The sequence below is a fragment of the Lepisma saccharinum genome, chromosome 8 (genome assembly GCF_977018435.1).
Source record: "Lepisma saccharinum chromosome 8, izLepSacc3.1, whole genome shotgun sequence".
Taxonomy (NCBI): Eukaryota; Metazoa; Arthropoda; class Insecta; order Zygentoma; family Lepismatidae; genus Lepisma; species Lepisma saccharinum.
This window is the reverse complement of record NC_139236.1, coordinates 58,440,820-58,729,177: the sequence shown is the minus strand read 5'-3', so window position 1 is coordinate 58,729,177 and position 288,358 is coordinate 58,440,820. Positions and strand designations below refer to the sequence as shown.

At 39.2% G+C, this 288,358-nt stretch overlaps 2 protein-coding genes across 2 annotated transcripts; both read left to right on the top strand.

The window, feature by feature from the left end:
* The first annotated feature begins 103,860 nt into the window (after positions 1-103,860).
* On the top strand, positions 103,861-204,164 carry LOC145991805 (growth hormone secretagogue receptor type 1-like). Its single transcript, XM_083127854.1, has 3 exons — positions 103,861-104,215; positions 147,857-148,037; positions 200,414-204,164. The coding sequence occupies exons 1-3, from the start codon at positions 103,861-103,863 to the stop codon at positions 201,204-201,206; spliced, it is 1,329 nt and encodes a 442-aa protein (XP_082983980.1). The 3' UTR covers positions 201,207-204,164.
* Positions 204,165-212,040: 7,876 nt separating this feature from the next.
* On the top strand, positions 212,041-212,721 carry LOC145991803 (thyrotropin-releasing hormone receptor-like). Its single transcript, XM_083127853.1, has one exon. The coding sequence runs from the start codon at positions 212,041-212,043 to the stop codon at positions 212,719-212,721; it is 681 nt and encodes a 226-aa protein (XP_082983979.1).
* Positions 212,722-288,358: the final 75,637 nt, after the last annotated feature.

Here is a 288,358-nt window from a genome sequence, read left to right as displayed (position 1 = left end):
ATATTGAGTTGATGGTTACTAATGAAAAAGAAGAATTAGTTGATTTTGCTGGAGCCACAACAACTGCAATCATAGAAATTAATATTTAAATAAAAATACATACAAAAAAATGGAAAATATTGAGAGTTATGAGCTACAATCATTCCCCCCAAACCGGAGGACCTTTGCAAATTTAAATCAACCCAACACAGAGATTGAGGTTGATCTTGATGTAGGGGATGGCTTTATACACCCCCACAGAGCAGATCTATACATCAAATTTGATGTTGTAAAGCTCGATGGTACAGATTATCCGGCAAATTCAAATATAAGATTGGTAGACAATTTTGTGCCACATCTGTTCTCTGAAATTGAGATCAGAAAACATGGTGTTATTATAAACAGAGTAGATTACCCTGGCATTACCTCTACAGCTTTGGCCACACTAAAATTAACCAAGACCGAGGCTTCTTATTACAAAATAGGTGGATTTGAGGCTGGTGATAAAATTATGTCTAAAAGCCACACATTACTGTTTCCAATGCGCCTGTTGCCAGGATTCTTCTCAGATTACAAAGATATTATGTGGAAGGGTGGTTTAAGAATCACATTTAGAAGAGCTGCCAATGATAATAATGCTTTGATGAGGTACAGCACATTAAACTCTACCGGGGCAGCTCTGCCTAATACCCTACCTGATGAGGGCAAATGTCTTATTCAGACTATGGAGCTAAGAATCCCGGTTGTTGAATATGAAGCCAGTTATGCTCTTAAATATAAAGCAGATATCCTAAAAAATTTACAGGTGCCTTTACAATTTTATACATATCAATGTGTACAGAAGCCTGCCACTGGTACCTATTATGAGTTTGATGCTACAAATTCATTCTCCAGTATACAATATGACATGCCAGATTTTGTGGTGGTACTGTTTCAGACTGGAAGAAACAATAATCAGGAAAAAAATTCAAGTAAATTTGATAGCTGCAACATCAAGAACATATATCTTAAAAATGGCAGAAATGAGGTGTTTCCTAGAGAAAATTATAATTTAGACATGTCCAAGGATGATTTTCTTAAATTATATGAAGCATTTACAGCATACAAAAGGGTCACTACTGGCAATACTGACATGTATTACACACCAGATGAATTTAAAGCACGGAGGCCCATGTTTGTCATCAACACTTCAAAAAGGAACAAGTTGTGGTTAATGACAGGACAAACATTAAAATTATCTGTGAATTCCACGATACACTCCCTGATGACACTATATGTAGTGTTATTCTTATAGGTGAAAAATCATATGTTTATGATGTAAGAAATGAGAGAGTCACAGAGCAATTCTAGAAGGCCTCTGCACAATGCATTGTCTTAGTACTAGATATGCAAGTTGGGCCTGGTGTCCAATTGAACTTAAACCGGAAGTGGACCGGAAGTAAATATGTGTGGGTGTGGGTGTGTGTGTGGGTGGGTGGGTGTGGGTGGGTGTGGGTGTGTTAATACGTTTGGCTTAGTTTTAAGTGTAGCCAAAAAAAATATCAAGAGGGGCATATTTTTAACAAACTTATGGACAACAATCTCACAGATGTAGCTTTTGTAAGTGTAGGCAAATCAATCTGAGGGGGGTCATACTTTCCCGGGAAAATCCCGAGGGCATTTTTACAAAAATCGTGGATTAGACAGAGTTCCACACTTGAGCAAAAAGCTCATATGGGCATGTTGAGCTAGTTTTAAGTGTAGCCAAATCTGCCTGAGGGGGGCTCATACTTTATCGAGTTTATATTATATACTTTTATACTACTAGAGGGTGTCAAAAATCCATCTCGCCTGGGTGAGCCACCCCTTGAGCCACCCCTGGCAATATTATCCTCAGAGAAAGAACATCGTCTCAACTCTGAACTATTCAATAGTCCTGAGCGAATTAAGTTCCAGGAAAAACAAAGAAATATATTTTTTTGGGTTAGTGAAATGATTAAATATAATTTCAATCAGAAATTATTATTATTATTATTATTTAATTTTGATCATCCTTTTGCTGACGTATGCCTGAGAGTCTCGTTTCGATTTACAACTGTGAACTTCGGGTAAGTTTCTAGGTTTCAAAGAAGACGGAATGACGTAATAAGGCGTCGATGTTTTATACATGGCATTCTTGAGTCACGGTCTCTGAAATGACAGACGTTTTAGTTTAGTGCAATATGGACTTCACCAACCAAATCAAGCTGAGCGTGTTAATCTCGCCGCAGAGGTTTCGGAGTTAACTTGAATGCGGGTGTTCTTTGTGAGTATCCTCTCATCAATCTCACCCATTCTCATCGTCGCGAGTAGCCAAGAAGTGAAAGAAAATCTATGCTAGATAACAAAAATGCAAATAGCCCAAAAATTAAAGTGTTTCTCGTCCCAGCAACTTTTTGATAACCACTTCTTTCCCCTCTTCGTGGGAAGCCAAAAATCGATAATGGTATTTTGATTAATCGATATCGTTTATTTTACTTCGCTTTCTGCCACTTATGGATAATCTCGAAGAAGAGGACGAGTAATGAAAATGACGAAGGGACACTCATAAAGAACACTCGTGCCCAGGCCGGGATTCGAACTCGGGACCCCTGGCGTCGAAGAGATTCATCATGGTGTGAATCTGGCAAGATTTTTAAATACTCATAGTCATTAACATAATGCCCCCCCCCCCCCGCCGATGGCGTGGTGGTAACGTCGTCACATGGGCCCGATACCCGGTGGAGGCACATGGCACAGTGGTTCGGATCCCACTTTAAAGTGCAGGTCCAGTCCCGATTAGCCTTTCTGTGCATAAAGTGGACTAAAAATAACAAATTCAGACAAAAACAAATTCATTAATATAATGAAAAATTGAAAGGAGTGGGTGACACAGTGATAGTATACAGGGCGTGAAATTGCTTCTTTCAGTCTCGCTATAAGCTGCACTCAGCTCACTTAATACTCCGGCAGTTTGTTTCTTTATACAACATATTTGCAGAAGATGCAATTCAGCCTACGAGTGCATCAATATACGTTGTATAAAACACACCGTATTGCTAGCTTCGTTGACTGTACATTCAGTGTATAATCTGTTGAAGTCACTTCTACGTGAGAATCGTGGGGATCTTTCATGTTTACGTGGTGTCCCCTTTGTTTGGCTGACTATTTTGGTGCCATCTTTAACAAAGGCCACTTACAGTCACTGATAGCTATGGGTTTTAACGATACCATTTGCTTCCAAGGATAGTTACAACCCAGAAATGTCCAGAAATGCTGTAGAGACAGCTAAAGTAGACGAACTGTATCTTTGTGGGTGAACCCTGACCAAGTCCGACTGCGCAGTAGCAATGAAGGGGGAGGGGGAGGAGGCTCCCATACAGCACACATATCCATTGAATATCCACAATGTCCGGATCAGATCAATGGATATTATGGATATCCATTAGATCTCCAATTCTGGATATCCTCTTGACGTCTATTGTATATCCAGAACTGGATATCTGAAACTCGACCAATTCTACACATCTAATACATAGCCCAAACAGGTATAGAACTGGCTGTCAGAAACATTGTCCAATTTTGAATATCCAATATGTCGCCAGATCTTGTCCAAAACGGGATATCTAAAACGCGTCCAATTTTGGATATCCAAAACATATCTATATCTTGTCCAACACGGGATATCCAAAACATAGCTAGAACCCAACAATGGACATAAATAGGATGTGTTTTGGATATTAGAAAATGATCAAAATATTTCCTTTATGTATACCTTTTCAAACTTGATCGTGGAATTGAAACAATAATTTTATTGAAGCATCAGAGGTGCCCATCCCTCCCAAGGCCTATCTACAGCCGGCCTTAGCCAATACACTTCATTATTCTAGCGTTATATCTTAGTCTGTAGCCCCGTCTATAGCTGGGACGGCCTATCATCCGGCGCTGAGACTGTCTTTATGGCAGTGACCGTCTGTTGCCGCATTTACCTACGATGGAACTCGCGTTCAAACAACCAATTAGGTCCACTGTGTGGACAAGAAGCGACAACAATAGAAGCCCTCTTCCCCAACCAACCAGCACAGGAAACAGGATTTTGTGAAAATAACCGTTCTGCGGTGTGGATGGACACAGGTTGGTACGACGGCAGATGAATGGTTCGCTGCACTTTTTGGCTCTAGTTGGTTCCCCGGTTCAACACCGAATCGTCTAGTTCGTTGATTTGGTGTCAAGTAGTGTATCTGGGGTTTGCACTTGCACCACGTTCTGGAGTGTGGTGTATGATCATGTGGTGCTTCCTAACTAATCAAATGGACGTTTAAAGTAACAGACAGGCATTTGTTGAATCTTATGAACTTGAACACCGCTATTCATCTACTTGGTCGAACGTCATTTCCTTGCACCGGCCTGATGCCGGGATACACCTGCACTACACGTAGTGCTAAAAAGTGAAGCGAACTGGACGGGTCTTGTAAAGAACTGTCGACTGCCCAAACGGCGAGTAGGTGGCAAATCTCTACCTTCTCTGTCTCTGTGCACAGTAGCCAAGGTCACTCGCAAAGTTACGAGGGTTTCAGTCACACTAATACAGGCTGGTTCTTGTAGAGCTGACCTGATGAAGTTGCGAATAATGCTGCAGATGATGCATACAACCGTTCACAATTACGACATGATGATCCGTGGGCCGTTCCGAGTCGAATGGTGTGCCGATGGTCCGACAGGTGGCAGCACTTATGCTGCAAGGTCCAAGGACACGTAGCGGTGCACGTACGACCGTGTTTGCAGTGCCCAGGCGACAGTCATGGAGTAAACTGTTGAAGAGCGAGTGTTTCTCGTGCCGCTCGTACTGGGTGACAGGATCGATTGCTAACACAAAACACACCATGTATAAATTACAGTAATATATATATATATGTAGTACATTTTATATTTATACTACATCTCATTTTGTCGGACCGGTTCTATAAGAATCACCCTGTATATCGGCTGAAAAAATTATAGCAAAGACTTTTCGATTTGCCCTCGTACATCTCGTAAGTTCTAATGAAAACTGACTTGTCTTTTGCAAGCGCTATAGCACACTGTACTTTAAGATTGCTGTTAATTAACGAAGCCCGCTTGGTTACTTGGATGTTTTTTTCTGGTAATAACGAACTAATTGGGAAGGCACTTATGTACTATTTTTTTCTTTTAATTAAAATACATTGCATGGTTGTTGCTTTGTCATTTTGCCACTTTTCGTGTGGGCTTAATCTAGCTTCGCCTGTTTCCTTTTTAAAAGACTTGACGTAATGATTTCAGAATTGGAAAGATTAACCAAAGTCATGTGTCGCCTGGTTTGCTAGCGATGATGTAATGCATCTGGTATCTTGGACTGCGAGAACAGAAAAGCATCTACACTTCGAACAAGTTGAGCGTGTGTTTGAAGGTTGATGGAGTCGTATTCGAGATAGAAAAACGTCTTTTAAACAATCAAAAGAAGTGCAATAATACCTAAAGTGTATTAAGGATGTGTATATCATCATCATCATCATCGTGACCGAGCTAAATAAGGGGTTGACTTACGATCTCTCTACCAAAGTCCCAAGGCACACCGCGGTACAACGCTTAGGATTCCGGGTTCGAATCCTCCCATACAGCACCAATCTCCCAGCCATATCCATTAGATATCCACAATGTCCAGATCAGATCCATGGATATTATGCATTTCTATTGGATGTCCATTAGATATCCAATTCTGGATAACCTTGGGACGTCTATTGGATATCCAGAACTGGATATCTGAAACTTTACCAATTCTTGATATCTAATACATAGCCTAAACGTGTGTAGAACTGGTTGTCAGAAACATTGACCAATTCCGAATATCCAATACGTCGCCAGATCTCTTCCAAAACTGGATATCCAAAACACATCCAATTTTGGATATCGAAAACATATCCCGATCTTGTCCAAAACTGGATATCCAAAACATATCCCGATATTGTCCAAAACGGGATATCCAAAACACATCCAATTCTGGATATCCAAAACATATCTAGATCTTGTCCAAAACGGGATATAAAAACACATCCAATTCAGTGGATATATTTTGGACACTTGTGTGCTGTGTGGGCTGGCATGTGTGTTCTTTGCGAGTGTCCTTTCATCACTTTCGTCATATCATCACTCATCCTCATCTTCGCAATTAGTAGAAAGTGGCGGGAAAAGCGAGGTAAAATAAAACCAAATTAATCAATCAACCAAAGTCCCAGGTTCGAATCCTGACCTAGGCACACCTACTATGTTACGGTGTATCTCACCTACACAAATAAGAGCGACGGGCAATGTGTGCCGGTTGCTAATATTAATCAAAATAATATTTGGTTAATTTGGTAAAATTGAAGTAGGCGTTTCTTTCCGAGTGACCATCCAGCTCGTAAAATATTGTACTTCTTTAATTCCCTTTACCAGAATTCAGGAACAGCTCATTTAGTTTCCCTGAGTCTTTTTATATTAACCCAATCTTTTCTTTCCACAATACTGTCATGGCTAGTTAAAAGGTTCCTTAAAAGGCTTTGTAATGTTCATAAGGACTTCTTGAATGAGAATTAAACCCTGCAACTTTTTTAAATTATACATTTGTAAGTCGGATTCGAGAAGAACATGCGTTAATATTTTGTGTGACCAAAGGAGGAATTTTTTTTTTTTTTAAGCGCAAGGTTATCGATAAGAAAACCCCCATCAGGCCAAGCAATTCTCTTTCAAGTTAATTATTTTTCAGTTATTTTCCTGTTTCAAGCGAGTTTATGACGATGTTACCAGAGTCCGTTGAGTAGGAATACGATACGTGACTTGGCATGGAGTCATCTCATCATTGAAAAAGTTTTCCTCGTTCTCTGTATTACGAGGCATGTCCAGAAAGTAGTACCCATTTGGTAATAAAAGAAAAGAAAAAAGAAGAAATCAGTTTAACGAAACCTTTTTGACTCTGAAATTACATATCTTGAGTTTTTTAATTCTACATAGGCACCCATGGCATTGAGGCACTTATCGTACAATGAGATGCATAAGTATTACCAAGCAAATTGTCCATCTTCAAGAATTGAAACAAAACTCTAAATAGGATGGTGACAACTCCTGCACTAGCATATGTAAAATTATATTCCTTAAAAACATATAGGGTACAACAGAGAAATTAATGACAATAGTACTTGTGTTAAGGTGGCTAGTGCGGACCAAAAACACGTGGGTGAGTGGGTGGAGCTCGCAGTCCAGCCACCTCCTCGTGGTGAGCTCTGTGTTATTTTCAAAGCATAATAAGCTATGAAAATAAGCGAAGCGCTGGACAGTAATTGAGGAACTGTTAGCAATTAGAAAGCCAAAATATTTTATTTAGTCTTTCATATCGGAAAACTTTCGAATAAAACACAAAGTCGAAACCAATTGGAAACCATCAATAGAAAAAGTGGAATTTTTAGCCTCAAATTGACAATTTTTGACCAAAAGCATACGTAAACAGCATAGGAAACCACCCCTGAGGCACGAATGTAACATATTTGCCATAAACAAAACAATAAACGACCATAATGCAGAAAAAAATACATGAAATAGCCAAATAATGACGTTTTTGTGAAGTTGTTGTGCGTGTTGCATAACCAAATCACTATCAAAACTTCAAGGTCGATGCGCCCCACCTAAACGACCTCCAAAAAATCTGAAAAAAATCAGTCGTGTTTTTGGTCACAAATGGCCACTTTTCCGCACTAGCCACCTTAACATTTCGAAAAAAAAGTTTTTTTCGATACACCCTATTGTACAGGTTTTTGTGTACCCTCGTCATGCACTTCTGCCAGACACGATCATCTCACTGTTAATTCGTCCATCACTTCCGTTATTTGACAACGAATTTCAAAAGGTATACTCACACTCTCAGCACGGAAGGTTCTGGGTTGGAATTCCTACCTTCTCATGGTTGTTCCTTTGCAGCCAGGCACGTATCGAGAAATATGTTTCGGGGGGGGGGGGCGAACCAAGTGTCTCAAAATAATAATAATAATGTTTGAATTAAAATAATTATAATTACATTAAATTTATTAAAATAGTATTAACTAAAATATTCAAATTAATTAATATTATATTTTAATTACATAAATAGCTAAAAGGACGGTATAAGAATAGCGATATAACAGGACGCATTCATTTTCTAGCTTACGTGTAGTTAAGGTCGGCAAAATTTGTAAAATGAATAGGCCCTGGCAAGGAAATTAATGTCAAGTAGATAAAGAATTGAATATGAAAAAGGATGTTAGATACAGTTTGATATAGCAAAGTTCCTGGTGATATTTTATGAATGTTTCGTTGTAAGTAGTAATTAATCTTGCGTAAATCTTATCTGGTAATGTTATTCAAAGCCGTATGATCACAATATAATCCTTGCCTTCCAATGAGTTTGGCGGAAATAAATAGCCCTAGATTAAACAAGAAGTACATTTTTCATTATTTAATTTTTGTAATTAGTAACTCTTTCGGAGGGGCCCCCCTAAATACGTCATTGTTTGCAGCATCCCTTTATCAACTTCATCCAATCATCACTGGTTAGCCGTTAGTGGCAGAGAAGTATAGCAAGCTGAGTTAAATCACATATAAATACCAAGAGAGGTATGAGGAAGAAACCATTGTGTTTGTTCCGACATCACTAATACTAATTTATTTAAAAATGTTCGTACTGTGGCGCTGTTTCTTTGTCCGGAAAGAATCCTCCTCACGATTACTCTATCGATGTGCTTGATGAAAAGGGTTTCCCCTGATGCCGAAAGAAAATTGATGATCTTCCACGAAGCAGGATGAGGCCATTGGAGAGCAACGAGAAGCAAGAACCAATGGGATTCTCCAAATCCTTGCTAGAGGTTTCTGGAGCTAGGTTATCAGCAGTGAAGGTCTTTGCCGTCTGACGTATGGAAGCGTAATACACCCCTCTCCTTGGCTTTGCCGTTGCTGCCAAGAATCGACCGTTACTGGATTGATTCTGTGGTTCTTCCTCCAACAGAACATGCGTGCTCGAAGTTATCCACCTACACTCTGTCCCGGCTAACTCTGGAGCAAGGGAACAAGTTTTTGCGCAAGAAGTGACTCGAGAGGGCTCCACCAATGAACACTTGAGAGGGAATGGGATTACGTGGAGGGGGAAAGCGGACTGCAGTTACCAGCCTTCGCAGCAGCGTGTACTGCTTCGCTCTGCCCACTCGATTTCTCCCCTTCTCTGTCTCTATGCGCGGCTCCAGAGATATCCCGCACAGAGTATACACTCGAAAGTTGGCTGGAGAAATGACTGCCGTCAATTCCTACAACACTCAAGAAACGACCGTGATCATTTCTAAACATTATCAGTAGACCTCTGATTATTAGGTTCTAAAAAATGTACTTTTAGGTTCCTAACATAGCTCTAAAAATTCTAAAATAGCTCCTAAAAATCCTAAAATGTTTCTAAAAATATTAAATTATACTAAAAAAAATCCTGAAGTAGGTTCCAAAAACTTAAAATGGTTCAAGGATCCTGAAAAATACTAATTAGTTACAATTGTTTAAAAAAAAATTCAAAGGAACCGTGAGAAAGTTTAAACCAAATTTTCATTTCTATGCATCATATTCAAAATGATCCACTAATTATTGTAATAGTAATACTTGTACTGTTAGGAAAAGTTACTTATCGATATGATAAATGAATCATGTATAATTTCCTGCACAATAGATATACATATTTTTCATATCCTCAGACAGAACCCCGCCTTTTATCTGTGAGGATCATCTTATCTGCTGAGAATGATCTTTAAACAGAAGCTTAATCAATGGCGCAAATTTGAATGTTAGAAAGCACCAAAAGTAAGCTAATCAGAAGTTTGCACTTTGGATTGTGCAGGCAACAGTGCCGCCAGACATTTTGTTTTGTTTAGAGCTTCGTAAAGGATTATGGTCTTAGAGGGAGGGAAATCTGCAGAGAGTACGATTCAAACAAGTTAGTCATTGAATTTTTTCATAACCAAACGGAAAAAATAACTCTGTGTGATGTCAAAATAATGTAGAACCTTAAAAATATACATAAAAACGTAAAAGAAGGTTTGATTTAGGCACAAAAAACCTAAAATAGGTTCTAAGAAGCAAAATATATTATTTTAGGCACCATAAAACTTCATCGGTTCTTGCATTTTTTAATGAAACGCTGATGTAACTTTTTATTTCTCATTTACCTGCAGAGGAAAAAATAGGTTAACAACCTAATATCCGAGGTTTAATTATCAGGCACGTGAGGGGTGTGATGGTAGAGCCCAATATTCTCAATCTCGGCCATTTGCGGTGGTGGTGATCTACATCAGGCTCCGGCCACTTTCACCCCCCAGGATTGCCCACGGTACCCAGGTGAACCCCAGAGTATCCCCAGCAAAGATAGTGCTTTAAAAAATTCGCCACCTAAAATCACCCACCCCGGAAATCACACCAGGGTCTCCCGCGTGCCAGCTATATGATAGTTAACCTAAATAATGTTATTTTAATAAACCAAATGGATTTAAGTTAGTTTTAAGTCCACTTTATGCACATAGAGGCTAATCGGGACTAGAGCTACAGTTTTAAAAGCGAGGTCCGAGCAACTATGTACGTACATCCACCGCGAATTGAGCCCGGGACCCCTTGATTACAAACCGCCAGCGATACCACTACGCTATCGGGGAAGCCCCTTTAATTATATATATATATATATATATATATATTGTCGACACAATTGCAATTAATAATCATTATCTATTTAGTAGCTACGTATACAAGATAAAATATTCAAGCTTTTCACTCAGTGCCAGAAAATATAATTTTATATGACATACGGAAGAACCTTTTTTCTGCAATCAGCGGAGTTTTCTTATATGGGTCCTTATGGCCCAAGGCCACCCAATGATGTTTTGTGTTATAATAATAATAATAATATTATTATTATATATGTTATCGTGATTCGTGGTGGTTTAGTTATTGAAATCATTAATAACAATTTTTTTAAAAAATAAGTAAGAATGCATTGTTGGTGTACTACATGTCTTTTTTTTACAAATCTCATGATATTTAGCACATATTCTACGGGGAAAACTCTGGAAAAGATAAATTTTCTGCTGTGAGATAACGTATGCGATAACATGTGAATACAGTAAGTGAAATAGTCATATTTAATATACTTACTGACGCGTACAGAGCATGTTATTATTGCCTCAACAATTTTCGAATTTACTGTTGTTTTAAATTGCAAGTTAAAAAAAAATATTTGAATAATAATGTTGCTAATTTCTGTTTCTTAGTCTTTGGGTAATCGTGACGACGAGGATGAACAGGTGGCGGGGGAAAGCACAACGAGAACGTCCATACCTTGTTCACTACGATCACTGTTTCCATGCCCACATAATATAATATTTAACCACGTGCTACATGAAATAGCAGAAATACAAGCACGTGTTCCAACAGCAAATAAGGCTTTCTTTTCGACATTATCTTTAATCAGATGTAGAGATGTCAATTGGAGAGCTCGAGCGATGCTATATAAAACACTCGTTCGTAGTGTTGTAGTACGGATGTGAAGCATGGACTCTTACGGGACAAGCTGCTAACATTTGAGCGTAAAATCCTCCGAAGGATCTTTGGCCCTATTCAGTCACAAGGAGTGTAGAGAATTACATATAATGACGAAATTTACAAACTTTATAAGGAAGTACCTCTCTTCATATACATAAGAATAAAAGTACTAAACTGGGCTAGCCATGTAGCTAGAAAGGATGAGCACCGGATTCCGAAGAAGATGTCAGGAGGAAACATGGGAGGAAAAAGACCTGCAGGAAGACCAAGGATCAGATGGGAGGATAATATCCAGAAGGATGCAGACTCCATCCTTCACATCAGAAACTGGGGAAGAGTAGCCCAAGACAGGACGTTCTGGAGGAAGAAAGTTGGGGAGGTCCGAAAACCAGCCGAAGCGCCATAGGTAACATGCTACATGATTTGTTCTCCAAATTTATAATTCTTGCTAATTAGTTCATTGTAATGATCTTCAATGCATTCAGGATATTATTGCCAGTGACTGTACATAACTTGGTTATTGTGTGCTGCAAATCCTGAAGTTGGAACACCTTGACAAGGTTTGAGAGCAACAATATGTCGTAGCATTACAAGTGACTTCTTTTTCTTAGGAGAGTGGGAATCGTAAATTATACCTTTTGTCACTTTGCACAAGAGTCGTTGGCTCAAAGATTTATATCCAGTGACTCATCTCTAGATTTCGTCCCCGTGGTATGAAATATGTGCTTCCTCGTTGCGTCATCATTGTGCAGGAAGGGCTGTGTGCAAACTACATTTATTCCTGTCAGTTCATGCGGCGGTGGTCTGTCAACCAAGCGTTTCTTTTTAATAAAACTATTTGACTGCGAACAACCGAGACCATTCATTATGATCTTCTGGGTCCACCTCTTTCTGCAATCAGCACAATGAACGTGCGTACCCCTCTACCTGATTTACGTTTTTCGTTGTGCATGCAGTGTGTGTGCGTCACATATGTAAACCTCTGCCTTACCCTTTATGTGAAATTACATATGTGAATGTTTTCTGTTTCGTGAAGAGTTTCTAAATCTGCATTGGGGCTGTGGTTTGGGTGGGCTCTGCTATAGTGGTATCTAATTCCTTGCTGTACATTGTCTCCTTTTCCTATTTATATCTCCAGTCTCCTATATATCTCTCTCTCTTTCCATCATTCTCCATCATCTCTTTCGTTCTCTTTTGATATTCTCTCTCTTTTTATCTTCCTCTTTCTCTAATTCTTTCCCTATTTTCTCTCCTTGTCTTTTTTCCGCTCTTTCTTTCTGCCCCTCTTTTCGTGAGAAGATTCCCCCTATATAATTCTTCTTTCATCGCCTCGCCTATCTCAATTTCTTTCATATTTACCTTCTTCCTCTGTCTTTTTTCTTTTTCTTTCATTCTATGCTGATATTCTCTCTCATTGCCATCTACATTCTCTAATTGTTCCCAAATTTCATCTTACCTTTCTCTTCGCTCTGTTTTGGTCAGGAGATTCCCCTGTTGCTTGTCCTTCCTCTTGCCTTCTTCAATTTCATTCGCTTTTACTTCTTTCTTTTTCTGTCATTCACTCGCCATCATTTATTTCGTTCTGTTTCGACATTCTCTCTCTCTCTCTCTCTCTCTCTCTCTCTCTCTTTATCTTTCAATCTTTCTTTCCCCAATTTTCTCTACTTCTCATCTTCTCGCGTTTTCTCTCTCTGTGTTTTGGTCATGAGAATCTCCCTATTTCTTTCTCTTATCGTCTCAATTTCTTTCGGTTTACCTTTTTCGTCTCTCTTTTTACCTTTCTTTCTTTCATCCTTCATCACTTCTTTCATTCTATTTCGATATTCCCTCTCTCATTATCTTTTTCTCATTTCCCCATTTTCTCTCCTCATATGTCTATCTTTCTCTCTCTCTTTCTCTCTCTCTCTCTCTCTTTCTTCCTGTTTTGGTTAGAAGATTTCTTTCTTCTTTCCTCTCGCCTTTCTCAATTTCCTTCGTTTTTAATTTATTCAATTTCCCTTTCTTTATTTAATCCTCCATTTCTTTTGTTTTGTATCGTCTCTCATTTCTTCTTTCCTCTCGCCTTTCTCAATTTCCTTCGTTTTTAGTTTATTCAATTTCCCTTTCTTTATTTAATCCTCCATTTCTTTTGTTTTGTATCGTCTCTCATTATCTTTCTCCTTCCCCATCCTTTGACCATGTTCTCGTTCTTTCTTTTTCCATTCATTTCTCTTGCTATCTGCTTTGAGTCTCCCTCCCACCTGCGGGCGTTTGTTTCCTCTCTCTTTCTCTCCCTCTCTGTCTCTATTTTTCTCTCTCCATTATTTCCTCCTTTCTCTGCTTCGTCGTCGTCGTCGTCGTCTCTCTCTCTCTCTCTCTCTCTCTCACTCTGTTTCACCCTCTTCTCTACTTTCTTGCTCTCTCTGTTTCATCCCTATTTTCTCTCCCTTCTGGCTCTGTCTCGGTTTGTCCACCACTTCTCTTTCTCCCTCTCACCTGTGGGCGTGTGTCTCCTCACCAAGCTCGCTTTCACACTATCTCTCTCTCTCTCTCTCTCTCTCTCTCGTGCGTCGAGAATGTAAAAGAGCCATCAGATAAGCCCTTCCTACGCCCGTCACAATATTCTACTTTCGTTAATGGCGTCTTAACTTCTGAACGAGAGGCCGACTGACACAAGAAGAGGAAAAAAACTCGAAATGGAAGCGTTGGAAATCAAACGCGCCGGCTGTGCGTCAGCAAATATTATGCCACTGTCTTCAGTTGTGTGTGGAGAGAAAGAGATGCCAAGCACTCCATTGTAATTAGTGTGGAAGGAGACAGTTGCTTTCTGGAGAACACCTAATCTACATCACTCAAGCGGTTCTTAAATCAAAGGGAGATTTAGGCGCAAGGATACCAAGAGATTTGTGTGCCGGTGATGCGGCGAAAAGAAGTAGGTCCTTTTGTTTTATAAGACGTAATGTCATGGGCGCAACCATGACTTTTAAGAGGGGAATTTAACTGATGGAAAAACGTTCTGAGTACAGTTACGAAATGGAAAAAATGGAGCGATATAATTATATTGCCCACGTCCAACGGTAGAGCACTGAACCCCACAAGCCCCCTTCCGCCCTTCGGTGCGTATGTCCCATTTTGTCGCACACTGTCCTACTTTAACCCTAGGCGTACGAGGAACTTAAGTACCTGATGGGGCGGGGGACTCAAACGCCCACACTTTTTTATCATTAAAATTCAACAATTTTGTTACTGAATCACTGCTTCCTTGGTTGTTTATATATAGGTAGTTATATATTAATTATAATAATAACAAGAACTATCATCATTTATACAAAAAACAATAACCAATTATTACACGAGAGTCAAATGCGTATTTTATCATTCACTAAACCTAAAAAAACATTAATGTTGCATCAATGCTTTTTTGTACATGTAGAATGCAGTGATATATGAATTATCCTTTGTACGTTATCTATTATTTTTTTATGAACAAAAGTAATACAGAAACATTGAAAACATCCAATGGAACAATATAACTAACTAACTCTCTAGCCTTCTTAAACCCGAAGGTTCATGGCTGTAGCAACACAGGCCTTCCATCTGTCCCTATCTTGAGCAAGATCTATATACTCTTTCCCATCTCTACAGATTTCCTTTAGGTCCATCTCAACGTTGTCCCTCCATCTTCGTCTTGGCCTTCCTATAGGTCTCTTACCATCAGGTTTCCCAACAAGAATCCTGTGAACTCCTCTTTCCTCTCCCATTCGTGCCACATGGCCTACATGGAAATGGAACAATATAATTTATTTTAATTTTTTAATAAAAAATGTTCAAAGTATAAGAAAATCGATAAGGGGGTGGGCCTGGCAACCCCCTCCCCCCCGTGATGTGAACTGTACATGCTCACATTCATAGTTACTCACGATGCTACTGGATTGTGAGAAAAGTAAACCCACCATTCTTCATTTGATGTAATTTTCTACGTTTCTGTTTTATTAGGGCCGCGGGGTCTATTCGGTAGGGTGTCTGACTGCCACGACGAGGACCCGGATTCGATTCCCGGGGTGGATGATTCCAGGTGGAAATTTTACCTGCAATGCTCCTACATGGAGCAGCTCTAGGATTCACCCAGCTTCTAATAAATCCAACTTCGATGTCCACAAATATACAGCCCTAGGCATAAGTGACCCTTTATCAGTCTTATCTAATCATCATCCATTCTCGTCTGCCTAAAGTGGCAGAAGAACGACGTAAAATAATAAGGAATACAAAAGAATCCACCCTTACGATCCACGTGTACACTTGGATGGTACCGACAATGAACGTTTCTCCTTGACTTCCCCGTTGCGATTAACCCAATGGTACAAGTAAGATACTTAAATTAAAACAAGCAAACAACCATTCTATTTACAGAAGTCCCAGACGCACTACTATTTAGAGACAATGCAGGGAGAAAAAAAAATGCAGATTATTATTTGCAAGAGGAAGTCTTCCACCGCTGCCTATTTTCCTTGTGCCCAAATCCTGTGACCTTCACTGCTCCCAATTATATTATCTCCAAAAGCTTTCGAGGATAATTGCATTAACGGCTTTTATAAGAAAATGACCTCGCACTTGGAGCTGGAAGTGAGAGCATCTTAAGAGCTAGAGCCTCCGAGGCGAACGGCGTTTGGGAAATGTTGCTAGCGCGCTACACGTGGCCGATCAGCTGGTTGCTGAAGAAACTGTGTGATAGACGATACAATTAACCTTTTGTTGCCTCCAAACAATATCTAAATAATGTGTGATTTTGTTCAAGTCCTGCTTGAATATTGTTTTATTTATACGCTACTTCATTTTCTCATCTCGAGATGCTTTGAATAGACACAGTATCTGCCCAACGAGAACTGCTCGAATTCAGGAAAGTTTATGGAAATTCCTTGAGTCAGGGAAATATGCGGGAATTCTCTGAGTCAGGGAAATATGCGGGAATTCTCCGAGTCATGGAAATATGCGGGAATTCCTCGAGTCAGGGAAACATGCGGGAATTCTTCGAGTCGGGGAAGTATGCGGGAATTCTTCGAGTCAAGGAAATATGCGGGAATTCTTCGAGTAAGGGAAATATGCGGGAATTCTTCGAGTCAGGGAAATATTCGGGAATTCTTCAAGTCAGGGAAATATTCGGGAATTCTTCAAGTCAGGGAAATATTCGGGAATTCTTCAAGTCAGGGAAATATTCGGGAATTGTTCGAGTCAGGGAAATATGTGGCAATTTTTCGAGCCAGGAAATATGCGGAAATATTTCGAGTCAGAGATATATGCGAGAATTTTCCGAAATCAAGAACGTAAGAGGTAAATTTGTCCCAAGGTAGAGAAATATGAATGCATTTTTCCAAAGCTAGGGAAATATGTGGGAATTTTAGGAACCTAGGGATGTATGCGGGAATTCTCAAAAATCCGCGAATCTTGCAGGAATTATTGGCACCGTGATTTTTCAAGTGTGAAAAATTAATGGTTCTTGAATAATTAAGGGCACAATTTATTTATTAATTAGTATTTATTGAAGATTTATATTTAATGTTTTGCACGTTGATAGGAATTCGAAAAGACCAACTGTAAAGTTTGGAAAAGAGAAAATGCTAGTCCTCCGCATTCAATGTTTTTATTTTAGAAAGTAGAAAGCTGAAATTCGGTACTTTGACAGATTGAGCCGACTAAAATATTTACTTATTTCATCATTTTGCGTCGCTTTTCTGCCACTTCGGAGCTCGCTAATCACCACGACGAGGATGAATGATGATTGAAATTGATGAAGGAACACTGGCAAGAGAAGATGAAACTCGAACACGGTACCTGGCGAGATCGTGATTCCACTGAACGTGCTGGACCCCGAAGCACATACTAATTAATATAATTAACTTGTGATATATATATATATATATATAGAGAGAGAGAGAGAGAGAGAGATTTCAATTTAATGTTCATATATTCAATATGCGTTGCATTCTATAATATCAATAGATACCGGTATATATAGATATAGATATCTTTTTCTGTAGTATGATTGAGGTTTTTAACTTTACTTTATGGACAGATAGGCTAATCGGGACTGGACCTACAGTTTTTTAAGTGGAATCCGAACCAATGGGGATACCTTGATTACAAGATTACGACGTTATCACTACGCCATCGGGAAAGCCCTGTAATTTCAATAGAAGTAAGAAGTGATTGTAACGTATGCTTCATCTATTGCAACAAATTGGTTAACGGCAGATGGAACTTTTTACATTCTGAGATTTTTTAATTAATAGCATGTGTCGTTTTATATAATATATAATGTATTTTTCATCTGTTCCCAGCATATAATAAACTGTTTAATACATGAGGTACGGCTCTACCTACCGTGAAATTTGATGGAAAATTTTGTTCATGAGATCTAAACTTTTACAGATGAATAACGTTGACAACGCTTTATATTCAATTGAACTGTGCAACTGTTAAGAGTTATCAAGTATTAAAAAAAAAGTGTTATTTGTTGATGTGTCTAGTCTAGTAATTGCCTATTTTAAAGGAGAGCAGGAAAGGGCTAAGTTATCCTCGTTTCTCATTCTCACTCAAAGGGTTGTGAGGTGCCTGGGCTTGCCAATGTTGATGGTTTACCTGAGAATGAGACCTGGTTTTAAAGGAGTTCTGCGGGGCTCCATTTCTATAACAATCAAGAGGACTGTCCCTTCAGGCTTGCAATTTTAGTTCACATTCCAGCACGTTGAAATATATCACTGCATTAAGCTAACATCAGCACATTTATTCCCGTTGCTATCTTAACGATGAGCCCAACGTGGAAGAAAATTCCTGACTATTTCCCAGATAGGTTTCCTCATCCGAAGTGATTCTGGTGTGTTTTTTCTTCAACATCAAAAACAGTCGAAGATTTTTTGCAAATGGAAGAAAGGTCCGTGCCCAATGGGACGAGACAATTACCAGAAGACTCTTACATCGACTTCGAATTCGTCCCATTTCCCATCGGGAAAGAGAAAGTTCGATGGGCGCTGGAATGCCGTCGTTTTCACTCGATGGAGCGGTGCACTTCGCCTGAAAATGACTCCAGTGTCTCCCCCCAACCCTTCCTGTTCTCTTTTGACTCATCAGAATTCGACGGACATCCGGAAAATTAATTTTCCCGGAGCTGATTGGCCGATACCGGGAAGTAGTTCTCTCCTGTTGGAGAATTCCTGGAAGGACGTCCGTCGGTGGCTTGTTTTCCACTCCCAGTTTATCGATTTCATTGGATTACATGGAAAATCAACCGTGATTCGCATACGTTTAGGAAGTCTGTTTTAGGGAATTCACTCGCATCATACGCTTACTTTAATATTTATACGAGGTCTTACCAAAAAGTTATCGGAATTTACCAACGAAACGTATCCAAATGACGTGTCCTTAGTGAAAGTCTAGTAACGAGTTCCTTCCGTGGAGTTCAAGGCGAATGCTGGAGTAGTACCTTGAGCAAAGACCACAGTCAAAATAACCCCGTCTAGTTCGCTGTACTTTTGACTCTGCGTTTAATTGGTTACACGGTGCACAACACAGACTCGTCGACTTCGTTGATTTGGTGTCAAGAAGTGCATTTGGTGTCTGCACCGTTTGCACAACGTTCTGGAGTGTGGTGCGTCCTAACTAATCAAATGAACGTTTAAAGAAGCAGACAGGCATTTGTTAAATCCTCTGAATTTCAACACGGCTATTCGTCTATGGTTGAACGTCATCTCCTTGCACCAGCCTGATACCGGGATACACCTGCGCTACACCTAGTGTCAAAAAAGTGCAGCCAAGTAGTCTGGGTTACTACCTTCTGTCCTCTCACCTATACTTAATCTCGGAAATCTCTGAAGCTAGCAAACGAAACAAGTCTCTGCTCAAGTAGTGGCTCCAGAGGCCTCGGCCAATGAACTTCATTGATAGATTGAGTTCGTGTTTTAAGTCCGCTTTATGCACAGTAAGGCTAATCGGGACTGGACCTACAGTTTAAAGTGGGATCCGAACCACTATGTGCCTTCACCGGGAATCGAACCCGGGACACCTTGATTACAAAGCGATGACGCTACCACCGCGCCATACGGAAGGGCCTTCAATGAAGTGACAGTAGAAGTGAGTGCGGCTACCACGCACTTGCAGAGGCGCGCACTGATTCGCTCCGCCAACTCGCAGTCTCCCCTTCTCTACCGATATGTGCGGCCTTGCTCATTATGAAACATTTATCACTGATTTAATAATCAAAATTACGAACATCTAAGCTTCACAAAGACAAAATAAGAATACAATTCACACGAAACAATTTTATAAAATTTACTACACTTGTAGTTCATACACTCGTATTAACATAGCTAGGTAATAGAATGCTTTCCGTGTAAAAACATTTGTGTTTGAAACATAAGTAATATAATCTTGGATAACTTTACACACGAATATTTAATCGAAGTTCTTGTTACACATCGTACCCTTGTATTTGAAATCATAGCATATCTTCTCCCATTATCCTACGATTAGCCTAAAGAAGCATAAAATCGAAGTAAAATAACATTGTAAATGTACACATGTATCAATTTGGCCCAGTTGTATAACTCTCTTTCATTAAGCATATATTGAAACTGAAAATTTGTGTAAATTATATGAATGTTATCGAATGCTTGCATAACATTTACACTAACAAACTGATTTGGTAGATATGACCGTAATAGTTTAAACGTTGACTAGATCTTGAAACCAATTATTTTACAATCATAAGCAACAACGCATCTGAACGTTAATCTTAACATTGTAATTCAGAGTAAATTATTTGATATTTCTAAAACAAATTGTTGACCAAAGATAAAACTTGACCAAATCTATTCCGGACACATGGAATCTTTACATCATGAACTGTATCTGTTATTTATTTATGAGGATAAAACTTTTGTTACTTAATTTGTATTGTATCGTAGGGACCAGATCACATGGAACTTCAGTACACATTTCTCATTTTCAGCAACATCTTGAAGAAATGTGAACGTTACTCTTACCTTTTTCATCATAATTGCCTCTGCAATTGAGCACACCTTACCTTTTGTACATTTAAGCATATTTACACCTCATGTAAACTCTATTACATTTCTTAAATTTGCATTACAATTCCATATTCACTAGAACGGTCCAACATTGATTCCCAGGAAGCAAATCAAACATGGCGGCTATCTCGCCTCCAGTTGCTGACGCTTAGTCACGTGACCGGAGCAAGCCATTAGGCTTTCAGATAGAGAAGGTGACGGTGATCGATGGATTTCAGCAGCAAATTCGGTTATTGCAGTATAGTTATGCAACCCACATTACGCCATGCTATGAAGCGAGTATTTCAGGATATATATATATGACGGTATTGTTGTACTGATTTATTTTAAAACGTTACGTAAATGTATACATCTTATTAATAATTGCTATTCTTTTCTTTACAGGTAAGTAAACAACGCAGTTCACGTCCGTATGTGGGGATTACTTCTTCATTTGTCCGATGTATGCGATTCCGCTGGGTAAGTTTCTTTTTCACTTGTGCTCAAGTCGTCATTTTTTATCCTCATTCCGCTCAACTTCAGAAACTTTCCTAATGAAATTTATTAAGTGTGCAAACAAGGTGAATCGATATTAAGTTGAATAACTGTCAAAACTTTTTTATGAGGTATCGCGTCGGGTTGAAGCTTGTAGGACAAAGTATACTTGACATAATCAGTTGGAACAATCAGTTGATAAGAAACTATTTTCAGTTTGGTACCAGTTCAGTCGTCACTCTTTCATGGAGATGTTAATAGGTACTCTGTCGATATCTACCTATCAGTAACACTAGATCAGCAATATTACTGATAACCCGACAATGCCTTTGTCGGCTGATATACAGACAAGCCTGCTTAACCCTGACTCACTGAAGGTTCCGGGTTCGAGTCCAGGCCTGTTCATGCATATTCCTTTCTGAGTGTCCTTTTATAGATTTAATCTAATCGTCATCATTATCGTCGTGATTAGGCAAGATTGGAAGAAAGGTGCAAATAAGATCACTGTGGATTCGAAATTAGCCCTATATTGATGGCACAAAAGCATGTGCAGTAAAAGAAATGAATAAGTTCTCTAAAAGTACTATATCCACTTTGTTCACTGATTTTTTCTGCCTGCTTACTAGTGGATCGCATTAAGCAGCCTGCTTTCGATCTCGCTACTAAAGTTTCCTGGTTCGAGTCCCGGCTTGGGTTTTCGTTCATAGATTTCATATATTTATCACTCATTCTCATCGTGGCGGTTTGCCAAAAGTGACGTAAAATAACATAAAATACATATTTCCTAATCTGAAATTATCAGCCTCTTGCGGTATCATATTGTAATGACGTCACAATCTTTGGGTTTAGCTATGTCCGAAAGTGTCCTACAACTCCTGAGGTGCGACTCCATAGATCTAATAGACGGTTTAGAGAAAGGGTGGTTTCGTTATCTACTACTCTCTGTTCATAGAATATAGAAGTTACTAAATAAGAGTAAGCATTTGAGTGTGTGAGATATGCTGTACCGTGAGAAATTTTGAGAGACTGTGACAAAAAGTACTAAGCCCTTTCAACGTCGACTGCAGGATTTTCCAGATATGGATTTTTCCAAAACTGTCCTCCCCGTCCCTTTCTCCAAAGAGAAAAAGTATTACGACGATCTTGTACCGGCCTTACTCGTAATTATCAATTCCACATCATAATTGTGATTGAAGTATTGGACCTAATAGAGATGAGGAGGCAGGTGAGTAGAGAAGGTTACATAATTTAGAACTTCACAATTTGTATTCATGTCCAGATATTATTAGAATAATTAGATCAAGAAGACTTAGGTGGGCATGCCATGTGGCACGTATGGAAGAGAAAAGAGGAGTTTACAGGATTCTTGTTGTGAAACCTGATGGTAAGAGACCTGTAGGAAGGCCAAGACGAAGATGGAGAAACAACGTTGAGATGGACCTAAAGGAAATCGGTAAGGATGGGAAAGATTGGATTGATCTTGTCCAGGATAGACACATGGAAGGCTTGTGTTGCTGCAGCCATAAACCTTCGGGTTTAAGAAGGATGGAGAGTTAGTTAGTGAGATTCCATGTGTGGAATATCTGTCCCCTTTGGCCCCCTTCCGGAGTAACATGCTTCCCATATCCTAAATTTGATTCTAAGAGGAATACAATATTCTCTTTCCTTTCACCAATGTGGCACGAGGTTTACAAGGCTTCCTGGTTTCCAAAAGAAACATACAGACCAAAAAAATTGAAACACATGCCGTTTGTTCCCCGTGCTTCATTCGCATCGTACGGTAAGGTACGGTTAATTTGAGGTCTCCTCCCCCTCTGCCCTCTTACAGTTGCGCCATTGTCTCTACCGGTCCGCCTCGTTTCGTTGAAATGGGCTCTGGCGGAATTTGCAAACAGAGACGCAGCTGCCGCAGAAGTTTCAGAAAAAAAAGAACGTACTGGGAAGCTAATGGCTTGTTCAGCGTAATCCTGCTAAAAGAAAGAAACCTTCCACTAAAATTTAATTAAGGGCGTCGTTTTTTTAATGCCGCGTCGACCCAATAACAATTAATGAAAGAGGAAGCGTTTATTTAGAGCTTAGCATATGTTCAGTTGGAAATGGTCCTGTGTCAGAGGCAGTTGTATTCAATGATGTTTTGAAGTATTAAATGCTGTCGACCTTCGTGGTGGAGTGGTTAGTACAGCGCGCTACGACACCGGGTTCGAATCCCGGCTTGGTTCTTTGTGAGTGTTCTTCATCAATTTCATCATAACCACCCTCATCTTCGCGATTAGCTAAAAGTGGCAGAGAGGCGGTGTAAAATAAACCCAATCAGTCTTAAATGATATACAACGAAAGAGCTTTGAATGGTAGACCGACAGGCAGAGGTAATTGTCAGAAAATAGCGACAGAAAAGACTAATTAGAAACGCAGTGACAAATGGAGAAATAGAAAACCGTTGCGAGAAAGATCAAGAAAGGTAGAGAGGAGTAAATACGGAAATAAACAATGAGAGAGAGAGAGAGAGAGAGAGGCGCGCAGAGTGAGAAAGACAATGATAGAGTAGAGAAGATTATTACGTTCAATTGTTTACAATGGAACACTCAGGCATATGATCACTGAGGAACAATGAAAATTGCCGCGACCGGAAAACAACCTATTTCTATGTTTTTTGACTTGCTGAACACGAAAATGGTGTTCTTTTTTCTCCACCACGTCTAGTTTTTGAAATAACATAAAATTGAAGTAAATGTGACAAAGCTTTTTTTTTCGCCATATGATATGATTCTTCAAGAGAACAAGTGTGACTATTTTTCCTGCGTAATATGAAGAAAGCATTGTAACGACAACAAAAAAGGGCAAACATTGTTGTTTATTTTTTCCAGATAAGATAAGAGTAGAGAAAAGTCTGCTAACGAGGCAAGGTGACTTATTGTACTGTGTCTTTATCAGTTGCGTTCTGTTCGCTGGAAGTGTAGGTTGTGTGCTTCATTGCGATTGTTTTGTGTGGTATTTGAAAATAGTGCAGTGATGCCTCGTAACTGTGTAACTTCAGCCAATCTGTTTTGCTATGTGTGTAGTGAGTTCACGACAAAATCCCAACGAAACTCAATTACACCAATAGTGAAGAAAGCTTACGAGGTATATTTCAGATGCAAAATCGGAGACCAAGATAAAGGGTGGGCTCCTCATGTCTGTTGCAGTAGATGCTCGCGATATTTACGAGGGTGGTTACATGGTACCCATCTATCCATGCCCTTTGCTGTTTCCATGGTATGGCGCGAACCTCGAGATCACATTACTGATTGTTACTTTTGTTCAACTAATGTTATGGGATTGTGAAGAAAATCCAAAAATATCCTACAGTATCCAAATTTACCTTCTGCGATAAGACCAGTGCAACATGATGAAACATTACCTGTTCCAAAGCCACCATTGGAATGGTCTTTGGAAGAGGAAACAGAAACTTCCTCAGATGAACGGATATCTTCTCTGGGACATGATCCTGACTTTCAAGAGTCACGGAAGACACCACATTTTATCACCCAGCTAGAATTAAATGATTTAGTACGTGATTTGAACCTTACAAAGAAAGAAGCGGAACGGCTGGTTCAAGACTGCAAGGGTTGGGGTTAATGAAGAACTTTGTGCACATCAAGTTGGGGTTAATGAAGATCTTTGTGAAGGCCATGAACAAAGAAGGAAAAGGATTTGAGTACTTACGAAGCAAATTTCCTGGTGTAAGCGATGCTAAAATAAAAGAATGGATTTTTGTTGGCCCTCAAATCCGTGAGGTAATGAACGATACCCATTTTAATGAACTGTTAAGTGAATGTGAGAGAGCAGCATGGGGTGCGTTCAAAAGTGTGTGTCGCAATTTTCTTGACAACCATAAGGCTCACAATTACTCTGAACTTGTAGAACGTATGCTGGCAACATACAAGGAAATGGGATGCAATATGTCTCTCAAGATACACTTTCTCTGTTCCCATTTAGACTTTTCCCCCCTAATCTGGGTGCAGTGAGTGACGAGCAGGGCGAGCTCTTTGACCAACAAATCCCAGAAATGGAAAAACGTTATAAAGGCAGATGGTCTCCCAGTTTACTAGCGGACTACTGCTGGAACACAGTCTCAGATGTTCAACAAGCCTGCTACAAGCGGAAATACGTTTTGAACGTGTGTTACTTTATTGTTTACTTTAATGTTTACTATTTGACTGCAACTGCAAATTTTAGTGCATGTCGTAACTACATCATTTACAATCATACTAGGGACGTTAAATATATAAGTTTCCCTGTGCTATAAAATATTGCATAAAGCAATGCCATTAAAAAGAAGCACATGGTTGACAAGCGCCATCCTTCGTCTACAAGGAACAACAATCGATTCGTTATCAGACGTGAAGGCGCATCCGCTCAAGGGCGAAAAGTAAATGCTTGTTCGGAAAACGCGGACTCGCGTCACAAGGAGTTCAGAAGCATGGATGCTAAGGGCATTCTGCTTATGGACTTTTTGGAACGAGGAAGAACAATTAATGCTGACCGTTATTGTCAAACATTGGATAAACTGAAAAACGCAATTCGACATAAGCGACCAGGTCTCCTGTCAGCTGGTGTCATTCTTCTTGACGATAACGCTCGCCCCCACTCAGCAGTGCAAACACAACACGAAATTGAAGAATTGGGGTGGGAACGGCTGCCCCACCCTCCATACAACACCGATTTAACGCGGAGTGATTTCCATCTTTTTCCGGTGTTAAAGTCTGAATTGCAAGGTTACCGTTTCGAAACAGGTGAAGAAGTGAAGCGGAATGTGAGAATAGTGCTCAATAGCCAGAGCCCTGATTTTCTTGCAAAGGGCATGGACAAATTGGTGCAAAGGTGGGACAAATGCCTGAATCTCTATGGGGATTGTATGTAGAAGTGAGGAAGGATCCTCCTACACATGTATATACGAGTTTTCTAATGTATCTTAAAAATATTTTTTTTACAGCATACCGAAACTTATATATTGAACGACTCACGTATTTGGTATTCTATGAACCCAATGTATTACTAAAATTCACATTAAGGTTTTGAGCAAAATGCTATATTTTACCCTTCTTTAATGTGTGGTGAAAATTTTATTAAAGATCACATATTTTCATCCAGCGGCAAAACAAAAAGTTTTAATTTGATAGATAACGCTTGTCCTTGCAGCGGTATACGGAACAGTAGACTTTGTGCGTGGAATTAAACTTTGATGTTTCTAACGACTTGCCAGTGCACTAGAAAGAAACGTGAGAGAGAGAAGATTCATGTATTAAAGGGAGTTAAACAAAGAAGAATATGTAAGAGGGGGATGAACAGAGAAATTACACACTTAGAGAAAGAAACACATGCACACAGTGTGTGAAGCAAATAATGAAAAATAGTGGAAAGAGTAAAAGATGTGTATAGCAAAGTCATAAAATCATACTGAGGAAAACAAACAAAAGATAAAGAAAAAGCGAAAGAGATTGTATTAGAGAGAGTGGGAAACATTCTGCTGGATTTGTAAAGACTATAAAATTAAATACACCCACTTATGTAAAGTATAAAAGGTAACGTTAATAGTTAAAACTTTTAAAACAAACTTCTTGACATGTGAAGCGTTGCGGATATTAGAGACACACTCTATGTTATGAAGAGAAAGAGATAATTTGGGAAATGTTGCAACATGGCTCGAGCTCCCTTTAGAACACTTTGGATAGCGCAATGATCTGCTTACCCCACCCTTCCATTCCTGCTTTTATTTTCTGCTAATAATTCGGGACATATCTCGTAAGGTCGTAGTATTTATTTTATTTAAGTTCATAAAAATGTTCTACAAGGATAAATACCATTGTTCGGTTAATGCAGGAGTCCTGGGTTCGAATCCCTGTTAGAGCTTTCTTTGTGTCATCACACAAAGCATCGTCGCGATTAGCCTAAAATTGAAAAAATGCGACGCTAAATAAACAACGACGAGGGAGGGGTAAAACGAATTGATCTACGAACAAAGTAATCGCTGTAGAGTTTACACAAGATAAAATCGCGATTTGCCCAAAATGTCAGAAAAGCAACGCATAATAGGGAGAATACGACATAAAAATACTTATTACCACAGATAATACACGGACCATTTTTCATGCACAACGGAATGATTTACGTGCTGGAATTTCAGGAACTTGAAATTATTTTTGTATGTTGTGCTTCTGGGCTACTTATTCTGTATATCTCGTAACTTAGATGTAGAAATCATTCAAACGTAACGTGCATTAACTGAACAATGGTATTTATCCTTGTAGAACATTTTTATGCACTTATATAAAATAATTAATTCGACCTTACGAGATATGTCCCGAATTATTAGCAGAAAATAAAAGCAGGAATGGAAGGGTGGGGTGAGCGGATCATTGCGCTGAGACGCATTCAACTGTCACTGCCAAGAGTAAGATATGATTGGCGGAGAGGTTGCTATGACAACGCTTTACGTTTCGAAACAGCCGTAGGGTAGCTCCACACGTCCGGTTTCGTATACGCACATATTACAAAGGAGAGATAGGAAGTAAGCGATCTTATTAATCTGTGACTATACATCAAGAAATATAAATTTTAAACCATTTATGGGAAATGATTACTGGTGCAAAGAGTTAACCATAAAGGTGAAGCAATAAGTAAAAAAAGAAAGGGCATTGGGTTTAAAGTGAGACGTCATTTGCGGGAGCGTATCCCACACTACAAATTTGCCATTGTTTTACCTTACGTAATGAATCCTGTAACAACGCTGGATTTTCGTGTGGATTATTTTACTTCTATGAGTTTGCAATGCTTTCTGCATGCAGGTGGTTTTGTTTACAGAAGGTGTCAGGGTTTGTGATTTGAACTATATATAGTTTGAGAAGCGAGGCCAAACTTCAAAGAATAGGTTGATATTCTGTGACTTAGTTGTTTGTATGAAAGAGAGATGGAATATTGTACACGTTGAATATGTGGGGCGTTGCCGATGATTCCGTTCTCGTAGCGAACGTTGCCGATTTTAAGGCCGAACTCGACAAAGGTTGATTGGTTTTGCAAAATTGTTGCATCATATACATTGAAGACTAGGAGCTCGTCATGCAACGTCTGACAGGAGACTGGCTTGCCTCTAATATTCTGAAATTTGCTTTAGAATAGAACAGTGCACGTCCCATAGAATAGGACAAACGTTTCCAAAACTTCCGATTCCCACAACTTGAATTTTGCGAGTGTGTCTCTAATATCCGCAACGCTTCACATGTCAAGAAGTTTGTTTTAAAAATTTTAACTATTAACGTTACCTTTTATACTTTACATAAGTGGGTGTATTTAATTTTATAGTCTTTACAAATCCAGCAGAATGTTTCCCACTCTCTCTAATACAATCTCTTTCGCTTTTTCTTTATCTTTTGTTTGTTTTCCTCAGTATGATTTTATGACTTTGCTATACACATCTTTTACTCTTTCCACTATTTTTCATTATTTGCTTCACACACTGTGTGCATGTGTTTCTTTCTCTAAGTGTGTAATTTCTCTGTTCATCCCCCTCTTACATATTCTTCTTTGTTTAACTCCCTTTAATACATGAATCTTCTCTCTCTCACGTTTCTTTCTAGTGCACTGGCAAGTCGTTAGAAACATCAAAGTTTAATTCCACGCACAAAGTCTACTGTTCCGTATACCGCTGCAAGGACAAGCGTTATCTATCAAATTAAAACTTTTTGTTTTGCCGCTGGATGAAAATATGTGATCTTTAATAAAATTTTCACCACACATTAAAGAAGGGTAAAATATAGCATTTTGCTCAAAACCTTAATGTGAATTTTAGTAATACATTGGGTTCATAGAATACCAAATACGTGAGTCGTTCAATATATAAGTTTCGGTATGCTGTAAAAAAAATATTTTTAAGATACATTAGAAAACTCGTATATACATGTGTAGGAGGATCCTTCCTCACTTCTACATACAATCCCCATAGAGATTCAGGCATTTGTCCCACCTTTGCACCAATTTGTCCATGCCCTTTGCAAGAAAATCAGGGCTCTGGCTATTGAGCACTATTCTCACATTCCGCTTCACTTCTTCACCTGTTTCGAAACGGTAACCTTGCAATTCAGACTTTAACACCGGAAAAAGATGGAAATCACTCCGCGTTAAATCGGTGTTGTATGGAGGGTGGGGCAGCCGTTCCCACCCCAATTCTTCAATTTCGTGTTGTGTTTGCACTGCTGAGTGGGGGCGAGCGTTATCGTCAAGAAGAATGACACCAGCTGACAGGAGACCTGGTCGCTTATGTCGAATTGCGTTTTTCAGTTTATCCAATGTTTGACAATAACGGTCAGCATTAATTGTTCTTCCTCGTTCCAAAAAGTCCATAAGCAGAATGCCCTTAGCATCCATGCTTCTGAACTCCTTGTGACGCGAGTCCGCGTTTTCCGAACAAGCATTTACTTTTCGCCCTTGAGCGGATGCGCCTTCACGTCTGATAACGAATCGATTGTTGTTCCTTGTAGACGAAGGATGGCGCTTGTCAACCATGTGCTTCTTTTTAATGGCATTGCTTTATGCAATATTTTATAGCACAGGGAAACTTATATATTTAACGTCCCTAGTATGATTGTAAATGATGTAGTTACGACATGCACTAAAATTTGCAGTTGCAGTCAAATAGTAAACATTAAAGTAAACAATAAAGTAACACACGTTCAAAACGTATTTCCGCTTGTAGCAGGCTTGTTGAACATCTGAGACTGTGTTCCAGCAGTAGTCCGCTAGTAAACTGGGAGACCATCTGCCTTTATAACGTTTTTCCATTTCTGGGATTTGTTGGTCAAAGAGCTCGCCCTGCTCGTCACTCACTGCACCCAGATTAGGGGGGAAAAGTCTAAATGGGAACAGAGAAAGTGTATCTTGAGAGACATATTGCATCCCATTTCCTTGTATGTTGCCAGCATACGTTCTACAAGTTCAGAGTAATTGTGAGCCTTATGGTTGTCAAGAAAATTGCGACACACACTTTTGAACGCACCCCATGCTGCTCTCTCACATTCACTTAACAGTTCATTAAAATGGGTATCGTTCATTACCTCACGGATTTGAGGGCCAACAAAAATCCATTCTTTTATTTTAGCATCGCTTACACCAGGAAATTTGCTTCGTAAGTACTCAAATCCTTTTCCTTCTTTGTTCATGGCCTTCACAAAGATCTTCATTAACCCCAACTTGATGTGCACAAAGTTCTTCATTAACCCCAACCCTTGCAGTCTTGAACCCAGCCGTTCCGCTTCTTTCTTTGTAAGGTTCAAATCACCTACTAAATATATATATATTTATTGAATCACTTGTAATTAATATATTTTGCATAAGGTATGATAATCTCTTTGAGGTCCTACAGACTTTCACTGGAATAAAAGTTACTGAAATTATTAAAGCATCATTAACACACTCAACAAACATTTCCATAGTAGGTTCACATATGTACAGTCTCAAACAGAAAAATATGTGCATTTTATTTCCTTTAATCAAACTTTTCAAATATTTTACACGACTGTTTAGCTGAAAATCATATATTTTTCATCCATCCTGCTTGGAATATTTAGTGAAACATTAAATACATTTGTTTCTAACATCCTCAAGTAATGTATCGTGTTGTTAGGTGTTATGTACTTTAAGCAAAATTTATCTCTAAAGCATATATTTTTTTAATGCAGAAAAGGGAAAATACAATTTCTTATGCATGAGCCACATAACTGATGACAATGTTATTCCATAAGAAATGCAATATACTTACTTGGTTCTACATCTGGGTATGCATCATGCACTAACTTATTTCTATTAGAATTCATAAACATTTTCTCTGAAAAATTGTCTCCACAAACTCTGTAACTTTTGTATGTTTTGTGCCTCAAGTCCTTTCGCCGTATTTTCTCCAACTATATCTCAGCTCTGCGAGAAAAATAAAAGACGAAAAATTATTTTAGAAACATATAACTATGCAAGGCAAAGCATTCTGCATTTTATTTCACTCAAGAAAGATAAATTCCAAGATGCAAGAGTTGTTAGTGAGCTAAGGTCAGAGCGTGTCAACACAAAGAAAAGTTACTGAAAATGAATATGCATTAGATCACTATCTGTATCTGTTGAATAAAGTAGTGTCAAATGTATAAGGGTCCATTCTATGATAGCTCCTTCAACAATTGCGGAAATTTAATGAGCTTGTCACCATTCAATTGATTTATTTTTACTCAATTTTCATATTATTTCTCATCGTAACTACTTCTTATGGCACCATACAGTGTGTGGTAATGCAAATAAAAAAAATTATAGATATTGCACTAAACTTCCTAACATATGAAGCAAAGTTTTACCATATTATCTTTTAGAAAGAGTCCCTGAAGCTTACTGCCTAACCTACAACTGGCTAACAATGCAATTTTTGTCATTAAATGGATCATGGAATCTATTCCCGGGAGTGCTTTCAAGAAAAATGTTATGACACAACATATTTCTGAAGAAGATACCAGGACAGGAAATATGTCAACAAATCAAAATCACCCATACCATCTAGTAGATCAAAGCCCATGACCAACAACAAGAGCTATTACAGCAATAATATTAACTACAGGTATAATTAGATGATTCCATCAACAAAATATATTATTATTAATAATAGGAGTAACATCCATAATTCTGTAGGGTTGGATTAAAGCACATAGATTAAAATGCGATTTGAAAAACAAAATCTTCCTCCCGTGGCACCAGTGAGAAAGGATTTTTCTTTACAGTAACACATGTGTAAATGTTCGTAAAATATTTTGCATATATTGCACATGTAGGTTAGTTACACTCATTTCGTTTCCAAAACTAGTGATTACTTATGATTTGGTTCAATGTATGCTTTCGTAGTTAGGTTAGGCAGGCCAGGTTTGGTTCTCTTAGCATTATAAATAAATTACCTAAATTCATTTTACTAAGGTTCCGATTTATTTCTACATTAATTCTCACTAGTCTACGATACTTACAGTCCCTTGTCAATGGAAAATACATTGTCCTTGGGAAGCGTGCAAGCTTGCGTAAGGTAATTTTTAAGTTGTTTTTTCAACATAAATATTTTTTTTAAAAAAAAATCCAAATAGTGCTAATTACTTTAAGAAAGGTTCAAATTTCGTGTGACAATGATTGCTAAAATTCTACGATAATTAGTCTTCCTGCTAAGAGATTTTTTTAAAAAATCATAGAACGAAAGGAACCGTTACTTTAGGTTTCATTGCTTTAATATTTACACGTTTTTTTCATATCCTGTACATGTTGACAAAGTTTTAAATGCTAGAAGAAATAAACTTCATGCAGAAGCGAATAGGAGCGCGATAACTTACAACTTTCTGCATTATAACATGCACAAATGAGCTTTTCCGAACTTCAAACAAACTTCAAGTCATTCCAACTATTCTCGTTGGCTTCCTATCCTCCTGTGTAACTTATAAATAACATTAAGTTACAAAATCGAACCTTTAATCTTTCAGACGTTATTTTTAACACATGTCCTTTTACTTAAATGAAGCAAAATACAGAATACGAAGACATGCTAGGAATTATTCTCCGTGGAAACTAACTTTATGGAAATTAGTTTTACATAAAGAGCGAACAGAATTCATAAATAACTAACCTTTCAGGATATGACAGAACACGAACACAGCTCTGGATTCCTCTTCTGACAGTTTTTACAATAAAAATCTGCACAATAAGCCATTGTTTTTATTTTTTGTTCTTCTACATCCTTATTAAAATAGTTAGTGTACGTCCATGACAGATCATATGGAACGATTACGTCATGTAGAACTAGTGACTTTAAAAATACGATTTTTCTTATACATGTTTAAGAAGGGAAAGGCATTTAATAAAATACAAAATCACGTACAAGTGATCATCATTGATTAATAGATACATAAACTAAATTTTTAATGAGAAAATTAGGATTTAGCATTGATGGTGGTGCCGACTGGTAGCTGGTTAATTCATGCACGAACAAATGATTTCCGAAATTAACCTTATTCGGATTTTTGCACCAGTGCGGGAGGCCTGGTATAGTGGTGAAGTGTTTTTAATGACTGGAATTTGAAGGTTTTCATGGTGGTATCGTTTGGTTTCTGTGTGAATAGCGTGTTGAATTGTTTGTTTTTCTAGTTTGAGATCTAATTAATTGAAGTTTGATTTGAGAATAATAGTTCTAGAGTTACAAGATTAAATCTCTCTATACATTTTACATTTGATATGTGAAAGAGAAAAGCGAAATAAAAACGCTTGTGATTTCCCAAGATGGCTCAGGATGTGAAGATTAATGAAGAAAATTTAATGCAAGCAATCCAGAGTGATATGAATGTGGTTGTACCTGAACAGTTAGCGGAAATGGAAGTTAGTGATAAGACTTCTTTCAAAAGAGGTCGATCTAATGAAGAATGCACGGAACCTGAAGTAGAGAAAAACCCCAAAAATCCGAAAGTAAGTGCAAGTACAAAGGTTGGTGTTGCTAAATGTAGAAATGAGGCATATGATATGTCTTTATATTATGAAGGACATCAAGGCCCATATATCGTGTTGGTGGACAGTACATTACCTGGATCACAGAGCCTGAATACGGTAAAATTAGGTTATAATTTGTGTAAGGAGAAGGTTGATGTTGAATTCGTTAAACAAAGTGGTTTGAAGCAGGCAAAATTGTCATTTCGCACAGCATATGATGCAAATAAATTTGCTAAAAATGAATTCATCAAGGAAAAATACCATTTAGAAGCCAGAATTCCTAAAGGTCTTTTAGTGAGAGAAGGATTAATATATGGTGTACCTACCGACATCCCAGTAGACGAGATAATCGAAGACATTAGAGCTGAAGTTCCAATAATAGATGTAATAAGGATGAAGAAAACTTTTTTCAATGAAGAGGGGGAAGTAAGACAAGAACCTACTAAACTGATTAGTGTAACATTCCAATCTCAACAGTTACCAAAAGAAGTGAAGTTGTGGAGACAAATATTTGAAGTGAAGCCAAAAGTAAGATCTGTGATTTTATGCAAGAAATGTTTCCGTTTCTCACACTCACAAACACAGTGTAAATCCTCTCCCGTGTGTTATAGATGCGGTCAAGCGGAACATGGAATCTGCAATGCCAGTCCTAAATGTATTAATTGCAAGGGAAACCACTTATCTACCGATAAGTCTTGTGTAAGATGGGAGCAAGAGAGAGAAATACAAAGGCTGATTGCTTATAACAACATCTCCTATCAAGATGCAAAGAAACAAGTACTTTTTGGAATTGATCCACGAAATGAACGGCGAACATATGCGACCTCTGCTAAAGACTTTCCTAAATTGCTAGAGATAAGAAAGGAATCAATAAACAAGGAAAGCCCTTGCACATCAGAAAATTCTACTACAAACAGATTTAATTCTGTTACAGATTGGGAAAATAGAAGAAATGACACATATCTAAGTAACCTCTGTTGGAAGAAAGTGCCACCAGAATCTGACCGGTCTTATGAAAGTTTTAAAAAACAACACGGGGAAAATTTTAGACTGCATTCTGCTTCACAATTGAGGAAAACAATTAAACCTGTTTTGATAAAGGACAAAAATAAACACAAGGATCCACAAATTGCGTTAACATCATCAGCAGTGGCTAATTCAAGTGAACCTGTGAGCACGACGTGTTCCTCTAAGGAACAGGATAGAAAATCAGATTCGATTGGACGCCGGACAACAGCAGAGAGTCCTTCTCAGAAAGAATCGCTAGTAAATCTGCTACATCTAATAGCAGAACTAACCACAACAATTTCAGTGAGTGATGATTTATTATATATTAGGAAAATAATATTAAAATGTAACGAAATTTCTGTACAAATTTTAAAACTAATTCAAGACTTACAAGATTTCGGGGACACCCCCTAATTTAAAACAACAATGTGTTGCCAGCAAAGAAAAATCTTACCATTAATAATACAATGGAATTTAAGATCCTTCTCTGCAAGGAAACTTCAATTAATTAAATTAATAGATGAGTGTCACCCGTTAATTATTTGCGTTAGTGAGGTATGCGGTTTAAAATCAGAAAATATTCATATTGCTCACTATCATACTATATTAAATGATTATAATGTGGGATATAAGGGTGTGGGAATTTTTGTTCATGAAAGTGTACCATTTCAACAAATTCAGTTTAATTCAACACATGATTTATTTTCCAAATATAATGTAGAAGTGGTCGGTATAAAAATGCAGTTAAACAACTTACTTTATAATATTATTAGTTTGTATATTCCATCTCATTACACTTCTCAACAAATACAGAGCTCTCATCTAAATTCTCTTTTGTCTGGCTTTCAACATCCCTTTATCATAACAGGAGATTTTAATTGTCATAATACATTGTGGGGTGATCATAGAATTGATACTTTGGGAAAGACAGTTGAAGATTGGATGGATTATAATAACTTGACAGTTATAAATGATGGATCTCCAACACATGTACCACCAAATGGAAACAATATGTCCTCAATTGATCTAACTTTAATATCTGATAATCAGTGTTTTGAATTTGTATGGGAAATAGACTTTGATTTACGAACTAGTGATCATTTTCCATGTTTCATCACGCTAACATCATCTCAAAACTTTCCAAAATTAATAAAACATAAAACAATTCGTAAGTGGAGCGTAAAGAGGGCAGATTGGATGAAATATAATTCAGTTTTAGACTTAAAATTTTCAGCTAAAGAATATCAAAACCAATATACTGTACAATATGAAAAATTTGTGGATATAATAACTCAAGTTATGGATTATGCCTGTCCGCGACTGAAACCGCAATATGATCGAAATTTTCCTAAAATAGACTGGTGGAATGAAGAATGTTTTCAAGCAAAAAGGAAGCGAATACAAGCATTGAAACAATTTGTAAGTGCTCCTTCACCTGCAACTTTGATAAATTTAAAACGAGCTACTGCAAAATCTAGAAAAGTATATATAAAGGCTAAGAGATTTTCATGGCAAAAATATTGCGAAGAAATAAACCCTAAAACAAAATTAGATGTTATATGGCGCAAGTTCAGATCACTTAGAAAAGCACATGTAAGTCGGACTTTACCTTTGTCCACTGAATGGAAAACTGAATTTATTAATAAAGTACTTCCTACACCCTTTACATCAGCCTGCGAACCTCCTAATATATTCTACACGTTCTCATCTACATCAAAATACTCAAAGGGGTTCACATCCTCTATCACTGTAAATGAAATTCATGAAATTCTTCAAGGGTCTAAAGATTCTGCTCCTGGCATTGATGGAATTACGTATTCTATGGTACGAAATCTTCCACAGAATGCACTAAGCATTTTATGTAAAATTTACAATCAAATATTCCTATCGGGTAAAATTCCTGTTGCATGGACCTCTCAAATTATTATGCCAATTCTAAAACCAGGAAAAAACCCTTCCTTGGGTCAGTCATATCGCCCAATAGCTCTTAGTTCCGTATTGGCAAAAATTTTCGAGAAGCTTTTATTAAAAAGATTAGAGTGGTTTATGGAAGGTCAAAACGTATTTTCTCCCAGACAAATGGGATTTCGTAAAGGTTATGGAACCCAGGATGCATTAGTAACATTATCTTCTCATATTTATAGCGGTATTAACAAAAAACAATCAGTACTTTCAGCCTTTATTGATATTCAAAGTGCATATGACAACGTAGATATTAATGTTCTATTGAGACAACTACAATTACTAAAAGTGCCACATTGTATACTCATATTGACATGGAAATTGTTATCTAAAAGACAACTTTATTTTCATTTTGGTTCAGAAATGATAGGTCCAATATATATTGGACAAGGACTACCACAGGGAAGTCCTCTTAGCCCATTATTATTTAATGTTTATTTATCAGATATTAAAACAATAATAGATTCCCCATTTCAGTTTCTACAATATGCTGATGATGTATGTATATATTTAGACTCAAACAATCACTTGAAAGATTTTTCAATGTTTGAAGATAAATTAATAGAATTTAACCAATGGTTAAAGCAGAAAAATTATCAATATCTTTAGAAAAGTCCAAAATAGTAGTATTTAAACATAAGGGTCTTCAAAATATTTTCAACATTATTCACAGGAGATTACAAATTCCAATTGTTTCACAAGTAAAATATCTAGGTGTATACTTTGATGCATCATTATCATGGCAGTATCAAATAAATATGATGAAAAATAGATCCGATAAAATATTTCATTTATTTAAAGCTATGGCGAATACCAAATGGGGAGCACATCCTACCAGCATGCTTATGTTTTATAAGAATTATTATCGAGCAGTATTAGATTATGGATTAATGGTCTTGTGTAATCTTCCAGTAACAAAACTTTCTCCACTAGAAGTCCAGCAACGAAAAATTCTAAAAAGATGTTTGGGATTAATGAACAGTACTCCTAATGTAGTGGTATATATGGAGTCAGTAGAATGTTCGGTTTCTGTGAGGATAAAGTTAATTGCTATAAAAATGTTATTTAAAATTCAACATTCACCATGGCATCCTTTCAATGATGTGTTATTAAATCTTTTAGAGCTGCATGATTCAGGAATAACCAATGATAAATCAGCTACGCTTTGGGTACAACTATTTAGTAAATATCATCATGAATGTAGTCAAGTACTTATAGCAAGAACATTGCCAGTATACTCGTTAGAATTTCCCACACAACCAATTCAAAATATATATTTCCCGAAATATAATCATTCAGCTGAGTTTAGAGAATCTTGGGAAGACTTTTATCATATATATACAGATGGGTCTAAAACTGAAAGTGGAGTAGGAGCAGCTCTTTATGATACTGAAAGAAATATATCAAAAATGTTTAGGTTACCAGTGGAGGCATCCATATTTACAGCAGAAATATATGCGGTATATCAAGCTTTGATTTATATTGGTACAGTTCCTGAACAGAAATTTCTAATACTGGTTGATTCGCAAAGTGTTTTACAAGCAATACAATCTAATTATAAAAAATTATTTAAAATATCACCATATGTCATCATCAATTGTATTCGTGCAACTAATAGCTTAATTAGCAATGGAAAGGTAGTTCATTATGTGTGGGTAAAATCACACATTAATATTTACGGAAATGAACAAGCAGACAGATATGCAAAACAAGCTGCTCAGATGAATGAAACAATCCAGTTACCATTGCATTACACAGATCTTCTGCCGAGGGTTAAGAAGAAAATTTTTGAAGAATGGAACTTATGGTGTAATAATGCATTAGAAAGCGTTGGTGAAAAATATCGTCCTTATGTTGATTACACTAGGAAAAACCTTGGTTTTATAATTGTAAAGGTTCAAGAAATGCAATTGTTTTAATAAATAGACTAAGAAGTGGTCACGCGAGAACATATCATCATTTATTTAAAATACACATTTTAAAATCTCCGAATTGTGACTGTGGTGATTTAAGGGGTGATGCTCATCATATTATTTTGGAATGTCCAATTCACTCAGAGAGAAGAAAGACTTTATACAAAACATTGTCAAAAATTAATGTTCCTTTCCCTATTAATATGACTTCAATGTTGTATGCTCCAGATATTAGAATTGGATATGTTATACTTGCTTTTTTGAGAAAAGCTGATATAAAATTATAATATACTTCTGTTACTGACTGACTTAATGTAGTTACATAAAATTGTATTTAAGAGCGTTTATGAACTTTGTGTGTAAAAAATTTATATTAAAAATGTATATTATGTACTTATAATGTATGCTGGGCATAAACAGCCATCTGTAAAGCTGTAAGTCCAATAAATATTTGTTGAGTTGTTGAGTTGAGTTCCCATAAATTTGGCTTCTTTCTTTGAATATATTTTACTTGCATTTTTTAGACAAAATGATATAACATGGTAATGTATATTTCTAAGGTTTGATATAGATAGGAGTGTATTTGAAATTTGTTTGTACATTTTATGTAAATTGTATCTTATGTAAATAAAATATATAATAGGCATAAACAGCCATATGCATTGCTGTAAGTCCAAAAAATATATTGATGATGATCAAAACAAGACAAAAAGTTCGTAAATTTATTGCGGTTGGAAACTTTGACAAGCATCCTAATAACGATTTTTGTTCCGCCAAATATAGTGCACTTCGTAAAATAACTTGGTGACATGGCAAGGCAAGATAAGTGTGAACATTTTGTAGTAATATAACTTTCAATGAGCTTAGAGATTTGTGTACATAATGATATTTTATAACATTGGTTATTTTCTAAAAATAATCATGTGAACAGCAAGGAAGTAGTGCAACTTAGTAATATTGCCTGACTTAGCCTTAGAAAAATAACATGCCGAGTTCTATGCGTGAGGGAAAGTCTCCGTTTACTCCGAGCTTGTTTTCAAAACACCAGCAAGGACAGCCTTTGAAAAGGGGTGAGAAACAGATTCTACTCAATATTTATGTAACGTTCTGTCAGTAGTATCCTGAGAAACCAGTAAATGAAGTGGTTAAGTTGGTATCCCAGTGCAGTGGTGTGCCAGTGTCTGCAGTTTCAAGGGTTATGAAAGAGAGAATGACCGGGAGAGTAACAATGTATGCGCTGCATATTCGTCTGATGTTTTGAGAACGGGTTCTCACATTCAGAGGCTCTTATATAAAATGAATAGGTGCGGCGAACTATGAGTGAAACTGCAGATGATTGCGGTCATGGATCAGCTGACGCGGAGTGATACATCGAATCGGTGAGACCGTTTGTTTACAGAAGGTCTCAGGGATGGTGATTTAGACCTTAGCCAACTTTAAACCTAACAGAGAGAAAAAAGGGAGGTAACTAAAGGCAGGTACATCGTCTCAGAAACTTTCCTGATAGGTTGTATTCAAAACAATAACCACTTCTCATGCAGTTCTGCATCTTCTTAATTGCTGCCGCTAATGAAGAGACCAAGCAATTACGGGAATACGAAGCCGTTCCCTTTAACTCAGAACAAGAAGTGGGAGCACTCAACAGGTAGATGGATCGTTCGACAAAAGAAACCGGCGACTCGTTTCTTCTCCCAATAACAAATGACGGTCGGCGTGCGTTCGTCTGTGGCTCTAATTATTTGGCTCCGTCTCCTCGGCCGACAGAAGGAAGCCGCACCGAAATGGTGCAGCCACCCGCGCGGGAAATTAATTGGGATGAGGGATAGTGATTGCACCGCCGCGGGATTTTAACGGACCGCTGTACTTCATACAAAGTTCTGCATCTGCGAAGAATCGCCTCTGGATCACTCTACGACGTGCCCATTTACTATGTTAAAGTTGCGATCTGTACAGGATTTTAACCTGTTATCATTTAATGAGACACTTTTTCCGCGGTTATTTATTTATTTATTTATTTATTCAAAGTTTCAGATACAGCACTTTTAAGGCCATTTTACACTGAAAACTCTAACAAATTACAAGAACAAGTCAAGGTGGTTTAAGGTAAAAACAAGAAAAGTTAAATATAAACATAAGGCATAAACAAGGAAACAAACAAAGATTTACATATTCATTATTAGGGAAGATCGGAAAACGCTTTCAGGGGCAAAAATGTCTATGTTTATGGGTAAATTATTGTAGAACTGGGGCAGCCTGTGGAATAGAGCGCGCTGTATAAGAAAAAGCCTAGCTGTGGACGTGTGGAATAATTCAGTGTTTCGGGTCGATCGAGAGGGAACTCTGAAGTTGAATTCTGTAAGAAGAGATTCAGATCTTAATTTCCCGTTGATGATTTTATAGAAAAAATTCATATCGGCCATATCGCGTCGGGTCTGCAGTAACTGAATGTTCAAAGTAGTCAGGATGTCAGGTTTCTGAAGATGCCGCAAAGAAGGAATTCTATGACGAACAATGGCGGTAAAGAAGCTGAGGACGGAATCCATGCTAGAAAGATTTGTATTGGAAGCCATGGCCCAGACTGGAGAACAGTATTCGAGAATCGGAGAAATGAATGACTTGAAAAACAGGCTAAGAGAAGTTGGAGTATCAATTTCAGTGAATCTGTACAGGAGGCCTAAGAGGCGCATTGCACTTTTAGTTGTAGCTGCGATGTGTTCCTTAAAGTTCAGCTTTTCATCTATGATAACACCTAGATCTTTTTGGGCCGCAACTGTAGTAATATAATTGTTATCAAGAACATAATGAGAATGTATTTTTTTCTTTTTTAAAGAGACTGTGAGGGAGGAACATTTCTGCGGGTTAAGTTGTAGATTCCACTGGTTACACCATGTGACAAGTTCGGAAAGAGCATTCTGGAGAATCACAGCATCTTGCGTGGTTGAGATTTCTTTGAAAAGTTTACAGTCGTCAGCAAACATGAGTAAATTGATAGGAAATGAGGAAAGTCTTTGAGGGAGATCGTCCATGTATAGGATAAACAAGAGAGGGCCCAAGACGCTCCCTTGTGGTACCCCAGACAGGACAGGAAGAAAATCAGAAGAGGCGCCTGAAAGGGTGACACGCTGTGTCCGTGAGTGTAAATAATCCTGGATTAAGGAAAGAAATTTGCCATGTATGTTAAATGTAGTTTGTAATTTGTGAATAAGAAGAGCATGGTTTATTTTGTCAAAGGCTTTTGAAATATCCAAGTATATCACATATAGCTGGGAATTTTTGGAAATAGCCCTAGTGGCATGTGAAAGGAGAACTGAAAGATTAGTCAAGCAAGAGCTACCTGGAAGAAACCCGTGTTGGGCAGTATTGATATGCGGAGATGTAAATCTGAATAATCTGTCCTTAATGATTTTTTCACAGATTATAGACAGAGGTGACAGGAGTGATATTGGTCTGTAGGATGTAGCACTATTTTTGTCTCCAGATTTGTGAATGGGTACAACGATGGCTTTCTTGAACATCTGAGGAAACACGCCTTCAGAGAAGCACCTATTTAGCAAGAGAGAGAGAGGATGAGCCAAGAAGTCGGCAGTGTTACGGAGGAAAATCGTGGGAATTTCGTCTGGTCCTAAAGAGCGGTGTATGGGTAATGAGGCAAGGAGAGATTTAACTTCATGAGAAGAGGTTTTGATAGTGGACAGAGAGTGTGAACAGACAGACTGTACGTCGGGGAGTGGGTTGGTTGAAGCATGCGAGGTGAAGTTTTCGTGAAAGAAACTGTTGAATAAGTGCACTCTTTTATCTCCACAGGCTGATTCCGATTTGTACTTGATTTCCATGGGGACGCGTGGTTTTTTCTTTCTTGAATTTAACAAAGTAAAGAATTTCTTCGGATTGGTAAAGCACTGTGCTGTTACGTTGTCTACGTAGTCCTTATATTTTTTCTTAAGTAAATACTTGGAGTGACGTCTAATACTACAGAACGTTTGGTGTGTATGCACATTGGGGCTTTGTTTCCACAGGTTCCAGGCTTCCTTTTTGTTTTTTAGCACCAGGAGAACTTCATTGTCAAACCACAACGGATATTTTGTCGATTTCGGTTTCCTGGCCGGCACGAAGTCATCAATCACGGCGTGCAGTACGTCCACAAACATCTCCACTGATTTTTTGACGTCATCATCCTGCACCAGACACCACGGGTAGAAATGAAGAGCTCGGCGAATGTCCTCCCAGGGTGCATTCCGCCACAGGCGATATGGCTGCTTTTGCGGTTGGTTGTTCCATGTTATCCGATAAATCTTGAAGGCTTTGTATACACGTGAGTGCATTTTGCGCCGCAAAGATGTTTGTACCCGAGGGAAATCTTTCAACCCCGATGTTTGGTGCCACTTAAGGAATTTGGTTCCGATGATCTCACCATCTCTCTCTCTTTCTTCTGTCTGCCTTCCTTCCTTCCTTCTATTTTCAGTCTCTTTCTGTTTCTATCCACCGCTCTTCGTCTCTCTTTCTATTCACATATTCCCTTCCTCTCTTTTCCTTTCTCTAGTTCTTTTCCCAACTCTCTTTGTGTATTCTCTTTTTCTTTCCCCTTCTTCATTTTCTACTCTTATTCTCTCTGTCTTGTTACTCGTATAAGCAGTCAGTCGTCTTATTAAACTTCGCATTTTTGTCTTTTAAAACGACCCATACCAAGACCGCCCCTGGGCCTTGTAATCAACAGGTCCCGGGTTCGATACCCAGTGGAGGCACAAAGTGGTTCGGATCTTACTTTAAACTGTAAGTCCAGTCCCGATTAGCCTTTATGTGTATAAAGTGGACTTAAAACACCAACTCAAAACTAGAAAGAAACCAAGGCCGCCCTCGGGACTTTTCCTCGTGGGCAACAGTCCTCAAAGTTGAAGAGAACTTGGAGTGATGATTTCCACCAGTTATGAAAATTCTCATAAAGCATCATATATCAAGGACCACTTTATCTACTATATTTCGCACTTACCTCAGGAGTAGCTTGTAAGACTGTCCCTGGTAAATTTTGCTTTATTTTCTTCCAAGCATTTAGGCTCATAATAGATTATAACGATCAAATCTAGCCAACTATCAGGTAAATAGATTAATCACCGTAATAAGCAATAAAAAGAATTGGACTTTGGCTGTTCCACAAGAGTTGCGCTGTGGAATACGGATGACAAGCCGGTTTCCCGAGCGAAGAGGCCGATCCTCGGGTAAGAAAACAAAAAAATACAGCTTTGGAGCCAATGAACGGATTCGATTGAAATTTAAGACAGCCCAGTATCAGATTCTGATCGGCAAAATCCCACAAACACAACATGATAGGAGGTGAATTAAGGGAGATATTAAAGGTTAAAGAGCGAGAGTTGATGACAATAGGTACAGACCTCTCTACGGAACGACCGTGCAGAATATAATGGATCCGGCGAGAGGGTAGCCTCCCTTCGAGGAGTCGCTGGAGATAGGTCAAGTAACTCAAATTACACGGGCAAAGATAGAAGGGTAGGATGCCACGGTTTGAGTACGATTTAACAAGGCTTAGACCGAGAGGGTATCATAATAGCACATAAATAGACAAGCGGGGAAGCGGAAAACGCAGTTTATCTTACACAACCTCTCTGGAACCATCCGCGCTCACAAGTACTCGCCTCGTGTGTCTAACCAATCAGTGTTGTGTTTAGTTCGCCCGGGATTGTTCACAAACACGATGGAATAGAGACCGGGAAAGAGCCCACGTAGGGGGCGTTCAACCCCTTGTCTCCCTCGAAGATGCTGAGATCTAGAAGTGTGAAGCCTTACCGTCTAGGAGCCATCTCATTCATCACGCCGCCGGGAGTATCAACATCTCCAAGAGAATTACATCAAACAGATCCGGTAAGGTAAGCCGAGTGAAAAGTGTAAATGGAGAAGCTTCGTTCGGCCCGTCGTAACTATAAACGTCCAATGAACTCGTATATTTACGTATAAATTACTCATTGACATTGCTTATTACGGTGATTAGATCGTACCAGCGATAATGTTACCATGTAAATCATAAAACTTTCAGTCATTCAATTAGGCAAAGTACGTAACCTTCAGATTGTACGACACTATAAATTGTCGATGTAATTATATAACGGTGATCAAATTTGACCTAAAAAAGCAACAATATAAAGGTAAACCTAATAACATTAAAATATACCTACATAAAGGAGTAGTGTTTTCGTCCATGCTTAAGCTCCTACCTGAACATAAGATACCCGGAAACTAAAACGTGAATGAAAAAAATAGGAAAAGATGTAATCAATGCTACTGTCTTTAAACATCACCCGAAACTAAATTTGTATTAATTAATGATGTCTTGAAATTCCAAAGTATGCGTGAAAGAGTGAATGTAGGAATGGAAGGGACATTAATGTGTTTTATGCATTTCTCTTATCTAGTGTAATTTGCAACTGTAACATCTATTCTACCCTATACAATATCTTGGGCTCCAACTGATGGCACTTACCCTGGCACAAAAGGTAAATATTGTATGAATCATTGCCTATTGTTTATTTGTTCCTTGTTTGTTTACATTACCCATGTAACGCACCGCCGGAGCGTCGCCATACACACTAAGGTAGATGCTGTTAAAAGATATTTCAGCTGCAGCGTCAATGAAAGTTTTCAGGCTTCACTTTTGCACAGATCAGGCAATCATACAATAACAAAACTTGGAAAGGCGCTAGCAAAATAAAAACTAATAAACCTTGCATAAAGTACAATCAAACTTAAAAAATGGATTATAACTTAAAATTTAAAACGTAATGAATATATAAAATTCTAGGCAAACATATAATCTTAGGGATTGATACGATAGTTAGAAACATCAGCTTTCATAATGTATTTTATCTCATGGCACCTCTGGTCCCTGTTTCCACGCTAAAATTTTAACATTCGAATTACATGAAAGCTTTTCAGATATCACAATGAGGAAATGTGCCAGTTACCACACACAATCATCTTACTTTGAGGAAAATCAAATTAACATAAAACGCTGTTACTAATCTCCTATCGCATTAATTCGGTCTTCTGCTATTCGCCTTACGAATGCTACCATGGCATGCGAAACTCTGTAAATGGTGTATCGTGGAATGACACGGTACGAGTGCCACAACGGACAATAAGTGTACTGTAGTGGAACCACATGCAAAAGAGCCTGCGCAGGCCCGCGACTCCTGTGCATCGTCCTCCGCGTGGAGGGGAGGATCAGAGTGGAGCATGCTTTCTTACGACCCGAGTTGAACCGATGGACGGGAAGATGCGCGAAAACTTTTGGCCGAAGGGTATTTTCCTTGTGGTAGCTCTATACTACTTTCTCGTGGGAATACATGGACAGCAAAGAGACTAGGAAGGCGTACATTGTAGCAGAAGGCTATGACGAGGCTTGTTAAAGGTACAGGAATCCATAAATTCTAATGGTTCTGCAACAGGCCTGGAACTGTTTTCTCGTGCAATTTAAATTCGATCCAAGTTGCATTTCAATACATAACTTGGACCGGATTTAAATTAATCGAAAAAGGGTTCCTGGACCGTATTTAAATTGATCCGGAGAAAAGGTTCCTGGACCGAATTGAAATAGTTTAAACATATAAAGGTTCTTTACGGTCCAGAACCCATTTAAGTTTGCTGATTTTCTCTCTGGACAAGAATTGAATTTATTTATAATTCCTGGACCTTAACAACCCTGACTATGACTCAAGTCGAGAGCTGAGGAAAAGGGATCTTTGTTTATGATAGCAAGGGGCATGTATCCTGAAAGATTACAATCAAGCTTTCGGTTGTGCAAAATAGATTTTCAATCGGTGGACATTCCGGCTCGGTCTTGCACACGAGAGCGTACAAGATATAAGGATGCTTTGGTACTTTGCATATCGCGTTCCCCCTTCTCGTATACCTTCCGAGACTCTTCCCTCGAAGGAGAATGGCCCAAGCGAAACACTTTAGCGTGACAAATGGGGAAGAACGGAGAAATTATAACCTCCGTAATGTCACCGCTGGTAATAGAATCGCCCGATGATTGCGGCTTGTGCCGAAGACCAGCAAAGTCGGAAAGCGGTCCGCATGGAGATTCAGATGAGGCTATTATCCGGCTTCCAACCCCGGTAGGCGTCAATTGATGTCCTTGCTTCGCATCCGAGACGTTGATGGATCTGCTTCGATTTATAGCCCTGCTTCGAGATAACCGCCGAAGTCCTCTTCCTTATGTGTCCGCACGGCCTTCTTGCGTTTGACGAACACCATGTTTACAGAGTCCTCTGGAGTCCATTGAGGCCAGCGCTTGCTGTTGTGCGATAAGGAACAGGCCAGCAATATGTTATACATCATATCTGCCCGGCGCACCAGTGTCGAGCGCCGTGGAGCCATACATCTTGGTTCGGGAGCAGTGCAAATCATATTGACGCAATGCATATGAAACTTGCTTCCGATCACATTATACATTCATGAGACCCGCACTGGAGTCATGGAGTTGTACAGTGTGCGTTCTGTAAATGGATTAAAAGAAATGATCCACTCCGAATGCATAACTCAGTTTATCAAGTCTGAGCATTAATTTCAGGTCCATTTTCATGTGGAGATATTTTCATTGGTTTTCTTGCACAGATCTACCACAATGAGAAGAAACCCGCGAAACTCGTGAACTAAAATGGACGCTCATTTGTTTTCTCCTCTGATTTCCCTTTGGCATCTTCAGAGTTTATTTTAAGCCCCACTTCATTCGCAGGTGGGCATCGACTAAGGCTGAGCCGCTACCGATGTATCGCCATCGGAAAGTATCGGCGCGACATTTTCGCACAGTCTAATTATCATGAAAATTTTCAAAATTTGAGTTTCTTTTAATTTTGTGTGGAAAACTGAATTTTGCTATAATATAACATGCAATTTAATATTCTGATGCAATTGTTAAAGTTTAGAGCAAAAAATCTTGGTAAATGGATGCACGTAATTAGAGTGGAATACTAGTTGCACACAACTTTTCATTATTACAATTTTCGAGCATCTGTGAGAGCATCGTCATCTGTTCGAAATGGAATCGACCCAGCACTAATTTCGACATGTCAAACATTTGCTGCAATGTTGAGTTGTCTTGCATCATAGTAGGTTTCCATGAGCCATTATCCACGCAGCAATATTTTAACTTGGAATATAACTTCAATGCTGTTCCCAACTTTACCACTTTGTGCAGTTCTTCTCCCATTGCCTGACGAATTTTTGTCAAAATCCGGCCAGATACTGGGTAGCCTTTTCAAGCGCTTTTCCTTGTCGGATTCACATCTCCTTCAACTTCCTGTATAAAAAATGGGGAGATATTTCCGCCCCGCTCTGTAAGTATCCATTAATTAAGAGTCTTATTTTTGGAATATTTGTTTACGAGGTTTTTGACTACGCCACCTGAGAAGGAAAGGGAGTGTTTGAATAACAGATGAATTGCGGTGGTTCTTAGAAGAAGGAAAACTTTCCAGAGTTCTTTAATTAGGAACGGCGGGATTTTTCCTCTTTCCCCGTCCGCTGACAAAACGGATAGCGGAGTGATTACTTCCAATGTCAGTTACTTTGTTTTCAACCGTCTTCTCAGATGGACTTCCTGTGTCTTATAGACAGGCGGTAAACAACGGTCCCCAGTCGCTGTGATCATTCCAGCAAAGATTGCATGCTTTTAATAAGGAAAGTTGAGGGCCTTTCAATGATGTTGGCCGTGTTTCTTAAGGCTTAAATCAGTCTATTGCAAAATTCATCTTGCCTACTCTCCTTCATCACACTTTATTGCTGTATATACGTGGTAATTAATGGAGCTGTTCAGGCAAAGCTAATTACAGATGGCAGAACCGTAGTTGTTTCCGTGCGCTTGTTCTACCGTTTAAATATACGAGGAATTTGGTTATCGAAATGCTGCTATTATATTAAATTTCACGTTTAATTTGATTTTAATTTCAGAAATGATGATGGAACACGGTAGATAATTAATCAATGCCTTGAAAGTAGGATTTTCAAAAAAGGTGATTATTAGTAAGATAGATGATATTGGAACTCAAAAGGAGTGACATTTGCATAGTGTAAAGCCAGTCTCACACGGCAGTTAGGTACGTCCTCACTTCGCCATCGACTTCTAGCTTCCTTACTTAACCATCGTGTGAGAGCTCTCTCTTATTCTGTTCCCGACAGAATTAGAAACCGTCTCTAAATCCATCGTTAATACCATAGAACTACCAATCAGAATTGAGGAGCACACTGGCCAGCTGAAGTAGGAAGTAGAAGAAGAAGAAAGGCCATAAATGTTAGACTGTTTATTCAAGGCAGCTTAAAGAAGAAAAAGATTCGACCAATACAGCTATATAAATGATTAGCGCGAATATTATATTTGTTGAGTGAAGAGTCTGTTTATTGTTTTAAATAAATAATTCGTATTTATATGAATTTACTACTGTGATACTGTTATTTTACTTCCACAGCCGACGCGTATACTATTTTGAAGTAAACACTAAACAGCCGACATACGTATGTATGTACTCTCTGGTTTGTTGGCTGTAACAAATAGACTGTGCTGTGTGTAGCACCCCAGTAAATAAATCTGCTAGTGTTGTAATGATTATAACACCATTAAGCCTTGTTTCCATGATTATGAAAAACTAAATATGCTGACCAAGGCAGTAATTTATTTTATAAAAACATAAACTAACGTAACGTTTCAACCTTCTAGCAAGGTCTTCCTCAGACTCTGTATCAAGTTCAAAAGTAACCAGATACAACAAAAGGGCATTATATATACACAAAGATTACTCCCTCCAGACTATTTAGAAAGTTGTTTGGAACTTTCTAGCAGATGACTTTCACTTGCCAACTTTACTTTCACCTAAAAGGCTAAACACAATTACTTCCATATAGAATGTGGTTGGACTTTTAATCTCACGCTCTTTTCCCTTCATTTCTCTTCCTTCTCTCCTCTTTCTCTCTTGTCCTTTCCACTTTTTCCAACATCTTCTACCATTCTTTGTTTAACTTCAGTCCTCCATTCCAGTTCATTGTGTCTTCTTCACCTTTCTTCTCTATTTCCTTGGCTTCCTTCCATTTTCTCACTAGCATTCTCTTCTCCCTTCCTATCTGCTTAGCCTCATCCCACTCTATGTCATGTCCTGTTTCTCTCGTGTGTTTAAATATTGCATTTCTCTCTCTCTTAAGTCGTACATCATCCCTATGTTGTTTCAACCTGTCTTTCAGCCTTTTTTTTGTTTCTCCTATGTACACACTCTGACATTCTTTACATTTCACTTCGTAGATAATCCCTTCCTCTTCCTCTTCTCTGTTTTCCTTTTTCTTGTTAGCATTCCTCGCTATTCCTAAGATGCTTCTCTTTCCCTTCCTGTAAGTTTTAATTCCCGCTTTCCTAAGCACTTTGCATATCTTTTCTGTGGTCTTCCCCATACTCCTTATTCCAAACCTTCTCTCCTCTTTTTCTTTCTCTTCCAATTCTCCCCTGCCCGTTTTCTTACTTCTTCTGTTTATGTCCAGTCTATCCTGCTTCTCATAGCCATTCTTTTCCAGCTGTTTCCATAGGCTATTTATTTTGCCTTCTTTTTCACATTCTTTCATGCATATTTTCTTGATTCTGTCCTCCATATTCTTTATAAAATTTATTTTTGTCACCTCACTTACATCACTTCTTTTGTGGCAGAATACCCCTGCTGCACACTTCTTCTGATGCCAAGCAGTTTCAATTTCTTGTCCTCTTTTCCTTTTCATCAATATATCTAGATAGCTTAACTTTTCTTCTTCTATTTCAAGTTCCAATAATATCCCTTTTTCTTCATCTTGAATTTCTTTGGCAAAAATGTCAAGCTGCCTCTTCGTTCCCTTCCATATGCCAAAACATGGGAAAAGAAAGTGATAGAAAAGGGAGGTGACAAAATAATTCTGTTTTGCAGATATGTGGACGACTGTTTTGGCATATGGAAGGGAACGAAGAGGCAGCTTGACATTTTTGCCAAAGAAATTCAAGATGAAGAAAAAGGGATATTATTGGAACTTGAAATAGAAGAAGAAGACAAATTAAGCTACCTAGATATATTGATGAAAAGGAAAAGAGGACAAGAAATTGAAACTGCTTGGCATCAGAAGAAGTGTGCAGCAGGGGTATTCTGCCACAAAAGAAGTGATGTAAGTGAGGTGACAAAAATAAATTTTATAAAGAATATGGAGGACAGAATCAAGAAAATATGCATGAAAGAATGTGAAAAAGAAGGCAAAATAAATAGCCTATGGAAACAGCTGGAAAAGAATGGCTATGAGAAGCAGGATAGACTGGACATAAACAGAAGAAGTAAGAAAACGGGCAGGGGAGAATTGGAAGAGAAAGAAAAAGAGGAGAGAAGGTTTGGAATAAGGAGTATGGGGAAGACCACAGAAAAGATATGCAAAGTGCTTAGGAAAGCGGGAATTAAAACTTACAGGAAGGGAAAGAGAAGCATCTTAGGAATAGCGAGGAATGCTAACAAGAAAAAAGGAAAACAGAGAAGAGGAAGAGGAAGGGATTATCTACGAAGTGAAATGTAAAGAATGTCAGAGTGTGTACATAGGAGAAACAAAAAAAAGGCTGAAAGACAGGTTGAAACAACATAGGGATGATGTACGACTTAAGAGAGAGAGAAATGCAATATTTAAACACACGAGAGAAACAGGACATGCCATAGAGTGGGATGAGGCTAAGCAGATAGGAAGGGAGAAGAAAATGCTAGTGAGAAAATGGAAGGAAGCCAAGGAAATAGAGAAGAAAGGTGAAGAAGACACAATGAACTGGAATGGAGGACTGAAGTTAAACAAAGAATGGAAGAAGATGTTGGAAAAAGTGGAAAGGACAAGAGAGAAAGAGGAGAGAAGGAAGAAAAATGAAGAGAAAAGAGCGTGAGATTAAAAGTCCAACCACATTCTATATGGAAGTAATTGTGTTTAGCCTTTTAGGTGAAAGTAAAGTTGGCAAGTGAAAGTCATCTGCTAGAAAGTTCCAAACAACTTTCTAAATAGTCTGGAGGGAGTAATCTTTGTGTATATATAATGCCCTTTTGTTGTATCTGGTTACTTTTGTACTTGATACAGAGTCTGAGGAAGACCTTGCTAGAAGGTTGAAACGTTACGTTAGTTTATGTTTTTATAAAATAAATTACTGCCTTGGTCAGCATATTTAGTTTTTCATAGTTGTAATGATATATAAAATATGAATTGTAATTAGTTCATGGACTTCAAAGCAAATTTCACAATAAGTATTTTAGGAGTAAAGAAGTGTCAATGAAATATAAATATAATATGGTAACTTAATATAAACACCACAATTTTCGCACTTTGAATGTTGTGAAGTTTATGTAATTTATTTGACTAGTTTGTATTCGGAAATATATTTCAAAACCGTACGAGAAGTTTTTCATTAGAATATGCAACTTCTATCGTAATATACGGGTAATGCAACTTCATGCTATAGTGTGTCCGTTAAGTGGTATATCAACTTGAAATAACATATGTTATACTCACATGCACTGCCACGGGTTACATGTGCTGAATTTTTCAACAGTGCCAATGTTATTCTCTTATTCTTTTAAGAGAAAACATTATTTTCCCGAATCTTTCGGCAGTTTTTAGCATCTAAACTTGCAAAGTGGTGTACCGTGTTTGTGCAGTGCCATTTTTAAAGATGCGATTTTAAGGATCGTGTGAGACCCCTTCTGCTGCCTACGCGAACTGAAGACGTAAAAAATCTTATGGTAGTTTCGAGTCGGAGGTGGGTCGGAAAGTAAAGACCTACTTAACTACCGTGTGAGACTGGCTTTAGTAACTTCCACTTGGTGAGAAATAGCGCGTTAGCGAATAATTATATATAATTTATTTTCATATTTGTTAATAATTTACTAATTCGGATTTAGCGTATATTATACATACACATAATATTCAGGTGCCCCACAAGCATACGTAACGGCGCTGCATACGTAAGCATTACATTATGTAATAATGAAGGTGTGTGGACGTTTTTCTTCAGTAATTTTATGAAAAACACACAAACAAAGCAAGTGTATTATACTAAAAATTATTATCCATGAATCTGAGAGAGGATTCACATTGTGTGACATGCTTCAGTATACAATAATAGAATCTTTCTGTTTTTACAATTGAAATAAGGTGTTAGGCAATTCATCCTTTTTGATGTGGAAAATAGCTTCTGGTGAAAGCTTGAAATTACACCCATGTGGCTTGTTTATAGATGGAATAACGAGTATCAAGTTCCATTTGTACTATTTGTGTAACTCGTGTAGTTTTACAGCTTGTAGATATGAAGTTTTAGGGACGACACAACGATACGTAATAAAGCCAGTGCATTAAAACGTGCACTGTTTGGGTTATAATCCTCGTAAATAATTCGTAACTCATATAACCTAGCCAGGCATTGCAGTTACATCGCACACACACAAAACTTGACTTTCAGCACAACAAACATGGCCGATTCCTTGCGAAACAAATGAACGTCGAACTGCCTCCTCCCGGTTTACGTTCCTTTGTCGATGGTGCGTTGACATTTCGCGTTCCCCTTTTGCGAGGCGTTAATGTTGGCTCCAAAACTTTATTTTTACGACGCGGAAAACAAATGAAATCTAACTGTCTGTCTACCGTTGCGTCCTGTGTGGAAATGCCACCGGAAGTGCCGTAAAACGGGAAACCGTCTCTCCCTCATTGGAGGTTTTCCGGATCTGTATTGTTTTGTGATGCCTTTTCGTTGAGGGTGTTGGGAGGTCCATTTTGATAATGATTTTGCTTCTCCAGGGGACGCTGTTAGGGAAATTAGTGTCGGGATGACGTAGGTGGATGTGCACATAGCCAGTTTTGTCTAAACGCGACAGAGATAAAGTTTAAATCGGAATTAATTGCAACACAAAAGGCATGTAAAAGGGTGTCCCATTGATAGCGGCGGATTTAATATGCTTAAGAAAATACTGTATATTTACAAAATGGCAAATATATTTACATCATTACAACGGGTAAATGTTCCAATTTTAGAATGGAAGATGACATCTGGCATATGTCGCCCGGTTAGATCGAGAGGGCGGTGTTTTATTGTCTGCTGTCGAACCTGTTTCCTCAAATTTCTTAATCAACTTGCGAACTGTACTCTCACTAGGTGCACTTGAACATCCAAGGATTGCACGAAGCTTCCTAACAGTCTCTGCATAACACTCGCCGTCGTTGCCTTGTAATCAAGGGGTCCCGGGTTCGATATCCGGTGGAGGCACATAGTGGTTCGGATTCCACTTTAAACTGTAGGTCCAGTCCCGGTTAGCCTCATTGTGCACAAAGTGAACTTAAAACATCAATTCAATGAATCAATCAATCATAACACTCGCCATTCTTGTAATGAGTTTTCACTATCAAAACTCGTTGATCATTTGTGTAATGCTCCATGTCAACTAAGCTGCATTAATCACTGATAAGAAACCTTGTAAAAACAGTGTTACCAACCCAACCACAAGACATGTTGCGTAAATCAAACTTGGCTTACTTAAATCGGGACATTTACCCGTTGCAATGATGTAAAAATATTTGCCATTCATTTTTTAAAAAGTGTTCTATTAAGCATATTAAGTCCGTCGCTTTTGTTGGGACACCCTATATAAACACCTCAAAACTGCGACTTGTATGTTATTTTGTTAACAATGGTGTAGATAATTTAGTGGACATCCTGATATTTTAAAAAGTAGTAATGGCAAATCACTATTTACAAATCAACATTCTATTACACATGCATTTCTCAGGCCTCCCCTATGGCGCAGTGGTAGTGTCGTTGCCTTGTAATCAAGGGGTCAGGGTGGAGGCACATAGTGGTTCGGATCCTACTTTAAACTGTAGGTCCAGTCCCGATTAGCCTTTCTGTGCATAAAGTGGACTTGAAACATCAAATCAATCAATCAATGAATTTCTCAGGTACAATGTTAATATTTTATTTTGGTAATCTGTGTTTTGTAAGTAAATTTGTCATGAGGGACAACTCTTTCAGAAACAGCTGAGTGATCCAATTATTGATTTTGTTTTTTTTACGTCACCTCATCTTCCCCTTTTGGCTAATCCTGACGATGAGGATGAATGGTGAGTCCGTAAAACCGTTGAAAGTTCATCCACAAATGGAGAAGACACGATACTGAGTCCTTATGCGCCAGAACCTTGTTAGCCTGCAGGAATGAATTCCGAGGGTACTACTTGGATGCTTGAGTGTCTTCCAAAAGAATCATCCATTACACTGTGCTAATCACTCCCGTCACGGAGAACGCCTTAAGTGTTGTTGAACCACAGAGTAGATAATATGTGAGTGCAATTCCATATGCTCGCACTCGAGGCAAATTTTATTAACAGGTACTGAATTTTATATTTAAGTAGTTACGAACTTCACAGAAACAAACAATTTGAAAAATTCCATCAAAGTCTGCCAGAAAAGGTCAGGGCTCTTCAGAAAATGTAAGAAAACCTTTGGATTTTAAAAGACAAATGAGACAGGCTACAGTTAAGAAGCAGAAAATGTTACACAGGGAGCATCCACTTAAAATTCAATAAAACCGGATGAAAGTCCACAATTGAACGTGAACTCAAGCAAATTCCAAATTCCAGCATAACTAGTGTGTATTCCCACCCACCCAGTAGCGCCCAAAACGTGTCAATTGGCACGTATATTTATGCACATCTTAGTTTGTTAAAATACACATAGAAATGTTTAAAAGGGTCATTTTTATCAGATGAAGTTCCGTGTGATGCATTAAAATGCATCAGTTGGGAAAATCAGACAAAATCATTTCGAAGATAATAAAATTACACATTTAGCTGTTTCAATTGATGCATTAAAAGTGAAAGTTCGTTATCTTCGAAATCTTGTCTGATCTTCCAAATTGATGCATTTTAGTGTATGACACGGAACGTCATCTGATAAAAATACCCTTTTAGACATTTCTATGTGTATTTTGACAAACTTAAATATGCATCATTTACAGTTTATTCACGTTAACGTGTTATTGAAATCAAAATATATGTGTTAATTGACATGTGTTGGGTTCTGTGTGTAGCACTTATCTTGCCACAAGCTAATTTCTAAAATAATACATTAAAAAAGAACTCGAAGGGGTAGGGGGGGTGGAATTTCGAATACGGGCACGTCAATGTAAACGATTTAATGAATAAAATATACATGAACGCTGTTTCCTTTGGCGAACGTTTAGCTCAATCAAATATTGGACATGGAGAAAATCTCATCAGCACTTGTAAAATTGTTAACATTTCATTATTTGACTGTGTGGAATATTCATCTGGTACCCTCTAAGCTGTAAAATGGATTTTAATGGAAAAGTCAACATTTACTGTGCTAAATTTTGCCTTAGCGTGCTTCGAATTTGTTTGCTTTTCGGTTGTTCTGCCTTTGTGGAAACTTTTTCAAGTTTCATATTGAAAACATAGTCCTCAGGCAAGTGTGTGTGTGTGTGTGTGTGTGTGTGTGAGTGCGAAAATCTGCATTAAAAGAGCGGCACACAACCATGAAACAAACCGTCATTACTTCCCTTTAATGTCCCAAGCAGATTGATAGTGAAATTTGAGATTAGAGCCAAAGACGTAAAGTTCCATTCGCCAGTTTCGAGGAGACACTTTGAAACCTTGCCCTTTTGCAAGTAAATGCTGCATTTTTATGTTACTTTAACGGACCATTATCTTAGCGTTTATGTGTGCGACAAGAGATAACATTGATCTGATGCTGCGTTGCCTTGGCAACCTTCGACGCCCTTTGTGTTTATGATAAAGCTATCAATTCACAATAACTTTTCAGGGCTTAGATTAACACGGTTTCTTCCGGCTGCGCGGATTATGGGATTCTCCTGCGATCTTGCGATGATAATTTAATTATTTCCGTCAATCGGTATGGCTGAGTCGTTTCGCATTCTGTTCTCCAACTTGTTTACTTCATCACCATTCATCAAACCCGTACTGAATGTGTTTGGGTGATTGGCTAAGGTAACCTACTCGTTTTGGAGAGGTGACCTATTCGAACCACGCCACTGGCCATCCTGATTGAGGCAGCTCTGTTCTTCATCTCTGTTACTCTGGGTGAGTTCCACACACTGTCACGGGGATCTTCGGTGTAAGGTCGAGCATAACGGTTGAGAAGGGGAGAAAGCGAGTAGACTGAGCAAAGCAGTGCTGCAAACGTCTGGTAGTTGTAGTTACGTTTCCTTAAGCGACACGTGTCGCTTGTCATTTCGGTGTGAATTTTCCCTAATACGAGAGTGATTCAAAAAGTAAGGTAACAAGAGCTCTCACGGGTATCATATCCCTCCTGTTCTTCGAAATTCCCACCAGGCTCGCAGCAGAAGAGCACAGCTTCATCACACAGCCGTTAGATGGCGTATATGTTCCGTCAGACCTTTCGATATCAGTTGGAAGATGGCTGCGCTCACGGAAACATGGTCAAGCGTGGAAGTACGTAGTGTGATCAGGTGTTTGCGTCTAAAGGGCACCTCGGCGTTACAGAGGATGAAATGTGAGTGCATCGTGTGGTACCGTGTGTGTTGTCATGGAAACACACATCGTCCGCACGTTCCAAGAAATCCAAAACAGCTCTATCCGCAAAGAAGGTTATGGCGACGGCCTTTTGGGACCACAAGGGCGTGCTTCTAGTTGATTTTTCACAAGAGGGAGCAACAGTTATGCTGCCAGTTATTGTCATACACTAGCGCGGTTGCGGGAGGCAATTCGTAGAAAACGAATTGTTACGTGTCTTCAGGGATTTGACGCATGTTTCTTCTATGCTGTTATTGATACCTTGGTGTACCGTTGGATACTACTGTGTATCAGTATATCTGCCTGTGGATTTAAGTTTGTTCATAAGAACTCTTGTTACCTTACTTTTTGAATCACCCTCGTAGTTAAAAGTGCCTAAATACTATTCATTTTAATACATAATATGTTTGATTGCTGTTTATTGTTCATTGCAATACTTTGGCTTGAAAACTTCCCTCTGAATCTTGGAACCTTATCATGATTGCAATATATTGATATAACCTCGTATATGTAATTTTAATTAACTTTCGTGTTCACGAAATCTCCTGATCTTGAATGTATATCTCTAGGAAAGGTGATGACTTAGCACTTGCTGGGAAATTTTCGTTGATAATTTTCCTTTAAAAGAGAGAGAGAGAGAGAGAACAAACGGGATCTTAATGAAGCAAGTGGAAATAAATTAACCAAATTGCTTGGCCGAAAACGAAGCAATGGGGTAAACGAAACGGAAGCAGGGACATTAAATAAGGAAGACAAGAAACTTCCAAAAAGGGGGGTGAGGAGACGAAAATAAGGAGCTAATTGAGAAGTTCTCACCGAAATTGAGGGAGAAAAACGGATCCTAATTAACGCAATTACGAAGAGACAAAAGAAATGAATGTGATCCGTAGGAAGAATGGCGGGGGGGGGGGGGAGATGCCTGAAAAATGCATCGCGAGGCGAAGAAAACGCCACATGAACAAAGAACCATTCTTTTCTTGGAGGGAGGTAGAAATATTTCATATTCTGTAAGCAGTGAATCGACTATAGGTACTCTGTTGCAGAAATCTGTGGAACAAGCAAAGGAAAACAAGTCCTCTCCGCGAGAGAGTTCTGAGGGGATTGTTCTGAGGGGAAAACGCGTCTGCAGCTACAAGCCGCTCGCAGCGTTGGTCACACTACTTTGCTCCGCCCACTCGCATTCTCCCCTTGGGACAGACTGTAGACAGTTAAGCATTGATTTGTGGATGTACAGTCAGAGATACTTTTAGGTTGTGACAATCCAAATGGGATCGCTACAACTCAAAAGTAACCGAGCCAAAGTTGTCGTTTCTTCAAAAGTAAATTGAATTAAAGTTGCTGTTTCTTCAGAAGTAACCGAGTTACAGTTTCCGTTACTTCTGTTTTCTGATTTGGTTTATTTTACTTCGTTTTCTGTGCCACTTTTGGCTAATTTGCGAAGATGAGGATGAGTGATGATATGATGAAATAAATGAATGGACACTCACAAACACCCATGCCGGGATTCGAACCCGGTACCCCCTGGCATCGTATCGCGATGTGCTAACCGCTCCGCCACGGGGGACGGCCGAGTGTAATTGAGGCTGGACCTACAGGTTAGAGAGGGAAATGTGACTCCAACAGGGATCAAACCCGGGTATCCTTGATTACAAGACTAGCTGAAACGTAACTGTAAGCCATTCGTCTTTCATGTCGGAGAACTGTAACATGATTCATATGTGAACAGTTCTGGCAGAAAAATAATATTCTAATAACAGTTATTTCTGACCAACTAATTAAATGAAAGTTAAGTTTCATTGAAACATTATGAATACTAACTGCAGTGACCTAAATAACAACCCGTCAGTTAAAGATAAATATATTTTATAAGTTAACGATATTTTCAAAATATGGGGAGAAATTGTGCTGTGTATGCAGTCTCTCTATAGAGTCACTCGGGGGGGATACGCCCAACTTTTTTTGGCGGTTATATATTCGCTAAATGAAGGGAGTGTCGCAATGAAAACGATGTCAAATGAAAGCTACATGTCTTGTTATTGTCACCTATACGTTTTATTACTGTAAGTCTTATTGCAAAAGAACCATAGAAAAATAAACAGATGAACGTCAATTTGGGCATATCACCCCGTGTTCAGGCTAAGATGCCCACCCATTAGGGATAAAATGCCCAATACAAAAACAATTGTTGTAATACTTGACAATATATATATGACAATAATACACAGCATTAACTGGAAGATTATTAACGTTTGTTTCGTAAACAGAACATCATTTGTACAGACAAGCATAACGTTTCTCACAACATTTATTTTGAATTTACCATAGACTCTTTTACTGTTTACATTTGTGAGAAATTGCATTGCACTTTGGACACATGGACGTGAACTTGATACATATTTCATGCATCCACATACTATAACTAATACACTTTATCCAGTCACATTATGGTCCTTTCTTCTCATAATAATGCACATGGGCATATTGTACTTAATTTCTGTGGGCATAACACCCCACAGCTACAAGCAGAAAATTGAATCACTGGGTTGACAACTCTGAGCACCAGGCGGCAGTTTCACTGTGAGGATATGTTTCCCCGACTCTTGATCTTTACACCAAATATAATTCAGTTTCTTTCTCTCTTGGGAATATTATTGCACACTGTTTATACAGCAGCGTCCAAAAAATTATTACCTCAAAAATTGTCTTCTTACCTCATGAAATTAACCCTGGATGGCTTCAGATGCTTCTCACAAGCTCCAAACCTGCTGCCTCGTCTCACCACGGAGGGCGCTTTCAAACAAGAGTCGGAGAGTTGCCATAACATTAACGTGACTCTATCCACTAAACAGTAAAGGAAACCCACGAGAAATAAAGAGTTTGTTTAATAAGAAAGGGATTGCATGTAGAGTTCAAAAGTACGTTTTCGCAACAACCAAACAACAGTGCCGAAAATGAAGCCATTCTCGAGACTTTGAAGTGGAAAATGCTTCATCAAAGTCGTAAAGTTGTGCTGAAAATAACCAGCTGAACCTTTGTAACGAAATTCGAAGCAAAATTAGCTTTTGCTCTGTGTTTAACGTAACCCAGATATTTTGTGGTGTGGAACTTTCCGGAGAATGGAGAGATATTTCCCTTCAAATGAGCATTTGTATTCTGTAAAGAATAATTGCCAAAGTTATTGACAATCACTGAAACCGATATTCACAGGCAGCTTTCTGCTCGAAGTAACAAGCGACACGTGTCACTTCAAAGATAAATGCAACCTTTCGTACCGAATTGAAACGACACGCTGTCTCTTGTCGCTTACGTGTAACACGAACTGAAGGGTGCATCATGTTGCGTTGATCCGTTGGTAATACATATGCAGTTAATGCTTCTTTTGCATTCTCAAGTTGCCCGTGACGCTTGGCACTTCGGTGTGAAAGTTCCCACAAGGGTAAACGTTATTTTATACCCAGGTCCGTCAGCTGGCTGTTGCTTATTAAAGAAACCAGTTGTAAAACTGAGAATTTTACATTGTAATGAAGTTGTAAGTTAAACGTTAGCATTTCTAAGTTGTAAACTCCGACGAAACCGTGAAGTTAAATATCCACTCTCATGGTAGGTGTGTCAGTGCGCTTGTAGCATGAAGATGAGAAGAGAACGCAAGACCTGCAGACGTTTGTGGATTTGCTTCCAAAAAAAGAAGTCTTCCCGGATTCCTCTTCGGGATTCCGTCTCGTTTGCAGATAAAGGCACGCCACAGGAACCTGGATATAGAGCGACGGTCCCAGAAGGAAGGATGTGCGGGGGAGTGGAAGGAGAAGAAGCGTGCTTGGAAACGTAAAGCCTTCGGATGTGAACCTTGCGATTCGCTCAATCGAAGTTGTGCTGGCGTCTATTCTTGCGATTAGTACCTCAGAACGTGATGAGTTAATAAAGTCCGGTGGTGATTTGTTAATTCGATTTGTGCTAATTCAAAACAAAGAAAGGAAGCTCATCTCGTTCTAATTTTGGTTCATTTTGGCCTCGTTCGTACACAGGACTGTATTCTTGTAGACCCACAGCCAGTACACTCCTCTGTGGGGTTTGAGTTGTGCGTTGTCTATGTGTGTGTGATTGCCTTTCATCAATTTTATCTTATCAACACTCATCCTCATCGTCGCGATTAGCGAAAAGTGGCAGAAAGGCGACGTAAAATTAGCGAAGCAATCAATCAAATCAATCGTTTCTAGTCTCGAATTAATAGCCACGAAATGCTGTCTCTTCATATTATTGCGTCGCTGTTCTTCCACTTTTCGCTAATCGCAACTAGAAAGTTGGTTAGATGAGATTGAGGAAAGGACAGTGGAAAAGGAACGGCCTGCACAAGCCACGATTAGAACATTTAACCTTCGGTGGTAAGATCATGCGTTCTGCTAAAAATTATTGAAACAAATTGCAAAACCAAGCTGTAGCAAATCAAACTACACACGTGCAATTAATTCTCTGCCCAATCGGCAGCCTCCAGGCTTTAGGCCTTACGTTTCATGTTAGGGTAACATCCTCTTAATTTTATACCATGTATCAGCTGATCTATTCCTCTGACTCTTTCCGCCCTTGACCATTCCTTCCAACTCATCTTTTAGGAGGGTATTTCCTTTTCAGATATTTTCCCAAACAATGTATTCTTCCTTTTCATGATCTCTTTCTTCAAATCCGTCCAGCACAGTTTCATTTCTTACTTTGTCCATTTCACAAACTCCATTCTTGAGCACAGAAAAAATTCTAAAGCTTACAGCCACTTTTCCTCACTTGTGCGTAGCGTCCTTGTTTATGTGTCATAAAAGCATATCTTATATCTTCAAGATTAATGAGACATTGAACGTGGGGCCGATGAAATCACCTCCACTGTGACAGAGATTGAGAATGCCCCTCAAATTTAGATAGACTAAATTCTGTCCTAAATTTCTGCCTGGCCATTGTTCGTCACCGAATTCTATCTGCAAAACACTTGCAAAAGCCTATCGTCCTGAAACTATAAAATAACCAAACTCCTCACAAGAATCATAGCACTGGCAGACCATATATTCCTGCATAAAATGCTCAATGGCAACATCAGAAGTGACCGCCTGCTTCAGGAAATTCATTTTCGAGTATCGTCTCGAACGACAAGAAGCACTCAACTTTTCGCTTATCAGAAGACAAGATTATGTCTTATCCAGCGTTCCCTGTTCCACAAACTACCCAGCCAATACAACAATTTAGTAAGCCAAATTTACATTTTTGAAAATCAGGCACGTTTTAGAAAGCTATTGTGCAAGAATGTGTCACTTTATTGCATGTAATGTTAGTTTGTATTGTTATTTTCTTCTGTTAGTATATTTCAATGTACAAAATAAGGCTCTACTTCTAACTCCTACGCCCTTGTGGCCTTCTTGGCTCGATGCGACGCATAGGGTACGTCACTTTTCGGACGACCCACGTATAATAACTGCAGTTGTTGACTTAACGCTCTATCAATTTGTGCAAGAAGTCCTGAACGAGATTACTTGGTTTCAATAAAGGGAACCACTGCTCTCTGCGTCGCTGGTATTTAACTACTTAGGCAAAGATGAGGTTTCCTTTCGCTGTTGAAAGAGGATTTGAACTTGGTCCAAGAATACCGTGAGTGGCTGTAAGGAGCTGTTTGCAGATCTTCTCGCGAGGGCGAGGATACCTGCAGGCACGTAGAAACAGGGGAGACGACATTGGATTTGCTTTCAAACTGAAGTTGAGGGTGGGGAGCGGTTAATTACGCCAGTTGCTCAAACAGTGTCGAAGAAACTGTTCTGATGAAGGAAGAGAACTGTGGGAGCCAATCAAAGTAGACTATCATAGATACTGTTGCACACAAAGGAGCGACTACCTTTCTTGTAAGTGTATTGCTAAGTTTTCCTTCTAAATGTCAAAATCGAAATGGCAGAATACATGAAGGGCAATAAGAACCAGTGGCGTGCCAAGGCCTTTCGAAAAGGGAGGTTACATACTTATGCTCTCATTTGCCATATTTTCCTGCCTTTGACGTTTTTTGGGGAATACTGGACCAAAGGAGGGTTATGAACCCCACCCCGCCTTGGGCACGCCACTGATGACAACTGTCGCTGCGATGACAAACTTTGTGGTGTGGTGATTAGTATGAACCGTGCTGAAACACCATGTTTTATGAATTTCTAATATTAACGTATGGATACTTCGTTGCCTTCGTGGTGTCATCCATTTCAGCCATTAGTAATTGTTTCAATTACCTAGAATCACTACGTGGTCCACACCGAAACTATGTTATCCGAAATACGACACGAGGTTATCACTGGTACTTGATTTTCTGGTGTGGGTTGGCCACTTAATGGCTGTCGAAGATTTGGCTGAGCCACGTCTTGAAAGGAACAATGGATGTTGATACTGACATTGTTGTTACGAGTAGTTTCCAGCAGTAGCTGTTCTATGACCTTGGGGACGCTGTAAGTGGTTGTGGATATATTTCAAGAAGGGTGGGTGTTGTTCTACAGGGTCCGTTCTGAAAGTATCCGAACTTATTTATTTGCAAACAATTTATTGATGACAATTACAACTGCTGTCAATATTCTTCAATGTAGGCACCTTCAGCCTCAATACAGCGAGTATAGCGACTTTTCCACTGTTCACAGCAGTCCTGGAAGTCCTTGACTGACACCCTCTTTAATGCTGCGGTCGTGGCAGCTTGAAACTCTTCAATTGACGCAAAACGCTTCCCCTTGAGCACCCTTTTGACCTTGGGGAACAAAAAGAAGTCGGCCGGTGCCAAGTCCGGGCTGTAAGGGGGATGAGGCAACGTTGCCACGCGTACGTTGGCCAAAAACTCACCTACCAACAGAGCTGTGTGAGCCGGCGCGTTGTCGTGGTGAAGCACCCACCTGTCGGCGATGTCAGACCGGACGCGCTGGACCCTCTGTCGGAGATACTGAAGCACTGTTTTGTAGTAAGCTGCATTCACGGTGGTCCCAGCAGGTACAAACTCTTTGTGCACGACCCCCTTCGCGTCGAAAAAGACAAGGAGCCTTGTTTTCACCTTTGATTTTGACATCCGGGCCTTATTTTGACGAGGGGACACGGGGGTGTGCCATTCTGAACTTTTTCTCTTGCTTTCGGGGTCATACTCGAATAACCAGGTTTCATCCCCGGTTATCACTCGGTCGAGAAACGTTTCGTCACCATCCACACGTTCCACAATTTTGCGGGCAATTCGCACACGACACTGCATTTGATCGTCCGTCAAAATCTTCGGAACCATTTTTGCACAGATTTTGTGCATGTTCAAGTTTTGGGTAACAATTTCAAAAACTTGCGTTTTCGCCAGTCCCACCTCCTCTGCAATCATCTGGAGACTTAAACGCCTGTCTTTGTCTAACAGATCTTTCACACGGGGCACATTTTCCTCCGTTTTTGACATGGACGGCCTCCCTGAGCGTTGTTCGTCCTCGACCACCTCCCGTCCTCCCTTGAACGCCTTGTCCCATGTCTAAACTTGCGTGCGGGACATCACTTCCTCGCCATAAACCTCCCGTAGCATGGTTAAAGTCTCCGTAAAGTTTTTTTTTTTTTTCAATTTAACACAAAATTTCACAGCGTAGCGCTGTTCCAAAGTGCGTTCCATTTTCACCAAATCCACCAACTGCAAATTCTCGACGCGACGTTTTTTCCGTGTACACAATACGAGCGATTGCACCTCAACCACTGTTCGCAGGCAACTGAGCGAGGCCTTATTTTGAAGGTTAAGGTCCCCACTGCCACCTGGCGCAGCTTATCCGAACCCTCGACCGATTCTCGCGCCGTGCTGCGGACAGTTCGGATACTTTCAGAACGGACCTTGTATATTGAAAACAAAAAGAAAAAGAAGAAAAGTAATTATAAAATTTGGACACGAGTTAATGTTTGAAAATACATGCTTCTAGTATATACTTTTAGCTGGCGCACGCGCGCGCACACATACAAACACACATAATTGTGTGTGCCTGTGTATTTGAGAGGAAGGGAGTGGGAGCACTTGAAATACAGGATTTCGTAACATGAAGAAAGAGGAGAGAGTTATCAAGGGACATACATCCAAGTAAATGAGTCCTTGACTGTTGGTATATAACAAAGAAGCTCTTAGGTTATAGATCACGTTATTTCTGGATAAGATTCCTTACCCTCCCAGATGGCGTAGTGGTAACATTGTCGCCTTGTAATCAAGGGGTCCCGGGTAATAGACCGGGTGAAGACACAGAGTGGTTCAGATCCCACTTTAAACTGTAGATCCATTCCCGATTAGCCTTACTGTGCATGAAGTGGACTTGATCAAGCGTCACTCTCAAATCGGTACAACTTTACAACCCGTAAATTCATGTCTAACTATTTTCGATTTGTGCACTTAAATTTTACGAATTCAATTCTACCGTGTCTTAACGTATCTGGCTTCATAACTTCTGATGTCGAGGTATTTTTGATCCTTCCTTCCCTCACTCTTCCGGCATACCATCCTTTAATTTTCATTCCAGAGCTTGACTTGGCCGCAGGACCACGCGATATGGAGATATTTACAGACAAGCCTAGTTAGCGTAAGACTGTGCTCTCTGTGACGGAGAAATTTTCAAATCCCGCCCGAAGAACTGGAGAGTCGCGCCACTTCCCAGACTGGAATGTTCCCAAGAGTGTTTGCTTGACTGCTTGCAAGCTGCCAAGGCAAATATTTCTCACCCCTCGCCCATCTGTAAACTGACACCCACGTCCGTTTCGTTCCTGTAAGTCATCAGTTCTAATTGGGGTTTTCAATGCTGTTGCTACGACGTCGAAATTTGCTCCAACGTTCCCTCCGTAATGGAAAAGTAATCGTTCGGCGTTAAGTTCTTCGGTGAGCCACATTCATTTGCGAAATAAAACGTTGTGTGGCGCATTTAAGCATGAGTACTGGGGCTTTGACCCCCCACCCCATCCCACCGAGATAACTATAAGAATCTTTGTTCAGTCAGTATTAGAGGAAGATCGGGTATTGTGAGACACGGTTTTCATTCTGAATTCCTGAAACAAAATTCATGCAAACTTTGTGACGTTACTTTCTGGTGTTCGCCACTGGATCACGGATCACTACGTCACGGTAGCTACCCAATCTCCCTGTGCGGCGGAGTTATGAGACTCTCATTAATGTTATGCTACACTGAGCATTCTCAGGACGTAACGATTTGAAAAAAGAAATAGTTTCTTGCTATTTTACAAATTTAATAACCCATTTTACCTTTAAACAATCACTGCAAAATAACAACAATATTCACAAACGCAATCAAATATCAACTAAGTTGCGGCTTTTCCTTTAAAACAGTGTTTTTCACAAAATTAACATCATCTCACGCAACTCAACTTACTTTTTCCTTTTCACACACTGTTGTCCCGGCAACGGAATCAATAAAAGATTGGACAGTTCTACAAATGTTTATAAACCGGAAATGACTTCAGCTTCCGATATTGCGTGTAACAAATATACAGCAAAAATTACAAATTTAAATCAACACAAACAACAGTATTGAAACTAACAAATAAATCAAACAGATTTCTGTGAAATTAACAGAAAACACATAAAATATTTCATATGGCCAAAATAAACAAGGCGTATCAACTTCTTTCTTTTTTCAGGTAAAGTGTGAAGTATTTTCTAAAGAAAATACATATATTATCAGCTACACAGGATGTATTTTGTGAGTTATAGTAGCAGTTTAAAAAGTCAGTACTATTGTAGAAATTCCAAGTTGGGAGGGTAATGTGGAATACTATCCTATACTGGGCAGGACACAACGCAGGCCCCCCAGAGAATTATACGGCTATGTGTCCATTTGCCAGAGCCTCGTTAGTCTGCAATAATGCAATCCATATGTGCAGTGGCAAGCCCAGAATTTTCGAAAAGGAGAGTGGGGATATGTATACATTAGTCTGTCATCATTTTGCCATCTTTTCACGCTTTTGACGATCTTTTTTTTTAGTTTTAGAAATTTTGGGCCCAGTTGCACCCCCAATAGCATATTACACGCAAGCCAAGAAATTCGTACAGAGATTTCGTTTCAGGCAATGTTAAACGTCACTTAACATATCTGGATAATTGATTGATTGATTGATTTCACTTCGTTTTTTTGCCACTTTTGGCTAATCGCAAAGATGGGAATGAGTAATGATTTGATGAAATTGATGAAGGAACACTCACAAAGAACACTCATGCCCAGGCCGGGATTCAAACCCCACACCCCTGGCGTAGTAGCGCCATGCGCTAACCATTCCGCCACGGAGGATATGTCTGGATAAGTCGCATCGTGAAGAGATTTTAGTTTAAACGAAATTTCCATGTTCCTTACATTCTAAATTATTATAAAGTCGAACGAGACTGTCGGACCCTTCTATAGTGGAACCACAAGCAAAGAAACCTGCGCAGACCCACGACTCCTGTGCACCGTACTCCCGCGAGGAGGGGAGGGGGATAATGGACCATGCTTCCTTATGGGCCGAGCGGAACGGAAGAAGGGAAAGCTGCGCGGGGACTTTTCGTCCAAGGTTTTTTTTCTCCTTGTGGTCGCTCTATGCACACAGAGAACTATATGCATCATATTGATTGATGCAGCAAAACGCATGCATTGATGCACTGAAGTGTGTTTTATGGCCTCTGCGAAGAATGAGATTCACATTTGCTGCATTTTGGTGCATTTCTGTATGTCGTAAAAGAAACACCAAAGTGCATCATGTGATGCAAACTAGGATTTCTTTCAGTCTAGATACACTTAAATGCATCCGTTCATGCACCTTGATGCACCTTCCTGCATCTTTATCGACGATGCACTTAAACGTTTGGTTTGCGCTACAGACTTTATGTAGCTCACACCAAACGTTTAAGTGCATCATCAGAAATGATGCAGGAAGGTGCATCAAGGTGAAACAAAACGCATCAACGGATGCATTAAAGTGCATGTCGACTGAAAGATATCCTCATTTGCATCGCATGAAGAACTTTGGTGTTTCTTTTACGACATACAAAAATGCATCAAATGTTAATCTCATTCTTCGCAGAGGCCATAAAACACACTTCAGAGCATCAATTGATGCGTTCTGCTGCATCAATCAATATGATGCATTTAGTTCTCTGTATGTAGGTATCATCTTAGGTGACGTGGCACGAGATGTGTGTCGACTTAATAATTACGCTGCAGAAAATTGAGTTGTAGAATTATCGATTTAAAATCAATCATGCCCTGATGTTAAACTTTGAAACAGAAGTGCCCCGCTTTTACATAGTTTTTTTTTTTTTTTTGCACTCTCCAAACTCAATGAAAACTTTTTGCATTTGCTGAACTCAAATTTACTTCTCTTCTGCAGGCAAAGCCTCATTTCCCTCTCTCCTTTCATTTGGAAACACTAATTGGTTCGTTAAAGGGAAGGAACTGCAACGAATGCTGGAGAAAAGTGGACGAAGCAGGCAACGATCGCCCTTGAAGTTATTACAGTAAGCTCTGTGTACCTCGCGGTCAGTCGGAGGGTTGTATTTGTAAATTGATGATTGCAATTGTAGATAGGATATCCATAGCTCACATCGGAAACATTGTGTAATTTACTCTACTGGGAACTCTTGATGAATAAGTGGCTGCCTTGGTTACTGATCTGTCCGAAGAATTTCACACAAGACAGAGGATATGATTATCAATTTTATTCATGGCATGGGTACTATTTTGTATATCCGGTCTATGAATATTGGGGACGGTATCGAGATGAGATTTGGCAGTGTCTCGGTTGGTGTTTCTACTGGGGATCGAACCTGCGATCTTTTGCACGAAAGGCAAGAGTGCTGACCATAAAGCCGAATGGTTAAATTTGAATTAAAAATTGTCAAGGCACCTTTTGCGGGGCTACTCTGAACATCCTGAGCTGACTTAAATGTGGTTATTTCTATACTATACCTTTCATGTAAGAATGATAATGATATTTTTTAATGCAAATTCCGAATATTTGCTTAGATTTTTCTTTCAAAATTACATTTTCTGATGGGCAACAGCACACCATTGGTGCATGACGTTCCTCGTACCGCACCTTCAGTGGAAAATATGTTATTCTAACTCGGCTGCGGATTGGACACAGCCGTCGCACCCATGGTATTTGCTGCAAGGGCTGGGCCCTCCAATGTGCCATGTCTGTAATGTCACTAATTATTATTATTGGTACGTAAATCCTGGTACTTGCCCCCTCCCCGCCCGCAGACAAAAAAAATCGTGGTTCCGCCTCTGGTCCACTTTATGCACATAAATGCTAACCGGGACTGGACCTACAGTTTAAAGTGGGATACAAATCACTATGTACCTCCACCGAGTATCGAACCCGGGACAAGGCGACGACTTTACCATTTCGCCACCGGGAACGCCTACCAAAAAGTTTTATCCAATCATTCAATCAATACGTGAATAACTATGAACATTATTATCCTCATGACTACATATTTAGCACCGTAAACATTATTATGCTTACATTTCCAGTAAATCTCTACCAAAATCAAGTCGAACCTTGCTAGTCGTAAATCTATTTCTTTTCCTACACAGTCGGGGCAATATGCCGGCAACCATTCTTCTCTCACGGCATTTGGCTCCCGAATGCCGAAAGCACTAAAGCATGGAAAGCGCAATATATATTGAGTTCTTTGCGGGACCCCTGCGAGCACTATCTCCTGGGATTCCTTGTCCTGCATTGCGGAAATCGGGAGAGGCAATCTGTTTCTCTCCTGCCTGTGTGGGAGGCTGCAGAAACGCTTATTTTCTCCGGCACTCCTTCTCTGCAAAGTCGAGAGCTTGTCTGTCCCTTTGATCAAATCCTCCAGCTGAATAGGAGAGTCTATTTGCTAAACGGACTGCTTATTCCCAGGATTCCATCGTCTCGGAAGACACTCCCGTGTAGTGCAGATGTACCCCGGTGTCAGGCTGGTGCAAGGAAATGACGTTCGACCAAGTAGACGGAAAGTGGTGTTCAAGTTCAGAAGATCCAACAAATGCCTGTCTGCTCCTTTAAACGTTCATTTGATTAGTTAGAACGCACCACGTGATCATACACCAGACACCAACTGGACTCTTCGGTGCAAAGAGAGTCAAAAAGTGCAGCCAACTAGACGGTCCCTTCCCGAGTAGGGTACAACGGGGCAAATCGGGTCACGGGGGAATTTGGATCGTTTTAGATTTACGCGCTTATACGCTGGTAGAGCAAACAGAGAGAATTCATTCCAGTTCCTACATTATGCCTCCACTTCCCTAGAGAAATGAACACCTCAGGTTACGAATCCAGGAAGAGCGTGAGTTGAGATTGCTCTGCATTCGTGTCATTCTCTAACAGTTTGTGAAATACCAGCCAATTGAAGTTTTGTATTTTTAAACTTAAGCTTCTTAATGCACTTGTTACAGTAACATTCAACAAGAAGTAACAACAATTAATTTTTATTTTTATTTTTATTTACACATAGTAAGTAAATTGGATTCTTGTACATAAACCTCCCCCCCCCCTCTCTCTCTCTCTCTCTCTCTCTCTCTCTCTCTATATATATATATATATATATATATCTTGTACGGTATAAGTATGTACTGACCACATTTCACTTAGAACACAGATGTTGTCGAGGGTGCCTAGTATCACCCAGAATTAGAGCACTGTCACGATATGCCAGACACACTACATTATACAAAATAACGTTTCCGAGTCCTGATAAATGTCTACTCTGATGGGAATGTACGTGTACAGTGAGTGGTATCCATGAGTATTACCGTGCAATTTGTCCATAACTATTTTCATTAATTTTTCTCTTACATCCTATGTGTTTTTAAGCGATGGATTTTTAAGTATGCTAGTGCAGAAGTTGTCAACAGCTTGTTTAGAGTTTTCTTTTAATTCTAGAAGCTTTATTGGGTCAAATAAAGTGCACGAGCATGGTGATGGACAATTTGCACCCTCATTTCATCCCTTCTACCCATACACAGACAGAATGATAGTTGTGGTATGTCCTTCATCGTATAATCATCAACCACTTCCCTCAGTTCAACCTCATCGACTTAATGTGAACGCGGCTTCACATTACACGAACCTCTCTAATGGTTAGCAGGGAGATTGATTGGGCAACAGAAGAGCATCGTGTCTGCCCCCGCCAAAGACAGAAGAGATTATCTCGCTCCAGTGTTAGGTGGCGTTGCATCTGCATCACGCCTTGTAATAGTTTCCATCGACTCGCTTCTATGATGCCGCTCATTACGTATGCCCTGCACGCATGAAACTTTACCCTCCATACTATGTGTTTCCTATTATGGATTCCGAAAATGATGCACTGGGTGAGTGACATCATTAATGGCAGAAAACTTAATCGAGCGTGGATTAATCACAGTTCTCGGTTCAAGTTTAAAGTTGTCAAAGTTTGCCTCAACTACACTTATGGTCAGGTAGGTTAATTGGGACTGTGCGGTTTTAATAGGGCTTGAACCGTGACCCCCCTGATTACAAAGCTGTAGCATTGCCGTTACACCATAGGTGAGGCCATCACGGTTGCTTCTGTGGTATTGTTGGTTTTAAGTCTAAATCAGTGGACGATCCGGGAATGTAGGAGGCGTTCTTTCCTACATGTTAACCATCTTGTCTTGCGTTTGAAATTGTTTTCAGAATATCTTCGCCAAAGTGGAGGAGGGGGGGGGCATTACCTCAACCTCCCTCGCCCGGAGTATATCACTGGCCGGGATAAAAATCTACGGTCACTTACAATTCTATTTACATCGTCGGAGATCCACGGAGAGAACCTTACAACACAGAAAGAAAACGTGCTGTCTATGTGATGTTTGTGTACCATGCACTTGAAACTAACCCGTACCTCACTCGTACAGTGGGATCCATAAGTATTACCGTGCACGTTGTCCATGACTATTTTCATTAATTTTTCTCTTACATCCTATGTGTTTTTAAGCGATGGATTTTTATGTATGCTGGTGAAGAAGTTGTCAACAGCTTGTTTTGACTTTTCTTTTAATTCTCGAAACTCTTATTGGGCCAAATAAAGTGCACGAACATGGTGATGGACAATTTGCACGGTAATCCTCCTGTCCCAAGAAAGTGAAAACTGATGTCCCTTGTGGGTTGTGTGTTCCATTGGATCTGGTTTGGAGGGTGGTTTGTGGTAAAGACACTCAACGTTGTATTTATGAAATACTGCAATGCGCTGATATATAACCATATGCTAGCTAGAGTTACATGTTTGCTTCAGAACGGTAAACTGAAACCCCACACTGCACTTCAATCCATTTTTATCCACAGATAACATTCCCGCGGCGTGCTAGCTGGGTTCGAAAATTCGTTTCCAAACGGGTAGATATGTTCAAAACAGCAGGCTCGTGCGATCTAGGGGTAAAAAATTGTACCTGTTCACTGACATAGGAAATACTCCCTCTGTCCCATAATTATTGTCCGGTACACCTTTGGTTGTTGTCTCATAATAATTGCCCAATATTCAAACTGTGACATTGGTGTATACAGAAGAAGAACATGAAACAAGGGAATGAATCATACAACTTTACTACTCAAGGATCAGTACAAATTGGACTTTCCATCTGCCTCTTCGTCTCTCATTCCTGTACTACCATTTTGGCATACCGGCCTATAATTATGGGACAGAGGGAGTAGTTGTTTTGTTTTTTTATGCAGGGATTTAAGAAGTACCAGCATAAAGAGCCGCGAAGAGCATGTTTCAAGGTTGTAATCCTGAATAAAGCACGGGAATACTTCAATATCATCGTTTACGCTCATCATCAGTGGCAGAAGCGTGAACCAAGATCAAATACGGCTGTTTTTGTTAGGAGAGTAGTAATGGAACCCGACTCATATTCGGCATAGCCTGCGTTCAAACTCCTGGCGTAGCTGTCTTAGTGACCAAGCTCGTCTAGTAGTCGACTAAAGATCTCGCTACAAAAGGTTTTGGGCTCGAGTCATAGCCTGGGTACTGTTCTTTCCTTTGTGAGAGCAATGTCGCAATTAGGCCAAAGAGGAAGGAGAACGACGTCAAATAAAGAAATAAACATACGTATTCTACGTTCTTCTTCCTTTAGTAGGGAGAGTTGTCTTTAGGACACCACTGGGTATTCATATTTATTATCACATGTACAAAATCAAATCAGAATTGTAATCATCGTAATTTCCAGGTGTAGTAGAGTTGTGATCGTACAACGCATCTATAACAGCCGCAGGCTGAACCTCGCCCTTTGAAATTGAAACCTAGCTACTACAGGGCCTCCCCGATGATGTAGTGTTAACGTCGTCGCCTTATAATCAAGGAGTTCCGAGTTCGATACCCAGTGGAGGCACATAGTGGTGCGGATCCCCACTTTAGCCCCGATTAGCCTGTCTGTGAATCTACTATTTACGTAAGGACATTACAGTTCGATGTGTGACATAAAATTCCCACTTCATTACGCTACATATTGCGAATGAAATGTGTCTTCTACAAGTGTCGTTGAATGGAGTACAGAAACTTTTCCGGTCTTCTCCTCACAGGAAGGAAAATGCAAATGAAGTGAAGTACAATAACCAGTTTACCAATAAAGGGTTTCTATAAATTAGTTATACAAATGTAACCGTTAATTGTGAAGAAAGTGTATGTGTAACAGAAATGGTTTATACATCAATGAATACAGCATATCTTCAAGTTTATTGCCGCACGTTGTTAATTTCAGACGCCGCCACTGGAGGCGTGAGCGTTTGTTTATCTTACACAAGTACCGATTTGGATCGGTCGTGGTGGAACGATTCCGTGGCCACCTCGTTCGCCTGATTGGTCACCATGGATTTCTCTACCTGGGGTTACGTTAAAGAGCGTGTGTTTGTTTCCCCTCTTCCCAGTAACGTTGACGAGGTGGCCACGGAATCGTTCCACCACGATTAGTTGTATGTATAACTAATTTATAGAAACCCTGTATAATAACTGCTCAAAGAAATAGGCAGATTTTTGCCTAAGACGTTTCAGTGCAAAGTCTAGAAACAATGTGTTGAACGTGTCTGGAAGATTAATGCTTACGATTTCTAGAGCTTCCGGCATGTTGCAGGAGAGAATTGTGGGATTGTGAGCATGTATGTCAAAACAAAGCGAAGAGTTGGTCGCACGCTGAGAATGAAACTGGTGAAACTCTTAAATGTGTTTTGAAATCAGATATTTGCTTACGTAAAAAGTACTTTTCAAGTACTTCGGCAATATGAAAATATAATTATGGAGCAATTTTCTAATTTATAATTCCAAGTTGGAAATATTGGACACCCTGAAGGGGGTGCAGGGGAGGGTGACCCTGGAAAGTTCATATCAAGTAAATGCGTATTCTATTATATTTGATTCTACGTACATGTACTTTCAAGTGCTCTACATTGTATTAAGAGAGATCTGATACGAGATCAGTAATTACATCATTCGTAAACATAGGCTGCGCCACGATCGTAAACCTAGGATTGTGTAAGTTGGGACGGGAGAAAGTATATTATCATATGAGCCGCTATAGCTCAGTCGTTAGGGCGTTTGACTGCCATGCGAGAGACCCGGGTTCGATCCAGAGAACCGGGATTTTTTCCACCTGTTCAAGCTTCCCCGGCGCCCACCCAGCGTCGTATAAAGAGGGTACCTGGAGGAAACTCGGGGGGGGCGGTGCAAAGATGGCTAGGTTCTGATCACATCACCCTCACCTTCGGCCGTGATCAAGAAAGTGTCGTGCCCTAACTCCACACCCCCCTATACACCTTTACGGCGTGGTGCAAAGCATAGGGGAGCATTTTACTTTACTTTACAATGATAGCATATGCCATATCGTGTACCATAGGAATGTTTCTACCCCTCCTATAAGGATAATTTGACATTATCTTGGACCAAGGGAGATTTTGTCCAATGGTCTGGAGACAATTTGCTGCTTGCCTCTTCCTGTGACTATGAATGGTCTTGTTTTTAAAATATAGACATTATATCCTTTTTGAGAAAATGCGTATTTATGATGCTTTGAATGTCTTGTGAGTTACTTTTTTTGGGACATTCTTACATATTTAGCAATTCACAAATTACTTATATCACACTTTTCAACATAATTTTTTCACGTTGGCAACATTGCAGGTTGCACTGTTCCTACATTAACTAGAACGACAGGAGGTTGAAATTAATGCAAAAAAATATTTTTCTATCTAAAATGATGTTTAGTGTTAGAACCCTCGGCGACCACCTACCCCCCCGTACCAAGGGTCAAAACTAACACACACTCTTCTGTTCTCGTGAACAAGTGATATATGTACTAATAGGAAGAAAATTATGAAGAAATAATTTCTGTAATGAAAAAATGAATGACCAAATTTACCCCACTAAAAGACTCCAGAATTACTCGAAATTATGGTCTTCAAAGAATTCAAATATAAAACGATTTAGGTTTGAATTCTTGATAAGGTTCATTCTATCACATGGTCCTGATTTCAGCAGTTATCCTCGATTAGCCTAGATAGTTAGAAAAGTGACGTAGAACAACCAAAGTAGGTAGCACTGGGATGTACGCGTATTTAATTCGTTTGGGGATAGGGAGAATTTTTTCACCCTAACTTCGGATTTGTATTCCCTCTTTACGGTGATAGATGTGCATCTCTTTTTCTTTTGGGACAAGGGGTGAGCTTCTTCACCCTAGACTCGGGCGTACATTTCCTCCTTTCCGAGATAGATTGGGGTTGCAGTCCCTCCCTCCAGAATGGAGCGGCGAGTTCCCTTCCAATACCTTATGGCGTGTGTGTGCGCCGATCTCCTTGTCGGAGTGGTTAGCGCAGCACGCAACGACGCCAGAGGTCCTGGATTCGAATCCGGGCCTGGGATGGATGTTCTTTGTGATTGTCTCTTCTTCAATTTCATTATATCGTCGCAATTCCCAATGGTACCGTCGTCGCCTGCAATCAAGGGATCCCGGGTTCGGTACCCAATGGAGGAACATTGCATAAGTTGTTCGGATCCTACTTTAAACTGTAGTTCCAGTCTCGATTAGCTGTGCATAAAGTGGACTTAAAACAACAATTGAAACAATTAATACATCGTTGCAATTAGGCAAAATGGCACAAAAACAACACTAAATAACAAAAATCGAAGCTAACAAAGCTTAGGGTGTGTTCCTCAACCGTTCGATGATAAATCCGTGAGTTTTCTCGCCCTAACTCGCTTCTGTTAATCGTAGATTTTCAATAACCATTACACCATAGAAAGAAAGACAGAGGTATAGTCTGTCCCACCCACTCGCTTTCTCCCCTTCTCTACTTTTATGCGCAGCCTTGCCCCACAGATTCCCGGGAGAGAGAGAGAGAGAGAGAGGAACAGACATACATTTGAGTTCTGCGGCAGAGGAATGGTGAAACGCACCATCCGGCATCACGTCGTCACTCATTCTGGTGTTTGTTCTGCATAAATCTGTCTGACCAACACGGATTGTCTTTTCTCTCTTAGTCATAAGTTGAAGGAGCGCGTTGGCAAACATTTCGCCAGTCGTGCGAACAGAAGGCTGCGTTCGGCTGCGGTGTCTGCAGCTAATGTTGACTTTATCGTCTTGGCACGTTCCATCCTCCTCAGAAATTGTTGACTCTCTCCGAGCTGCCAGCGAGAAAAATCTCCAGTTCCTGAATCAGCAGGCGAGCGGAAGTGGCCAAGCCCTTGCCTGTCACTGACGAGATCGGGGAAATGCGGAAGAACAGATGAGCCTTTGACGTTTCCATTTTCAGAGCATCCGCAATGATCTATTGGCAAAACAAAGACTCAATATGTCACGATGTTATTGTGTGTTGCCACGAATGCATTTGTTATCATATTGTAACCTAGATGTCGCATATATAAACATGAAAGTTCCGTGTTCGATTTTTAAAATATATCACGCCGGCCTCAGTGCCAAAGTATCGCGCTACGAAGACCGACGTTTCAGTTTCGAACTTCGCTTCAGGTATCTTTGTATTTTTCTCATTCTCCATTTCGTGAGTTCATCATCCATCCTCACCGTCGCGATTAATCTAAGAGGTAAAAGAGTGACGTAAAATAATAGAAAGTATTGATTGATTTGGTTTCTTTTACTTCGCTTTTTTTCACTTTTGGCTATCGCGACGACGAGGATGAGTGATAATATAATGAAATTGATGAATAGTCAATAACAAAGAACACGTATGCCAAGAAAGGGATTCGAATCCGAGACCCCTGACGTCATAGCGCGCTGTACTAACTACTCCGCCACGGAAATCGGCAAATTAATAGAAATAGAAAATACATTTACATTTTTACAGATGTACCTTTATCGTAGAATGTCTGTCGGTGCAGTTATGAGTCTATGTTTGTTTGAATATGACTAACGATCTTGCTTTTTAATGTCCCCAGTTCGTTTCGAGTTCTAGGCTGAGTGTGAGTGCTTCGTTCTATCCCAACCCTTTCCGATTGAGCGACAACTACTGTCCAACCGGTTGAAATTTGATGGAGGTGCTTACAACACCAGTAACGCAACCACAGGCGGGCAGGGGGGCATTGCCCCCCCCCGAACCTTCGACAGAAGTCAATTCTAAGGGGGGGGAACATTGACGGCCAAGGGCACCTGAAAGAGGGGCACAGAGGAGCAATTGCCCCCTTCGATTTCAAATTATATGCAAATAAAAATACAGAGCCGTAGCTAGGTGGCGGCGGAAGTCGGCCATGAGCGCCCAGAGATCTCAATGAAATAAAGTTGTAAAAGAGATAATGCCTTGGCGCCCCGTGATATGATTTGCATCCTATTAAGGCACATAAAGGGGGGGACATTGACGGCCAAGGGCACCTGCCCGGGGACACAGAGGAGAAATTGCCGTAGCTAGGGGGGGGGGAGGAGTCGGGTCTGGACTCCGAACGATCTAAATGAAAAAGTTGTAAAAGAGAGAATGCCATGGCGTTCAGTGAAATTTTTGGGCCCTATTAAATCAATATTGTTTTCAATTGCAAAAATTGGATCTAAAAATGTTCTTGCTCCCTTCTTTCGCATTATAATTGTTTTCTGTAATGTTATGTATTTAAATAATGTGTTGTATATATGTATTGAATAAACTGAATACGTACACAATTTAGGGTTATCATGTTGCATATGTATAGTATGTTCTTATTTTGTGTCGCTCCATGTTGCATATGTGTAAAACATATGTTGTACATGAAAGATACATGTTATAAAAGAATTATCTTCGGAATACATTTATCATTCAATTCATTTTCTGCCAATAAATAATACAGTTTGTTTGCTGGTTTTCCATTATTAGCTAATGTGACATTGACGGTGTTGAAAAAAATATTTCAAATCGTTTGTTCCAAACAAATGCTTTAGCACCGACTTCTACCCCCTTTTTACGTAATTTATGAGGATAATAACGTTTTTGATACTACCACTAGTAATAATAATGCCATTACTATTGTTATTGTTAATAATAATAACAATTGTATTATTATTATTGGAACGTTTTTCTGTTACTTGCGGCCCCCCAGGCAAAAATTCGTGGTTGCGCCTCTGTACAACACACGTCCACAAGAGAAGCGGTGCCATTATAGCCCGTCATTAACTATAAATGCTATTGTGAAAGATCAACGGGCTATAATCGCACCGTTTCTCTTGTGCGCGTTTCTTTGTTGCTGATTTTTACTTCTACTCGTGCCAAATTACGTTACGCTTTTGTTTATACTTTTGAGAATAGAACTAAATAATTTGTATGCACAATGCAGAAAATTTTTACGAATTTTCTGCTTCGGATTTAATATTTAATGACGATATCAATCCTAAGAAAATTTGTTTTATTATATACTTAATATATGTTTCCATACAGTAAAACCTCGTTAATCCGGACTCCGATAAGCCGGACTTCGGTTAATCCGGACAGGCAAAATAAAAAGAAGGAGAATGTAAGGTTTTAAATGTGGATAGAAGTCAAGAAGAGAACTTCCCAAAGAAATGTCAGTCAAGCACTGATGGAATTCTGTTTCCCGCAGACTTTGTACTGTACTGTATAGTGTATTTAGGCCTATGCCCTTTAAATACACCATAATAAACGTGTTTTGTATAAACGGAGTTTTAATGCACTTTCTACTGTTCTTTTAGGTTATTTCAGTTAATCCGGACTTTCGTTAAACCAGTCAACTTATCCCCCCATTAGTCCGGATTAACGAGGTTTTACTGTGCTTTAAAAAAAGTGAGAAAAATTTTCATAAAATGTAACGCATACTTATATATATCTTGAAAGATGGCGTGTTACAGATTTCAGAAAATAAATGTTTCACAACAACATACTTCGAAACATACTCTTTTTTATTTTCTGAAAAACAACAAAAAAACCTCCATCTTGGAAAAACTCGGTATTTTCAGGCTCGTCCGGAAAGGGTAAAATTTATCTAATAGTCTTCATCGTAGCGATTAACCTCAAGAGGTAGAAAAGCGGAGTATAATAGGAAAACTATTAGGACAATTGTGAGTATGAATAGCAGAGACATACAAAGTTATTTCGGGCAACGAAACTTAGGTTGATGGCGTAGTGGTAACGAAGTCTCCTTGAAATAAACGGGGGTCAGTCCGGATTAAACTATCTGTGCATAAAGCGGACTTAAAGCAAACTTTGACATGAGTCAAACTCGTTTATTTTATATTGTAAGCCCTTAAGTTGAAGTTGCGGATTTACAAATTCTAATGAATTCAACTTACACCGACGATATGCGTGGGGCTTATATTTTTTTGGAGTTTCAAACTGAAGTAGTTTAGAGTACAAGGCAGAGTTGACGTTAATTGGCTGCTGAGGAATTGTGCAGTCTTGTCATAATGAAGCTAGTAATTACTTCCTAACTGCGTAGTTAGTTCCCAGAGATGGCTCTTTGATGAGCGAGATTAAGACCACAAGCTGCTGAAATGCACGTGCTGGTGCTACAAATCACCTCCATTGGCCAACTAGCACACAAGAAGACAATCCCTCTGCTGTGGAACCATGTCAGGTAAGGTTAGATTATTATTGGAACGTCTCCAGCTGACCGCGTGAGTTCAGCTAGCGAGCCTACCAACGACCTAGAGCGTGAGAAAGAAGGTTTGCGATAGGTGTTTGGTTGAGATGACGTCATGTTGTTGTCTGCTATAACAGTGCAGCGTGAATTTTGGCGATTTTTTCTTGTGGGGGTACATTAAAGACACTGTTTACGTGCCTCCACTTCCGACTACTGTGGATGAACTGCGAAATCGGATCACAGCAGCAGTGACATGCTCGCATCTGTATGGACGAATTCTCCCACCGTATGGACATATAGCGAGCGTCCAAAGGTGGTCACATTGAGCACTTATGTAAAAATTTAAGTATATCCGTGTATTTTAAAAGCAATTCCAAGTTCGTGGTTTGATAAATTAAAAATATATAGCCTTTTAAAATCGGGTGATTCTTTTTTAAACACCCTGTATATGACAGCATTACAATCTTATTTTTACATTGTGACTTTTAAGACTATGTTGCCTACGTTTATGCACATACATAGATGGATATTCATAGTCATACATGGGCTATATAGATTCAAATAAAGTGAAATGGGTCCCCTTACAAGATATTCAGCTACAGAATAGAAAGAATGCTCTAGTAACAGTTTTTTTTAATGTTTTTCTTAATATCCATGAGATTATTCCATTTGTAATTTTGAGGTAATTTGTTGTACATTACAAGACCTTCATGGTTTTCAGTTTCGCTCATATGTCGAATACCATCTTGCTCTTTAACCGTTTGAATTTCAGTTGCGGAAGTGATGTCTAGTTTGCAAAAGCTACCCTTTCCTTACAAGCCGCGGGCCTCAGATAAAGCAAGACATTCTTTCTTCGCAAAACTTCATTAGCTACCATTAGACCTAATGAGCAAGGTCGTTAGCTTGTTTCGCGCCACTTTATAGAAGTATTAGTCATTTCCCTCGCTGCGTTGGACATCTGGCGGGGATTCTCATTAGACAAATAGAAAGTGTGTCTTCTTTTGTTCGCTCGCCACCTCCGTAATGTATGGCAAACGGCTCACATATTTCATCACAGTCTTTTTGTTTTGGTTCGTCTTTCTTCGGCGGCTGTCGGTGTATGCATATCTGCTTTCCAAATTTCGGATGCAAATGGATTCCGCTTCTTGCAGGCTTCACTGAACAGAAGGTGATTTATTTTCCAAGGACAGGAAGCAACCTAAGGGCGTGTCGTGAATCTAAATTGTTCAGAAGTGTTAAGAGAACAACAGCGGAATTAATCATGGTTCGTTTACGACTACCATAGAACTTGCTGGATTTTTTTTGGGGGGGGGCGGTCACTTCCACAGCTACTGCGAGATTTCAGACTGAAAGAAAGAGTTCAACGAAGATAAATCCTTCACATAACTTGTCTACAAGGTGTCCCATAAGTCTGGAACCATAGGAGAAGAACAAAACAAGTCCATGTTAGGAACTTATTATTGCACAACACAGCTAAACAATGTGTTCAAAGTCCCCACCAGCAAAATAACTTGGATTCGCTCCTCCTTAGTGAGAGCGATGGTTTACCTGTAACAGAAAAAAGGGTAATGTGAAAAATACCTATGGTTCCAGACTTATGGGACACCCGATACTTGCAACTGTATGCTGTTATCTTCTTCTAAAGACCCTGTTTCCGATGTTCATGCTACAGTGTTATATCACAACTGAATTTTAAAAATACCGTATATATTTGAAGTTTTTAAGTTCGGTTTATCCACGTACAGGCTAATCAGGACTGGATCTACAGTTTATAGTGGGTTTAATCGAAGCCTTGATTAGAAGGCGACAACGTTATCGGAGAACCCTTAAAAAGATATATATTGCAAGCTATCGTGTCGTAACACAAATTATAAAGATTAATACTATGTACTATTTGATCGATGTTATTTATTGATTTTTTTATATTTAGCGCTTCTTTTCTGAAACTTTTGGCTAATCGCGACGCCGAGGATGAGTGATGAATTGATGAAGGAACACGCACAAAGAACACCCCATGCTCAGGCCGGGATTCGAACCTGGAACCCCTGAAATCGTAGCGCGCTGTGCTAACCACTTCGCCACGGTGGTAGGTGATTGCTCTGCATTACAAGATTATACGTTGTATAGGAATTATTTTATCACGACACATACATACATATACATTCGTTATTGTTGTTCGCTCTTTTAAATACCTCCAGAATATTTGGAAGTAGTAAATTCCCAACTGTAATACTACAAAATTTGCCAATTAACAATGATAACGTTGCCGCCTTCTAATACAGGGTTCGATTCCCGTTGGAGGCACATACATAGTGTTTGCAATGATATGTGATACATCTTTCTTCTACTATAGACCCTATTCTCTCTCCCTCTCTCTCTCTCTCTCTCTGTGTGTGTGTGTGTGTGTGTGTGTGATATATTAATTTAGAATATTTTTCTTATTGTCCACGTCCCGGGTTCGATACCCGCTGGCGGCACAAGTGGTTCGGATTCCACTTTAAAACTGTAGGTCCAGTCCCGATTAGCCTTACTGTGCATAAAATGGACTTAAAACAACAAATAAATCAATCAATCAATCGTATTGTCCACACAAGTTTGCAATCGTTTATAGTTTATCTTCATGTCAACGGTGTTGGTATAAATATTCTTCATTATATTTTCGTAACCTTAAAAAAATATATTTCCGCCTAAAACATACCAAATTGTTGATCTTGCGAACTCATTATTTTCTATCTCTGACGGAATGTCTATTTTAGTTCCCATATTTGATTTCATATCATTCAGTGATCTGTATTTTTCGTTGAGCAAGAACTGTTGGAAGGAAGGGGGGAGGGGAGGGTCGAGGGATTCCATGTCCGGAAGCTACTCGTCGTCTGAGAGAGAACACATTGCGATTTGAAGCATTCAATTACCTTCCTCCAAGTCGAAGAATCTCCTCACAAGCAGGAGAGGGAGAGTTCGTCAACACGATGATCGCATCCGAATTCGACCCCTGGGGGAACGCGCGTTGCGTGGCAACGGACGCCTTAAATTCAGTGTTGCCATCCGAAGGTATTTTCTACTATCTTTGGTCTTGCGGTGGTACGAGTTTTCTTGGAGAGGAAGGGGAGCACTTGAAGAGGGAAAATGTGTTGTTACTCTGCCAAAACTTGATTTTTACAGCTATTGTTACGTTCTCAATGATAGTATTGGAAGCAAAGTCAAACTTTGTATCCGTTTTCAGTGATAGATTTATTGACTGATTGAAATAGGTTATTTTATGTCGATTTTCTGCAACTTACGCCCATTTCTAGGCCGAGATTCAAACCCGGGACCACCGTTGTTTTCAGTGGCAAAGGGAAATTTCTCAACAAATATTATATATAGCATAACATACCCCATCGGTACGAGTAGAATCACGTCCAGACTTGTCATAACCTGCTTCTAGATTTTGTTCAGAAAGAGGTTTTTTACACAGCAAGTTGCCGTGGCTCACCTGGTGGAAGGTGAATGAAGGTCGGGGCAACAGGAACAAAACCAGGGGAATCTAGGAAGCAGGGGTCTTTACGCCTTGTAACCAAGGGGTCCCGGGTTCGATTCCCGGTGGAGGCACATAGTGGTTCGGATTCCACTTTAAAACTGTAGGTCCAGTCCCGATTAGCCTTACTGTGCATAAAGTGGACTTAAAAAGACAATTTAATCTAATCTAATTAATTAATGTAATTAATACACTTACTTAGTCTTACACTTTGTAATTATATAACACTGCATATATTATAATGTTTTATATTATTTTTTAAAACTGTAACTGTAGAAAAATTGTATAATTTTTGTATAACATTTCTATCTTGTTAAATGTGTTAAAGGTTTCATTCCGGAATGGAATGTCTCACATTTATGTATGTTTCCATTTCCAATACATTCGAATGAATACATATTCGTTTCAATGGCATTTACAAAATCACCTCTGACATTTTATGTTAAACGAGTAAGATTATTTTTGTGCACGAGTGTGTTAGCCAATGCGTAGCAAAGTATTTTAGGAACAACACTTGAAAAAAAAATCTTGAAGGACTAACTAATGAAAAATTTATTTGTAATCGAAGATCATAATATAATTTAAGGTGTGGTAATATTATAATGGGATTGAGATACGAAACTCTCGTATTCGGATCCGGAACTTTCGGATCCGGATCTAGATCCGGAACATTTGGATCCGGATCAGGAATTTTAGGATCCGGATCTGGAACTTTCGGATCCGGGTTCAGATCCGGAACTTTCGGATCCGGATCCGTTTGGCCATCCCTAGTATAGATCACGTGATTACTTCGTTAATGTCCAAGAACTGAAGCGAGTCGCCGCCAAGAACGTGGGTGGAGTTAAACAGTGGTGAGTTGTTTTCGTCCAATCACACTCAACCTTCAGCTAATGGGCGCAGCTGTCATTCTGCTCGTCTTCTCCACGTGGAGTCTCAGTCACATGACTGCGGATAAGCTGTTCCCGTACTTTGCAACTTCAATGTGGAGACCGTGGGAAGGTGCTTGTGCGGGAGACAGAGGGACAAGGTGGCCTTGAGTAGATATGTGGCAACACTCTGTGTTGAATGTGATTGTTGCAGCTATTGAGCTCGCTCCGTGGACTCCAAAGCCAGCCGGACGTTAACGAAGCTATCGCATCGACTATAAGTTATCCCTTTTCCTGTAATCTGCCATTCTCAGTCAGGAGGTTTGGGACCGGAACATCTGTCATGTCATTTACTTGCTTATTAGTTTAGTTACCTTTCGGGCCATCGCAGCAAGCGAGAGTTGTAATTTAAGGGTGGGCTACAACCCCATGGGTTCTATCCGCAGTTCTACAGGGTAGAGAGTCACGTGGTGCTCGTACCGATGGAGTAGTGCGGTCATTTTATCCCGCACATTGGGATCATATAATTTGTCTTGAGCACACTGACATTGAGTGACCACATTTTCGTTTCGTTTTACAGGTAGTTGATGCTTGTCTAGGTGTGATTTTCTATGTGTTAACGAATTGTAGAGTACAAAAAAATAATAAAATAAAGTAAAACAAGAAATATGTATATAATAATGCATGTTTTATGAAGAATACGAACCTGGGACCTTGTATTCTGCTAGCCACTCCGCCAGAGCGCCCAGCGAAAATCCATTTACGAAACACAAGTCAATTTTCATTTATTTCGATTCAGTGGCGGCGATTGAGTTCCAGAACCGGGGGCAAAGACAGTATTGCATACTGCACGCTGCCGCCACCTACCATCTCGGTCTGGGGGGGGGGGCGGTTAAAATTTTATCTTAATTTGGGCTGGGTGTGAACACCCAACGATTTACTTCACGCGAAACCGGAAGTGTTGCTGGCAAGAAGAATATGTATCGCTTGATCTCAAAGGGTCATTTTTTTTGTGAAAGGACGTGTATATCGAGCAAGCCCACGTACTCTACAAGACCTGGAGCGAGCCATTACTCAAGAGATGAATTCAATTATCCCTCATGTCCTACGAAGGGTGTCAACAAATATGGTGCGAAGGGTTCGGACCTGCCTTCAGGAAGAAGGTGGATATTTCCAACACTTGCTGTAAGACATTACCATTTGTGCATGACTACATTTCATGTATCAATTCAAATGTGAGTATCTCTGCATAATTGTCCATAGTGGAATTATAGTGCATAGTGTGCACGATAAAATGATCACTCGTTATGTTGATGGTAGTTTTTTTTATGAACTGCGAGAGAGTGGGAGTTTATTGCTTGGGAACCTTGACGCACCCCGGTCCTTCTTCAGATTCGCCAATGTCAGAAGGAACAGGTTTGGAATATAAAAATCTGGGACATATATTTGGTGTGACTCTTTTTATTTAGCGTCGGTTTTCTGCCACGTTTGGCTAATGGCGACGATTAAGTGAGTGATATGATAAAATTTATGAAGGGACACATGCAATAATCACCCATGATCAGCTCAGGATTACAACCAGAGACCACTAGCTTCGTAACGTGCTGTGCCAACTACTCCATCACGGTGATCGGCAACATATTTTTGGTCACAAAGTACGTATATAAAAGCAACGTATGCACGTGGAAGGTTATATAATACTAAACTGAATAATTATATTCATCCCTTGATATTGCTAGAATAAATAAGACTTTGATTCACGGTCACGTGACACACGTGTCAGGAATGAAGAGTTTGCGGGGTTTTCGTTCGGAAACTTGATGGTTTCGATTCCCGGTGGAGGCACATAGTGTTTCGGGTCCCACTTTAAACTGTAGGTCCAGTCCCGATTAGCCTTACTGTGAATAAAGTGGGCTTAAAACACCAATTAACAGAAGCCTGAAGGAAGGTCAAGTCAGGGATATTCAATATCGGATTGATGTTGCTCAGGATAACGTTTAATGTTAATGTTTTGTAAAGTATCTTATTTTGCGCCGAAGAGGGGTATTTAGAGTGGACGAACAATTCTAGAGATATTTTCTCATTAATGGTTGGCACCACTGCGCAAACTTTCCTTCCGAGAGATCATCTTGCATCTCGGCATCCTGTGGCACGTAATAACGAAGGGATTCACGGGCGTTTCTTCCGATGCTGCTCTCTACCCTTTAACTCCTTAAGGGATGCTTCGAGGTGAGGCATCTCGAAGGCGTTTCCGGGATGAGGATAAAATACGAACTTTGTTGGAATCACTGAAAAGTTCTCTCTCGACATTAAGTTTCAGGAATTATTACGAGGGATCTTGAGATTAATGTCTGCACGCAAGAAATTTCATTTCGCGAGAACAAGAAGAGGCGCCACTTTGGTTTCAAAGCGAAACAAATAGTTTGAATGTGGCACTAGAGTTTCAGGAGGGGTGATAATAATTATCTGGCTCCGCTGAAGAACGTTAAAGATCGTTGGATATTTTTACAGACGCTGCCTATCCTCCATCCACTGTAATAACAAGGCTAATGTAATAAACAGTTCCTGAATGCACCATATTAGTGTTGACGTCAACTGCAGGCAATTGAGCACGATTAAATCCAAACAGAGTTGTCATGTGGTTTGGCCTATTCTATAGCAATGGATTGTTCATCGCAAGGGGTAGCTAGCTTTAAGGATTGTGACTGCAGTTATGAAACAAAGTTGTGATCTTTATCGTACATTCAGGTAAAAATGAGATTTCGAAGAATACGTATATTACACATGCCTTACAAAGCGAACGGTAAAGAACAACTGGAATAAAGAAATCGTGCATTTTTAAAGAAAATCCATCCTTCTGCTTCCGAACACAGCCGAAGCTCAACCGAGCTTCCAACAAGTGACGCTGCCGATTGGGATGATGGGAGTTCAGAAGCCTCACGTGACTATTGGCTGCCATTCCGTTCCGGATCGGACGCCGGCTAGGAGCATTTGCTTCACTCGATTTCTTACTCCAGTTATTCTTTACCTTATTCAAGATATATAGACGTATTATTCGAAATATTATCTATACATTGATATACGATAAACATCACGATTGCTGCCACAATCCTCAAAGATACCCCTTCCGATGTAAAAAATCCAATGCTATCGAACACGGAAAAACCACATGACAACTTTGTTTGGGCTCAATCTTGCTCAGTGACGTCACACTAATATGGTCCATTCTGAGAAATAGTTCCCTTCCCTTCCTGTGTCTAGGATAGACGCTGAATGCCCAGTATTATGATCTATAATGAATCTAGCATTGTGCAGGAGGAATATCTTCAAACATGGACTTGATTCGCGTTTGCTGAAGATCTGGAACGCCCTTTATATCACTTTGCAGTCTGATTTGGCGTTTTTCATTCGTCACTCGAACGTCTGTTCTTGATGGCTTCCTCTCACGAAAGCGGCGCAGAGAAGGAGGGCTTGCTGTCAAAAGCCGTTTTTAATTAAAAGTGAGGTTTTTCCAATTCTCACCCGAGAGAAAGTGGAGAGCAGATAATTAGTTAAAGTGATTAACTGCCGCTTCTGATTGGAGAGCTGTTTGCATCAACAATCCTCGTCTGGGAAACAGAAAGGAGTCCGAATCTTATCCCAAGGAACGATCAATCAGGCTTTCTCCAAAGGCTTTGTCTTCCTTGGCTGCCGGGAGCTTTGGTCAATGTTCTCTCCCGAAAGTTTAGGCGGGGAAAGAGCCTGAAATAGTCACTGACGCCATAATGGTTCATACAGAGTGTCCAAAAAGGATTACCCTGATTTAAGATTCATTTCCAAGGGAGGAACTTCCGTCAGTACTGTTGTTAGTTAATTTACTGTTTTGCCCCCAATATTCAAAATGGCATTCAGCGCACCACTACATCTCACCCTCCCGCCCCCTTTCCTATCTTCTATCTTTCTACCCTGTCTTTCTACTTTCCACTCTCCTCCAATAAAAAAAAAGCATGATTATGTTATACATTTACGGGTTTAAGACGAAATTGGGCCTGATGCTTGAAATCTTCGGTGAACAATGAACACAACGACGTTATAGTTACGTCACAGCGCAAAGAATAATAGTAACTGTTTCAGGAATGGGCCTAATGCTGCAGCATCAATAGCACCCACCATAATCCGGCCCTGGTTAAGAACACGTTTATTGTATTTGATCTAGGAATTAATTCGTAGGCCTGGACAAGAGATGGCGTAACGAGCGTATCGTCCCAAAGTTCCGTGTATCCACACATGCGTTGAAAACTCCTGTCAGAGCGCATCGTTCGTAGTATAGGGCATTTGATTGACGCGTCAAGAACAGCATTTTGTAGTCAACTGAACATGGCACAGTTCGTGCCAGATAAAGTGTTTTTGCGGGGTATTCTGCTTCATTACTTTAACATGCAGAAAAGTGCTACCGAAAGTCATCGTATTTTGGTGGAAGTGTATGGTGACCATGCGCTAGCTGAGCGAACGTGTCAGAAGTGGTTTGCACGGTTTAGAAGTGGTGATTTCGGCCTGGAAGACCAAGAGCGACCTGGACAGCCAAAAAAAATTGAAGACGAAGAATTGAGAGTATTGCTCGATCAGGATTCGTGTCAAACGCAGAAAGAACTTGCAGAAGCATTAGGCGTTGATCAAACAACAGGTTCCAAACGCCTCAAAGCCACGGGAATGATTCAAAAGATGTCACATTGGGTTCCACATGAATTGAAAGACAGAGACGTTGAAAGACGAAAAAGCATTTGCGAATTGCTGCTTCAAAGACAGAAAAGAAAGGGGTTTTTGCATCGCATTGTTACTGGCGATGAGAAGTGGATCCATTACGAGAACCCGAAACGAAAAAAGGCCTGGGTGAAGCCAGGTGAACCAGGTCCATCACAACCGAAACGAGATATTCACTGTGCAAAGGTTATGCTGTACATATGGTGGGATATGAAAGGTGTGGTGTACTATGAGCTGCTGCAACCGGGTGAAACTATTAATGGAGAACGTTATCGACGACAATTAATGCGTTTGAAGCAAGCTCTGGCGAGGAAACGACCAGAATGGGAGAACAGACAAGATAAACTTATTTTTCAACATGATAACGCTCGCCCACATGTCGCAAAACCGGTCAAAACCTATTTAGAAAATGTCGGATGGGAAGTTTTACCCCACCCGCCGTATTCACCAGACGTTGCTCCTTCGGACTACTACTTGTTCGATTGAATGAATAACGATTTGATTTGACAGCGGTTCACTTCTTCAGAAGATATCAAAAAATGGGTCTCTGACTGGTCGCTTCAAAGGATGAGGACTTCTTTCGCCACGGAATCCGTAACTTGCCTGACAGATGGGCGAAAGTGGTGGCTCGCGATGGATAATATTTTTCTTAAGGTATTTATGTATTTTGTGTTTGAACTACAGCTTCAATGTGTGCGTAACAACCGCACGAATTAATTCCTAGGTAATACCTACATAATGATATGAAAATAACAGTACTCCCTTAGCTTATATTGGCACATGATTTTGCAATAAGCTGTGCTTATTACGTTATTCAGCAGTAACTTCTATTAATTCTTGTCAACAATAAATCCAACTCTTCATAAAACAAACAGTCACGCACCCGGTGGAGGCACATAGTGGTTCGAGTCTCATTTTAAACTGTAGGTCCAGTCCCGATTGTCTTTCTGTGCGTCGTTTTAGGCGCTGCAGTCGAAGTGCAATCCGAAATATTTTCGCTTCCAGTTCAAGACTTCAAGACTGAAGAGCGGGATGTTCACTTCAAGAACGGTCTTGTACCTTTCGGACACGGCCTAAGGATCACTGTATTTTACCGAAGATTCGAACCCAGGAACTGTGTTTTAGTATACTTCTACGCCAATCGGAACAGTTTTATGATGTTAATGGTCGTGAAAGACGCAATGGATCCGTGCTGGCTGAGGTTTCCATAATACCCGAGCGTGTGTGCGCGCGCGCGCACGTTTGCCGGTTTGCAGCACTTCCAAAGTGGCGTTTTGCTGGAGACGTTGCAGGAGGTGAATGGCTCCTGGCCTGAGAGGTCGTCGCTTGAACAAAGCCGTAAAGCGATCTGCTCTTGAAGAGGCCGCCGAGATAGCCGAGCGAAGAGCGTCGTTCGATGTCATGGTAACATAAACAGCGTCCTCAAATTGGCCTGTCCTGTGGAGCGAAGGAGGCTAAAGTTCGGCATCGGGTAACGTCACACCAACTTCCGATTTGCAGCGATCTTGGCAAATGGCGGTCGTATCCCTTTACTTGTCTGTGTTCTTTTCGCAGGGAGAGTGAGCGGAGTTCAACTTAAAGGTGATGCTGTTTCAAGGGGGGTGTACTAGTTGGTGCAGGCAGAAATGAAGTTGAAACGACCAACTAGGTACTGTATTTGCCGGCAGACAGACAGACAAACAGTTCGATGTAAATGTCTACCTGAGTTGATTATAACTTAATTAACTTGTTATTTTCTGCTATGAGTAGCTCGGTAGATATCGATAACTCGCATGAATTCGATTGTTGACTTTATGCTCGGCAATAGCCTTTCACACGCCAAATTCCTCTCTGCTAGAACTAACAAATCTTCATCTTTAATGTTCAACACTGAGGTTGGTTTGCTTAGATTCTGCCACTCGAAAATTTTACTCTCCCCCTCCCAATTATTTCCCTGCTCACTTCATATTTCATTCGTTCCTCTGTGTTCCTTGTTTTGCTTGCCTTTGTATTTACCGAAGGTGGGTGTAGAACTTGTTTAAACGTATTATGTTCTTGCTTTCTTGCATTTTTCCATTTGTTACTGTCTTCCGCTAATGTCTTCATTCCTCTGTAGCTGCCGCAATTCACATCTTGTGCCATTATATATACGGTATCCGCCAAAATATACAGTACTGAAACTCGCGCATCTCGAACACGTGGTTGCATTTGTCGACGGGGCATAGCTCCAGCTGCACGTGTTCGCAGTAGTGAAAAGGAAGTTGTGTTGTGCAGTTGTTGTTGGAAATGGGTCTCTCGACGGAGGAAAAAGTATTCATAATTGAGCATTATTTCCGCTCATACGGAAGCGGTCGTGAAGCTGGACCGAGTTTGAAAAAGGTGACTGGTCTATATGCAACCCAAATGACAATCGTCCACTCCATATGCCCTAACCTAACCTAACCTTAGGTTTCCTGACAGTTATGTAACCCAAAAGGCACGATTGTTATTTGGGTTGCATATAGACCAGTCACTATATTGTAACATGTCTTATACTTTTGTTCATCTTTTCATTTCAGTACTGTATATTTTGGCGCATACGTACTATATACTAGGACAGAGAACCTAGAATTCACTCCTTTTTGGGAAGGTTTCTCGAGCCCTTGTGGGGTAAGTGAAGATCTGGCTTTGAAACATGCAATAATGGGAAGGTTTCGGCTACGTGATCCATCCTGAACCTGAAAATGTAGTTTTCCTTCCATTCTTGTTTCAATTACGGTTTTTATTGCTCTTTCATGTCTCAGAATATGGCCTACCATCCTGCATCGTCTTTAAATGGTCGATTGCCACATGTTTCTCTAGATATCTACACGTCTCAAAGCATCTTCGTTTGTTGCTCTGTCTCTCAATTGTATCTTAACATCAATATTTGTATCCGTAATCTGTAGCACCACTTTACAAAGGCTTCTGTGCTTTCCTTTCAGCTGTCCATGACTCTCATCCATACACAAAGGAGAAATAGTACCGAGTAAAATTATTCAAAGACTTCCAACTTTCTCAAAGAGTTAAGATAAAGAATCTGCCACTTCTTCAACTACTTTAAGGAGACCAATGATAAGGAACGAGTGGTTGTACACTCAAACAAGTACAGATGACTTAAATCAGGGTTGGAATTCAGGACGCAGGCTTGTTGCGCTACACAATCGCTGGCAGGTCACGTGTCGTGGCGCATACGTACCCTCGGAAGAACAAATTCTAACTCCCGAATAGACGCGACGCCAGCCGCAAGCAAAGCAGCCAGGATTTGGCGCGCTTCATTCATTTACTCTCCTGTCTCAACTTCAGCGGTTCCATTTGAGTTTTAATCTAATTAGGAAACTCTGACATCACCTCTAATTTTTCTTGCAGACCTTAGTTCTAGACCGCTAGCTCTCAAAGCTTTCTCCCAGAACATTTCAAATGCCATTAGATGTCAGACGAGTCCTACATTAATGAAAGAAAGGAATCCATTGTTTCTTCTAGATAAGTTCCTATGAATTCTCTCTTCCTTTAAAACGATCTTTAATCAGTAGCTATATGAAGGTGAAAGGTTGCCTGTGTCATTGCACTCTTCTGTCACATCTTGATAAAAAGGTGTGTTTTGCTTTTAATGTTTGCAAAAGTTTGTTTTCAATCTATCATGCTTATGCAAAATGTTATTCCTCCGCTCCAACACTGTCAATAACAATGTAAAAAAAAGAAGATAATCCCTGTACTTGGATATATAACTTTATAGTTTGCAACACTGCGGTAGATACAGTGCTGATGGCGCTGCCACTGCATCGCTGCCGATTGGGGAGAATAGAACTGCATAGAAGCTGAACTATTATTGGATGATTTGAGGTCTTTTTCCCTCGGACCGGCGAGTTGAACGAAATGACAGAGATACTTTTCAAACTTGCCACAAGATGGTGCTGATAATTTCTACCTTCAAGACTAAAGAACTAGGAGACCTGCAGACAGATTCTGTCGAGTTTATAGAATCAGACATGGTAGAAAAATGTAAGGTTGAAACAAGCAATTTTTGTAATTAAAGTCTGTGGGCCAGAACTTCTGGTCTTGAAGCACTGGAATGCACGTGCATGACCGATGTATGTCTCATAAAATATAAGAACTGCCATCTAGCATTCTTTGTAATGCGAGTTGTGCGTAGAGATTGATGAGTTCATAGAACTCTACAGCCTAACCAGAGAGAAGGTGGCCTAACTATTGCCTATTCTTGGGGGAGCAGGAAAAATTATTAAAGTCCTTGCCTTGACTCATTCTCACTAGGCCTTGCCCCGAGTTGATACATTAGACCTGCTCGAAAATGTTCTTAAAGTCCTTGTAATGCGACACATTTATAATTTCATCTTGGACGATAATATTCCAATGTTAAAGAACTGCATGGTTCATGTCGTCGACAGCCCAATGGTGTAACAATATACAGGCGATGAACAGCATCAATTCTGCATTTGAAATAAATGAGGGCCCTCTCACCATAAGCCCCAGTATTACTACGCACTACACTTTTATAGTGTACCAAACAAAGGATAGGGCAGAGAACTAATATTATTATAACATATATACCAGACTCCACACTCTTTTATACATCGTCGAGACAAAGACAATAAATGATTTTGTCCCCACACATGTCTATATATAATATGTGCAACTTCAAAATTTACATTTTATTCACATACAACATGCTTTCTTTCCCTGATGCAGTGAGTCCGTTGCTGAACAGAACTCTTGCCTTGTTGTCGTTGACGTAGCAGAACCTGATCATGTTTGGATATGTAGGTAATGGCTCCTTTGCTTCTGCACAAATAAAGTTAATGCATCAAATCTGTTTACATTTTGATGCATTTTTGTATATAGTTTGTAAAGGAACGCCAAGGTGCATCATAGTGAGTATTTCCTTCTGTGCCGACCTCTACTTTAATGCGTCAATTTACGTTTTTTTTATACACCTTCCTGCATATTTCTCGATGAAGCACTTAATCATTAGGTTTGAGCTACAGACTTTACGCATTTTTTTTTCAACTGTGTCTCGAAAATGGTGAAGAAAGGTGTAACGTAGATTAGAGAAGTGGTAACTATTTCTTGATGTAGAACATAAGAAGACAGTAATCACAAGTCACCGACTAACATGAGGTTAAGGTGCTAGTAAGGAGGGTCGAGGAAACTGGGACTTTGTGGCCGATGTTGTGGATGATTGGGTTAGTGTGGACGTTATTTAATGCCCGTGTCCTGCCCGCAAATTCTCCCACAAAGTCAGTGTTAGTTTCCGCGCTAGACTAGCATCTAGTATAGGATGGATGTTAGAGCGAGATTGTTTCCGTAACATCTCCGGCTGTTCTGAATTTGCAGCTTGGTTGCGAGTCATAACCCACGAAGCATCCAATCATCAAGCGAGCTGCTGACGTCATCTCAACCCAGTACCTATGGCTCACCCTCTTGCTCACGTTTTACGCTGATGGTAGGCTGGCTAGCTCACCTTGTGTGGCCACCCGGCGATGTTGAGGAAGTAATATGACTTCTGCCATGGAGGTGTAAACGTGCAACTTGGGCTGTATGGGAATTAAAGCAGCACACACCAATGGCGTTTCTTGACCCTCAACTTGAAGCGTTGGCTAAGAAGGAAAGTGTTAACCCAAACCTCTCTTTTCTCTGAACAAATATTTCAAATTTTCTCCGAGTAATTTACGTGTAAATTTAGAAGTATTTAGAGTAAAATTGAATTATGTAAACAATAAACTGAATGTATTACCTAAACAATTTTGAATACCTGGTGAAGTACAGCGGAAAAGTGCAGTAGTCAATAAAAGTTATTTCAATGGAGCAAACTTAAAACTTGCAATAAGGTATTTAATGTAATTTCACTTATTTAGAGATATTCAATTTTCCTTATGGCCTTGAAATAGCAGTTCTTGTTTTACTAAATAACAGCGTTAATCGATCTCTATAATATGTATCCATTTTACTTTTTACCTTTCACTGCGTATCTAAAAGAATATAAATTCTAGTAGGGGTGGCAATACTAAATATGTTAAATTCAATTAAACTAGAATGATGGACTTCAGACTCGCTGTGTTTTATCAATGCGATGATAAGATTAGGACAATTTATCATTGTTAATCATTTGTTTCTTCTTTGACTATGAAAGCGAATAAAGCAACTACTTACGTAATTTTTTACTACATTTTCACTAGCCATCTTGAAATAATCACAGTGCAAGTTTAAATGCTCAATAATCGCGAACGGAACAATGCAGAACGTGGGGTTAAAAAAAGAAGTCAAGTTGTTGAAAAATAATACAACGACTAGATTCGCATAGGACGTTGCCGTGAGACATGGGGCTCATGCGCGGTCGTTGCCTGAAAATTTTGCTGCTCATATTGTAGCTATAGAATCTATCTATACCGGGACTGGTCTACATGTATATTAATCTGATTAAAAGAATGTCTTGAGCAAACCGTGTTTATGATCTACAACAATGCGTTTTTTGTCCCTTCTTTAAAAGCTAATAAACAATTAATTACAAAATTGTAAATTAACGTAACAAAATTTATCATAGAACATTATATTCTGTAGGATATCAATCTGAAAACTCATCGATTACTCTTATTGCTTTAGACGACATCTGTTCCTAAATAAACTAACTCGTATGGGGAAACATTGGTTGAAATAGAAGTCCACACCTACATAAGTTCATTTATTGGGCTAATTACTCTGTGTCAGTTTAAATGAGAAATTCTCACACAGAAATTCTCTGCAAAAATTTGAGATTAATACAATTTCTGATTTTACTTCTCTGATCATTTTTTGCTTTTTAAGAATTACCACAGTTCTATCGATATTACCCTTGGACTTCGACTCATCCTCTTTAACACACGAACTACCAAAGGGGTCATTTTGACCCCTCAACGTCATTTATCATTCTTTAATTTGAACATTAATTAAAATATGCACAACAGGTGGCGTGACTTTTCTTCTCTCTAATCATTGTGATTACACCCTAAATATCAGATTTAAATTATTATTGGTTTTCTTTAAAAATGATGATTTACCTAGAACTACCAGGGGGGTCATTTTGACACCTGCCTATTTTTAACCCTGGATAAAAAAACACGACTTTTTCGATTCTTATAGATACCTTTTTATGAAGGTGTATTATAGATGCCCCTGAAACAATTGTGAACAGCCATTGTGGTTGTTTTGAAGCAAGGTGTTTTAATGTTTGTAAATTATGGAGTCTGCAGTGTAACGAGTGCACTCACGGTCCCCGAAATGACGTGTCAATCATACCCCGGCACGGGGCCAAACGTCGTTATGTGTACGGGAGACCGGTCGTGACTCACGGTCCAGTTATCAAGTTCGGTACTGAGACGGTCGTTTATTGTCATACTATTGCGAGGCGGAGATTAATACCTTGAAATGCTACACTGTTTTGTTTACCTTTGATATGTAGATTCGAACATTCATAAAACATTAATAGCATAATATCTGGTACCTGAAAAACGTCAAATAACAACACTGACGAACGGTAAAAAAGTGAATATATATTGTAACAACAAAGAAATATTGCAATCAACAACTGTTTACAAAGCCTCCTCAAACGCTCACTCATTCACTCTCTCTCTCTTTCACACACATGAGGTATTTTTACATGTGAAGTATGGATACAAATCATGGATCTCATTAACATACCATTCCTTTTAATTTTAAACCTTTATGTGAATTTAGGGCATTCGTCTGCCAGCTCCTGTGCTCTTTTAAATTAACTTAAGTGCCAGCCCTCGGAAAGCGGTTAACTAAGACAATTGGGTCGGCGTGGTTAAATCTTTCGTTCCAATGAACGTATGCATCCAGTCGTGAGCACGACATTATAAAAGTTTCTCGGACGGGGGTGTTACACATAAGCCTCTCTCGTCCAATGAGAACAACTACTCAATCACATAGTGATGCAAAAACTTAATTGGCTCCAGCTGCCGGAATACACTAATCAATCGTCGGCGCGAGCAAAAATTACCTTAAAAACCACTATGCAACAAATAATACTATTTCACGCACACGACCTTACAATAAAAACAACTACGCTTTCCATAATTAAAAAGGACTCATCAGTCAAGTATTGACAAATAAAATGGCGCGACGGGGCGGTCGGTTACACAAGAAATGGAGCACACTTTGACCATTTATACTAAATATTAAAGAAATGAAATGGAGCTTCTAACGCTGAATGCAGACAATTAAATTAGAACATCTGAACATGAAATTACCCTTTTTTACAACAATATCAAAAATTATCAGACGCGGAAGTTAGGTTTGGGTTTTCCTGAGTAACTTTGCAAATAAGTGGGACGTCGGCGTTAACTGTACGGTGTTGATACTAACGGCGCACGTTTACATATACATGAGACCCTCTGAAGTATACTGTACCAGACTCTGCTACATGGCGTGGTCCTTCATCTCTCCTGGACGCGGGACTTGCACACGGTTCCTTTGTGGCGAAATTGTCCTCCGAGGTCGATCGCGACGAAGAATAATTGCGACGATATGGTGTACTTGCACCTCCTCAGAACTTCGGGCGTTCCTCTTGTCACTAGCGTCGGGTGTACGTGGTCACGCGTCGGTTCGGAATCTCTCTGGTGACGGGCTTTGATTCGGCGTCGTCTGGAAGCGTCGTTCTGGAAGCGTCGTTCTGGAGTCGTCCTTCAATCTCTCCCTCTGGCTTCGATCGGCGTCGTTCTGGAGTCGTCCTTCAATCTCTCTCTCTGGTGACGGGCTTTGGTTGGGACGTCGATCTGACGGCGTCCTTCGGGCTTTGGTTGGGACGTCGATCTGACAGCGTCCTTCGGGCTTTGGGCAGTGTTTGGTTTCGGCGTCGTCTGACTGGCTTCGGCGTCGTTGCAGGCGTCAGGGAAGCGACGCCCCCCCCTTCTCTATCTTCTTTAGCCCTCCATCCTTATGTAGTCCACGCTTGGCAAAAACAAATCACCGCGTAATCTTCACCAAAATAAGGCGCACACTGGTAACTCCCTATCTGCAAGTCGCTCACAGTACGTAAGGAAACAAAGTTCACGGACACAAAGCAATGATCACGCGAGAGTGTAGCGCGGAGATGCTCTCTCTGTGAAATCCGGGTAAAAACTGTGTTTGGGATGGTAGCACCGTATATTTATAAGAGAATCAAATTCGTCCGTTGAAACCCACGCTCAGGTAGCTTGGCTTCGCTTTTGTAGGAGATGCGAATGACCTGTGTCCATTGTCTTGAAACTCGGTCACCGAGGCGTCTTCGATACTTGCAGGCGTGGGGTCCAGCTGATATCTCTGGTCATCCGTGAACATGGGTTCGAACGCCTGCTGCGACTCGAGCCCGGTAGCGGCGGAAATAATCTTTCCTTATCTCCGCGTTGGTGCAAATATGTCATGTTCTAGGCGGCGGCTGTCACTCAAGAAAAACTCGTCCCCAACCCCCGACGTCTGGCTCGGATACAAGTTTATTCACAAAAATAAAATCAAACCTCACACTTTCTTGTTTGTGCATAAAATGAATCAATAAACAAAAAATAATTTATATCGAACTGCGTTTAGCATGTCACAAGATACCGTGACATATCGCCCTCCTTCCGATCAAAAAATTCTGTAGGCGAATAAAATTTTTCACTACTCTGGGGCATGAAATTTTGACTACAAATTTTTTAACACCCTGTACGAGAAAAGTCAACCAGTTCGATAACACAACACACATGATATAAATGATACCTCCAATTTACATAATAAATATACATTTTATACACTCTGGGTATGGCGCAATGTTATTTTATACTTCTAAAATGGCGCGATGTCGCTTAACCATGTTTCGCCATCCCATTCCTCCCTTCGGCGCTGATGACCTGACGGCCCCGGCTGTGGAGATGTGTTGGTGGGATTCGGCCCGTTCGCGTTTCGCGTCGGGCTCCTTTGAACCCTCGGCGGGCTGCGCCTTGTGTGCCCGTTGTCAGAACGCGGGCTCTCCGGTCTACTGTCGGGGTGACGTTGATAATAACCCTTGTTCACTCGCCCGTTGGAAAAGTTGCTGTCGTTGCTGTTGCCATGGTGACCCGGCGAACCGCGAGTCTGACCACCTCGACGTCTCTGTCCCCGATACTGGCGTCTCTGTCGTGGCGAAGGCGGACCATCTCGAAGCTGGCGAACTTCGGCTCCTGGAGCGCGTTGCTGCCCATCGTACCTCCTCTGGACGAAATGGACGCGTGGGTGCTTGTTTCCCCGGTTTCCTTCATCCTCTGGTCGTCTCCTTTTGTTCCATTTGTCACTCCGCATCCTCTCGCGTTCCTCTTCGCACTGGTTTAGATTCTCGAGCGTGAGCGACATGGCTTCCGCGTCGAAAACGCACGCCCCGTTAAGATGCCGTCTTATCTCTTGCGGGTAATGGTAAATTAAGGCCGCAATTATCTCTGACGTGGTCATCTGTGGCTGGAGAGCCTGGAACTCATTGAACTTACGCCAGAAATATTGTGAAAAAGTAAGTCCCCCGTTCCTGTCGTACCTCTCGTTCCTCAGTTGGATAAGCATCCTTTCCACTTGCATGGGGCGCTGAAAGTGTGTCAAGAACGCTTCCCTAAACGCCGAGTATGAATGAAAGTGTCTTTCATTCCGATCCAGCCAGTTCTTTGCCCGATCTTGCATTAGGCCTTTCAGCACGAGTAATCGCTCCCCATCCACAAGTCCTAACTCCCGCGCTGTTGCTTCGAATTCCTCGATGAAGGCAGACGGCAAAATCCTGTCGGCCCCGGAGAACTTCTTGAAATGTTTCTTATATTCCGGCGGGAACAGAGCCCTTCTCGTCGGTGCTGGTTCAGACCGTATATCTTCCCGGTTTGAAGTTTGGGCTTCGAACGGTCGCGGCGATGGATAATGTAGTCCAGGTTCCACTTCGCTTCCCCCGTTGACAAGCGTAGTCGGTCTTCCGTCACTCGCGCGCCTTGAAGACGAGGGGACCGCAGCTGGCTGTGGTGACGTCATGGCTGCCGCCTCTCGCGATGATCCCGGAACGTCGGCTACGTTTAGTCGTTCCAGTTTGTCCTCTATTTCCTTTATTTTTTCGGAATTCCCTTCCGCTAGACTCGCTGCTCGCCGTACCTGTCGCTCGAGGGCATCGTTGCTCCGATTACAGGCTGACTCCAGCTGTGCACATTGTTGGCCGATGTGTTGCAAAGCTCCTTCCTGTTCACGCACGCTCTGCGCCAGTGTTGCCACCTTGGCTTCCTGTTCATTGAGGCGAACGTCGGTCCTGGCGATCCTGGATTCGATTCGAGCCTCGGATTCTTGGATCGTCTGAAGGAGCTGTTGCGTCACTTCTTCTCCGGAGGCGCGAACCGTCCCTTGTAGGCGTTCTTCCATTCCTCGCACGTCGGTCTGCATCCCTTGCACCTCAGCCTGCAATCCCTGGATGTTCGTCTGGACCCTGGTTTCCAACCCCTGGATGTTGGCTTGCATCTCGGTTTGCATTTCTTGCATGTTGGCTTGCAACCTCTCGGAGTCGGTACGCATCCCTTGGAGCATCTGGAGGATAAGCTGGAATTGGTTGGCACCACTGCCACTTCCTACGTCATCTTGTTCCTTGCTGTGGTCGCTGTCCGCACGTGACGATGTACCCCCCTGGGCACTTGGTATCTCCCTTTCCATTCCTGGCGGGCCCTTGCACTGGAGACAAACCGGTCCGGAATCTCCCTCGCTGTCGACTTCGAAATCATGAAATTCCTGTCCACAAACCTTGCAAACCATCATGACGTCACTCTTGTTCAAACAGTCTATGCGACGATTTCTTAATCTCATGAAGGCCTTTCCTTAATTATCTGCTCAATCTTCTGTCGCACTTAGGAACAGTTACGCAAACTTACGCGAGCTCACACAAAATGTGAATTACGAATCGATACATGAAAAGAAAAAGGAGGTCCGTCGGGAATCCCTTATCCCGCAACTCAGCCTGATGCCATAAATTACGCCAAAAACCAAAAAAAGTACACAAAAAGTACATAAAAATGCCCTATGCAGCTGCCCTTGCTGCTTTCGCCGAAAAAATATCTGCCCTATTGTTACCAATTACGCCCAATAACGTGTCCTTACACGTGAACCTACGACAAATACACCAAAATAACCCTCGAAATACAAAACGAAAAACACACAAATAACCAGGAACCTAACACAAGAATTTTATGCGTGACGTATACACAATGAAATTTCTACCGCTCTCGCAACCTGGTTTTCTTGGAAAGGAATGACAAAAGTTGCCGTCCCATGTTCGTGGCGCCAAATGTAACGAGTGCACTCACGGTCCCCGAAATGACGTGTCAATCATACCCCGGCACGGGGCCAAACGTCGTTATGTGTACGGGAGACCGGTCGTGACTCACGGTCCAGTTATCAAGTTCGGTACTGAGACGGTCGTTTATTGTCATACTATTGCGAGGCGGAGATTAATACCTTGAAATGCTACACTGTTTTGTTTACCTTTGATATGTAGATTCGAACATTCATAAAACATTAATAGCATAATATCTGGTACCTGAAAAACGTCAAATAACAACACTGACGAACGGTAAAAAAGTGAATATATATTGTAACAACAAAGAAATATTGCAATCAACAACTGTTTACAAAGCCTCCTCAAACGCTCACTCATTCACTCTCTCTCTCTTTCACACACATGAGGTATTTTTACATGTGAAGTATGGATACAAATCATGGATCTCATTAACATACCATTCCTTTTAATTTTAAACCTTTATGTGAATTTAGGGCATTCGTCTGCCAGCTCCTGTGCTCTTTTAAATTAACTTAAGTGCCAGCCCTCGGAAAGCGGTTAACTAAGACAATTGGGTCGGCGTGGTTAAATCTTTCGTTCCAATGAACGTATGCATCCAGTCGTGAGCACGACATTATAAAAGTTTCTCGGACGGGGGTGTTACACATAAGCCTCTCTCGTCCAATGAGAACAACTACTCAATCACATAGTGATGCAAAAACTTAATTGGCTCCAGCTGCCGGAATACACTAATCAATCGTCGGCGCGAGCAAAAATTACCTTAAAAACCACTATGCAACAAATAATACTATTTCACGCACACGACCTTACAATAAAAACAACTACGCTTTCCATAATTAAAAAGGACTCATCAGTCAAGTATTGACAAATAAAATGGCGCGACGGGGCGGTCGGTTACACAAGAAATGGAGCACACTTTGACCATTTATACTAAATATTAAAGAAATGAAATGGAGCTTCTAACGCTGAATGCAGACAATTAAATTAGAACATCTGAACATGAAATTACCCTTTTTTACAACAATATCAAAAATTATCAGACGCGGAAGTTAGGTTTGGGTTTTCCTGAGTAACTTTGCAAATAAGTGGGACGTCGGCGTTAACTGTACGGTGTTGATACTAACGGCGCACGTTTACATATACATGAGACCCTCTGAAGTATACTGTACCAGACTCTGCTACATGGCGTGGTCCTTCATCTCTCCTGGACGCGGGACTTGCACACGGTTCCTTTGTGGCGAAATTGTCCTCCGAGGTCGATCGCGACGAAGAATAATTGCGACGATATGGTGTACTTGCACCTCCTCAGAACTTCGGGCGTTCCTCTTGTCACTAGCGTCGGGTGTACGTGGTCACGCGTCGGTTCGGAATCTCTCTGGTGACGGGCTTTGATTCGGCGTCGTCTGGAAGCGTCGTTCTGGAAGCGTCGTTCTGGAGTCGTCCTTCAATCTCTCCCTCTGGCTTCGATCGGCGTCGTTCTGGAGTCGTCCTTCAATCTCTCTCTCTGGTGACGGGCTTTGGTTGGGACGTCGATCTGACGGCGTCCTTCGGGCTTTGGTTGGGACGTCGATCTGACAGCGTCCTTCGGGCTTTGGGCAGTGTTTGGTTTCGGCGTCGTCTGACTGGCTTCGGCGTCGTTGCAGGCGTCAGGGAAGCGACGCCCCCCCCTTCTCTATCTTCTTTAGCCCTCCATCCTTATGTAGTCCACGCTTGGCAAAAACAAATCACCGCGTAATCTTCACCAAAATAAGGCGCACACTGGTAACTCCCTATCTGCAAGTCGCTCACAGTACGTAAGGAAACAAAGTTCACGGACACAAAGCAATGATCACGCGAGAGTGTAGCGCGGAGATGCTCTCTCTGTGAAATCCGGGTAAAAACTGTGTTTGGGATGGTAGCACCGTATATTTATAAGAGAATCAAATTCGTCCGTTGAAACCCACGCTCAGGTAGCTTGGCTTCGCTTTTGTAGGAGATGCGAATGACCTGTGTCCATTGTCTTGAAACTCGGTCACCGAGGCGTCTTCGATACTTGCAGGCGTGGGGTCCAGCTGATATCTCTGGTCATCCGTGAACATGGGTTCGAACGCCTGCTGCGACTCGAGCCCGGTAGCGGCGGAAATAATCTTTCCTTATCTCCGCGTTGGTGCAAATATGTCATGTTCTAGGCGGCGGCTGTCACTCAAGAAAAACTCGTCCCCAACCCCCGACGTCTGGCTCGGATACAAGTTTATTCACAAAAATAAAATCAAACCTCACACTTTCTTGTTTGTGCATAAAATGAATCAATAAACAAAAAATAATTTATATCGAACTGCGTTTAGCATGTCACAAGATACCGTGACAGCAGGGAGTAAACGACTTACAGGGGCAGAGATTCTAGCCCAGTTGCTGGATATTGACGATACTGCTTCTGGTGATGAAGGCAGTGACAGCTGGACTGAAAATCAAGATGTTACAGACCTTGACAAAGAAGATGTCTCCAGTAGTTCTGACGTAGATGTCGAATATACTGATTGTGATTCAAGTGAAGAATCTTCACAAGGGAATTCTACTCAAATTATTGGTAGTGAAGTGGCTCCGGATCAGACTGTGTGGGCGGTATTGGATGTAAACAACAAGATATGCGGAAGATTACAAAAACATAATACCAAACCAGGACCCACGTCACACGCTACGCGTAATGTGGATGATACGTGTGCAAGTGCATTCAGACTGATTGTAACTGATGCCATGTCTAAAATATAAAAAAGTGTACAGAAGCTGAGGCCCGTCGAGTTTTAGATGATCCGAACTGGTCGATTTCTCTAGATGAGCTTGATGCATTTATTGCCTTGTGTTTCCGTGGAACAATGCGGATGAATGGCGTAACTGTAAAGTGTCTCTGGTCTGAAAACTTGGGCTGCAGATTCTTTCGGATGTCATGCCCAGAAATAGGTTTGAAGAAATAATGAGATTTATAAGATTTGATCTCAAATTTACGAGAAACGAAAGACGTAAAACTGACGGGTTTTGCTTATTTTCTTATCAAGTTGGCTAAAGAACTTTCTGAGAATATGAGACAAAAGCGTGTTTCGAAAGAAGATTTTCCAGCAGCATCTACGAATTCTACCGAAAAAAGAAAGAAGTGCCAGATCGGGAAGTGTAAGGGAAACAAAACCCCCGATCAGTGTTTCGGATGCAAGAAATTTGTCTGCCGATCATGCACTAATGTGGTTCGAAAGTACATTGTGTGCCGCACATGCCCTGAATGAAGAGGGCACTGCGTTTTGTGATTTTCGAGTAAAGTACAAGAATGTCTTTATGATTTTGATTTTGATTAAAAAACTTTATTTTAGGAACAAAGATGGTTGTATTGTTTAGATACGCATTGGAATATATACCTATATGCCTCAACATTATACTATTACTATTACTATTAACAGAACTTAAATTTACTCTTGAAACACTAACCTAACCTTGTACTCGTTTATTTGTCCATATCTTATATTTTAAATTAAATGTGTAATCTATTGGTATAATAAATATTCCTGAGCTTATTTTTAAAAATATTTCCACTGTATATTTATACACATATTGTTCAACCGCCTTGGGTGTGGGAGAAGAGAGTTTGATACCTGGTTGAAGCTAGTGTGGTTTTCAATGCATATTCATTTTTATATCCAGTCACATAAAGTCTTGGTTGCCGAAGGAACGCTCAATTACAAACTATAAAACCTTTAAAACACAAGGGGTCAAAATGACCCCTTTGGTAGTTCTTGTATAATCAATTTCCTGGTAGTGCTAGTGTTAAAATATTGCCGAATGGGGAAAAATATAGTTAAAGCCAGTTTTTGACCTTAAAACTTCTAATTTTATGAAATACTATGGTCACCAAAAATGTTGGCAAGACCAAAGGCATTCCATTACGTTACTGCCCTCTGTTGTTAAACCGTGTCAGCTGTTAAGTTGCTTAAACTCTCGTTGATCCGAGAATAAAAAGTTCTAGGGTAACCCCCCTATGAAATCGTAAATACGCCACTGGTACACCGATTCCGCTATCAACTTGTACATGAAAAAGAAGAATGTCTACACCTTGTGAGCACACGAGAGCTAATGATCTCTGTTTGGATAAGGACCGAGGCGACAAATTATATTAACTCGCTTTCCTCTCATGCCCAGTGACGTCCGCTCCAGTTTCAACTGACAGCGACAGGTGGCACTGCCTACCCACTTTGCTGCACGCGCCCGCGCACGAGAGCCAAGAGTAAACGATCTTAATATAAAACACCTTTGCCGAGCGGCTAAAAGGAATGATTGAACGAGAGCTTCCGTTTCGCACGGGATATGTTAGGTTCCTGCTGTTATCCTACACCTGTCGACGTTCCATGTTTTCCGTCACATTGAGCAGTTTGCTTTGAAGATTTCGACGCCTCTGTTCTGTCCGCATGCTTCTTGTTCTTTGCTTCATTTGACTGGAGAAGTTTCTAAAATTGGAAGGACGATTGCACTGGAAGCACGTGATCTGGAATTTTCCATTCAATTCATATAAATAAAGTTTACTTAACTTGTCTGGTATTGGGAGCCGATGAGTATTACCGTGCAAATTGTCCATCACCATGTCCGTGCACTTTATTTAACCCAAGCAGAGCTTAAGAATTAAAAGAAAACTAAATGAAGCTGTTGACAACTTCTGCACCAGCAAACATAAAAATTCATCGCTTAAAAACACACAGGATGTAAGAGAAAAATTAATGAAAATAGTCATGGACAATTTGCACGGTAATACTCATGGATCCCACTGTATAGTGGGATCCATGAGTATTACCATGCAAATTGTCCATTACTATGTTCGTGCACTTTATTTGACACAATAAGAGCTTCAAGAATTAAAAGAAAGCTCAACACAAGCTGTTGATAACTTCTGCACCAGCATACATAAAAATCCATCACTTAAAAACACATACGATGTAAGAGAAAAATTAATAAAAATACTAGTGGGCGATTTGCATGGTAATACTCATGGATCCCACTGTACAGGGGCATACAATATACGCGGGGCCTGTAACCAAAACTTTTCAGAGGTGTTAATCCTTAGTCTGAAGAAGTACAGTGGTGGAAAAAAGTTCTTCCCCATAAGACTTTAATGGCAGTAAATAATGCCGGAAAGGTAGGCAACACACATTGCAACATTAGGTGATCGGGTGATTCTGTCTGTCTCAAGAAGCAACTCGTCTTTCATGCAACAGCCAACAGATAGAGGAAATGTAGGAAAGTCACGTGAATTCAGGTGGAATGTTGTTCGTCATAAAATCGCCTTTTCTCAAGCCAGGTCGCAGAACCGACAAGAGTTATAGCCTATGTCCGAAAATGATTCCCCTAAAACCGTTGAACGAAACGCTAAAATAATTCTTGCCTTAATTACAAAGGCTACTATACTATATGTGCTGCGGTAGCTCGGTCGTTAGGGAGTTTGATTACCATGCGAGAGATCTGAGTTCGATCTCCGACTGGAGAGAATTGGAATTTTGTCCACCTGTTCAAGTGGCTCCGGCGCCCACCCAGCGTCGTATAAAGTGGGTACCTCTAGGAAACTTGAGGGAGGAGGGGGGTAAAGGCGGCCAGGGGCGTGGTGCTGATCACATTATCCCCACCTTCGGCCGTAACAAGAAAGTGTGGGACCCTAACTCCGCACCCCCTACACGCCTTCATGGCTTGGTGCAAAGCACAAGGTAGCACTTTGCTTTTTCATTTACTATACGTCCCGATTTTGTCGGAACAGAACTTTCTAATTTCTATGTGGACTTTCTTCCAAGTTCCGTAGGGATGTGAATAGGCTCCAGTTTTTCTTGACACAATTCATCCATGTTATATTTTGTTATAAAAACCACGGCCGATATCCTGTGTGGGGGGGGGGGCTATAATTCAAACATGTGAGGTGATAATTTTCTCACTACTCCATTCTCCGATTCTTCGTATCAGAAATAAATCTTAATTGCACACACTGAAAATGTAGCATTTCCTACATCTTAGCACGCAAATATCTAGCAGCAAAGTAATGTGTAGGCACATACCACTTTAAACTGTAGGTGCATTCCCGATTAGTCTTACTGAGCATAAAGTGGACTTAAGACACCAAATCAACCAACCAACACAATCCCATTATCGTCCAGATTATCGAAACCATTACCTTCGTCGCGAATATCATAAGCAGGAAGACAGTGTGAAATTACCGAACAGAAACAGAACCTAGAACGGCTAGATTAGATTAAATCGACGATACAGCACGCGTTCTGAAATGAAGAAGAATACGGAAGTTGAAGGACCTCGATACACACACACACACCTTTCCTCCCCTCAATGGTAAGATATCTTTCATGCAGATAATCCTTTACGTAGGCCTTCAAGGCCATGACGAGAAAGTGTTTTACATGCAATGACGGGACCAAAACACAGGTCTAGTTTGATATGAAAGCTGTGTTCCTCCTTATTTCGTACGTCATTGATAACATGAACACTGGCCTCGTCTGCTAACCCTAGTTTCGTAGAGCAGACGCCTGTTTGCCACCCTTTGGTTCCGTGACCTTCGCTCGTAGTTAGCAAGATTCAATGACTCACCAGATACCTGTTTCCTGTGAGCTTATACAAGAATAGATATTTCGTTAGCGTCTGTAAGTATTTTTTCATCTGCAGTTATATCAGTTAACGTTCGAATTGTTTCCTAATGGTTACGTTATTTATAAATTAGTTCTCGAGAGTGAGCTTTCTATCTATTTGCATAGGGGGGGCTATACAGCCTGCATGTATTATTTTTTGCCTGAAACGAGAAGAAATTCCAAGACAAGAAAAAGAGTCGTAGAAGAGTAGTTAACAAAAAAAAAAAGAAAGAAGAAAACGAAAATGTAAATGTTTAAATAAATTATTGTATAGATCGATTGTATAATATTTTCTCATGGAGCCTCCTCGTTGGCGTAATGATAACGTCGTCACCTTATAATCAAGGGATCCCGGGTTCGACACACCTTTGATGCATGTAGTAGTTCGTATGTCATTTTAAACTAAAGCTCCAGTCCAGATTAGCTTATCTGTGCAGAAAAACTAAAAAAGAAATTGTCACAGTGTAAGAAGATTTCATGTTCAACCACATACAAAAGGGAATAATTTATTCCATGTTGGAGTTCACATTTATAGCATCTAACCAATACGATTATGGATCGCAACGTATTTTCTCAGAACCATTTTAATTATACGTGCATGATAAAATAACAGAAGTTGAGGAAAGAGAAAGCCAAGCGAAACACAGATTCCTTCTCCAGAATTTCAAATCTCGTTACGTAAGGTTCTGGGTTGAAGTCCCGGTCACGCATGACTCTCTTGTTCTTGCCCTTTTATCTGCTCTACTGTATTTCATCATAAATCGTCGTTAAGGTTTACCTACAGGGGAGGAATAATGACAATAATTACCAATACAAAGCCAATAACGAACAGAACAACAACTCAATTAGGGAGATATCAAGAAAGAAACAAGACTTTACAGTGTCTCCGTCTCTCGGTTTCTCGAATTGAAAATTGCTCTCCCGTTCTCGGTCTCTGCTAGTTAAATATAGAAATCGAAAAAGTATGTGAAGATACATATATTTCATTTATCCCGGTTTTATAGAAGATTTCATGAGAGATGAAATAAGTACTCTTCGATCATGTTTATTTTTATTAGTTTTGTTACGTAACATCACTTTTATTCCTAGTCGCGGACGAGTGACCATTACATGAAATTAATGACGAAATACTCAAACACCTGTGCAAAGGACGGTACTCAAATCCGGGAACTTTGGTGACGAGATCGAAGGTTGACCACTTAATGTGCTTGCCCACCGAGTCTGCTTAATGTTGCTTGTGTCAGGTAATTCGAAATAACTGTCAATATCCCACATTCATTATCATTTGTTTCATAATTTATCTTATTGATGTTATTAACCTGAAGTCGAAGAAATAGTTGAAAGGCAATAATGCAAGATTGAATGTCTATGATGTTACTTCGTGCCGAATAATATGACGTGATATTATGATATGAATATATTAATAATATAATATGCCTAGTCATTCCATTGATTGCTCCCAATTGCGCACACAAAATATGATATAATGTCCACTCCTAACCAACCTCCGTGGCGAAGTGGTTAGCACAGCGTGCTACGACAGCATGGCCCCTGGTTCGAATCTCGGCTTGGCCATGGGTGTTCTTGGTGAGTGTCCGTTAATCATTGTCATCATATCATCACTCATTACTCATCTTCATTGTCGCTATTTGCCAAAAGTGAAAGAATAGCGACACTAAATAACAAAAATCCAATCAAATGGAACATCTTCACCGATTTAATTCTATACCGTATCAAATTCCCAGTTTATTACTGCTTCTTGCTTCATTTTACTGCATCTCAATTGTTTTCCGATTCGAAAAAAATTGGAATGTTGAGCAGTTGATTGTGCATTGTTTCGTTGTTTGGATTGTTTAATTAACGTCGCATTAATTAGTTTTAGACCAATCGTGACAGAGGGAATCGAGAGCACAAAGGAAGGGGAAAAGACAAGTTAGAGACCACGGCTCTCTTTAAAGGTAGGATTCCTTGAACACGACTGAAGTGACTGCAGAATATTATGGATAAAATTTGTTTCGCTTTTTCCTTTTATTTCTGTTTCAGTTATTTTACTTCGCTTTTCTTCTCCCACTGGCGTTAATCGTGTCGGTGAGGAAGAATTATAAACTCGTGAAATGGACGATGGGGCAAAAAATATATATGCCTCTCCCACGGTTCGAAACTGTGACCACAAAATATTGTCTTATTTTTAAAATTTACGCCAAATATGGTTTCACTCGTCTCTTTCTCAAGGCGTTCCATTGCCTCTCCGATGGCGTAGTGGTAACGTCTTCGACATGTAATCAAAGGCTTACGAATTCAATACCAGATAGAAGGAACATTTGGTTCGGATCCCACTTTAATCTGTAGGTCCAGTGCATAAACTGGACTTAAACAATTAGCGTGTGGAATGTGGCCTGTGATGAGAACCATAATTTCAGTGAACCTTCTTGACAATGACTAGTATCACTCGAAAAATATTTTCTTACGAGTAGATCTTGTTAAGAAGCCAGTTGCTGAAATGTTCTTCTTGAGGCCACGTAGCACCCAGCTGTTGTTTGGTGTTGCTGGGGCATGAGTCATGTGACTCATGCTATCAATGCTCAATCCTTCCCGAGAACTGAGATCCACCAGACAAACTTAAGCGAATAATTTGTTATTTGGGTTGCATAAACAACAGGCTTTAAGACGTTACGAAATTCTAGATCCCGTGGCCCAGGTAATTCTTTCTCCGACTGTACACCAAACGGCGAAAGAAACAGTAGCGAATTGTCCACCACCATTTTAATCCGGTTTGTATTACACATTGTGATGACAATGAATTGAAATAACGACGTCAATAAACAGAGAACAATGTTTGCTTCGAACCAACATAGTTTCATTCCTTAAAACAACACAAGGATGTAGAATAAGAAAGTAATTAAAATAGCGGTGGACAATTTGCCTACCATTATCTTTGCCGTTGACTGTGCAAGGGTCCTATGCGCATAATCATACCTACTAACATTATTACAATTAATGAAGAATCAATTGATATATTTCGTATTATTAAGCAGGAACACGTAGATTTTGATCAAACAAAGAGCACTACAAATGTACAACGGGAATTTAGGAGCAAATACGGGAAAGAAGCGCAAAGGCACTCTACGATTGGCATCGGAAATTTGTTACAACCGGGTGCTTTTGTGGGAAGGAACGAAGTGGTTGGCCAAGCGTGACTGAACGAGTGAGGGAGGCGTAGTGATGGGTCGTTCCGGAACGAATCGTTCCAAAGGAACGAAACCAGCAAGTGAACGAATCGTTCCGATTCCGGAAGTCAGCTGGAATCGAATCCGGTTTTGTTTTGAGCTAATGCGCCTGCGCCGTTGTCAACACATGCGAGAAACTTCTACAAGCGGCTTCTCTTGTCCTATTGTTCCCTTACTTTCCCGTTATGTGCCTCAGCATTGGAAAGGCACTCCGAGGAGAAGGAAAGGGGGGGGGGGGAGGAGTAGGAGGAAAGTTGTATTTTGCACATTCCGAGTGGTCTGGGCTAAACAGCAGGGACAATGTGAATTCTGCCCTGGCTCAGAGAAAAACGTCCCTCCCGTGTAGCAAAAAATTTCCCTTTCGACTTGAAAATTCCTGGTCTTCACAACCAAGAAATACAACAATAAGATAGAAAATAAATTCTCCTTACTTTCAGGATTTATCCAGAACTTCTAATCTAAGAAGGTGTAAATGATGTAAAGGCAAATGTAGCACCAAATCAGACTGATTGATTGATTTGTTTTATTTTACTTTGCGTTTTGTGCCTCTTGGCTAATATGCGAAGATGGGGATGAGTGATGAAAGGATGAAATTGATGAATGAACATTCACAAACAACCAAGCCCGAGTGGGAATCGAACCCGGGGCCCTTGGCGTCGCAGCACGATATGCTAACCACTCGGCCACAGGGTCCGGCATGCGAAGATGGAGATGAGTGATGATTGATGAATGGACACTCACAAACATCCATGGATTCGAAACCGGGACCCCCTAGTGTCGTACCGCGATGTTCTAACCCCTCCGCCACGGTGGTCGGCTACCAAATTAGATGACTGTGAATAAATTTAAAGGGGGTCTGGTGCGAAAAAAATATAGCCGTGTTATTTAGAGGTGGATAAATCACTGAGTATGTAATTAATTTAGTTTGTTCACGTTGTACAAAATCTGCTTTATTTGAGTCGTTATTGTTAATTAATATTTTCACTTGAATGTTGTTACACTTTTTAACTCAATCACGATCAACTAAGTTCGAACTGAAAGAAAATACATTTCAGGTGTTTATACGTCACGAAAGGAAAAAGTTAAGTATTATTTAATGCAAGACGTCTAATTCCACCGTTTCTTGCACATTTTAGATGTTTCGCCCTTTTCCCTTCCTTGGGTCCAAAATTTCCCGTTTCTGGGAAAGTTTCCTGCTGGGGCCATCGCGGTTAAACTCCCCCTCCCCGCTATTGAGGTCAGAAGGAACCAACCAAGAAGCCAATAATAACAGAGGGCGTTACTACAGTTTTTAACTCGCTCCAAGTTCTCCAATAGGGTAGCTGTACATTTGAAGGACTAGTCAGTGAGCCTTGGTACGAGTTTTTGGAATCGGAACGAGAATTTGGAGTCTGAACGAATCGTTCCGAGGTTTCGTTCCGACCAAACAGCAGTGTTGCCAGGTCTACTGATTTCGCAGGAGATTTCCTGATTTTCAGCACGATCTACTGATCTCCTGACAAGTTTCAAGAAAATGTGGAAATCTCCTGATTTTTTGTTTTCTTAAATATTTATAATGAACACTTATTAAAAAAAAATCGAAAGTTGATTAACAATTTACATATTCAGCTGGTGGAATGCAAAGACCCATGAATATTCCCCAGAGAGAGAGAGAGAGAGAGAGAGAGAGGGAGGGAGAGGTTGGGCAGGAGGGTCATACCAGGCTTGATGATATTGGGAAAGACAAGAAGACGGTGTCCAAACTTTCCCCCTGGTGCGGTTTTTGTCAAAGGGGAGGCAACTGAAAACTGGTTACAACTAAATGCCAATGTTGCCACACACACATACAAACAAGTATTCAGTTTTATAGTAGTGTTCATTGCAAGCAAATGCTAGATACAGCTTCAGGTTTTTAACTCTGATAAAAAAGGGAGTCCACATTACAAATGCAGCCAAAGTTTATGGTTATAAGAGCTCTTAGTAAACTGTCGATTGATTGATTTGGTTTATTTTTCTGCGCATTTCTTCCACTTTTGGCTAATCGCGAAGACAAGGATGACTGATGATAAGATGAAATTGATGAAGGGACAACCATGCCCAGGCCGAGATTCGATCCCGAGACGGGATCCCTGATGTCATAGCATTGTGCTAACCACTCAGCCACGGAGGTCGGCTTAGTAAACTGCTGTTGCAAACTTATACGTCGCAGTTTTATTTCTTCTTAATCATCTCTTAACTTAGAAATAATAGTTCATGTTTTTAGAGCGTTGTTTTTTTAAGCTATTTCTGAGCGTAACTACCACTACAATTGCTCTTATGCCCCTTTATACACAATCAATACTGTGACGGTAGAAATTCTCTTTCCCGATTTTATACTAGGTAATCCTCGAATGCAAAAAGCTGATTCAATTAAAATTTACATTGTCTGGAGTAACTGCGGAAAAAGTTGAAGAAAAACCTGCGACTTGTCTAATACTGGGACACGGGTTCGAATCCCGGACTGGGCATGGGAGCTCTTTGTGAGTGTCCCTTCATCGATTTCACATCTTTACGATTAGACGAAAGTGGCAGATGCGAAGTAAAATAGAACCAAATCAATCAACCAATCTGTCCAATACTGGTTGGTTACCTTCCGTGATTGAAATAAAAGTTTTAATGCGAGGATATTTCGGGGGTTCAGGCATGATAGCCCTCCTCCATTACCATTAATGTGAGTATGCTTTGAATGTGTTGTTAAAAAAATTACATCCTGTAAGTTTGGCTAGTTTTAAATATAAGCAATCTAAGGTGTTATCAGGTAGAGTATTTGAAAATATGTATCCCCGAATGCGTAGTGGCTGAAGCTCTAAATCTTAGTTAACACAAAAATCACGAAATGTTTCCATAAAGTTTTAAACGCCAAGTACATAAATCCACGCACAGTCAAAACCATTTATTTTCGAATATTTCTGAGAAATGAACAGAAAATGGAGGTCGGATTTTTTCCAGTAATGTCACAGCTTTTTGAAAAGTGTTGGGGCAATGCCGGCGATTAGGGGGGGGGGGCAATCCTTGCACCCCACCTCAGTTTTGGCACCCGATCGTCGCCACTGGTTGGGGGAAACTGTACCTTTACCTTAGGTCAATTAAGGGGGTGGGGTTATCATACCCACAGATCGTACCCTTTGAAGTGCAAATTCATAATAAAATTTCTATTGACATAACAGTAATAAATTTACCTTTTGACATCTAAAATTAATAATTAACGTTCAATAATGATAGTGGAAAGCTTTTCCCACTCTAGCCCCCCCCCCCCAGAACGTTGATAATCCGCTATTATTAGTTATTCTGATTTTTTAAGCAGATCTCCTGATTTTTCAGGGGACGATCTCCCGATTGTTGAAAATCTGACCTGGCAACGCTGCCAAACAACCTGGAGAGAGGTGAGGGTGCGGGTGTGTTTGAAATGCACTTGCGCTTCGTAAAATCAAATTTTCGCTGAAATCTGAATCTGAATCATAAGAACATCGAATTCTAAAAAGAAACGGACGTAACTATGTATTTGAAGTTGATAAAAATACATTTACATTGAGAGAAGAGCGCAGTAATAATTTGGCATACATAACACTCTAATTTATTAATTATATTCGACGGTTACATTTTTCATTTTTCTCCCCCCTTTCCCTCTCATTACACAACCTTTATCAAGAATAGATACAAGGTAAAAAGAAAATATGAATTATGAACCATCCTTGTTGTCGACATAAAATAAACTGTTTTTTTTTTAAAAAAAAAACGGTATTGATGTATTTACGTCGACGAATCAATTACACGCAATCGGCATCTTTGAGAGATTTTGTTTTACCACATGGCATATTTTCCTTAGCTTTATTTCCATCGCTTTTAGTGTGATTACTATTTGTTATAGGTAATATCAATAATAAATGGGATGGGAAATGCATGATGATAATTTTCTCCTTTCAAAGTAAAGTATAATTTCACATTGTTGAGCAGTGCAGCCGCGAAGTGTAAAACGCTGCAAAACAACATTGATTGGGTCCACCCTTTAGCCGCGTGTAATTAACACACACACATATTACCAGTTCCTCGTCAGCACATCCTGCATTATTTTCAATTTCCCCCACCTCCTCTCTTGGCAAGGAGGAACGAAACATGAGCCTCGTTCCTCGGAACGAGAGGAAATGATTCCAGGAATCATGATTCCGAAAAGGAACGAGTGAACGAAATCATGGTGGAACTGGAACGAGACGGTCGGAGTCGGAACGACTTCCAGTGGAACGAAAGGAACGAAGGAACGAGTTTGAGGAATCGATTCCTCTAGGTGAGCGGAACGAAAGGAATCGAATCCACAAAAGGAACGACTTTTCCCATCACTAGGGAGGCGTTCATAAGGAGAAAATCTACACCCACACATCTTAATATATACCGGGTGGCCACAATTAAGGGCGCCCGCAGAGTGGGGTCAGAGGGGGCACTTGTCCCATCTGAGATATCTGGATATTTCGAACTTCCCATAACTTCTATACAAGTTTCAGCGCAATCCGTTGCTTCCAGAGGACTCTGAGCAAGGCAACGTTAATTGAGGCCACCCGGTGCGCCCGCGCGCGCGCGCACACACACACACAATCAGGGTGACCTGTAATTCCCTGAAAGGGATTAAAGTAGAGGCAATTTACAATAAAGTTGACCATATGGTATCCCGTCCGAAAATTAGTAGTTTTAGAGATAATCAAATTTCTATTGTTTTTTTTTAAATGACAATTTTCCACATAAAAATACGAATTGAGAAAAAACAGCTCATTGTATGGCACATATTTCAGCGTTTTCTGATAGCTAACAAATAAGTGGTTCGTTGAAAAAAGTTTGTCCCAAATAACAATCACATGTAAGTAACGGCTGGGTCTAAACTTACAAGTGGTGATAAAAAAAATGCACTCTTAGTTTACTTGGCAAAGTATTAATAACAAAAATGGTATGACACGAAGCGTACAAATTACTTAAATTACTTCCTTGTGTCATCAGCTGTCCAACAAGGTACAAATGTTGCTAACATTCACATTTGTGTACAAGAAATAATACTTCATTCGTCTTCATGTGAATGGAATCAATGAACAATACAATTAAAGAACATTACACGCCTTTCTCAAAGTAGGCACCTCCGTTACGAATGCAGGCACGCAGGTTTTTACGGACATTTGTTCTCTTAACTCGTGATGTGATGGTGTCCTTGATGTGTTGACCAGCTGATAAGATCCTCTCCCTGAGCTCTTCTTGCGAGTTTACCAGTGTCTTGTAAACTAAGTCTTTCATGTGGCTCCAAATGTAAAAGTCGCAAGGCCTCAAATCTATCGGAGGATCGAGCTGGGCAGGCATTATGCTGGTAAATCATGTCACGTCTTGTAGCTAGAGGCACATCCTCCAACAACATTGCCATCCCGTTCCTCAAAAAATGTTCATAAGTGATGGCATTTAAGATTTGGGGCAGGAAAAAAATGGCTCGATCAAATGATTGTTGATGACGCCCATTCATACTTCTGACAGGGCGTGCGACAGTGGCTGGATGAAAATTACTCAAAGAATTGGATTGGCCGAAGCGGCCCGATTTCCTAGCCGGCTCGATCCCCCGATTTGACGCTTCGCGACTTCTACATTTGGAGCCACATGAAAGACTTAGTTTACAAGACACCGGTAAACTCGGAAGAAGAGCTCAGGGAGAGGATCTTATCAGCTGGTCAACATATCAAGGACACCATCACATCACGAGTTACGAGAACAAATGTCCGTAAAAACCTGCGTGCCTGCATACGTAACGGAGGTGCCTACTTTGAGAAAGACGTGTAATGTTCTTTAATTGTATTGTTCATTGATTCCATTCACATGTAGATGAATGAAGTATTATTTCTTGTACACAAATGTGAATGTTAGCAACATTTGTACCTTGTTGGACAGCTGATGACACAAGGAAGTAATTTAAGTAATTTGTACGCTTCGTGTCATACCATTTTTGTTATTAATACGTTGCCAAGTAAACTAAGAGTGCATTTTTTTTATCATCACTTGTAAGTTTCGACCCACCCGTTTCTTACATGTGATTGTTATTTGGGACAAACTTTTTTCTTCTTCAACGAACCACTTATTTGTTAGCTATCAGAAAACGCTGAAATGTGTGCCATACAATGAGCTGCTTTTTCTCAATTCATATTTTTATGTGGAAAATTGTCATTTAAAAAAACCCATAGAAATTCGATTATCTCGAAAACTACTAATTTTCGGACGGGATATCATATGGTCAAATTTATTGCAAATTGTCTATACTTTAACCCCTTTCAGGGAATATATCTAATTACAGGTCACCCTATAACCATCTTTTAGATAGAATTCCTAAAATAGAAGGAAACGTTTCTAGTTCTTGCGACACCGTTTATGAATAGAATGTCGTGGGGGTGATTTTCGCTTGCGACAACAAGCTATGAAAACCGGGGTGGTAAGGGATATATTAGCGTAAGGCATTCCTCCGAGGATCTCGCGTCGCGGCATAATTTACCCGGCGTTGGCATTTCTCGCGAAGGGGGAGCGGGGGAGTTCAAGGAACTCTCCCTCCGCTAAGTGTCGACTGCAGAGGCGTCCCTGAAAGGAATGCAAATGGGCCACTCCGTGCTCGTCGGGTCGTGAAATCGCGACTCTCCCGCGACACGGGTAGAATCCCCGTCGCATGCGGAGGGGCGAGCGGGGAATGGGGGGGGATGTTTCCCTAATGAACGGAATCCGATACTTTTTCCCGGGGAGTAGCAACTGTTCCGGCCGCTTGACATGAGCGGCGTTTTTAGTCGACTGACTTCCAAGAGAAGTTCTTTTCGCCGCTCCCCCTTCCCTGCCCCACAGGGAGTCGTAACGTACCCAATTTGCGTTACACGTTACGTTCCATTTTGTAGGAGGAAGAGTATGGTTCAGCTGCTGGTACCCATGTAACGTAACGAAATGCAATATGTTACAGACTGACGTTACAGAGAACGTAACAAAATGTATTATGGTAGATATTAACGTTATAAAGGAACGGAACGAAATGAGCACATTGGAACATAACGTAATATGCAATATGGTATATACTACCGTTACAAGGATACAAGGAACGTAGTAACGAAATGCATTGTGGTATATACTAGCGTTACAAAAAAACGTAACGAAATGCAACATGGTAGTAAATAACGGTACATAGGAACGTAATGAATGCAATCCTCCGTAACGGAACGAAGTGAAAGGCAATATGGTTAATTAACGTTACATAGGAATGTAACAAAATGTAAACCACTGTAGCGGAACGGAACAAAATGCAGTTGGGTACATACCATCTGCATAAGGAACGTAAATAAATTCAGTATGGTAGATGTTAACGTTACAAGGAAAGAACAATTCACAAATGTTTGCTAGTAACGTTATAGGTGCGTGACAAATATAATCTATTAAACATCAAGGAAGAAAAAGGAATAGCCCAAATCTCTTGCCATTCATTGGAACATTGCGAAAAATAACTCAGTATATTGTGTGGGATTAATGTTTCGTTAAAAATATGGTTGTTTGTAAATTAATGAATTTCCACCAGGGTTGTTAAAGGATCAGGAATTTTAAATCAATTCAATTCAGGTTCAGCAGGGAATATTAGCAAGCATAAATGGATCTGGACCGTAAAGAGCCTTTTTATGTTTAAGGTATTTAAATAAGTTCCAGGAACCTTTTTTCTGGATCAATTGAAATACGGCACAGGGTCCTTCGTTCCGGATCAATTTAAAGACGGTCTAAGTTCCATATTTGAAATGAAACAATACGCAACTTGGACCGAATTTACACTGTGATAGAACAGGTTCCGGTATTGTTGCGGAACCCAATAGAACCCATTAGTTGATGGGTTCGTGGACGTTTAAAAACCCTGATTTGAAAATTACACTTTTGGCTCGAAATTGAATAAACCTTCCATGTAGTGTAGAAATGAGTAGCCATAGGCGTGCGCACGAAGTCCAAAGGGGGGGTTAATGCCCCGCCCTAATCATGGACGTCTGCAGATATTTTCGACGGAGGGAGAAGCGAGGTATTTTTCCATGGGGCATATTACCCCGATAATAGTGTTGCCCCCTCAAGAAACACCACTTGAATTCGAAATTATCGCATTCCTGCATACCCATTATAATAATTAATGTAAATTACTATGACTGGAATCAAATTATACGTGTGAAATATATACTTTTAGCTGACATTCGTTTTCTAAAGGAGAGAGGTGGCCATCCGCACCCCCCTTTCAGATTTCCATGCCCCTATATTATTATACTTTAATCCAGAAAGTTAGGGGAGAGGAATTTTATAGCCGGTTATTAAACTATATTATGCTCTTGAAGAAAATGAAGTATTTTTAAGCCAATGAAAGTTCACAAAACAACTACGGCTAAAGAAGGTGCAGTGGCGCAACCACAGGGGGGGGGGGGAGATTGGGCCTCAACCTTGGACGGAAATCAATTCTAAGGGGTAAGGTTGCAAACATTGAACTATGGAAAGAAAGGTTGCAGAATCTAAGAGTTGCAGGACAAAACGATACTAAAGACGGATTTAGTTTTCACGTCTTTCGTGCATTATTTCTTCCAGACGGTCAAGAGCATCTGCAAGGAGGCACAGAAGGGCAATTGCCCCCTTTCGATTTATATCTTTATACAAATGTAAATAAAGTTATATAAAATTGTCTAGCTCGTTTCGCTCGCAATATCTGCTTTTCTTACAGTCTTGTCAATTTCAAACCCTTAGCTATAGTGGAACCATGAGCAAAACAACCTGCGCAGACCCACGACTCCTGTACACCATACTCCCGCTTGTAGGGGAGGGGGAGAGTGGACCATGCTTCCTTATGGCTCGAGGTGGAGGGAAGAAGGGAAAGCTGCGCGGGGACTTTTCGTCCCAAGGTTTTTTTCCTTGTGGTCGATGTATAGGGGACGGCGGCAGTCAGCCCTGGACGCCGAACGATGTAAATAGAAAAAAAAATGTAAAAGAGAATGTCATGGGCCTCCATGATTTTTTTGCGCCATATTAAATCAATATTGTTTTCAGTTTGCAAAAATTTGGATCTAAAAGTTTTCTTGATCGCTTCGCTAGCAATTTATTTTCTGTAATGCATTGTAAATTACCAGAGGGAGAAGTAACAAGAAGTAAGTACGTCAGACTATTACAAACAGTTGAGTCTTAAATGTATGAACAATTGTTTGGGGGAGAAGAAGCGCACACATTTCAGAGGCATATTTTTTGTTGTTTGTTGTGGGGCGAATGAATTCATTATGTAATGTATTAATATAGGCTATATAAATTGTGTACGTATAATAATAGTGCCATTATTACTACTATTATTAATAGTTTATCCAAGTACTCCCCCCGCAGACAAGAATTTGTGGTTACTCCTCTGAGGGGGTGCATCATTTTCTATGTAATTGAAAACTATCGCGCTTCGTTCTCTGGCAAATTTCTTAAAAATAAAAGTAAGGACATTTTGAACAGGACACTTAATAACATAATGGCGATGTCTTCCATTCCTAACTCCCAGGTGTGGGCAGACGTTGTAACATGCACTTTTAGTGACCATTGATTTCTACCATAAATTGCTACTACTAGATAGTGAACATAGAAGTGCATGTTTGGACACACGCCAGAGATTGTGCTTATGGCAATGGTCATCGTTAGTGCTCGAAAGTTGATGTGTGTGTGTGTTCAGTAGACTTTCAGCTATGCAATTGCGGGCGCGCACTTATGTGTGTGTAACAAATTTACTTTGTTTTTATATAGTCTTGTGCAACGTACGCATACTGTACTTTAGCGAGGACAAGAATTTACATGACCCCAACTCAGCCATGCAAAAATTAAACTTTGATAGTTATTGGAGCCCATTTTAATATTACAATTGTGGGTTCAGTATTTTTGAGGTATCGATAAGACATGTGGAACGACTGATTCTAACAAAATGAGTCAAGTTCAAAAGATATGTGGATGCTATTTGTCATCTCCATTTACATTCCATGCTGTTACACGGGATGATTTGGTAGCAGAGTGATTGACTATTCGGTTTCCATTCTTCAAAAACTCATTGTCCAGAACATTAGAAAGTAACATGCTGATTTGGATACACACACAGGCAGACACGTGCGTCCATCAAGGTAATTAATGTACATTAATTTGCATTTGCGTGCGTCTTTTGATAATTTATCAGATGCCATGCAATAATTACTTAGACAAGATAATGACAATGATGTTGCCATTTTTTGATATTTTATTAAGAGAATTTTATAACAAGAGAACTAAACTTAACCTTAGGAAGTAGCGTGTTTGAAAAACAAGAATTGATTTTAGGTTACATATTAGGAGGCTAACAGTAACGTCTGTTATTGAGTGGTGTTCCTGAGTAATGTGCTCTAAATGTTACATTTTGAGGTACATTCTAAAATGGCTGTCAAATTTATCATAAAAAATCTAAAAATTTACACTAATCTCTCACAAAGAAACAGATATCATGGGAATTAATACAATAAAAAAAAATTAGGATTTGTTCACCAACCAAGGAATAACAATATTTGCCATATATTCAACTCCCTACAACATCGAAGCTCAATTTTTTTTAAAAAAAATGTAAATATACATATATTTAAAGTATGCATTCGTACTGTATAAGCATAAGAATAGAACGGAGGTTCTGAAAAGTATATATTGAAACAGTTTTTAAAATTTTGTTGAATATCTTTATTATTCTCTTAATCATTCCAAGGTAAATTCTAAAACAAGGAAAAAAAAGACCTTATTACTTAAAAAACTAGAGAAATTTTGTATCTTTCAAAACAAAGCAAATACACTGTCATTTCCTTCAGGTGTCAATTTAAAACTAAACAGAATTCCACAAATTTGACATGAATAAAAATATATTTCATACTCTTGTATAACATCAGTATATCTGTGCAATTTTGTGAACAGGTAAGACAGCTACTCAAAACTAAATTTATTAATTACTAGGAAACATTAAACAAGTACGAGCAAAATTGTTCTTTTAATTAAATTACTTCTTATGGAACCTCTGAAAAGATTTTCTTTGGTTACAGCTACTTATGTATAATGAACTATAAGATCACAAAAAAAATCAAGTAATTATATACATTATTAATCTAGACAGTAATATTCCCCACATTTTCAACATGTTGTACAAGATCTTTCTGTGGTGTATCATTGGATTCCACAAAGTTTGCTACAATGTTTGTAGTCAATTCTGTGCTGCTATTTCTGAGATTGCTTTTTAATGAAGATTTAGTTAGATTTTTTTTCATGAAAATATAATTATTTCTAATAACAAGTATGTCATCAATAATTTCGGTTGCCATATTACACCTGAGTGGGTTTAGTATGAATTTCAGAGATGAAAAGAGTCTCTCGACACTAACTTGTGTTGCAGGAGTAGAGAGAACAATACAAGCCAAAATGTACAATTCGGGACAACTTGATTTTCTAATTTCCCAGAAATTTAGAACATTTTCAGTCCTTTTCAGTCTTCGAGTTGAAACAAAGTAAGTGTCCAATAATGACGCAATATTAAACTTTGGTGCAGATATGGTATTCCGCCGCAATAAATCTTGTTTCTTTAAGTAGTTTGTGACATGGTCACTGTCATCATCTTCAGTGCTGGAATCTTCTTGTTTCTTTACCTCTCCACACACTGATAAGGATTTCATGTGTTCAAGTCTTAACCACAACTTCTGGAGATACACCTTCGCCACATGGATGTTTTCTTCACTTAAAACAGAAAAGTACCTGGGATCCATGTAAATAGAAGCAAGAAATCCTGGATACTCAAATAATGATGGAAGTCTCTCTTCGTTATTGACATATAATGCTTGTTTTTCTCGTTTGTCCATGCCCTCTACTATGTGGCGTGCAAGGTCTGTGTTGATTGTTGATGTTTTAAGGCGACACTCCAGCCATATCCCGTAGAAGTCGCCAAGTAGAATCTGTTCTTCTTGCAGCCTCTTTGTGGCTACTTTGGCTGGTTCCAGTGACGTCAAAATAGCCTCAATGTATATCCAGTCTTCTTGCTTTATTTTAACTTGCTCTTGATAGTAATCCCCTATGAACTTTTTAAGTGTAAAAAGTGACTGGAGCATATCATTTGTGCTGTTCCATCTTGTCGGGACATCAAGGGATGGTACCGGCAGTGATTCTGCATTCAATTGACGCCGTGCTGTAGGCGATCGTAAGACACGGCATGCTGCTTGACATGTCACAATAATATCCTTAACTTCAGGAATGGAATTGAGAGCATCATTTACGACTAAATGAAGAGTATGCGACGCGCAACGAACGGATTGGAGACGATAATCTTTACTCGTCAATTCCATTTCAATATCTTCATCTTCGTAAGTGTCTTGAGAAATATTAGACATCTGTGTTTCTTGATCTTCCCCAATAAGTTTCCCGGCTTTAATCATGTTTGCTCCAGTGTCTGTAGTTAAACTATATATATTCTCCACGGGCACATTATACTTATCCAGAATGTTCAACAATTCGTAACGCAAATTGCTACCTGTTTGAGACACAAATAACTCTTGAACTGACAAAGTACGCAATTGGAGAGCCCCATTTACAACAAACTGAACGTTGACACCAAAGAATGATCGTCCATTTTTCGAAGTAGAATCAACTTTTAGATGTATCAATTTTCCCTCCATTTCGCCGCGTATTGTTTCTCTGATCTGCTGGGCCTGACTGAATAGCATGTTCCGTACACCTTCCTTGTTCACGATAAACCTGCAGAGAATAAAATTTGCTTTCATCCTTAATTGATAAGTTGTTTCTTGATTTTTGAAATTTTCAAGACATTTGTTTCAAACCCAAAATAGAATTAAAATTCTTAAAAATATTTTTCAAATAGTATGAATTAATTATATTATCAAGCTTTCATCAACTAGGCAAATGCTACAAATATGAGAAAGCAGAACACTTTTTTGGTGAAAGTGAAAAAGATTGTTATTTAAAACCATAATAGGTTAACCTCTATCAGTGTGTCTAGAAACTAACGCAGCTTGCATGCAATAAACAGTGTTATTTGATGCAATCAACGCTCTTTAGTAAAGTTTGAACTAATGAGGAAGTTATAACACCACCCTCCCTGGTCACAGCACTGGGCTTTGGCAATAGGTCTTTTTGCTTCATTCAGATATACCTAAGGCTGTGAAAAGGATATATGTGACACCTATATTTTTTTTATTTTCTAAAATATATTAACAATAGTATATAGGGGATATCTAAATAAGTTGTACTGCATGCTCAGTTCCATCCAGCACTGGAAAGCTACAGAATGTTAGCATAACCTGTCTCTAGGCATATGGAGTACAGTGAGTTTGTTTTGTCTCTGCGCAGAGTTAGCACGTGATATGGGACAGATGCCGGCACTTTCGTCCCGTAACGTCTAGCATGCAGACAATTATACAGTATTTATATTACATATTCCGACCTAACCTGTGTTATAAGAGTTTAAAACGAACGCACTGTATATGTAACAACTTTGTAAAATTGAGGAAAATTTGACATAATATTTGAAAACTTTATATTAATTAGTTTTGTTTGAGTGTACAAAAGTGTGTTAAATATCATTTGATGAAAAAATGTGTCTCATACATATCAGTCTTCAGAAAATTACTTTTCCAGACAGTTATACTTAGTTTACTTATTCAAAGAGTAACTGTTGCAGTTGAAATTACTCATGATTATGTCAGTGAGTAACTAGTTTTACAGTTATTTGAAAAACTAACTTAACGTAATTGCATTCCTTCTAAACATTGTAAGGATATACAGAACTCTCTACCTTCATTACATGAGGCTGGATCAATAAAATCAATGTATTTGAAGTAACCTGAAATGAATTTCTAAGGAATTCTAACTAAAGAAGGTAGCTGTAACCGTAGCAGAGTTTCATTTTTGCAATAGATGTAACTTTATGACGTTACTTTTACTATTCTTTAAGACAAATTTTTAACTTTAAAATTTGTAGCGTTGGGGGAAAAAGTTAAATTTCGCAACACTGTTTCAACTATGGGCTCCCGCGTAGCCAAATTATTAGTGATTTAACATTTGGCGCTAGCGGTCCAGGGTTAAATTCCTGGTGGGAGCCCTCCAAAATTTCAGTCCTGCCCAGCTACGCGAGGACAGTAGTTGAGCTAGTTAAGGAGTGGGTTCTGTCTTGAAAGCCAGAAATAGCTGCGATGGACTATGCGCGGACCAAGCGTCATCCTTTGAAAAATCAGCTTAGAGTTGTTGGCATTTGAATAATTAGTCTTGTTTGTATACGTCAAATTGATTTAAGGGCCTTTCTCTTAGAGGGGTAGTTTAGCTTCCAACTATTTCTTTTCTGGACGCTTTTGTTTCCTTTTTTTTTTCGGAATCTCCTACTAAGGCAAGAAAGCTGGGCTTCGTTCCATTTTGAATTTAGGACATCCACGCTTTGTTGCAATTCGTCATTTCTAGTTGCTCATTAAAACTTCAGTGTTTGGTTTAATCTTGATTGTTGTCATAATATTACAATGCGATGACATACCACAGACATAAAATCCAAAATAAAATTTCTTAAATATTTATTTTCTTGTAATTAATGATCATTGGGTGTGTTCAATTTTTCGCAATAAAATATCCAACAGAAAGTAACTGCAAAAGTAAGTTATTCTTAAATTGAGTAGCTGCACCGAACCTACTTTTTGAACCAAGCAACTGACTCTAGTAACTTTCCGAACACTGATTAAGACTGTCCGTTACTAACAATGAAAATAATTTCATTCGTATACAATGTGAACATACTAAGGAATACATGTAAAGGACAATCTGACGACATTGATGAAAATACGCACCTGTCAGAAGCTGGCATCGCTTCCAAAAGAGGATTCACTATATCTTGAAATGCTTGGTCATTCATCAGTGAAAAAGGACGTCCGTGCTCCGAGATGAGTCGGATGCAAGACTGCCTGAGGATGTCTGCGGTCATCTTTACATTTAGGAGAATATTGGCTTTCGGATTACTAGAGATAGCATTTCTCATTTTCTTCTTCTGCAGAAATGACAGCTTATCTTGATGCCTCCGCTTGATATGTTTCTCTAGGTTACCACTATGATCTCCCTATAAAGAAAATAGTTTTATTCATACTGAAAGAATTAATATCAAAGTAAAATCTATGTGCGAGTTTGTGTATTCGTACAATATACCCATATACGTAAATATATGGAGACCACTAACTGTCATTATATAACAATATGCTTAATGTATGGAGATTAGTCACAAATTGGAATCCCAGCACTTTTTACGCCTGATTAAAATACTATAGAATACCCTACACATAGTGGATGGTAGTGAGCTCGCCCTGTTGAATAGGATGGGATTTCTGAGTGGAATGTTCAATGCAGCATATTGATCAAGATACAACAACTGAATTACGGCGAAGTAGGTTAGAAACCCTGCGTGCTCAAGAGCAGCTTCGATAAGGCACCTGAATTGTCTAGAGCTGAACAAGGAAATGGGCGATCTTTATTTCCCAAGGCCATTCCGCAAAACTAATGCCACAAGAAGTTTCCTGTGTGGATTTGTGAGCATGAAATTGTAGGTTGATGATAGTACTACAAGACGTCAAGTGGATTTTTTCCGTTTCGTTATTTTATATCGCTTTGCTACCTATAGAGTTTGAATAACTAATTAATCATTTGATGAGCAGACAAACACAAAGTAGCCGATCCCGTGGCAAATTAATTAGCGTAATACAATGCGAAGTCTAAAGTCTGATTAGAACCTGGACTAGAAGATATTGTCTTTATACCACTTCCATCATCTATCGCATCCTTTATCATCGCGATTAACAGTGGTAGACGCGAAATAAAAATAGAACCTTTGCAAGGACGTCCGAAAGAGGGGCAAGGGGTGGACGACCCCCCTGGAAAATGAAAGTCAACCAAAAATTATATATATATATATATATATATATATATATATATATATATATATATATATATATATATATATATCACATATAATGTCATTTCAGCTACAATAATATATGTTAATTATTGCATGAACATAACTTCAAATTAAAGTAATGTTTTTTTTTAAAAGACAACACTTATGGTGTAGGACATGCACCTTGTTTCCCCCCCTGGAAAAAACTACCTTGCTTGCCCTTCCCTGAAAAAAAATGCGGGCGTCCATGAACCATTGGTATCTACTTCGGAGTATAAAGCGTTGTTTCTTCAATGTATAGCGCGGAAGTAGACCGCAACAGCCTCTTATTTGACAGGAAATAGCAACACGAGAATAGGGATTCCTCGTATTTTAGATTTTCTCAAACTAATTTCAAGTATGTGGTGGAAATTCCTTCTATATAGTATGCAAATCGAGGTTTGCAGTTTGAATGGGCGTATTCCTTTTCTCGGTTTTTCCTGGAGACGATATTTTCAATTACTTTGAAGCATTTTGTACCATTTTTTATTTTTATAAGCAATTTCATTAATTATACATATGATAGAATGATCTAAACATGAAACTCATTGTCTCTTCCAATGATTAACAGTTTTCCTTGCCTTTCATTACGCTAGGCCTCTCAGTCGCTATCTTTGTTGTGAACCTAGATTAAGTGTGGGGCTTATCCTCTATGCTTTCATCATACAGCATGGCTGTGGGCTACATGCTTGACATCTTAACACAACTCCTTTCAAATATTTCTCGGGAAACGTATTTCACCTATCGTCCTACGGGAATCAGACGAACGTAACTACAAAAATGCGGTTTTCAGTTTTGTTAAAAAAAAAATCCTCTGAAGGGTATTTGAAGTAAATCGACATTTTTCCACTTCTAATTCTTATCTGTAAGACTGAGTCACGTTTAACAGTCAGACTTTATGCACAGTAAGGCTAATCGGAACTGAACTTACAGTTTATAAAATTGGATCCGAACCACTGTGTGCCTCCACCGGGTATCGAACCCGGGACCCCTGGAATACAAGGCGACGACGCTACCACTGCGACATCGGGGAAGCCGACCTTCACTTCAAGTATCGCTATCACTTTTTAGTAGTCAAGGAGTATTGCATTCATTTCAATTTGGAGTAAGAGTTCAGCATTCACGTAAATCAGCAAACTTTGAGTTTTAGATACAATGTTCAATAACAACTTATATCGTCACGGCCAACAAAATAATGGCCATGAAAAAATTAGTATCAAGACACCATACTAAAATTGCTGCTTGAAGAACACCGTAAAGACTAAAGTCGTTGCCTGCTCCGTGACTGATCAGCTAAGCTGCTATTTGAAACCCTGGCTAAGGTATGGACGTACCATTGAGTTTGTCCCAATATCTATTCAACCTCAACATAGTAAATAACTGAAGAGGTAGGAAAGCTACGTAAAATTGCCGAAATAGGAAATAAAATACTCCTCTACCCCCCACACATGCATATGGAGCCGAGTTTTGAAATGCCGAAGCAACTATTGCCCACGGTCAGACTATATCAGTTGCTTTCAAACGTTAACATGATGAAATGAACGTTTCTATATGCACCTCCATGCAAATAATTTCATAGAATCCCAAATAAAGTTAAATTAATTAATGTATTGAAACTAGGCATTTGAATTTTCCCAAGGCAAACCTGCAGACATGAAAAGATCTGCCCATAGTCTTCAAGCACCTTTAAATACGCTGGCTCATAGCAGAATGTGATGTGTGAGCAAGAGTGCACTCGTGCACAATCCTACGTGTAATTTACAAACGTTAATTATTTTCCATTTCCTTTCGCCTGCATCCTAACATTTTTTTAATCCACGACAATCAGAGCAAAAAGTTTAGTTAGTTTTTTATGATAAGATTGAATTCCTGCAGAAATGAACAGAAACTACTGTGGGACCACAAGGATATAAACCTGAGCAGACTCGCGGCTCGCGTGCACCGTACTCTCGCGTGGAGGAGAGGGGCACAGTAAAGCATGCTTTCTTATGGCCAGAGCTGAATGGAAGAAGGAAAATCTGTGCGTACACTTTTCGGCGTTTTTTTTCCCCTTGTGGTCGCTCTATACGACGTATAACCCCATTGCACTCTAAACTAAGGCTCTCCGACATTTAGACGAGCTGTTTTCAGTTTCCTTTTTCGAGACCACGTTCTCTACGTTGACCCTCACTGGCAGAACAATTGAGAGGAAGAATGTAACTTATAAGATAGAAAACACTTATGATGTTTAAATAGTAATAACACGATCAAGGTGGCTTCGGTCTAGGACGGCTATGAGATTCGACAAGTTAAGATAAGTCCCATCCTGAAATCCTAAATAACGGAATTTACGGCGAGAACTGAAACATTTCAACCTGCCCGAAGATTGCACTTACCGCAACTTTCTTTCCGCAGCCCGGAATAAGACAGTGAGATTCTCGTCGTACGTATGTCATCAAAGGAGAAAAACATGCGAACGGGATTTTTTCTCTTTCTTCCCTTGGATAGCGAAGAACCTTCTCCTTCCATTGTAACCAATCGTAAAAGACCGAGATTCCCATTCACGCTAGTTTTAAGGATCCCAATTTCTTCATCTACCTCCGCTGTAAAATGTAGTTCTAACCTCCTACCCCTCCCTTAAATCGAACACTGCGAATCTGATTGGCTCCATGTAGAAGCAGCTTGTGGCGTATTTGTACACTGCTGAAAAATGCAGAAGCAGAAATAGTTATTTCCGTGGGTTAAAGCAAGATATATATATACGGTATATATATATATATATATATATATATATATATATATATATATCTTGCTTTAGTATATATATATACTAAAATGACAAAAAGGTAAGTAAAATAACCTAATTCAATTAATCATATACATATACACACCTGAACGATTATCGCCTGCACCATATTACTGAACAAATCCAAAATAAAACTTTATAATCACTCATTCCACTAAATGCCCTTGAGAACTGGAGATAGGTTGTCGTCGTCTTCTTTGTTTGGCACACACCGCCTATTAGCGATTTCTTGCCAGAGGTCCTATTTGGTAGTATTACACTTCTCTTAAGAAAAACACTTGAGGTGTTTTATCAAACTTTCTAGGGTGCACGCAGTGATTCTAATCCATTTCACCAAAAATATACTTTTGTCCCTATGGATTCATGTCTCACCATATGTACGCTTAGATTTATTTATTGATTTATTTATTTCAGATGTTACCCCTAATGAAGTTAAGGAGTTTTCATTTAATGCCCTTGCATTTTCTTTCTTGTGTCCCTCTGCTTTGATACCGAAATGCTCTTTTGTTGTAAAACACACCTACAAATACTTAAAAAAATAATAATTCTAAAACGTATTAGCTAAAAAATACATTTTTCTTGGACTTCTTTATTAGGCACAAATGTGTACACTAAATACATATTCAACAAATACAAAGTGAGATCACTTACCTTTAAGAAGCCGGGTTCGCATCCAGGATAAAACGTTCAATAAATGTTAGTATTAATATCTCCATTTCCTCTCTTCTTTTTCACTTAGAATTCCATCAAATAAACAGGCGTAATTCTGCAATTCCCCATCATTTGACATTTACAATCAGTGAATATGATAACAAAAGTGCTCACATGTCTACAAATGTCTTTATACTTCACTACCTTCGAGACGTTACGTTGTTCACGTCGCAAACAACAGAAAAACGCTTCGCTAAATAGGTAGACTCTCGAATATTTGGCCAGATAAGACGTTTTCATTTTAAGGCATGTCAGACACATTTTAAATGAAGGAACGTTAGAATTTTTTTTAAAAAAATATCTTCGGTATCGTAGATGTGTGATACAAAGTGGAACAATTTTGAAAAAATACAATTTAGTCAGATATTAAATTATGAACGTTGGACTTTACATAGCAGCAACATTAATATTCGGATACACTTAATAAAATAAGGAACAAAGGAAGTAGCTAAAAATGAGTACATAAAAAATATTACGTGGTAGAGTGGCACAGCACGCTACGACGCCAGGGGTTCCGGTTTCGAATCCCGACCTGTGCAGGAGTGTTCTTTGTGATTGTCCCTTCATCAGTTTCACCATTTCGTCGCTCATACTCATCGTTGCTTTCTTAACCGCCAGATTACCATTTCGGATGTACAGACGGGATAAAATGAAATGTACTTCCGTTTTCCTACCAACTCAGAAGCGAGTTGGAAACTCTTCATTGCTCCTGTATAGATAAGAAAGTGGGGGAGGGCAATAGCAGACAAGGCCAGCACGCAAACTTGTTTCCGGCAAAGCGTCTTGTTGGAGTCTTGGCAGTTTGTGGAAGGATTTTGTGTTCCTCCCCCACCCCAACCCCGCCTTTCTCTCTCTCCTTGAGTTTGTGTTTGTGTGTGTGTGTGTGTGTGTGCGCGCGCGCCGACACCTGTTTCATTTTAAGTTTGACGTATTTTTATTGCATCGACTAATTGCTGTCATGACTGGAAATGAAACAGGTTAGCAATGGAGACATAATGAGGGATCAAAAATACAAAAATTCCGGGCATGAGTACTTAGTAGTAGTAAAGGTAAGGTAAAGTTCGTCGTGCGTATAGAACCGTGCCATGAAGGCACATTTAAGGGTTTGTGGCAGTAGGGTGTCGCATATTCTCGAGTTCGGACATTTTGGAGGTCATATGACCAGCACCACGCTCCAGCCGTCTTTACTCCCCAAGGATGTAGAAGAAACGAGAAAATAAAAATGTTTTACATTCTGCGTATGTGACAAGTAATTTTTTGGATATTGTCTTTGAAGTATCTGTTAACATCCTAACCCGCAATTTTGTTTAAGGATAAAACTGGTTGAAGGCCGCGAGTGTTCCTGAGAAGTAATGAACATATCACAGAACGCGCAATAGTTTAGCTCGCGTTTTTCTGAAAAAAAGAAAGAATGATATACAAATCAATTCTACGAATGCTTACGTCATTGTGACCATGGAGTGCATTTTGCACACTAACGAGGATCTGGCGTCATGACATAAGGTCAGTATAATGGTCTGTGGGGTTTGGACTGTGTCCTATCCATTTACGTTTGTAGTTGTCCTTTCACAAATTTCATCTTAACACACCTTTCATACTTATCTTTGTGATTACCCAAAAGTGGAAGAAAAGCGAAATAAAATAAATAAACACATCGATTATTGTGTCCCTGCGTTTTTCAATCTTTCTTCATGACCGAAAATTTATGTTTCACTGATGTAATGCATCACTTTAATCATGTTAATTATTTTCCGTCATCGTTGTGTGCTTAATCATTCCTTAAAGCATAGACTCTAATGCTGTTGTCCTTAGTGTAATTGATCTTATTGTGTGGAAGTTTTGATGTGGACAAAATAATGGTGAAGAATAAATCTCAATTGATTGTTCGAAATTTAAAATATAATAACTCCGAGGTGACGCATATTAACTGTTCTTAGTTCGATGTCAAAGAACGATTTCTCCTATACATTAAGAAGGATTCCGGCCTCCGTGGTAGAGTGGTTAGCACAGCTTGCTTAAACACCGGCTTTGGCATTGTGTTCATTCGGTGTTCATTGTGAGTGTCCCTTCATTAATTTCATCATTTCATCGACCATCCTCATCGTCGCGTTTAGCCAAAAGTGGCACAAGAAGCGAATTAAAATAAAGCAAATCAATCAATCAATCGATCATAGGGTCTCCGGTTTCATAGAGCAGTATGCAAAGCACTTCGTCATGGATGCCCTCAAAATTCAAATAATAATTTGCAACAGAAAACCTGCTATTAGAGTATTTTAATAGTTTAGGCATATTAACAATTCACGTCAACCAACAATAAACAATTTATTGATTGATTTTCTTTTATTATACTTCGCTTTTTGTGCCACTTTTGGCTAATTTGCAAAGATCAAACATTCATGGCCAGGCCAGGATTCGAACCCGGAACCCCTGGTTCTGAGATTTCGGCCTGTGTATGGGGTTGGTGGCCATCCACCGTCGTGAGGAAATTGAGGAGCTACAAATTAGTAGCGTGACGCGGCCATGGAAACCTGCAAAGACTGAAGACCACAGATTAGCTGAAGACTTGTCTTGTTAACCACGCGTCACCCCATAATTCCAACCTCGGCAGGTGGAAGTGAAGCCGGCAGTCGGTAGGTAGGACGTGGCCCTCACGGACCGTTGCGTCACGGGTTATTATTATTATTATTATTATTATCATCATCTTCAATCAAATAAAGCTTTATCGTTATATATTACCGTATTTCATCGCATAATCGTCGCACCCTGTTTTTCAATCCAAAGAGAGAGAGGAGGGGGGGAAGGCAGAACACAAAATCCTTCCACAAACTGCCAAGACTCCAACATAAAGCTTGCTGGAAACAAGTTTCCGTGGTGGCCTTGTCTGCTACTGCCCTCCCCCACTTTCTTATCTATACAGGAGCAATGAAGAGTTTCCAACTCGCTTCTGAGTTGGTAGGAAAACGGAAGTACATTTCATTTTATCCCGTCTGTAAAGCAGTCCCAATGTCTGCTCCAAGTTGCACAGCTGCTTTCAGAGCCCTTGGTTTGAGAAGGGGGTGGGGGTGAGGAAAGGGTCTTGATTTTTCATACCGAAGCTCCTTCATTTCTTTCTCCCATTTATCTTGGTTGAATTTTCTGAGATACGGAATTTACCTCATTTTGCTTTTCATTACGTTTTATTGCGTTACCCACGGTACGCTTACATGTACTTAACATTTTCAATTTCCTTGCACGTACCGACACCCTTTGGTTAGATACGGCAAATATAAATAGCTGTCGTTCGTCAAATGTTGTTTTTTTGTTTTGTTACCCATTTTTCTCGTACTTCAGTCAGGGATCAATGCAGTTACTCATAACAGATGTAGTCAGGAAGTAGCATGAATTGTTCTTTCCCCGCATTGTAGTTGACCGGTAAAAAACTATGTAACAGTAACAGAAGGCTTTCAAGATTTGTCTGAATATTAAAGTGATCTTTTTTTTCACACCCAAATATAAATAACTAATTTCAGATTTGAAAACGTAACAGGGGTGTAAGGGGTGACCTTCCACGCAGTACATACACCCAATCGTCAAAATCAGTTCCACGTAGTACACCCTGGGCTGCCTTTTGCTGACTAACAAGTCTCTGGCGACTGGCCAGTATAATTCTGTATGTTCTCCTGCTTTTTGTCATGTGTGCTGAGTGCCCCTTTACAGCCTCAGCTTTTAACCTAAGTCAGAATATTTTCATATTTCAGTTATGCGACCTTACAGTTATGTTATTTGTTGTGGTAAGGGGCTGGACCCAGTATAACGTGGCGGGTGCAAAATAGCCTAAGTGCTGAAACACCCAAAATTAAACAAAAAAAGAAAAACGTAACAGGGAATATAGCTTTAATAAATGCGTATAAATATTTCACAATGGATTATATTTATGTACATGTTGTTAATTGTGAAATATTGTGAAGAAATGAAACAAAATGCTACGTTTCGGTTACTAATGTGAGCCACTGTATATGTAATGTTTTTATTTCATTAACAATGTACAATGGTCAAATACAACTTTGCAGACCTCCGTGGCGGAGCGGTTAGCACATCGCAATACGACGCCACAGGTCCCGAGTTCGTATCCCAGCCTATGCATCATTTTCATTTTTCTTTGTGATGTCCTTTCGTCAATTTTGTAATTTCATCACCCATCCTCGTCTTCGCGATTAGCCAAAAGTGGCAGAAAACCAAAGTTAAATATAACAAATCAAAATCAAACATTACTTGGCATGACAAGAATGGATAGGTTATTTTGAAGCTGCTGTTATTAAAAGCAAATTTTATGTAGCTTTCCTAGACAGAAGTTTCAAACACAGAAACTGATTGATTGGATAACGCCTGTGGATTCCTACTCGAGCAGAAAATGTATATGTTTCCATTTATTACTTACAACAATAGCAGACTGATTTCCCGCTAAATCAAAGAAAACTTGCATTCACAGTTACAAATTGACGTGTTGAATGATTTCTCTCACTCCAATTCTGCTTAATCGAACAGCACACCACAACGTGGGTCATTAAATATTTGCAACTTACTCTCGAGTTCCTCAACTAAAAATAAATTGACTGCGAAACAAGACCTCGTCTGCGATAACTATATACCACGTTATATGAAGAGTATACGCAAGTTGAAATTCCATCATAATAATTTGAATTCTTCTAGTAGCTACAAACATATTTTTTCATACATATTTTCTTAGCAAAATATGAAGTTCCTCACTTCAACAAGGATAACATATACACAGTATTCCACAAGAGTTTTTAGTTCGAGCTAGTCGTAATATGAATATACACGTCACTTCATTACTTAGTTTAAAAAAAGTGCCAGGCAATGTGAATTCGACGGCATGCCTGAAATTATTTGCAGTATCTCATGTATCAAGGGGGCTTTTTAAGTAAAATGAAGGACACATACCACATGCTTGGGTCAATTGAGAGTAGTAGAAACGTAATTATACTGCATGTTGCAACTGAAACAGTATCCTCGAAGCCGAAGTCGTTGAGTGATCCACTCATAAACTCTCTACCAAACATTTCAAGTTCGAGTAGACACCTGGGCATGAGCGTTTTCTTTGGTAACCATCCCTTCATAGATTTAATATGATCATCATTAATGTTCATAGTCGCGATTATCTACAAGTGGCAGAAAAGCGATACAAGAACAATACAAAAGTAGAAGAAACAAAAGAGGATAAAAGGATGAACTTAGTTAATGATAGGAAGTTTTATAAAATTACTGTTTCTTGAAGAATCTTGTCCTTTGTTCCGATTGTATTTCTCAGTCACACGTTGCTCAATGTCCATGTCGACTGTCGTTCTTACATTCTTGAAAATTACTTTAATGTCTGCCTATGCTCTTCTTTCAAACGTGGTAGGCGCTCTGTCTGTTTCTACACCACAAAGTTTAATTCATCTCCTGTCCAAAAAGGCACGAATTACTGAAAGTAATTTTCAAAATTGTAAGCAGATGAGGGCCCTTGTAAAATACGTGTACTGTCCTTTTATTCGCTTAGTTTTGAGAATCACTCTCCATACAATTGTTGCCTACTTCAGAGTCCAAAGGCCCTGTCTAGCTACAGACCAGTTGCGCAAACGCGGTTTCATTTGTTTCGTACACAAATTCCATCCTTTATACGTATTTTCTACTTGCTAAAAGCAGCGGCGGCTCAAGGGGGAGAGCCGCCGTGCCATGGCACTACCCTCAGAAGAAATGCATACCTAGCCCCTAGCCCAAGTATTGTTAAATTAATACATTGATAGTTTACAGACAATGAGATTCGAATCTTTCAATCGGTCAAGCTGACGTGACGACCGCCCCAACCACAGACTAGATATGAACCGCCCCAACCTCCTCACTGCATCGCCAGCTGTTTCGTATCCTCGGCGAGGCAGCGGTCGGCGCCACCCAAGAGCTGGCCTAACCAAGTTGAAACGCGTGCAGAGGGTTGGTGAAGTCTCAGCGAGTAACCTTTGCACCATAAGCCGGGAAGAAGGTGGCAGGGGGTGGTGTTAGCCAATGGGGTTAGCCCATAAGACACCAGCCGTGCCCGTTTAGCACAGCGAGGGAACTTTCTCAGTGTTGACACCGTTGCCATCTTCAGAGATAAGTCGCTAAATACGACGGATTTGTACGACCCGTTGGGGAAGTAATTCGTGAAAAAGGTACTATCTACTTTTCTGCCAACATTTGGAGAAACGAACCTAGTATTTTTCCGAAGTTAAATGAACATTTTGATAATAGATAGATGCGCCTAGAGGGCCATCCAGACTTTTTAAAAATATAAAAGTAAAAATTCCTTTGGCATTTCGACAATTTCTTTTTACATCAAATGTAGAATATTTTCAACGTCCAGTTGGAATACGTGTGCATGGGGGAGGAGAAGGTGAGAAGATTTGCTTTCCCTTCCTCTTGTAATTGTGTTTTTAGTGAAGTGTCCTGTAGTGTTTAAAGATAGGTTAGTGAGTGAAGATGAATCGTATTAGTGTGTTATTACTTAAACACACTGTTTTCCACGTTACCAAACAAGGATATACATCTTGGCCAGTGGGGCAACCTCAAGGAGGGGGGCCAAGGCATTGCGGAGGTTTTTTTTCTTCGATTTCTTGATCACGTTGACAGTACCCGCCGGCCGCCACTGGCTAAAAGTGCCTTTCATATCGCCTCAGGGCGTTGTCTACTCGGATGCTTCGTGATCGAAGGTCACGTGTACAAAGTTTCAGATTTTCCGATTTGCGTGGTGCTGCTGCTATCAGTTCGGTTCGCCTTCTCAAGGTCGCGCAGCAAGCAATTATTTTTCGTCTTCCGATAGGAAAAAGCTTGCCTCTCGCTTATGTGGACGAACGCGTGGCACGGATGACTTTTTGGCTCGACCATGGTTGGTCCTTTATGTTTCGTCCTTCAGCATTTTAATCTAAGAACGAATCATTCTCATCGAAAAACATAATGTATTTTTTTTTAATTGATGTAACACATGTAAACCGAGAGCGAGAGATAGATAGATAGATAGATAGATAGATAGAAACGTTTTCCTTCAACAAACGTTTGTTTTCCTATTGTATAAAGTGAACGCACATGTTAAAATTCATCTTGCATAGATATTCAAATTAGAACAAATTCACGTAAAGTGATTAAGTATGCAGAAAAGAAATATATTTGTGATAAATACATAGTTAGTCAGTAAATTCCGATAACCAGAATTCTGTCACGCCGAATGAAACGTTTTGTTTTACAATTTAATGTTTTCACTGACATCCAAAACGAAAATACGTATTATAACTTAATGACTTTCAAGGTGTCAAAATATTGTAATGTTACTATGCTGCCGATCACAATTATGAGAACGCTACGGGTCCCGGGTCCGAATCCCGGCCTGGGCGTGGATGTTTGTGAGTGTGCATTCATCAATTTCATATTGTTATCACCAATCACCATCTTCGAGAATTAGCCAAAAGTGGCAAAAAAAAAGCGAAGTCAAATACAGCAAATCAAAATCAAACAATTATGAGACTTCTTCGAAAACGCCTTCGATAACGGTATTTGCTATTCGTAACGGATATGTGTATCACTTTTTCGAAACAGACTTTTGTGGAGGAAAAGAACTGTAACGTTACAAAAGTAACGAGCACAATTATACGAGAGACCTATGTTATTCTCTCCGGAACACGGCATCGGACACGGTATTGCACATCGGAACGTCTGTATGATACCAGCTATAAATAACGTTGTTGCTTTGAAAAAAGGAGTGTAACGTTTTTTTCAGTAGTGACCTCAATTAAGTTACTGGTTAATTGTAACGTTACTATCACTTTCCACACACACTAAAGTTACTAGTCAATACGTGACGAACCTCTTTCTTACCCTGTAACGTTACTGGTTGCCGGCAATGGATGTAACGTTAAAGTGTCACGTGAAGACCTACTCCTTTAGAGATCAGTTATGGTTCGGTACCGTTATGCACACCTGTAACGTAATGTTCATATACCTGAGGTAACGTTTCTGTTCACGAAAAAAGTTATTCTGTTTCTGGTTGTAACGTAACGGAAACCGTAATTGAAAATACCGTTCCATTTCGTTACGTTACGACTCCCTGCTGCCCCATCTCTGTCATTGGATTTTCGAAACACGTGCGACCGTGGGGTCTGAATATAAAGTGCAGTCACGGTCCGATATTCGAACGAGGAATACTCCAGTTTACCTTTTTTTAATTGCAATGTTTTCGAACAACCAGCAACTCCCTCCCTGCACACGAGCAACTTCTCAACGCAGAATATTGAAAACAAAGTTCGCATGCGGAAGCACGTACCTTTCGTTTCAATTAAGACTAATTTTCCAACCCAATTTCATTTCCATATCATCACATGACCATCGTTTGCCAAGGTGAAACATAAAGGTGAACCCTTCCGGTACATTCGACGACGGTTGGATGACGTCCAATAACGTGCTGAAAGGGGAGAAGGGTTGTGGGGCATAACACCCACCATTTCAGACCAAAATTCGTAAAAAAAAAATATAAAGAAAACTGCGTATGCCACTGATGACGTAATAGCACTGCTGACAGAATTCAAGATGTGTCATATCAAGATTGATTCACTTTTGGTTAAATGTGTAATTTTGGTTTCTTTGAAATGAATATCTGATAATCTCAGTTTATGCATTGTAGAGTATCGCAGTGAATAGATGACAAAAAGTTCCTTTGAAACATTTTTCTGTACATTTTGATGCTCCAAAAGTGCATCATTGTGCACTCTAAATTTTATTGGGGTCAACATACTGGTATCAATTGGATTTTGCGTGCATAATTTTAAAAGTCTTAGACAGGTAATTTCCCATGTATACCGTCGATGTTTTCACGAACTGGCGAATGTGTCAACTTCCCTGCATCACGAACCGGCGAATGTGCAAAATATTGATTTTGAGAAAAACGAAGTTTAAAGTAACCAATGTTGCGTTACTTGCGAATCATTGAAAAAAATATTCGAGCTAAACTATATTTTGAGATAACAATAAATGCTGTGTGAGAAGGTAGTACACATGAGAAAGAACACCGTAGAAAGAATTTTAATGAACAATAAATGAAGAAAGGATTTCATTGAATCTATTCGTCACTTCGTGAAAACAAAAAAAAATGGAATATTTTTAGCTTGATTTGTCATTGTAATTTCACTAAAACTGCGAATTCTACAGTTCAAGGCTAAAACTTTCAACTTGTTTATTGGATATTTATACAGAGTTAAATATTAGGCCAATCCTTAATACACTAATCATAACATACACCATAACAGTTTAATAAGTAACAGTGAGTAACAGAGAAATTCACACAACACTAGACGTACCCGCAAATAAATTTCAAGAATAATAAAATTCAGGAAATAAAATGTAAGGAACAAAATATTGATTGATTGATTGAGTTAGTTTATTTTACTTCGCGTTTTGTGCCTCTTGGCTAATTTGCGAAGATGGGGATGAGTGATGAAATGATGAAATTGATGAATGGACATTCACAAACAACCAAGCCCGACCGGGATTCGAACCCGGGACCCTTGGCGTCGCAGCGCGATGTGCTAACCACTTTTTTTTTTTTTTTTTTAAAGGAAAGCCCCTATGCGGAAGCTTTCCCCATCACACTTCATTCACTCATATCATTTCATTCATATTTCAATTTCAAGACTTTTCAGGACAGACAATCACAAACATCCATGGCCGAGCCGGGAATCGAACCCGGGACCCCTGGCGTCGTAGCGCGATGTGCTAACCACTCGGCCACAGGGTCGGGCAAGGAACAAAATAGTAATACATTGACCAACACTAGTCTGTTATCAAATACAAAGTTAATAGATGCAAAATGGTTGTACAATTAGTGAGGTAATCTGACATAGAAGTCTTTATAATCAGGATGAGAAATTACTGGTATTACTCCTCGACATAATGACAGCAAGTCCTGGTATTTTTTCACAGGCAGTTTTGGCTTTGAAGTAAAAGCACTTGGTGGTAAATTGTCTTCTTTAGCACTGCGTGGATTAGGAAGTGATATACTTGAGTGTGTGTTTAGGTTACGCGATGTTTTTATAAATATATTGGGACAACCCTTGTGCACTTGAATTTGCATGACTTTTGTCCAGTCCACGGGTTGACCTTCATTTGTTGTTCTAACTTTTAGGATACGCAGGCTCTGCGAATATTGTTTCCAATCTAAGATGTCTTTAGTATGCAACTCATGAACAGCATATGGTTGTTTCTTTCTTGCCATCCTGATTACCGGGATGAGTTGGGCAGGGATGAAGATATCTTTGCTCCGTCGAAGTGCCTTTTCAATTGTACTGTGAATAGCATCACCTTCACTTTGTCCGTGACTCGCTTCGAAGAAGAAAACATGTATGGTGTTGATGTTTTGTGCTTCATTGTTTAAAAAATAAACGAACATAGAAGGCAGGATACTGTTTTTGTTCTGAGATGCACATCCATCGGCGAAGAACGCTACCTGTTTTACACCTTGTTCATCTTTCATCAGCAGAAACTTCCTTAAGTTTGTTGCAACTTCATTCGGACCTCATTTCGCTGATACTTCATGCCAAACGTAGCAATGACCGCTTTTACTAGCTAATTCATAAATTGTAAAATTGTAGGCTGATAATTTTCTTTTGTAATGCAGTTCAGTTCGTTTGCTCTGTGGTAGATTTATGACTTGCTCCATGTCAAAGCAAGCAGCCACGAACTCCTGTGGATTTTGTACAGCTGTATCTTTCATCGCACCTTTAATTTCCCTCACCTTCTGTTTTTCCTGTATGTCCCTGTTATATTTTTATATTTTTCAATCAAGTCAGAATGATTAGATAAACAATTAGCTGATTTCAATGAGTTGTACGTCTCACACAAACCACAAAAATCTTTTTTTGGAGAACAAAATTTTAACTTCATACATTTAAAAAACTGATCTGTATAAGGAGTAACATGCCGAGCTGTTTGGAAATTCTTTTTTGAATAGTTCATACATCTTTGCAATACTTAAGTTGGACGACAAGTACTGTTGGCTAAAACTTCTGCGGCAAAAATGAGATTCCATCCTAGGGAACATATTTATGTGCTTTTTAATATCTGTACGCATTTTTTCGTCTCTTTCTTTTAACGTTGTCTGACGTCCACCTCTCTTCTTCTTCTACCATGCCCTGGTTCTTTAACTTCATTAGCAGTGTCCTTACTTGTCTCTCAGCAATTGCAAATGTGTTAAGAAACATTTTCCGACATACTCTTTGTCTTACGTTATGGTCATCTGGTAAGAAATAATGAAGCGTTCTTTCCTTCCTCTTTTTGTCTTCTGACGTTGACCTTACAGGAGCATTGGAAGCGATGAACTTACTCAACCATTCTCGTTGTCGGGAAATATTTCCTAAATTATAATACGCATTATAAACTTTCATTCTTGTGTTGTCATCAAAATCGTTGCACTTCAATCCTCTTGTTTGGCATGTCCGTGACTGACAACGTGGACGAAGCAATCTGCGAGAAGGAATAACTTGATGACTCTTTTGACTTACATACTCATAACCCAAAGAACGACAGGCTTTTACATTTTTCCTTACTTTTTCCTTTTCGGAAACCCTTCGCTTTACTGGAGTAACATCCTCCTTTTGAGAACCATCTACTTTAAAATCTGTATGGCTTGATCCCAGAGGGTTGTTTTTCTCTTGTATACTAACACGTCTGTTGTGCTCGGCGCAATCCAATATGAAGTGATTGTAACGAACCAAATCCTGACACGTTACGCATGCAGCAAATATTTCTTCTTCACGATGCAAGGAACTACATACAGCGTGAACATTCCTCGGTGAAGAATGTACGGATGATTCATTATCACTGGAAGATATAAGAAAATCAGGACCCTTGTCCTCATCATCCGCTAACGTTTCTGAAGAACTGTCAACGTCACTAACTACTACACTCGAGTCATTGATCACACCACCTGAGCTCTTCTTTGGCACTGACAGAGGAAGTTCATCACCTGTATCACCACTTTCGGAATCTTCTTCCATCCCGATCACAACACCTTCATAACAAATTTTCTCAGGATCCCAAAACATTTTTACTTTCCCTCCATATTGTAACTTCTTCATTCCATGGGGGAGTGTAAGTTCTTGTCTTCTGACGATGTTAGTACTGCCATCAGTCCACTTCACAAGCACGTTCTTATTCATATCTTCTGAATAATTACACAACGAGCCACACCACTAGAAGGCTATTCTTCAAAATAATATCAAAGAAATATGGCATTTCTTTTATAAACCATTCGAAATAATTTAGTTGCGAGAAGTAAACCAGATGATTGTCAACTTCATTGAAAGTCTCAAAATATAGACTGTACATTGTTCCAATAGAAACACAAACAACTTTGCCTGTTTTATTACAGCGGCATCTGTTAGGCAAAATGTAGTCGAACTGACACATCCTGAATGGATTGTAAATCATGTTTTTCTCCACGAAGCGGAAAATTCCATATTCGTCGGTTCGTGAAATTATCACAATACTAGTTTTCATATTCGTCAAAACGTTGTTCATCTTTATCTCCTAAGCAATATTTAATAGAAACTTGAAACTTTGTGAGAGCAAAGTACAAGTTGTTCCAACATATACAGCGTCAAAAACTCAAAATGTCAAATTTTGCACATTCGCCGGTTCGTGATGCAGGGGAGTTGACATATTCGCCAGTTCGTGAAAACATCGACGATACTTATGATGAATAAGTAGGAACCTCGATTTCTTTACAAACTTGATGCTTTTTTTTAATTTTCGTTGTTTTCCCCCCAAAATTTGCGTTTTTATTTTAGCACATTCTTTCTGTCAAAAATTATACCTTCATTGTGCTTTTAATCCAGTATTTTAACTTTGTCACGTGGCCCACGGCTGTTCGTGTCAGTTTCATACTTTGGTACGATTGTGCGACTCACGTGTGACGGCGGGTGCGCATTCGATTTCCCGCCAGAACCTCAGCACTTTGTTCGGTGATGTAAAACCTTCCATGTATAACACGCACTATACATTTTGGGACGGATAAAATTTTGGAAAACGTGAGCGTTATATACGCATAAATATAGTACCTTTTTTTTAAAAAAAAAAGCCTGATACACAAATGTTCGCATTATTTTTAGTTTATCAAGCATTTAATATGTTGAAATTAGCGAGAAGACCACAATTCGCATTTTATGCCAAATTCGCATTATTTCGCGATTTTGAATGCATGGAAAATGTGTTTAGAACATGTAACTGTATATAGAAACGATTTTTGTTTTCTAATATTAACATTTTTCGGTGTTATATGAATAATCAAGGTTCCTGTAGATATGGTAAGCCTTGAAAAGCCTTAAGTGCAAAAAAAGTCACCCCTGAACTGTTGTTTGTTCAAATTTCTATCAAATTTTCTATCTCACTGCCGAAAGCTCTTGGTTTGAATCTCAGCCTCGAAATTGGTATTGTTTTTTCACGAATTCTCTAACGTAAAGTACAAAAAGTTACAAATCCATGTAATAGGAGTACTAGACGAACGTCACAGTAGCTGTTGTATTGTGTGAAAGAGTCTTTTATCCAGGAGTTCCCTCTTTGGAAAATACATTGGCGAAGAACAAGTCCTCACGGAGTCACGTATGGTATAATGGGGGACATTTATTTTTTAAAAGAGCCTTTCGCTGAAACAAGCGAGAAGCTGAAATGGGTGTGTGCTCGGGGAGCGAGATCTGGTCGCTGAGGTAGCGAGTCTTGAAACGGTCGGGAGAAATGCATTTGCAGGGAACGACTTCAATTCCGCAACGCAGAGGGCTTTTCTTATTTCCTTCTCCTCTACCTGCTGACGATTTTCTAAATTCCTTCAGGAGTGTACGAGAAAGAAGCGAAATATAACACCGAGAGGCGCTGGTTGCGTCGCTTACGGTGTTGTTCCGCAAAGCATTACTTTGTGTGAGTCATGAACGCTCCTTGCAAACTTGGATGTTTCTACCATCGTCACAGAGCCCTTTTCGAACAGTTAAATTACTTTGTTTATTAGCTCTGTTTACTTATAAAGCATTTCTCTCTCCATATTAGTTGGATTTGCTACCTCCCAACTCTTTCTCTGTCATACCCCTTCTACTTCATTCTTCCTTTTCCATCTTTCTCTTTTTCTTCCACACTCTTCCTTCCCCTTGTTCCTCTCTCTCTCTCTCTGTTCCTCTTTCTGTCTCTCTCTTTTAACCATATTAATCTTCATATCTCCCTCTCTATCTTCTTTCTTCCCATCTGTAGTATGCTTCTGGGTTCCAATTCTTATATATCTTTCTGGACCTGTGCGTGTATGTTTCCTCCTTCACTCTATCTCTCTCTATCCCTATCCATTTTTATGTCTCGCTCCCCCTTTCTTTTCGCATGTCTGAGAGTCTTTCCTATCCTTGTCGGTTTAAATTCTTCAATTTCTCTGTTTATCTCCTTCTCTCTGTCTCCGTGTGCGTCTTTCCATCTCTGCTTAGCCCTGTATATCTCCTTCTCCCCAATCTCTGTCTGTCTGAATGTCTGTCTGTGCGTGTGTGTGTGTCTCAGAGTGTATGTCTTCCAGTTTCCTCCTTCTTTGCATATGCCAATCGCTTTACACTTTATAGGGTATACTTTTATACTTGATTTGATTTGATTTTGATTTTAAAATTTTGGGAGCGTCAGCACTTAGGCTATTTTGCTCCCGTCACATTATACGGGGGCCAGCCCCTTATCATTACAAAGAACAACTCTAACGTTGCGTAATTAAAAATCTTAAAATGTTCTGACTTCTGTTAAAAGCTGAGGCTGTAAAGGGGCACTCAGCACACAAGGACAAAATAACAGGACAATACAAACAAAATTATACTGGCCATGGGGCCAGTCGCCAGAGCCTCGTTAGTCTTCAGTCCAGGGTGTACTAACGTGGAAGTGAGGTTGACATTTGGGTGTACTACGTGGAAGGTCACCCCTTACACCCCGGTATACTTTTATACTTTGAAATAAAGGTAACATTATCGTATGAGGGAAACGGATTCCTTCAAATTTCCTTCAAATTTACAGGATAAAGTACTTATGGATATCATTTTCTTTAGCGTTGTGGAAGTTCCTGAATGTAGATTTGATCCATTTTAATGTGAATGCGTGTTGTTTTCTGCGAAAATCTCTGTCCGACACGCTGTTTCTGCTCCCGCCATTTCCTTTCTGCACGAGAGTGCAATGTTCCGTGTGTTAAGATGATGCAACCCCGTAGCCAGTGTTTCAGTCTCGCCGTGTTTTCACTAGAACATGACGTGTCGAGTATTTTTTTTTTTAACTATGCTCGCCTAACCTAACTTAACCTAACCTTACGGAAAATAGTTTTTGGGGCTAACGTGAATGGTTTTTGGGGCTTACATGAATGGTTTGTGGGGCTAACGTCAATGGTTTGTGAGGCTAACGTCAATGGTTTTCGACATATTAGCATAATTTCAAATCCGGGCACGAAAGTAGATATTTTCCGGTAAACGAGGTTGCAACACTGCATAAATCGACAAAACTCTCTCAGAACGCCCCCTAAACCAGTACGCTATCACGGCCATAATGTGTTACAGTTTCGAAACAACAAGTAACAGTAAGTACTCGTAAATAGAAGAAATAGACATTATCTTAGTTAGAAATGCATTATTTCACCTTAAGAAATGTTCCGCATTCGAAAATAACACGTTAGCAATGTAAAGAAGTCCGAAATATATGATTCGTAGGTGTTTCCCTCATACGATAATAGTACCGAAATAAAATACAGGGTGGCCCAAAAAAGGTAACCAAAATGTTTTGAGTTTGAGTTGCTGTTTTAAGTCCACTTTATGCACAGTAAGGCTAATCGGGACTGGACCTACAGTTTAAAGTGGGATCCGAACCACTTGTGCCTCCACCGGGTATCGAACCCGGGACCCCTTGATTACAAGGCAAAGACGCTACCACTGCGCCATGGGGGAGGCCCCGTAACCAAAATGTAGAACCGTTGTATTATGTGTTCGGTTACCTTCTTTGGGCCACCCTGTATATTCGGTATTGCACTCCATTATTAATTTCAGGTAGTTTTCCTACTCCTCTAGGCTAAACGTGATGATAAAGAGGAATGGTGAATTGATGAAACAATTGAAGAAACCAACGTAATGAAACATCCACAGATTGCCCAGGACTCGATGTGATAACTAAGCTACTTTGCCACGAAGATTATCATATTAAATAATATCTTCCCATATATTTTTAAGTTGTTTATGCACACCAAGCACGTGCAATTGAGTGTATAAACAGAATGTTTTCCAGACAGCATTTACTTGAAGACGTGGAAGAAATAAGCCTGTGCGTGGTGTTGGCCTTTTAATGTGAGCACGTCTATTCAATGGCCTCAGATTTTGAAAACGGGGACACGTATAATGTCATTAAGTGCCACCGCCATGGAAGCTGTCATAATGCATTCAAATTCATTCTGCTTTCAATACCAGCATTCATTGTTTGCCTAGGTATAGTATCTTCCATTTTCCCTATCTTAATTTGTACTGTATTTTTCTAGGTACAAGTTAATTTCTTCATTTGAAATTGTTTTATTTACTTTTGCAATTTATTGTATTCTTTTCTTTGTTGCACATTGCTTAAAAATGAAAATCCAGAGAACGCACAGATAAACAAACTTAACACGTTCTTCACAAATGCAATTTATTGTTGTGTAAATTAGTTTGTAAAGTGTGGTAAATATTGTTGAAGAATGATTGCTGAACCCTCTAAATCCTCCTTGTATAGATCGGGATAAATTTATGGAAACTAGGATCTTATCTTGATTGTAAGGAAGATAGTTTCTTGAACTTTGACTTGAAGTATATATTGTTTGTTAAATTTATATTATTCCTTGTTGACGTAGTACTCATATCCTTTGTATGTTCTTTTCCAGGTAAGGCTGTTCCTTTTGTGGAGTTGACCGTTGCGCATGCGTCGGTGCTAACCATCCTCGCCATCAGCTTCGAGAGGTACTACGCCATCTGTAAGCCCCTGAAGGCGGGCTACGTCTGCACCAAGGCCAGGGCCCTCCTCATCTGCCTGCTGGCCTGGGGGCTCGCTGCCATATTTAGCAGGTATCCGCTCGCCTTAGGTTGATATTTGATAATAATAATATACATTTTGTTCGTTAAAGTAATTTCGTTTTTATCCTTAAGAAATGTAGTACAGAGCGTGAAAAAATCGTGGATATTCTTACATGTTTATATTCGCTAAAACTGGCGAACTTGCAGCAGGTTGGGATGACAATGCCCAGTGAATAACTCAACCAGTTTTTGAACCAATTCGCAATTTAAATTGCCACCTGAGCGCTAGCGTCGCTTTCAATATGGCCGATGCATGTAGGATACATCCTTTGTTTACGTTCAGTTAGTAATAGATAGTAGTAGCGTGTGGGCATGGCTGTTACAGAAAGAAACGTTTAGCGATATTTTTAAAAATTGAGAATGCGATCTGAATTCCAGGAACTACGAGATAGGTGAAGCTGTGCTGAGAACGAAGCATTTAATTATGATCGACAAAAATAACGCAGACGAGATTAATATTTACGTACTGGCCCTTCAAAGCAGAGCGGTTCCATCTCCACCTCATGTTGTAACTTTGACTCTCGGAGATGATTTGTAAATAAAGCAATTCACCTATACTTGCAAAGCTGAAATGGAAGAAAAATGAAAATATATCGTTGCCGTTTCATATTCCAATATCATGACCAGGCTATCTACATCAAAAATGGATGCCATATTGAATGAAACCGATACCTTTTCTTTTTCTGGTTACATTTCAAACATTAATTCAAACTACTTTCATCTTCGCACTTAATCAACTTGTATTGGTTCCCAAGTTTATGCATAATACGTTATTTATTGGGAAGGATTGGACAAGAAGCTTCATAACTTTTCGAAAAAAACAAAAACTGTTTTATTTATAAAGTAGAATTTAAAATTTTACTAGCCCGGTAATATGTAATCTCGTTTCGAACAATGACGTGATTAGACTCGTGCATTCTTCGTGATTTTCTTGCTTCATTTCAGCATCATCTCCTGTAATAGACTTCTGTCAATCAATTCTGTTTTCCCTGATTTATTTACAAATTTCACTTTGTTGATTCCTCGTGATGGAAACACGTGGAAACCTGTAACATGCTCTGACCTTTAAAACGATTTACAGCCAAAAACTAAACAGTATATAGCACTTTTTCGCATCTTACCCACGTATTGAACAACTTCAGCACAGCATAGTATCCTACACACAGTAGTTTCCACAAATCCTACCAGATGGCATAATTTGAATCTCGAATAGAAACCAGCGGTTGTGTTACTAAATGAGAGATTTGATTTTGTCACTCGCTCACGCTACCTTCTCAATACTGCACGCCGTGGAACAGTTGTCACTGAAAGTGTTGATTTCAGCTTTGATTCCCGATCAAGGCGACATCTAACGGTGATATATACTGCTTTCCTAAAGTGTATTCACTTAATTTTGTTTGCCCCTTTAGCATCGATAGGATATTCCGATTTCAATTAGAACTAAAAAGTTTAAACGGACGAGATCAAAAACCTTGTTCCATAAAGAGTTTCATCAAGAATTTATGAGTTGCTAAGCACTTCCTGCAAGCTAATTTTGTAATGAGGAAGGACATTTTGAGTTTCTTCTCTGTTTCTGACAGGTTGTCATATTCTTCCATTACTTTCTAATTTTGATGTCGTTGACTTTTCCTTTGCAATCAGTATACGTCAGTTAGCACGTAATAATTTCACGCATTTGCATGAAAATGAGCAAACTTTTTAGATTGTTCTAGTCTGAACTAGTATGACAATTATGGAAATGTGATTAGAACATTGAACGTATAATTTTAAGTAGAGGGTGCATGTAACCTGGATAAGTGTAGCTGTACACTTCAGATGAGATTATTTTAGATTAACTTCCTCATCCTCAACTTCTCAACGACGCCCTCACTCTCGAGTTTCGAACTCCTCCTGCTGCTCCTCCTAGCGGAATGGTTAGCAGATCGCGCCCGAACGCCAGGGGTCTCGGGTTCGAATCCCAGTCTGGATGTGGGTGTTTGTGAGTGCCCACTCATCAATTTCATCGTATCATCACTCATCCGATCTTGACAAATAACCAACAGTGGCACAAAAAGCGAAGTAAAATAAACTAAATCAGTCCATCTGCTCCTCACGCCACGGAATCTACTTCAGGCTCACGTGTCTTTTGAAGGCAAGGACCACTATGTAAGTGTGTTGATGAATTTACGCTTTCATCGTAGTCAACGTTCCTCATACCTCCAGTTGACGTCATTACTCTAGAACCAATGATCGTTCACAGATTCTGGTGGAACCACCTTGTATATTTCATCTTGGTTCAGGTCTGAAAGTGTAAAATCATTTATTTAGAATTTTGACGTTGGAGCCTATGCCGATACTATGTTTTCCTAGCATCTGTAGATGGCGTAATAAAGTTGTTGAAGTAGAACCGCATGAAATGGAAGCATGATTAGCTTCCCCAGTATTATTCACTTAACTGTACACACGGTGGATCATCCAAAAGAGGCCACGAAATTCTTCGCTGACGACAGTGCATTCTTTATTTCTAGGAGTTAAATGACTACCTATATCTTCAACTTACTAACTTCAAATACTGGAGTTGACAATGGCGAATCAAGGTTAACGTCTACTCTAGACTGTTTAATCTGTAGCAGATACTGTATATCTCCGGCTCTTCAACCAACTATACTTTTCTCGCGGCGTCAGCAAGAAGCCGTTATCTCTTGTCACTGCAACCATTACCAGGTCCCACATCAACATAATGATAACCATTAACCTTCGAGGTTACTACTTGCCGGCAAACTCACCACACAGCTCAGATAGTGTAGAAAATCGTTTGTCCAATGGTGCAATTTATCAAGATCAATTCGGAATTTTCAACAAACAAAACTAGATGGAGCCACCTAGAGACTTTTGACTTAGGAAAGAACTGTGGTTTCATATTATAAACAGTTATATGCAAGTATTTTCCTACAAAGACTTTCGTTTGTGTTTAATTGTTTCTAGAAGTTCTTAACTATAAGGGAAAGGAACAAAACTCCAGCATTAAGCCAGAACTTCTTTGCTGTGGAAATTTTTGCTTATTTCGAAAACAAGAACCATAACATTTCGGAACGTAACGAAGTCATTTTTTAGCAGTTCGCCCTGTTTTTAACTAAGTTAAGCCAGTACTGTATACAGAAATGTTTTAAGAGGAGTACGACTTCTGTTTTAGTAGTCAGCCTTTTCATATGTTCTGTCATCATCCTTTCTGTTCTTTTAAGAGAAGTAGGTCAGATGAGATAGTATAACGTACACTAACCACCTCTTGGTACGCTACTGATTATAATATTTTTTTACGATGATTGCTTCGTTGAAAGCATTGAACTGATTGAAGGAAGTTTATATAATGGTGGACAGGAGAAGAGGGGAAAGTTAGAAGGGGAGGGATGGCCTATTCCTCGTAAGTAATTGATCTCTAGGAAAATGGAGGAAGTCCTAGAAGACGCTACGATACCCAGCAAGCGCTCCAAGAGCAACGCAATTAACAAGAATCCTCGAGGCAGCACGCTTAATTGATCTTGCATGGCCAGTTGAAGGTGCTCTCGGGAAGTGTTTCCCCCAACACAGAAGACGATGAAATTAAACGAGAGGGCACTCATTTGCGTGAGATGAATTTTGTGGGAGGGTCACGAGATTGGAAGAAGAGGAGGAAACCGGCTAACTATCCTAAGTCTGTCGCGTCTGAAGAAGAAGCCTGATGGAGCCATCGGGAGATGCTAGCGCTGCCAGCGGGCGGGACACTGCAAGAACTCTTGTTGATGGACGACGTCGTTAGGTTGCGTCGACGAGAGCCAGATGTCCCTGCAATCGTACGCTGTCCGCCTCGGGAGCCATCTATGTATGACTGATATTAATAACGTTTTGCAGATGTTCAAAATTGACTTTTTTGCATGCTCGTTTCAACTGTGAATTCAACAGTGCCTTTTTTTGTATTTGCAACGATTTGAGAAACAACATCATTTGAGAAGTCTTATCATAGGCACTGTAGGATTGGTAAAATGTTCTTTAGCTACAGTTGGCTATATATATTAGACTCCATGTCTGTGCCGTCATAGTCTCCGATGATGGGTTTCCGTTAGGGAGCTTGCAGATCAAAGCCACACGCGACGTGGGGTTTCGCGCCGAAGTCACAAGCGACACATACCCAGTGGCGTCGTGTGCGGTTCACATACGAGTGTTCACAATAATGTTTTTGTACTGAATGCAGATTTACTCCTCTCACTTGTAACTTCATCTTCAATTGAAAAAGTGAGAATAACAGTTCAACTTATTTTCAGCAATTCCCCCCCCCAAAATGACGCTATATTTGAAGTAATACAAGAAGGACCTAGCGGAAATTGTCCCTCTCCCCCTTAAAATCCGCCAGGTTTAGCGAATTCTTACTAAAGTTCGCAACTACGAGGTAGCACAGACCTTTTCGAGTCCCCCTAGACATGCCTTGTATATGCTGCACTCTGGTGTCGAATGTAAGAAGTAGATGTCGCTTACATCAGTGTTCGCATAGCGAAGTGAACATCTTCGGGGTATAGTGGCCATCAGCCCCTTAGCTGTCAGCTTTATGCAATACGCACAGCAATTGTGTTCAACGCCCTCCGTGGAACACCGTGAGAGTCAGTGTTACCAACTATCTAAAAAAGTTATCAGACGTGAAAGAAGTCGTGTCAGATTAAATTGTGTGTATATACTCGACATAGTAGTTTTCGAATAAATATACATATGTGTGTGTGTGTGTGCATTTAATATGTACGTAATTTAAGACATATACATGAGTGTTCACGTGCTCATGCGAACATTATCAGGCGACGCGCCTGCACGGACCCCATCCACTGTCAGAAAAGCATTATCTACGCATGTGCCATAAATGATCGAGATAACACGATGCATGCTAGAAAACGGCATAATCCTAGTGACATGTGCTGCTTGTCTCACTCCGCTGTGAGAGGTATGAAAGGTTGTATTCACTTCAGAAGGATCGTTTCCAAGCGATATGTGGGGTGTATTGTATGACCCTTTCGGAAAACACCTTTATCAACCTCTCTTCCACGTAGTACACCCTGAGCCTCCTCGATGGCGTAGTGGTATCGTCGTCGCCTTGTAATTAACGGGCCCCGGGTTCGATACCCGGTAGAGGCACATAGTAGTTCGGATCCCACTGTAAGCTGTAGGTCCAGGTCCAGATTAGTATTTTGTGCATAAAGTGGACTTAAAGCAACAATTGAACGTAGTACACCCTGGACTGCCTTTTGCAGACTAACGACACTGGCGTCTGGACTCTCAACTAGCATAATTTTCTGTGGGACTCGTGTTGTGCTGTCTATATACAACCTCTGACAATAAAGTTCGGTGAATGATTCTGAATATCGAAAGTAGACGAATTCTTAATGAAACCTACCTTACTGTCCTTCGAAGTAGTCCCCTCCCATGGCTATGCACCGTTGAGAACTTTCGGGATGGTGTTCACGACCCTCGTCACGTTCCGTTGGATGTCCGGAATATCCTCAAATCTCTGACCTTTCAAAGCGATTTTGAGGCGTGGGAAGAGAAAGAAATCTGGAGGATTCAGATCTAATTTTATTGCAATGCATTGCTACGGAGGATGAGAGCTGCTGTATGAGGTACAACTCTGAAACGAAACGCCAAAGCATGCTTCACCCCGCCGGAAGAAGGTCAAGGCGTAAAAATCACGCATCAAGACGATGCTTATCACTTTCTTTGACAGTGATGGCATGATCTACAAGGAATTCCTGCCGGAGGGAACAACAATTTTTCTGGCTGTAGCAATGCATTGCAAGAAATTTGGATCTGAATCCTCCAGATTTATTTCTTTTCCCACGCCTCAAAATTGCTTTGAAAGGTCAGAGATTTGAGGATATTCCGGACATCCAACGAAACGTGACGAGGGTCTTGAACACCATCCCGAAAGAAGACTTTTCTAAAAGTTTCCAGAACATGTACAGCCTTTCTCAACTGTGCATAGCCATGGGAGGGGACTACTTCGAAGGACAGTAAGGTAGGTTTCATTAAGAATTCGTCTACTTTCGATATTCAGAATCATTCACCGAACTTTATTGTCAGAGGTTGTAAAACAAATGAAGCAACCAACCAACCAACCAAGTGATAGTGTCGTTTGTCCCTTTGGTCTGAAAGCTCCCTAAGAGCTTTGATCGTACACGGCTGTTGAACTCAAAATCAATAGAGAGGTCGAGACTGCTGTTAATAGTTTACCATCACCTCACTAGATGTCTCTGTCTCAGACATATTTCCTTATTTTAACATATAGGCTTATTACACCTAGGCGGTTATAGGAAAGAGGAAATATAGGAAACTCTTGAGTTTCCGAAAAAAAAGTAGAAATGTTGAAATTATGTTATTTCTAAACAAAAGTTGCCTTCAAGATACAACGTGGAATTCCTATTTACATGATTCAGAACTGCGAGAAAGTAGATGTTAGAATCACCCCCTTTCTGCCACACCTGAGCATGTTCGGGTGGCAGCTCTTCTTCTTGTAAGACTTTGCTGTAAATTCAACCCAAGACGTGGGTGAAGGTAGACGCAGGGAAAACTTCTTCTAAGTTGGAATCAACTCCATGAAGCATTGTAGCTTCAAGTTTGTAATTGTTCACGAGAAGGCCAATCAACCGCAGTTGGAGCCATTGCGGAATGGGAAAGAGTAGCCAATCAGAAGAAGCGTGCTACGCTCCAACTGGAAAGGTTTTTTTGGATCACGACACAGGTGGCACTAGTGTATGCTTCGATATGTGAGATAAACGAGAGATGAATAGTCTTATTTTCTGTATTATCCGTGGTGAAATCATTAGTTTGTGGAGGAGGCAGTCTAACAACACATGATTGGCTGAAACTATGTTGATTTGAAGATAAGCAGTAACGCTTAGGTAGAGAACCTTATATAGCTCCAAGAGAGGACGCCAGAACACACAAGTTAGGAAAAGCACCATCAAGCACAGACTACAAAAGCATACTTCGTATAATTGTAGCAAAAGCTAAATCATTTTAAGATTTCAATACATAATATACCCCTTTATCTCAATTTAATAACCAACGTGTTAAACAGAACAAACTCTTATCTGTCACTATGACAAATATACACTCTGGTCAGAGTTTCTTGGACTTTGTAGAGCGGGGTTTTGTAAGTATTGCCAAGAAAATTGTCCATCACCAAGTTTTTGTCTGTTTTATGCAACGATAACTTCGAGAATTGAAAGCAAAACGCCAAACAACCTGTTGACAACCTCTGTTCGATACCCGGTGGAGGCACATAGTTGTTTTGATCCCACTTTAAACCGTAGGTTCAGTTTCGATTAGCCTTACTGTGCATAAAGTGGACTTAAAACACCAATTCAAACAAGTCTCAAAGTTGAACTGATTATATTTCTGAGAACAGATGCATAGCAAGGGAGACGTGAATATGACAAATATGAAATGACAGTACTCGTATTTATACTTTGTGTTTTCTATATTTTTCATCGATTTTTTTATTCTGTAAAAAATGGTGATTAGATGTAATGGATGAAGGGACATTCGCAAGGGAACCCATGTCAAGGCTGGCACTGAAACTTGTAACCTTAGGTGATGAGATCGTCCACCGAGGCGTCTAAGGTAATAGTATTATTAACCGCTATGCTACCAAATGCGTTCACAACAATATGTGCATGTAGAGTGTCCCAAAATAGTGTTTGCACTCTTTGAACATTAATAACAGGAACTCTAGTAACAGCAAGCACGACTTTTTTTAGCGTCACATACCTTAAAGTTATATATGTCCAAAATGACCACCATTGGCAGTAATACTACATTATGTGCAATCTGAACAGATCGATAAACAACAGATACGGTTTCTGCGGAAAGGGAAGCGTAGATTGTCTCAACTGCATGTCCTACGGAACTCACTAGGGAGGTTCTCTAAGTGTCCCCCTCCGATTTCCATGAAATTTGGCAAGTGTATAGAGGGGCCCAAAGGAAGAAATATGTGTTTTTTTTGTTCCGGCTAAAAAACTGTTTTAGGGGGCAACCCCCCCTTAAAATGTCAAGATGAGGAGAAATTGAAGTGGGGATCTGACCCCTGTGTCCCCCTCCGATTTCCATGAAACTTGGCACGTGTATAGAGGGGCCCAAAGGAAGAAATACGTGTCTTTTTGTTTCGGCTAAAAAACTGTTTTAGGGGGCAAAACCGCCACTCAAATGTCAAGATGAGGACAAATTGAAGTGGGATCTGACACCGAAACCACGTAAATATGGCGTAGGAAGAACACGCACATATAATTGAAACACACACAGCACAGAGCTGTGTTTGCCAGTGATATGCACTTCATATCTCAAGTGTCCCACTTGTGTATCTGCCAGTACTATTAGCACAGAACTTCAACCGCCATCGTCCTTCAGGATAGCACTTGCGTTTGGTACAGACAATCCTACAGTTCTGTGCTGTGTGTGTTCCAATTATATGTGCATGTTCTTCCTATGCCATATTTACGTGGTTTTGGGGTCAGATCCCCACTTCAATTTCTCGTCATCTTGACATTTGAAGGGGGAGGGTTTGCCCCCCTAAAACATTTTTTTAGCCGAAACAAAAATACACGTATTTCTTCCTTTGGACCCCTCTATACACCTGCCAAGTTTCATGGAAATCGGAGGGGGCCACTTAGATAACTTCCCTTGTCAGTGTCTCTGGCTTTGTGGCACAGTTCCCCACATGTAGTAGTTTAACTGTGTTAAATCAGGATATCTGGATGGATATTCGACTGTTTTTACGTTTCTCGAAATGAAAATTTCTCACCTCTGCCATTTTGCAGACTACTTCTTGGCAGGCTGTGACGGTACTAAAAACAAAAGAAGGTCTATATGTTCTCACACATACTCAACATAGACATTGCAGCTTCAAGTGCAAAAAGTCCAGTCAAGTAATCTTTAATAGTTTCTCTGGTATTAAAGTTTAAAAAGTGTAAACATTATTTTGGGACACTCTGTAGTGTTGAAGCTTGATTCATAACACAAGGAACTAGTAAAATATAACCACCAGGTTAACTTGAATTTAGTAGGCACACCTCATAAGTTCATCAAGAATTTTCTTTGGCCAGATTCACCAACAGCTTGTTTCAAAACCCGCTTTTTAAAATCTCAAGTTATCATGCGCATGCGCACTCAAATTCCACATGCGCATAGCATTATAAAGCAATGCCTATTTTCGACCCTGCCTTGTATATTGATACAGATATTGTAGGTGTGTCGATGCGTGGTTTCCATCTTAATACCCACAGAACGAGAGAGAGAACTGTTTCTACGGATTCCTCAACTCTATTCTCTTACCTTGTGTCACAGCGTAATCCGGGAAAACGATTTTGTTTTGTTTCTCAGTGTATCCAGGATACTTCCAAATGGGCTTGAAATGAGGAAACGCGAAACGTGGCTTGACAAGCCAATTAGCAAGTTTATAGCCTTGCTGCTGATTAACAAGATAATTGGTTAATTGTATTATCAGAGTTCGGATGTGGAGAACTTGCGAAGTCGCAAGGGCGGATTGGAGGAACGTAATCCGCAGTACTTCAGATTTCGAATGGAAATGGCGTGCTCTCAGATAGGTGGACATGCATATGAAAATTTCATTAATGGTAATGGAATTTTCAAGTGTTCTTTCATGCGCTGTCGAAGTTATGTCCTAGTTGTAGAAATGAAAGGTTAGGTATTGATGCGTGACGCTTTAGTGATTGTTTGTAGTTGGTTGATGTTCAGTGTTGTTGACAACTACCTTAGTTAATAGTGAGCGTCGTTAGGCAGGTAATTATGTAGCCCACTTAGTCTATCGTGTTACAAGTGTGATGTCATCGGTAGAAGGTTACGACGAACGAAGTCCAACTAGTTGGCATAACCATGGCCGTATTTAGAGGGGAGGGTTTAGGGTTCAACTCCTCCCCGAAACGTCTGACATGTTGGATTAATGGGAGTTCAGAAACTAAAATTTGTAGCACATTTTCAAAAAAATTGTCGCAGTTTCACAAAAATACAACAGAGGGACAATTCTAAAATGATCGAGCTAGAATTTTCATACATTTTGAATTCTGAAATTGGAGCGAAACGGATTTAATTCTCAGAATCGCAGCCCGCCTTCATGTTCACTTCTGCTGTCCTCTTTCCAGTGCTGTTCCTGGATCAGACTGAAAAATCCCTTGTGATTGTCCCAAAATTCCCATTCCAACTTTTCCATGTTCGATAAGGGTTTAAATCCCCCTTTATATGAGTTCAAACCTAGGATATCCAACTTCGTAGCGCATTACATTCACTACCCTTCTTCACCCAGCGGTCGATATAGTACATACATTTAACCTATATGCGGTCCTATAAAGCACATACTTGTGTAGTGCATAGTGGTTGCATAATGCTGTTTGGTAAGTATAGGAACAATATGAGCGTCGGAAAGTTGGATCGAGCTGACCTATAGAACTCCTCGCCCCGAATTGACATCGTTTACTGCAAGTTACAAAATAGCAGAACGTTTGTTAGTTTTATTGTTAATAATGGAAATAAAGTCCAGTTAGTTAGTATTCGAAAAGAATAACCAAAGAAAAACTGTGTTAGATGAGGGGGGGGGAACATAAATGGAGAGTTGGTTGGTTTAATTGTAGTAATAATTAATTGTTAGTTGTTTATTGAAAAAGTGAGGTTACACTACAGGCACCAGGCTATGTTTTACCATTTAAACCAAAGAATAACTGATTTCCGCAGTTTTCAAAATTTCAAAAATTAAGTGTTATGTAAATGGTCAAACAACATAAACTTTATTACTAAAATTGATTTCTCTTATTTTTAAAGCTTTTTCTTGAGGTATCTAATAGCTGTGTATTTCAGTACACACTGCATGGAACGTATAAAAAGTTGTTCTGCATATTCACACTTCTGATGGATGGAGTAGAAAAGTCTCCTCAAGGATATGACAGCAATAATAATAATAAATAATAAAACTAATAATATGTTTGGAATAAGTTATTTATTACGAAATTTTAATTATTATTATTATTATTAATTAATAATCATTATTGTTATTATTGAAATTTCTGAAACACCCTTGGGAACAATTATGAGTGAGACCCCCCCCGAAAATTTTTCCTGCCTCCGGCCATGGGCATAACGGATTTTCTTTCTGAATTAAGTTGTCTGTGGCATAATTAATATTTTTCTAAGCAATACAACTTGAAATAATTTAACAATTTCAGAATATGAAGCATTAAACTTAAGGGTACTGTATTACAAGTAGGCTTTCTTATGTGAAAAAGACTGGCATTGAAAACAGATAAGAATTACAAATATGTTAGGTAATTGAATGAATGCAATTTTAAATAATCACGATGATCTAGGTAGAATAACAAATTTTGAAATTAAAACAAGTTTTTACTTTTTGTTTATTTTATGATAAAGAGGAACCACGTTATTAACATACTGAAATGAAAGGAAGAAATTATGGTTAATAGATCTTGCATCATTTTATGTGCTTCATCTTCCCGCTGTGCAGGTCTTCTTATCTTCGCATCTTATTCTTCATCTTCCTTGTGGACTTTCCTCCTTTATTCTTCCTAGTGTTAAGTTCTTAATTATTTGCAATCAATCGTAGCCCCGTTCCTTATATTGTAGTCATCATATCAGAATTCTTATACATTGTAACATAGATATTTCTTTCAAGATTCGTACAACAAAATTTCTGTTTCAAGCTAAAAAAAACGTAATGGAAAAACAGACAACTAATCCATGTCTTTAGTTTGCCATGAACAAGGACGGTTGATAATTTAAAAATGCTGCCAAAAACCTCTCCGCTTTTATCACCGGTTTAATTATCTAGTGGCAATCGTGTTAATTTGAAAGCACTGGGCAAAATCTATCCTGGATTTAATCTCGTAGGAAGTTTTATGATGGTTTATAAGTGAAAGAGGTGAGCCACCAATCGGGAGCTAGCTGTCTGTGACGACAAACAAGTACTTGTTAGATAGATGAAGGTGTAATTCTCATAGGAATATCCCGACGTGGAAGCAGAGGGTTATAGCTTACAGGATTAATTGACAGACGTCGATCATTATCTCCCTAACAACCCACTGTTGATGCTTGTCATCGTGTTGGCAAGACTGGATGACCTCTCTATGTATAGTGAGGTCGATTACGACGCGTATAGATGCAAATCACTGAGATACGAGCTGGCTTGGAAGCGAATGATGGACAAATATAGATTATCAAGCATGGGGAGTTGATGAAGAGCTATTTTGTTGTGGGGGTGGGGGTACCCATTGCTGGATTTGTATATTTGGAGGGCCAGGGGTAACAGCATGGTGAGGCTTCATGCATACAATTTCAGTTATAACTTTTAGTCCACGTTATGTCAGATGGTTATGTAGTTTCATACCTTTACCACACTTGAAACATCTTTTTTTAATTTTGTGGCTCTTTTAAAAGAAATCCCCCTCCCAATCTGGACCAGGAGTATCTTGAAGCAGATTCCTACAGTTCGAACCAACTGAACCAATTTTGCATTTTGAACTTATTCGTCATTTACATTAATTTTTGCAGTTTTACAATAGTGTAATATTTTTGAAGTTTCTTAACTGTATTTTAATCCTTTATTTTATGTGCATTTCAGTCGTATTTCCTTCTCCGAAAATTCTACAGTTGAAAATGCATATTTTTCTTTGGCTGAAGTACAATGAACAAGACCAGGCTACTACGCAAAGCTGGTGTAGATCTCTTGTAGGTGTGTCGATGTATGGATTCCTCGTATATGCTTATAAAGTCTTCCATTAAGTCCATATATATTACTCCTTTTTAACGAACAACAACAAACTCATAAAATATTGTTAAGTATTTCTTCCTAATAAATTGTCTGTACACTATCAGTTTCGGAACATTTCGTTGTAAATTTACTTACGATGTTTCGAAGCACTAAAAAGATTCCTTACTTCACGAACAAGCGGCTGATCCAAATGTTGCAACTATATTGTCATTGGGGTCGTTACCTTCGTTGCCAGAGAAGAGGAATTCCTTTCCTTTCCCTCAACTAGTGTCAACACTAAGTTGATATTAAATTAGATTTTGGTATTGAATTTGGTATTGGTTGATTTCGTTTCTCATATTTTTTTAAAAGGGATTTCTGGGAGCTTCTTCACATTGCATTACGCAGCAGTATGCATGCAGAGTACAAATCTATTGTGCGTTAATCATGATTCCGTTTACTTTATTTTGGACTGAGAAACAAAGATCTCCCGTTTCCCCGATCTCGTATTGAATCGTAGATTTATAAAAACACATCCATCAATATCAACGAATTTGAGTTGTTCCTTTAGATTCAAAATCTATATATGTGTATTAATAGATATCATAATGGCATTGTATTGTTTTAATCAGAGTTTAAACGTGTTGTAGGCCTCGTATTCAATAAAGTTGGAAGTTTATAGAAGATATAAATTATTTATTTAATAAGTTGACAAAGTTGTTGTTGATCTTCTCAACACGTAGATTTGTGGCGATAAGGGACTTCTGAAATAAACCAATCAATTCTACTGAAAAGTAGGTTAGGCCCATGGACCAAGAGCATGTTGCAGACCACGTACAGTGGGATCCATAAGTATTGCTCAGCAAATTGTCCATGATCATTTTCGTTGTTTTTTATCTTCACTGGAGTGCTGCATTGAGGATTTTTTGCTCGATCGTCTACTAGTTCGCACGGATGACGCTAGATGACTTACGGAATTGACTGTTTCTTCGCTCGAGCGAATAACGCTCGAACAGGCAAACGGTCGTGAAGCCCAGTACTTCACGTACAACCATAATTTTTCTGTGGTAGTGGGCCTTCAAATATGCTTCGTGAAGTGAAAGGGTCAGATAAATTGAAACTAAAGCGAACATAGTCATCATCTCCATGTTAAAATGTACTTTAGTATATCTTACCAATACATAGCAATATATGAAAATGAATAGACGATTATGAGCTGAAACAACCTGTTCTAATTTTAAACATATTTGTACGATTATTGTCCCATTGAAATTATATTTTATCCAATATATATAAAGCCCCAATTCCACCACTGACTGACTCACTGACATAAACGTTCTCCATGAAGGAATCCCCGGAGGCGAAAAATGCCCGATTACGACCAGAGACCTGCACAAGACCCGGAGAAAACCCGTCTGCGAGGAGGCGCGCCTACAATAATATGCAACACGCACATCAAGCCCAGGTGTTCGACATCGCGCAAGCGAGCTTCACGTCACAGTGTTGCACAGGCTTCGATGCCTGCCAGGCTTTTCTATTACCCGGGTCTTAAGAAGACCCGTGAGACTCGATGTAGTTCTTGCAGGTAGACGGCGAGCACTACTGTCAGTGTTGCCAGCGGCCATTATATTTCACTACGCATGGAAATATTTGAATTTCTGCTAGGCGCAGGTGCCTTGAGGTTGTAGAATCATTGGCGTAGCAAGGGGTGAGCGAAGTGGGCGACCACCCTGGGCCTCGCGCATATAGGGGCCTCGCGTCCTATGAGGTTGATACGAAAAACGTAATAAATGGAAGTGAGAAAGATAGAAAAGGCTATTTTTTGTGGGCAATAAAATGAAGACCTTTTTAACTGGCTTTATATTCTAGTTTAACGTTATAATTTGAATGAATACGTCAAATCAGAGGCGGGTGGGAGCTCTAAGCCTAAGGGGCCCCGAAAAAGTCAAAATAATTCTAATTTCTCATGTGAAACATCAACGCAAAAATTGCTTGGACAATTTTATCCATTTTTCTTCTGTGTCGTGACCTTGCATAGCCTACCCGATTTTAATATGTTAATGGTAAAGTACCTCAAACTGCCACGGAGCAAAGTATGGGGCATTTAAATGCTTCTGGTATTTTAAACTCAAGAAAGGTATGGATAATATTAGCAGTTCTTCCTTCGTTCCTACAACTTCAGACGCAGCTATTGCCCTCTGTAACGGGCACGAAGATGATTTATCTTCCGAATTTCCTGATCAAGTTCTATGTTTCAGGAATGTGCTTAAATCTGAAATCAAGTGCTTTAGGAAAGTTTCTTCTCCTTGATAGCTCTACACTAACTTCCAGTGTTCTCTGTATCCTGTACTGCCTTCTGTTTGGGGGAAGGGATAAGTAAGTATTTGTATTTTCTTCTTTTGAATACATAAATGTCAAAGAAAGATATGTTGTAATATGTGAAAATTCAGAGTTAGAGCATCGATTTGTATAGTTATTAATGTAAGTGCAGCCACAACCAGCCATTCTAAGTAATTACGTAAATTTCCTGGAAGAAGCTGACTGTACTTGAGGGACCCAAGTTTATTTCTTGCGGACGCGTACTTTACGATTTTGTTACGCCACTGCGTCAAATATTTAATATTACAAGAACATTAAGACGTAACAACAAAATGAGATTCACAGTTATTATTATCATCTAAGTCCTAAAATTCAAAGTTAACTGGTACAATTTATGTGCAACAAAGTCAAAATTGCTAATTAAAAAAAAGTCAAAATTGCTAATTTAAAAAAAAAGTCAAATTAGCTGTATCAGTTGATTACACCAAACATTTCACATTTACTGTGCAAATGACTATCGTTTTAAGATTTGCTGATGTTGAAACCGATTGTGTAGAAGAGCTTGTAGGTAGATACATTGGGCCCCTAGACAGGATTGTGATGTAGCGCACTCCCTTCCCCCCGCTCTATCAAGCACTGACATTTTATGTGCATCCTTCCATATTTTCTACTTAAGCCATGGTTTGTGACATTTACATCCTACAAACTTCGAAATGAGGAAACAAAGAACGACTCATTAAATAATATATAGGTTATATTTCAAGATTCTTACTTTGTATTTCTGATTTTTTTAAAAAAAAGTTTAGCACACTTAAGGATATTTCAGTTATCTTACTGCCTAAAGAACATCTTAAAAAACGTACTATTACTACTACTTTGGTTAATGAAAATTCCAGCAGCGTGTTACTATAGCTCTGCCAAGTGTAAATTTCTCTGTCGCGTACTATTAAATATAATTTTCGTCAGAAATTAATTATTATTGTAGGCTATTATATAAATATGATAATTTGCTGACGTTTCCTTGATGACTGTGTATCGATTTACATTGATATTTCAAACTTAAAGAATGATGGGGCCTTGCATTCAAATCTCGCCCAGGACCTCGCGATATGTTGCTAAGCCACTGCACCTAAGATTTTGTAACTTCTCAAATTAGTGTCATTATTATGTCAAACCAACTACCACATATTTTCTAAATTTGTTTCGATGGTCTTGAAACGGGTTTGTGTGTCTTGTTCATTTTATGTCACGTTTCTGGTCTTGAAATCGTAAATCTTCTGTCGGTTTCATTTTTACGTTGTTTGTTTGTTGAAATGTGTAAATAGCATTGCCTGTTATTTGCACCCGTGTGAAAATACAAGCTAACAATTATATTTTGTATCGTATTACTATCAATGCGGTCTGAGAACAAGATAACTAGTAACAACACTAGCGAACGACGATTTGTTGAAAGAGATGACAATATTCAAAAACCTTTTATAATGCAAATTCTGATTTCATGTTCCATTTTATGGACCATCGTGCCTTAGTGTTCAAGGGGGGGGGATCTTGATCAACTAATTCGGATATTGAATTGTCAAAATTACACCAGAGAGAAAATCTGTTTGATTGATTGATTCATTTATTTGGTCAATTTATGCACAATAAGGCTAATCGGGACTGGACCTATAGTTTAAAGTGGGATCTGAACCATCATGTGCTTCCACCGGGTATCGAACCTGGTACCCTATGATTACAAGGCGACGACACTACCACTGCGTCATAGGGGAGCACCCCCAAAAAAGTATAATGTAGAACAATCACCAGTCACACAAAGTTCCAAAGTATTTACGATGGCACTTTTTGCGAAACTTGGTTCGTACTCCTGTACAGGTGTCAGCAGTGGCAGCAATTAGGGGCGGGGCCGAGAGAGTGCATTTGAACCCCCCCCCCCACTTTTTGCTACTTTTGCACCACGCTAACCTCATGTACCAAGGGAAATTAAATTATCCTTGCCCCCCCCCACTTTTTGCTACTTTTGCACCACGCTAACCTCATGTACCAAGGGAAATTAAATTATCCTTGCCCCCCACCCCGTACATTTGCACTTTGGCCCTCTAGTTTTGGAACCCAATCGCCGCCACTGGGTGTGAGCGATACAAATGTTTTCTAGCAAGGAATAAATGTCTGCAATTTCAAATTGATAAAAGTGGTGAACATTTTAAGTGCTCCTAGAACAGTTTAGAATCTAAAAGTTGGCAACGGTGACTGCGTGACTCATGTATCTGGAGACGGTGCAAAACCGGAATGAGCGTTCGCTGAAGACAAGCAAGCTTCATCTTGCAAGGCCTTCCAGTTACCCGTGGGCTTTCGATGCTTGACGGGTCAAAAACCAGGTATATAGTTTTACTCGCCCGCCCGACCAACCAGGCGGGCCTAGTAAGCGATTCTGGCCGTTGTGCAGCCCTCTGACCAGGAATGTGTCTTTCAATTCAAATCTTAACAGGCTAATTTCTAGCAATTGCACATTATCCATTGTCCCTCTTCACTTTAATAACCTGCCCCTAACGAAAGAAGCACAACACCAAAATTTTTGGATCCTTATCGACTTGAAACTCAATTTCGAAAATCACATCTCACAATCACAAATATGGCAATAAGTACACTGTAAAAAAAAATACACTTCTTGTACACTTTTGGTACACTTTCGTGCATATAATATGCACAAGATGTGTACTGAAGGTGTTGCAAAAGTGTACTTAAAGTGTTCTAGATGTGTGCGACCCGAAATGACGAAATTTTGTACACTTGTTGCACACTTTGGGGACACATTCAAAGTTGTGTGCACTTCTTCAACGCTTTCTGTACACTTTTGTTTAAAGTAAGTGTACACTTCTTGTACACTTTTGTAGCACATGATTTCATTTGGTGTTGTTGGTCATATCGATTGTTATTTTATACTTTTTTGACAAATGAATATCTTATGAACATAAATCAATTTCATTATATAAAGCAGTAACACACTTGAAAGCAAGCAACATTAAACAATAACAAAATATAACTATTTTTTTCCTGGAACACATGGAAATCGCATTGCATCATGAAACTATCAATACTTTTTTGTTTAATGTACCAATTTGATAATTGGATAAATCTCATTAAAATTGAAGAAGGAGCAAGTTGAATGTTCCGAGGAAATTAATAGATTTTCTTAAATCGAACTATTCATCTTTAAAGCACACCAAAACAGATCGTTAACTTCGGGGGGCTGGTTGTTCCTACACCGGCCGCTAGATGGTTCTGTCAAAATGTGTACAAGAAACATAAGTTTTTGTACAACAAATAATGATACGTTTGATTGTAATCATAGTGAAAAAATGTGCTTTAACACTCTTCGAAAAATATGTGAACATCTAAGATACAAATTAAAGAAGAAAATGTACTGCAGTGAATAAAAGTGAATCTCCCATGAGCAACCTTTTTGATTCTGGACTATATAAGTAGAAGGTACGTGTGTCGCAGACATCAGGTATAGGTAATCGTAAGTCGGTCTCTCTTGTGTCACGCATCGTGGGCCAATTATTCCAGGTGGAAGCCGTAAGTCTGGAACGGACAAACGGTACCAATTGTGCCTATACGGTGGTTAGGTGATTGCGAGGAACCTTTCTTGGTTGAACACGTTGAGTGGAGCAGACATACGACTTACACTATTTTTGAAACTGTTTTCCCTTATTACCTTCATCCTTCCTCTTCTTGGTTGTCTTGGGCTCTACAATTAGTTTGGAATTGCTTCATTGGATTGAGTTGTCCGTTGGTTTGAGTTTGTTCCATTGGATCATATAACAACACACGGTTGTGGTCTTCTGATATGCATCATGGTCTTCCTGCAACGCTGCTACGACAGCGAGAAGGGGTGAAAACCTTCACCGGAGGTACTAAACGGACGGACGGTCCAAACTCCGAGACGATGCTCGATTCACGAAGTACCAATGATCCAATGCAAACGTCCAGCTATTCCACAAAACACCGACGTCGCAATTCCTACGAAGGATTACCTCTACCTCAACGTCAACGATCTAGATCACCAATTAAACGAGATACAGGAAATACAGCTCATGCAACCCAACTAAAATCCAAACAACAGGATACCAGCTTATATAACTTCCTGCTCACCAACTACGACACCAAATTCAACACAGCAAAACATGTGTTCCAACAAACATCTAAGTATGTGCCAAGGGCACAAATTGCACAAATACTGTTCACCCGTAATGGCATCATATTGAAATCACCAGATCCAGACTTTGCAAAACTAATTAGAAACAAAGCTTCTTTTGAAATCTATGGAGCCAAAGCAAACATCCAAACACTAAATGCTTCCATTCAAAAACAACCACCACCACCACATAAATCCCCACTACTATCAGTTGTCATTAGGGGTGTAGAACCCAGTCTAACAGACGAAGAGATTTTTGAGGAACTGGAATGCGAAGGTGTACAAATCCGCAAATGTATCCGTATTCGCAATAACAACGGACCCACATACATGGTGCGGGTCCTAACAGACTCACAAAATGCTGTAGACACCCTACTACACAGTGGAGCATACATATACAGACGCAGGTACAAAGTTGAACCATCCCGTTCTCAACAACCTCTTCCATTGCGGTGCGAAAAATGCCAACAGTATAACAAGCATACTACTGCTGCATGTCCAAATCGAGATAAATGCGGATACTGTTCAGGACCCCATTCAACCAGAGAATGTCAAAACCAAACTGCTGCACCAAAATGTGTCACATGTACGGAAAACCATCCTACATACAGTTACAAATGCAAAGCCAAGCCAGATGCAATACCTGAACACCCTGATCTAACAGTTCCCCTGCGCACCAATGACACTGCTACAGAACCTGACAATTCACTACGACATCCAGTAACAGTGGAAGATCTAATACGTTTCTTCACCCTGACTCTCCAAAATGTGCACCCATTTTTAAGAACGCACATATTAACCCAAGTAACAGCATCTGCAAAAACAATTTTCAACTTGCAACTCCATGCAACATACTCTGGTCCTCATGTGCATTTCCACATATCCCACTTGGAAACTGAGGTTTAAGGTTTTGAATATGGCAGTACGGAATATGTATAATTTTCTATTTTTAAATATCCGATCTGTTTCTAAACGAAAAGCTTTATTGCAACACCTGCTTTTGGAAGAATCTGTTCACTGCTTTGCGCTAAACGAAACCTATCTTGCTCCAAAAATGATCTGCCATATTCCACCATACAACATCTTACGCCACGATGGTCCGCCGGGATTAAGAGTAAACGGCGGCACAGCAATTGGAGTAGATAGAAAATTACCATATCGAACAGTTACCTTCCCACCAAACTTCCACTTGCCAGAACATACTGCTAGTACCATCTATTTTCCATCCCGGGTCGTTACTTTTGCTACCATCTATGTAAGACCAGGGGAGACTATTCCATACCAATTCTTTCAACATATCCAAACCCTTAGCAAACATTATATCATAGCAGCGGACATCAATTATCATAGCCGAACCATGCAAGACAAAACAAACTTTTTACAATTTCTGGACCAAAACACTACAGCAGAATTCCATGTACTGCCCAGAGCCACACGTCCCATAAGTAACACTACCCCTGACGTTGTTATAACATCAACATCTCTAAGTGCCTGCTTGAACATATCTGTGCTGGATTCCATCGGCAGTGACCATGACCCAGTGAAAATTACCTTAAATCTTGGTAACCGCAATACGAGCAGTACAATACAACCTCGAAAAATCTGGTGTTACAACAAAGCGAACTGGGAGGCATATAGTGAAAAGCTACAGAATGCTTTTTCTCACCCGCATCCACCACCAAACAATTCAGAGGAACTCGATACGGCGGTGGAACATCTTACTGCTCAGATTACCAGTGCGGCAACCACTAACATACCTACGACCACTCTGAATAGTTACAAACCCAAGCTACCTCCGCAATATCTTCACCTAATCACAGCATCACGACGAGCATACAGGGACTACCTCCAGACCAGAAATCCTGAATCCCTTAACTTACACCGTCAATGGCTGCGTACCGTACAAAACTATATAAAAGCTTATAAACAACGTCGATGGATTGAAACGTGCAACCAATTGAGTGATGAAAGCCATCCCACCAAATACTGGAAACGTTTCAAGGTGCTCACTGGACAATCCAGTAGTACTCCTTATCCAATAACAATCAAGGACGCAGCCCTAAACACCGACACTGAAAAAGCTTATGCCTTCGCAAATGTCTTGCAAGACACTTTCACTCCAACACCACAATTAGCTCCAAATCTCCGCCTCCAGACCAAAATTGACAGAGTCACCAACCCCAATAACAGGCAACTGCAACCCAGCAATACGCACGATATTGATCCTAATAATGCTCTAACTGTTCCTATTACAACAGAAGATATTATCAATACTGTGCGTAGGAAGAGAAACACCGCTCCCGGCTTGGACAATATCACATACGTATTGATCAAACAGGCCCCGCTTGCATTGCTGTCCTTTCTGGCTATTATCTACAATTTTATCCTCCGCACAGGACACTACCCGACAGACTGGAAGATTTCGAAAGTTCTAATGTTTCCAAAGCCACACAAAGATAGTACCAACCCCACAAACTATCGACCTATTCAGCTCACATCAACATTTAGCAAAATATTCGAACGCATCATTGTTCGACGCATACACATGCACTTACAAGCACACAGTCTACTTCCGTCGCACCAAGTAGGCTTTAGACCTCAACACAGTGTCCTTGATAATTTGTTAAAACTAACGACTCGCATCACAAATCACTTCAACACTTCCAAACCATCCTGTCTAGTACTATTCGACCTGGAGAAAGCATTTGACAAAGTATGGCATACTGGACTCATTTACAAGCTCCATAAATTCCAACTACCGCTTTGCTATGTCAGATTAGTACACAGCTTTCTAACAAATAGGGTCGCTTATGTCACTGTAAATGGAACGATGTCATACCCCATTTTCCCTTACTCTGGCGTTCCACAGGGTGCTGCTTTATCACCATTACTCTACATACTATACGTTGCCGATATGCCAAAACCCCCACAAGTTTCTATCTACCAATTCGCTGACGACACCGCATTTCTCGCCTGTTGTTCAACCATCCAAGCTATAAACAAAACTCTCCAACCAGCTATAAACTCCTTCCAAAGATGGTGTGACACATGGCGTCTCACAATAAATGCTCTCAAAACACAAGCATTGGTGTTTCTACAGACAGGCTGTCGCTCGAAGATCCAAAGGAACCCAACATTATTAAACATCAAAATACGGGGAACGCCAATTCTGCCTGCCACCACTGCAAAATACCTAGGAGTCATATTTGACTCCAAGCTAACATGGAAACCTCAATTGCTCAACATCGTCCAAAAAGCTACAAATCGTCTGAGCTTGCTCAAACGGCTAATTGGAACATCCTGGGGACTCAACTCCCAGGTTGTCCTACATACCTACAAGGCATTCCTTCGACCAGCAATAATTTACGGCCACACTGCATGGATATCAGCGCCAGACTCATTCTATCACAAACTACAAGTTCTGGAAAGACATGCTCTTCGTTTGGCCTTCAGAGTAGTCCTACCAAGTCCTACACGACTACTGTACGAGCGAATAACCTTCCCGGAAATCACAACCCACATCGAAGCCATCCGTCACAAATATATAACTGGTCGAATGAACTCGCACCATCCACAACTTCTCAGCACAATGTACGAAGATGCTCTACACGACTGCCTTCCCACTTATCACTGCACACCATTACAGCATCTCTTAACCATGTATACCTTCCTGATAGATCCACAGCATCCTGATTATCAGCTGTACATAATCCATCATCCTCCGGAACTACGGCACGTGATATATCCAACACATGCCGCACCATAGCAAATTATTACTTTCCTAAGAAGTAATTTTCCCACTACTGAATAAATAACATCTAAGTGAACTACCCCCAGAATAAGTAAATCTGTACCACTTCAATACTGAAAACACACTTAGACCATCACCTTGCAAGAGAAAACATTTATGAAAACAATTCACTTACCAAAGAGAAGGTGTAGCCTTCTAAATGGAAAACGAGGACAAAAAAAAAAAAAAAAAAAAAAAAAAAAAAAGTGTCGCAGAAAAACAAACACGCATCTCACAAAATTTAATGTTCACAGTTGAAAGTTGTTGCTTTTTCCTCCTTCAATTGTCAAGTTAAATGTGAGTCAACTGCATTTTTATTCTAGAAACTAAGTCTGAGTACTGAATTGCGATATATTTCATGTGTGCAAGAAGTGTTCCAAATGTGTAAAGTGTACCAGAAGTGATCAAAAGTAGTTTCTGCAGCACACTTCTTACACACTTTTGGGATACCTTTATATTGGAAGTACTTCTTGCACACTTCCTGTACACTTCTTTTGCTGCACTTTTTGTACACTTCCTGTACACTTTTTAGCACTTCGTGTACACTATTGAAGCACTTCTTGTGCACATTTAATGTGTACAAGAAGTGATCAAAAGTAGTTTCTAGGAAGTGTTCCAAAAGTGTGCAGAAAGTGTATTTTTTTTTTACAGTGTATGCTAAGCGTTGTGTAAATAATATACACCAAAATCACTATCCCAAAAACACTTTCCTTATACCTGAAAATATTTCTGGCCCTCATTCTGGAATAATGTTGATGGTTTTCCGTTATTGTTTACCTCCAAGATCGACAGAGTACTCAGCTCTTTCCTCTCCATAGTTCAGTGCAGATCACCAGCTCTGAGACATCTACCCAAGAGAGATCTGCTTGAAAACTCCCACATCAATACCAACGAATCGCGCAGAGACATTGCAGATATAAAATTACATGTAAGATCGGTAATGGAAAGTTAAGATGCAGCATCCCACTCCACGAACTTTCCATCAGAGTGCCTGGACATAGAAAAGGAAACTTTCCACACTGCAACTCCCAACTCCCAATCATACAACGTTCCTTATTCCACAGGCTATCAAATCAGTTCAAGTAAATATATTCAGCTCTTATTCATCTTTTATCGCCAATGTACAAAAATTTGTGCATAAGTAAAGCAATTGTGAAACTGAGGTCATTTTATTTTTGGTGTTGTTTTATTATGATAAGTCTATTTAGTCTCTTGTTTCAGTATGATTTCTTTCAAGACGAAAATGGCATTTCTTAAATAAATACTGTACTATGTCATATCACAACGTTTCGTGATAGCACCTCCTTACTCACGTGAAAAACAATCTTTTCGCCGGTGGTGGAGTTCGAACCTACGACGGGACTCTACTGCAGCTCCCAGAATTGTATACTACGTTTTTCTACATTAAAGCTACTATTTTTATTTCCTGAGAAGTAGGAAATATTTGCTGGACATTTTGAACTGGGGTGGATCATTGAGTCTGTTTCCAGGGCTATGGAAGTGTGAGAAGACTTTATAACGTAACATGATGCATTACTAATCTCGCACCCAGCTTCATGCGTTGTGCATTAAGCAGAAAACTCATTATGTACGGCTTGCACTAGACGTTTCGGCCCGGCTGATTCGGAACACTTCGCTTCAGTTCGGCACATGAGCCGAACTCTCGGAATGCCTCCCCGAGAATTAAAACCGACGTTCGTCCTCAACAGATCAACTATTTGCCACGAACGGCTAGAGTAAACGTTAGATCACGCTCTGCAACCCTACCATAAACACCTCTTTCGATGAGCTCTTTCAATAAAGAGGTTCCCTACCTTAGCATAACATTGGCCGAACAGACAAGACCTGTTACTCTTCGTACATTGGAGCAAATAAACCATGGATCTGAAAGAAAACGATCGCGAAAATATCTGAAGAAATATTGGCCCTATTCAACACCAGAAAAGCGATAAACCATGGTTAACGTCGACGAGGAATCGCAACTCTTAATAGCCAGGATATCGCGACAACAAGATGAACAGCAAAGCAGCGAAACATCGACATCGCAATACGTTAATTCACAGTTGGGAACGGGTCGACTTCATTTTCCCGGCGTGTAACCATGTCATGTTTACCGGCTCCCTTCCCCGCTCTTGTAAATGATTCATGGGTTACAAGCGACAGCCATTAAGCGTTTCGCTAATGCAGGTTGCCTCCTTTTTCAGAAATTAAGATGCCCTCGGAGTGTTAATAAATCGCCGCTTGCAATTAATCGCCTGCCACGGGAGGAAAGGATGATATATGGTCACGCAAAAGTGTTTGGTGTCGCTGGGTGCGTTGAAACACACCAGGAGGACACGCACCGAAACAGCATGTGACGTGTGCAACATTAGAAACATTAAAAGGCGACGTGTGATAAAAAAAAAAAAAAAAAGTCGAGCCTAATTATCGGAAAAGGTGAGGTGATCAAAACTTTTTGTTCCATTTCCACTTTCCCTCTGTTCCATTTCCACTTTCCCTTTGCTCCCTTTCCACTTTCCATTTGTTCCATTTCCACTTTCCCTTTGGTCCCTTCCCTTTGTTCCATTTCCACTTTCCCTTTGTTCTATTTCCACTTTCCCTTTGTTCCATTTCCACTTTCCCTTTGGTCCCTTCCCTTTGTTCCATTTCCACTTTCCCTTTGTTCTATTTCCACTTTCCCTTTGTTCCATTTCCACTTTCCCTTTGTTCCCTTTCCACTTTCCCTTTGTTCCATTTCCACTTTCCCTTTGGTCCCTTCCCTTTGTTCCATTTCCACTTTCCCTTTGTTCCCTTTCCACTTTCCCTTTGTTCCATTTCCACTTTCCCTTTGGTCCCTTCCCTTTGTTCCATTTCCACTTTCCCTTTGTTCCTTTCCCTTTGTTCTATTTCCACTTTCCCTTTGTTCCATTTCCACTTTTACTTTGTTCCTTTCCCTTTGTTCTATTTCCACTTTCCCTTTGTTACATTTCCACTTTCCCTTTGGTCCCTTCCCTTTGTTCCATTTCCACTTTCCCTTTGTTCCTCTCCCTTTGTTCTATTTGCACTTTCCCTTTGTTCCATTTCCACTTTCCCTTTGTTCCTTTCCCTTTGTTCTATTTGCACTTTCCCTTTGTTCCATTTCCACTTTCCCTTTGGTCCCTTCCCTTTGTTCAATTTCAACTTTCCCTTTGTTCTATTTCCACTTTCCCTTTGTTCCATTTCCACTTTCCCTTTGTTCCTTTTCCTTTGTTCTATTTCCACTTTCCCTTTGTTCCTTTCCCTTTTTACTTACACCCACTTCTCCTACTGCGATGGGCCCGTTCCGAAAGTCGCACGAGTTTAACGCGTTAAACGAGTTATGGTAACTGGCTGTCCCATAAGTGCTTCCGTGCGTTTCGTGATTTTCATTATGCTGTCCCAAAAAGTCGCATTCCGTGCGTTTCGTGCAAGAACGAGATTCACCAAACACAAGGGCCAGGAGGCTGGTTTGTTCGATGAGAATCGTCTGCTGCCTACAGACAACACGCGTACTGATGGATTCAAACTGCACTAGTTCGGAAAATGTATTATAATTTTAACACAGACAGATATGAAGCAACATGCACAAAATGAGTATGCCTTGACCGTTCTTAGAATGTGATTAAAATGAGTAACAGTGTCCCCAGTAGAGTTTATTTTTGCCACAAGGACATTCCTTCCGTTGACGCCATGCGGAAACTTTCTCTAAACAAAACGCTGCGCCTGCTCTTTCGCCTAGAGTGTCCCGTAAGTCTGTAAAATAACTGGTTTCACCAGATTCACCAGCCCAGTTATTTTCGTTGAATGCGTTCGTTTCGTTAAGACTTTCGGAACGCACCCCATGTGGTTCTCTGTGACAATATTTCTGTCTTTTCTGTCCTTCTCTGTATTCCTCTCTCTCTCTCTGTGCGCTTGTTTCTCACTTTCATTCTTTCTTTCTCTCGATCGTTACCTATTCTCTCTCTCTCTCTCCCCTTCCCCCTCCCAGACGGAAAACTTCTCGATACAAACAATATTTGCAGCAGAAATAACCAGTGGTGTAAACCGTTGGTCTCACCCGAGGCAGACAATATTGGATACGTCACCCCTCAATGATATCCGTCCAGCGAACAGCTCCAATCGGTAGGATGGATTTCCAGGAGGAAGGATATCGGATATTCAAATCTTTTAATAAAGAAATCCTCTCTCGCCCACAAAGTCAAAGAACAAACCAGCGACACTGTTTAGGATCATCCCAGTTGCTTTTCTTCTGTTCTACCGTTCGCATGTTTAGTGCGGCAATTGTGCTTATCTGGGACAATTTTATCTACGCACACATAATTTAATATTATTGCCGCTATGTTTCATTTTTCGCATCGCTCTTTTTCAAGTCACTTTACTCGATAACCTGGGCTGTACAGTCATGGACACTTCTGGGTTGTAATGATACCACTGAAAGATAATGGAATTCTAACAACCCAGAAGTGTCCGTGACTGTACAATCTCAACAGGAACATTCTGTCAGAAATATACTCAAATAATAGTTTGGTTGATTGACTGATTGATTTGGTTTTTTCATCGCTTTCTGCAAAATTTGCATAACTATAAACCGTGTATTGTGAAAAGACACGCTATGAGCGCCACAGCGGCCATTAAGTGTACTACTTCCTGTTTTCGAGAATGCAGGGAAAGCAGCGGGAGTAGGAAGGCATAAAGTAAAATGATTTGCTTCATTTTCCTCGCTTTTCTGACACTTTAGGCTAATCGCGAAGATGAGGATGAGTGGGGACATGATGAAATTGATGAAGGGACACTCACAAATAACACCCATTCCCAGGCAGGGATTCGAACTCGGAACCCCGCCGTCGTAGCGCGCTGTGATAATACCACGAAGGTCGACCTCATACAATAGTAAACCTTATTAAGAAAAATTTACTGCGCTTGGAAATTGCAGTTCCATAGGTGGTCAATAGATTGCGCGGCGTCTTCTTTTGCTGCTCTCAGTAAATAGGGGGGAGATTCATTGACCCACTGGAGTTACCTTCACTACAGAAAGGACGGGAGTGGTTCTGAAACCGGTTTTCTGAAAACGAGGGGGAAATATATATTTCGTTTTCTGATTTCATTCTGGTCGTGAATTAACCCAAAGTAACGTAACCTTGTTTGTATGGTTTAATTCAATCAATCAATCGCCAACTTTTCTTTCGGTGTTTTCTACAGCAGACGTTCAAGGCATGGTGGAAGCACCTTCTGCTGCGCCCAATGAGGCAACACTGTCGCCATAAGCCCCACACTGTATACTTTCAACTGGGTATCACCAAAAGTCCGTTAGTTTCACTGTGGCTTCAATTCGTGCAGCCCATAAAAGCAACGATGCATAAGTAACGAGCAAGTTCGGCGTAGGAATGTGGTATAGGCAATACGCTCAGTGCGTTTGTTTACATTTCTCATTGTAGGGCGCGCGTGCGGGCCCTTTGCCCTGCCGTGGCTCTCTCTCAACAACGTTACGATCGGAGAAACTCGATTTGGTCTTAATGGAAAAGTTGAACCGGATTGAACAGAGGAGGTTAGATGGATTCCAAATTCTTCCGCATGATGGAGCTAGTATCAACGGAAGAAATCTCCATGCCAGGGAGATCGAAGCAGCTGCGGTTCGAACGGAAACTCCTTTAAGTAAGCTTTTGTGGTGAGGGACCAATTTATTCAGTGTTTCCATAGTCAAGTAAAAGTTGCAAAAGTATACTTAATATGTATTTGTGGACACGTTTCAAAGTAAAGGCACTTAGGCACCAAATTTTGACCGTAGGCACTTAAAAGGCGCCAAAATAGGCACTGAATATTAACCTGCTATTTACTTCCTTATGGACTTTACTATTTTGTATTCTTCTGTGTTTCTTATTTTTACGCCGCTTTTCTGTTACTTTTCTAATCGCGTCGATGTTGACGAATGCAAATTAAATTTATTATTGATTGCTGAGAGAGCCACATTAGCGAAAGAAAGCATGAATAAACAAAAGAAAAATTCACAAAGGGTACTTTTTTAGCAAGGTTATATAAAATAAGCACTAAACTTTGAAATAGGTATTTTTAAAATGTGCTATCAAACTCGAAACAAAATGAAACGAATTCAAAACATTAAAACCTGCTTTCGCCCACCCAGCGTCGAATGACATGGGTACCTGGGGGAAACCCTGGGGGGTAAAGCCGGTCATTGGCGTGATGCTGATCACATCACCCCCACTCATGACCGGATCAAGAAAGTGTGGGGCGTTACCCCCACACCCCCTATACGCCTTCATGGCGTGGTGCTAAGCACAGGGCAGCGCTTTATCTTCTTTTTTATGCTACAAAGGAATAAAAATATGCAAAATCATAGTAGAGATTAATATTGCCACACAAAAGTTACAACATATTTGAACATACTGTTGATACTTGTGACTCTTATCAAAGAGAATGAGCTGTTATAAACATAATAAGTTTAAACTTAATGAGGCACAATTCCCTCAAAATTGGATTTTAAAACATAACAACCTTATTATGTTGTTAATGCTAATGGAATGAGCTAGGAATGGTATCGAGATAAGGCGAGACTCGTTCTCTATCTTGTCTGTTAATCCTTCTCGTTCTTATCTCGAATGGCAAGTCGCAGTCTCGTCTCGAAATACATGGTATAGTATCACCGCTTGATACTGTGCAAACTTTCACAACTTTTCATGACAACAGCTATTTTATGTTTGACTCTTCGTTTGGACGCTACGATCCCTCGAAAAACGGAATTTTATCCTCATCATAAATGCAGCCACGCAGCACATGCTCACAATTGTCACTAAAGGATTGACTTACAATTACTATATTCAAAATATATACTTAGACATAAATGATCCTATAGATATCCGCTTTGTATGTCTGAAGATGTCGCGTAGAAAATTCAATTTGGTTTAGATAAATATTTCAGTATCGTGTAGTTACCATTCCTCAAAAGGGGTGTAGTGCTAGTCTTCTATTACAGAAAAATATGGTTATGGTACGTAGTAATAACGCAACCAGGTTTCATTTAATGTAAACAAAAATGTTAAATTGTTACAAAATTCAATGAGCTCCAGTAAGGATATACAATATGAAGTATTATTTTTTTTAAAAAAAAAATGTATGCATAATACACAATGACAAAGGTATAATCTGGGTGAAGGAATATAAACTGAGGCAAGATTATTTTCTGGTTCGATATTTATTTCAGATGTGCAGCGCCATCTCTGTATTCCAATTAGAAAGTTGTAGCCACTGTTGATTTTATAATAACTTCATGGTTATCCTGTCACGTGATTATCAATAACTTCCCGAAAAGTCTTTTATGTTCTGAGGTGTTAGATTACATAGAATTACTAACAACCTGTCCGCGTTGTATTACATTTAAATGCTAGAAGCATTTATTAACTACTGTTTTGTATAGCTTCCAGCAAAACACACCGTATCGAGATGAATTGTAACATTGCCATCTGCCGAGTACTTTTGTGTCTACCTAGGTAGGTCCCTCCTCATTAGGAGCTGAGTTCTGGAAAAAAACATTCTTAGCAGGTCGTTGTGCCACAAGAGGAAGGCACCCCAAAACTTTCAGGTTTCTAAGTCCAGGGGTTGTGCGTCAGTGAGGACAAACTCTTTATACAGTGGATTCGTTAGGTTATTGTGTCGCTCGAACGCGTGCTCGTGTAGCTGCTGGAACCACCCAGCTTGCCGACAAAATCGGATGCTCGTAACCCCTCAACTCAAGTATAGCGTATTTAGTACATTTTGAGACGTTTCGTGAAGATTGTCTTCGGTGAGCACAGTGTGGAATGCTGTATTAGAGCTAACTATGATCAAATTAATGTTATCGATGACAGATCGATAACTATCTGCCGTGAATGTCAGCATATTGCTTTCATAGGTGTGGATGAGTCGTGTTGAAGAAATATTTATATTCACTTCTGTGTAGTTTGCTAAGGCAATAAGTTCGAAACCCATAAGTGTTATTAGTGTTGTCATAATGCCGCAACATAAGTACGCTTTAGAACAAATAATTTTTACACCAAAAGTGGCCTTAATGCGGAATTAGCGTTGTTTAACACCATCTTTGGTGTCCTGTTACACCATTTACTGTCACACAACGCCACGCATGAAGGCATTTAATATTCCATTGGGTGTTGTGTTACACCAATAAGGGTGTTACAACACTTTCGTTGCCAACTCAGTTAAATATTTCTTTAGAGTATACGATTCTTATGTGAAAACAAACTCGTGCAGGAGTGTGAGGAATCGATTTTTAAGTGAATTTTCTCTCAAAAGATGTGAAAATATGTGTGGCAGCAGAAGGAAAACATTTTCAATACCTTCTGTGAAGTAGATAGAAGTAGCCCCATACTTTACTTGCAATTGTGAAACATTTTAATTATAATTGTTAAAATAAATCTATGCGCTTGAGTTGAGGGGTTACAAGCATCCGATTTCCCCGGCAAGCAGGGTGGTTCCAGCCGCTACACGAGCACGCGTTCCAGCGGCACAATAACTAAAACAAGGCACTATATGTAGGGTGACCATACGTCCCGTTTTGACCGGGACAGTCCCGTTTCAGAGGCGTGTCCCGGTCGTACCGTCGATATTATTAAAAAGCCACTATTTGTCCCGTTTTATAAAAGTGTAGGAGTTATCTTGAAGGTCAAGTCTAAATCTGAGAGACATTTCATGCTGAAAAAGTTTTTTTTTTTGTATGTGTTTCATTATTTGTAGAGCAGTGAATAAGCATGCAGTTTCTTTACGGAATTGCAACAAGAATTTAAAGTTCATGTGTCTTCACACAAACTCAAAAGAAAAATCTAGAGTTGTGTGTCGGGGAGATTTATAAACGATTGATAGAGAATAAAGCTGCTCTCAAGAAGATTGGTTCTTCTGCTAAATACTTCTGGCATTACTCAACTTCCGCATAGGACTAACCTCAAAGGTTGATCAGAAAGGACGAGAAATGCTATGTAAATCATACCGAGATTATAATACGCGTAATTAGTACCTTTTGACAACGGTAGATCATATTTAATTTATTGTTTAAGATGTATCATTTTTGCGATCCATCCTGTAATAAACAATAACAATAATTTTGTGATTATGCATAACCGATTTTTTCATAAAATGGGGGTGGGGAGAGGAAACTGATCTCCTGGGGATGTCCCATTCTTAGGTCAAAATATTATGGTCACCCTAATTGAAGATGTAAGTAATGTCGTTGTAACTCAGTAGATGGCGGGCGTAAAAATAAATGATGAGATGATTACTCTCAACGGTTGATGGGGCTTTATTTACATATTCTTATCATGAATTGTAAGCTTATATTAGCAGTATGCATGCATCCAATTTGGAAGATGTGCACGATACTTGGTCCTGAACTGCAACAACAATATCGTTGCACTCCCATGCTCGTTTTGTAAACTCAAGGCTATTAAAGCTGGAGAAATGTGTGACTCGAAAGTGCTCAATTTCCATTTGTAAATGGAACATGGACGCCCTCTGTGGAGTTGCTCGAAGAAAGCCAGACGCGAGTGCAACGCAGGGACACGTGATCGCTTCAGCTATGCAACAGATAAATAACAGAGACGAAACCGCTTTCAGAGGAGCTCGCCGACGAGTTTTAATGTTAATCGCCTTGCCTGTCTAGCTTCGTTTATTAACATTCCGCACATAACATGGTAATGTAGAGAGCCGTTGTGCTCCGTGTTCATCACCGCCTTATTTATTGCTTTCTTCCTGTCAACATACCTCACCAAAGCAGTCTCAGACTCTTGTATGCATTTCGTTCCAAAGGTCTCTTCGCCTTTAGTGCACCCTATAATGATAGCGAGTTATTCCCTGAGCCAAATTTGTTATCCTTCATGAAATTGTCTCTGTGGAATGCAATTGCGAGGGAAAATCAAGAGAAAATCTTAAAACATTGACAAAAAATTGACGGTATACTGCTGAAATTTACACGAGGTATAAACTGTTATTTACAAAACTGCCTCAAGGCTGCAACACTGATCAAGTGAGCTTCAAAACGCTATTTTGATCTCCACGTACTTGCACTAGCGAAACACAATAGTTTCTTGTCACCTGGAATCTTAGAACATATAGATATTCTGCGACAAAGAGCACTTGAAGTGGAAATTCTTAGCTAGGTTGGTTCTCATAACTGACTGCATATTCGCATCACTGAGGGGGCAGCGAGATCTCTCACGCGTTGCAAGAGAGAGGCTAGATACGTAAACGTGAGGTTTTACTGTATGACGTTTAAAAAAATCTTGACATCTGCTCCTAAAAAAGTATCAATATACAGCCTCTCTCGCATCCACTAGCGATAATAATGCAGAAGACGTGGAGCCGAGTGGCAGGGAAATAAAAAGAATCGTTGATCGTCTGCCAGACGCGAAAATATAAAGACTGAGAAAGAGTATATTGTGACAAGCAAGAATCGCGTAGGCGTGCTGTGTGAGCAGTCTTTCAGTACAAGTAGAGACTTGGTTTTCTTCCTCACTCCGAATGAATGCAGACTGCTGCGTTCTTACATGAACACAAGGAAGGGGTACCGAGGTACTGCAAAGACGAAACAAGAAAAAGGATGTGCCCTGTGTAACAAGAGTTCAACTAAGATTTCATTCCCACTGGATTAAAGCCAGACAAAAATCTCTTCTGCGCAACTGCTTCATACTGATTATATTTCTACATCCTGCACATTGGAACGGGAGAATATGGAAGTAGGGTCGCAAACATTTAAAATATCTGCCTTTATCACTCACGGTTACCCCCAGGTACCCATTTCTTAGAGGTTGGGTGAATCTTAAGGTTGCAGATATGTTGCTGGAAAAATTCCCGCCATTGTGAAATGGTCTTCATCCACCCTGCAGCCCCAATAAGGGATATTTTCACACACGTGCAGAGGGATAGAAAGACAGAGAATGAGAAAAAAAAATTGAGAGAGAAGAATTTAAAAAATGATACAGAAACAGAGAAAATAGAGCGAAAGAAGCGGAGAAACCGAAGAATAAAAAATAGCACAAGAAAGAGTGATATAAGAGCAAAGATAGAGAGAGAAAGAGAGATAGAAAAAAGAGATAGGAAAAACAGAGAAAGAGAATAAACAGTAGAGGAACAGACAACGAAAGAAAATGTTCGACAAACAGAGGAAGAAAAGACGGGATAGAGAAAGGAAAGAGAAGGGGGAAATAGAGAAAAGGGACAAAGGAAAAGGGATAGTCAGAGAAAGAGAGAAAGATGATGAGGGTAAGGAAAGACAGAGAGAGAGAGAAGGAGAAACACAGAAAAAGGGACACAGAAACAGAGAAATAAAAAGGGAAAATAGAGGAAAAGGGATAGTCACAGAAAGAGAGAGAGAGGAACAGAGAAATACAGAAAGAAAGTGAGATATAACAAAGATAGAAAAACAAAAAATAATTAGAAGCAGAGAGAGACAGAAAGAAAGAAATGTAGATACAAGAGGGCTAGAGAAACGGAGAAAGAAATAAATAGAGACAGGAAAACAGACAGAATAAATACATAAAAGCAAAGATAGAACCTTTGAAATCCAGAACCATCGATGCAGAACGCACCTCCTTCACCCACAGTAACAAAATTTTCTGGCGTTGCCACGACACACCATCTGACTACTTGGAAATGAACACTAAAATGAGCAACACGCATTTGTCAATGGTGTTTATTAAGATTCCGTCAATATACCGGGTGTTCCGTTCAAATCTCCCTAATTTCAATTAATCGTAGAAAAGAAAGTATGAATGATAGAGCAATGAAATTTCAGAGAATTGAAGAAAAACTTATAAATTTTATTTTCCTAAAACTAATACACACTAATACACCTCCACATGTGCCCCATTGGTAGCACGAACAATATCCAGTCTGTACTCAACTTCTTGCCATGTTCTCTCCAACATGTCCCCTGTTACTGTTGCAATCGTATCACGTATGCGGGTTCGTAACTCTGGGATGTTATTCACTGGAGTCGCAAACACACGATCCTTGACGTAACCCCAGAAGAAGAAGTCCAGCGGAGTGAGGTCAGGTGAACGTGGCGGCCACTGTATCGGTCCATCGCGTCCAATCCAACGATTAGGAAATGTCGAATTGAGGGACCTCCGAACTTCCAGACTCCATTGTGGGGGAGCCCATCTTGTTGGAAGATGATGTCCGGTTGTAGAGCAACTACCTGGGGGTACACAAACTGCTCCAACATGTCCAAGTACTATAACCCTCTGCCCACAAATGTACTAAATGTGCTGGTAACATTGCAACTGATGTCATACCTGGATTTGATTGGCTGCTATGCTCAGAGCCGCCAGGAGGAAACGAGCACGGCTGGTCTTGAGGCATCGGTCACGGCGGAAAGAGCAGTGTAGCTCTGACTGTAAACGTGTATGGTAAGTGTGGCGATATGATGGGGAATTTACGTAGTGTGGTTCCTTTAAAATTCTATAGTTTATTTGTTCATTTCTTTACCCTATATTAGGTTTTTGTTATTCTAAACTTTAATTAAATTAATATTAGTTTGGGTATTGAGGAACCTATTCTTAGAATTCTCGGTCGTATGGCCGCATTCACTATACACGCATTGACCCCTAATTACTTGTCAATTTAAGTTGTAGAATATAAATTTCAGTTGCATATCATACAGTTGTGTGATTATGGACATATAAAGAAAGGGAATTTATTTACTTTTTGATTGTTACAATTCTATAAAAGTACTTTGCACTGTTAAAATAAAAAGGAAAAGATCTAAGTTTCTGGTTTTGAATTCGTAACTAATTTCCTAGAATAATGGACTCTGATAACAGCTTGCTTTCACTGTGCCTCTGTATGGTAGATCCTGCTTTATGCAGTTGAGGTTGCGCGTGTCGAATATGAGTAAATGGGCCTTTTTTACAGCTTAGTTGCAGTACACAGGGCCTGTTACTGTATCTTCATTGAAAACAAACGGACCGATGATCCTGTCCTTCATTAAACCACGCCAAACATTCAATTTTGGGCTATCGCGCACATGTTCTCTCTACACATGTGGGTTTTCAGATCCCCATATCCGTACGTTATGCCGGTTGACAATCTCCGACACGTGAAACGTTGCTTCGTCTGAAAACAAGACGTTGTCAAGGAAGTGAGTATTCATGTCGATACGCTGCAGAATTTCAATACCAAATTCTTTGCGACGCGGCTTATCATCTGGCTTCAATTGTTGAACAATATACACTTTATATTGATACAACCGAAGCCGCTTGTGCAGAACTCGATGCATTGTTGTTGGAGGCACATTGAATTGCCTAGATGATTGGCGGATGGATTTACTCGGGCTTCTCTGAAACCCCGCTCGAATTTCTTCCATCTTTTCCTCCGACACACGACGTGGAGTTCCACCAGATTGTTTTAGCACACTGCCGGTTGTTAGAAACTTACTAAACCACAGCCTAATTGATTTAGCATCAGGTGCAACTCTTCCGTACACTCGTCTGAAATTTCGTTGTGTTGCAATCATAGATTTTGTCTCAGCATATCACACCACTGCCTGCGCGCGTTGTTGAAGAGTCGCCATTCTTATTTATGCGACCGTGACGCTGCGTAGTGAGCAAACGGACAACTTCAAGTCATGAAAACAAAACTTGAATATCTGGCCTTTCTTTTGGTGTTACAGTTATTTCACAATTCTTCGTACTTCGTTCACAGTAATTAATTGAAATTAGGAAGATTTGAACGGAACACTCTGTATATTTCCTCAGGGTATATCTGTTAAAACCGTCACTGCATGCACATTTCCTTTTCATTTGGGAGGCAACGTCCTGGGATTACAAGCAAAAATCTCAGGTAGCATCCAATTCCTGAAGGTCAGAAACCTTCTTCTCCGAATGCAAAGCCGCGGGACAGAAAGGAAGGAAGATGAAAGAAGGCGAAGAGGAAATGAAAAACGAGAAGAGGACGATATGTTTACGGTCGACCCGTCGTCGAATTCGATTCTCGTCCTCATCTCGACATCCGCTTCTCACACGCGGCTTCCGCCCCTTGGTCGGAATGGTTCTTGGCAGGGGGAATCCCGAGGGAACGCAGGGAATCGGCAGTCGGCTTCCTGGAGAGGCCACTTGCAAACCACTGCTTGCGGAAGGAAAGGTATTTGAATCCGCTTTTGCGGAAGAACAAACAAGAAGCTTATTTTCTTTTCGCTCCAGAACTGTCTAATATAATTTATTTGGTGAAAGCTGCTGCTGAGTTGGTGTTGTAAGTCCACTTTATGCACAGTAAGGCTAATCGGGACTGGATCTACAGTTTAAAGTGGAATCCGAACCACTATGTGCCTCCACCAGGTATCGAACCCGGGATCCTTTGATTGCAAGGCGACGACGAGTTGGTGAAAGAAGACCATTATACAAATTTATAAAGTTGGTACCCACTGCCTGCAGTAGGTAGGTACGGTGGGATCCATAAGTATTACCAAGCAAATTGTTTACTCCCTTTGTTTTATGCAATGAGAGCTCCAACAACTGACACAAAACATCAAACAATCTGCTTACAACCTCTGAACCAGTATACGTAAAATTACACTCCTTAAAAATACGTAGGGTGAAGATTAGAGTATTGCATTGGACCACTTCCGCTCGCTCAAACTCGATCGAATCTCCCACGCTCGAGCGTGATTCGCTCGAATATATATAATACTCGCGTACTATCGACGTGACCTTTGGCCACGTCTTGTACGCTCGCATGCGTGACCTTCGGCCACGTTGTGGGCGCAATCATGTTATAGATCGTTTTCCACAATGATCTTAATGACTTTGAAAATGTCTGCATGTTGTATTGGATGATGAGGAACATGTGTACAAGTTCGCTAATTTGAAAAGTTTAGAAAGTAAGTTTATGTGTGTATGGGCTCTAATAAGGTACAAATATTCAAAACATTATTGTCTATTTTCTTAATAATGAACTGAGTAAGTAATAACCGTCTCAATAATTAGTTGGATGTTTTGCATAAACGAATTTAATAGTGACACTAAATTGAAAATGCAATATTTACGTCTTTTTGTCATTTTCACATTTTTGAACGTAATTGGATAATAACCGTTTTTCGTCATTCCACCAAATTCCTACCTTGCGTCTGTGAGAAATTCTGACGCTCGTATTTTGAAATACGAAATGTCTAGTATAATTCACTTACACTAGTTTTTGGGGGTGAAAATAAACTTTCTTTAAGTACTCTAGAAACGTCCGTTTCCATGGTGAACAACAAGTACGGCAAAATCTCTAAATAATTGTTTGTTATCATGCCTCTAAACATTTAGTTGAAAGAAGCACGATGTAGATAATATTTTCGCGCAGTTTACCAATATATACGTAATTGTATCTGGGCTGAAACTCCTTATTATGTAGATGTCACCCTTGTTTGAGCAACCTTTTCAAAACCATGAGTTGGTTCAGCTGTGTGCTTTTAATCTGTGAGAAATATAATGTATCTCGACAATTCAGAATTGAAGGAAACAATGTGTGCAAAAGAAATGCCCGTGGCAACGGTTGCTAAGGACGTGAAAAAAGGGCATTTTCACCCTTAAGGAAGGGCCGTTTGAATGATTTTTTTTAATTTTCTCGGCCTTTTGGGACGATTTCATGTGGGGTCGTTATCGGACATGTTTCGCTTCCGGGGCTTCCTTCATGGAGAACATTTATGTCAGTGAGTCAGTCAGTGGTGGGATTGGGGCTTTATATATATTGGACTCGCGCACTTCCATTGGCCACGTCTCGTGCGCTCGCCGACGTGTTTTGCTTATTTGAAAAGTTTTCAATGTAATGTTATGTGTGTACGGGGTCTAATATGGTACAAATATTCAAAATTGTCTATTTCCTTTGTCATTGACACATTTGTAAACGTAATTGAAAAATAATTGTTTTCCACATTAAATTCCTACCTCCCCTCTGTAATAAATTCTGATGCTCATATTTTGAAATTTGAAAAGTCTAGCATTTCGGGGTGAAAATAACTTTCTTTACGTTCCCTAGCAACATCCGTTTCCATGGACAACAACATGAACGGCAAGCTCTAAATAATTGTTTGTTATTATACCTCTAAACATTTAGTTAAACAAGCTCGATGTAGACATTTTCGCATTGAGTATACCAATATCTAATTGTATCTGCACTGAATTTCCTTATGTAGATGTCACTCTTGTTTGAAGCACCTTTTCTAACCAGGAGTTGATTTATCTGCAAGTTATTTATTTGTGAGAAATAATGTAGTTTGACAATGAAAACATGAATGAAACAATGTGTGCAAAAAAAATCCCCGTGGAAACGGGTTTCTAAGGACATGAGAAAAGGGCATTTCACCCTTAAAAAAGGGCCAAGTGAGCGATGACGCAGTGGTAGTGTCGTCGCCTTGTAATCATAGGGTACCAGGTTCGATACCCGGTGGAAGCACATGATGGTTCAGATCCCACTTTAAACTATAGGTCCAGTCCCGATTAGCCTTATTGTGCATAAATTGACCAAATAAATGAATCAATCAATCAAACAGATTTTCTCTCTGGTGTAATTTTGACAATTCAATATCCGAATTAGTTGATCAAGATCCCCCCCCCCCCCTTGAACACTAAGGCACGATGGTCCATAAAATGGAACATGAAATCAGAATTTGCATTATAAAAGGTTTTTGAATATTGTCATCTCTTTCAACAAATCGTCGTTCGCTAGTGTTGTTACTAGTTATCTTGTTCTCAGACCGCATTGATAGTAATACGATACAAAATATAATTGTTAGCTTGTATTTTCACACGGGTGCAAATAACAGGCAATGCTATTTACACATTTCAACAAACAAACAACGTAAAAATGAAACCGACAGAAGATTTACGATTTCAAGACCAGAAACGTGACATAAAATGAACAAGACACACAAACCCGTTTCAAGACCATCGAAACAAATTTAGAAAATATGTGGTAGTTGGTTTGACATAATAATGACACTAATTTGAGAAGTTACAAAATCTTAGGTGCAGTGGCTTAGCAACATATCGCGAGGTCCTGGGCGAGATTTGAATGCAAGGCCCCATCATTCTTTAAGTTTGAAATATCAATGTAAATCGATACACAGTCATCAAGGAAACGTCAGCAAATTATCATATTTATATAATAGCCTACAATAATAATTAATTTCTGACGAAAATTATATTTAATAGTACGCGACAGAGAAATTTACACTTGGCAGAGCTATAGTAACACGCTGCTGGAATTTTCATTAACCAAAGTAGTAGTAATAGTACGTTTTTTAAGATGTTCTTTAGGCAGTAAGATAACTGAAATATCCTTAAGTGTGCTAAACTTTTTTTTAAAAAAATCAGAAATACAAAGTAAGAATCTTGAAATATAACCTATATATTATTTAATGAGTCGTTCTTTGTTTCCTCATTTCGAAGTTTGTAGGATGTAAATGTCACAAACCATGGCTTAAGTAGAAAATATGGAAGGATGCACATAAAATGTCAGTGCTTGATAGAGCGGGGGGAAGGGAGTGCGCTACATCACAATCCTGTCTAGGGGCCCAATGTATCTACCTACAAGCTCTTCTACACAATCGGTTTCAACATCAGCAAATCTTAAAACGATAGTCATTTGCACAGTAAATGTGAAATGTTTGGTGTAATCAACTGATACAGCTAATTTGACTTTTTTTTTTAAATTAGCAATTTTGACTTTTTTTTAATTAGCAATTTTGACTTTGTTGCACATAAATTGTACCAGTTAACTTTGAATTTTAGGACTTAGATGATAATAATAACTGTGAATCTCATTTTGTTGTTACGTCTTAATGTTCTTGTAATATTAAATATTTGACGCAGTGGCGTAACAAAATCGTAAAGTACGCGTCCGCAAGAAATAAACTTGGGTCCCTCAAGTACAGTCAGCTTCTTCCAGGAAATTTACGTAATTACTTAGAATGGCTGGTTGTGGCTGCACTTACATTAATAACTATACAAATCGATGCTCTAACTCTGAATTTTCACATATTACAACATATCTTTCTTTGACATTTATGTATTCAAAAGAAGAAAATACAAATACTTACTTATCCCTTCCCCCAAACAGAAGGCAGTACAGGATACAGAGAACACTGGAAGTTAGTGTAGAGCTATCAAGGAGAAGAAACTTTCCTAAAGCACTTGATTTCAGATTTAAGCACATTCCTGAAACATAGAACTTGATCAGGAAATTCGGAAGATAAATCATCTTCGTGCCCGTTACAGAGGGCAATAGCTGCGTCTGAAGTTGTAGGAACGAAGGAAGAACTGCTAATATTATCCATACCTTTCTTGAGTTTAAAATACCAGAAGCATTTAAATGCCCCATACTTTGCTCCGTGGCAGTTTGAGGTACTTTACCATTAACATATTAAAATCGGGTAGGCTATGCAAGGTCACGACACAGAAGAAAAATGGATAAAATTGTCCAAGCAATTTTTGCGTTGATGTTTCACATGAGAAATTAGAATTATTTTGACTTTTTCGGGGCCCCTTAGGCTTAGAGCTCCCACCCACCTCTGATTTGACGTATTCATTCAAATTATAACGTTAAACTAGAATATAAAGCCAGTTAAAAAGGTCTTCATTTTATTGCCCACAAAAAATAGCCTTTTCTATCTTTCTCACTTCCATTTATTACGTTTTTCGTATCAACCTCATAGGACGCGAGGCCCCTATATGCGCGAGGCCCAGGGTGGTCGCCCACTTCGCTCACCCCTTGCTACGCCAATGATTCTACAACCTCAAGGCACCTGCGCCTAGCAGAAATTCAAATATTTCCATGCGTAGTGAAATATAATGGCCGCTGGCAACACTGACAGTAGTGCTCGCCGTCTACCTGCAAGAACTACATCGAGTCTCACGGGTCTTCTTAAGACCCGGGTAATAGAAAAGCCTGGCAGGCATCGAAGCCTGTGCAACACTGTGACGTGAAGCTCGCTTGCGCGATGTCGAACACCTGGGCTTGATGTGCGTGTTGCATATTATTGTAGGCGCGCCTCCTCGCAGACGGGTTTTCTCCGGGTCTTGTGCAGGTCTCTGTTCCTGGTAGTGAACCAAAACTTCCGTGTTAATAGAAAAGAACAATTGTCATTGACATTCATATATTTTTGGTTGCTTAACGTCGCTTTTCTACCTCTCTAGGTCAACCGCTATTATGATGCTCCATGACATACTTAAAATTCGAACCTAGGGCCCTTACATTCGTGAAATGCCACGCTAACCACTTCCATACAGAGGATATGAAGATACTGAGGGTGGTACCTTTGATATGTTTGAGTTCTTGTTGTAAGTCCACTTTATACACAGATAGGCAAATCGGGACTGGACCTACAGTTTAAAGTGGGACTATGTGCCTCCATCGGGTATCGAACCCGGTACCCCGTGATTACAAGGGAACGACTTTACTACTGCACCGTCGGGGAGGCCCTTTGATAATAACGCCAGTGCTTTCTTATGTTTCCTTCTTGATTTTTTTCAATCACGATCTCATCTTCGCCTTCGTTATCCTAGTGTGCATTTTTTCCTCGCTTTTCTGCAACTTCAGGCAAATAATTACGAAGATGAACCCTCCAAGAAACGCCCCTGGCCAGACAAAGACTCTAACCCGGAACTATCGGTGGCGAGATTGTGAGTCGATCACTCAATCTGGGTAAACACATTGCAAATTTATGAAGCTTTAATGATTTCACGTAAAAACAAAAATAATACAACACGGTCAGCCTGATGCTTCCGACCGTAAAATATGTGTTGTAAAAAGTAGAAACAGCTAAAAAAAAAAAAAAAAGTATATTTAATCGTTGTGGAGTTATATATGTAAAGCAAAAGAAAAGAAAATTCTTGTCAGGCCATTTCATTTTAATATAACCTATTTATAACTTTAATAAAGCCTATTTATTTATTTTCGCAAGAAGCATTCTCAATATTACATTTGAAAGTTACATTGCTGTCAGTGGAAAGCATAAATTCGTCGTATGAGAACCATGGGGACGTAACAAGAACGTATTTATGGGGGTCCAGGAGGTCCGGACCCCCCCCGAAAGATTTATCAAGTATTTTAATTAAATAATGAAAAATTTATTCCTTTAACCGTTGTTATATAATTTCCTCTGAACTTATTGTAAGACAAGGATTATACTGGGATAATACGGATTTGAAGGACAGGAAGGACGTATTTAGGGGATTCAGGGTCCCGGACCCCCGAAAGACTTACCAAATACTAAAATTATGTAATGAAAATATTAGCATTTGTTTCATAATCGATGGTTATTAATTTCCCATGAACTTTTTAGAAGGCAAGAATTATTTTTGGATCATACTGCTTTGAATGACATTACAAAGAAGATTTATGTACACTACTACTCAAAATAATATGCATAAGATATTAATCAGAAACTTACTTTTCTCCAACTACATGTAACATCATTTTTGTTATTCATCTATTTGATATTAATTCACTGCCAGGGCACTTGTTTTTATGTAAATTATTACTATGTTAACTACAGGTAAGCTACGTAACGAATATGCGCTGTTATATCTATATTCTTATGCAGACTTTTTACCTATTCGTGTAATATTAATATAATATTAATTTATGTATTATAATTACTATTAATTTGATTTAATATAATTATTTTAATTTAAACATTATTATTATTTTTGTTATTATTATTATTCCTTAGACACTTGGTTCGGATCACCCCCAAAACATATTTCTAGATACGTGCCTGGGACGTAACACCAATTTATCAAATTTTCAAGGGATAGGAAATAATGTATTTTTAGAGATATGTTGACTATTAAGAAGAGACAGTGAATTGGAGATATGTTACTCCACCTTACTCCTGAAGATTAGAGGTGGAAATATGTTGATCTGAATCTAAATAGAGCTCTTGAGAGGAGAAACGTTAAACGAACGAAAACCGTATTTGGGAGTTGGCTTCCTCTTGTGCAAATACGAGGAATTGTACGAACATTAAATTGTGCTCATTGAGATAATTTTTATTGGGAACCATTTATTCTTCTGCTGTGACGAATGTTATGTGCCAAACTTATGCAGAATTTGAACATATAACGACAGATCGATAGCATGCTTGTTAGGAGATTTGGAAATTTGCTTTAGCTTTTATTTTCTCTTCTAATCCTTTCCCGGGTGAATAGGTTTTCTCTTCACGGCCACCGGAAATCAAACGAATAGGTATGCAGTCGCTCGGAGAAAAGTTGGGTGTTTTTCCAACATTCGGAAAGCAACTCTTCTTCCATAGGCGTTTTAATTTCCATCGCCCTCACTAGCTGCAGCGATTTCTCAACTTTCAAACACCCTATTAATTTAATCCATGCCTGTGTGAATCGTTGTAGCGTATTGAGACACTTTCGTGGCTGGTATGAAAAGGTCCCTTTCACCAGCTGGTCCGACTTTTACGACAAGGAGAAAGAGTTGGATTTTGATATTGATGTTACTTCATGTCGTTTCTTTTCAGTTTAGAATAGGTAAGTGTCAAGGTTCGTGTAACAATCATTGAAATGTTCTGTTAATATTACCCAGCAAGGATAACTAAATATTGCGAGAGATTTATTGGGACAGAAGGGATATCAGAGGAACTCCATTCACCATTTGGCTTCAGTAGCGTGCCCAAAATTTTTGCAGAAGGTTGACTTATATACAACCGTTGTCAGAAAAGTTTCAGGACTGAGCTCGTGAAAATAATGTATTCAACTTACGAGCTAATGGTCCTAGGTCTTGTCAAAATAGTCTCCTCCACTATCTATGCACAGCTGCCACCGTTTCTGGAGGTCATGGAAGCAAGCAGGGAATGTTTCATCCTGGATGCTTCTCAGCACATCTGTCACAGCCGTTTGGATTGCTGCAATATCTTCATGACGCTTCTCTTTCAGCGGCGTTTTTACAGGGGAAACACAAAAATCACACGGCGACAGTTCGGGTGAATATGGGGGATGTGGTGGAGCAGGGATACGATGCTTTGCCAGATATTACTGGACTGACAAAGCAGTATCGGGCCTTGCATTGTCGTGCAATAAGAACCATTGCCCAGATGCCCACAAATCAGGACGGCGCCGCCGAATTGCTTAACGCAAACGTTTCAGACCGTGAATATAAAAGTTTTGGTTTATTGTTTGTCCTTCAGGTAGGTAGATATTCATGGTGCACCAAACCTTTTGTCTTTGCCACTCTGTGATCGTCTTGCACTGAATCTCTGCCCTCCAAAAAGCTTTGGTGTCATTGAAAGACACAGCTTCTCGATAATGCCTCGTCACCATATGCTTGCTGTATCATATTCCATGTTTCACTAGGGTTTTTCCTAGATTAACGCAGAACTTAATGTTAACTCTCTGCTCGGAATCAATGCCCATCAACAAGCCGAACAGTGGGTTGTTAAGCACAGCCCTGCCACCTTGTGAGTTTACATGGAAACACTTCCAAGGCCATGTCTATTCAGAATACACATCAGGTGACTGAATATCACCCATCACGTGACTAAATATCACCCATCACGTGACTGAATATCAGCCATCACAGATAAAGAATAACAAAATCAGGCCTGGAACTTCTCTGACAAAGGTTGTATAAGCATATTAATAGATATTTGAGAAGGATGTTCGCACAGCGCCATTCATATTCAAGCAGATTTGTTGTAGAAGGTCTGGTTCAAACAACTCCTCCCACCATTCTCTCTGAACTTTTCTGTGGTTATCATCACTCAACTAAATGTTGGAATTGTACATTTAACTAAACGTGCGGCCATGAAAATAGGCGGCTGGGCAAAATTGCGCTGGTGCCACATATGGGAAAAGCGAGAGCGGGACAAAAGTCGCTGGTTCCCGCGCACTGTGATGCAACGTCAACCGGGGTGCGTTGCCTAGTTCGAGCATCAGACCGACCTCTCTCCGGGGCACTTTCGAGTCCCATTCGATACAGAGCTGGTGATCGTATGAATTGAAAGTTCGTTACAGGCGCCAGAAGAGAAATGGAATCCCATATCTACACGTCGGTCTGCTCCTAAATCTCCGAACACACGGGGTTGTGCTCTGACGTGGCAACAGCGTGAACTTCTGCCATCCGCCTAATTTCTTAGCCGTGCGTTTAGGGACAATTCTTTGGGAACTGATTATCGTCGAATATTTTTTGTGCAATGAAAAGAGTATTTGTTGCAAGAATGTTTCTCTTTCCAACAAACAAACTTTACCACGACGCAAGGTTTAAATATATTTAGTGAAGATTTTTATTTTTTTAAATATGTATAAATTTTCATTCTTAGTGTCAAATCTTCGTTCTTCCTGCGTACCTTTTAAAATAACGTTTGTAGTGCGGGCACGCAGAAGGTTTCTATGATCCAAGTGGCGTTATGTGGAAAAGTGTTACTCGGCTCGTCCCATTCACATAAACTTTGAATATCTATGCTTCTGATTGTACATAGTTTCTCGAATACAAATGTCTATCTTCCTTTTATAGTGAAACACACAAACAAACTTAGTTTTCCGTCTGTTATAATAACTTTCAATACACACTATTGAAATGTGTCCTTTATAATCTGTGTTCTTGAAATAGTATAGTCTATGCTCAAAGAATACAAATTTAATATAGATTACTTCAGCAACTGTTATAGGATTATCTGTATTTTCATTTCATTATATAATGCAACTAGTTTCTTAAGCCTGTATTACGTAGCGATGAGAGAATAAAATAACATGAAATTTAGCTCCGTCATAGTTCATTTCTATTTAGATTAGTTTGTTTATTTCTGATTCTTGATTGTTTGTTTGTGTAGTGTCTTAGAATATCTATCTATGTTTTATTTTATAAAGCTTCCTATTTTCAGTTTCTGGTTTTAATTATCATCTATTTTTGTTATGCAATTTGTAACATAATATGCTTCTTTGTTAATAATTTGGGTTGAAGGCATTTTTAATTGCACGAAAACTAAAAAAGACACTTCTAGAGGCACATACATTATTGCCTCAAATATATTTAGAAAATGAACGTTAATTGATTGTTTACCTACAAAAACATATTGTCACTAATATTTTTTCTAGAACAATGAATAGTCAATCTTACAAACACGGAAATCTGATACATAGAATACAATCTCTGATAGTGGTATTAGTTTAAATATTAGTTCAGACGAAAATAGTAACATTTTATAAAATTCTGTATAAATACAATTTGAAAATACTTTTGATTCTATTTTAGTAATAAGAGCTAAATTTATTATTCCATCCAACTACCGAATATTGGCATAGAACATGTTTTTTTTTTTTTTATGGATATACTTTACCCAGTTGTGTTACATAACAATTAATGTAACATAGTGTTTTTATCTTTACAATTTTCTAGTTGGATAACTTCAATTCAACAAATTGCTTAACGTAGCGATTTAATACAATATTTGAGTCGACCGCTCTCTTTGAAATTAAATTACAGTAGTGTAATATTTAAACACATTTCTTACTGTTTGTTGTTCTCTGTAATCACATATTAATTTTCTTTTTTAATGGGATAATTATAATAATTCATAATAAGACGTCTGATACTATGAATAAATCTTCAATAGGCATACGTTAAACTTGATTTTTCTAAACAATTGTAAAATTTTATAATCTTTTTATGTGACTTTAGATGAGATGAATCACACCACACATTTGGTTGGTCATATTTTTCATGGCCAAATGTAAGTTGGGTAACACGGTAAAAGAAAAATATTCTTCGACTTAAGTGGATCCAAGAGAAAATCGTTAATATGTCAACGCCTACAATCAATAGGAGCCAAAGAAAACTAACATATTGCAAAATTAAAGATTTCAAGTTAAGGGCAGTTAAGAGATAAAACAATCTGTAGAAGGTAGTTTTATTTTATTTAAGCGAAGTGGCTGTAATCTAAACGAAAGATGTTTAATGCACGAAAAATTATAAAAACGCTGTGCATATTTTTGAACGTCAGTGCTTCAATAGCGACTTCTTGCATGATATTGTAAAACTCTTTATATTTTTTTTTATAAAATAATTTATAACCGTTCAAATGATATTAAACCGTTGGTGTTCTTAATTATATGAGTGTACGTCTAATACTGTTGGCGAGAATTAATTAACAATAAAATATTAATATACACTTTAATTCACTGGCTTTGTAGTTTTAAACAAACAAAATGGACTTAATAATAAAATGTTTTGAATAACTCATAAACCATTTCTTAAAGATCTTCTCAACCTTCATATCAATGTTTACTGTTTACCTTTATATATATATATATATATCTTACCTTTTTAATATAGAAGTCGTCTGAATGTTTCAAAAGTGGCATTCATCTAGTTAAATGTAATTTCTTTATATCCTCAACATCTTTTTCTAGGAATATTCTAATTGTTGCATGCACAATCTTAGAAGATTTCTATTAACTAACGAACTGATGGTGTAGGTTATACAGCCTACACACTTCCTTGTGTTTCAAATAACATAATGTTCGTGTACAATGCACACTATTTTACCTTCTGGTAAGAGATTTTTCAGAAACAAGCAACCTTGATTTTCCTGTACTGAACTTCGTGTTGTAAATGTTACTAAAACTCCTAGTTTCAGGTCAAAAATTGAGGCATAAGTGTGGAACAAAGGAAATCTAATAATATTAGAAGTTTGTGCAGTTGTGGTATATAACAAACAATATACTATAAAAGAATAATGGAAAAGTACGTCGTGTCATTTGCGTTGTGAGAATGCGTTCACTATAACTTCATATCTAAAGATTTTAGGAAACGTAACTTTCATTTTAATGGAACGCGTTGACTATTCCTCTAAATTCATATTATTGATGCGAAAGCGAATACAGAAACGACATTGGTTAGCAAGTGCATAGGCTACCAAGTTAATCCACACGAATTACATCGTCAAGCATATCGGGGAAATCAATTCCCAGTATCCAATATACGGTTTCCAGGAAAATCCTCACTCATAGACTGCTCCAGTCTGTAATCCACCCATTCATTAACGTATACGCTACTGCTATCACGTATTTGGACAGCACATATTCGAACCTTCATTTTTTTCAAATTAGTTGAACCATATATACTAATCCATCAAGATAACTACATTTGCGCAGTAACGAACGCACAAAAATGCAGAGGCAAGCATAGCTGATGAGAGAAAAATGTGTCACTTCTGTTTAAATGTTAATATTTTGAAAGCACGCCACGTTATTAAGAACTAACATTCAGAAAATATTTTTGGCTTAATTTGACTGTTCTGCTTCAATCTAGGATTTGTTACTACATTTCTTATTGTACGTCGCTCTTCAATCTCGTTAGGATACTTGCAAGAATGAGGATGAAAAATGTATGAAGATGATGAAGTGATACTCACAAATGAATGCACATCGCCGTGTCAGGACTTAAATCTGGGTCCATCAGTTTTATTTCAACGTATTGATCAGGAATTGCAAAATCGCTCTCTATTTTACCAAAATATCTATTACTCGTGTATATACAGAATCGAATAACATTAGTTCTAAATATGCAATTTGTAGTTTGAAAGTGCGTATGAGAGGAATGAATTTTTAGGCACGGACAGACAAGCCGTGTTCGTTCACTACTGCTATTAGCGCAAATATATGAATGCATACGATTCATTAATACCATTACTAAGTAGTGTTCCCCATTAAATCCACAATTTAAAATCTATTTTCTATCTTCATCACGCTACGACGCCAGGGGTCCAGGGTTCGAATCCTGGCCTGGGCTTGGATGTTTGTGAGTGTCCATTCATCAATTTCATCACATCATCACTCGTCCTCATCTTCGCAAATTAGCCAAAAGTGGCACAAGAAGCGAAGTAAAATAAAGCAATTCGATCAATCAATCAATCTATTTTCTATCTGAACGGCCTCAAAGGGTTTACTTCGGAAACATTTCTAGGTGGCCAATATTTACATCTATACAACATAATATGTAATGTAAGTATAGGTTCTGTAGACAAGATATTAAATGAGCACATTAACCACTTTCCTTGTACTCTACTGGAATCTGTACAGAATAATACACTTCCATATTTCGTAAATTTCTTAATAATGATAGTTTTTAGATGTTGCCTTTATTGGTATTATTTAGTTTTAAGGAAACTCTGAGAATGCGTCTAAGTAGTAAGAGTAAGATGACGTATTATATTATTAGCTTGGTAATTGGTACAGAGGTACGCGACATGTATCAAATTCAAATCTGTTGTTCGTAAACGCATATTTCACACTAATAAAACGTATTACTCTTGCATACGTTCATAGTCATTTAGATACAAATGGTTTGAGAAATATAAGATCTTTTGAAATTTGAAACACCATTTTTAGTTTCTGCTTATGTATGACTTCTGTTCCAAAGCAAAGCAACAACATTAATAAAGAATAGCCATAATTAACAAAATGTAATGAATAAACAGATCACAAGATTAAGTGCTAGTTTCCTCATACTTTAGGAACCAGCAAATACTTAGAACAGAGAAGAGTCTAAGTACAGCAATGAATTTATTTAAGCAGTCGTTTTGAACGACTGTTATGGAAATTTAAGATTAATGGAATGTGGTATATAACTGAAATATTAATTTCCTAAAAAGTCGATATAGATAGGTGAATGACTCTCAAAGAAATATAAGCGGTGTAGAAACAAGGAAGGAGTTTTTATTTATTATTGAATAATTAAAATATAGTAAGAAGCACATATGATAATTTCACGAAACATAGCAAGGCAAATAAATAGAAGATCTTTTGTTGCAAGTGGATGTAGACAGTAACTCTTAAGGTGGTTCTCCTAATTTCCTAAGCGATAGATTATCAGATATAGTAGAGTATTATAAGTCATTTGTGTATACTACGAAGTAAGTGTACGAGTCGTAGGATAGAAAAAAGGGGAAGGTAGGGTGGCCAGGGCGTAAGGAAGTACCCTAAGCGTTGCACAATAAGGAATAAGCGATCTGGCTTATTATCAAGTCAAAGGAAAAGATAAGCGTTCGAATCTTAATTGGTGAAATGTAAAATGGACTTGGTCTTAAGTAAATTAGTAGCATTTTAAGTTCGGATATCTGAAAGATATTCCGATAAGAAACAAAGAGTTTGCTGTCGTTAGGAGCATTGAGTTAATAAACGAGAAACTGAACGTTTGTAGATTTAGTTACAAGGGAATGTGGACAATAAATATGTCTCGAGTAGAATGGTGAGGGCTATGCACAAAGTTAAGAAAACTAGAATTCATCATGAGATTGAGTTGTAGGAATTTCTTACATACCTCACAATTATTGAAAACTTATCTTCACAAAACCATACTTCACAATTATTAAAAACTTATCTTCACAAAACGTAACTGCATCGCCATTTGACAATTACAGGATGTACACCATAATGCAACACTATTAAATTTAGGGAACGTTGAACTTTCTATAGGCGTGTAAATTTAGTATTGAATTATAAAGCTTTTCAGTTAGTATCATATTGATCCCAATAATTAAATCTGTGGTATATTACGTGTATTAATTTGGATGATCATTTTAAGTAATATTAATGAAAGTTGTTTCTCTTATGTTGTATAGATGTGAAAATTTGCCAATTACGTTATATGAAAGATAATGAACTTCCTTCTCTGCGGCCACTCTAATGCTAATGAAAAACAACGACAACACTTCATTTGTCCCTTAATATTATTAACTTACACTGTGGAGGCATAGTAGAATGGATGGGCGTTAAACTTTCCAACATACGTCTGTCTAAAGTTAATACCAAAGAGGTTCCGCGGCAAGCCATTCTTCAGTCTTCAGTAATGACGGCAATGGTATTTTGTTTGTTGTTGATGGTTAGTTTCAAAGTTTTTTAAACATGGAATCTCTTTAATTGCAATAGGCATATAAATGCATCTTCAGTGAACGATTTGCATTTTGAATTTTTATCTATATAAAATAAATATATAAAGTAAATTCTTTGAAATTTTGTTTTGCAGTTTTCTGAATTTCAAGTGGAATCACATAAGAAACATTTTTAATTTTTTCAATAAATCAAGTTTCTGTTGTAATTTAACCGAAAGTTTTCAAACTATTCATTAAAAATAAACTACTTTTTTACATTTTTCTTCTTTTATTTTATAGCGAAAGCGAGAACTGTCACGGTTTTAGTGCGGGGAAATTACTTGAACCTGAAGCTCTTAAAAATGCCTTCACGCCCACTCTGTTCCTTAGGAAGGTTATCTTCTTTCCACTAATGGTAGATGTTCTCTTGTCTTATCTTTTGCAGCCCGATCCTGGGAATAGCCGAGTATGCCTACGACGAAGAGGGTGATCCCATGTGTTTAACTCAGGCCGACACCTCTTGGCGATTTTTCTTCTTCCTTATGACCATATCAGTCTTTTTCCTCCTGCCGTTCTGCATCCTGGTCATTCTGTACGCCATCATCGCCCGCAGGTTGATGACCGATCCTGGCACCACGGTCAAGGTCAAAGGCGAGAGCTTCAACCTCAGGGCCAGGAAACAGGTGGTGATGATGCTCGGGACAGTGGTGCTCATGTTTTTCCTCTGTTTGATGCCGTTCAAATTGTTCACCTTGTGGATCATAGTCGTGCCGGACGAGAACGTGCGCAGGCTCGGATCGGAAGCCTACTACAACATCCTCTACTTCTGCAGGGTGATGCTGTACCTCAATTCTGCCGTGAACCCGATCTTATACAACCTGATGTCGTCCAAGTTTCGCGACGGCTTCATGAGGCTTTGCGGCGTCAAGAAGAGAGAGAGGAGGCGCCTGGCCAGGAACGGTACCTTGAACACCACGTCCATATCGTACTCCAGCTGCCACCACAACAGGTCTCCGGAGTTTTCCTGGAGAAGCAGCGTGACGAGGTGGTCGCTTGAATCCAGGACGCCCAGCTTGAAGGACTCGCCTGAGAAATCGAACAACAATTCGCCAAAGAACACATCTAGTCCCCATGCAAATGGTTCCCTCAGGAGATCCCTCATAGTCAAGTCGTCGCTAGAAAGACACAGCAGCACCTTAGCGGGTTGCTCGTCCAATGCTCCGGAGAGCTACGTGTAATACCTCCCAATTGGTGTTGACGTTGTGGTGCACTTGTATGTATTTTTCGTGGGAAGAGATTGGTTGACTGTTGAAAGAAGATCGTTCGAGATTTTCCGGACTTCCATAAACATTATTATTCAATTAGTGAAAAATCTTGCTCTATTTTTTAAGCATCAGAATAGCGCTAGTAATGCGTTTTACTGTCCAGCCGTGTTAAATAATCTGAAATCTAAAAGATAATTATTTGATCCGCTTCAAAATAACGAGAAGCTTAGTTTAAAAACCATTCAAAAGTTTAGTAAACTTCATCGATGAATTCGTACGTACAACTTCAGCAGATAATATATTGCATGAAGCTTATCTGCTAGCAATGGAATGTCTAGCACTGACAAGGCAAATATTTACCTATCCTCACCTTTCTAGACTTTTCGTCCATAACGCAAAACAAAATACATTTTTGCATCAACATCAATTTCAGAATTATATTTAGAAAAAAGCCACGTAACATTTCCAGTTTCTTATCCGAACCAGTTAAAACATACCATAATATATCCCACCACAATACAATTTAGGTTTATTTCTTTAATATTTTCCTTACTCGTGGCTATTCAACTACAAGTCTTTACACGAGGTTTATTTTATGTGCAATAATTTGTGATATATCGTTCAGTACATCTGATTCTCTACGCTGTGTCATTCAACAACTTACCACAACATAACTTTAATATGTGAAATTCATATTCAGTGTATAATGCTATCGTCTTGTAATCAAGAGGTCCCAAGTTCAATCCTCAATGGAGTCACAATGCACAGTGGTTTGGGTCGCACTTTAGACTATAGATCTAATCCCAGTAGACTGAGAATAAAGGGGACTAAAAATAAACTTCGAGCAAACTTTTTGACATATTTATCATATATATAGTACTATACGGTATTAAGAAACATCAATTAGAACGCTTTGAATATACCTATTAAATTATTTACATTACAGGACGAAAATATGAAAAACCACAAAACGTTTTAAAAAAATAATTGTGGTTCAAAGCAGGAAATAAAGATTGAAGAATATGCATAATCTGTCTGAAGTGCACATACGAATGTCGAGGTATAGAAACACAATTGAAAATAAATGTCTAAATATACCTATAACATTACTATATAAAGGAGACACAAATGTAGGTACATATTTGCAATCTTGCCAGTAGATCTGAAGCAAAAAAAGTACGATTATACGTTTTGTAACGAATCTAGTTTTAAACATAAGTCGTTGTAATTGAGTGCGTGGAAAATGAGTGCTAATTATGTTATATTTGGAGATTGATTGGATTTGTGTTGTCATTATTTGGATATTTCATGTATCATTGTTTTTCAGTTTCACTTACTTGTTTCTGGTCACTAAGATGTTCCAAATATGCATGAAAAATACCGTATTCGGAGCGTGAGCGTTCATTCTTGCTCTTAGCTTCATTCAGTGTCAAATACTCTCAAAATACAGCCATATAATTCCTATCTGAAAATATTAATTGACTTTAAACTTTTTCAAGGTTCTTCCTGTGTGAACAGTAGTACTAAAAATAGTCGAATTCAAGATCTTATAGCCCACCTAGTTTTATTGCTTAGTTTCTGTCAAACGAATACCCGAATTTTTGCCTGCGAAATGTGGGTTTTAGTTTGATATAATTGACTATAGGCGTAACTTGGCGGGAGCAAGGGGGCTCTTGTTCCCCCCAAAATTTTCAGGTTTATGAAAATTTACAAGTTAATGGTGCTTTTGCTAACCTCCTGGAACCGGAGGAGCAAAGTGACGAGTAATTTATATGATTTTGCAATTGTCACAGTTATTTATCAAATTGTACTGGATTATGCTTTTATGGGCTTGAGAAGGTTTTGATTCTGCCCCCCTAAAGTTCGGCTTCAAGTTCGATTTTGCCGCCCCAAAGATGGGTCCAAAATTACACATATGATTGTAACTCTGAGAAGTTTCACACACTGTAAATTTTCACAAAAGTATTTCTATATTTTATTTTTCATCGGAAGTCTGCATACTAAACTGAAGACAACTCCACGTTAATAGTCATGGTAACTGTATGAATTTTACCTATATATTGACCACGTAATCTTATTTCGTACTTTTGATTAACTCTTGTCAGTTACCATAATTATAACAAAACATTTTTTTGTAGACAGAAGAGTACAATTTCTAATTAAATAGTATTTATTTGTTGTCATCGAGATTAGAAGAAAGGTCTCTCACGTTCCGAAAAAAAAGTGAAAGCTGGTATTTTTCAGGTGTATGTGAAGTGCTTTCATTCTTATCACATTTCAAACATTCCGCATTAAAGTATTCTGCTGCTCTTGCGAAGTTCTGAAGTCTTGTGCACAGACTGAATTCATTTGCGATTGCGTATAACGTGTTATGTGAAATATGTTAGGCAGTTTATTGTAAATTTAAGAAGCGAGTGTATTTGTAAAATTCTTCGTGCTGGTGTAACACTTTTCGTTGGTAAAGCTGTTGAAAACAATCCATGTTTTTCCTCTTTGTATTCACGCTATTGCGAGATCACCTTGTAATTTAATTGTTTCAGCGTACGAGAATTACGTGGCACATTTCCGAGTTTCATTCTCTTTATGTTCGTCATTCTGAAATACGAAAAGTGAAATTCTGAGCAGAAAGTTACTTAGTTTGGGGTTGGACATTCAGTACATTGATTCCAAAGTTGCTTGTTTAGAACTTTTTGAGTTGCTGAAGCTGCCGGTTTCGAGTCCCAGGTGTTCCCTTGGGAGTACCCCTTCATCAATTTCATCCGATCATCATGCATGCACACTGTCGCGATTAGCCAAAGGTGTATAAAAATCGAGGAAAATTAGACAAATACAGAAATGTTGAGCATTTATGTTCGAAGATATGCCTTTGTCCTCTACCATTCAGTTGGCTTCCCCGATGGCGTAATGGGAACGTCGTCTACGGTAGCTGTAGTCGAGGTTATACAAATATTTTATTTGTTTATATTTATTTATGTAATTTGGCCATTAGATCATTACCGTTAAACATTTCTTGTTTCGCATGATCGGGAACATAATGTCGAGAAGGGTCTCCGGTTAATCAGTTTAAGCCTCAGATATAAATTACCACCACGCCAATTCAAGAGTTTGTACAAAACGTTGTAGTGACAAATGTGGTATATTATAAGAGGCACTTTGGAGTATTTTTGAGTAGACAGGTAGAAACAAACTTCAGAATATGACTTTATTGTTCAATATAAGGATTGCTGTCTTCAAAGTATTATATTTCAATTTTTTTCATTTTTAGTATTATTTGCAGTATTATTAAAGTTATTAACAGTATACTAACTGACAATTCACAAAGGCAATATCAATAAGAAAATACAATAACATGTTGTATTGTAGCCTTTAAAATACTACTGCAGCCTTTAGCAAATGTCTTCTCTATTGTAATATGCCAATTTGGAATGAATCATCATCAATATTCGGGCTTTTTTTTTTTTTTTGTAAATGTCAATTGATTTCATTTATAAATTTAATGGAAAAATTCCATTCAACGTTTCACGAGCGTACAACCTCTGAAAAATTTATGACCACAGCGCCTTGTAATCAAGGGGCCCGGGTTCGATACCCGGTGAAGATTCATAGTGGTTCGGATCCCACTTTAAACTGTATGTCCAGTCCCGATTAGCCTTCCTGTGCGTAAAGTGAACCTTCAAACAAGCTCAATTCTCCCATTCAGTTATTCAAGTTTGTACTACATTTGATTGATATGGTTATCATATGATTCCTATCCAACAAAGACGACAGTTTCTGGTTGAATCTGTTCTATTCCTCTACAATATTTGTTGTTCAGTGGAGTCCTCATGATAGACGACTTATATATAAGATTGATTCTCATATAATAAATTGTACAACTTTTTAAAATATTTCTTGATATCACTGCAACGTCACTTGGACACCAAATTCCTGTATTTCTCACATGTGATGAAAATATACGTACCAAGCTAACTGCGAATAAGATTCTGAAATCTCCACAGCCTCCGAAGATCAGGGTATACGTTAGCTTTATCTTGACATCTTCTCCAGAAATCGCTTTATTGATTTTTCAAGATTCCTTCTTTATGCGTTGTGTTTGATATGAGGCAAGTTTCAAAGGCATGCCTCAGTTATTGCTATATCTACATGCTTGCTGTCAGTGTCTAAACAATATCGATGTTTCTTAAATATCTGAATTCCTTCACTTTCGTTTATTGCATTTTCCAAAGGAAAATAAGAACACTTCTTACATTCTGCCTGATGGTACAACCTGAACCCCGGGCCATTTGCGAATAGAAGACCATATACACCCATTTTGCCCGTTTTCGATATTTTCGAAACTCTGCCTAATGCACAGTTTATGAGAGTCTATGTTGTGGCCATCCTAAGTGTCGTACATTTGAGGGTTTTGACATAAAGATTCCTGGTTGCTAGGTATCTTAAATAACGCGACTAGCATTGCATTTGAGTGGAATCGGCCAGCAAGTTTCAAGATGGCGGAAGAAAACGTTATTCCCTGTGTTGCACGGTCTATAAATTCTGCACATTGAGATGCATTGCGCGTGTTTTTTAAAGATGTACCGTAAGATCCATAAGAAACTCTGTAGGAAGACTACGTGTATGGCGGATTCAATTGAGGGAACTTAAAATGGTAAAAATATATCAGACATTTTTGTTATCGTAACCAACCTTTGGAAATCATACATGCATCGCCGAGCTGTGTTTGGTTACAGCTTTATTCAACAATCTCTGGGTTGGTACGCAATGTTTGGTAGAACAAGAACCAAACACACAACTCGATTTATGTGTGTGAAAATGTCGACCGGTATTTCTGTGAAGATTCTACTGATGTGTTCAAGAGAATATGCGATCCTCTCCTAACAACAGTCACTGCTGAAACTAAATGCACTATACATGCATAAAAAAATGCCTCGCATGTCTAAAACCGTTAGATCTTGCTAGTATTATTGACCTCTGTTGCAAATTTATGCATATAACTAAATAAATCTTATAAAAAGAGAGGTATTTGACACACTAGTAATTACAGATGACATTCTCTCAGTCTGTTTCTTTTAATATTTACCGTTCAATACAAAAACAAATCCAGATTATTTAAACTCTTCAGTTCCAAGTACTTAAGGAATATATTTACGCTCCTCAATCTCTAGAGAGAGGTCGTACACCGGGACAGTTCCATTTCGAGGTTCAATGTTTTCCACTTTCGCTCAATTGCATCCTGTAACCACTCATGATGAACTCAATTTGTAAAAAGTACACTTAACTGAACACTTGCCACTTTCACATGACGATGTCGGGCAATACTCGAAATATCCAATGGGAATTAACACACGGGTTTCATTTATTGCTCAAATTATTCGTAATATGTACATAAGTTCATTAGAATGTAGAGATTCGGTTGTTTCAAAGTTTCTTTGCTTTGTATTACGATATGTTAATAGATCACAATAGTTCACAGTCGCAATTGAAGTCACTGTTGAGTGTAAAGAGAATGAAAATAGTGTAAGGAAAATAGAATAATAGAATACACTGATGGAACGAATGCTTACACCACGAAGTCCCTGCCTAAACCCAGAACGCACTTTTGTTGCCATTGTTCAAAAGTTTAGCAAAGTTCAGGTTCAGAAATCAATATAATGATGCAATATTGTCTTGCAAAGACAATTCATAATCTCTGACTGCTTGCTCAACGTAACTGATGAAAAGAAATAGATTATTAGCTGACTTAAAATTTAAATTAAATGTTACAATATGGTAGACATGTAAACAATGTAATTCCTATCTAAATAATCGAAGAAGCATTTTTAGTAAATGATTTCCCAACTTCGCGACTTTTCTAGGTTTACACTAGCTGGACCATTAATTTAGAAGTATAAATAAAACCGAAAGGTCAGACAACGTTTTAAAAACCCGCCAGCTTTGTCGGCATCGTCGAACACAGATTTTAAAGCAACGTGCATCGCAATTTATTTGTGCAGAATTTAGCCCATTGATGTCACACTGAAGAGTTTTAGCTAAAATAAAACAAATTGAGTTTACACTACGCGATTTATACATTCGAACGAATGATATATTGATTTGGTTCAGGTTGTGAAGCAAAGCAAAGCGAAAAATAAAACAAACAAACATGCAAAGGGAAAATAAAACGGACCTGTTAACCTCTTCATTTGTTACTGTTTTGGAAATGAATTAATGCATTCGTTCTACGCAATCAATAATAAACACTAACAGCTGTTGGCATATGTTGCTGCTAGCGATTAAAATTCATTAAAGAGAAATGTCATGTTAAGAAATAACATAAGGGTCCCCGTATAAATCAGTTGTCTGCCACAGGTGGCTACTCAATATTTTGTATCCCATGTAGAATAGTGACTCCAAACTTCATAACTCTCTGATCAGAAACTTATGCGGTGTCCACCAATGTTATTTTGAGCGAACATATCTAGAGGTTTTTTTTGTAAAAATTGAAAGTTAAAAAATTGTTGAATAATTTGTTACGGATTTTCTTTACTGTTTCACACCATGTCTGTGTGTGGAAAATAAATAGGAAATATTTGTCATGTGTCTTGATCTTGTTTGTAATTCCAAATATTTAGTATAGCTTTTTGTTACTTTCTTATGCATTTTTTTCACTAGATAGAGTCTCGTTGTGACTAGTGTCGCATGTATGTGTGTTTAACTCAGTTATGTTGCGTGTGTGGAAATGTGCGTGTGTGTCTGGAAGATATTTGAAAATAAATGTATTAAATTTAAATTACTTTTTTCTTTTCTGCCAATATTAAAATATGTGTATAGACAGTGTCCATGATCTACTACCCACATTATACAGGGTGATCTGTTTGAGAGGTCACAAGAAGAAACGAAACGGTTGCAGTAAAGAATTCATTTTATTACTGGTATGTACTAGTACATATGAAAGGGCACCACTTTCGTGTTCAAATCATTAACACGTTAACATTTTATTTTTAGTGATGTCTTATTTTAAATGGCGGAGTTAAAGCAGTGCAGAGCTCCTTTTCCCACTCAGCTGACAAGCGACGCAACGACTTCCGTGGACTGATTCGTTTCTTGTCCAATAACTTCGTCTTTGTCCCTGTCACATACTCTTCTGCCTATGTGAGACACCGTCAAACCACTTGCGTAGAGCAAGTTGTACTATTTCACAATGTTCAATGTGAAGGGACGTGGTGGCGCTTGTACAGTGGGATCGATGATTATTACCGTGCAAATTGTCCATGACTATTTTCATAAATATTTCTCTTACATCCTGTGTGTTTTTAAGCGATGGAATTTTATGTGTGCTGGTGCAGAAGTTGTCAACAGCTTGTTTTGAGTTTTCTTTTAATTCTTGAAGCTCTGATTGGGTCAAATAAAGTCCACGACCATGGTGATGGACAGGTGATGTACTGATGAATCCCACTGTACTGTCGTCGAAAATCTCTCGCAGTCCTTGCAACACTCGAAAATGTCGCATACCATACGACACATTGTGACCGCCATGTTTGCTTGTCATGCGCTAGCGCCGCCATTCGGCCGAATTGACTGCAAACCCTCCACTGACCCTACGTGGCCATCCTTCGCGTTCATATTCAAACAAACTGCTCAGAGATACGTACATTATCTTCTTGTATTAGTTTACTTTTGTAACGTCCCAAATGGATCACCCTGTATAAATTGAATATAACTTACCTGCTGGTGCTATAGATTTTCAACAATAAGGAATATTCAGTATTCAGGCTCCCTTCTCATTGGGCATTTCGTAGTGCACGAGCCATTGGTGATTTTGGTTGCTTAAGGAGGGACTATTGTAAGTTCAATCCTGGTTGGGATGCCTCTCAGAAAGCTAGATAACCGCGACGATGGAAATCCATGCCCTGACCACGCATTACCCAATAAAAAATATCTTGACCGGACACGGAGTTTAGTTCTTAAGCCTTGTATACTCTTTTCACTGCATGAAACTTTCAATTTAGGAGTCCCTGCTTGGATCCTGGAAACGTCCAACTTGGGTGAGAATATTTCGACGCTTCCCACACCCACAATGAAATCTATAAAAAGATATCCTGGCGAAGTGGTTAGCGTAACGCTCTACGAAGCTAGGGAACCTATGTTTGAATCCTGGGTATGGCGTTAACACTTTGTTCGTTCCTTCGTCTGTTTAAAAAAAATACTATCCTTCCTCTATTAGAGTAGAGAGGTAGAAAAACTACTAAAATAAGCCAGAAAAAAATATAAAAGAAAAACTAAGTTGATTGTTCATAAATAACAAATACTTGAACACGCTTAAAGAGGAATAATTCTGACAGTTTTCTTGGTAACACAATTCTATAATATTCATTATAATTTTTTTTTTAAATAATAACAAATTTATAAATCTAAAAGTACTTTCAAAAATATAGGGCCAGTCAAATGTGGGGAGCTACTCCTATAAAAGAGAAAGTAGACACACCACCATCTTGAAGTTAACTGCATTTTCTTAAATGAAAAGGTGGTCGTGTGAACTATCAAAATGGGTTAGAATTTCACGAGAAACGCAATGGTGTGTTCAGTTTGATCGTAATTTAAAACATTCTCACGTAATTTGATATTTCGTTTTGTGGACTAAAATTGCATAACCTCTCTTATAAAAGACAAACAGGCTGACAAACAACAATCCAATATCTCTGAAGGTGTGAGTGACGGGCAAAACCCGTCTAAGCTATGCTACGGAGATGGCCGCCATCTGAAAGCCAACCTCATTTTCTTTAATGGAAAAGTGGTCATGTGACTTATCAAGGTAGGCTAGAATATCACAAGGAACACGATCATGTGTTCAGTTGGATTGTAACTCGACCAATTCTCACAAAATTTGTCATTTCATGAACCATGAAGAAACAAAGAAATATTGGCACTATTTAGTAATGAAGCAAATTTCTCCGTCACTGGCGAGGTCAACAAACAGAGCTACCGGTATTTTTCGGAGACAAACCCTCACTGGATGTAATCGTCACGGGTTGTGGTGTGGTGTGTGGGGGTACCTGCATTGTGGAACCATTTTCATTGACAGTTCGTTGACTGCAGAATATCGGAGGTTGTTAGAGGAACATGCTCAGCCATCGCTCTTGTCTCAGGATGGGTCATGTCCGGAATTCTTCCAGCATGATAGCGTCCCACCGCATTATGGTCGGGTTGCCAGACAAAACCTTGATGTGTAGTTTCCCCGCAGAAGGATATGCCGCTGGGGAGCAGTGGCATGTCCGCTTAGTTTTTTTTTTGTTTTTTTTTATCTGTGGCGTCACGTCAAGACACTTATGTATACTGTGAAGATTCGGGACATTGGTCATCTGGAACAGCGATTTGTCGAAGCGTGTGGCAACTGAATTGTTGGTAGGGGTTCATCAGGAATGGGTAAAGAGGTGCCTCGGGGTTAATACTGGAAAATGGTGGCCAACACTTGGAATATTTCCAGTAAGACCTTTCTGTTCAGTCCAGACATTTGTGTGGTTAAAAGGTATCATTGTTAATTTGTTCTTCATGGTTCATGAAAGTGACCAATTATGTGAAAATATTTAATGTTATGATGAAACTCAAAAAATCATCCCGTTTCTCTTTAAATTCTACCTCATATTGATATCGACTGACCACCTTTCCAGTTAAGAAAATGAGATTGACTAAAGATGGAGGCTTTCAAGAAGACGCCATCTTCGTAGTATGACCTGGTTGATTTTCTACCTTACCCACATCTTCGAGACATTGGATTGGTGTGTGTCTGCACGTTTGTCTTTTATAAGGGCGGTTTTATATTTGTGGCCTACTCTATAAATATTCCACTTTTGAATTAGTTGATTAAATTTGTGATTAAAGTATTATCACTCATTTGCGGTGAGAGAGGACGCTAGAAGTTAATGTGCTAAGAGGTGGAAGGAAGAGTAAGAACTAAACATTTAAAAATAAAGTTCTCTCTGTATATTTAGATTAAAACTGTACTGACCTTTGTAAATGTATAATATCAACAGTTGGAAATTGGTCCAACTATTGACGAATAGAGTTTTTCGACTAGTTTGTCCTCTAAGTACAGGTATGCCTTGAATTTTGTTTTCGCAAATGTTGAATAGCTCCTGTTATTATGCCATTTTATGTACATGTTTACATGTTTATGTACAATTTTACCTATTGGTTTTCTCTTCCTGATTACATGTCTTTGTGATTGGTTCCAAATTGTTAATTTTCAGCCAGAAAATTAGAACACGAGGTCCGAGATATGGGTTTTAATGTATTTATTTTGCATGTTAAACAGCAGTGACATGTACATTTCGGACTAAACATTTATATTATACTAGTTGTGGCAATCCAGAAGTACAAAATTGTGTTAGATGAAACATGATATTCTTTGTGAGAATCGTTATGATTACAAGCACAAAATTCCAGTAATGAAGAAACTATGTTAATAAAAACTGGTACTGACAAACTTGTGATTAATAATACGTACTAGTGAGTGATCTAATTCTTAGATAGGGACTCTTACAAAGTAGGAAAATGATAATAATATGCATTTTTGCTCCATGTTGCTCCAGCGACAGCTTCAGTGCATTAAAAATGTTTTCTTGCATTCATTGTGCATGATTGTTTATCTGGTAACTGTGACTGTACATTTTTTTGTGTAAATTTGTTTCACTAGGAAACAAAATCTATTGTGTTTTGCAGCCCTATCCTGGTTATTTCGGAGTACAAGTTCGAGAATCTGTTTGGCACCTCATTGGTTCCCACGTGCACCACTGCTGCAGACACTTTCTGGAGGGCCACCTTCTTCATCATGACAATCTCCGTGTTCTTCCTCCTGCCCTTGGGAATATTAGTCATCGTGTACGTCATCATCGCCAGGCACTTGATGACTCATCCAGGACTTATACTGAACGCCAAGAAGGAAGGGCCCAATCTGAGGGCTCGAAAACAGGTTGTCATAATGCTGGGGACTGTTGTGTTGTTCTTCTTTATATGCCTGCTACCTTTCCGTGCGTTTATCTTATGGATTATCATAGCTCCTCATGAAGTAGTGTTGAGTCTGGGTGGTGAGGCGTACTACAACATCTTGTATTTTTGTAGAGTTATGCTGTACCTAAACTCTGCTATCAATCCTATCTTGTACAACCTCATGTCGTCGAAGTTCAGAGAAGGTTTCCTGAGGTTGTGCGGCTTCAGGAAGAAAGATTATGGAAGTCCACTTGCGAGGAAAGGAACCATCAACACAACTTCGACATCATGTTCCAGCAGTCAGCAGCATTCTCGCGCGAATCGCTCTCCGGAATTTTCACTGAGAAGGAGCTTTACAAGATTGTCTTTGGACTCTCGATCGTCAATCCTAAGAGGGTCACCGGAGAGGATATACACCTACTCCACCAGAAGTTCCAGCGGAAGAAGATCTACTTGTCTAAGACTACAGAGGCTGAACAGTGATAGCAGCGTCATCAGCAAACTGCCAGAAAGTTATGTATAGTAATTTATTGCCAAAGATTTATCTCTTTTGTACAATTTACAGTATCTTGCCAACACTGCGTGTAAGCATAATGACTTGATTTTTCATCTAATCTTCTTACTCGTGCTTATTACATACTCACCATGTGAACATGACAGCTCACTATATATCAGTGAAGCAAGCCACCCTTATATTTAAGTGTTCAGATCCCTTTATAATGCTAAATGTATACATACAGCAGTCATTTATAGTACTACACAAACAATGCAGACAATTTTGCACTAGCGCAAAGAAGAACTTGTAATTTTGACTGTCCACATTACAAGATGGCGAGTGGATTTAAAAATAAATTAAATTTTTTCATTCTCTCTAATCATATGTCTATGAGTGACAAGACTGGCTCGATAATAGTTGACACTTATTTTCATTGCCCTTCAGAGCACAACTCTTAAAATCTTCTTTCAAAACATATACCTCAACAAGCACAATTTCCATTCAAGTGCCAATAATTATAATTGCCGTTTAATGTTTTGGATTTGATTTGAAAGTTGATTTTAATTATTACTTATTTAAATACTGAAATTTCATGTGTGCAGTAGTTTCCAAAACTCTCCATTACCTCCACGCGCAGTTAAATTGTAAATTTTCATCTGAACGTCCAACAATGCCGGTTTTTAAAGAACAGATGAATGTTAGTTCGTCTGCTCACTATACATTTGCTTCCCATTATTCAACATGTTATTTTCCGACTGTTGTATGCATCTCTTTATGTGTTTTATCTTCAATCAAGAAGTCCACATACTCAACAAATTGTAATACAATAATTCTTAATATGTAAACTCAGAGGAAGGTAACAGCGTATTAAGACTTCATTGATGTCAGTGTATGAAAGAGTATATTAACTTTTTTTTTGCAAAATATTATCATAGAATAGGTTTCCATTTATTATATAAGTTTTGGTGTGAATCCAAAAGAATAAAGTACTCTTCACCAAACTTCTAAAATATTTTGCGATTCGTAATTTATACCATTCTGAGCAGTTTTTCCAAACGCAGTTAACTATTTTTCGTATGAGAAAGCCCTTAGTTAATTTACCTACTTACTTAAAAGAAACACGAAAATAAGAGTCTGCAATATTACTCGAACATTAATCTCAATAAGCTTTAAATTGAAACTTGATAATCCATAATCAAATATATTTATGTATTTTGTAACATTGTTGTTCATAATTGTACAAAGTTTCATTTTAGCAAAACATATTTTGTTCAGTATATTTACATACAAATAATTTAGTAACAAACGTTAATAATTTCCTTTGCTTCACTAGTCATTTATATTTTCTGACACAGTTTAGTTTCCAATATGTATATGTATACACGATTTGTTTAAGACTGAAAGAACTCTGTCCCACAGAAAAGACAAGAAATGCAGTTGTAACTACTGCCATTCAAACACAGCACTGATTAATAACTTGCTAGTCATTTGGGATAACAAATTTAATACCCACTGCTTTTAAAGTTCACGGGCTTGTAATTTTATTAAAAATATTAACACCATAAATGAAGCATGCCATGTCAGTAGGAAACTCAAATTTGCTTTCCGAACAATATATTTTTGCATACAACAAATTAATGTAATCTATGTTCAAATAATACATTGAGATATAGCTTGAGCAAACAAATAGTAACTATGATACTTGGGATTTATATTACAGTGCTATTCATTGTGTTATAATATTCATATTTATGTTGCTTTGTGCGTATGTAGGTATGTGATCTTGAACAATTGAACAGTTACAGAAAATGTAGTATCAAAATCAAACAATTCCTTTGTGTGGCATTTATAGAGTTTCTTTACGCTTATTATCCGGTATTATTTGTTGTTATTTAGTTGAATTATATATTAGTTAATACTTGAATGTATATGTTCATTTATCTATTTGTTAGTATTGATTTTATATCTATAAGTTAATGTTTTAAACGTTATTGTTTTTCATGTATATTTGTTAAATTTGTTCTAGTATAATTGTCTCTTTTTGTTGTATGTTGCTCATTCTATATTTTATTTTTACTATGTTCGGTTAACATTATTTCTGTTGACAATATTCAGGAACAACACTGATATACGTATATTTTATAAATTTGAAAATTTATTTAAAAACATAGAAGATTTTTGGAACTAAAAGGTAGTAATTACTACATTATTTGTTTTATCAGAGGTACACTATGATTTAAACGTGTTGCTTTGAAACTATAAACAAAACAAGCTTTGAAACTATAAACAAAACAAGATTATATACATTGAAGTAATAATGAATTTGTTTTCTCATTTATAATTAGATGTTCATTAACTAATAGCAATAATCAAAGTTGATATTTTCATAATGTTCCACATGTTCGTTTAAGAAATTATTTTAATTTATACATTTAATAATTTTTTTCAACATCGTTACTGGACATTTTATTAATAATTTATTTCGAGCACAAGAGGTAAATGCCAAATTACAGTGTTGTACATTGTCTACTTTGAATTTTAAATTGAAATAATTTTTCATATTTCGACTAATTCAATACAAACTTATTTTCTGGCCTTAATTTATAGTCACATAATATAGTATGTATATATCACATTAAGGTACTATTTCAAGAAGAAATAAGGTGAAGAGTTAAAGAATAAATATATTCGAAAATTATAAATAACCTCTTCGTTGTTTTCATCCTATTTAGTTACCATTTTTGTATGTACTAGAATTGAAGTACAAAGTTCTTTTGCGTTCATATAATATCAGATTAGTTACACTTCTACGCACATGTCAAGCGAGAAATGGATGTTTTTTTAATGTTGTCAATATCACAATTTGGACAAATTTACATGCATGTTATTTGTCCATATACCATTTTCTCGTACAGTTACCTTCCGACCGTATGTTATTTGTTAATAGAAATACGATTTAATAGAATAGGTGGAGAACTTAGTTTTATTTCTCATTGTTTGCTCCGACTTACTTCCTTGATGTAATCATTTCCACTGTAGGGCTATCTCGTTTAGAATCTGATAACTGGCATGCGAACATGGCATCAAACACGCTACTATTTGTGCGTATGTGTGCGCGCGCCTGCGTGTGTGTTACTGTGTATTCCAATGAAATATCTTTCTAAGAGAAGATTTTGAAATGTGTATTTTCCTTTTGGCTCCTTTTGATACTGTTCGATATTTTCCCTTGTCTCCATTATATCTACTAGTTTACACTTTCTATCTTTCTCTCATCTATACCCAATTCCTTTATATATATAGCTATTACATTGAGAGATAGAGAGAGAGAGAGAGAGAGAGAGACAATTTGAATTGGATAAAAAAAATATATCTGTTGTATTATCTCTTGTTTTATATTATACAATATCTAAAGGCAAATCCGTCCATTCTATAGCAAAATATTTATATTCATCTCGATATGTTATGCTTTGTGTTATTACTCACTGATAACTGGCAGTCCATATCTATAACAACAAATTACGAAATTCCATATTCGTCGTCACGGATTTATAAATTACCACATACTATCTTTTCTGGGAATGTTAAGTGTCTACGAATAAATGCCCTTACGGAAACATCAATACATGACATTTCAGATTGTGGCGAAGACCTTTATATTTGTATATGTTACCAGTTTCTAAAAAATCTAGTACCCATCAAAATAACCCACTTTAAACACATGTCAAACTTAATTTCCACATATTAGATTCTGAATGCTTGCAGTTTATACTAAGGTATGATTTTAGTAAAAGCAAGTATCACAGGAAGATAGCGATAATGTATAAAGACCATCCAACACTTGACATTTTTCTACGTGAATACTATCAGGCGGTAAACGTCTTCAGTGTAAAGCGATGAAACAGTTCATCCATATTCCATAACACAAGCACAATCATTTTATATCTTTTGTAAAATAAAATAAACGAAATCACAAAATTTATACATAACGCAAAATGTCATCCTTGTTTTTCAAGATTAGTACTACTAACATATATGTTATTTACTTATTTATTTTTATCGTGTCATTGAACATAAAAAAACTATTTTTGATTATAATATAGTCACATTAAATCTAACTTATAGTGTGGATGAAAAAAATGAGATTTTAACCAATGTCTTTACCAACACATTTCTGGCAAAATTTCATTGCCATATACACAGTTTTTAAAATATAGTGGAAATTCCGTATAACAGAATGAATTGTATGTATAGCATGGTCTAAATTCTTTCTTGAAATGAAAGTTTATTTTAGTCTTCATCACTAAATAAATGTAGCAACAAATTGAGAAAAGTCCACCAACACACGTAGTTGGTAATAACTTGAAGCATATTCAGTTTCAAAACACTGATCAAGACTGTTGTAAAATAAATTTAACTTTGCATAAATTCAGTAGCCATTGAAGCCCATACAAATCATTGACATTTAAGAATTATGAGCATTAACATATAACCTGCAATCTAAACTAAAAATGAAAGTTTATTTTAGTCTTCATCACTAAATAAATGTAGCAACAAATTGAGTGAAATCCACCAACACAGGTAGTTGGTAATAACTTGAAGCATATTCAGTTTCAAAACACTGATCAAGACCGTTGTAAAATAAATTTAACTTTGCATAAATTCAGTCGCCATTGAAGCCCATACAAATCACTGACATTTAAGAATTATGAGCATTAACATGTAAGCTGCAATCTAAACTAAAACTAAAATCTAAAAAAAAACAACTTAAATTCATATCGTTGATATATGAGTATGTACCATACGTACTAACTACACATTCACATCTATTTGCTGTACGTTTCAACAGCTTTTACGACATTATTTTAAGTTTCAGGTACAATTCGATTACCATGGTAGTGTGCCATTAGATATTCTCTGAACACCTTTCTTGGCACTATGCCAATCTCTTCGACAGTTTTATTTGAGTAAATGTCAGTATTGCCAGTTCGTGCCGAAAATGACCCATGTTTCAGAACTTCACAGTACGGCTTATATAAACGTCATGAACAGGGTTTGCATCTCTTGATCGCTTCTTACATCAAGGCCGTTAGTACAATGGTTAACGTTATCCAGTTGCAATCCAAGGACATAGGGTTCAATTCCCTATGAGGTCTCGAAACGAAATATGCCAGGTTTTGTATTGTGACTTTCGACATGAGCTGGCAAAACTTGGCCTGTGGCGTTTCTCTTCCTCTTCGAGCGAGATGGCAAAGTACTAATAAAAGTGCTATAATCTTGGTTAATTATTCATGTTTATACAAAAACATACACAATGATCTGTTTGAATCTTACCTTCACTGTGATATACTGTGCAATATTCCAAACTTGTAAAGCTTGTATTCAGTAATATGATGTTTTAAGAGACAACGACAATATTTATGATACAACGAAGATGTCCATTACAATAAACAAGAAGCTATATGAGTTAAAAGCATTACTTATGTAAATCTCTGTTTTATAAAAATCGTACATACAAGTCCTTTGGGAACACGGCCAGGCTACATAATATGTTACTTACTAAAGATGTATTTAAGACAATCAAATGCTTACCAAGGCAAAATTTATTGTAAAAAGAAATATGCACTAAAACGTAACGTTTCCACCCTTTAACAGGGTCTTCTTCAGAAAAGGATTCACAATAATTTGATCTAAAGATCCAACCATCATCTTATATATACAGTTGCAGTCCATACATATAAGATGATGGTTGGATCTTTAGGTCAAGGTATTGTGAATCATTGTCTGAAGAAGACCCTGCTAGAGGGTGGACACTGGAAACGTTACGTTTTAGTGTATATTTTTTTCTACAATAAATTTGGCCTTTGTCAGCATTTGATTGTTTTATTAACACGGAAACAAGGCTTACAGTGTTACCATTAAAGATGTATGTTTAGTTTTCTATCCTTTATTGCTTGAAATATGTTTCGTTTATTCTTTCATTTGACATAAAATCATTTTTCTGCATGGATTTCTATGTCAAATTGTTCATGTATAGTAGAGAATTTATTGTGAAGTCAATGTTATACCATATTTTTAAATGTGTGTAAATAGTTCAAAATAGTTGAAAATACTTATATCAGTTGTCAAACGTTATGTGTACGTTTAGTTTTATTGATTTTATTGAACTCCCAGATGTTCCGTAAAATACGACAACGTTCCGTTTCTCGTTAAGGTGTCCCATTGTTCCGACCAAAGTCCTCAGGACAGGTTTTGTCCCATATTTCAATGTTTGAAATTGTTTGGTTAACCTGACCTCATTACAATGCAATGCAATGCATTGTAGAGAACTTCTGTGCTTAATCTGATCTTCTTGGCGCTGACTAGACGTTCCCTACACATAACATATATCTTCTAATAGTAACTAGTTCATTCTTTTAGTTGGCCATGCTAAGTAATTAACAACGAGAGTAAAATAAGCTAAATGTGCTACTGGAAAGTTCGTTAATTCACTCAGAACGCCGAAAGGGAAGATCTTTTCTCCAAATACCTAACATTATATAATTAAGGTAATTCGTCGTTTATTTATTTATTTACATTTCATTATATTGAAATCAAACATTTGTATAGTTTCATGGTAAACATTTGCTGTCCCTTTTATTGCATTGTGTTGTTTTTGACAAATAATCACCCCGTACTTTTCTGAAATAACTAGAAACCCTTGATTTTCTTCATGTTTATAATACATCGGGTCAAAATATGGCAAATTTTTATTTTGTTTATTTTTGTAGTGTATTCAAAATCTCATTTACGTACGGATACTAATTTTAAAAACAACAATAATTTTGGAATGATTAATTTGAACAGTATTATAATATACTTTCTTTTGAAAATTTGTAAAAATAATGGGCAATAAGTTTTAAGTATATATAGTAAGCATAATATATTTATTTATTTATATAGTTCTGATTAAAGCTTAGATAAAATCTATTATTTGTGTCAAACGTATTAATTTATTTTTAGTCTATGTAACTTTGAGTGTATACTATTTGTAATAAAGTTATTTAAGAAAGTACACAGCTTTGTTGAATAAAAAGCATCATTATGTGGTATTTATATGAAAATATGTGCAAGTGTTTTATACTAAACTGCAAATTCAACATTATAATCTTTCCAAGAATCTACCTTGGACGTGTTCCCTTCGGACGTAATTTTTAGCCTGTAATACTCCTTTTGTTGTGAATACATGAAGCCTGAAATAAAATTTACAGTTATTGTTGCTGTTTTATTGAGAATTTGGCGAAGCTCCTATTAGTGTTTATTGATTAGTATCTTTTATAGTGACATAAAACTTCTCCTTTCTTATTATTTTTTGTAGTAAAGTATTCTCTCTACAAGATGTTTATTTTTCATGTTTCTTATATCATGCAAATAACATAATTTAGATACAAACATTCTCTAATTGGAGATATTTTTCAAGGGACTGTTACAAATATTAGCTAGCATATGCAAGGAAACTCGTGCCCACTGATTCTTGAAACTGAGATATGAATGAACACAGAAATGATAAGGACCCAAGCAGTGACGGCGATTAGAAAGAATGTGTGCGGCAGTTGAAACCCACTTTTTGCAACTTTTGCTCCTGCATTTTGCATTCCTTATTGCATCCTGTGATAACCTCGGACACTCCAATAGCATTGTCAAGGGGTCTCGGACTCGATTCTCAATGGAGGCACAGTCCAGTTAGTTCGGATTTCAAAATTGAATCCAACGGACTCACCTCTAGAAACCACCTTGGGTTTTCAATAAGTGTTTCACATGAACAATTGAATACGCATTTTATTTTTGCATTAATTCTAACATGTTACATTATTAATTTAAATGGGCACCTGGAGAGAGAGGGTAAAGGCGGTCGGAGCGTGGTGCCGATCACATCACCTCCGAAATGGCCTAGCTCAAGAATGTGTGGAGCCCTACTCCCACATCCCTTAAATTTGCCTTCATGGTACGGTGCAATATGTACGGGGAACTTTGTCTGACCTATCTGACATTATTAACTAATATTAACTGTAAGTGTTGATAGGTAGAGATTTTACAAAACAAAGGTTATTTCATAGCTTGAACTTTAACAAGAATACAGTGCTTTTTTTTATTGTACGTAGTAATTAGGCTTATTTCATTTATTTTTAAAAGGTTAAAAAAAATACCAAAATTTATGAAGAAAAATGGTCCTAGTAAGGTCACACAAACTTCAGATAATTTATATTTTTATATTTTCATTTTTTTCCGATGGTAGAAGTGTAGTATATGAAATTATATTGCCTTATAATGTCATTGAATTTACTATATCATTTCAAGTGAACAAAAGATGTATCATTCTTAGCTTTTTTGCAAAGTGGGTTAAAGAAGGAAAGCCTTTACAATAATGCTCAAACTAACCAAATTAAGTTGTGGCATTTCTTTTGTCTTTCGCCTTAGCTAAGTACGCAGCTGAACATTCAATTCACGGATAGATTCGGATAATGAAGGCTTTCTGCAAAAGCGTTAGTACGATACGCTAAATGAAATTTATTGTAAAGTTGGTAGTGGTCAATTACGGGGAAGACCTATGGAGAAATTACTACTCAGTTCAACCACATATACTTCAAGATATTATCAAGATATTAAACTTTAAAATTTATGAATGTGTAAAAAATACAACTGGAGCGTAACTCAAGGCTAGAAGCAAATAAATAAATAACAAAACGCTTTGGAATTTACAGAGTTCCAGTTGATACTCGTCTATTTTAAATTACGATTTGAAAGTGTGATGGAATAAGAACACGATATTTTATCCTTTTCTTTACGAATGGCATTTCACCGCAAATTCAATGTTAGCAAGATGAAGTTGTTTAAAAAGAAAGTGCGATGACGCCAAGCATTACTTAGCTTCATTGAAATGCCTAACGGAGGACGGAACGTTAAACCTCTTGCATACTCAAAGAGGGATATAGATGTGAGACATTTTTCATCTCTCTATTACTTATGGGGATCCTGCTACTAGCAAAGTTCTCGCCAGCATGAAAGTCCAAGGAGAATGAGAAACGAGAAGGGGGGAGCTGACGGGTATAAAAATGTCCCAGAGCGTCCCGATGCTTTATCGATGTCCACCGTGGAATAAATGCCGAAGTCTGGCTAGAAACACAGACTCGCTGGCGAAGGCCATCCGGTTCCAGACTTATGACGTAGCGGTGATTCCCAGGGGCCGTTGCAATAAGAAATGCAGCCCCTCCTTTCTTTCGCAGATGTCGTCCCAGAGAATGTCCCAATAACAAATTCTTCCTCGTCGTTCCTGGCCGACGCTCTTAGCCAATGATGCAGATTCTCTCTCAGGTTGAATCTGTCGCTTATCCTGACATCTGTAGGAAACTTTTGGCAACGATCCAGCGGAGAGGCAAGATTTGATTTCTACATTCTACCTTGCAGTGGCGGCTATTAGGGAGGGAAGGGGGATGCGTGGGGACACTTGCCCCTCCCACTTCTTGCCACATTTGTCCCCGCACTAGGCTGAATCTTACGTACCAAGGAAAAGTAAACTTCTCTTACTCCCTAGGTTTGGCACCTTGCTCCCCCCCCCCCCCCCGCCCAAGTTCTGGAACCCAATCGCCGTCACTGCCACCTTGACTTCATCACACACACACAGGAGAGTTTAAAACTGTTTTTTAATAGTTTACTTTTATGATAATGGTTGCACTTCGCGTGAGTAGTCAAATTCAACTTAAGTACATTAATTTGTTCCTCATATAGCAGATTTGTGCATGTAAGGTTCCACAAGTTTGCTTCATGTTAGCATAGACCCATTGTTGGTCTGACTTAATGCATGTATACTACAAGAAGAAGAATGTTTGGGATGCAGTCGCTTATGAGCCACTGTGAAGGTCTCTTCACCCATCTGCCTCCGAACTGGGACCATTGCCGAATTTCCTCCTCCATTCGTGATGTGGTAAAGGTACATACATTTTAATTTGCCTGAAAATTTCTACAAATTTTAGACTTCACACTTCACTGGTGCAATTGTGTGGAGGAGGCGCCATCTTTAAAAATGACAAAAATAGCATAGTGTTTTCATTTGAGTCTGCCTTATAAGAAGATGATGTGATCATCACCACGTTCTGGTCGACTTTACTCCTCAGAATTGCCTGGCGAACCTCATAACCGCAAAATTATTAGGGGACCAATTTCCACCTGAGATTAGCCACTCCGTGAATTGAACCCGAGTCGTCCACGTGGCAGTCAGACCACATACCGACTGAATCACCGGCATTTTATATTGATACTCATTTACAATTTCCGTAAATTCAGTGTAACATCTTATTGTCCTTGAGAAAAGAGACAAAGAATACAGTAGGGAGTAAAACATATTTAAAAGAAGCATTTTTACGTTTTGAAGCCACATTGATCAATCAGCGCTTTACTTTATTATGAGCAGTGGCAGCGATTGGTAGATACAAGATACTTTTTTTTTGTATAAACATATATTTGGTTTTAGCTTTTCAGTTATGCACCAGTTACATTTGTTTTACATTTCATAATTTTACAATTTCATAATTATATAATGCAATATTTTCTGTTATAATATTGTTGGTAAGTATTATATTATTTTCTTAGTCGGGTTCCTCAAAAGTCGGCTTCCTGCTTCTTTTAGATCTCTTAAGAAATAATCAGGCGTAGTTACATTAAGACGACATTCAAAGTGTTAACATAGAGGTGAATAAGTGGGAGTTATCTGCGCACAACACGTAACAAAAATGTACTTTACACAGATAAGACTAGACTAGAAATCTTCAAAGATCACCCTTCCATAGACTTCGTGCACAATATAATGACCTCCCATCAATTGCTGATGTATTTTTCACAAGGTTCGCCTCATCAGAACACATGTTCCTAAATGATATCAGATAGTGACGTATTTTTGTTAATCCTTTGTATTATTTTTTTACTTTCGTTCTTTCATTGTTAACGATTTCAGTGTAAAATGGCCATCTGTGGTGTATTTGAAATTTTCTCAAGAAATAAATAAAGAAGTGATAAAACAGACTACCATTTTTAAGAGCCGATGTAGCTCAGTCGTTAGGGCGTCCGGCTACTAGGCGGGTTCGATCCCCGGCGGGGGAGAACCGGGATTTTTCCCACCTGTTCAAGCGGCTCCGGCGCCCACCCGCCGTTTTAAAAGTGTGGGTACCTGGAGGAAACTCTGCGGGGTAAAGGCGGCCAGGGGCGTGGTGTTGATCACATCACCCCCATCTTCGATCAAGAACGTGTGGGGCCATTACTCCACGCCCCCTATACGCCTTCATGGCGTGATGCAAAGCACAGGCGAACACTTTCCTTTTTTTTCTTAACATTTTTAGGAACTCGTGGAACTTTATGCATACTGTTCAGGGGTACAAAATCTATTGTACTAGAAGTGTGAATGCGACCCAAACATTTACTTTCGACACGGTTCTTGAATATAACGAAACATAAAGAAAGAGCGTGCAAGAAGATGTGCACATTGAAGCAAGTTTCTAGCTGCGTAATATCCTGCAACGGGTAATGAACGTCTTCCGTCGATGAGAAATTGCTTCTGACACGACAACAGTCGAGAGATGAATTGCAAACAGATATGAAAGGAAATTACTGTCAACTTCCTCCATAGAACGACGCGTACTGGCTTTTAAACGTCTCTGGAGCAGATGTAATTTTCTACGTTGCCTCTGGCAACATTGAAGTTGGTACTTTCAACTTTCCCTGGCACACTGTCAGATGGGAATGTTTGATAGTTTAAAGGTGGAACATTCTTGCAATATATTTAGATGTAATGTTTATCGCTGGGAATGACGATCAAATTCTATACTCGCTCCTGACGTAGAAATCTCTAGTTGAATGCCAAGATGCACTGTTAGAATTAAGAGTTGAATACCTTGTGCAATTCAGAGAAAGTGAGATAAGGGGTAGTCGATTCAAATTCCACATAAAATTGTAAATGTAGTCACAATTAGCGTGTGTACATTAATAAAGAGTTTTGAATTACAAGTAATTTTTCCTTAAACTGTTGCATGTCTACAGTGGGTGCGACTGGTGCCAAAACTAGAAGGAGGACAAGCAAAGTTTACTTTCTGTTTGTAGACACGGGGGCAAAGAGTGGAGGGGCAACGCCCCCTCCCGCCAACCTTAATCGTCGCCATTACCTATCTAAAATAATTTATGTAAATAATTTAGCATGGGGGGTGCCTGATTTTCGTGGAGGTACACAGGAATTCGAAAGAAACGCCCTCCCTTACGGTTATGCAACCCGGAATTTTATATCGTCTAGTTTCGCCTGGTAGAGTAGTTCCCGAGAAGAGCAGCGTTTCCAAACCTATAACTGTAGTGTTTCCAACCCTGTATTGGTTGGTTGGTTGTTGATTTGGTGCTTTAAGTCCACAATACACAGTATGACTAATCGGGACTGGACCTACAGTTTAAAGTGGGATCCGAACCCCTTTGTGCCTCCACCGGGACCCCTTGATTACAAGGCGACGACGTTACCACTGCGCCATACAAGCCTGTATTGCTTCGTAGAAGACGAAACCTTCACGTAAACTTCTTCATTAGTGAGTTACATTTGGTTTACAGACTCACATTACAGGACACTCTTTTCCTGCATTGCATGTGTTCTGGAGCATTTATTTTTCCTTCTGCGGAGAAAATTCTGTTATTATTTTACATCTTATTTTTCGCAGCTTCTCTACCACATATTGGCTAATCGCAACAATGAGGATGAATGATGACTCCATGAAATTGATAAGAGGACAGTCATAAAGAAACCATGGGAGCTAGATTCATATTATTATTATTACTATTACACTAGTCAACAACCATTTTGCAACATCAAAGGTAACATGTGTTCTTAACTAATTCGGATGTGCTGATTTCAGATCTGCAACTGAAATTTTTGTATCACGTAACATTTCAGAGATACACTTGACGTCATATCCGGCATAACGTGGATACGTTATTTACATTTGGATTCCAATTTATATGATTTTGGGCAACAATGAAAATAAATTTTGCAACAATGTATAAACAAACACACTTATAAAAAGATTTGTTTCTTTTTCTGGCTATGTTTTCATTGTTGAACGTTCAAAAAGGCTGCTTCTCCCCCAGAATGAGTTACTGATAAGATAAGATAAGGGAGAATGTTCTACAGACTGAAGGGAGTGTGATTTAATGAGTTCAGTATTACGTGCTTTGAGGTAGAGAAGTTGTGTTGAAGTTACTTGGGTGATACTGCAATGAAGAAAAACCAACGCGGTTGTGTAAATTTACCAAACAATTTCTGCTATGTGTGCGGGCAGTACACTTTAAAAAGTCAATGCCGAATGTTGACGGAAACGTTGAAACAAGCATATTATAGCTACTTCGGGTGCAATGTTGGTGATCAAGACAAAGTGTGGGCTCCCCATGTGTGCTGTGTGACTTATTCAACTCTTGTGAGGTGGTTTCGTGGAGACAAAATTTGTGGTGCCAATGGTTTGGCGTGAACCGAGTAGCCATGCTGAGGACTGTTACTTCTGCCTAACAAGCATAGCGGGACATTCTAAACGAACAAAATCCAGTATTGTGCACCCCAATATTTCTTCCACTATGAGACCCATACCACATGGACCTGAACTCCGAATCCCTAGCCCACCCTCACATGTAGAGGAATCTTTTGCAGAAGAAGAAGAGCCACCCATCCCGTCCACTTCCAATGATCCAAGCTATTTTCCACAACCAGAGATGGAACCACTCCTTGTCGACCAGTCCAGACTGAATGACTTGGTTAGAGATATGCATCTAACTAAGCAGCAGGCTGAGGTGCTTGGATCTCGACTTCAACAGTGGAATCTGCTGGCTTCCGGAACTAGAATTACCCATTTCAGAAAGAGACAGGAACAGTTTTCAGGCTACTTTTAAATTAAAAATTCCCTCTGTGTATGTACAAATATGGACGGTTTAATGGATAAGCTTGGTTTGGAGCACATTCCTGAGGAATGGAGACTGTTTATAGACTCGTCCAAAAGTAGCCTTAAAGAAGTGTTGTTACACAATGGCCACGAAAAACCATCCATACCAGTCGCACATTCTGTTGAGATGAAGGAAACATATGACAGTATGTCTGTCTTGTTAAATATGATTCAATATAATAAGTACTGCTGGCAGATTTGTGGCGACTTAAAGGTCATTGCCATATTAATGGGACTCCAAGGTGGATTTACAAAGTATTGTTGTTTCCTTTGCTTGTGGGACAGTAGGGCTACAGAATCGCACTACACTGTGAAAAACTGGCCTCTGAGAGAAACCAGGGCAACAAAACGTGAAGTATGCTCCATTAGTTAATTCTAACAACATATTGCTTCCTACTTTGCATATCAAATTAGGCCTCATGAAGAATTTTGTAAAGGCCATGGACAAAGATGGAGATGGTTTTGCATACCTCAGGGGCTTCTTCCCAAAACTAAGTGATGCTAAGTGAAAGAGGGAATATTCGTTGGCCCCCAAATTCGGAAACTGTTGAGAGATCACAACTTTGATAGGAAGTTAAGTGTCAAAGAACTAGCTGCCTGGAAGGCTTTTAGTGCAGTGGTGAATGGATTTCTGGGCACTACTAAAGCACCAAACTATACTCAATTAGTTCTAGAACTCCTTGATTCTTATGCAAAGCTTGGATGTCGAATGTCGATCAAAATTCACTTTCTCCACTCCCACCTGGATTTTTCCCAAAGAACTTAGGAGCCGTCAGTGATGAACAAGGGGAACAATTCCATCAAGACATTCGCACAATGGAGCAGAGATATCAGGGTAGACAGGATCCTCACTTGATGGGCGATTACTGCTGGTTCCTAGTTAGAGATAGTGATAAACATTACAAGAGGAGGAAATAAGGGTAATTGCATCCATTGTGATAGCTGTATATTGTGTATATTACATATATACACACACATATGTGTGCGTGTGTGTACCTTGATCTTTTTTACATCTTATTGATGATATTTACTCATACAAGTGTAATAACTGCATTCGTAACCTAGTTAAAAACACAAGTCACGTAATATATTTTCGTCGCCTTCACTACAATCCTCTTTACCAGTGTAACACAAAAACGTTACGTGTTACTACATTTTTACTATCATTTTCGTGTTCAGGAGGTTCGATTTAGTTAAACTGATCCTTTTTTTCACGTGTTGCAGAAAAAAAGTTTAAATTTGTTGACTAGTGTTATTATCTTTCTTTTTTACTTTACTTTTGGCTAATCGCAACGATGAGGATTAGTGTATGATAAAATGCATGAAGGAACACTCATACCCAGGCCGGGACTCCAACCCGGGAATTTCGACAGCGAGATCAAAAGTCGACGGCTTACCACGCTCGGGCACAGCGGCGGCCAATTATTATTAGTGATATTGTCTTAAGTAGTGTATTTTTCCACCATATTCTTTCATACAATCATGAAACGGATGAAAATTAAAATGTTAAAATACCTGCCTACGTTTTTTTTAAGCTTGCACGAAGCCAAATTGTGGGAATACGAATCAGAACCAAGTTAACATATCTTGACAGTGGAAAGTGTTAATACAAAATCTAGAAAAGAGTCATTTAACAGTAGCCTGATTGCTTTTCCATTTGTTGTATGGGAAGAATTGTGTGAAATGTGTGCGTAGTGGCAGGCAAAAGAGAATACAAAGATCGAATAGAGAGGCAACACTGTCACTGTTCTGCACTGCACAGACAACGCGTCTCGTCAAGTGGGCGGGGCACTGTGGGTGCGAGCGAGCTGCTGTTGCTTCTGCAAAAAGAACACTCACAAACAACTGAATGACGCTCCGCTTAAAATCTAGTCAATCGAGAAATAATTTGTTGAGGAAGTGAAGTGAATTGAAATATAAACGCCAAAATTTGGTCTAAGCCACCTCCCTTCTCCCACCTTAAAAATTCTTGGGTGAGAGGCTACAAACTATACTAAAACTGAATTACATACACTATTTTAAGACTCAAAGTGATGTGACCTAGAACGTAGTGAAAAATCACTGGTGCAAAATTCAACGTAATGACGATAAAATGAAGGTAGGAAAATGGATGTGCTAGAAAGTTTTACATACACACACACACATAGTTAGTTCCGTGTAGAAGATATTTCTTCACATTTTTCTCACCTTGGCTTCCTTGAATTCACGAAACTGTAAAGCCATGAACTCGTTAACACCCTATAATCACGGAGTTCCAGGTTCGATTCCTGGTGGAGACAAAACTGCCTAGTGGTTCGGATACAACTTTCAACTGTAGGTCCCACTTCGGGTAGTCTTTTTGAACATGAAATGGAATTAAAACAAAATTGGAACACGGCAACCCTTCACAACACACGCGCAGAGGCCGTTGAACTTAATGACTGACAACTATTATATACATCGAACTTTCAGCGAAGCTGGAATAAGGTCTATTTGCCATGCCAAATAGTGTGAATTTTCAGTCTCGTGGTGCCTTCTATACGAAGTGCACGCAAGTTATCTAAAAAAAAATCAAATGTGAGGGTGAGTCGAGCTATGTTTCATTCAATAAGACTCTTAACTTCAAACATATTTTGCTCTATAGCTGTCGATTTGGAATGGGCATCTAAGATTGGTTGCTTAGCGGACCGGATTTGGAAAAAATCACGGACTGTCATAGTTCCAATCACACTACAGACATAGAAAAAATTGTTCTCTTCAAATGTCTCGAAATATATAGATAGAATATATAGTCAATAAAAAAGAAAAACAATGGATAATGTCCAATTAAATCGAAACGCTGTTTGAACCGGTGTTCATTCACAGAGCAGAAGTGTTATTTTGACAAAATCCTGTTTCCCTGCTGGCTGCTTCGGGGAGAAGGGCTTTGTAACGTTGCCGCTTCTTGCCCAAGCGGTAGGCCTAATTCGTTGTTTGGCCACGAGTTCCTTCGTAGGTAAACGCGGCTACAGAGGATCACTGCCATAAAGGTGGTTCCCGCGCCGGCTGAAAGAGCGACGGGAATTTAAAGAACCATTGTCACTAACTTCAGACAAACATCTAATAATTTCCTTAGGTTTCGAAGCTGATCCGAAGGGACAACAAATACCAGAAAAACGACATGAATTAAATGATCGGTTGATCGTCCTTCTGTTAATGGACGGCAATTCATATTAACAATAATAATCGTAAGCTTATCATTAAAGAGTCAACAATCAAAGCTAATACGCATCTATTGATCAGAAATTACTAGAGGGTTAAAGTTGTTTTTGTATCTTTGTTATGTTAAGTCGCTCTTCTGCCACTTTCGGCTAATGAGGTTGAGTGACGATTAGATTAAATTGTTACCATGATAGCAATACTGAAGCCGTGGCTCGAACCCGGAAATTTCGTGGCATCGGAAGTGGACCATTTAACGCGCTTGGCCACCAAAGAGAACCGGCTCTGAGGCCAAGCGCGGTTAGTGGTGGACTAACGATCCAGACACCGAATGTTCCGGGTTCGAGTCCCGCCCGGACCTTTGTCAATTTCTTAATCTTCAGAAATCCCTTCGCAATCTAAGACATAACACTTTATCAAAACTTCATTTCCCTCCCCTCCACCTCAAATTTCATACTCAATCTTCCCAACAAAATTTCCATGCCAATTTTAGACATCCAGTTGATATTGCTCCCTCCAGAAAAGCAATCTAAGACGTAATAGTAATACACAAGAGTTGGGATTCCCTGCCCCCCAAAATAATTATCAATCCCGCTACCTGAAAATACCACTAACTTCATTAATCGCCCACCATAATTTCCCTATCAATCTAAGGCCTAATATGTAAGAGTTGGATATCGCTCCCCCCCCCCCCCCATCAATATTACTTATTACCCGTAACAATTCCCCTGACAATCTACAAATTACTATTTGTATAACAGCAATGGCTAATTGATAACGTAATTGAACTTGTGCCCTGTTTACTCAGTCAAACTTCCATCACAGTCTTGCGCCATAATGCCCCTCCCCCTGGGCACCACTGATTTAGAACTGTGACAACGTGAGAGGTGTAATGTAACTAATAGTTAAGTGTTAGGAATGGGTGCATGTGTGCTGCGCATTTGAATTTCATGTGAATCAAATCTGTCAATAATGTGAATATTAATGTTATAGAATATAATATAATGGTGCAGGTGTGTGCACCAAGGTATCAATAAGAAAGAATTGGAAAGATAAGTTGCATATGAAGATGTGTGTAATTAGTTTTGTTCTGGGATGTAGCAAAGAACATTGGTTAAACCGTGCGGGGTATCATGGTCCATACTGTGTCCACCCGCCGTTGGATTCAAGCACTGCATCTAGTCGACGAAGCAAAGATTGCCCGAGCAGATGTTTGGTCTTCTTAAACTCTCCAAAACATCAAACACGTGAGCCAGTAGAGCTTCCATTGTTCTCAGCTGTCTAGGTTCCCACTCTCTCACCATCAACGCCCAAATGTTTTATATTGGGAGATTTCGCTGGCCAATCTACTCTTGATATTCCTGGGTGCTGATTAGTGTTGCCCACGGGACGAAACAGGACAGGCTTTTAAAAATTCGAGACGAGACGAGATTGATCATGTGTCCCGAGACAAACGAACATTTTCGAGACGAGACAGCATTTCACAGCATTTCCACGAGACGAGACAGGCCAAAGTCTCGTCTCGTGGGCAACACTAGTGCTGATTAAACCAGATGGTGGTCGCTTTCGATGTATGGACGCTGCTGTTGTCTTGATCGAAAGTCACGTGCGGAATCTCATCTTCAAGGTGTCTCTCTCGCACGCTGGGAAGCATCCAATCCATCTACTCCAGACGAACTGATCCATCCCCACACCGCCACGGATATCCTGCCACTCCTAGCATGGGTAGAAATGTTCTCGGGGTCGTAGCGAGTGTTGTCGCGCCTCCAAACATAAACCTGACCATTTTCGTCAGACGAAAATACATTCTCGTCGCTCAAAATTACGATCTGCCAAAATTCTTGAGGAGCTGGTAAATATTGTAAAGCAAAACTGATCCGTGCTTCGTGATGGAAATACATCATTGCTTCTTTCTTTGCCGCTCGACGGTGCCGAACTGTTGCAGCATGGCACTCCAGTTTCAACTCTTGGCGAATCTTCGTTGAAGCCATGAAGGGGTTGCCCTCGCTCATCTCAATGATGCCTGCATCTTCTTCCCTGGTTGTCTTCCTCGGCGGCTTTTGTTGGGTCGTGACTTCATTCCTTGGTCCCCTTCTTCCTCGTAACACCGAATGCAACGCCTGACGCATGAATCGTCCACACCAAGGGTCGTAGCAATCTGTTGTGCAGCAGATCCGCCGCACAAGAACATGCGGACTATCTTCTCTTTTGTAAATTCCGAAGTGTAAGGCATGATGAAATGATATCGTAAAGGAACATTCGGACCGAAGGGACATGCTGCACGTGGCACATGCCTCTTCAAAACATCTTATCATTGGTGCATGTAGAGTTTCACGCCCATTCCGGTGCAGAAAGTTTCATTTTATTGGTTCCGTTGCAAGTGACATGCTCAAGGCATAGATACGAGTAAAACTGCTGCAGGATCTCGAACGAAGCACCCACCCGGGCTCGAATTAAAGCCAAAGCGTGCTGGCAAAAGGCAACCGTGAAGTTACTGCATATGAGATTTACGTCAAGCAGGGCCTGCGTGGTGTGTGCAAAGAAACTCACGCTTGCTTTAGGAAATAAGGATACTATTGAATCAATGCAATATAAAAGAGTATATACCATAAAATATACATTATTATTAACTCATGCATTCCCTGAAAAAGAATTTATTGTTTTCTTGCACATTTCTGCCTGCAATGAATATAAATGTATAATCTATTAAATTAAGCAGGTGCATGCAGATTTAAAAATATTGATAAGATGATTGAATTGAATTGTTGTTTTTTAAGTCCACTTTGTGCACAGAAAGGTTAATTGGAACTGGACCTATAGTTTATAGTGGGTTCCGAACCACTATGTTCCTCCACCGGGTATCGAACCCGGGACCCCTTGATTAAAAGGTGACGAATCTACGATTGCGCCATCGGGGAGGCCCTAGTCCTCTTACGGAGATAATTCGTTCGGAGCAATAGAAATGCCCTATCAAAACAATTGGGGAATATTATTTTCAATGTGGATATTCTTCAGAAAATATGTTTCTAACAACAATTTTCCTAAATAGTGGGGACGTGGGGTGAGAGATAGGGACGGAGTTGGAAGAGAGAGAGAGGGAAAGCACACAATTTTCTGTTCAGTGCGAACCTTTGGGATTGCTTTTTCATAGTGCACCAAAAACACCATACGTATAACCCAAATACAACCCAAACCTTCAGTGGCGAAATTGTGAGTCAATCACTCAACTGGAATAAAAAGTACGGATTTAAATCTAGCAGGCCAGAAGATAGTTATTGCGCTACCATGTGCTAATACAAAAAAAAATCCACTTTTCCCGCGAGAATTGTCATGTAGTGACATGTAGTTTACGTTAGTTGTGAGAGTTGCTTCAATTCCATTGCCGGCCAAGAATAATGATAGCGCTGAAAGCATAAAATACGGAAATGTGCATGTTTGACGAGCTATGAGAAAAGTAGATCCTTGTGTTTTATTTTCGAAATTTGCGCATTTTATGTCAACTTTCACATATAGCCAATGGCGACAGAGGATGAATGATGCTTCAGGGAAATTGATGAAGATTGAAGAAACAACGAAAAAGAAAAACTCATAATTATCAGAGGCTAGGACCCAAGAACCCTGGCTACGCAGCATGTTATGATATTTAAGTATATCACGGATTGCTGCTAAATCCATTCCTAGATATTTGTAATGAATGAACCCCCTCCCCCGCTACGAGAAAAAGAAAGACTGTGAATGTTTCACATCCTGTAGTCTTTCATAATGTAATTGCATTACTTTACATCGCTCTTGGCTGTATTCCAAATGTAGTAAGAGTAGTAGGTCTTTTTTTTTTTTTTGCCAAGGTATAAGTGTATTTGAGCGCAAGGGCTACCTATTTCATCATTTATAAAGAGTTAACTTCGTCGTTACACTAGCACCAGGCACAAATGCGTCAATTTCTATTTCGGTTATTTTACATCACTCTTCTGCCTCTTGAGTTAATCGCGATAATACGGATGAATTATCAATTTATAAAATTGTGACGGGACAAACTCAGTGATACATTCATGCCTGACCAGAGTTCGAATCTGGAACATATGACCTCGCTTCGCTAAAAAGGCTGGCAGAAATGTATCGGAAAAGTATAGGACCACCAAGAACCGGTTTCAGGCAGCACAGACGATGAAATCATTTACAGCGACTCGCCGTGGCAGTGTTGCTCGTCACCCCTTCCCCCTCGCTCGCAGATAGCCTAGCCTTCTCAGCACCCCACCTGCTGATTCGTTTCAGGCATATTCAGTCTGGAAAGTTTCTGGCACCCCTCCGCCTCCCCTTCCAACCATGGTTAATAAATGAGACCCTTGCACTTTCAAAACCCTTATCCCAAGAAAAAGCTGGCATTAATTTTACACCACCATACAATAAGATTTACACGGGAAACATTTCCTAACATATTTTCTTGATTCGGACTAAGGCAAATTAAAAATAGTCAAAGGAATTATACACAAGAGAATTAAATTACTGAAAATATGGAAAAGCGCGATACCGAAATCTGTAATGAGTGCGAATGGAAAATCGAGAAAAAAAGTATGAAAATATTCGAATAACTAGATTAAGAGAGAAAGTTATCACGGCACGAACAATGCAAATGAAAAAAAAACAAAAAAACGGGAATACGAATTGAAATATATGACAATCTGAAGTAGGCTGAAGGAAGCAAATTTTAATAAACGCGGAAAGAATACATAATCAATGGAGCGCTGGTTCGATTCGCGACGGAAGCTCATATTTGTTGTTCGAATCCCACTCTACACTGTTTGTCCAGATGCATTTACACTTAAAACAAACTTCGTGGAACTTTTTCCAAATCAGATGTCGCCAAAAATTTAAAAACAAAAAGAATAACTGTGAAGGAAAAATGCCGAAAGCGTTATTGCAAAATGAAAAAAAAAATCTTCACATATTCGTTCGGAAGTGGTAAAAGAATAATAAAAAACTCAAGCATAAATGTTAATAACACTTGTTATTATTACCAGAGACATTCTCAAAATAAATTTGTTGTCCGTTGAAATCAAATCAAGAGGAAAGCAAGATCTCCACCCGGTCGATTGAATCTCTGGCTAGATTCAAGAGTTGGAAACACTATGCTTCTCGCGAGCTGCTCTTCCTGGCGAAACTAGATGATATAAAATTCCGGGTTGCATAACCGTAAGGGGGGGGCGTTTCATTCGATTTCGAGTGTACATATCATAGTGGTTCGCATCACATTTTAAACTATAGTTCCAGTCCCGATTAACCTAATATCTGTGCATAAAGGGAACTTCAACAAACTTTGATCGTAATGTGTGTATGCGACTAAAAGTGATTCGAATTTATTTGATGATTCTTGTTTCCCCATATGTATCTGAGGGAGCGAGGGGGTGAGGGAAACAACATGAAGACGGGACATTGCAAAAGTTTTCCTCAACATTGTTGCCAGTGTGAAGGTAACCATACACGAGCCTCTGAAAATATCTCCGCGATTGACGGTTGAGATCACTTGTCTAAGTCATGCAAAAGTTGCTCTGGTTCCAACAGAGGGAAGGTCAACAACTCCAAAAAACATGATAGGTTTACGTAGCTACGTTTTCAGTCACATTCATGAAACGTCTGCAATGAAGCTGAACATTCGAGACACAGTAGTATGTATTTTCTCCAGGAGAAGAAAATTTGCATGAAAAACGTGAAGAATTGCTTTCAAGAGTTTCGCCCTGCGAATTACATATTAATTTTAAATTAGTGTGTATTCCTTGATTCACCTATATATATAGAGCTTTTCGAAATGTTCGTTGCAAATGATATATTATTAAATATGGTCGCACGTAATATTCAACTTCAGGATTGACATTTTTGACGGCGTTGCTAGGTTAAAAGCAAAACGCATGTACATGGAAGAGTTGAGGTCAGATGTTGAGTTGTTACATTAAATAAGTACATAAAATGCTTGTTAAGTACGAGTACTTTCCATACAAGCAATTTTACTGGAAAATATGTAGCATCACAAGAAGATACTTGTTACTTTCTTCAATATACATGTAAATGAAATAATTCTTTCGCAGATGTCAAGAGGTGGAAACTGCCTTCACGGCGATGAACCTACGATAACATTTTGTGCTAATGGAAGAACGGACATTTGAACATCTACATAGAAAAGTTACAATGATGATCACGTAACAAATTATCTGGTAATTTGTTTTCAGAAGGTCAAAAAGACGAAAAGAAGATTTCAAGATGCCAGTGCCATCTAAATTACCTTTGAGCGACTGAAAATTTTTCAATTGGACTTGGCTTTTTGACTCTTTATGTGCGTTCCGATGTAACAACAACTTGTAGAAAAAACTTGCTTCTTCTTTCGGAGATCGCTCTTTGTGGATTCCGATGTTCAGGGACATAAAATGAATGTCGTAATCCGTATGCAGATCATCGCATTGAGAGCGTTCGAAGTTCTGCACGAAGTTCAGCTGTCAAGCAACTGTTGCCAATCGCTAATCCTGCAATCGATTCGGCATCTTTATCGTTCTGTTCCTCTTCTTCCGATATGGGAGTCACATTTCATGGCTGTTTGGATTCCTCCAGGAGGCTCCTTTACGATGCGGTTCTTTCGGGAAGCAAGTTTTCCGAAGGGAGCATAAAATATCCCTAACAGGGCTCCTCAGCTGAGGTGACGTTGCTAATACTTCTGGCGGAGTCGTTACGGAATGCCGGAGAGGGCCACCGGAAGCCTTTTCCGATTCTGTGAAGTCATCTGGATGCAACCGCTGCAGTGTTGCGACGTCAAAGCCAACTTTGTGCATACAATAGGTGCTCGTGCATAATTAACAGACAAATTTGTTGGAAATTATGGATTAATGAACGGAAAGTAAACAGAATTACGTGCTCATCCATCTTGTTTTTGGATCACCCAGCGTGGAATTAGTGCATTTTCCAAAGGAAAATATATAGAATTGCGGAGAGCCATGTGGTATAATATGAATCATGCACCATTCTTGAGGTGCAGAACAAGCCGTTCGAAATGTCTAATCGCGTCCTCCGTGGCTGAGTGGTTAGGGTCATTATTAGAAATGTGCCTTTCAGTTCAAATTTTAACCAAATTTAACCTAGCAATACAGGTACGCCCAGGGCTGGACTTACCTCTTTGCCGCCCCTAGGCCAAACAAGCTCTGCCGTCCCATACCGTTTATCAAGAATGAAAAAAACCACATTATTTTCTGTATTACTATTTTTACTATTAACGGCATGCAGTATTAATTAAATGATAGTTACATACAAAAAATGTAACAAAGCGGTATGACATAAATGATATAAATTACATTTTAACATTTACCTTGAAGACTTTTATTTCTACTTTATTTGATAGGCACATACCATCATACAAGAAATGTAACAAAGCGATATGACATAAGTTATATAAATTACATTTTAACATTAAATTTTCCACAATGCTGGGTCTGTACTTGGCAGTATAATGATACTGCCACTAGTTTCAAGTTTACCAGAGTTCGCCATTGGAACTGAAGAATCATTAGGTGACCCGGCACTGATGACTGATGCCGATGCCTGTGATTCATTGGATGCATGAGGACTTACATGACTTAATTCCTTTTGCTTCATCAGGAGCATAGAGCTTCAGTGAAACGCCTCCATTTGGCTCTGTGACATACCAACTCCTTGACCTCTCTCCATGTTTTTCCTTTCTCGGCTGCTTCTTCTTCTACTGTTCTCTTCCATGTCTTCTTCGGACGTCCTATTTTCCGGGCTCCTTGGGGGTTCCAGTCTAAAGCTGCTTTCTCTATTGCTCCAGTTGGTTTTCGTAACGTGTGTCCTAACCAACTCCATTTTCTTCTTTTTTATTTGGGTTGCAATTGGCTGTTGTTTAGTTTCTCTCCATAATTCTTCATTTGATATTATTTCTGGCCATTTTATATTGAGGATACGCCTGAGACAGCGATTAATAAAGGTTTGTATCCTTTTCGTGTTAGCCTGTGTGGTTTTACATGTTTCGCAAGCATACAGTAAAACTGATTTTACATTTGTATTGAAAATCCTTATTTTTGTCTTTCTAGAAACATTGCAGGTTTTCCAAATGGGATACAGTTGTATAAATGCCACATTGGCTTTCTTGATTCTATTTTGTATGTCTTCATCTGAACCTCCTTTTTTTTGTTATGACACTTCCTAAGTATGTAAATGACTCTACTTGTTCAACCAGCTCAAGACAAACATTCAATTTTTCTTTTCCTCTTGCATTGACTCTCATTTCTTTAGTCTTGTTCACATTAATAGTGAGTCCTACTATCTTTGATTCCTCCTGTAGTGTTTTTAGTTTCTCCTTCATGTCGCTATGTCGTTGAGCTAATAAGCAGATGTCATCCGCAAAATCTAGATCTTCTAGTCTATCTTTGATTTGATTGATTGATTGATTGATTTGGTGTTTTAAGTCCACTTTATGCACAGTAAGGCTAATCGGGACTGGGCCTACAGTTTAAAGTGGGATCCGAACCACTATGTGCCTCCACCGGGTATCGAACCCGGGACACCTTGATTACAAGGCGACGACCCATCGTTTTCTTCATAACTGCATGTAGTACTAGCAAAAATATTGTCGGAGATAAAATGCAGCCCTGTCTCACTTCATTTGTAACATCTATGTATTCTGTAAGCTGTCCTTCATGTAGGATTTTGCATCTGAAACCTTCGTACATATCTTTCATTAGGTTTAATATCTTCGTTGGAATACCATAGTCTGCTAGTGTTTGCCACATGACTCTTCTATTTAGTGAGTCAAAAGCCTTTTCAAAGTCGATGAATGTAAGATATAAGGTTTTGCCATTCACTGTTTTGTTCCAGAATTATTCTTAGAGTATTTATTAAATCGACACAACTACGTTGTCTGCGGAAACCAGCTTGTTCTTTCCTCAATCTTGATTCTACATCCTTCACTCTATTTAAGATTATTCTAGATAGTATCTTGCTTGGTATACTTAGCAAAGTAATTCCCCTCCAGTTTTTACAGTTACTTGTATCTCACTTTTTTTGGCAGCTTTACTATTAAACCTTCTCTCCATTCTAATGGAACTTTTTCTTCATTCCATATTTTCTCTAACATCGGTTGTAATAGGTCAATGGAAGTTTCCACGTTAGCTTTAATTAGTTCCGGATTGATGTTATCCATTCCAGGAGCCTTGCCATTCTTAATTTGCTTTATTGCTAGTCTAACTTCTGCTCTAGTTGGGGGCCCTAATTTCATTTTGGTATATTTTCTATTTCCTTCTGTTCTTGTTCGGTTTCAAGTTTCTTCTTCTCTTTTCCCATATCTATTTAATATGTCTGAAAAAATATTCTCTCCATTTTTCCATTTTTTGTTCTTGGGTTAGCAATAGATTACCATTTCTATCTCTCACCGGTTTACTCTTCCTGAATGTTTTTCTGGATCATTTCTTAGTTATGTCATATAACTGTTTTAAGTCACCTCTCTTTTCTGCCTCTTCTGCATTTTGTGCTAAGTCCTCTACTCATTTCCTCTTATCTCTCCTCGCACATTTCTTCACCTTTTTATCTATTTCCGAGTACTCTGTTTGAGCTGCTGCTTTCTGTAATCTTGTTCTGCTTTGGTTTATATTTTGTTTTGCTTGTTTCCTATTTCTTATTACTTCCCAAGTGTCTTCAGACATCCAGTCTTTTTGTAGTTGATTTCTAATTCCAAGTACCTTCTCTCCAGTTTCTAAGTAGATTCTCTTCACATTTTCCCCATTTGTTTTAATATCTGGTTCATGCTGTGTACTTTCCGAGAGAGCTTGGAATCTATTATTTATTTCTAATTTAAATTCCTTTTGTTTTTCTTTCTCTGTCAGTCTTTGAACATTAATTTTCTTTTTCTTCCTTCAAACTTCTTGACATTATTTTTAGCTTAAATTTGGCTTCCACAGGATGATGGCCACTGGCTACATCTGCTCCTCTTTTATTTCTTACATCCATTAGCGATCTCCTAAACTTCCTGCTTATTGTTATATGGTCTATTTGGTTTCCGGTAATGGTATCTGGTAAAACACAAGTTACTTTGTGACAGTTTTTATGAGGGAAGATTGTTCCTCCAATGGCCAATTTGTGATATGCACATAGGTTTACCAATCTTTCTCCATTATCGTTTATGTCTCCCAAACCATGCTTGCCCATTATATGTTCCAATCCTTCATTTTGCGAGCCTACCTTGGCATTCACGTCACCCATGAGGATCAAAATATATCTCTTCTTCACATTTTTTATTGCGTCATTTAGTTGTTGGTAAAATTCATCTTTCCTCTCAATTTCTGTCGTCTCTGTGGGAGCATAACATTGTATTATAGTTATATTTCTAAAGTGGGTTCTAAACCTAGCTGTAATAATTCTGTCGGATATAGGTTTCCATTCTATTAGGTTCTTTCTTGTCAGTCTGTTTAGGAGTATGCCTTCGCCATTCCTGTGTTCTGCATTATCTCCTTATTTGTCCTGAATACAAAATTGAATTTCCTTCTTGTGTTGTTATTTCACCAAAGTCTATCCATCTCACCTCACTCAACCCAAGAATTTCTAGTTTGTATTTTTTCATCTCCTTCCACTTGTTTTATTTATAGTTTTGAACTTTCCTTCAGAGTTCTGATATTCCAACATCCTATATTCGTTTTCCTTTTAACATCAAAGGTTGTCGTCAAAACATCCGTCCGGTTTCGTTTCACTTTAGTTTCGTTAACCTGAAGCATCCAAGCATGCTGTTTTCTGTCAGGGTTGTCTCCCTTAGTCTTCAAAGATCCCTCTTCACCACAAGGCAGTGGTTCCCTTTTTATTCAACCCCAGAAGCGAGGGTTGCCTCTTTCGCCTTCTGCGCCGAACTAAAGGACTCCTTCTCCGCCGCATCAGCCGTTGAGGTCTTCGCCGTAACCCTGGCAAGGAGCCCTTACAAGGTGCTACCATCCGGAGCCAGATGGACCAAGGGTTTTTAAAGAGGTATTGCTCGTCTTGGTTTTCAGACTCCTCCGCCGTTGAGATGGTCATTCATCTTCTTCCGCCTTTGGAGCCGTTACGTTGCTTCTTAAGCCCTATCACACGGAACTGGATTTCTAGTGGGAATGCCCTAGTTGGCGCTGAACTAACTTTCTAGGTAGCAATCATGGCCGCCTGGCTGACTACTTGACTGGTTTTGAGGAATAGGACATGTTCTAATTGCTACTTGCTTTCCTCGACTGGATTCTGTGGAACAGCCAATCAGAGCAAAGTTTCGCCATGTGAAGATAATCTGTGAGTGTGCAAAGGAGCGTTTTTGTCTGTGGTTTCCGAGTGTTACTCCAGGAATGTATAACGTATACAGCATGAAAGTTGAGTTACACCATCTATGCTGAGTGCACGGTGTTTACATTTGAAACAACTAAAATAGTATTCCATACCTGTACAGTAAACGTTGTAAAGTATGTATTTAAGCAGCCCCATTGTTTTGTACCTAATAACGTTTTATACGAAACGTTATTCCTCTCGGTTGAATAGTTATCGGCTTTTAAAAATGTGAAGTGATACATTGTTTACATCTCACGCGACCGCCATTACAACTTCCCTCGTATGGGAACAAAAGTCTATCGACAAGTACGCCGATAAGTATCGTGTGAGGCGAAAACTAACAAATTGGTAGCCAGTCCAGCGCCAACTAGGGCATAAGTACTGGAAATCCAGTTCCGTGTGATGCGGGCTTTATTCTTTGCCAGCCTTCCCGGCATGGGTGACCCTGCCAGTAGCAATCCTACCGCCGGTTTAGCCTGACAAATCATTAGAGCACGCAGGCCCCACCACCAACTACAAGGTCATGCAACCATTAGGTGGGGATGCATGAGGAACATCTGTAGAATTGACAGAACACACACTGGGCTCATCAACGGCACTTTCCTCACTTTTTCCCCGATTACATTTCTGTATAAGAGAGGAACTGATTTTCGGAACCTTCTTCAGAAATGCTTCCTGCTTTTCATCTTTCTCCGCTTTTCTCTTTTTGTATTGTGACCCACTGAGTCTTACTCCTTGATCACTCATAATGAGCGTAATGACGTTTTAAACTTACCCCAACAAACGCACGTCGGACACTGACACACGCGAGACGCGACGCACCACCTGCTTCTTGAATAATATTCTCGAGCAACTAACAGTAGAATAGTACTATGCGAAACCCCTTTATTAATGCTTGCGCCGACAGTTTAATTCTCAACAATTCAACGCGAATCACATGCTTTTGATATGCGGCCAATGCCGGCAGTAACAAGGAACGGCGTTCCTGGAACGCAACCAAGCCGGTGTTGTCTTTCAAAAGCAAGCGACAGGCTCCACGTTCTTGCCGCAATCGCCGACCCAGCTCAGCACAATACTGTACATTCGAAACAAAAACGTCGGGAATTAAAACAACAAATTAGTAAACTAGTTCCGAGCTCTGCTAGCCTATCTCTCTCAAGAAATATTCTTCGTTAACTTATATTTACAATACAACTAACATTAAGTTATTCCATTCGTGTGTCCGGAGAAAAGAAGAGGCAATCCAAGAATAATGTATTCCTTATAAATTGAAAACAAACAATCGTGCCACCCCTACCAAAGTGCCGCTCTAGGCCCGGGCCTATGAGGCCTATTGGGAAATCCGGGCCTGGGTACGCGTACACAAGGGATCCTGGGTTCAAATCCTGGGTATGTTATGCACTGCTGTAGAATATTGAAATATATTTGGCGGGGAGAAGCAGAAGGGTGCATGCTTCTGAAGGAAATGATTAAGAGCCAGCCTCCTTAGCGGAGTGGTTAGCACAGCGCGCTACGACGGCAGGGTACCGCGTTCGAATCCCGGCCTGGATTTTCTTTGTGAGTGTCTCTAATGTCCAAAGAACCAACACTGATATGAAGTTAAAGTCATTTCAAGCATATAATGTATTTTACTTATTTCGAATTTATATACATGGCGAAGTGATGGAGTGGCCAGCATGAAGCATGCGGTTACGCAGTAAACGCAGCTCCAACTTGTTAACATTTGAAATGTAATACTTTGTAACGACTGGTCGTAGCTGAAGTGAATAGAGAAGGGATCACATTATACCGAATCACGAGATTCTCTGTTTTTTAAGTATATAAGTGATCTGCCGAAATAGTTTTCAAAAACTCTGCATCTAGCGTGACATCGCCCCACACAGCGCGAGTGTTCTAATTTTAAGCTGGAAAATAGGAAGACTGCAAATATGAGGTTTGTCTGAGAGAAACTGAAATTGTAGAGGATGATGATGCGGTTGCAGTTGGCAGTGGAGGAGGAAAGTTTGCATGTTTCTTGGATTGTTGTGTGTGGAAGGCGGTTGGGTGTCTGATGATCCTCCGCCTCAAATAGCTTGGGAAGCCTGCACCCGGCTACCAAGGACTAACGTGAGACAACACTTCTAACCACGGGAGGGATAATAACACACAACTTGGTCCTAGCACAACCCAATTCTGATAGAATATTTTTTTCAAACCAGAGAACAAGAGAATTATAATTAAGAGGTGTAACTGGAACCCCTAGCATGTGCTGAAAGAGTTGATTTGTTCGGGGGGAGGTGGCTAATGATGTGAATTGCGAAAGGTACAGCGAATTGAAGATGTTGGCAGGAGATAGGAACAAATTGAGAAGTGCAACAGAGTAAGAAGAACAAAACATAAACCATTTCACAAATACGAAAGCACGAAAACATATCAACAAGGAAAAATAATAGGATATGAGCCGGAAAAAATTAACCATAGCTTGAGCAAACTGACCTCAGAATTGGAATTTAGAAGACGAATCAACCAGACAAATGATACGTGTTCGCAACCTGCAAGCAGACTTACAGGAGCGCTGCGAAATTCAATCAATGATTCGATTGTTCGAAATATGTGCTTATTTTGTACGTTTTACACATATAATGTTTCTGAATTTAAAATATGTTTATTTTTTAACTTAAGGCAAGCAATCTAACCACATTAACAGAGCGTTTCAAGTGTTAAATAGGCTTACATTCTGATTTTGACGGCGCGGGAAAATCTTGAAACACTAAGGGCACCGTGAAACGAAAATTTAAGGGAACCCCTGGGTCAGAGTATGACAATATCAGTTTCGGAGAAAGTTTAGGTAAGTTCAATGTGAGTTGACTTCGCGGTATGTGACTTGATCCTGGTTTACAGATGGGTGCAAGATATGGACGCTGCCTTGTTCTGAGACTGGAAAGTAACGGTAATGTGTGGGTGCTGTTTAATGCACATTTATCGTAATTTATAGCTGCAAAGGAAGTTAATTCTCTTACATTTTTACATTAGGTTTTTAAAATGAAAAACGTAGAACACCTCTTGAAATTCATCAGTAAACCTAACCCTCATTCATATTCCTTGCTCTTGACCTTACAGCCTGCCATCTAGCGTGACTGTGAAGAAATAATTCGTGATTAGAAAGCAAATAACTCGTTCTCATCTTTGATAGATGTCGCTAGCATCGTCCACCAGACGAAAGCCACAGAATATAACACAAAGAAATATAATCTTCCTTTGCTGGTTTTTCGATGGACTCGTGACGATGCCAGAGAAGGGCATAGAGGGGTTTCCACTACACCGTCCCGCAGTAAATATAAAAAATCGTAAAATTATCGCTCATTTGGCCACAAAATGCATTTTTGTATCCAACTTCTTTTACCCCCCAGACTCATTGTTTTCTGGTGAACTTTTCTTGGGGGAAGAGAGGCCCCTTGTGATACTAACACACATAAGAAGTTAGACCAGATATAGCGAATGGTCGATGTGAGAAAAGTTGCTTTGGTCCTTATGCGCCCAAAACTGACTCAGTATTGTGTCAATGGGAGATCGAATAGCAATAGATTCCGATCTTCACCCGTGCCGATTTCTCCACGCCTTACAATAATTTTAATGTATATTTCGTGCTGGAGTGAAAGGTTCTCTTTCAGGAAGGTGATGTTTCGTGCGGAGGGTCAATATGTCAGTCTGTCTATCTGATGGGAGGCGTAGAAACCCTCCCGGTGACTGATTGTTTTGCGTGAGGCCCGTGGGTGTGGCGAGTGTTGCCAGGTGATGCATCGCTGCTCATCAGCTGACCGCAAAATCAGCGCCGGCGGAATTTATGAATCTACGCCGCGGCTTCGAATAACTGACCTCGGTCTACACGGGCCGTGGAATGCTGGGTTTCACCTGAAACACTTGAACGTGGCTTCATGAAGCCATCGCCAGTTCAATAGCATATTGTGATTTGTAAAGTTTTTATTGGTGCATCTACGCTGCACCCTTCTATAGTTTCTATACTCTGTCCCTGGATTCTCTGAAGCGATCGAACGAAATCATGTCTCTGCGCAAGTAGTGGCTCTAGAGAAAACTCCACCAATGAACATGTGAGAGGGAACGGGATTGCGTGGAGGGGGAAAACGACTGCACCTACCAGCCTTTGCAGCAGCGTGTGCCGCTTCGCTCCGCCAACTCGCTATCTCCTCTTCTCTACCGTTATACGTGGCATTGCTCCACAGATTCCCCAGATATAGTAAGTATGAAAGTGATAGACTTTTGATCTCGCCACCGGCTCCGAGTTCGAGTCCCGAACTTGGAACACACACCCCGTTCAAAATTGAGTTAGCATTGGATTCAGTTGCTGCACAGTTTAAAGTTGCTGTACGATTGTGAATTAAGTTTCTTCAGTAGCCGCTGATAGAGAGAAACACACATGAACATCTGGGTAACCCATAAGCCACAATGCAGTGGACAAAAATTTCACCTGCGTTTTTCTCGGTTTCATACTTGTATGAGTTATCAAGTTTTACTCCCGAGCCGCTGGTTTAGGACTCTATCTTCATCATTTTCATTTTATCATCGCTCATCCTCAGAGTCACGATTAGCCAAAAGTGGGAGCAACGCGACTCTAAATAACAATACTACACACACACATACGACATACTGCGAGGAAGATAATGGCATTTCCATGCCTTCCAAAGTATCACAACTTACACTTTATGCATGCACAGAAAGGCTAATCGGGACTGGGTCTACAGTTTAAAGTAGGATTCGAACCTCTATATCCCTCCACGGGGTATGGAACCCGCCACCTCTTGATTACAAGAAGATGACGTTACCACTACGCCATCGGCGAGGCACAGAAATAGGTATTATTATCACCATACTATCTCACTAGAATTCCCAGCAGTCCTTGCATGAAATGAATACAATTTACAAAAATCTTGCAAGGTTTGCAAAATAATAAATTCGTATTCATTTTCACGTACCAAGGGGAAACGAAATGTTATCCGAAGAACGTGACGTGAAAAAAAGACACGTTATAACGCTGAGAAATTTGAAGACATTGAAGAAGATAAGTTTTTTTGGCTTTGGCGAGATTCGATTCTGGACATCGGAAATTCCAGACGGGTCACCGCATCGCGGTACCGGAACGGTTAGTTCGGTTGATGCAGGGTGCCTAGCCAAGAGCATTTGCTACAGGAGAACGTGTTGGGAATAGGATTAGGAAAACGTGACGTAAATCAGACAGAGGATACCTAGGCCACTTCCTTCTTGGTTAACTTGCTACATAGTCTGTAAATTTTCGTTCAGAAGTTTTCTTGAAACGTGAGCACAATCAGGTGTATAAACAGTACAGTGTAAGTTGAAGGAACGCCTCATCCACTCTACCCATGACCACCATTTAGTCGACATTGAAAGATTCCGATCGAATTTTTCATTCAGAAGAGTTTTAGAGTATTGTAAGTAATAATTACATGCATATCATACATACAGTATATACAGTAAAACCTCTTTAATCCGGACTCCGATAAGCCGGACTTCGCTGAATCCGGACACACAAATGGTACAAAAAAAAAAGAATGCAAGGTTTTAAATGTGGCTAGAAGTCAATAAGAGAACTTACCAAAGAAAGCAAGCCAACCACTGATGAAATTCTGTTTCCCGCAGACTTTGTACTGTACTGTATAGTGTATTTAGGCCTGAGCCCATTAAATCCACCATAATAAACGTGTTTTGTTGCTCTAAACGGAGTTTAAATGCACTTTCTACTGTTCTTTTAGGTTATTTCAGTTAATCCGGACTTTCGTTAAACCGGTCAACTTATCCTCTCCATTAGTCCGGATTAACGAGGTTTTACTGTATTTTGGATTTTATTGTACCACATACCTTTAATCTCTCTCTTTCTACACACACACATATTCACATACATACATTCGTAGCTGTATAATTTATCCACCATCTTTTCTGAGTACATTACATACCTCGGTGTCGGTGAGGTTAGCACAGTGCGTGTTCACTGTGACTGTCCCTTAATTAGCTTTATCATACCACCAATCATCCTCATCGTTGCGATTAGCCAAAAGTTACAGAAAAACAACGTGAAATATCATCAGAGGTGTAAGAGGTGACCCTCAGGACACGAAGGACCAAAGTAACAAACACTAACACACATGGGCGCGTAAGAGCTGACCTTCTGGCAAGACCTCCACATGTCAACCTCACTTTCACATAGTACACCCTGGACTGCATTTTGCGGACGAACGAGGCTGGCATCCGGACCTATGGCCAATATAATCCTTATCACATAAAATCTTTTCTGAGTATATTCTATGTGAACAAAGTACGTTTCGAGTTCTATTTATGCGCAGATAGGCTAATTGGGACTAGACCTACAGTTTAAGCGAGACCCGAACCCCTATGCATTGTGTCTCTACCAAGAATTGAATCCGGAACTTCTTGGTTACAAGGCAACAGCCACTACGCTATCGGAAATTCCCCATATTGTTTGTGGAAGTAGTATTCATCGGAGAAGCCATATAAAGCCAATAACGAGTGGCATGTAAATACATAAGAGATATAAAGCACTTCATGAATAGATATAACACGCAGTTGTCGAAACATTTCTGAATTATCTCTGGTAAAAATATTTCATCCGCTTCCTCAGTAATAAGTTCTATTCTCACATGCTTAATGTCACCCTGAGATAGTACCGCACATTGCATGCCTATTTGCAACGTTCCTTTACGTGAAAATCTGGTTCTCAAATATAGAGGTTGTCACCACTGTCGTCAGAGAGGAAAAGGCCTGTGTCGAGAACGGAAGTTGTCGTCATTGTCCCGTGGATATTTCTGGACGTCGGATTGATCACAGCCAATTGGAAAATCGCCCCGCTGAGAGGAGAGTCCTCCTTCTCAATGAAGCGGGCTTTGCGGCTAGAACTTGCCGAGTGGAGAACTTCCAGTCTTTAGTACGATATGTTCTTTCTTTCTCCACCTCTCTCTCTCTCTCTCTCTCTTCTTTCCTCCTTATACTTTCTATTCTGTATTTCACGTCTGATCTTTATGTCCCTCTCTCTCTCTCTCTCTCTCTTATCTTCCTCCCTTTCTTTCTCTTACTCTATTTTCTCCGACTTTCCTTTTCTTTATCTTTTTCTCTCTACAATTCTTTCCTCCACACTCTCTCTCTCTCTTTTCTATCTCTCTCTCTCTCTCTCGCCTCCTCTCTCTCTCTTCTCTTCCTCACTTTCTTTCCATTACTCTATTTTCTCCGACTTTCCTTTTCTTTATCTTCTTCTCTCTACAATTATTTCTTCCACTCTCTCTCTCTCTCTCTCTCTCTCTCTCTTATGTTCCTCACTTTCTTTCTCTTACTCTATTTTCTACGACTTTCCTTTTCTTTATCTTTTTCTCTCTACAATTATTTCTTCCACACACACACACACTCTCTCTCTCTCTCTCTCTATATATATATATATATATATATATATATATATATATATATATATATATCGCCCCCTCTCTCTCTTATCTTCCTCTCTTTCTTTCTCTTACTCTATTTTCTCCGACTTTCCTTTTCTTTATCTTTTTCTCTCTACAATTCTTTCATCCACTCTCTCTCTCTCTGTCTCTCTTATCTTCCTCACTTTCTTTCTCTTACTCTATTTTCCCCGACTTTCCTTTTCTTTATCTTTTTCTCTCTTCAATTATTTCTTCCACTATCTCTATCTCTCTCTCTCTCTCTCTCTCTCTCTGCATTTCTCTTCCTCATTCTACTTCTTTCTGTGTGATTTAGCCACATCAATCAACATAGCTCCTGTGTTGAAGTTGTGGGTCCTCATATTTTGAGCTGTACAAATAAGACAAAAACAAATAATAACAAAAACTTGTTCCACGATGCGTTACCATAGGGTAGTCAATAACCAACTATGAGAATAGTGAAATGCGTCACAATCTTCCATGAAAGTCTAAAATCTTTACAACAGCTTTATTAAAAGTTCAACATTATTTACAATTGTGTTTTTACATGCACAAGGAGATTTACTTGATCTTAAACTTCTAATAGATAATCCACATCCTTTGCTGGGCACACAAGAGCATTCGTGGGCAAAATAACACCAGAACTAACACATAAGAAAGTCACATGGTTTTGTTGACATCAACTTCGTTCTTGCAGTTGACAGAGAATACGTCAGAAATACTGGACGGTCGTTTGGTTACAGAGCGCGATTTAGGACTAAAATTATTTCCTGGTGGAGGGAGAGGAGGATGCTATACATTGTCAGATTTTAATATAAATAAGATATGTATACAATATTTACATGGAGATTCGCTCTCTTTTTCAGAGAAGTTAAATATACATTACCACATTTACTAGGAGCATTCACCACAGTTTATGTTACTAAAAATATACACAATAAGAGTATACGGTTTGTCCGAATATGGAAGCTCTAACCAGATGCAAACAAAATTTATCCCATGCAACCTGCTAAGCTCTTCTCATGGTGGTGTACTTCGTGAGCAAATAAAGCGTGTGTGTGTACTATAATCCGCGCATGACACTAAAATACAACGTAAATAAGTGTTCTGGTGTTAATTGTGCCATTTGGATGTTTGATTTTTTTCAGCCCTCCACCCCCACAGCTTTCAACAGAATTCTGACAATTCTAATTCACGAGAAGCCTTTAACAGGTGGAATATTGCCAAATGCAGTTATATACGAGTGAGTACCAATCATTCACTTTTGGTGTGTCTCGTTCCCCTGCAACAAAATCTGTTGGTTTCTCGTCTGCTCAAATGCGACAACATGTGTGAAAGGTCACTTCATCACCGAACGGAATTTTGTTGATTAAATAGGCAATTCTTCCACGTTCATCACCAGTGGTATGTGTCTGAAAAGGAAAATTTAACACTTACACAAAATTCGTCACGAACCAATTAACGTTTTGTAAATATACAAATGTCTACTAAAGATACATATCTTTATGACAGCATTGCATGAAAAAATTGAAAAATTGATAGTGACTCTTGAGACACCCTGTATATTTCTGATGAAGATTACGGTGTTATTCTTTTGTCCAAAATGCACAGCTATAAAGAAGAAAAGATGGAAATTTCCTGTCCTTGGATATCTCTAATTCCGCTGCCGATATGCTCTTCCTCCTCTCTGTCTTCAGCTTCAGACTCTACTCTCCCCCTTCTCTCTCTCTCTCTCTCTCTCTCTCTCTCTCTCTCTCTCTCTCTCTCGTGTGTCGATTTCCGTGACCCGATCCCTTTCCGATCACTGCCTGCCTTTTTTGTCATTTTCCAATACTTCAACATTTCCAACCATATTCATCCCTTCAGTGAACATACATCTCACCCCAAAGAGTTTTCATCACTTTCACGTTGCGAAATTCATACATACACAGGCGCACATTCCATGGCATATAAAGCATCACTGCAGAAAACTTCCCCTAACTCGGCTGAATGGGTATTTTTATTAAACTAATTAGAAGCATATTAAAAATCACACAATGACTACCTTACTCCTTCACACAAAAATATTTTCCTTGAACTTTCGCTGTTCCACTATTACTTTTTTTATTTTCTCGAATTATTATAGCGTTTTGCAGTATGTATTAGTAATTTTCTTCTTCAACAACAATATTTTAGAGAAACTATTGAGGTTAACATTGTTTATCTTTCTTTACATATGAATTTTTCAGATTAGTTAAACTCTGCCATCTTCTGCAATGATTTAATGAGAGAATGCAGTGTTGCTACACACCGATAACATAATTCCCCTTTCAAACGTTCAAAATGTCTCTTTTTCTCAAATTTTCCCTTTATTACAAAAAAATTATATCCCATCACAAAATTTATCAACTACCTTGTTGTTATTAGTAGTGGTACTATTTATTTATTTTATTTATTTATTGACTGCCCTCAACAGAGGTAAACCTCCAATTACAGACGGCAAAAAAAAACGTCAAAGATAACAATACAATAGTTCTAGAAGGAGGAGAGTTATTGCCGTTTCTATTAATTCTTCGAAATGATTAATTCTCAAAAATTGGATTTGGGGGTAATGATCTTTATTTCACTTTGTACACTTTGCAGAAGGAATATAAAAAAGTTTCTAAACATTAGGTTTATACTAGCCATGTTTTTACAATAATTATAATTATGAAATTTAGATAATAATGAAAAGATATTGAGTGTTCCTAATTCAAATTACGAGACGAAATTCTTACTTTAAAAAGGTTGCTTCAATTCCCTGCAATTTCGATATGCTCCATGAAATTCCTCTTTCCTTTTTATACCAAGAATCCCTCCTGAATTTTCTTGCGATATAGTCAAGTCCCTTCATGTCGCAACACTGAGAGAATGATGAAATGAGATGGAATGCATTGCTGTAGATTTTCCATCCTAACAAACTCCTTTCACTAATAATGAATACTTGCGTTGCTGAGAATTTTGTATAGTAAGCTGGGTACACACTATCAGTATTACGTCACTGATGTTATGTCAGTGTTTGTTTTCTTCTATATGAAACGATTCCTTATGAACAAGTTTATATTTGATGGGATATTATTGTAAATATGGATGTAATTTTTGAGGGTGGGGATAATACAGTAAGTAATACCTGAAGAATATCAGGGAAATTTGGGGAAAATCCTGATATCTTCCTGTTAATTCGTTCCTGATAAAGAGTAAATCTGAGGAGATAAGCGTCTCGAAACTGAATGGGCACTTTTCAAGCGTTTGAGTTGGAAACACTGCTAGAGAAACAGCTTATGAGCGACCAGCTGCGAGCCAAAAGTTTCGAAACAGAGGCAAGGAAGAAGGAGAATCGATTTGAGACTTCCGCCGCTTGATGAGACCAGATACCACCAATAGAAGCATCGATAACCCCCATCGTTCCCCCCTGCCCTCCTCGGAGCTGCTGACCTCTGTTGGCGGATGATCGAAGGAGATGTGGTGGTGGAGTCTTGTGCGGTCGGGAAAGAATGATGCGGAGATAGATGGGTCTTAAGGAAAAAGAGGCAGGAATTTTTCAGGGAGAAATGATTGATGCCAATCCATTATATACTCTATCTCTTTTTTTGGTTTTGCTTCTATTATCCGCTGTCACTTACAGAGTCTTAAATCATCTACTTACCAGATTTCCAAAGCATTTAGAAAAAATGAACGTGTGAAACTAACGAACGTAACGGAACAACGAAATCCACATAAAATAACGTTAATTTATCACTAGCTGTGTAGCAGGTTGTAAAAATGCAACCGCTTTTACACCTTTAGGTTTGCTCCCAGGCAGGGGCGCCGACTTGTCAAAATTATTGGGGGGCTCTGATCACTGTAATAAATGAATGGAATGAATCACTCCCTCCCTCTTTGAAGTTTTGGCCTCAGTGTTCGAAATCTCGTAGAAGCCCATGAATTCCTCAAAAATATTAAAATTTTCATTTACAGTTAGAATGCAAAATGTCAATTGTTCACGGATGGATATGTCACAAGTTTTGTCAATCATAACAGCAAAATATTCCCGACTTTTAATATCTGCTACCACGGAGCGCAAAACATATCTCCCTAATATATGAATGATCTCGTTCTGAATGTCATGTGAGAGCCATTTGTAGCCCGAACGTACCATCTGCTACCCTAGTTCATGCACATCGTCTTTCGAAACTCTTTTTAGTAAAAATGTTAACAATACTCATAATTATATACTTAGTATATAGTAATAAGTAGGGCTCGGAAGTTGAGGAAAAATCCTTTCTTTTCCTAGCGTCCAAGGACGAGGCCCAACATAATATATGTTCATTTTGGGCCATTGTAGGCCAGAAAAAGGTGGGTTTTATTTGTCCTTTTTTGCCTTTTTGGGCGTTTTTTGGTGTATTGGTCCTTTTTAAACCTTTTTTAGGCCTTAACAGCTTTTCTTGCAACTTCACCTTCTTTCGACTACGTTTTTACTGCCCATTCTCACTTCGAATCATCATCAGTTCGTCACCTCTTAAACATCGCGCTGTAAGTGGCAACTTTCTCTTGTTTTGAAGCTTTCTGCACGGTGTATACGACCAGACAGCACGCGCCTGCAAACATCTCAAGTCAGATAAGGAGGTGCCGCGCATATTCATTAAATATGTAATTAAAACTGAAGTTATTAATTAATTTTGATCACATTTATACGTCCTTTTCTCAGTTTTTAGGTTCTTTTTTTGATATTTTTAGGTCTTTTTATAGGTATTTTTTTGGCAATTTATAGGTCTTCAACTTCCAAGCCCTAGTAATAAGTCATGTGTTTTTCTGTCTCTGGTCATAGCCCCCCCCCTAAAGTTGATGATTTAGCGATCTCAGCCCCCCAGAGTTGATGGTCTAGAACCTTAAGCAAAATTATTTGGGGGGCTCTGCCCTCACATCGTTAACATTGGGGGGCTCGAGCCTCCCCAAACCCCATGGAGTCGGCGCCTATGCTCCCAGGTACCCATTTCATAGAGACGGAGTCCTACCAGGGACATTGCTTGGGAAGTTCCCACTTGGAATCAACCACCCCTGGAATCGAACCCGCGTCCACCACCTGGAAAACGACCTACCTGCTGGACAACAGCAGATCTTAGCCTATAAATACATGTAAACCAAACTCCATCAGAGATGCAACCACGAATTTTTGTCTAGGGGGGGGGCAAGTACAAGGATAAAGGTACCAATAATAATAATAATAATAATAATAATAATGCTAATAACAGTAATAGTAATAATGATTTTAATAATAATAATAATAACGCTAATAATAATAATGTTATTATTAAAACATTATTATTATTATTATTATTATTATTATTGATTTGCTTTATTTTACTTCCCTTCTTATGCCACTTTTGGCTAATTTGCGAAGATGGGGATGAGTGATGATATGATGAAATTGATGAATGGACACTCACAAACATCCATGCCCAAGTCGGGATTCGCACCAGGGACCAACAGTATTATTATTATTATTAGTAGTAGTAGTAGTAGTATCAAAGATGTTATTACCCTCGTAAATTATGCAAAAAGGGGTTAGATGTTGGTGTTAAAGCATATTGTCTCTGAAATATGCACGTTTCCTTTCCTCAAAACAATTGTTCATGCATTTAAATCAAAATCAATGAAGACAAGTCTTATTTATCTGCCTCAAAATTTACAATGCATTACAGAGAACAATGAAAAATTGCGAGCGAAGCGAGGAAGAAAATTATTGTGTCCAATTTTTTTGCAGGCTGTAATATACGATGAATTAACATGGCGCAAATAATTTCAAGGGACGCCAATGCATTCTCTCTTTAACAACTTTTGTGCCTTCCCGATGGTATAGTGGTAACATCGTCGCCTTGTGATCACGGTGTCCCAGATTCGATACCCGGTGGAGGCACAGTAGTTCGGATCCCACTTTAAACTGTAGGTCCAGTCCCGATTAGCCTTTCTGTGCGTAAAGTCGACATTTAAAACAAAAAAAATCTTACAACTTATTTTCATTTAGATCGAACCTAAAAGCACACTATTCAGAACCTAAAAATCCGAAATCTATAATATGACACATAAATATACAGGGTGAGTCAAAAGTGCCTGACCACCTCTTATAAAATGAAAGGGAGTGTAGATTGCAGCAATTGGTCATGTTAGGCCTAGGGGGAAATTTTTTGGTGCATGTCATGACAACGTCCACCATCTTGGTGACCGCCATCTTGGATAAAACTTCATTCCTTTAAATGGGAAGGGGGCGTGTGGAGTATGGTTTTGCGCTAGAGTTTCACCACCAGGAATTCAGTGGTGAAGTGAGATTTATGAGATCTTTAATGATAAGGAAGTTATGGGCATATGAAAGTTACACAATGAAAGTTACACAATGTGTTCAATATGCCGTCCTTCTTGTGTTATACACATGTTGAGACGGTTCTCCCGTGCTCTGTGGACACGGAGCAATATCTCAGGTGTGATTTGTGTACAGGCATCCAGTATCCGTTGATCCAAGTGACCCACATCCCGAATCATTTCGGCATACACGATTGTCTTCACATGACCCCACAGGTAAAAATCGAGTGGGTCAAATCTGGTGATCGGAGAGGCCATTCCACTAGCCCACGTCGACCAATCCAGGGACCAGGGAACTGGATGACCAGATAATGACGAACTTGTCGCCCATAATGAGGGAGTACCTGCCCCATCCTGCTGAAAATATGAGGGGAAGCTGCCATCCTCCGTCAAAACTGAATGTAAAATGTGTTCTTGGAACAACTGCAAGTAACCCTCTGCATTTAAATTGTCATGAATGAAGAATGGACAAATGATACGTGTCCTCCAGATCCCGGCCCACACCATAACCTTCCCAGCATCAACCAGATTGCTCGGATCTCTCCACAATGGGTTCGCAGAGGACCAATACCGCATGTTCTGTTCATTCACTTCCCCATTCACATAATAATTTGCTTCATCAGGATGCGAATATGCAGTGCAAAGTGTGGGTCCTGTCGAATTTGCTCCAAAGTCCATTCACAAAACTGCATTCTCCTATCCGGGTCGTCCTCAGAGAGATGGTGCTTCAGCTGCAGCTTGTACGGGTGCCACTTAACCATCGTTATTAACACCCTGCAAATGGGACTCTGGCTGACACCACATTGTACAGACATTCGACGTGTGCTGCGCTGCGGAGACTTGGCAAACGAGGCTAGCACTCCCGTGGCTGTTCCTTCGTCGGTGGCATTTCTGGGCTTACCAGATCGTGAACTGTACTAGACTGTACCGCTCTTTTCGAACCTGGTCAGCAATTGGGACACTGTGACGGGCGACACTGGGTTCCGTTCGTTGAAATCACGAGCTACAGCACTTTCACTTCTGCCCCCCCAACAGCTTGATGATCTGGATTCGTTCGGCCTTGGTCAATTGCGTAGTTCAAATGATACGTAATTATAACTTCATATGCCCATAACTTCCTTCATTAAAGTTTTCATAAATCTGACTTCACCACTGGATTCCTGGTAAAATTCTAGCCTAAAACCATACCCCACATGCCCCCCTTCCCATTTAAAGAAGTGAAGTTGGATCCAAGATGGCGGATGTTGTCATGACATGCACCAAAAAGTTTCCCCCTTGTCCTAACATATTACTACCATGACCAATTGCTGCAATCTACACTCCCTTTCATTTTATAAGAGGTGGTCAGAGACTTTTGACTCACCCTGTACATTCACTTTACATGCAAATGATTGCCAGTATGTCCTCAAAGCTGAACGTTTACGATTTCATTAGCTAGCTTAGTATTTAAGTCCATTTTAGGCTCAGTTAGGTTGATCTTGACTAGTTTAAAATGTGTTCCGAACCACAATGCAATTTGCATCCACCAGGAATTGATATTCCATAGCTGTTAAAATGTTATTGGCTACATTATTTGGTGTTCGTATATAGATATTTTTACTTAAAACATCGCCTCAGTGGAAACAAATATGATGTATTGTTCATATACGTGTTAAAATGTTTCCTGCATTGTGCAAATATGTATTTTCCTATATAGTGCGGTGTCTCTCATGACATGAATGTGGAAACGAGATTAAAGCAATCTAAAAACGAGCGTGGATTTAAAAAAAAAGAGAAATTGTTTCTGTTACTCTATGGAAGTCCACTCCGTGTACGATGAAGAAGAACAGATGGATTAGAAAATGTGTGTGTCCGTTACCATGGGAACAATCTGGAAGTAAGAAATTGGCGCTAGGGTCGCCGGTATAAATAGACCTAAATCAATTAAGCGTTGAGGTACTATGTCGTGGGAATTAAAATTTCGAAGTAAGATTTTTCGATAAGAATAGAACAGATGCACTGATTGGAAAATTCATTTCATAGAAATCCCCAAACGGATCATTCGGCAACTCAATTATTGAAGATATTGATAAGATACGCAAAATTTCTTTAGAGATGGATATCTACTCCTTTCCAAGCTTTTGAGAAGTTGTACGATGATTGTGACCTACTATGAATATTCTTTATCAGTGGCGGAGATTAGAGGGTGCGAAGGGGGCAGGTGCCCCCCAACTTTTCGCCACTTTTGTTCCCGCACTATGCTAAATCTTACCTACAAAGGGGAATATACTATCTTTGCCCCCCCCCCCAGTTTTGGTACCATGCCCCCCCCGGTTTTGAAATCCAATCTCCGCCACTGTTCGTTATTGTTTGTCAATAGAAACGTGAGGAGGTGAAGGGAGTGCCTTTACGCTGCGTACATAACACACCCAGGGTTAATTTTGATATCCTTGAAAGAGTTTTGTGCCGATGGGGATCGTTTGGAGGTTTTGAATGTGCAACACTGTATCAAGATTACGCTGTAGAAGAAACCGTTAAAAGTCAATAGTGTTCGTGAGCTTCCTTGCAATCCGAAATCTCCGAGCTCGAGTGTTTTGTTCCTTCGCGACTAGATGAAGACAGAGTTGTAAATATAGTGGCGAGCAATGTAAACCAAGAGCGTGTTAATTTCGTACTGTGCACAAGAGTGTTATTCTTGGTTACTTGCAGTTACTTGTTTGTGTTATTGTAGTGTGTATGTGTGACGTGTCAGTGAGACGATTGGAATGCCAGCCGCAAGATTCACGTTAGAACAAAGATTTTTTATGTATGACACGTACCTACGTGAAAACAAACTCGTGTCGAGACGTGTGTAGGTAATTTGTACAGAAATTCCCATGCGTTTCAACTCCACACAGAGATACGGTTAGACATCTTGTCCTTAAATTACGAGAAACTGTATCGTTAAATTTTAAAACACCTAAGCAAAAACGACGGATTCTAACCGAAGCAAAACTCGATGATATTGGTGCAGCGTTAGAACGTTCTCCAAACAAACCTCTACGCCGTGTTTCACAAGAGGTGGGCGTGTCAAAATCATCGGCACATAAAGTCACTAAGCTACTAAAATTAAAACCATACTCTTATAACACAGGTTAGTGCTCGTTTTGCAATATTTATATAAATGTCTGCATATGTCCATAAAAAAAAGCGGCCATTTCAGGCCGCAAATGTCGGCATCTCCGTCAGTGCCGCCCGCCACGCTTCTCCCGATCTCTCGGCTGCAGATCGAAATGGACGCACGGTATTAATAAATTATCTTACTTGAATGAGGCATCGCCTTCTCCCAATATAGAGAACAGAATGTCCGATTCTTTTCCATCAATATGCTAACCCCAATGGCGTAGTGGTTAGCGAAGCACGCTACGACGTCAGAGGTGTCAGGTTCGAATCCCGACCTGGGTTCTATGAATGGATGTTCTATGTGAGTGTCCCATCATCAATCTCATCATATCGCCAGGGGTGTAAGCGGTGACCATTTCTCAGGACACTCAATTGCAAACCTCACGTCCGCGTAGTATACCCTGGACTGCATTTTGCAGACTAACGAGGCTCTGCCGTCTAGATCCATGGTCAGTATATTCCTCTATGGGATTTGTCTTTTCTGTTCTCAACGAGTGTTTGTGATTGTACACTCATCAATTTCATATTATCATCACTCATCCTCATCTTCGCAATTAGCCAAAAGTGCATAAAATCAAAGTAAAATAAAACAATCATTTTTCAACAATTATATTCTTACCTTTTGCTGCAGCTTAAATGTTTTCTTGATATTAATTCTTTATTATATTGTTTACTGGTGAAAATTATTTTCTATAGTAAGATCTGTTACGTCAGAATCGGCGCTTCAAGGTCAAACATCGGCTCCCCAACCTATTCACTCTCTTCCTTCTTCTCCCACATCGAAGAGTTGCCAATGGCGTAGCAGTGATTTTCAGTATATGTATTCGTCACTCATCTACAGGGATTGAAGTGAAGATGAGAATGGCGTCACCTCTATAAAACTCGAAATTGGCGTAGCTGATATCCAGAGAGAAACACTTCACTTTTGTGCGCCAGGAAAACTTATTTTTTGGATCCTTATTCAAAATGGCATTTATTTCTTATTCTCCCTTCTCCAAAGTACACATCGCTAACGTCTCTCTCACTTCTCAACATTTTATCAGGAGGTTGGTAATGAAACATTACGCTGACAACACTGAGTGGAGGGGGTGGAAGAGGAGCTGAAAGATGTTGGGAACTCCAGCTGCTAATCGTGACATTCGCACGCCAATCAGAAGTAACAAATAATATCAGAGGCGAAAATACAATTATTTAAGTCTAATGCTTGCAAAATTGAGAGACTGACACTCTACAAACGTTGGTTTCAGCGGCGCTTATTGCTTCTCATTCGAATAATGAGCAGATTGAGATATCAGACATAATGGGGCTGGTCAGCCAATGCCAATTCTAGGTGGCAGCACGATAGTTCTCTTCAAATAGTCAATTGTTCGCCCATTTAAATGCATAAAAAAATTGATGCTGGACATGATATTTTGTATTAAATTGAACGTAAGATGATTGTTACAACAGTAAACATACTAAAACTGAAAAAAATGTTAAAATTTACATTGTATTGATTAATGCCACTTGCAGTTTTCATAATTTAAGAGGTATATTGTTTTGAGTTGCGTTAAAGAATACAATAAATCTGTTATCGAAACAATACGTTCTTTGTCTTTTAATAAACAACTTTCCATTTTATTTCTCCAAATTCCTATGGCGTTCATACTTACAGCAAACTATCCTTTTGAAAGTATTGTAACAAAAAGAGATGAGAGAAAGAAAATGTGTTAATATGAAATTATCGAAGAGGGCACAGAGTACAGTGGGATACATGAGAATTACCCTGCAAATTGTCCATCACCATGTTCGTGCATTTTATTTGACCTAATAAGAGCTTCAAGAATTAAAAGAAAACTCAAAACAAGCTGTTGACAACTTCTGCACCAGCATACATAAAAATCCATCACTTAAAAACAGACAGGATGTAAGAGAAAAATTAATGAAAATATGCACGGTAATACTCATGGATCCCACTGTACAATAAATACCATGCGCTTAAGACATTTATTTCATTTTTCTTCATTATTTGGGGAATTTTACCGTTTCCAAAACCCACCGTTGAATTACACATACTCGCAACCATAAGGGAACATAAAACGTAATGTAAATTTTGTATTGTCAATCCACGGAAGCTTGGAACGACCAAAATGACACCACGTTTAGTGCTTATTTATGAATAAGCACACTATATTTAGCTAGTTCGAACTACCTTGCTGTTTTGATTTAATATATTCATTTGTAGCTTCACAAGAATGTCATGTTCGGAAACTTATGACTTACTTCGTTATCTAAAAGGTTTACGAAACACTTTTCTATTATCGTTTCAGACAAGACGAGAAACTCTTTACTTCGGTGAAATTAACGTTTGAATAGTACACTGATGTAAATCTTAGGGCAATTAAATGACGAACGAAATTCTCTAAAGACACAGCTATGGTGGCGCTGTCATCGGAAAAGTTTATCAGTGGGATTCGTTGTATATTTTCTAGAATTTTGGAGAAGAAAATGCTATATAAATTCTATTTTATTAGCGAAGGAATTGTTGAGAAAAATGAGTCGTGTTTCCCCTCTTTGTTTTGCAACCTTCCACTTGAAATCTTCCAAGCCAGGAGTCACGTTACGAAACTTCGAAAGCGCATCGAGAAAGGGAGGTCCCTCTTTTTCCCGCTCTATTAAACAGAGGACGGGAGTCTGTAGCATCCAAGAAGGAAGTTCCCTTGAGATGTTCGTGCAAGGCATGCAACATGTAAGACACAAATAGTTTCTCCATTTCTGAGAGGTGTTGAGTTGTTGAGAAGTTTCTTTTCAACATCTTCAATCAAGCTGAGTGGTTTTGACTTTATTGGTTGATTTTCTTATCGTCGCTTATTTGAACCATTAGGTTAACGACGACGAGGAGGAGATAAAAAGGTCAAGATAGTGGGAGGGAGCATCCGTGGTCCTCGTCAAGTGCACTATCGCAGCATTATCCCGGCATTACCATGTAGACATCTCCTTTAGACAAACTGATGTGACTGTATGACATTCCAAATAAGGTTTGGGGTGGTTTGAGTTTGTCTTCAAGTTCATTTAATGCACAGAAAGGCTAATCGGGAGTGGGCCTACAGTTTAAAGTGAAATCCAGCGGGCTTCAAAATAAGGAATTGTGATTTGCTAATAGAAATGCTGAAAATTTATAAAGAAAACAGAATCTCACGTGTGAGATAGTGGTTGCAGCAAATCCAAGCGCCCTGAGTTCGATTCATTTTTGAGACGTGGGTGTTTGTTCTCGCACCCAGTCAGACATGACATGACATTGCTAAAACAAAATAGAAGTGCTATGGGGCTCGATACGTTGACCACGTGCCACCCTATCTAAAGCTACTTGGTAGGTCTTTACCCTCAAAGGAACGTTGCGCCACTATTGTTTTAGTTTTGTTAATATGTAGAATTAGGAGTATATCAACAAGGAAAGAATTTAAGCAGGGAATTTGATTTTTTGCCTATGGCCAATAACTAAAACAAATCCACTTTTTGGACAAAAAGGCAGTCCGGGATTGATTCTGCACTTGAAAAGTGATTCCGAATCATTTACATTATTCTCCGTCTGTAATCCAACCCAATAACTGTAGATTACAATACAAGAGTATTAGCCACTATGGTATCGAAGACTAATTTTTTGTTCTTGGAATCCCCAATTTTATTACGTGTACATCGAAGGGAGAAGTCTGAGGTCCAAGCGTATGTGTCTTCCAAACCCCTCCCAGAGGTCAGTCAGTTCTGCAACACATGGGAATGTCCTGCGGCACGAAGAACAAGCAACTTTAATAAAAAAATCCCGACAGATGTCGCGCGGGTACTGAGAAAGCCCACAGCCAGCAAGAGGCCTTCCAGGCGACAAATAGAAACCACTTAACGATAAAGGGTCAGGCATTTTATGCCCCTTTCTTGACGTTTACAGCTTTGAAGGACTCGTTTCGTAAAGACCACGTTTCGTGTGTCCGAATTCTGGTCTCTCTCGAGTAGAATAACGGTGAAATAGGTAATGTCACAGAAGCGGTGGCCCAACGGACGCTCTTTACAAGCCACATAAACTCAAACCCCTGGCTATAACGCTACCATCCACACACAAAAATCGACCTTACGGAGCACGCCTGTCTATGCGAGTAGTTTGACCACCTTCGACCGCCATTATCAGTCAAAGTTCATTCTAGGTCCATTCTATGCGCAGAGTGAAATTGAGTCTGAGTCTGTACACCGATTATAAGACTATATTGCTTGTTAGTGGGAGTTGTTTGCACAGTGCTTGCTATACGACGCCGAAGGTTCTACGTTCGAATCTCGGCCTGTACAGTCGGAGAAAGAATTACCTGGGCCACGGGACCTAGAATTTCGTAACGTCTTAAAGCCTGTTGTTTATGCAACCCAAATAACAAATTATTCGCTTAAGTTTGTCTGGTGGATCTGAGTTCTCGGGAAGGATTGAGCATTGATAGCATGAGTCACATGACTCATGCCCCAGCAACAACAAAACAACAGCTGGGTGCTACGTGGCCTCAATAACAACATTTCAGCAACTGGTTTCTTAACAAGATCTACTCGATACTAGTCATTGTCAAGAAGGTTCACTGAAATGATGGTTCTCATCACATGTTAATTGTTTAAGTCCATTTTATGCACTGGACCTACAGATTAAAGTGGGATCCGAACCAAATGTTCCTCTATCTGGTATTGAATTCGGAAGCCTTTGATTACATGTCGAAAACGTTACCACTACGCCATCAGAGAGGCAATGGAACGCTTTGAGAAAGAGACGAGTGAAACCATATTTGGCGTAAATTTTAAAAATAAGACAATATTTTGTGGTCACAGCTTCGAACCGTGGCAGAGGCATAGATTTTTGTGCCATCGTCCATTTAACGAGTTTATAATTATTCCTCACCGACACGATTAACACGAGTGGTAGAAGAAAAGCGAAGTAAATTAACAGAAACAGAAATAAAAGGAAAAAGCGAAACAAATTTTATCCATAATATTCTGCAGTCACTTCAGTCGTGTTCAAGGAATCCTACCTTTAAAAAGAGTCGTGGTCTCTAACTTGTCTTTTCCCCTTCCTTTGTGCTCTCGATTCCCTCTGTCACGATTGGTCTAAAACTAATTAATGCGACGTTAATTAACCAATCCAAACAACGAAACAATGCACAATCAACTGCTCAACATTCCAATTTTTTTCGAATCTGAAAACAATTGAGATGCTGTAAAATGAAGCAACAAGCTGTAATAAACTGGGAATTTGGTACGGTATAGAATTAAATCGGTGAAGATGTTCCATTTGATTGGATTTTTGTTATTTAGTGTCGCTATTCTTTCACTTTTTGCAAATAGCGACGATGAAGATGAGTAATGAGTGATGATATGATGACATTGTAACGGACACTCACCAAGAACATCCATGGCCAAGCCGAGATTCGAACCAGGGGCCCACGCTGTCGCAGCGCGCTGTGCTAACAACTCCGCCACGGAGGTTGGTTAGGAGTGGACATTATACCATATTTTGTGTGCGCAATTTGGATCAATCAATGAAATGACTAGGCATATTATATTATTAATATATTCATATCATAATATCACGTCATATTATTCGGCACGAAGTAACATCAGAGGCATTCAATCTTGCATTATAGCCTTTCAACTAATTCTTCGACTTCAGGTTAATCACATCAATAAGATAAATTATGAAACAAATGATAATGAATGTGGGATATTGACAGTTATTTCGAATTACCTGACACAAGCAACGTTAAGCAGACTCGGTGGGCAAGCTCATTAAGTGGTCGACATTCGATCTCGTCACCAAAGTTCCCGGATTTGAGTACCGTCTTGTCACAGGTGTTTGAGTATTTCGTCATTAATTTCATGTAATGGTCAGTTGTCCGCGACTAGAAAGAAAAGTGATGTTACGTAACAAAACTAATAGAAATAAACATGATCGAAGAGTACTTATTTCATCTCTCACGAAATCTCCTATAAAACCGGGATATATGAAATATATGTATCTTCACATACGTTCTCCATTTCTATATTTAACTAGTCGAGACCGAGAACGGGTAGCAATTTTCAATTCGAGAAACCGAGAGACGGAGACACTGTAAAGTCTTGTTTGTTTCTTGACATCTCCCTAATTGAGTTGTTGTTCAGTTCGTTATTGGCTTTGTATTGGCAATTGTCATTATTCTTCCCCTGTAGGTAAACCATAACGACGATTTACGATGAAGTAAAGCAGATAAAAGGGCAAGAACAAGAAAGTCATGCCTACGCGGGACTTCAACCTAGAACCTTACGTAACGAGATTTGAAATTCTGGAGAAGGCATCTGTGTTTCCCTTGGCTTTATCTTTCCTCAACTTCTGTTATTTTATCATGCACGTATAATTAAAATGGATCTGAGAAAATACGTTGCGATCCATAATTGTGTTGGTTAGATGCTATAAATGTGAACTCCAACATGGAATAAATTATTCCCTTTTGTATGTGGTTGAACATGAAATTTTCTTACACTGTGACAATTTCTTTTTTAGTTTTTCTGCACAGATAAGCTAATCTGGACTGGACCTTCAGTTTAAAATGGCATACGAACTACTACGTGCTTCCACCGTGCATCGAACCCGGGATCCCTTGATTATAAGGTGACGACGTTATCATTACGCCATCGAGGAGGCCCCGTGAGAAAATATGATTCACTTGATCTATACAATCATTTATTTAAACATTTACATTTTCGTTTTCTTCTTTCTTAGTTGTTAACTACTTTTCTACGACTCTTTTTTGTCTTGGAATTTCTTCTTGTTTCAGGAAAAAATAATACATGCAGGCTGTATACCCCCCCCCCCCCCCGTGCAAATAGATAGAAAGCTCACTCTCGAGAACTATTTTATAAATAACGTAATCATTAGGAAACAATTCGAACGTTAACTGATATAACTGCAGATGAAACAATGCTTACAGACGCTAACGAAATATCTATTCTTGTATAAGCTCACAGGCAACATGTATCTGGTGAGTCATTCACTCTTGCTAACTACGAGCGAAGGTCACGGAACCAAAGGGTGGCAAACAGGCGTCTGCTCTACGAAACTAGGGTTAGCAGACGAGGCCGTGTTCCTGTTATCAATGACGTACGAAATAAGGAGGTACACAGCTTTCATATCAAAACTAGACGTGTGTTTTGGTCCCGTCATTGCATGTAGAACACTTTCTCGTTGTGGCCTTGAAGGCCTACGTAAAGGCTTCTCTGCAAGAAAGATATCTTACCATTGAGGGGAGGAAAAGTGTGTGTGTGTGTATCGAGGTCCTTCAACTTTCGTATTCTTCTTCATTTCAGAACGCGTGCTGTATCGTCGATTTAATCCAATCTAGCCGTTCTAGGTTTTAGGTTCTGTTTCTGTTGGGTAATTTTACATTGTCTTCCTGCTTATGTTATTCGCGACGAAGCCTCTGGTTTCGATAATCTGGACAGTAACGGGATTGTGTTGGTTGGTTGATTTGGTGTCTTAAGTCCACTTTATGCACAGTAAGACTAATCGGGAATGCACCTACAGTTTAAAGTGGTATCCGAACCACTATGTGCCTATACATTACTTTGCTACTAGATATTTGCATGCTAAGATGCAGGAAGTGCTACATTTTCAGTGTGTGGAATTAAGATTTATTTCTGATACGAAGGATCGGAGAATGAAGTAGTGAGAAAAGTATCACCTCACATGTTTGAATTATATCCCCCCCCCCCAAAACACACAGGATATCGGCTGTGGTTTTTATAACGATATATAACATGGATGAATTGTGTCAAGAAAAACTGGAGCCTATTCACATCCCTACGGAACTTGGAAGAAAGTCCACGTAGAAATTAGAAAGTTCTGTTCCGACAAAATCGGGACGTATAGTAAATGAAAAAGCAAAGTGCTACCTTGTGCTTTGCACCAAGCCATGAAGGCGTGTAGGGGGTGTGGAGTTAGGGTCCCACACTTTTTTGTTACTGCCGAAGGTGGGAATAATGTGATCAGCACCACGCCCCTGGCCGCCTTTACCCCCCCCCCTTCCCAAGTTTCCTACAGGTACCCACTTTATACGACGCTGGGTGGGCGCCGGAGCCACTTGAACAGGTGGACAAAATTCCAATTCTCCCCAGTCGGAGATCGAACTCAGATCTCTCGCATGGTAATCAAACTCCCTAACGACCGAGCTACCGCGGTACATATAGTATAGTAGCCTCTGTAATTAAGGCAAGAATTATTTTAGCGTTTCGTTCAACGGTTTTAGGGGAATCGTTTTCGGACATAGACTATAACTCTTGTCGGTTCTGCGACCTGGCTTGAGAAAAGGCGATTTTATGACGAACAACATTCCACCTGACAAGTCACGTGACTTTCCTACATTTCCTGTGTCTGTTGGCTATTGCATGAAAGACGAGTTGCTCCTTGAGACAGACAGAATCACCCGATCACCTAAAGGTGCAATGTGTGTTGCCTACCTTTCCGACATTATTTACTGCCATTAAAGTCTTATGGGGAATAACTTTTTTCCACCACTGTACATGGGTGCTCTTTGTGAGTGTCTTTTCATTAGTTTTATATCATCATCGCTAGAGACCGGATGTTAGCCAAAATGCCTATTCTTTCCTGTTAGAGATATGATGACAACGAATGTTGCGAAGGCCAGGGGGGAGGGATTAGCTTCATTTAAAGGCAATTTAATTTTGCCTATTTCGTACGATATTGCCTATATTATTTCATACATGCCAGATATTGCCTATTTTAGGCATTTTCTTTAAAATTGGGACATGACTGAACTCTGTGCATACAATTTTCTGTTCCCAGGATTAGTTTCCAATGCTTCAAAGAAATGTAAAAATAACAGTTAGCGATTTATTGCAGCTAATAAGGACTTGGACAAATTAAGGGCAATTCAACAAGTTCTGAAAGGTGAAAATATACAAACTGAGTTAGATCCACATGTTCTCGCGGGCGTTAAGTATGCTCCGGTAACATCTGTGGAGGTTGAAAGATCTTTTTCAATTCTAAAAAAAATGTGTTGTCCGATCGCAGACATAATTTGTCGGTTGATAATCTGAAGAAAAACCTTGTTGTGATGTGCAACCACAATTAGTGCTTCTTATTCAGAGACTGCCAAACCGTACATTACAAACTTGAAATGCATTTAAACAGTTTCTTAGTTCGAACTGCTGTGTGGAATATATAATGTAAATTTCTTAACTGAAATAACCCTGTGTGCAGTGCTAAAGTGTATATTTAAATAATTTGCGTACTGGTTGGAAGTAGCCAATAATTTCTTTTGTCAGACTATTGTGTGTAGTAATTATACAATGGAAAATTTTGGGCTGACATGATTCCTGTTTGCAGTGATTTATTAAGTACAATATTGAACTGCTGTCTCTAATGATGAGCTCCTGGTTTATTTTAAGCAACTATAAAGAATGTACAGGTATGTTTCTATATTTTTAAAACACCTATTTATTTTTGTATCTCTATCTTCATTATTTTGAGTTAAATTTCATTGCCTTTTTTATTGCCTATTTGTATTTTACTGCCTATTTTGAAAATTATAAGTGCTTATTTGCCTGCCTATTTTATATGTTTTAGTGCCTAAACATCCGGTCTCTAATCATCACTTATCGTGGCCTTCCCGATGGCGTAGTGGTAACGTCGTCGTTTTTTAATCAAGGCCTTCCCGGTTGATACGTACACGGTAGAAACACACAGTGGTTCGGATCCTACTTTAAACTGTAGGTCCAGTCCCGCTTAACCTATCTGTGCATAAAGTGGTCTTTAAACGAAAACTCACTCATCGTCATCGTTGCGATTGCCTCCCCAATGGCGCAGTGGTAGCGTCGTCGCCTTCCAATCAAGGGGTCCCGGTTTCGATACCCGGTGGAGGCACGTTGTGGTTCGGATTCCACTTTAAACTGTAGGTCCAGTCCCGATTAGCCTAATCGTCTCGATTAGCTAACAGTGGCACAAAAGCGACGCTAAATATCTAACATAAAATCATATTGGGTTTCAATCAGAATATTTCGAACCCGAAGGGTTGCAATCAGAATATTTCTAAATAAATAAAGCACATATCTAGATTATTGAGAGACCCCTCCACGATCCCTTTTGTACGCCTATGCGAAAAGGTGTTTCCGTGACTTTCAGTTAATTGGCACCAGTGGCGAACAGAGGAAAAGTTGATGGACGTTATAACATCGTCCCCCCTTCCCCCTTTGCTCAACTTTCGAAACAATCGAACACATGAAAGCAACCCTTACTGTCAGATGCAAAGTTAGGAAATTGGAGCACTGATTTGAGAGACAGAAATACCGATGGAAATTAAAGCGTTTGGCACTCGCGAGAAAAAAGGCAGACAAATTTCAATATGCAACTTAACAGCAGAAAGTAAAAAAAAGTGGATGAAAATACAAGTCGAACATGAGAGTTCTCCAGATTATATCAAGCGGTAAAATTCTTCTATTAAAACGAACTATTTTAATACTGAGTCGGTCCCAGAAAAAAAAATAGCTTAGTGAAATTTTGAAATTTATCATTTTTGTTTTTTTATTTACTGAGGAATCAACACCTGACAGTAAATGTTTTTCAAATACTGCAGAATCAGTTTGATTAATCTGTTGATATAAATGGGAATAACAGGTGCGTCTTCATTTGGATTATTTGCACCCGTCACATGACACGGGGACAAGTCTCTTATCAAAACCAAGGAGGTTTCGCAAATTTAGAACTCTTCATTAAAGCTTACCTCGATTAGGTGAACTCCTAAAATTTCCGATGAGGTTCTAAAATTCCTACAAAAATTAATTCCTAAAATTTCCGACGAGATGATTGATTTGCTTTATTTTACTTCGCTTTTGTGCCAGTTTTAGCTAATTGAGAAGATGGGGATGAGTAACGATATGATGAAATTGATGAATGGACACTCACAAATATCCATGCCCAGGCCGTAATTCGAACCCGGGATCCCTGGCGTCGTAGCGTGATGTGATAACCTCTCCGCCACTGAGGCCGGGCCGATGAGACGAGGTTCTAGATTTCTTACAAAGATGAATTCCTAAAATTCTAGAAGAGAGAATGTCATAAACAAAAACAAGAAAAGTGTCTGATAACCTAAATCTCCGTACCAGAAGAAAACTGAATCTGAGTTGGAACTCCTAGATTTTTACCGAGATATTGCTCAATACATTGCCCCTTCGTAACTGCACATCCAATATTCAGACGGAGATATATATATATATATATATATATATATATATATATATATATATATATATATATTGTAGAAGAAATATGAAGTCTTATTCCTCCATCTCAGTATTATCTCTTTTTCACTTATATGTGAATTGCACAATATAATCTTACGTCATGAGGAAACTGTTACATCCGGTTTCAAACCCTCTGGTACGTCTGCATTCAATTTCTTCCACAAGAGCACCACAAAACCAAAGCGTTTAGTGAAAATCTATGTTCGAATTGATTATTAGAAGAGATTCATAACTGTACCAGGTTATGTAAGGGTGGAGTTTCGTAACACCAGAAATATAATAGCATACGCTGTGTCACAGAGGAAAGTATTTTCTTGCGGCTTACGTCACAGATCAAAACTGGAGACGAGAAAGTGAATTATCAATTATCGACTCGATCAAAGGAAACTAACATATTTTCCGGATGTGACTGAAGTCAATGTAATGATGTCATCAGTGTTTCAAGGATAACAGATCTCGTTGCAATATTACTGACTGACTAAGTGAATGCATTTCTGGGAACTTTTGATCACCCATCCTTGTAAGGATAACGTTAACTTGTATGTTGTATTTTTCTGATCACGGCGATGGGGATTGGAACGCACAAAGGAGGGCTCATGTACAAGGTCAACGAAGTTAGTAATAAGTTGTGTTTTATATGGCGTATAATGATACACGTGTATTTTCAATTGTATCTTCTGCAAATATGCTGTATAAATAAACAAACTGCAGGAGTACTAATTGAGGCGAGTGTGCATCTCGGAACTCGAACAATGATATTTTAGTAGTGGTCACTCAGTTGTCACGAGCCGGCATTAAATGCTAAATCAGCAAACACCAGCCAACTCCCCGGTGACGAGAGGTTGCCGAAACAGTGAGAAGTGAGTGGCCAAGAGAGTCGGAAGCGAGTATCCTTAGTGTGCGCACCGTAGAGGAGGTTTGGGCTGTTCCCAACGTACACGCCCTCCGCGGGCCAACCAACACCGAAGAACATCAACAGGTACAGTGGTGACAACTCGTCCTTCTATTTATCAGTGTTTCATTACCTTTTGATCCGGCTCTGGCGTGAACTACCCCCCCCCCCTTCGTTACGTGAATCTTAAATAAATATTGGTAAGGGGCAAGAGCATTAATTATTCAGCCCCCCCTTTACTTATAAATACAACCTCTCGCAGCCAAGCAGTTTAAGCTGGCGAACGGCCGTTAAAGTGACATAATGCACTTTGCTACCGAGATTGATGAAATACCTGTAACAAATTGTAGAATTCTTGTACAGTACATTGCAATTGTACACGTAGTTCATTAAGCTTTCGACCTACGATTACGCTAATTTATTCTGCATTGTTCGTACAAACTGTTGAGATATAGGCCAGGTGCCTATCCACTCCCGAGTGATTCGAAGAGCGCATTTTATGTCTCTTTAACTTTACTTTATTTTACTTCACTTCACTCTTCTGCCACTTCTGACTAATCGCGAATATGGGAATAAGTGATGATTAGATCAAATTGATGAAGCGACATTCACAAATAACACGCATACCCAGGCCGGGATTCGAACCCGTGATTCCTGACGTCGTAGCGCGATGTTATGCACGTTAAACTGGCTTGTTTAATGCACACGAACCTTGAAGTAAGCGCGCAGTGGAAGATTTCCGCCTTAAAGGTCTACTTATTAGCTATGGGGCGGCTATGCTATTCGAATGTACAGATACAACACTGTTCCAAATTATGCGAGTTTATTGACATAATGTGCAAGCACAATTAGAGTACATAAAGAAAGATTGTTCGATGATAAACTTGCTGAAATAAACATTGCCTTATCACTTAGGCCAGTTTGATGGATATTAGTTTAACTTATTAATAATAATGAACTAAATCTGTCTTTTGACTGTCAAGTCACTTCTTCACGTAGTATAGACGAGAAAGATGATGAACAAAATATAATTGAGTGAGTGAGTGCAAGTTCGGAACTTAAAACATTACGGAAAGTACTTATCCTTCTCCTCAATATCGTGGTTCCTCGGACACCTTCACAAAGTGTATACCTTGAGGAAAACAACTTCCTCTCCCTGGGTAAGAATCCAAAATGCACTGCCTGAAGAGCAGCGAGGTTGCACCGAGGCTTCCTTATTACGTCATTGCGTAACCGATTCTATTGACCTCTGGTGGCAAAATTAATAATGATTCCATCAATCTGGCACAAATGAAACAGAAATATATCAAAATGACTGCTCCAAGCGCACTACGGTCTATAATATGCTAGCCACTCCGCCACGGAGGGCGGAATGTATCTTTAAATCGTTAATTAATTTTAGAAATCAGAAAATATGCAGACTTTCTAAAGAAGCATTCATTACTGGTTAAAGCATCTTTAATGACACATTATATCCTGGTTTGTCTACGTAATCAGATTTGTTCCAATCCTCTTGTTAACGATGGAAATTTTAAAATATTTTTGTTGAATGTAATTTATTGCAAGATATTTTATCTTTTGATCATAGAGTATTTGCGATAGGATTAACTTTTTCATATTCAGGAATCTTACATCTAATTAGTCTCGTTTGGGAAAATAAGTAAATCTTGAGAGTATTATACGTTTACCAGTAATAAGTACGCAAAATAAGGGCTTTTAAGAAATGACAATTCGGCAGCAAGGAAAAGAAACAAAAATAACGGATTTGCCAAACGTGCAACTTTTCCCATAAAGAAAGTATTAAAAAGGTGAACTGTCTTTTTTCTTTTAAAACTTTCTTTAAACACGATATTATTATTTTATTTTTCTTGTTTTACATCCCTTATCTGTCTCTTTAGGCTAATCGCGACAACGAGGATGAATGGATAAATGAATCAGATAAAATTGATGAAGGGACACCTTAACAGAAACACCCATGACGAAGTTAAAACTTATGATCTTGGCTGTTTCACAATATGACTTTATACATTACATAACATGACTGATGTTATGGTACAGCAGTGAATTTCTGGACATGCTTCGTTATTCATGTTTCTGTTGCGCTAAGCAGGCTGTTATTTCCTCGTTTTATACAGGGTGTCTCACATAAAACCGTACTGAACGATACATATGATAGGTACCTGTACAAGAGTTATGTAAATTAAAGAATAGTTCTAGGGATTAGCTGACGTGAATTTCAATGGGAAATGTTCCTCCAAAAAGAGATCTTTCGTCAAAGTTCAGAAATATTTATTTTATTCGTATGTTCAATGGTCGTCACCGATTCATCGTCCGAGTTGAATGGCATCACAACCTATCTGCCGACGGCTGCAGATTCGAGCCCTGGCATGGGTATGTGTGCCCCTTCCTAAATTTCATCTAAGCTATGTAAAAAATTTTTTTTAAAAAGCTTATTTTTCACTGACTGAGAAGCAGGTGATTCTTTAGCCTGGATACGACGTGTCCTTGAGAATGAAGAGTTGTTTGTATTTATGTAGATTTAGTTGTTAGCCCCCCACCCTCCCCCGCGCTCCTCGTCTACTCATTTTTTTTTCCTACCAGGTGCCGACAACAATGTTATGAAACATCATATTGAGTTTGTATCTCTGCTGTATCCGTTGCGCCCGCGATTACGCTAAATCCTGCATTTTATACTAACCCGCCGATCAGCGAAACAAGTTGGGTTGCCTACCATTTAGGCGATGTTTATACTCAGATTAGATAAGCTAATCTGGACTAGACCTTCATTATCAAAGAACAGATAAACGCCTGAACTGAAATAGAAATTACTGTGCCTACTGATCTCCTTGATTACAAGGCAACAGCATTCCACTACGCTATTAGGGAGGGACCTTAGCAGGCGATGTTGTTTAATTTAGCTGCAGGTCCAAAACTTATATAGGTGCTTTTAAGAGCACAAACACGGCACATTGATTTGTAAATCTTCATTTGCTTTGATTGATTGATTTGGTTTATTTTGCATCGCATTTCTGCCACTTTTGGCTAATCGCGAAGATGAGGATGAGTGATGAAATTGATGGAAGGCACTCACAAACACCCATGCCAAGGTCGGGATTCGAACCCGAGACCCCTGGCGTCGTAGCGCGCTAAATTTCCATTTGCAAGTAACTCAAGTGGAAAATTGAAATTATATTGAATTTTTAGTTTATGCTAATTTATTAACATCTATTATAGCGTTTAATTTAAATTAATGAAATTTGGCTGTTTGGCCATTATTAAAGAAAATTAATCGTAATTTTCCCAACAGCTCTGCAATAACTCTGAAACAAATACGGGATAACTGAAACCGAAAATGAAACCTAATCCTCTGATAAGGTGGAATTACTGTATTGTATATGTATACAGTAAAAATGTCGAACTTCGCTTAATCCGAACAGGCAAAAGGCAAAAGAAAAAAAACAGCAACAACAGAATGCAAGGTTTTAAATGTGGCTAGAAGTCAAGAAGAGAACTTCCCAAAGAAAAGGCGGTCAACCACTGATGAAATTCTGTTTCCCGCAGACTTTGTACTGTGCTGTATAGTGTATTTAGGCCTATGCCTTTTAAATACAACATAATAAACGTGTTTTGTTGCTATAAACGGAGTTTTAATGCACTTTCTACTGTTCTTTTAGGTTATTTCAGTTAATCCGGACTTTCGTTAAACGGTCAACTTATCCCCTCCATTAGTCCGGATTAACGAAATTTATATATATATATATATATATATATATATATATATTTGGGTGTGTGTGTGTGTGTGTGTGTACATGTATATATGTAAATACTGAAATAAGTATTCTATAAAAAATAAAAATTCAGAGAGGCGTGTATTAATGCTATAACGCCCTTAAATAAAATAATTTACTTTCCACATATTTATACATAGTTGTGATGAGATAATAATTTACAGTTGTTTAAATAATGCCGCACATCGTGTATCATTTTCAAGATAAATTTGGTAATGCTATGAAACCAGCTTTACTTCTTGCAATAAATCCAGTCTAAAAGTATGTTGGACATATTCAATCTCGCAAGTACAAAGAACAGAGACGAACATCATACTTACACCTCAACCGATACTTGGTAGTCAAATAGTTTCCACATTGATGCCTTAATGCTCAGTCATAATGCGAGTAGATAACGCCGTGGCAATCTTAAACGCTAGATTCGAACATTCCCATAGATGGGTCTTCCGTCGCGTTCGACGACGATGCACGCGGAGAGAAATATATCCCTTTTTTACCGACAGCACATTACAGCCCAGAAACCATTGACCGCTACGTTCGCGGGTTCAAGCCTGAAAACCCTGAGATTGCAAGGAAAGGGGAGAAAGGTTGAAATGGATGGATTTGAAATGTGAAACGCTTCCATTACTGAAACGACCGTAAGACAAATGTGCGCCTATTCTCCAATTTTTTTTTGTGCAGCTCGAAATGTCAAAATGTCCCAGTTCTAAATGGAGGGTTCATTTGGTTCCTTCTTGCGTAACGCTAACAAACGCTGATTATGCCATTCGTGATGACGTCATCTGTCAGGAAGACAGCAAGGGACCATAAGAATGCATTTGTCATTCAGTAGCTTATGATATATCACACTCCCCCACAGGGTCACATTCAAATGCCTACTCAGAGTAGCTCTAAAGTTTTCTTTTCACGTCAGTTGAAATATTTCTACATTTAAAATATCATTACCATTCACCATTTTTGTTCTTGAAATGAAACTAAGTAATGTGCCGAACCTAAGGTTAAAGAGTTAAGGTAGGGTATTATATAACGTTACTTGAAAATTCGTAATATTTTAAAGATCAAGACATCTATTCATAATATTAGACACAACAATGTAAAAATTTGAATCAACAATTACACTAGACACATTATTTTCTACTTTGCTGTTTGATTGTTATCAATCAGATGTATAACTGGACGTTTTATAATCAAACTTCAATGAATAATCATTTTCAGTTACTTTTGGCTTCTCTCCGATGGCGTAGTGTAATGCTGTTACATTTCAATAAAGGAGTTCAGGGTTAAACTTTTTTGTCAGTTATTCTACCCAGTCAGCAGTTGCCGGCCTGTTTGTAAAGCGCAATAACCCTGCATCACGCTACAAATAACAAAAACTGTGCATTCGATACATTTCGTTTTACACAAAATTGCAGACTGCTGTGTTTCAAACAATCTCTCTGACGGCCACAAGATGTTCACGGTCACATTTGGTTATTATTTAATTATTATCTTCCATTTAGTGTTCTTTGCTGTACTCTCTCTCTCGCTCCATCGCTCAAACTCACAAACACTACGAAATCCTTTCCTTTGACAAAATGTTATGCATCTCAGTTTTGATACACATCCATAAGGAAATCCGATTCCAAAAGGAATGATCTTATATTTGACCCTAAGAGAGAGAAAAATGCGGATTTTAACCTTTTGAAGAACCACTCTAATGGATGTAAGCCTTCCTTTTCGAGAACCTGCACATAGACTCAAAAAAACGCATGCATCATTTAGAAAATTGATATGCTTTCCCATGATAATCTCTTCTAAATCCTAAATTAGCTCAAGGCTTCTTGGATGTATAAAGAGTTGAGGTATTAAACAAAAGAACAACTTCGTTGTACAAATTTAAATTAAATTGCTCAGCTACACGACTGTCTTTTAAATTTTTTTAGTTTTCTCTACATAGTCTATCGTTATTCAAATATCTCTAGGGTGCTGTTCTTCGTAGTTACAGAGATGTATTACGCGGTTACACTAGATGAAACAAGTGCAGAAATAAAGGGGAACTCGTGCATGTTTTTTTCACACGTACAAATATTCGCCCCGATATTCCAGTTCATGTCACATTCGTATCAACATGGCAGTTGAAGCAATCATTTTCCGTTAATTGTCTGTGACACCAGGTTGATTCTTGTCGAACAATACTCGTTGCGAAGTTATAATCACTTGAACTCACCCACCGATAGGTTATTAATATCTGAAGTGATGCAATAGTGGGGTGATACATAGCACCACTCCACACACTCGTCTCTGATTATGAAGTATCCCATTCCAAGTAAAGAAATACATTTGATTGGTTGAATTAAATCTTTCAAGAGATTTCAGACAACATGCTGATGATACGTAGTGGGGAAATGTGTTTCATAGCCATAACGCAAGAATTCATTAATTTGTCGATGTTATTTAACATGGTGAATGTGTTAAAAAAATTGTACCGAGTGACGCAACGCTCCGGTTAGGCTGCAGACATGGTGGGGGGAGGGGAGAACCAACGGTAGAAAGGGAAGTTAGATCTAGCAAATCTCATTACAGAGTCTCAAACACTAGAACTCCGTACCGAGTCGGCAGAGGATTAGTTGGGATTGTTGATGCGTCCTGGAAGTGTCTTGCATGAGTGCGACATTGCAAGGATCTAGCATTCGTGTTATTAAGTTACCAATTAAACATAGAGAACCTCGGATGCACTTTCCGGAAAGTAAATCCCGCTAATGCACACAATTCCCTCGGGCTTTGTTATCTCGAAATTACACTTTTCTGAAACAATGACGTGTACGACTGCGTACCTTTAGGGAAAACAAGGATACAAATGTTGAGGGAACAGGAATAAATGTAATATTTTCGAAACTAAAGTTATGGAAGTTGTGTATGGTACGCGAGGACATCTGCAAACGTCTCTAGCCTGTATTTTGTTTGTTTGTGATCACCCTACATGTATAGGAGGGACTTTTAGGAGACTATGGAAGTATGTATTTCTCGTGAGCGGTAATTCGGACTAGCTATACCTAATATAGGCCTATTATCTTGCTGGCGTCAGTGGTGGACTGGTTAGATCAACGCAATACTACTCCAACGGTTCTCGATTCGAATTCTGGGTGTAGGATGGGTATATATTTATCCCATCATTTATTTCTCTAGTCCGCCTTTCATCTCCATCGTTCAGATTAATCTAGAGAGATAAAACAGACATAAAATCAAAATAGAAATAAAGCTATAGCAAAGTTTAAAAGTTCATTGTTGCTCATATGTGTATGTAAGCGTGTTTTGTGTGTGTGTGTGTGTGTGTGTGTGTGTGTGTGTGTGTGTGTGTGTGTGTGTGTGTGTAGAGGCCTTCCCGATGGTGTAGTGGTAACGTCGTTTGCTTGCAAGAAAAGGGTCCCGGATTCGATACCCAGTGGTTCGGATCAATCTCAAACTGTTCGTCCAGTTCCACTCTATATGTGCGTAAAAAGGACTTAAACATATAAATATGTATAGTATAACCTGTAGGTTAATGTGGACTTGACCTATTTCCTAAACAATGAATGTGCTTCTACCGAAAATTGAACCTTGACCCCCTTGATTACAAGGCGATAGCAGTGTGTGTGTTTGTGGACAAAACAACCTTCCCAACGATTTGTCATATAAGTTGGAAGATGATGACAGTATTTTATAAAATATTTTTAGCTTTTTGAGAGGACCAGGCCTTTTCCACTGTTCCTGAGGTAATTTTTAGACTCTCTTTACCTTTTCTAAAGTGTAGTATTTATTCTGTGCATGTCCCTTTACAACTTGCATGTTTAACGTTTTGAAGGAGATCCTTATATCCCTTTTTTAATTTCACGATAAGGGGTTTAGATAAGGGGATTTTTCCTCTTGTAGTGCAAGATGGACATACCAAAAATTTTAAATCAATCAAAAAGTCTCCCCTTAGTTTAGTGTTTAAATATATCACCTTTAAGTCAAGAGTTAGTAGGTTCGATCTCTCTTTGGAACATATTACAGTGCTTAGAAGCTTACTTGTAAGGGTCCAACGTGCAAGAAGCAGTCTCAAAGAAACTTCATTAATCTTCCTTAAATTGCATCTGAAACGACAAGCAAAGAAAACATTACAAAATTTGAGAAATGTTACGTGGCAAGAAAAACGAAAGAAAAATCCAGGTAACTACACATCCCAGGTCTGTTCCGCGATTTTTCTTGATTTTGCAGACGGGAGGAAATTGCTTTTCCCCACTTTTTTCCTGGAATCAATAGTCCCTATCGTTCCCCTCTCGCCTTTTGTTTTTGTGGCCCCTGATTTATGGACTCCGGACGACAAGGAATATCACGGGAAGTTTACGTTTTGGTCCTTAGCCTGCGATTCCTGTGGGAGTTCGGAGAACCTGCAGGACATTCATCTCCTGCCCCGGATACGAATTCGGTTCTTCTCGCCTCTGTATTTTATTCAGTTCTGTCCAGTCAGAAATCGGGACTCTCTCTGGGAAAAAACGTTTGACATTAATCGCATAGTGTAAAATGTCACAGAAAGTACACTGCGTTTTTAAACATTTTCTTTTTATTTCAAACCAGTGGTTGTCTTCCAAATGTGACATCATTCTTCTGAAGCTGGGTAAACCTGCAGGGGCGACTTATGAGCCGGACGTTATTATAGTTGAATGTTAACCAAAAATTTATGGTAACCTTTGCTAAATTATTTATTACCTTAAGCAAATTTGCCCAGAATTGCTAAAATCATTTTGTCACGTATTTAAAGAAATGGTTTATCATCAGCATGTTTATATGTTGAGAGCCGCGGTAGCTCAGTCGTTATGTCGGCCTCCGTGACGGAGAAGTTAGCACAGGGGTCCCGGGTTCGAATCCCGGGTAAGACATGGATGTTTGTGTTTGTCCAAATGGGAAAAACTGAGAATTGAGAAATAAACCGAGGTATGTGAAAAAAATTAGAAAAAGTGAAAAACTGGGGACCCTGCCGCTTAGGTGTATTCCTTTTTTGAAAAAAGTCATGCCGTCTGACTACCATGCGAGAGGCCCGGGTTCGATCCCCGGCGGGGAAGAACCGGAATTTTTCCACCTGTTCAATCGACTCTGCCCCCCACCCAGCGTCGTATAAAGTGGGTAAGCGGGTGGGAACTCCGAGGGGTAAAGGCGGGCAGGGGCGTGGTGCTGATCACATCACCCGCAACTTCGGCCGTGATAAAAAAAAAAGTGTGGATCCCTAACTCCACACCCCCTATACGCCTTCATGGCATAGTGCAAAGCACAGGGATTATTTTTTTTTAATGTTTATATGTTACAGTCACATCTTTAGTCTGCAAAATAAACTTTGCGAAGTTCGTTGTGAACTGTATTCACCACAAACGACATCAAAATTAAGTTGATCGGAAGAAATGAGAGTAGGAACTCTTTGAGCTGAAGAGTGATAAAAATAAAATTGATTATGTACAATTAAAATCGCCTGTTAAACAGAATTGTAGAATTGTGATTATTTTATTGGAGATGTGAAGAAAGTGGCCTGAGCGCCTGGTGAATTCCAGACATCCTGGCATTTTTTCTACTTCTCCTTTCTTGGAAAAGGAAGAGCGTTCGACATTGAGCAAATATGCTCTGAAGAGCAGCTGCTCTTGAGTTTTTTGTAATCCTGACTGAGGCAGGCGAAGTGAACATTCAAGATTGCCTACAGACGTCTTTTAAACTAATCGCCTCTGCAAATATTATTCTCCAAAGAAAAATGTAAATTGAAAGTGTTCTGCGAACATGTTTTTTCTCAAATTTCTTTCATTTTTATTTACCCACAATATTTTTTTTAAAAATACTTTATCTGTTGTCGCTCTTTTATGTTTATTTACTGTCCCTCTAGCCTAATATCAACCAATGAAGATGCATGATGAGCTTATCAAATAAATTATGTGCGGGATTCGAACCTAGAACCCCTGGTTCTGTAAGGTGCCACAGAGACTGCTTCAAATTCTCATACTATTAATAAGAGTCATGATTTTTAAAAATTCCTACTAAGTGTGGAGAATGAAATTGAGAAAATATTTCTAATGATTGAAAACCACAAATATGAAAAAACAGCTGTATACAACGTAATAAATATAGTCCAAATACTAAGTAGAGATAAAGGATATGATAGTGTATATCTCAACAAAATATCCAAATAGTATGGTGAGAACATTGAATCCCATTGCATCGGTTTTCTACCTTTAGTGTTGACTTGTAGGTAAAAATTAGAAGGTGTACTTGAAACGAAACATTACCGAGACAGGATGTTCTCGTCGGTTTGGAATGCAGACCTTACAAATTCCATTACTTGCCTCTTCCGTGGAAAGGTACCAGCCTGACAGACGGATCTGAATCGACAGGTATTGGAATTTGTATAGCGAAGCAACCGAACCGATCTGAGAAGATCGGAAGGAAATTCCGTGACCAGTTTTGTATTTGGTTTGTGCGAGTGCACATCGAGGAATATAGAGCGCAGGTATGTACCTGGAGGACGGAGGCGTCACTCCGAACATAGAATGGTCTGAGCCTTGTTACAAAACCTCTCGCTAGTACCTATTCTTACTTACATCCCGGTAATAAAATAATGAAATAAGGGAAGGAGGAAACATGGTTGGAGGCACCGGCCTTTTTTGTAACATTTAGTTGTAGGTGCGAGTTCCTTATAGGAAATATGTGCTTCAGAACGCGGGTTAGGAATGCTAAGGAAAAATGAACACGGATTCGACTTATCTTTAACGAGGATTCAACAGCTGGCGGAACAAACGGTTCCGATTTCACCGTCTCGTCCCGTCACCAGCAGTTTTCCACCAACACTGCACATTCCACGGACTGCGTTGCCATTATTCCTTCCACCGTTGTCAACAATACTGAAGTCATGGCATTGAACATACCAAATTTTATTCAACCGGAAAAGTTTTCAGGGGCAAAACCCTTAGAAGTTGATCAATTTTTCACAAGTTTTGAAAATATGGCGGATGCAAAAAGAAAAGATTTCTTGCCTTTATTCCTCACTGGAATCGCTTTAGATTTAATAACGGGAATAAAATCTCAACCAGATTATGCAAATAAGGAGTATCAAACGCTAAAAACAGAAATTACCAACACTTTTAGGGACATTGGTCAACCTCTCCTGGTTGAAGATTTCTTAAAGGAACAAATCCAACAAATTCAGGAAACCCCGCAAGCTTACATCTTGCGTAAGCATGCCTTGATTCAGAAATATCTTCCCCAAGCATCCGTGAATCATGTAATTTACTACATTGTGAGGGGACTGCGTACGCAGTACCTTCAAGTAGCTACCGACAAGAATTTTAATTCGGTGAATGAACTTCTACGGTTCATCAACAACTTACAAAGAAAACAAACCCTTTTGGAAGAGCAAGCATACAGAGAAGATAGGGAATTAGCGGCGCTTAAATATACTCAAGGTCTAGTTGCATCAACAAGTCAGATAGGATTGCAAAACATAGTAATCCAACCTCCCATAAAAGAACCTCAAACTAGCTCAAATAATCAACAGGAAATAAACAGTCAACTGCAAACAGGAAAAAACTTTGTAACACAAGATCAATTAAAAGATTTGGAAATTAAAATGAATGAACTCCAAATTAATCATTTTCAGAATAGTGCACAAACGTTCAGAAATAGATCACAGCCTACTAGAACTAATAATAGATTTTCTGCATGCCAAAGATATAACGGTAGGAATAGTTCACATTCCCAAAGAAGTAACAATTTTTTTAGATCAAATAATTCAAACAATTGTTACCAACGTGGGAACAGGGGACGTTCAAATTACCATAGAGGAGGTTATAGGCCATTCCAGAGACAACACCCTCAACAAGATCAGAGACGGCAACCCTGTCAAAACTGTTGCCCTCAACGTCAACAAAATACAGCCCAGCAATATAATCAACAAGTATATTACAATCAGACAGGTTCATCGGAACAACAATCACCTAATGCCTCTTTAAACTATTGAAACCCTATGAACGTGGGAACGGTCGTTAGGGGAAAAGTTCGCATACAGTTCCCATAATTAAACAGAATAATCTTAGTTTTCTAGAAGGAACAGTGAATAGGAAACCTTGTAAAGTACTTGTAGATATAGGTGCAAATTGTAGTATAATAAATGACAACTTGGTTCCAACAAATGCAAAAAGGATAAACATAAATTCAACCATAGCAGGAATAAGTGGAAATTCCATAACTGTCAGACAAATTGCCTTCCTACGATTCCGAATCGGTGGGAAATTTTACTGTCACCCGTTCAGAATAGCTAATACAAAATTCCAGTATGCAATTTTGGGCACAGATTTTTTAAATCTACATAAAGCAAACATATCGTTAGGAGATAATACGATCTCATTGCAGAGATTAGGGTATTCACCAAAATGGTAATTTTCCAGTGACGAAAACAAAGTACACACCATTCCTGATCAAATATTTCAAATGTTAGATTTAAATCAAAGTTCAACATTTGTAGCAAAACATAAAATAACATTACAACCGAAATCCTCAACTTATGTAAAACTACGGCTAGAAAACATTTGAACCGAATAAAGAATTCTTGGACTCATTAGATGTTTTAGCACCTTATGCATTAGTTAATGAAGAAGAACCCAATATTTTGCTAACAAACACAAAAAATCATCCGTTAGTAATACAGAAAAACACTCCAATTGGTTCAGCAGGAAGTAAGCAAATAATTTCTGAAATTTATGACACTAACGTCAATGCGAATGCAAATAGTGGTCATAAAGTACATCATTCATTCGAGCAAGGTGACGAAACTTTAGACCAGGAAACCTTAAAACGACTCACTAAACATAGGAAATTTTATGACGTTAAACAAATTAATATAAATCCAGAACTAACAGAAGACCAAAAGCTCAAAATTCAAAATATAATTTACAATTATGCAGATATCATGTATTGGAATCCTGAGTGCTTTTCTAAAACAAACGCAATGGAAGCACACATAGATGTTGCTGAATGTGTTCCTCCATTTGCTAGGCAAATTCCCATACCCATAAATTTAAGAGAAAAAATGAAAAATGAAATAACAAGACTTCAAGAACAACAGATCATTGAACATTGTGAAAACTCACCATTTCGTCATCGCATATTCTTAGTTAAGAAACCAAATGGAACCTACAGACTTTTCAGAAATTAATAAAGTAATATACAATGTTTCATATCCCACTTCAGATTGCAATGACATTTTAGCACGTCTTGCGGGTAATTTTTTTTACACTACACTGGACATTGCTCAAGCTTATTTTCAAATTCCAATATCAGAAGAATCACGTCCAGTTACCAGCTTCGCAATTCCAGGTTGTGGTTCATTCCGTTACCAATGCTTACCTATGGGCATGAAGACATCCAGTAGTTTTATGAATAGACTAATGGACATTGAATTCAGTGGTCTTCCCGACAATCAAGTAGCCACCTATTTAGATGATTTGTGCATAGCAACTTCCACTTTTGAAGAGAATTTCTCCCTAATTCAACAAATATTTGATAGGATTAGGAAATCAAACATGACAGTTGGAATAAAGAAATGTAAGTTCGCATTTTCAGAAACCATCGTTTTGGGATATCTTCTTTCTGCGAAAGGGATGAAAATTTCCGACAAAATCATTAATTCAATCAGAATTTTCCAACACCTAGCAATAAGAAACACGTGAAGAGCTTCTTAGCACTTTGTTCTTACATTAGGAAATATGTGTCCGGATTCTCATTTTTAGCGGATAACATATATAAACTTTTGAAAAAGAACGTTCCGTTCACGTGGACAGAGCAGCACCAGAAAGAGTTCGATGAACTAAAGGATAAAATTCTCAGTTCTCCCGTTATCAAACCGTATTCTCAAAACAAGAAGACCTTCCTCATCACCGATGCGTCTACAGTTGGCCTCGCAGCCAGTATTTGGCAAGACTCGGAAGACGGAAGCTCACGCCACCCTGTTGCCTTCGCGAGCCGCAGATTAACCGACACAGAGAAGAAGAAATCAATATTTGAACTAGAATTTATCGCAGTGGTCTATGGAGTAAAAGCGTTTAAATATTATTTGCTAAACAGCCATTTTACTTTAATAACTGATAATCACTCCATATCTTATTTACGACAAGCATCAAATTTGACAGGTCCGTTGGCACGGAGAGCTCTGGAACTACAGCAGTTTTCCTTCGATGTGAAACATGTCAAGTCATCAGAAAATGCCCTTGTAGACACTTTAAGCCGCTATCCAGCAGAGGAAGCTCCTTCCGACAGTGAAGACAACCCTGAACTAATTTTCCACCTAGAGGACGAATACTTGAGCATTCGACAACATCAAGAAGACGATCCATTATTCGGCCCTATCATTAAAGTCATCAACAACGATCCGATGCGAGATCCAGGAGTAGTACGAGCACCACAGTATTACGTCATCAAAGACAACAAACTGTACAGACGTCATCGATACAACATGACAGAGGAACTTCTCTTGTGCATTCCACACAAATTAAAAGATGACATTTTCGAGAAGATTCATTGCAGTGAATACAATGCAGCTCATGCTTCACCATCTTCCACGTATGAAAATTTCAGGAAAAGATTTTACTTCCCAGGATTAAAACGATGGGTGTACATGAAATCAAAAAGTTGCCTCGAATGCCAGATGTCGAAGAGAGATTTCGGACCAAAGAAGCTCGCCCTTCAGACGTTCGAACCGATCGCCACCCCAGCCAGGAACTGGGTCATCGACACGTGCGGTCCACTGCAGGCCACAGCCAACCACGGACATCGCTACGTTCTCATCTGCGTTGATCAAGCGACCAGGTGCATGGTAACGACATCTATACCTTCGGTTGACGCCGAAACGATTGCCAATGCATTAATGGAACAGATCATTTTGCGATTTGGTGTGCCAGACAACATCACGCTTGATCGTGCACCAGCGCACACTTCAAAAATCATGGAACAATTGAGTCAAATATTGAACGTCAGACTCAGATTCGCAAACACAGATTTCCACGAAACAGTTGGACTCGCCGAAAGACATATTCAGAAATTAAAGCAAAGGCTGAGACCGTATGTAGTGAAAAAATGTGCACAGTGGTATCTGTATCTCTCGGCCATAACGTTTGCGATAAATTCAGAAGTACACACAGGAACAAGATATTCTCCACATTACCTTATGTACGGTTACGAACCAAAGAATGCGATGGATTCATTGCTAGGAATAGATCCAAATTCGTTACAGCACTCTAACAAGGAACGCCTAGACATATTGCAAGCGATGCGTGAAGAAGCACAGGAAAATCTCCAGAAGAAATTCAAACTCGGTGTGCACTCGCACAAACCAAATCCAAAACTGATCACGGAATTTCCTTCCGATCTTCTCAGATCGGTTCGGTTGCTTCGCTATACAAATTCCAATACCTGTCGATTCATATCCGTCTGTCAGGCTGGTGCCTTTCCACGGACGAGGCAAGTAATGGAATTTGTAAGGTCTGCATTCCAAACCGACGAGAACATCCTGTCTCCGTAATGTTTCGTTTCAAGTACACCTTCTAATTTTTACCTACAAGTCAACATTAGAGGCAAGAGCTCCCTTCTACTTTACAAGAAGCTCCCAAAAACTGAAATTTCCATGTGGAAAAGAAAGTAAGAGAGGCTCTTCGTATAAAGTGAAAAATATGAAAGCTGAATGTCCAACTTTTATCTTATTTTGCACTATACTTTATGGTAAATTTCTATACATGTAAGTTTTAAATTAATCTTTTTTTAAAATTGGTCCGAAACCAATTTTAGAAGTAATGCCTTTTGTATGCCATAATGAGAACTTGTTTCATTGCAAAGGGTTGCTTTTCTTCATCCATTATTTCAATTATTTACATTTGTACAGATCATAAAACTCGGCACATGTTGTTGTCTCTCCGTAAGCTCCATAGTAAACTGAACGCTCTGAGAACGGATTACAAATCAGCCACGGACCAGTGACGTATCAACATACATGGCGTATCGTGTTTTGAGCGCATAACTAACCTCGCAACTTTGGATGTCTCGTTTGCCTTAAGTTTAATGCACAGAAATGCTAGAACACGCAGGTGTAATTTTCTATGGTCCAGTTTTAAGGGGGGAAAAGGAAGGAAGGAAGTGCCCATTGTCCTCTCGATTCTGTGTCAGCTCAGCACAGATATTATGACAGTCCGGTCCGAAATGATACCTGCAAGGGCTCGCAAAAATGGCGACACTGTTAACATTTGGCTACGGCGAACCGGCATGTTTGTCTATACGTATATGTATTGTTTCAATTCTCTATCCATTTACTAACATTACAGGTATTTTGTCTTCTGCGAAAGATGTTCCTAAAATTATCAAAATCTTTAGTAACCATTAATTTAGTCATCTATATCTTCATTCGAATACACTGGACAGCGTCCGTGGCGCAACGCACTACGACACCAGTGGCCCCGGGTTCAAATCGCGGTCTGGGCATGGGTGTTTTGTGATTGTCTCTTCATCAATTTCATCACTCATCCTTGTCTTCGCGATTAGCCAAAAGAGGCAGAAAAGTGAGTAAAAATAAACCAAATCAATCGATCGATCCATCACCTTATTTGTATCTCCGCCAGGAAGCAGTGGCGCTAGTGTCGTCGAATGTTTAAATCCCGGACGCCGGTATCACAGATAACTTGGCACTACAGTCGTTTATTTCGGTTCGCTGTGCTGCCACCGTGTGCATCTCGTGACGTCATTCCTACTGCCCCTCTGGAAAGCAACACCAGGGAATAATTGAGCAAGAGAGTTGCCGAGTGAACATACCTTTGCAACCGCAATCCTGCCACCTGTAAACCCGAAAACGAGAACGTAAAAACCTTTGTTTTTCGTTTCCGTAAGCATGTTGGGAATTGACATGTTTCGTGGTTTATGACCTCGGACGAGGTTCGTTCCTCTTTTGCACGGCCATGCTACTGCCCTCTCCTCCTGAAAATGGACATTCGCTTGCCTTCGGACGTCTTCCCAAGGGATGAATGCTCTCAGTAGTTTATTTCCAATTAGCGGGTCTCTAACGACTCTTCCCGCCTCTCTGAGAGCGAGGGACATGAAGAGGTCGTTGCAGGTTATCCACCTGATGTTGTTTTGTTTTTCTCTGAGTCTAGCTGAAAGCTTAAAGGTTATCGCCATGCATTAGTCGCGCACCTGTAGGGCAAAATCATAACTGCACTGGATTCCCGCCAAAACAGTAGATGGCCCAGTAGGGTGATGTGTTAGCGGAAACCAACCACGTCGACGAACCGGCCATCACCATTGCCAAACTTACCTGCATGTTGTGGCTTTCTTCCCTTACTGGCGTTGTGTGGCTCCACATGGATGGTTTATTTGTTTTGGTGTTCGTGTTTGTAGTGCTTCTATGTTTTGGCATGGTGGTGAATGTTCAAAAGCATGTACGTAGAAAAAGCGCTGTGAGAAGAATTATTGTAATGTGGAAAGCGCTTTTGTGGTGAAACAGACGACACGAGTGTATCGGCAACGGCGTCCACGTGACCATGTACGACTCAGTGGCGGGAAGCTGGTCCAGTTATACCTTCTGCTCTATAGTATCAATGTTCTTCCGTGAAATCTCAGAAACGGAAATTAATTTAATTGTAGTGTCGAGTTTTAGAAATAGTGGCGATTGTTTATTAATCTGGATCTTTCCTCACTGTCGATTTGTTGGTTTATTCATTTAGAACTGGCTATAAGTGTACGTACTCTCCAAATCTCATTCACGAAGTTTTGCTATGTAACGTGAAGCAGTGTCCACGTTTCAAAGATACGTATATAAACTCAATATTTTTTATATACATATGTATCTATTGTATATGTATATAGTTGATTACCTAGTAATGTGGAATACGCCTCGTATATTAACTCTATATCATGGTGTACGTTATAAGTTTCAAGGGTTTGTTCTTTCCCTTTCTGCCAGCAAGCTGAACTGGAAGTTGTTATCGGTAGCAACAATGTAGAAAAGCTACTGTTATTGCGTAAACACCAGGCAGCCCAAGGAATATAGAGATTAGGTAAAGCCATCCGAAGATTGCCGATCTTGCACGAACGCGTGACGTCACCGGAGAAGCAGTGAGCTCGGCTGAAGCAGACGGCCCCTAGCATTTATATGGGAGATTAGACAGCGAAAGTATAATATTACTTTTAGGAGGGGGAAAATAATAATTGTCATCCTCCAAGATGGTATTGAGGCATCCT

Coding starts and splice junctions, on each gene's coding strand:
- LOC145991805 (XM_083127854.1), top strand. CDS start 103,861: ATGTCACAAGATACCGTGACAGCAGGGAGTAAACGACTTACAGGGGCA. Junction 104,216..147,856: donor ACCCACGTCACACGCTACGC/GTAATGTGGATG, acceptor GTTCTTTTCCAG/GTAAGGCTGTTCCTTTTGTG. Junction 148,038..200,413: donor CTCGCTGCCATATTTAGCAG/GTATCCGCTCGC, acceptor TATCTTTTGCAG/CCCGATCCTGGGAATAGCCG.
- LOC145991803 (XM_083127853.1), top strand. CDS start 212,041: ATGACAATCTCCGTGTTCTTCCTCCTGCCCTTGGGAATATTAGTCATC.